The 239325-nt window shown below is 40.3% G+C and overlaps 6 protein-coding genes across 13 annotated transcripts; 3 read left to right on the top strand and 3 right to left on the bottom strand.

The window, feature by feature from the left end:
* Positions 1–1348: 1348 nt before the first annotated feature.
* On the bottom strand, positions 1349–17191 carry MCEE (methylmalonyl-CoA epimerase). Of its 2 annotated transcripts, none has more exons than XM_053987955.1 (3): positions 16978–17191; positions 3469–3809; positions 1349–2015 (listed from the first exon to the last, which is right to left on the bottom strand). In XM_053987955.1, exons 1-3 carry the CDS (start codon positions 17108–17110, stop codon positions 1863–1865), a joined length of 627 nt encoding a protein of 208 aa, XP_053843930.1. In that variant the 5' UTR covers positions 17111–17191; the 3' UTR covers positions 1349–1862. The 2 variants fall into 2 exon arrangements, with proteins under 2 accessions (XP_053843930.1, XP_053843931.1); XM_053987956.1 differs by lacking the exon at positions 16978–17191 and adding an exon at positions 7440–7544.
* Positions 9224–16086, top strand: MPHOSPH10 (M-phase phosphoprotein 10). Its single transcript, XM_053987954.1, has 11 exons — positions 9224–9318; positions 9808–10462; positions 11228–11382; positions 11746–11917; positions 12198–12339; positions 12754–12821; positions 13483–13620; positions 13839–13949; positions 14191–14298; positions 14796–15026; positions 15872–16086. The coding sequence occupies exons 1-11, from the start codon at positions 9224–9226 to the stop codon at positions 16019–16021; spliced, it is 2025 nt and encodes a 674-aa protein (XP_053843929.1). The 3' UTR covers positions 16022–16086.
* On the top strand, positions 17150–34159 carry FAN1 (FANCD2 and FANCI associated nuclease 1). Of its 2 annotated transcripts, none has more exons than XM_053987953.1 (14): positions 17150–17222; positions 18128–19552; positions 21757–21897; positions 23156–23351; positions 23666–23899; positions 24367–24498; positions 25656–25764; positions 26498–26617; positions 27057–27221; positions 28142–28310; positions 30931–31034; positions 32427–32621; positions 33001–33129; positions 33924–34159. In XM_053987953.1, the coding sequence occupies exons 2-14, from the start codon at positions 18244–18246 to the stop codon at positions 34059–34061; spliced, it is 3141 nt and encodes a 1046-aa protein (XP_053843928.1). In that variant the 5' UTR covers positions 17150–17222; positions 18128–18243; the 3' UTR covers positions 34062–34159. The 2 variants fall into 2 exon arrangements, with proteins under 2 accessions (XP_053843928.1, XP_053843926.1); XM_053987951.1 differs by lacking the exon at positions 17150–17222 and adding an exon at positions 17780–17797.
* Positions 34160–34965: 806 nt separating this feature from the next.
* MTMR10 (myotubularin related protein 10) lies at positions 34966–75795 on the bottom strand. Of its 6 annotated transcripts, none has more exons than XM_053987879.1 (17): positions 70775–71034; positions 69458–69518; positions 64946–65017; positions 57240–57376; positions 56123–56195; positions 54944–55086; positions 48209–48299; positions 45666–45840; positions 45100–45187; positions 44853–44941; positions 43776–43906; positions 43581–43650; positions 43337–43407; positions 42304–42473; positions 40872–41042; positions 39850–40032; positions 34966–39338 (listed from the first exon to the last, which is right to left on the bottom strand). In XM_053987879.1, exons 1-17 carry the CDS (start codon positions 70826–70828, stop codon positions 38739–38741), a joined length of 2379 nt encoding a protein of 792 aa, XP_053843854.1. In that variant the 5' UTR covers positions 70829–71034; the 3' UTR covers positions 34966–38738. The 6 variants fall into 6 exon arrangements, with proteins under 6 accessions (XP_053843854.1, XP_053843857.1, XP_053843859.1 ...); XM_053987882.1 differs by lacking the exon at positions 70775–71034 and adding an exon at positions 70443–70625; XM_053987884.1 differs by lacking the exons at positions 64946–65017; positions 70775–71034 and adding an exon at positions 75727–75795.
* Positions 75796–78281: 2486 nt separating this feature from the next.
* TRPM1 (transient receptor potential cation channel subfamily M member 1) lies at positions 78282–124766 on the bottom strand (the record flags this gene model as incomplete). The annotated part of the gene is made up of 26 exons (XM_053987885.1): positions 78282–81671; positions 83553–83685; positions 84798–84997; positions 87072–87216; positions 92610–92784; positions 93337–93588; positions 93900–94028; positions 96012–96143; positions 96482–96604; positions 98058–98286; positions 98810–99099; positions 100333–100362; positions 100965–101105; positions 102555–102605; positions 102888–103022; positions 103647–103820; positions 104755–104855; positions 105669–105741; positions 107517–107640; positions 109171–109345; positions 111712–111883; positions 112564–112688; positions 113396–113609; positions 113881–114076; positions 114787–114866; positions 124755–124766. Coding segments are annotated over 26 exons (4875 nt in total), but the record flags the coding sequence as incomplete, so codon positions are not given.
* A 75629-nt stretch (positions 124767–200395) lies between these two features.
* Positions 200396–230324, top strand: KLF13 (KLF transcription factor 13). Its single transcript, XM_053988561.1, has 2 exons — positions 200396–201465; positions 227863–230324. Exons 1-2 carry the CDS (start codon positions 200925–200927, stop codon positions 228153–228155), a joined length of 834 nt encoding a protein of 277 aa, XP_053844536.1. The 5' UTR covers positions 200396–200924; the 3' UTR covers positions 228156–230324.
* The last annotated feature ends 9001 nt before the right edge of the window (positions 230325–239325 follow it).

Raw genomic sequence — 239325 nt, 5'->3', positions numbered from 1 at the left:
GGCTGTCTCAACTCTGACATATGCTGTGACACTACCTCAAGCTGCTTACTCTGATATGTTGACAGATTTCATACACAGAAGTCCATCTCCTTCAGACAGGACAAAGAAATGGAGAATGAGCCATGGGAGGGCTGTTTCTGTTGCACCAAACTAAGATTACTTGGTTTAAAGACTTCTATTCAATTATCTTAACCAGTGAGGCTTTTAGTATTGGCATTTCTATGCTGGTTTTGCAGAAAAGGTGCCTTCTTGTCTTTGACAGAAAGAAATGACAAGAGCAGCTTTGCTCAAAGAGTATCTCCTAGAATGGCCAAATCATATTTCAGGAATATTAAATCATTCTGCATTTCCTTCATAAGCCTTAGGATTTGTAAATTTAAACAGTTTAGAATTTAGATCACAAACTACCCTCTAAGCAGTGATTTGATGAAATGTAGGAATCCTGTGTTTTTCTTAAAATATGATAGAAGGAGTATTTATTTTGGGTACAAAAATATCTTGTTAAAAAGAAAAAATCATGGCTTTGTAGAGATTTTTTTCAGAAGTAAAATGCATGAGGAAATGTCATGTCTTTAAAAACATGTTTAAATCTCAGGTCAACATTACATTTGTATTTTGTTGCTGCAAACGTGACATACATTACAAATAATTCCATTAAGTAAAGGTTGCCTACATTAAGATGATCTCTGTATCAAGCTGAAGGTTCTTACTGCATATGCAGAGATGTAGGAAAATTTAAAATTCAGACTGTAGTTAAGCTAGGAAAGTATGACTTTTTAAGACTTGAGAAAACTCAAGAAATAGCAAGTCCTATTTCTACAGCCAAAATGTCAAAACAAACCTATAAAAGAAAGTCTCAGGAAAAGACTGCTTGGGTAATATGCACCAATAAAGTGAAGTCTGTTCATAAATAAGTTAACAAAACTGCCTGCAGCCTGTGACATCAGCATACTGGCACGGTCTTTAATGCTAACAACTGTACAGAAGCAAGACTTACGTGGAGCGTGTTTGCTGCTGATTTTGTAAGTGCTTCTGCACAGGAAAACCTTATTTGTAAAGTAAGTGAAAAGATTAATTACTGCTTGTTCATGTCTCGTCAAGATGTCCTTCTGTGGAGAATGCCTGGGAAAAAAAAAATTAAAAAACCCTAAAAATGAAAAAATTAAAATGTCACAACTGCATTACAATGTGAAATATGTATCAGGCAAGTAGCTTTCAAGTTCTCTTCTTGCATTGCCTGCATATCCACAAAGTTCATAAAACAACTAAATGATGATTTATGCATGGTAACTTCCTTGGCAGTAATTGTTATGCCAAGAAAAACTTATTTACTGATTGCAGACATCCATACAATAATATATGGGTTTTTTATTGCATGAACCAATCAAACAGTGTGAAGCACAGATGGTGAATAGTGAAAAGAGAAAACACAATCTTTGTTTTCCTTTATTTCTAAAGAAAATGTCTAAGCTATATTGTTGTCACTGGGAAGTGGGTCTCTGCTCTGAAATGTAGAGCAAAATAATGCAGCTTGACCTAGAAACTGTATCGTTTCTGTGGCTACAGAGGTAAAATCTTGCTGCAAACAAGCATCAAAAAATAAATCGCTATGGTACATATGTAACTTAGCTCATGTATTTGTGTTTAGAATCACAGAGCATTCAATAAATGCAAACATATTCGATCAGTAACACCAGCAAAGACAGACCCTAAATCTGTAGCACTATTTCAGTACTCAAAAGCTGTACTTCATCCATGGGAACTTCAATGAACTTGTAAAGACTGAATACCACATCAATATTCCCAGCACCACCTCAGGAACTTCACAACTCTTCTATTGTTTCATTTATGAATATTGCAGCTCAAGCTTGCTCAAGTTCCACAAGGACTCCATGGCAATCTTTAGGGTGAAGAAAAATCACAGGTTTGCCATGTGCACCTATTTTTGGCTCTTCACTCAATACTCGTATCTTTTTTTTCTTCAGTTCTGTCATAGCTGCTTTTATGTCATCAACCTTTTAAAAAAGATACAGTTCACACAAATTAACATATTGCACTGTATTATGCAGATTTTACATTTAGGAGCAATAACAATTCCTTATTGAAATGTTATTTCTAAGTTCTAATATAATTCTGAAAATAAGTTATAAACCATTTTAAAACATCTAGTATTAAAAATGGCAGGAGTTTGCATTTGTTATTTGAAGATTTTATAAAATACCATTTAATGGATTGTGCAATATTTAAGAAATTAATAAACAAAATCACTCATGCACAAAGCATTTTTTTTTGTTGTTACTTCATAAGGACTCCATAAATAATCTAAATTCTGCATTACTTTCTGCTCTCAATAACTAAAGAAAAATACCTGCCTTTATAAGTGATGACTCATTAAATGCTGGTGAAAAAGGGAGGGCAGTGGGCAGAAGGTAAAAGTCCCTTTTAAATTTATGTATTCTCCTTCTGAGGAGGTTAAAGTTCATAAAGTTTCCTAAGGAAAAAAAGCTTGTAATAATCAAAAATGTATCCAGATGTGGTCTTCCTATTGAGCTTAACTATAATAATAGCCATTAAAACAGTATTTCAGTACAGTTTCCTACAGAAATATGTAATTAACAAAAATATGCCTATACTGTGCACTGTGATCTGAAGTTCTGATGTCATGTCATCTAATGAAATTTGAGTTTTCTCAAACTTAAATGCATTCATTATTTGAAATAATATTATTTACCCTCAGTTCAGAAAATTCAATAGTCAGTAATCAATAAAGACCTAAAATTAAAATAATATCACTGTTATTTTTGAAGGCTGAGGTGTCTGGACATAATTTGGTGAATAAACTCTTCTCCCAGTGCCATGGTAGGGAATTCCTAGCTTTAATCCAGAGGAACAGACATCACCTATTTCCTACCCATTTGCAGTAGTTTTGTTCATGAATATCCCAAACTGACTACAGTTCTTCCTACACACAACTACCAGACTGCAAAACAGAAAGGAATGACTGTCAAATTACCTAAACTAGAAAGGCCACATGTGACAGATTCTTTCCCTGAACAGAAAAGCCACAGCAACTGCTGCTCCTGTCCTGCAGAGATGGCCTGAAGAGGAGTGTGGGCTCAGCTGGAATGAGCCCCTGCATCCCCAAGGATGAGAGACAGTAAACAGTGGGAAGCCTTTGGGTGCATCTGTGTTAGAAGAGTACCAGGCTTGGATTGCTCTCTTACTCTACTGTGTCCAGCACGGTTTTCACTGCAGGTATTAAATCTGGTCAGAAGCAATTGAATTTCTTCTTAAAACACTTAACTTTTTTGAAACAATTCACCTATCAAAACATCTGTCTAAATTTTCCTTTGTACAAGAGAGAAATATGACAACCTTATATGTTAGTTCTTGACACAGGTCAAACTTATTAAAATATGCATACTTGATTGTATCTATCTTATTACAAGAAATATTATGTTAAAATACCTCAATGCAGATATGATGCATTCCTCCAGTCTTGTTTTTTTGCAGGAAGCTTGCAATTGGACTTTTCTCTCCTAAAGGATGTAGAAGTTCCAGCTTGGTATTTCCCAGCTCCACAAAAACAGTGTAGACACCATGTTCAGGAAGAGCAACAGTCTCACTCACCTGGGCTCCCAACACATCTTTATACAAGGACTGAGCTTTCTCCAAATCGGGCACTGCAATTGCCACATGGTTAAGTCGGCCCAGTTTCCACAAACAGCTTGGAATGCTTTGTGAGAAGGACTTTGATGATGAGAGAGTTCGTACTGTGGGAGCAGAAGTCTGCAATCTGCTAAGAAGCCCTGAAAAACAAGTGAACAGCACTGACACGATGCTTTTGAGACAGTCTCAGTGCCTGCTCTTTCCCCTATAAAGGCCTGCAGAGCTGCCAAGTCATTGGCACACCCTCATGCAATGCTCAGCGTAGGCTGAGAGCAAGGAAACAGTTACATTGTTTTCAGACTAAGTAAATATTCAGAAGTATTAAAGGAGTAATAAATAAAAACCTAAAGCAGACTCAAATTTGTTGTAAATCCTTACATATGCCTGTTGAAAAGAGGAAAACAGGACCAATTGTAAAGGCCAACTGTATAATGTGTTTAAAAGTGACTTTTGAAATTTTCAGAGCTTCTTATGAAATAGAGAAAGAAACAAGGATATGCCTATACATCTCAAAATTATAGCAAACAAAAAGATCACAAAAAAATATGTAAAATAAGGGTATTTACAAATAAATTACCTTAAAAATTAATCTGTCAGTACTATAATCTAGAGGGGTTGGGGGTGAGGAAAAATTGCAACAGTATCAGTTGTTTCTAGAACCAAAATTAGAATTAAAGGACATAGTCATAAAAACCACATTATAATTCCATGCCAGTTTGCTTTAGGCAAAGTCAGAGCCTCAAGGCCAAGCTAGAGGCATCTTAGCCTTTTGGGAGTCTTTGAGGCATTCTTTGCTTTAAAAAAAGCACAAATGTGCTATTTTGCTAAGAGATTGTGCCAATGATGCGCTGAGATTCTGGATGCTTTGCAACACACTCAGAATAGATAGCCTGGCTGGGCTCTTGGTACTCTGTAAGGTCAGTAATAACTGTAATTAATTAAATCAGCTTTGCTTCACAGTATGGAACTGAGAGCTACCATTCCACAGGAAGTCAAGATTCTACAGTTACCAGTTAATTTTTCTTCAAAAACTGATAAACCCTTACACCTAAGTCTTTCTGAGCATGGTGCTGTGATGGAGGAAGAAATGTTTGCATGTATTTGACACTTAAAATTACAACATGCAATGTGCATATTAGCAAAGACTCGGTATCACAAAAGTAAGTCTATTCACAATCTTTTGATGATAGTAAATCAACATCCTGCATTAAGTATTTCCAGAAGCTTGTCCAGTGCTGCAAGTAACTGCTCTGCAGTATTTCTTGCCAGGCTTTCACACAGTCCATTCTGTCATCTCCTTCATCACAGCCAGAAGTTCTGGACAATTCTTTTACTTGGTACCTTCAGGCTATCATACTGGTATAGGACAGCAACTGCTTTTCAATTTCTTACATGTTAAAAAAAATCCCTTCGACATTTCCACACGAAAAATAAATTTTTGTTTTTCAAATGTCTGCGCAAGAACTTTTGTAGAAACACTTGCCATGTCAATGCAGCTGAATCAGGATGAAACACGTTATTCTGTGAGGGAGCAGTACTGTGCAATGCCTCAAATGCATGAGGTAAAAACATGCATGATTAAAGGCATGGCTAATTAACTAACACAGGGTTTGACAGTTAACCAGAGTAAATAAATGTGTTACAAAAGTAACAACCCCCAATATCTGCTATCCAGTCTTTCCTGCCCACTTAAGCTTCTACTGAAGTAGCTGGGTTTTGTACTGTAATTTCTTAAGACATGATGCAATTCTTGCTGAAGCAAGAGATATTTTTCCACTTGGAGGAAGGCAATATTCTCTAAATAAGAAAAATCCTTTGAAAGAGAATGATCCCTTGCTACATAATTTATTAAGTGTTCCAGAGCCTTTTACTGTTTTATTTTTCTTCCAAATATTAACAGGCTGCAGTTCAACAGAAATACTACTAATGTAGATATTTTTTTCAAGCAGTCTTTACTAATGGAAAAGCAAAGATTTTCCCATTCTTTTACATCTGACATCTATAGTTCTTGCTGTGCTTCACACAGGGCATATGACCACAGTTATTGACAGTTACTGTTATTTAATTTGGTCTTTTCTATTTCAAGTAAATAGACAAAGACACAGACTGTTTGTTACTCAGCTATTTGTGAAGCACTAGCAAAAATAATAGAAAATGCTCTTTCTTATGGGTTCTGCCCCAGAAATATTTGATTTCTTGTGTGGTTTCCTGGGAAGACAATAGACTGAAAAAGTGAAGTATATTCCTAGGATTCTTGTAAAGTCAAAGATACTTAAATGCTTACTCATATAAGCATTTATTTTATGAAGTCTTGTGAATTTATCCTAGCTCTAGTCAGATGCATACAGAGTATTAATTTTAAATTCATAATTGAATTGACTGAGATTAAACAAAAAGTGTTTGTGTTTTTCTTGCATTATCTAGATTAGTAACTACATAGATTACTTAAAATTCTAATCTTCTTCTAACCCAATAATCAAAAATGGCCCTGCAGTGAAAAAGAAAACTTTTCAGCAAACTTCACACTGAAATCCCATCATCTCCATGTTTCCAGGAAAGAAACAGTTGCATTTATATATACATCACAAAAATTAGTTCTATAGTATATACCCTTCTTCAGCTTCATTTGAAGACTATTCTTAAAATTGATCTATTTGGGGGTCATTTTATTGATGATTGACTGATCTACTTGTAGTATGCACATCAGACTTTAAATATACAATTGTACCAAGTAAGGGTTACATTCTTTAACCGAGCAGATTATGAAGTAACAAGTCTAAAGTACCCCATAAACTGAGATCTTCACCCTTTAAATGTTTATTCGTAGCCTTGTTTTTTGCTTCTGTTGTGGAGCAGTGTTCATTGACTTAATCAAGGAAACTAAGGAATCAAATACAAGCCATATCCAACTGAACTCAGTCACGTTCTCTATGGGAAGGTTTTACAACAGTGGGTTGCAGTAAGAACCTTGTCACGGGCACTGTTTTATCGTCACTCTTTTCAGGTGGAGACAAACTCCCAAAGCATGGAGAGGATGCTGTTAGCATAGGGAATCTGGCACACAGGGGCTGTGTGTTCACTCTCTGGACCAAATGGAGAAAGGGCATAGTATGGTCATTCTTAAATTCCAGCAATTTCAAGGTAGTGTGAGCATCTTGGGAACTCTGGAAGACCATCTGGGCTCACAGTACTGCTCTGCTCTGTGCTGGACGGGGCTTTTGGGAATCAGATGGGCTCCGCAGCTCAAGGGAACTGAGTCTCAGTGTGCTGTGGCTCTTGTTCCTTCCTTCAAAGTGCAGTCATACAAAGGTGTTTTCATTCCCAGTATCCTACTGATTGATCACTGACAGCATTGAGCCTCTCACTCACTTTTCTCCTGGTCTGGGGCTACCAAGTAAAATGGTGTGGTTTAGGTATTGTGAGTTTAACCTGCTCTACCAGAGTTAGCAGTACAGGTTATTATCATAAACGGGAAATTATTTTCAATTTCACCTCCAAACCACATCTCAAAAAAGACAAGTTCCTCCTTGTACCTTAAGTTTACCCTATGCAGCTAATGTCAGTCGTTAATGTGCCCGTCAGTTGGATCGGGAGAACTTGTTTTTATTTACAGACGCGGCAGCTTCGTTCGGCCTGCGAAGCTCTCACGGGGAGATCCGCCGGGCCGGAGCACACACCGAGACCCACGGCCGCCCCGTGCCGGCCCCGCCGCCGCCGCCCGCGCTCCCGCCGCCCTTCCCTCCGCGCTGCTCGCCGCCGCCCCGCGTTACCGGCCGCTCCGCGCCGCAGCACCGCCGCCATCTCAGCGCCCGCTCGGCCGCGGGCAGCACCGCCCTCCCCGGCACCGCTCCGCGCGGGCCCGGCGCCAGCGCGGCGTGTCGGCAGCGCTGTGTCACGGGAGGGGCCGTGCCCGCCTGCACAGCGCCATGGGAGCTGCGGGCCCGGCGGCCCTGCCCTCGCAGCGGCCGTGCCCTCGCAGCGGCCGTGCCCTCGCAGCGGCCGTGCCGGGCACTGCCCGGATCTGGGACAGAACGTGCGAAAGAGGCCTGCGGTAGAAAGGGGCATTTGCCGAGGAAGTTTCTGAGCAAATCCCACAGAATCAGTTAGGTTGGAAAAGACGACCGAGTTCACCGAGTCCAAACTCTTACTGAACACGCTTTTGTCAACTAAACCAGAGCTCTAAGTGCCACATCCAGACCTCCCTTAAACACCTCCAGGAACAGTAACTCCACCACCTCCCTAGGCAGCCCATTCAAGTATCTAATCACCCTTTCTGAGAAGAAATTTCTTCTGATGTCCAACCTGTCCAACCTGTCCCCTGGTGCAGCTTGAGACCATGTCCTCTTGTCCTGTTGCCAGGACAAGTGACACCAGGACGGTGTCTGGCTGGACCCTCCAGGTGTAGGGACTTCTAGAGGGCAATAAGGTCACCCCAAGCCGCCCAGCTCCCTCAGCCACTCCTCATCCGACCTGTGCTCCAGTAACTTTTCCAGGTCTGTTACCATTCTCTGGACTTGCTCCAGCATCTCAATGTCCTTCCTGTACTGAGAGGCCCAGAACTCAAGGGTGGCCTTACCAGTGCAGAATACAGGGGAAGAACCACTTCCCTGGCCCTGTTGGCCACGCTGTTCCTGATACAGACCGGGATGCCATGAAGCATTGTGCCAGAGACTCAGGACAGTGAGCAGGCTGTGTGCTGATACTGCACTCTTACTGTGTCAGGCATAGCACACTGCGAGTTGCTGAGATATAAGTATCTCGGTACATTAACAGCTTGTGCCACTTCAAATCTTAATTTCTGGCATTGCAGGGCATTCTTTTCTCTGCACTAAAAAGACTTCATGTATTAGTTAGGAAAGAAACATGAAAGCGGCAGAGGCAGAAGCAGTATTGAAGTTAAAAGGTTAGTCATAGTTTTGGATCACGTTGCAGAAGGGCTGTGTGGGTGGCTGAAAACACAAGGGTCTGTAGGTGTAGGGCTTAATTTGACTTTATAAAATAAACCTTAAGAAACTACATGATGTAAGAGGGGACTTGAAGAGCACTGGGCAGTGCTGTGTGGATGGTGAAGGGGGTGTGTGTGTGTGTGTGTGTGTGTGCCTCGTTAGCCTGAACTTGTAGACACCAGGTAAGATCAGGTGTTTTGCCGGCACAATCAGCTGGAAATGTGCAGCTCCAAAATAGCCCTTGTATCTAGGTCAGAGATTCAAAACTGTGAAGTAAGATGACTGTAGGCTCACTATATTTAGAGCAGGTTTCCCAGTGCTGATGCAAATCCCAGTCCGCAGCAACACCGCGCCCTTCCCAGGGCGGGAAGCAGCAGCCACCGGGCATGACTGCCATACCATGCTGGGGGTTCTGGGAGAACGAGGCGCTTCTAACAGAGGGCTGGGCCAGGGGGCGGGGATGCCACGGCTCGGGAAGCGGGGCGGGGCAGAGCTCCGCGGGCGGAACCACTGTGTGCGGAACCTTGGCGGCGGCCGCGGGAGCCGCCGGGCCTGAGCGCTGTGCCGCGCGGCGGAGGCGGTGCCGGGGCCCCACGTGTGCCGGGGCGATGGCGGCGGTGCCGGGCGTCCCGGGGATCCAGGGCATCCAGACGTGCCTCAGGGTGGCGGGAGCAGCGGCGGCGCGCCCCGAGTGCTTCCTCAGGTACCGCGGGGTGGCGGGGGGAGGCATTGGTAGCCCTAGAGAAAAACCTTCTACACCTACCCAGGTGTAAAAGTTGAGGAGTGAGGCGGTGGAGAAGCGCAGTTACATCTCTGCAACCTGGGGTCTGGCTCTTGGACGACTGAGGTGTTTAGAGCTGTACTATTTACTTCTCCAAAATGTCTGGAGTGCTTAAATAAGATCAACATATTGTAAGATGCAGCTGTAGAAAGCTGGAATTTTCTCTCCACTGCTACTTCCTACACGAAGTGTAATAAAGCTGAAAGGATTAAGAATTTTGTGATTTTTTTTCTGTGACTGTGTAGTAGCAGTACTGCAAGCGATGTATGGAAAGTTAAGCCGCAGCAGTAGCTATTGAAAGGTGCTGTTCTGTAGCACTGGAGAACCAAAGCAGGTACAACAAGAGCAGCCGTGTGACCCTGTGATTGACTTAGTGGAAAGTGTTAAGTTCTTTTATTTTTCTGCTCTCAGTGTGCAGGATGGGCTGGCTGCCGACTTCAGAGCGATGACAAAGACTCTCTATGATTTGAATAAAGGAAGTAGCATAGTTCGTGGGGGCCCCCTAAAAGAGCTGGTGATAGAAAAGTTTGATGAAGAACAGATTTGGCAGCAACTAGAGCTCCAGAACAATGCAGTTCTCGATTTCTTCAAGAAATCCATTACAAGGGATGCCGAGGATGAAGATCTTTGCCTTCTCTCAGACCAGGAAGAGGATGGCTCTGATGCAGAGACCAGCAGTGACAAGGAGTTGGAAGACAACATAATGGAAGCAGAACCTGAACAGATGAATGTGTGTACAAAAGATAAAGATAAAACTAAAGCTAAAGAAAAGCAAAGTAAACTCAGAGAAAGCATAATGCAGAAATACAGTGATGAGGATTCTGATATTGACTTTGATATTGAAGCACTGGAGCAACAAGCGAAGACAGCCAAGGAAACCACATTGAGAAAGAAGGGAAGAAAATCTGTAGTGGATGACAAGTTTTTCAAGCTAGCTGAGATGGAAGCTTTTTTAGAACATGCAGAGAAGGAAGACAGGGAAGAAGAAGAAGAAGAAGATGACATTAATTATTTTGAAGACATTATCTCAGATGACGAGGAAGACTCTGAAGAAGCTAAAGTCAAAGTAAGTTTTTTCCTTTAAATCAAAATCTGGTATCTATTAGGATAACCATAAAGTGTTTAACTCTGTGTAGAAACTGCCAAGTTACATTTGTTTATGTGACACTAATGATTACTTCTGAAGCTTTACTTTAACAATCAATATCTGGTAAGAAAATTTCCTGATGTAGAAGGACATAGCATCCTGCTATTCATTCTCTCCTTACATGGGCCTTGGGCTTTTACATAAATAAAGGAAGAGATAACACCCACAGGAAATCAGGGACCTTAAAGAATTGCCAAATAGGTGACCCAGCAAATGAAAAAGATTTGTCACTCAGCATCCGGCAATTAGAGATCACTAAGGTGGCTGATGCAGAGCAAAGGGCTTTTTCCAGGGACATGGCCTTGTAACTCTGATACAACTTAAACTGATGAGTAATTGATTCAAAAATAAGTATTTTATTTTTTAATATTACCAGACATTCTCACTGGCAAGTAAGAAATAGACCCAGGAATCAGTGTGCATTCTAACAAGTATTTGGCAAAATCTACAGCTCCTTGACTTCTGTATGTGTAAGTGGTAGAGAATTGTAAACACCAGGAAAAGAAATCAGTTTTACTATGACGCCCTACCACAGGTTAATGCATCACTACCCTGAATTACTGTTGCACAAGAAGTGCTGTTCCCCAGGCACTGAAGACTTTAAAAGACAAGATACTCTTTGATTTCTGTCAGTCTTAACAGCTGTGGTTTATTTGGTTTTTTCTTTGCCTTTCACCATTTTAGCCAATTAAAAGTTCTAGAGATATGACATACAAAGATTTCTTTGATCCAGTTGATGATGATGGTGATGATGATTTAGTAGCTAATGATGCTGAAGAGGATCAGGAAGAGGAAGCAGACAGTGCCATTGAAGAGCAAAATGAAGGAAGTATGTCTGAGTAAGTAAAATGTTCTCATCATTTTACACAGAAGTAAAACAGAAAATACTGAGAATGCCACGCTCACTCTGGTCATAGTTTGCCATTCTCAGTTAACGGTTGTATGTTCATGGTTTGTGTTGTCAACTTAATTTTTTAAAATATTGTCTCTTGATCTTTATTTGAATAAAGCATTTAAGAGTTGTTCGACGTTATTTTTATTATCCAGAAGTTTCCCTAGTGTCCTCTACCTTTAGGGGGATCCTTGAAACCTGTTGTAAACTGTAAGTTACTTGTAACAGGTAAACATTTAAGGGGTGAAATATCTTCATGTGAAAAACTATAAAGGCTTCTCAACTTTTATATTAAATGTTATTGTTACAGGTTTGAGGATATGGATGAAATGATGGAGCACATGAGAAGTAAAGAAGCTTCTAAAAAAGTAACTTTCAATTTGCCAGATGACAGTGAAACAGAAGATGTAACTGAAGGGCAATCAGAGAAGGGCATCAGTCCCAGTGAAATAAAGTCATCATTTGAGAAGAGACAGGAAAAGGTAATTTTGGTGTGGTTTTCTTTGGGTTTTGTTCATATTTTCTTTGGCTAATACTTAAAAACAGTGGCAAATATTTTTTTTTTTTAATGGTTGTTTCATTTGTTCAGACTCCAGCAAATACAAACAAGGTATTTGAAATTTAAGGAGGACGTGTGGTTTATCTACACAGATACATCTGCAGTCATATATTCCCTCATGTACCTGAAATAAATATTAATTTCTTGCTGCGAGTTTAGGAATGAGCTCTCTTTTAAATTTCCTAGGAAATTGTGTTTTCCAGATGAGCAAAAAAATAAAAAGCTTGGAAGAAGCATTGTTAGAAGAGAAACCGTGGCAGCTTAAAGGAGAAGTGACTGGACAGAAACGCCCTGAGAACAGCCTGTTGGAAGAAACAGTGCTTTTTGACCATGCAGTCCGAATGGGTAAGGAGAGGGACAGCGCTTTGCTCACAGCATGTTCCAGACCATGATGGGTGTTCTGCCCTTTGACCTTGCTGAAAACACCTGTGACTCAAGAGCAGAGTAACAGGAGACCAGGCTAAACTTCTTGATGTGATTTTGAGGTTGTTTCACATTGCATTTTCACAGTGGAAACTATAATTTCTTTTTGTTAGTTTTTAATTTACCTGCAAGTTCATAACTTTGCTGGCAGACCTAATAATTTATCAGCCTCACATAATGTGACTTACTTTTACTTACATTTACTTACTTCACCTTCAATTGCTACATTTTTGTGAAGACTTTACTTTCTTTTTCTGTAGTTTATTCTTTATAGAACAAGACCTATTTCTTGCTGGAGAAACATTAATCTTAAAATTCTTTGCCTTTTTCTTTCAGCACCTGTGATCACAGAAGAAACTACTTTTCAGCTTGAAGATCTCATTAAACAGAGAATATTGGATGAGGTTAGTATTATCTTACCTGTTCCTCCTTACATTGTTCATAGACTTAAATCACAGGGCACATTCCAAGGATGAGTTGGAATAATTTCCAATGTTAGATGTAAAATTATCTTAATTTCTGCAACTGGTTGTTCTTTTGTCTTGATGAATGTGCCTTTACATTTCTAAGGACCCCTATTTTTATATCCCTGTTATATGCCAAGTTTTGGTGCACTTCAGAACAGACTGTGTGCAGATAAAACTGTAAGGAGTTTATTTGGAATATAAAGCTAGCCTGTAAGTATTGGCTGTTACCATGACTAGTGCTCTGAGCTCTCTCACACTGACCAAACTCAGTTGTTTGCTTCAAAGCCACTGACAGAAAATTTGTATCTCACAGCTTGTTGAGCCTTACTGTTCATTGAATTTAAAAAGCCAGGGAAGAGTTTGTAACTTGTTATAGTTGTTGCCTTCATTCACTAAAACCAAGGACACAAGTAGAGCTATAACTTTTATTACTTTTTTTTTTTTTTTTTTAATAAAAGTGCAAAACTTGATGAGTCCTGGGAAGCTACATGCATAAACTAGTTAATGTGCCAGATAAATAACTGAAAAATGTTCTAAATAAGATGTAGCTGGTACTTTACTGTAGTTGCAATTGGTCATTACTTTATGACTTTCTCAGGCATGGGATGACGTAGTACCAAAAGAAAAACCCAAAGAGGAAGCTTTTGAGTACAAGAAGCGGATCAGTTTGGATCATGAAAAGAGTAAGCTGAGTCTTGCCGAAATCTACGAGCAAGAATACATGAAACTTCACCAGGTAACATGAAGAATGCCTTTCCTTTGGGTTTTAAGTTCACACCGTGTACCCTTGTGTGTTCATTTATACACTTTCCAAGTGGAAGTAATTTAGCCTTTCTCTGAGTGTTCACCAGTGAAAGGGCTCTGAATTGTAAGTTGTGTTGTTACCAGTCTTGCTTACTTAAAGTAAAATAGCCTTATGAATGGTGTTACAGTTACATTGCATTTTTAATGCAGCAAAAGACTGAAGAGGAAGAAAATCCTGAACACAAAGAAATTCAGGAAATGATGGATTCACTCTTCCAGAAGCTGGATGCACTTTGTAATTTCCACTTCACACCCAAACCAGTAAGTGCATAAGTTTCATAAAGTTGGGGGCTTTCTCCCTTTTTTTTTTTTAACTGGATACTTTAAAATATATTCCAGAAATGGAAAGCAAAGTAAACATTGGTGTTTACTGAGCTAATTCTTATTTCATATTAAGTGCACTGTGATTGCCTCTAAACAAGACCAACTACTTGTGATATTCAGTTGTCTGCCAGCTGCTGAGATGCTGTGCTCAGTCCCAAATGTGTCTCCTTATTTCTAGGCGGTGCCAGAAGTTAAAATCGTTTCAAACCTTCCAGCTATAAGTATGGAAGAAGTAGCACCAGTTGCTGTTAGTGATGCTGCTCTCTTAGCACCAGAGGAGATCAAGGTAAATATAAAATAGCATAAGGGGCTATAGAAGGATGTACTGTCTGTCAGATCAGTGGGAATTCTGCCCTTCCCATCCTGGTGGGTGGTTCCACACCTTCTGGACTTTTTTGGCGTAGAATTTTAGCATTGGTGGTTGTTGGGAGGTTTGGAGGGCTGAGGTGGTTTATTTTTTTTCGATTTTGTTTTTTTCCTAACTGGGGAAAGAGTAAATTTTATTTGGCTCCAGTAGGCCCTAATACTATGCTTTGGTTTTGATCTTAACTGTTACGTGGTGGTCATTGTTGTTCCAGCATTTATATGGGTATTGAGAGGGGGAAAGCTAAACAACACTAGGGCAGAGCAATTGGCATGTCCTGGATCAGTTGTACAAATCTCATTCCCAGCTTTTGTCAGTTTTTGGCCTTTGCCTTATCCTGAGCTGTCATTTGAAATAATGGAAAGATTTTAGTTCTGTGAAGTGAGTCTTGTCTTTTGCACTGTTATGGATCTATTTAGGAAAAGAACAAAGCTGGTGATGTAAAAACAGATGCAGAAAAGACTCCCACAGACAAAAAACGAGAACTCAGAAGGAAAAAGCTCCGTAAACGTATGAAGCGAAGGGAAAAGGAGAAACGTCAAAAGCTTCTTGAAAAGATGAAACCAGAACAAGGCACAAAACTTAGCAAAAAAGCTGCTGCAGCAAAATTAAAAAGACTTGCCAAAGAAGGCAAAGCATCTCTGCTCAAGGTAAGACTAAAATCCCAAGGACAGATAATTTTTCTCTAGAGAGAAAAGGAAAGTTTTTCCCAAAGAATTAATTACAAGTATAAGGTTGGAAAAACGTGAAAAAGCTGTATGATACAATTACTCTATATAAAAGCATGTTCATCAGGCAGAAATGATTTTGTGTGAGGTGCTACTTTTCTATTTATTTTGAACTTCACAAAGTGATGTTCTGCAAATACTAAGACATTTTCTTTTATTTCCTGCATTTAAGCCATTCCACTTCATCAAGTGGGACTCCTTGAATGCACATTGAAGTTTTTATGTTCTTTATAACCTTTGGGTAACTTAAACTGTTTTGTAATACAATATTCCTGTTTAACTTTGCCCTTTTTGTGGAGCCTTCCCTATAATCTCATCAGATTGATGTTGTTTTGCATGCTATAAAATGGTAAACTCGTGCCACTTATGATGCCTTTTAAATTAAATTCTAAAAATCTCTGAAATTTTGAAGTATGAGAAACTAATAGGAAAAATAACTTCATTGCTTCCAGATGTTTGTACTTACTTTTTCAGAAGGCAAGTAGAACACAAAATACAGATACCCTGTTGTAGTTCATGATGTGCAAGGGTCTGTTCTTGATGCCTGCTCTTACTTATCAGGCTAATTGCTACTTAGGAAGATAATGTAATATTTATTTCTTTAGATAGCAGGAGTGGAATAAAAATGTGGTGAACAATATCCTTTGAAAATCACTTACCAGATCTTTTTTTAAGTGAAATACCATTACGCTTGAGTAACTAGTAAATAATATAATGGTAGTGTTTGTACATTTCTTGGTTATAACAAATGTTTTGTCCAATGACAGGATGAAGGTAAAGACAAGGCCTTGAAATCATCTCAGGCCTTCTTTTCTCAGCTACAAGATCAAGTGAGAATGCAAATAAAAGATGCCAGCAAATTAAAGAAGAAACAGAAGAAGGAGAAAGCAATCTCTGTTCATAAACTGAAGTTGTAATTTACCTTTTTTATACATACATATATATACATCTTGTATATATTAAAATTTTCTTCCAAATTTGAGTAGGTTTTATTCTCTGTGGATCTTTAAAATGCTTTTTGTGAACTTCTAAGGTGATGTTCAGACAATTTTCTGTAGATTTTACTCTTATTTTCTACCATAGAACTCTGATTTATTCTAAAAAGAAAGATTCCTGGTGTGGGCAGATACATGTCGGTGTAAAATACTTGCCGTGTGCTGTGACTGCACAGTCTCTTTAATCTATAGCCCAGAGCTTTGTATCTGCTATTATAATAGCTCTGGATCTATAGCAGGAGGAACTGCATTTATTGAAAAACTGAGGATGTATCCAGGCATTTAAACTGTAGAAATTATACTCTGAAATTGTGATTGGCAAAGAGGGAGGACACAAAAGATTTTTAAGCCTGTGGTAACACAGAGGCAGGAAATTTTTAACTTCTGAGTCCAAGAATGGTTCGGGTTGGAAGGGCCCTCAGTGGGGTCATCTGGTCCAGTCTCCTGCTCAAGCAGGATCATCCTAGAGCACAAGGCACAGGATTGTTGTGGAATAGCTCCAGTGAGAGAGCTCCACACACTCCAGCCTCTCTGGGCAGCCTGATCCAGTGCTCAGTCACCTGCACATTAAAGAAGTTCTTCCTCACGCTCAGGTGGAGCTTGTGTGTCTCAGTTTCTGCCCTTTGCCTCGTGCCATTGCTGGGCAGCACGGAGCAGAGCCTGGTCCTGCCCTGCAGCTCCCTGCATACACTGATAGGCAGGGATGAGGTCCCTTCTCTTCATGCTTATTTTTACTACTCAGAGCAATAATCTCCCATACCAGCACCGTTTTCAGACTCCATACAAACAATAAATCTCAGGGTGAAAATATTTCACTATTTGCTCTTGTCCGAACAAAAACCAAAAAAAAAGACCCAAAAAACTCACCAACCACAAACCTCTAGTTGCTGCTCCTGTGGACCTCAGCTGTTTTACACACGTTGTCGTAAAAGGAAATTTTAAATCTGCGGAGGGCGTTTGCAACAGACCCCGCTCTGCGTGAGGGAGCGCGCAGAGCGCCGTGCCCGCCATCGGCGCTGCATTGCTCAGGCCTGGCGGCGGGCGGAGCGGCGGCCCCGGCCCGGCCCTCAGGGCGCGGCCTGGCCCCGCACGGCGCCGGGAACGACGCGCGGCTGCGGTGCCGGTGCGTGGGGAAGGGCAGAAGGCCCGCGCCGGGCCGGGCGGGCTGTGGAAGGCTCCGGCTGGGGCCCGCCGTGTGGGGGCACGGCGGCACGGGGTCTCAGCGCGGGGAGGGGCGGTGGCGGCAGCGGGGCGGGCACGTCAGGATGGCAGCCCCGAGAGCCCCTCGGGAGCCTGGGCCCTGCCATCCAGATCACCTGGAGAGCGGTGTGGAGCCGCCGGCTGCTCCTGAGCCCCGGTCCTGGCGGAGCTCGGCCCGAGCGCGCCATGGGCTCGGGCAGGCGCGGCAGCCGTGAGGGTGAGGGCTGCAGGGCAGCCCGGAGAGTGCTCTGGAAACGGGTGCTTGGCACCGAAAATAGTCTGTCAGTAGCAAACAAGACAGTGATAAAATGTTCCCAGCGACAGAATGAGGAGCAATGGCCATAAACTAAAACACAAGAAGTTTCACCTCAGCGTGAGGAAGAACTTCACACTGAGGGTGGCAGAGCCCTGGGAGAGCTGCACGGGGTGGTCATGGAGTCTCCCTCTCCGGAGACATTCCAAACCCACCTGGATGCGTTCCTGTGTCATCTGTTCCAGGTGACCCTGCTTGGGCAGAGGGGTTGGACTGGATGATCTCCAGAGGTGCCTTTCATCTCTGACTATTCTGTGAAAATTAGAGGACTTGCGTATTTGAATTCCAGGTTCACTTGCTGATGTAAATGCAAACTTGAGATTACTTTTCCATTACTTAGCCATCTAAAGGCAGCTGCAGTGCTCAGCTTGCCTGTGGTGTGCTTCCCTGCCTAAGCTAAAGGACAGTAGCATTGTAAGTTACAGATTACTTCTCTGCCTCTCTTCTGTTCATCTTGGTTGCATCTGGTACCTTAGAAGACCACTCATTCTGTGTTGTTTTTTTTTTTTTTCAAGGCATGTCAGAGGATTACAGATGGAAAAGTCAAGGAAAGTCTTTTAAGTATTACAGAATAAAGAAATATGGCCTGAATGGAGTTGTCTGTACCATGTAATCGCTGTGAAGCTTTGTAATGGCAGAATCTAGATCTTCAGGAATCAAAAGATCCCAAATAAGTTTGTCACTTGGTAAAAATAAGAAGAAAAAAGAAGCAACAAAAAAAGTGGAAGTTGCAGGAACACCATCTACACCTTCAGCATCATCCTCTATTACTTCCTTTTTTAACAATGTTCCCCCTGCCAAAGTTAGCTGTCCCATGTGTGGGCAATTGGTGCCAAGATATGGAATAAATAAGCACATAGATGAAACATGTCAGAGAAACCGTGGTGAGATTGGTGCTATTGATGCTACACTGAATTCTTTTAGGAATAAGAGTTCCCCAGCTGAAAATCTGAGCAAAAATTCCAGCTCGTATTTTTCAAAAAACCTCTTAAATCTAGAAACAAGTCTTTCCAAAAGTAATTTATTGAAAGCAGGAGGGAGTGCAGCACAACAGACTAGTCCTTATTTTAGCAATAGTGGTTCAGTCTTTAATGTCAACAGTGAATCCCAGGCTCGAACAGTTAGAACAGTCTCCTTGGGAAGCTTGTCTGCCAAACTGTCCAGAAGACGCTGCCTGCAGGGAGGAAAACAGGTCTTGTATGAAGAGATCAACTCTTCACCTCCAGCTCTTCACAGTACCTGTGGAAGTGCTGCAGCACCTGATGATGATGATGGTGATGAGATTGATGCTGGGCAGAGTTCTCAGAAAGAAAATCAGCCTTCTCAAAGAGAGCACCAGGAACAAAATTTTTCAAAGAGGGAATCTGAATTTGAAAACAAAATAAACAAATGTAATCAAGAAGACCTTGTGGATATAGTTCAAGTACAGTTACTGGCTGATAACATTAATGACAAAAGGTTCCCATCTGGTACAAGGAGCACCAAAGCAGAAAGCAGCTCTGAAGGTGGGATACTTAGTCCTGATAAATTTGAAACATCTCTAGCCACCCATACTTCAGCAGAGCTGACCAGTAATTTGGAAATTGAGACTCAGCCTCACACTGAGGTTACTCCTTCAAAGACAGAAGTGAACCGTGGGACAGAAGATTGCTTTAGCAGGGATGATGCAGAGGTACTTCCTGTGGAAGTTCTTGAAGACTTTAAAAATGACATGAACCATACTTTATTAGAAACTGTGGAAAAGACAGAATCTCAGGATTCCACTGGTGACATTCTAGACAAAATAGACGAGGTCCTCTCTGTGCCCAACTCTCCTGGTCACCCATACTACCTCCAGAATTTTTTAGTAGTCCTGCGAGCAGTATTGCAGAATGAAGATGATGTCAGACTATTTAATGAACAAGATTTGAACATTATAACCAAATTCTACAAATTATCAGGTATCTTTTTATTTTAAATACATTTCCACGTTCCCTCATGTAGTGGAACATTCTTACATAGTTTTATATGAGAAGTACTATATCAATTGACCATGTAACTTGATGTATTTTTTAAGGGAAGAAGCTCCTTCTTCTCAGTGGCTTTTTAAAAATTAACTCTGCTAATGTAGTTAGGTACAGCTCCTGAGAGAATGGGGGGACACAGCCTCACTCAGCCCTCCCAGCAGCCTGGCTTGCATCCTAATGCATCTCAGCTGGCCATGGACACAAGCAGCCAAACCTCGGGTGGTCGGCAGAGCCCATTGGTGCACTCCAGACCATAAGAATATTACAGTAGGGACATCTTGGAGCTTGGTAATGCCTTGTTTGTCTTGTGGTAGTTAAAAGGGAATATATAAAGAAAGAAAGCAACAGAAGTCTCGTTACTGGCTCTCTGAGGCAAGCAGTAGATGCACATCATTTGCATCCAAAGATCCAGGAATAAACTCACAGTTAGGCCAGTAGTGTATGCTGGCGTTGGCTACTTTGACAGACACTAAAAGAGATGTTCAGGATACACCTCCCCCATTTCCACACTCTGTTCCCTGGACGTGAACAACACTGATCGGTAACAGGAGCTTCTTCTGTTAGATAAAAGAGCTTCTTGTTTCTCTTTCAGTAGTGTGAGTTGGGAATACAGAAAGAATTATTGCAAAGTGGTGCTGATAAATCCATGTCTGCACTGGATGTGAGGGTCATGGATGAAACAATCTCTCTTTGCAGGGTAGGAAAGATGAAGCAGTTGAGCTGTAAGAAGTGAGAGGATAGCACTAAGCCAGTAGATAACAAGTCCTGGACAACTGGCAGATGGATGCCATTGCCTTCAAGAAATACCAGGCAGGATACTTTAAAAGTTCAGGTAGATGAGTTATGTGTCCCACATGAGAAGTTTCTACCCTAGCGTTATCTTTCAGTTATCATAACACAAAAAAGCCCACACACCTGCTTAGTACTATGAAGTTGCTTGAATATGGATACTTTCCAGTATTTAATTATTTTCTGCTGAAATGTCTGCCATTCCTCAGTGGGTTGTCTCTAACTCAGTGTAAGTTTATGAAGCTTATTATGAAATTATTATTGCAGCCCTAGTTTGGTCAGTTCCATGGCCTGGAGAAAGAATGCCTGTGTGTTAACATTTTCCTTTCTCCAGAATGATAAAAACTGGGGACAGACTTTAAAGGAGTTATAACCCCACAGAGAAAATGACAAGTTATATGTCTGAATGTAGTTCTTCCAGTGAACTGATCCTGGAAAGATTCTATTAAAGAAAAGGCTGAAAAAGTCTTATAAGGACAGGAGAATTGTTAAATAAACATTTAATGTTTATCTGCCATTTCTTAAATATGTCTAGGTCTGGTAGTGTTTCAGTGGTTTTTTATTAGTGATCATTTTCAGTTAAGCAGTAGCAGACAGTGGTAAAAAATAGAAGTTAATGGGGCTTGATTTAAATATTCAAAAGGTTGTTGAATGTAGTGATAATAGCTAGACTATTTTCAGCTAAAATTTAATAAGCTATTTTGTTGAATTTTGGCATTGTTAGCACTTAAAAAGCCTTTTTAAAAGGTACTTTAAAAGAATACTTTCCTGATAAAAACCAAATGAATAGGAGTTTTTTTCTCATTGTTTTCTTTCAGTAGATGTATTAGTATAATTTGGCTTATCTTTGGAAAAATAAGAACCTGAAGAATGCTGCACAGAGAGATATTCCGTGATTATGAAATTATTCTGTCAGACTGCAGCTTCTTTTGTTCTCTAGCATGAAATATTTGGTCATTGAATGACTGTTTAACAAAGCAAAAAGACCTATTTAACAACACAAAATGCAGGGTTGAAAAATGAAGTTCTCTTTTTCTATAAAACTAAATATTTCTTGAAGGGTAAGCATGTCAAAAGGCATTTTAGTAATGTACATTACCTAGAAAACATGTTGTAATACTTTTCCACCTACAAAACTTAAAGATCCTAATGAATTTATTAATTGCTTGGAAAGGTAATTCTGGTATTTTACCAAGTCTGCTTGTAGAACACGGGGAGATGTAAAATGTGTTTTAGAGAGTACCTGCATCAAAGTAATTTTTCTGGTTAATGTGATGATGTGGTGCTTAGTACTGTGTTTAGAATTTACTCCTCTTTTTGTCTTTCCCTTCTTTAAATAAAATTTACAGTTGGTGGGCAGAAGTTGTATGTAAGACTTTTTCAACGCAAGCTGAACTGGTTAAAGGTGAACAAAATAGAGTATGGGGAGATAAGTGTGGATTTGTCACCAATAATTGAAGAACTGGTTGAAGCCAGATTCCTACAAACAGGTAAGGCCAGCATTAATAAACCTTTAAAATGCTACAAATAAAATCTGAAGTTGTGTCATGTTAGAGATCAATGCAGTACATGCTTGTTTGTGCCTTGGGAACAGAATAGAGGAGCAGAATAAAGGCTTCAGGTAGATGAGTGGTCTTGTGAAAATACAAATAGTGCAGATTAGATAATAGAGAACATCAGGTTTTCTGAACAGCATTTTTTTTATAACTCAGAAGAATTTTTTAATCTTTGCAGTTGTTTTGAAGTTGTAAGGGGTGTTCTTTTTCTAGTTATTCCCTTCCTTCAAAGCAGACCTGTGAAAAGGTCCAGAAGAAGGTGCAGAAGAATTTCAGGGTGAACCAGATAGCATTGTTAATACATTTTTTAAGAACCTGATGCCTATATAACTTAGGTCAAAGTTACAAGGTGCTTATATAGCTTGAGTTATAAGACATCAGTACAACCTGATATAGATACATAAACTGATATCAGTATAACCTAAATCATGACTTTTTTATGTATCTATATAACCTGATATGAATATAAGCTGAACCGTAACTTTTATACCTATATAACCCAAATCAATACTTTTATACCTATATAACCTGATACAAATAACTTTCTATACAATGTAATGGGGCATATGGTTAACTAGTTGCTTAATGCTGAATAGACATAAAAGAAGGTGGATAGCTTTAGAGATAGGTAAGTACAGTTAATGAGAAATTGGTACATGTAAAGCCAATTAGCCACAAAATAAAGACATTTAGGCAGGTTAGGACCAGACAGACCGAGGAACACAGTAACTGTGCATGCTCCAAAAACAAAGTTGAAAACTTCAGAGGACTGAAGAAGACTTTGGAAGCCTTCATCAAAGACCCCTGACGAGCCCTGAATCAGGGAGGTGCAGGCACAGTGCAAAAGAACTGTCTAATAACACTCAGATCATACCATGTAAATTAGTTCTGGCATCTGTGTGATGATGTTACAGTGGCAGAGTTACACTAAGCAACACTTACTGCATAAACATACCACAGCACTTGGCAAAGGTGGGTGAGTTAGGTGGAGAAATCCCCTTCACCTGCAGTGCTGCAATAAACAAAATACCTGCCCTACAGACACCAGTCTATGGGGTTTTATTTCCAGCCCACCTTTTGGGCATCAAACCTAAATCATTATATTAGTGTTAGGTTGTATGCATGTACTGTGAGCTGTTGCTTGACACAATAATACAACACAATGAATATATGTGGATAATTTTACTTTTAGAATCTGAATTGGAAGACCTGTATGAAGGGCTGGATTTGCTTTCAGCCCCTGAGCTAAAAACACTGGCAAAAGTCTTTCACTTGCCAAACCCAAATGGTCAGAAACAGCAACTTGTGGATGATCTTCTGAAGTTGTCAAAGCAGCGTTCGATCTTCAGCAGGAGTCAGGCTGGTATCGGGACAGTGATTTTAAAAAGGTAAATGTTTACAGGTAAATTTTGCAGGTGAATGGAAGTTGTGCTTCAAATGACTGAAATCTAGATGCCTTTTCAAGAGAGGACTGTATTTAGTAAATTTATTAATAAAAAGGGTGGCATTACATTTCAATTCACAGTGAGTCAAAGAGAAGGGTAAATACTAAACTGCATAGTCTCTCTGCTTCTTTCAAGGAAAATCAAGTTTATGCATTAATTGGCTTGGAAAAAAGTTATTCTCATACTTCATTCAGTATGTTTTAGTTTTTACAAGTCATGGTAAAAACCATGTTATAATATTTTATTTGTCCTTCCAGGGTGAAAGACCTGGCTGGAAAATGTGTCAGGGTCTGCAAAGGTGCTCGGGCTGTCTTTTCCCGAATCCTGCTGCTGTTTTCACTGCCTGAGTCGCTGGAGGAGGAAGAAGCTGGCAGTGCTGGTCAAGGCCTGCTCTCCACAGTCCTTAGGGCAAACATGGGGCATATGGTATTCCCCAGTTACACAGTAAACAGGAAAACACAGGTCTTCCAGGACAGAGAGGATCTCATCAGGTAGGGAGAGCTTTGGCAGCTTGGAAATCTGTTCATTTCTGAAAGAGCTTTACTGCAGCATTTGTGCAGGCAAATAAGAACTCAGATGTAGTACTCCAGATGTAAATATTTAGAAGTGTCAATTTTGCAATTATTTTAAGTACATTTTTCTGTCAAGGTAGGAGTTGTAATTCACAGTGGCTTGCATTTTGAAACAAAATAGCTTATTTATTTGCTTCATGATAATGTGATGAAAGCTGTTTCTTCATTTGCTATGCTGATTCTGAGCTAAATAAAAATTATATTCTCTAGTGTTAAGTAAATTTAAACATTATGTGCCCTGCTAGTTTAAACTCTGCTAATCCTACAAGATTAAGAATAAAGATAGCTGCATGATTCAATGTCTTTAGAGACTGGAGGGGAAAGAATTTATTTCTTTCAACTGTAGATGCTTTTCAAGTGTGGTAAAGTTGTGGTTTTTACCACAGGTATGCAACTGCTGTTCATCTGTCAAATGATATAGCCACTGCAATGCTAAATGGGAACTGGGAAGAAGCTAATAATCTCTATTTGTGTGCTAAAGAAACCTGGAGCGAACTGAAGAATCACCCCTCTTTGAGGTACTGAACGGGAAACTGTTAAATGTATTATATTACCTTGGATACTGTTCCTTTGGAGAGAGGCTTATCAGCTAGGGATGTTATTTATACCTGATAAAGCAAGAGACTTTAGTGCTCTTGAAAGCTTGGAACTTCCTGATTGTTTAGCTTTTAAGTTACAATGTGAAAAGACCTTTTTTATAAAATCTTGGGAAAGAGTTGGTAGGCATGGATATAGCAGTAAAACAGTTCTGTCCTATGTGCCAGTACAGGAGAACAAGAGCCTTATTTTCTTATTTTTCCCTTGTCATAGTTTTTTGGTTTTGGTGGTTTGTTTTGTTTTGTTTTGTTTTGTTTTTTGGGTTTTTTTTTGTTTTTTTTAATGGCTTTCAAACAAATGGCAATAAGCAGAAATTAAAATTGACTGTGAACAAAAGATGTTGCAAATGTTATGGGAAAACATGCTGGGTTATTAATGTCTTTAGATTTCCAAGTGGGTGTTGCTCAGGAAATGTTACTGAATATCTGAGAACTGAAATAACATTTATTGGGTTTTAAATGTTCTTGATCAGTTTTTCTTTTAATTATTTTGAGGGTTTTTAATAATACACCACAAATTAAAGCCTTATATTTGGCATTATATTCAATTCCATGGCAACTGATTTAAAATAATATTCATAGGGGGTCATTTGGAGGTCTGTTCCATTTTACACTGAAGACAGTGGAAAAATCTATTTTGATTTTAAAAATAAATTTGAAAGACTTTGTCCTGAAATACAGAGGTGCCTACTGAAAAGATGTTGGTCTTCTTTTATGGCAGGAAATTCCTATTCGAGACTTTTTCTTTTGTTCAGCTTTGTTTCTGAAGTGGAACTGCTGACTTATGAAAATGAGTGGTAACAAAATATGATGTAGTAAGTTACTGTTTTGCATCTGTTTTAAAACTTACTGATAATTCTGCTGGTGTTGATATTGAAATAAGCTGTGCAAATGCAGCTTGCACCTGCTCCCTAAGCCAAACTATTGCCTTACCTTTGGGTTCTTGACTTTGCAGCTGGGATACTTATTTCAGATCAGTTTAGATATATAAGGCATTTAGTTTGGTAAATGCTTTAGGTGTAAGTATTCTTAGTAAAATTGACATCATTAAATTGATCTGAACTGCTCTTATTTTTCAGCTATCACAGAATTTTACCTGATTACCTGCGACGTTTCACAGTTGGCTGGGTGTACACAAGAATCCTTTCTCAAGGAGTTGAAATTCTGCAGAGACTTCACAAGTATAAGGTAAAGTGGTGAGGGGAATAGAAATAAGTGCTTAATTTTTTTACATGAATTTACATTTCTAAAGTGGCTGGAAAATGCTGGTAATATGTTTGCCAGGACTTGCTACAGTTCTAGTAACAAGTTAACTTCTAAGGGAAAAGTGCCCCTTTTTTCTGCTGCTTTAGAAAGTTTTAAATTGTTTTGATTTCTGCTTATGCTTTGAAGATTTACCATATGTAATACACCATAAAACTATTGCTGAGATATGCTTGTTTCATTATTTAAAGATACCTGTGTTTCACTAGATTTGGATATTGCTTTTAAATAAGAAAAATCTTGAAAGAGAAGTCTTCCAGAAATCCCTGCCTCTTCCTAAGGAATTAACATCTCCAAAGGCCTCTGACTTACATCTTAAAGTTAATCAGATTATTTTGAAAAATACTTCACCTCAGCAACAAAGCAACAAGTAATACTTAAGATATTTTTCATATACAATAAGGGATACAGAAATTATAAAAATGCTGTATTTTTGGCAGCTAACCTTTAAGTTCACATAAAAATATCTCTATTCTAGAGTTTTTAAGATACACATATGGATTTGAAATGGGTATATTGGGTAATGGAGTAAAAACTAGGTTTGGATTGTCCAGAGAGAAAGTTTCTGTACTATTCATTAATTAGAAGGGAAAGTGACAAGCTCACTTGAACTTGGTTTTGTAACCCAGTTAATAAAGGTACAATCCCATTGCTACAGGAAGCAGTGCAGCAGCTGCAGAACCTCCTGGCCCAGGATGTGTACTGTGCTGACAGCAGAGGGAGATGGTGGGATCGGCTGGCTCTGAATTTACATCAGCACTTGAAAAACACTAAGAAGGTATCTTCAAAACTGCTGCTGGAAAGCTGGAAACACTACAGACATTGTCTGAAAACATTTTTTTGAAGTATTTCTTATGGCAAGAACAGTGGAGTAGAGTGTCCTAAAAATGCAGATTTTGTTAGGAATCCTAAGGTCAGACACCAGTTTCAACTAAGAAAATGAATCCACTTCCTTAATCAGTAGAAATTGAGAGGGATTTTTTTTTTATTGTACTGTACTGTACTTTTTTACTGTACTAGGATAAATTTGAGTCCAGAAGCCTCCTTGTGCAAATTGTTACTCATTGGTTAGAACTTCACCACTCGATTAGCGAGGTGGCCCTGTCCTGTACGCTGGTTCTTACACTCACGTGTTTGTGCTTAAATCAGTTGCTCTTGTGCAGAGAGGTGTGCAGAGGTGTCAGTCAATCGTTGTTTGTCCCCTTGCTGTTTGCCAGGCCATTGGCTGCATCCGGAGGGGGCTGGCAGACCCGGCCGTGCGCACCGGGCACCGTCTGTCCCTGTGCCAGCGCGCCCTGCGCATCAGGGACTCCCCCAGCTGCAAGCAGTTCCAGGGCCTGCTGCAGGACCTGCCCATCCTCACCGTGCAGGATGTGACTCATGTAAGCAAGGGAGCAGCAACTCTTGAGCTCTTTTTACTTCAGACAAGGAAAAGTAATCTAGGAGACTTGTTACATGCTGTGCACCAGCCTCTGACTGACATGGTGCAGGAAAAGGAATACAAATGTGTTTCTAAAACAAAAGCCTCTTGTAATCAAATACTTCTACATTGGTCAGCTTCTTACCTGAAGTTAGTCAGCTGTACACTGATCTAATTTTCATTGCTTTATATTTTTTATGGAAGTGATCAGCCATAAATTCCACTAATTTATCGGTAAAGCCATAGCCTTTCTGGCTGAAGAGTCTGATCAGTGCATTGCCTCTGGTGGCTGCAGGCCAAGCATTCTGTGTGCTGAAAAAGTAATAGTAACCTTAGCATGTTGTCAGCATTAGATTAATGGCTAAAAAAAAGCCACTGATCTTTTAGGAACCTTTGGAAGTTATGCACTCTAAATATGTGTTATGCAAATATTCAGTGTGGGGCACTTGCATCATAACAGAATAGATTTTTTAAAAATCTGTCTTTTCCATACCATTGTAAAGATAATTCTGTCTGGGCAAAATCAAAGCAGAGCCTCACTTCCTCTCTCAACCTCCTCACCTCATGTCTCCCTGCAGCCCTTCTTTGTCTCAGCCCAGAGTCTGTCTCCTCACTTTTCTGTGTTTCTGCTCCTGGTCCTGCATATAGAAAGGCTACCTTCCCATCTGCCCAGAATTTTTGCTAGACATTTGTTTTCTTAAAAATGTGCCGGTTTATAAAAGCTAAAGAGGATGATTTCACAGGAATGACAGGTTAAATTTTATTCAGTTGATTTTTGGAAACAAATCTAGTTCTGATTTTAAGCAAACTGAAAAAGGAATTTTGGGCTAAAGCCTTTTAAACGTGATGCTGGAAAGTAACCAAATGTTTTAATATGTTCAGGTTACAATCAGTGGAAAGATGTGTCCTCAGACGGGAATGGGAAAATCTGTGTTTCTCATGGAGGATATTGGTGATGGAGAAGGAGGCCAAGACTGCAGTGTATCCACAGTCATGTGCTCAGTTGAGGAGCTGGCATTAACTCATTACAGGAAGAATGGTTTCGATCAGGGTAACAGTACTGTTGGTTTGGGGATATTTTGCAGTAAAATAACTGTGAGAGTAAGCAAAGAAACTATTTACTAATCAGTTTAGTTAATAGACCAGTTTTAGCTGAGTTCCTTAGACCAAATTTTAGGCTGATTCTGTTTCCTTCCCAAACACCTCTAATACATCACTTCCTTACCAAAGTGCTCTAACATATATTTTCAGCCTGATCTGCTTTAATAATTTGCTGCTTTCATTTACTAAATGTGGTTTTGAAATGTAGTAGGAAAAACCCCAGTGTTTTTTCTTCGTCTACACAGAAAATCACTTACTTTGCCTTCCTTACCATTGAACAGCTAAGGGTAAAACAATTTAGGTTAAAGTGCTAGTATTATCATTTAAGGGAGTGTCACTAAGGAAATGTAAACCTCCACTAATTCTTGGTACTAGATGTTCATGAAAACAGTATATACCAATAGCACAACACTGCAGGAATTTTTGAAAAGGCTCTATTAGTAGTTTTTAATGCACTCTTACAACTTAGGAGCTATGAAAAGCCATCAACTAGTAAGAATATATAGGTCTGTTTTACAGGAAAAAAGCAAAAAAGGTAGGAAAGTTATTTTTAAAGATAACTTTTGTATCTTTCTATAAAATATATATTTTAATATAGTTTTATTTCATTGCTAATATTGTTGCAGCAAAAGTGGTCATATCAGAAAAAGGTAAATAGGAAGGGAGCAATATTTAGAATTTGAGAGAATTGTGCTGAAATTCCCACTCAGTTCCTCACTCTCACCCACTCACCATTGGTCTTCTTGGCTCTACAATTTTGAGCACACAGCGGCCATGTGTGATTTAGTGGTGATCCAGAATGCCCATACCAGCTTCATGCACACACCCCAACACACACATGCTCCCTCTCATATGTATGAGGAATCCTGCTTGTTTAATGCACATACACTATAATATATGGTATATAATAACATACATATTCTGGGATCTGTATGTGTGATGGGTAACACTGCATATACTACTGTAGATAATATATTGCACTAACAGACTAATAACACACAAATCACAGAGTGGCTGAGGTTGACAAGGGGCTCTGGGGGTCACCCTCAGCTCAAGAGCCAACTCTCCCAGACCATGACCTGCTGTAGAGTATCCCCAGGGAGGGTGAGTCCACAGCCTCTCTGGGCAGCCTGTGCCAGTGTTTCATCACCTTCACAGTGGAAAAGTGTTTCCTTGTGTTTGCATACGTATACATATATATACATGTGTATAGTCATACATATATATCTCTCTTTGTACACATATATATATAGAAATGCTCACAGAATCACAGAACCACTGAATGGTTTGGGTTGGGAGGGCTCACAGTGGGGTCATCTGGTCCAACCTCCCTGCTCAAGCAGAGTCATTCCAGAGCACATGGCACAGGACTGTTGTGGAATAGCTCCAGTGAGGGAGACTCCACAGCCTCTCTGACAGCCTGTTCCAGTGCACAGCACTTCATTGTAGAAGGCAGTCAGGTTCATCAGGCATTATTTAGCAGATGTGAATCCATGCTGACCACTCATGATCACCTTCTTGTCATCCCTGTGGGCAGAGATGGCCCCAGGATGAGGCACTCTGTCACCTTTCCAGGGAGTGAGGTGAGGCTGACTGGCCAGGACTTCCCTGGGTCCTCCTTTCCCTTTCTGCAGAATGGGTGACATTTGCTTTCTTCTGACACCTCTTCTGGTGGCCACCACCTTCCAAAGATGATGGTGAGTGGCCTCAGCATGGTGTCTGCCCACTCTCAGCACCTCTGGGTGCAGCCCCTCAGGGCCCATGGACTTGTGGATGTCAAGCTTGCCTTGGTGTTCTCTAAGCCAGTCTTCCTGAACCAAGGGAAGGTTTTCCAGCATTCCTTACCCCAGGTCTCCTGGGTCAGAGGTCCCTGAGAGCTGGTCTTGGCAGTGAAGACGAGTGCAAGGAAGGTGTTCCAGAGCCCTGCTCTCTGTATCCCCTGTTACCAGGCCCCCCCTCCATTCAGCAGCAGGCCCACGTTAGCCTGAGTTTTCCTTTTGGTGTTGAGGTATTAGAAGAAGCCCTCCTTGGTGTCCTCGATATGTTGCTTTCATATTCTTATATGTGTGCATGAACATATAAATGTGTAGGAGCACAGGTATACATGCATAAACACAGGTGTATTTGCATATATAAATATGTATACATATAAAAGATAATATTTACAATAAAATAGAGCAGCTACATAGAATAATATTTTATACAAGATCTGATTATATACTATATGTCATGTTTTGAATATATTATATATTATTATTATTATCATCCATATAGTATCCTTTTTTAATGTTAAAAAAAGTTGTGTATTGTCAGAGCCCAGTAAGCTTTGTGGGGGCCAGGCAGGGATGGAAACTGCTGCAGTGAAGGCCCCTGGCCTGGGAGCAGCAGGCTTGGGGAATGGGGCAGAATGAGCTGCATTTGCAGCTGCAGTGGGAATGTGTGCTGACACCAGCTGGCCATGAACCTCAACATGGTGTATTTCTGCTTTGGGTGGTGATGCTTCAGTACCTCTTCATATGACATTGCTGTAGAAATTAATGTTTCCATTTTTATTAAACTCTGCCTTTTAGGTATTCATGGGGAAGGCTCAACGTTTATTACACTGTATGGGATTCTAATGTGGGATATCATTTTCATGGATGACATACCTGATGTGTTCAGAAATTCCTATCAGGTAATTTTGGAAGGCTTTCTTTAGTTAATTTATTTTCCCATTGCTGTAAACTCAGTAATGATGTTAAAATCTTTTTTGTGATTATATTAACATTTTATTCTGAGGGACTTTCCAGACAGATCTTGGTGTTTCCTTCCTTTTATATTTGTTATATTTGGTTTATTGCCAAGGGCCTCCTCAGTAACCATTTGCTGTGTCAGACTGGATTCACAGTCAGAGAGGGTGGGATTGGTGTGGTTAAATGCTTGTGTCCTGTAGCTGAGCTTGCTGGGCAAGGTGTCCTTGATAGCAGTGGAGAAACACTGCTGTGCCCCAGCCTAGTTCCTCTAGTTGGAAGATGGCACATTCCATTAGAGAAAAGAAAAAACAACAAAAGAAAAAAAAAATCTGTTGCTTTTCAATAGCCTTATTTTTAAACTCAGGTTTGTTAGCACCCCTGCCCACCCCACCATTTTTTTTGGGATCATCCCTCCTTTTCGACAAAGAAAGAAGCAAGCAAACAACATTACAAAGCCCTCTCCAACAGCTCCCTGTAACACCCTAAGGTCTGTGATTCCAGGTGAACTTGTGGCTTTATTTTTCTTCACCATTTGAAGCAGAAGTCCTTGTGGCTGAGCTGAAAACCAGCAGGTTCACAAGTAGGACAGGAAGGGGACAGCTGTAACTCCAGAGGCCATACAAAACTGAAATGGAATTCATACAAATAGTTCTTCTTGTTGTCCTTATTAATGCAGAGCAAAACTCATGATCCTCGGGCACTAAAAATACTGAGCTCACACCTGATTCTCTCCGTCATTCCTAGGCTGTATTTTGTATGTGGGATTATGTGTGGCAGCCGTTTGTGTAAGACTGTTTCCTAAGCACTCTGCATTTGCGTCTGAAAATGGCTCTCGGCCCGCCCTGCTCAGCAGCGTCAAAGCTGAATTGCTGCAGGGGCTTTTTACACCGGTGTGTTCAGCGCTGTCCCGGGGCTCTTCCTGAGGGCGCTGAAGGATCCGCCCCGGCTTCATCGCGGCTTTGTTCTTTCACCTCAAACTGCTCACTGTGCCTGAGCAGTCTTGATCCCGATTCCAGATCCCACCGGGAACGTTACTGCTCAGAGCACTGGGAATGCACAGGATTCTTTGTTAAAGGAAACCTCTGTCTAGAGTTCAAAACAACAGAGCAGAGGCCAAGATGTGGCCAGTGTTGGTTGCACTGGCACTGGGTATTAAAACATATGCAATTTTTTCCCCACTTAATAAATATTTATATGGTGGTCATGTGCAATATAAATCAGCTCAATGTTTGATTGACTTTGTTGTTAAGAAAAATATGAAGTAGGACATTGTCATTCTGGGAACAGCTGCTGTGGTGGCAGTTCCTGAGAGCTGTGTTTACCTTTTCATCCAGACATCCCCCCTGGATTTATACACTGACAACTTCTATGAGAACAGGAGGGCTGTCATTGAGGCCAGACTCCAGCAGCTTCACACAGCTTCCTCGGAGACACTGGCAGAGTTGGTTGCTGATGTCTGGACCACTCAGGAGGGAAAAGCAGCAGCCCTGGTTAACTGGGGACGTTTTATTTCCCTCCAGCAAGTCCAGGTAAGGGACTGTTGCCCAGCATGGGCGCTCCAATTAGGCTTGACATTCAATTACACATGGCCCTGGTGTGCTCAACAGGTTGTATTGAGGCACTGAGCCATGGCAGATGGAGAGTGGTGGGAGGGAGGAATTGGAATTAGGGATTATTGTGCTGAAGTCCCTGCACAGGTAATGTGACAATTTTCTCATATGGTCACTTTTCCTGTAACAGTAGCTGAGAGCACAGCAGGAAAATTGATGTAAAAAACATCTACTTACATTTCTTGAGACTAAACAAAGAGCTGAAGTGGGCCATGTAGTATTCTTGGAACAGTATTCTTGTGAGGGTTGGGAAATGGTTCTGCAGGAAATTAAAACCAACCCAAACCTTCTCTTGCAGAGCCTGGTCTCTTGCCTTGGAGGAAGGTTCCTGAGCGGTGTTTTCCGGCGGCTTTCCAGGGACCTGCGGCACTGCCGGGGGGGCCTGCCCGACCTGCTCGTGTGGCGCTCCCACAGCCGGCACTTCAAGGTGTGTGGGGAGCACGGGAATTCCCAGCGCTCAGCTGCCTCCCCTCGTGTAAAACCTTGCACTTGTCAGCCCACACAAATTGTCATTCTTGTGGCGGTGGAGTCAGACCCGCGGCTCGGCTGCCCTGCCCCCACGGAGCACGGGGTGATTATCTGTTCCTCCAGCAGCTGTGCTGGCGCTGTAGTGGGCGTGGGGAGCAGCAAGATCAGCACTGGCTAAGGCTGGTGTAGGAAAGGTCTTTGATTAATCGTAATCTAAAGCACCTGTTATAATCAGCCACACATCGACTGCTGTTAGCAAGGAGTTCTGGCACCACTTCGACAAAATCTGGACTATTTGAGTCTACAACAACTGTGTCTGTGCAGAGTAGTGGAATAGCTACATAACAAGTTGCTCCAACAGGACATCTCATCTGTTGGAGCAACTTGTTATGTGTTCATGATACATAGCTGAATAGCAGAAATTAGTTCTCTAGAACACCTGAATAAGTTGATGTCAGTATCAGCTGGAACAGGTGAGGGTGTAGACAATCAATTTTGCAGTATGAGAGATCTTCATTCACCAAAGCTTTGGTCTGTGTTTTGGTGGATATTTACTATATAAAATTTCATTCTCTTACAGTTAAATTTTGAAATATGAGGTAATAATTCAGCACCCACTGGACCTTCCATTGTGCTAAAATCTCTATTATTTTTGTTGCAAATAAGAGCTGTAAAAAATACTTCATGTGTGGGAGCTAATGATCCTTCAGTTCCCCCAGGGACACACTTCTAACCATCCCCCTTTCCTTGTAGCTGGTGGAGGTGAAGGGCCCCAACGACCGCCTGTCTCCCAAGCAGATGCTGTGGCTGAGTGAGCTGCACAAGCTGGGGGCTGCAGTGGAGGTTTGTCACGTGCAGGATGTTGGAGGCAAGAGCAAACGCCTCAGCTGACAGAGGTTGGATCATGTGGGGAACTTGGGTGTGCTTAAAGGAACGGGTAGCACACACGAATGGCTGCTGCTGCTTATTAAAAATAGTTTCTTCTAAAATTCTGGTTTATTGGAACATTACTATAGTCCTTTTTAGCACAAAACATTCTAAAATGTAATCTGAGAAAATTTTCAGTATGATTTACTGCATGTCACTTCATGTTCAGAAGTGGAGAGCCCTTCCCTTCTCTCCACAATTCCTGACATTCTCTGAGGTTATCTGGGGTTTGCCCAGCAAGGAGGAAGAGCTGCCTTCAGACTGGTACACCCTGAGAACATCTGTACAATACAGAAACTGGGCCATCAGGTCCTGCTCATTTGCGGGGTGCCCTTGTAGCCTACATTCATTATGTTGGGCAAGTCTCCTTGCAAGGTGTGCATTCAGCCCCTTGCCAGGATTATCAGTGCCTGTCCCCACTTACCATTATGTATTTGAATTTTGCATTTGTATATAAACAGATACAGGTGGCAGAGAGTAGGGCATAAAGCAGTAATGCTGTTCTAATGTGTATGAAAGGATAATTTAACAGCCCCTTCTGTTGTATCTGTATTACCTGCATAAAGGGAAATGCTTCTGCTAGTAGACATGAGTTGGTCAGTGCCAAGATGACCACATTCAGTATAGTCAGTTGTGCCCCACATAAATTGATGTATTTGCTCATTTAGAAGTATGTCAGCCAATTGGAACTCAAAAGATTAATTCCCTTTTAAGACACCAAAATCCGTGGTTTCTCTTAATTTTAACACACAGCCAACATCTTTTCTCTGGAGTCTTCATTCTCACACTGAGTAAGTTCCCTGCTATGAGAAATTCTGATCACCATGCAAACTGCAGACACTATAATAGAATATAGCAAGAAATAAGATAACTTGCACATCATTTTTATTAATCATCTTTCTATAGCACAGTGTCCATGCTATTCTTGGAAAAAAACACACACACACAATTTTTTTTTATTAGAGAAAGGGAAAGAAAACCACCTGCAGTTCACTGTGGAAAGGTACAAACTTTTATTGACTCTAATTTACTTCACATTCACAACTCAGCATCAGGATTTTATAATCTTCCTGCCACTGCTACTTTACTCAGTAAATCATTATCAGGCACAAAGGTTTTAGTTTCAGTTGAAATGGTGAACTCTAAACCATCACAGCAACAGCATTAGAAACCTACTGCCTAGAGCAATTTGAGGTACAGATTTGTGTCTCTTGGTTAGAGGCAAATTTAAGATTTCATCCTTTGCTTAAATACATGTTAGATTTTTTTTTGGTTTTAATATCTTCCCATCTGAGAATAAGCCAAAAGGTTTGCCCAGCTTGCTACATTTTCATTGAAACACAAGGCAGTTAATTGATCAGAGTGGTATTGCAGGCAGGTACCCATGAAGCACACGGGCAGGCCTGGGCAGACACACAAACACAGTTCTCAGTGCACTTCTGGAGGTACAGGGCAGTCCCTGGAGGCTCAGGTGCCACCAAAGTCCCAGCCCTGCACTGAGCCCAGCTGCTGCACTGGGGCTCAGCAGCTGCAGCAGCAGCTGCAGAGCTCCCCCTGTGTGGTACAAAGTCATGACTCAGCCAGGAACAGCTGCAGTAATGCACATTTTCTACAAACACAAAGGATGAGCTGCTTGGTAGCTTTTCTACTCTTGCAACACAAAAATGGCATTTAACAGAATCTCGCTTTAAATGGTGAACAGAAATGAAAATTTGAAAATATGTGTACATATATATACACAGACATATATATACACACTTGCATGTCAGTATTCTGTACGCAGAAGTAAGATAGATACTCACACCTCAAAATTGCTTTTGAAAGTTATTAAAGATATCCAGAACAGTCCCTACTGACTTGATAAGGCAACTGTGCAGAGTGGAGAATATTTCAAAATCAACACTTGGTACCTGTTGTAGAAAGTATGGAGCTGTTTAACTCAGAGGAAGCAGCAGCATCCACAGGCACAGCAGCTGCTCAGACTCCTCAGCAAGGCCATGCACACAAGGAAGCAGAACCTTGTCTTCAAGTCTGGGGAAAGGTGGAGCCCTTCCCTTCCTCTCTGCAGGAGGTGCCCCCTCTCAGCCTCTGCCTACCTAACTCCCCTTTTGGAATGGTATAAAATTTCTTTTTAAGTCTGTTTGGCAAATAGATTTTTGACAGGTTTTGTTTATTATAAAGGCATATTATTTTTAACCCTCTCCCATGCTATATATATAAAATACAAAGACCCTCTGCAGCATCTGTACACATCTTAGAACTGAAATGTAAAAATGTCTGAAATCTCCTTATAAAAGACAATTCTGTTTAAATATTGTACTCATTTCCCCCCCAAAGGGTACTAACCTAAACACTTTTTATTTCCACCAGCTGCTTTTGTGGAGTAATTTATTTACACATTTTTGGTACCATTAAACCAAAGTAGTTATACTTTTAAGGAAAGAAAAGAAAAAGACATTATAGTTTTAACTGTCGTTTTAAAAGAAAAAAAAATTGGTACCAAAAGACACTAAGCACACAGGTTGAGGTCTTTATGTCAAGTATCAGGCCAGGGAAAGCAGTAAGCTAATGGGAAAACAGGAATGGCAAAAGCAAACTAAAACAAACATTTGAATAATGAACAAGTGAGATGACTACTCTAGCAAGCTTGGAAATAAACACAACTGGTTTGTGGACCATTTAACATGCTCAGCTCATCTTGCAGCATAATTAAGCAATTGAGGTGAATTCATGTCTTTTCCTCACAAACAGTTGCCCAGAAGCGCCTGGCATTGTGTCACAACAGCCTGTGCCTGCCCACGTTGCACACAGCACACACTCAACAACCTCTTTGCATAGGAACAGGGTTTGAAAGTTTGTAAGGTAAAAAAGGAAGCCCCCTCCCCTGACACTGTTCATCTCTGCATTGGCCTTGCCTTGCTTCCCTCTCCAACCCCAGCAGTGCAACCACAGCACAGCCTTGGAGGTCAGAGAACAGCCTGGGAGCCAAACCCCACTTTGTGATTTAGGCTGTGCTGAAGATCAGTTTGGGTTTACAAAGATCTCCAAATCCTATCCCCTCCCCTTTTTTAAAACTCTAATACACTGCATATTCCCATCCTGCAGCTTTCTTTTTTCCCCACTAAGAAAACTGAGAACAGCTCCAAGTCCATTGTTTAAGGCCTTTGGTGCCTTAAACTGGTGAGGCAATACCTGGATAGAGGCTCAGTGTCAGTTCTAATAGCATTGGTGTTTATACAGAAATAATTTAATACAAAATACAGCCTCACTGTCCAGACAAGGCAGCTCACAGGAGCCTTAACCTATGAGAATGACACATCACTATTTCTCCAATCTCCTGGAATTCTTCACACTCCTGCCTTTCTCCCTGTGAGTCCTTTTGTGGCACAGCATCCAGAGAGAGGCATCATTTTAAAAGGTTTCAGAACGAGGAGGCTGCTGCATTAAGCAGAACGAGGCTGTTGGATGCAATTCCCTCAGGCAGTGCTTGTTCATTGCACTGTCCCTATGGATATGCAGTCTGCAAAAAGAAGGCACAACTTACTGCTCTTCTTGTAGCACCTGCCTACCAGTAACTGCAGCACCTGCACCCCATGTGGAAGTGGCAATGAGAAGCCAGTGCTCCTTTCTGGAACCCAGCAGGGCTCAGATATGAGTTCTGCTTAAAGCTACTTCATCCTACAAAAAAAATGAGGGGAGGGATGGCAGGGATATAATGCTGAGTAGTTGAGGTGCTCTTGAGGTGAGGATCTTGTGGGACTTACAAACAAGCTTAAGGAACACCTGCTGTTTCTTCTGGATGCCTGTTGTTTCCAGAAATGGAGAGGGGGAAGTGGGGAATGGAAAAAGAACTTCCCTCAACAGTCTGTTTTAAAAAGTTGAGGAGGTGTCAGCTGCATTAGAATAATCCTGCTACCTGTTTCCTCCCAATTAAAGGCACTTCTAAAGCTACTACAATACCATATCTACAGTAAATCTTCTAAGGTTAACAGTGCATTGTCCTGATGTGGTTTTCTATAGTCTAAAGTCAAGCTTATGACAAAGAGCACAAATCTGACTAATTGTTAATGAACACATTTTGGGGAGAGAAAGAAAAGGGAACAACCCCTTCCATGGATACACTGCATTAGCACAATGTAGGGTGATCAGTCACGGAACATTAGTATGTTTGCATCTATGTAAATATTACTCCTGAAGAGGCAGTCTTATAAAATAGTACATTCCCAAATTTCAGCTGTCAGTTCATCTCCACTGCACTACTTTGGCTTTCCAAGCTGTTTTATCAAAGGGTCACTTCAGTCACTATCTGGGAAAACAAAGGTATTGCGAGCAGAACCCTCACTAATGACCACACCAAGCCTTTCAATTAGCTAATGAAATGCTCTATCACTTGTAATGAGCCAAACCCCCAAGAATAGGAGGAATCAGGGAGCAGAAGCCCCAGCAGACGAGAACTACTGAAGACAAAATTGTGCGATTTGAAGCATGACTTGCCTTGCTTTTAAATATTTGTGCAAATCTTATGTAATGTTTGTATATAAAAATTATTACAGCTTTCAATGCCGCATTTAGCAGTGTTAAGTTAGAAAAGACAAAATTATATGCTGTATTCTCCCCAAACCTTTAAACCTCCACATCACCTCAGTCTTCATTTGCAAGCGTCTCGGTGGATAGCCAGATTTTGGCACCACTTAAAAATTTGCTTAAAGGTGTTCCCAAAATGCTCCGTCTGCATAGGTTCCCTACAGGAGAAAATGGGAATGAAGAGGAGAGAAAGTCTGGGGCACCTGAGGTGTCATTTAAACCATTTGCTCTGAAGTACATCCTGCTTTGATCCAGTTCTGAGCAGTGGCCTTGCAAGGAGGACTTGCTCTTGTACTGCCGCAGGCTGCGGTTTAACATGTCCACCTCATCTGCCAGCAGAGAAACTCTGTGGAAGGCGGTGATGGAGCCCCCATGGTTGATCTGCGCCTCAGGAACCCAGCGGAAGTAGCAGAGTTTCCACAGTTTTATTTGTGTTCCAGAGAGATGGGGCAGAATGATGCCGTGCAAATCAACGGGCTTTGCAAACCAGTCTCTGAAGTACTGCTCCATACTGTGGCTCTGCCCCTCTGCTGACTGGAAAAACTCTGGCTTCAATTTTAGTATCAGAGAGTTTCTTCTTGGAAGGAACTCCTGCTCACCGATGATTCCGTTTTTTAGTGCTGGGGGGACACCTCGCAATGTGGAGCTGTAGTTTTTCTGCAGAAAATAAATACTGGTAATTTTCCTGTTCTGCATTCATTGGAATAGCAAATTTCCCTGAACTGCTAGGGTGCATCATCCAGAGAAATGATGTGACCTTTAAATAGTTCTGAGCTTCTGAGTCACTGCTGCAGGGCTCACAGGGCAAACTGTGGCCTTTAAAAAGAAATATATATGTTTTTTTGTAGCAACAAATGATTGACTTATAATCAGTATTTACTGAAAGTACTAACAACCCTGGGGGAAAAAGTGGCCTGTCATCACTTTTCCAAAGGTGAAATAATGCAAATGTTGGCAATAACTCAGCCACATCAGAAAATGTCCTAAAACACAAGGCTCAACAATTTACATTGCTACTTCTACAGAAAATAATTTCTTTAGGCTGGGAAGCCAAGACAATGAAGGCTCCTACTGCTAATACAAGGGCACCTGCAGCCTCCCCAGCACGACCCCTGAGTGTGAGCACAGCCTCAGCCACAGGCACAGCCCCCCAGAGCCCCCCAGTTACCTTGGAGCGCTTGAAGGTCCGGACAGCCCCATTGTGCACGCTGGGCGTGCTCTTCCCGATGAACAGCGGGTTGTGGAACAGCAGCCGGTCCCGGCTCGTGAACTGAAGAGACCAGTCCCAAACACACGGAAACCTGAGGCCTTTCTCATCACCCAGCTGAATATTTTTGCTTATAGCAAATTCCTGCAAGAAGTTAACATTCAGGCAGATAAAAATCAAAGAAAATGGGCTTCTTCATGAATCCTAAAACCAGCATATAACTATCAGGCAAAGAAGAGCAGGGTAGCACAACAGAGCAGCAAGACAGCTGAAGAAAACAGTTGCTCTGCATTTGTGCAGTTACTTTTCAATTCTATTAAATTGTTTGTTGGCTTACTCTTAACCCCCAAACTGGCATTTTGAGAATTCACCAATAATTCCTCAATGCTCTACTTCTTTGTAAAGTTGCTACCTATTACTTTAAAGGGAAAATATTTAGTGAAATACGTCAGTTTCACTTTTATCAGCCATCAAATGTTTTCTACACACAGTTCTGATAAGCTCATTTTCAAAAACAAATTTAAGTGTTCTGTTTTCTAAATGCCTCCATTGTGCATTACTGTTGGAACTTTATGCAGCATCTCCAACTTTTTCAACTATTTAACAATTATATCAGGAGATTTCAAAGTTTTCCTGAAATGTGAAATTCTATTTATTGCCTATCATTCTACTTTCTGAGTTTCAGATACAGATTTGCTTCCTAGAGCAGTACAAATAACAATGTAGAGTAGCAACATTTTCCTAGGAAAAAAAAAAACAAATAAATTCAATAGACTTTCTTCTTGAATAGTCACTGTCTGCACAGACCACCTGAAAGTCATTATGATTGTATTCACCTGGGGACCTGCATGTTTTGGCCCAAGCAGAGTGTGACAATTGGAAGGACACACAGGAAGCATTTAACTGGGATGCTGTTATTTCCAGGGGGGCAGGCTGCAGTCTCCTGCTGGACAAGCAGGTGAGGTGCAGCCCCTCCTACTCACAGTGCTTTCCTTGACTCGCTGGTGAGGGCAGTTGAAGAGGAAGGTGCCGAACAAGGAGATGCGGGCGCTGTCGTACAGGACGGTCAGGTACACCTCAGAGAACTCGAAGGCTGCTGGGTATTGTTCCAGCAGCTGCCAAACGCAGTCAAGGAACATCAAGAACAAAGGAGACTGGGAAAAGAAACAAGGAATTACCAGATTTAACATAAACTTTTCCCAAATCATAACCATTTCTTTGCAGTTTTGGTATTTGGCTGTACTATTGGTACATTACTCAACCATAGGGTAAACTATTTGGAGTCTTGCATTTTTCATGATTCTTTGCAGTTGTGACACTCTGTATTCCTGTTTAGCCACTTCTTTCTCAGCACTACCTTTGCACAGCTTTCCCTTCTGTGTAAAAACTTCTTTCCTGGGCTGCCCTCATACTCATGCAGCTGCAAAAATATTTTCTGCCATCTATATGTCCCTCCTAATTCCTAAATTAGTGCTTGTATGAACCTTCCTTGCCACTTGGCCTTGTTTTTACAATGTATTTTCTTCCTTGTTTGAAATGACTGGAGAGATTATGATTCAGCCATGCTAATTTCTCACCACATTTTCTATCTCTTTTCCATAGCAGCCCATGAATTACAAAAGTATAAACCATCATTTATGTAAAGCTTTAGAAATAGTTTCCCCTTCCCATTTTCACTTTTCAATATATCCTTTCCTAGGGCCAAAATAGCTGCTTTTCATTATTTCCCTCTTGGCATCTCATTTCTTTATCCCTTCATGCATTTTCTCCGCTTGGTGCTCAGTGTCCTCAGTTTATCTGGGGATGTTCCTGTTCTGTGACTCTGGGCACTGTCCCTGAAAAATGTCCCTAACCTGGGTACTCCATGCTTCCACCTGCAGTTAGCAGCCCCTCCTCTGCCATGAAGAGGCCAAACAAGAGCTGGCAGCGCTGCAAGCTGAGCCCTGCGCTCCCCTCCTTCCACCTCCTGGCAGCCATGTCAGCTCACGCAGCTGCGGCACCTCTCCAGCAGCTGCCTGCTCTGAAAGCACTGCTGGGTGATAACACCACAGGCATGGAAACAGGGATTGGTAAAACATACAGCAAAACTACCCCCTCCAACCCCACTCCTCACCTCCTTTGGTTTCAGTTTGAAACGTGACTATGCTAGTGTTTGTAGCAGTGAGATGCTTTCATGTATAACCATGAAGCAACATAAAAACCCATTGGATTGCACCTGGTATTTCACCGATTCTCACATGGCTACAGAGGGTAAAGTAAAAATATCTCTGGAAAAAGGCTTACTTCCTCTGATACTGTTATAATGAGATTTGAAAGTATTAAAACATATTTTACTTTTATATTTCTCTATAAATATACGTCCAGGATGATATCAAGCAGATACTGTGATCACATGCAAGTACAATTAATTTTTACCTCTTTGTCAGATCTCTTTAAGTGGTTACACCTATCTAAAAATTGATATCCTGCCATGACCCATTCCTTCTGTATTAGGCTTTGAAATCCAACAATTGTTCGAAAATAGGGATCCAGCATGACTTGAATGAGAGAAGCAGCAAGACAGCTCAGGTCCCGTCCCTCTTCCTCTGCAAGTACCATACAGAAAGTACAGAATACATAAGGTAAATGCACATGTACAGAATTAGATTTCAAAGAGCAAAAAGGTGCAACTAGATTTCTCATGCTTTTCTTAGAATTTCCTTTAAAATATACTTTTAGCTGTTTTATTCTCATAATTAAAAAAAAAAAAAACTAGAAGAAAATCACACTTCTTTTTTTTTTTAAACTGAGACTCATACTATAGAAAGGGTTCCTGCAGTACCCAGCACAGCAGTGCATTCAACAAGAACAAAACACACACCCAACTGCCTACTTAAAGCAAGGTGTGCTGAGGAAGACAGTGTTCATGCTGCTAGAAATTTTCAACATTTTTCCACCCTGACGCAATTTTTGGAAGGCCATTACATGGGGAGTGTGGATATACCAGCTGAACAGGTCTTGTAAAAACTACAGAAATTACAGAATTACAGATATGAGCAAGTTTTTCACTGTCTTTTCCTCTGAAATACCTGTTTGCACAGACACAAGGAGTGGGCACTGAGTGAAATACCTTTGTCTGTAGAACCTCTGAATTAAACTGATACTGCTTATGCAGTGACTATGAGCCCAATTAACACAGTACAAAGGTTCACACTAAGGTTTTGATTCTATCACCATTATCAGAACAAAACCCACAAAGACTCAAAGCAAAACATTCCTTTGATGCTAAGGACTCTACTACAGTTCAGATACATAACAAAATTATTTTCCTTTCTAGTTCCCCAAATGCCTGAGATCTTCAGAATCCATGTGGTTTATGTATAAAGATTACAGTTGATTTTATCTAAATCTGTTTATCCACATTATCAAAGTAATCCAAAAAATTACAGCATACTTTGTGTTCTGTTACCTTGTAGAACTACAGAAACGTGCTTACACTCCATCATGTAGACAAGCTCAGCAGAATGCTTAAGAAAGGCTCTAGACAGGAAAAGAAAGTGATTTAACAGTTAACAGAAATTCACACTCTACAAGAAAAAGATATGGGTTATCTGTATTTACCTAACTTATATATTAAAACAAAGAATCCTTCAAATGATGCACTGCTCATTTTTGCACATTCCATTGAACATCATTTTATTAATGGTACCAACCTAACGTACTCTAACCAGCGAGTGTTTTCCAGGGAGGACAGCCACTTCTCTTCAGTTTCATCAAAAGGGTCTGCAACAGGGACAGTAATTACACTGCAGAACAACTTTCAGTAACAGTCCCTGTCAGCCAGGCTGATTGGAATTCAATGCATGTCAGGAAAACAACCCCCATGAAAGAAGGAAAGCCCAGCATACCATCAACACAGAGCTGTTTGAGTTTGTTGTGTGCAGCCTGGATTTCCTGGATGTTGGGGAGACACTTGTCCAGGTCAGATTTGTAAACATCACTTCTCAGGGGATGGCTTCGAGTTATGGCATTACAAATCCTGCCGGAGAAGAATCAGCAGGTTTATTGTTGGAGAGGAAAGAAACAGTCTTTCAAGAAACCTGCCACTGTCTAACTGCAAACAATTAAGCCCACATAAAACATGCACCTCATTCTAAAAAAAAAGTTTACTGGTTTATATTCAGGAGATATATTGCTCCTGCCATAAAGCTACTGATTCAAACATTTTTGGTGTCTGCTAATTACTGAACATAAAAAATGGAAATGCTTTAATCATTAAAACACCACATTTGAGAAATGAAATCTGATGCTGACTGACAGTTAAATAACTCTATTCAGTTTTTGGTTTTCCATCATTTTTAGTAGACTTACCTAAGTTAAATGAAGAGAACATGTTTAAAGTTTATGACGTCAGGAAATCTGACAGGGTTTCAACTAAAACTCAGAGCTCCAGCCTAACACACAATGCAGGTGTGTTACAAAAAAAGTCACACTACAAATTAAACCAAAGAACAAAACCCACTAAGCTTGTAAACTACCTACACAAGGCACTAAATGCCTTAGTCTTTCATTAAGGCCAGCGCATGACAAATATTTCACAGAAATATAATGTGCATTATGATACTAAGTCTATTGAATTGTATTTCCCAACGCCACAAATGGTTTTTTTTTTACTGTCTTGCTGAAGGAGGTAAGAAAATCTCCACCAATGTAAGCTGTATTATAGTAAATCTGATCCTTTTATCAATAAATTCTGTCTTCTGAATGATTAGCCCCCTAAAAAATAAACATATCTTAAAACCTGTAAAGTTACTCAGTATTGGAAAGTGGAATGGCCTTGAATAAAAATTGTGCCAGAACCAGATGCAGAGAGCAATCTCTCCAAAGTTCCCACACTGTGGTGTCACACAGGGTCCCCTCCGTTGCCACCCAGTGCTGTGCCATAGTCACCCTCTGACAGAAGAGTGACACACCGAGTCATTTACCTTTGATCAATTCTTCGCTGCTGCAATACATCTTTAATGTTGGCCATTCTCACAAGGGCGCTCCCGTTTGGGTGATTCCAGGACCATAACTAACATGGGGGAAAAGCACAAGAAGCAACAAAATCGTGCAGGTTAGAGCTATTCTGTACAAATTTTTTCCTTTATGCTATGCACAGAACTCTGTTAATTGAATAAGTTGAATACTGTGCAATGACCAGAGCAGTACCAGAACAAAGAGGACACTTACTGGCATTCGCCTCCCAATGAAGGAGTAGGAGTACAGCTTCAGGTCTTGATCTGCTAAGGAAGACGGAACCACAAAATATTCTGGTAGGCTTGTGGAAAAAAGCATGATAAAAAAGGTTACTTTTCCCTGTGTTTTTTACCATCTTCCCTCTTGCTGCAGGGCTGTGTCACCAGCTCAGTGAGGCTGTCCCAGAGCAGCCCCTGGGTGTGGCTGCTGTTGTCCAGTGTGAGGGCTCAGCCACAGCACCAGCACAGCCTCGAAGACACTGGTGAGAAACTGCATGGCCCACATGGAAGTACAGAAGCACCAAAGCAATGAATGCCATAACATGACATTTCCTTTAGGGTCAAGACATTTCCTTTAGGGACATGACATTTCCTTTAGGGACATGACATTTCCTTCAAGGACAAGACTTGCAGCATCTTTCCTCTGGGGGCCTCTCCAGAGAGCAGCACAATCAAGAGGTGCAGTGCACAGTATGTCACACAAGGGTATGACAGAGGCTGTGGGGCACACAGGACAAGACAGCCCAATTCCCTCCTGCTGGTGTCCCAAGAGCCACTTACCAAGTGGAGATCATATAACCTTCATTGACTGAGCACACTCTCCACTCGGATGCACCTGTCCTTTTGATTTCTCTATCCCAATCCGAGTAAGTTTCAAACAGAGGAGTCTGTTGACCACTGGCACTGCTGATGCCACCGCCACCACCTCCTGGGTCTATGCCATTCACCTTCTTTGCTAGGAAAAGGAAAGTCATCAATGCCCATTAAAAAAATAAATAAAAATCAAACTCTTCACCTTCCTAATTACAAAAATAAGTCATTAGCAACAGGACTACTATTATCTATATTATCTACTGTTGTATTACAAGAAAGCAGTGATTTAATGGCAGCTTGATGATACATGAAGATGTCAATGTATTTTTTCCTTGCAATTTCATTAGAAAAGTAACATAAAATTGGCCTGCTGTGCTGCTCAATGGAAGCCAAGGCATACTAATACTCAGGAACAAATGTTATCTTCAGTCACAGGCTTTCTTTCTTCAATATTCCAAAGTTTGCAATGTTTTAAAAACATGAACCCTTTATACGCTACCCATTAATAGCTACCATGTCAAGAAAGCAAAATAAAACTTATATAATTTCAGCAACTTCAAATGACTGCTGTATTAACAGCAAATAAAAGAAATGGAAGGCCATGTTAAAATATTGGGGTTTCTATATAGATATATATCCACACAAAAAGAAGGCCTATCATTTTGTGTTTAGGGACCAGGAGCTTAGAGAGGCTGTTGTTATACAGAAGGATCTCCTTTGCTGGTCATTCTTTAAATGCCAAAGGGACAGTCAGCTGTGTCAAAAAGAAATTACATTTTGTTTCTTGACACTTGAAGTACATTTTTAGATGGAAGTGGAATAAACTGAAATTCAGCCCTATTACCCCTGCCATGAAAGCTCTGAGCCTCAGCAAGAGCCTGACCAAAGGAAACAGAACAGTGTCACAGCTCTGCTGACATCCCATAACCTGTGTGGTTTCTGCTTTCTGTATCTATCAACTTCATTCTTGCACTGGCACTTTGACTGCTTAGGATTTTCAGAAGTAAACAGGACTAAAATCAGAGTGAAGTAGTTCTTCAAAGATGGTAAACAGAGAAATACAGTAATTACAAAAAAAAAGTCCATTTTTCTGTTTAATGGCAGGATATATAACTATCAAATATAGCCTGGGGAAAAAACAATGTACACATACACCAGAGCAATGCAGGCTTTTTCTGTTCCCCTGGAAGCACAAAGACAGCATTTCACCTTTTACTTTACTGGGAGTAGCAGGGAGAAAGAGTCATTAAACAGCACTGGAATTGCAACAGCAAAGCCAGGTATCTATGGGACAAACACCAGGGTTCACAACAACAAGAACACCCCAACACCACCCAAAAGATTTTCATATTCTCTTAGGAACTGCAGCATGGCAGAACAACTCTCCTTTGCCATTCTTGTCTGCTGCTCCAGAGGAACATTTTTACCCACCTTACTTAATTCTTCCACTAGGTATTTTTCCATAGAGCAAATGGTATTTTAAAGAGAGAGTAAAGGCAACTTTGTGACAGCCTAACATTTGATTGCAATTTTATCTGCAAATTTGCTTCCTCCCTAGTACTTTATAACATGAAAATACATGGACCTTAATAATTGCCCAAGCTTTATAAGGTAAGAAATTCCATGTGTAATTGTGTGTGCAACATAATCACATGCACACTTATTCTTGTGCATGCACAGGGCAGTCATAGAGGCACCTGGATGAAAACCATGCATTGTTTTGCAAATTTGAAGGCCTGATCTCGTAATTCCACAAGGTTCATGTTTTGTAACAGGCAGATCAGTGGTTTCTAGTGCCAGCTGCTGAGTTCAGATCTCAGTACCACAGCTCTGCAGCAGCAGCACGCTCTGTGGGGAGGCTTGTCACCCTACAACTGGTGGCTCTCAGCTGTGTCTTGGCTGGGGAACACTCAGCGGTGACCGCACAGCATTACGCTAGAAATCACGTTCCAAAGGCATCTTTGCAGGCTTACCTAACTGACAAGGTTCAGTTGGAGATTGGCCTTGAGCAGAGAGGGTGTGCTCCAACTCAGCAGGGGTGGTGGAGGTTTTGAGTGGTAAGAACTGCCTAGTAAGCCTCTAGGAAAGAAGATATGGAGTCCCAAGTTGCACAAATCCTCCTGCAATACCACCAGAAGAGAAACTTATTCCCAAAAGAAGGGCAGGTGAGCAAGCCTGCCTGATGGGACATTCACTGGGTACCCAGAGTACCAACAGAGACATACAACAGGAGGATGGAAGTGTGAACTGAGAAATAGGAGTATTCATGCTGGCACAGTTTGGCTTTGTTCCAGACAGGAAAGACATTTCTTTGGATTTTGGTCATTAATGTCTATCCCAATGAATGACTTATAACCATAAGTAAGAGGCTGGGTGCAGAACAAGCCGATTTTGTTACCCTTGGAGAAAGCCTCAAATGCTTTTTGCCACTGCTTCTGGACAGAAGTCTTACTAAAAATACGTATTAAAAAACAGGAAAAAAAGCACAATCCAAGTACTTTCATCCTTACCTGGATTATGATATATTTCCCCAACATACTCAAATGCAAAGAGAAGCTGAAGATCCGTTGGCTGAGAATAATGAGCTATTGCAAGGCACACCTAGGAAAGAGACATTTATTACTGTTATTTATATATCTGTATAGACAAAAAAATTATTGCCCTTAATTGTAACAGTGTCAAATATGCAGAGCTGTGAAAAAACTAAAAATCAGTCTTTTGATATTTTCTTTAAGGAAAGGAGTATTTATCAATCCAGCAGAAGAACCTAAGAGCAGGCAGGGTCAGTTCAAAAGGTCCAACCTAGCACTGTTCTGACAGCAGCCAGCAATCAGTGCTTTGGGAAGAGGGGAAAAACACAGAAACAACACAATGGAATTTTACCAGGACAACTTTGAACAATTAACAGTTCAGGCATATCCTGAACTAAAATCTGGTCTCAGTATTTAACAGCATTTGACAGATATTTTGGCTACGAAGTTGTCAGTTGGGCCAGGAGGTTTTTCATGTGTGACTTACTTATAAAAAACCTTATTGGTTCTTTCCCTAAGATTCTTAAAATTAAGAGTGCAGCACATGATTTAGGATTATATCCTAGACTTAAAATTTCATTGAGCATTTCTAGTCTCTGTCTCTTTGAATGGAGATATTCACTAATAAATACAAAAGATTTGACAAAAACCCTAATGTCTAGAAGAATCAATTTCAGAAAGGAAAAAAGTATCACATAGAGATTGGTGCTGTTATTCTTCAAATTTCAGGACATGAATGGAGTCTTTAACTTTGTCCTCTTCCCTCAGTATTTGCTTCTGCATTTTACTAAATGGTACCTTTTAACCAGGGACTAAGTCCACATTCTTATCACCTAATTTTTTTTTTCTATCTTCCCTTCAACTTTTCCCAACTCTTCATATTAAGAAACACATTTACAAAATTTATTTAGAATTTAGCAGTTTTGAATATCATTTTTGAAAAAAATCCTGTGCATCCAAGAAATTGTTTTCTTTTTATGAAGAAAAGTGTCCTTATTGTGATAGGCATAACAGAAAGATTTGCACCACAGAACTGAAGGAGTGTCAGTGCTGGCAGCACTGGGCAACGGGAACAAAGCTCGAGAGCTCAGTTATGCTGAGATCTGCCTGGAGAAAGCTGCTGTATTTTTTTTTTTTGTTTGTATGCAACATCCCTGGTTATGGAACCTTTATTGTATTTTTTATATCCTTTGACTTTTAATGGGGACAGTCCTCATTATTTATAAAACCAGTAATGACAGTAGACTAACCTGAGCTGAAAATGTTGTTTCACAAATACTCAACAAAAAATTCCAGTTGAGTCTTAGAACAATGGTTTCTTTAACTGCTCTCCCCACACTTTCTGTTCTACAATGAAACTGCAAAGGAAAATAGAGGACAGAACACTCCAGGGGTGACACCCAAACGGTAGAAGTGTCCCTGGAAAACAGTACAGCAGACTTTCCTAATGAACACTTACAAGATCATTTCCAGGATTTGATAAAATTTTTAATGACATAACTGGAAGCCACGTACATTTTACTAAATCTTGTGATTTCAGTGTATGCACCAAAGCAGAAGAAGCCATCTATTCAACAATATTTGGCCACTTCTAACACATTACTTCTGGTTATCATTCACAATGAAACAAAATGGAAATCTGTGTATATGCACATTTTGACTTCCATTTTTCTACGTAGCTTTTCACTAAGTAACTGATTCTAGCAGAGCTACTCCTCATCTTCATTTATGGAGTGAAAGTTGAAAGCCTTTTACTATGCTAATCTACTCTCAAGGCTTCAGGACAAACTGCAGGAAAAAAATTCCATTGTGCTGCCAAATAACACAACAGGAATACAGTAAAATCTATTTTTAAATAGGCAGCAGCTGAAATCCCTGTCATTTGCTTGCCACATTTGAAAAAGGGAGTATGTGTGTGCTGGGTGAAGAGGGATAAAATGGTGTGTGGGGGGGATAGTGACCATCCAGATCCAGTTCCCCACAAAAAATATGAGACCATAGTTGTACTTTTAAATAAAGCAGAAGCTGGAAAATGCTCTGGGTGTTCCATGGAATAGATGTAACTCACACCATGAGTGAAATAGTCCACCCACAGGTTCAGGACCTCTATTTCTCTCATTTTAAAAAGTGATAGATTTATCCTGCTACTGTCTCTATTTTTACATTTTAGAAAAATCCCACTCATAGATACACTAAACAAGTACTACTAAAGGCATACTAATTTTCTGCTTATTCCTCACTAAATCCCTATAATAGCTTTATTGTCTCAGAGATTCAGAAGACAAGCACATTCCACAGATCTCAGCAGATTATGGCCATAAGTAGAATGCTCTAAATTGGAAGACAAGCATGTTTTACAGGAAGTGTTCTCATATCAAACTCAAAAATGTTTGGTATTCTTGCCAATTTACAATTGTGTAAAGCTGAAGATATGTAGGCTCAGACAAATAACAAGAGAATAGGCTGCTTGTTGGAAAGTTCATTTATTAAAGGCAGTAAACACAATGGCTGTAGTTATTTCTTAGTACAAAAGCCATTTCCCTATGTCAGTGTCCCCTGTTCAACCCCTATCTGAGAAAAATAACTTTCAGGGCACACCCTCTTCAACAGGAATTTTACCAAGGGCAAGAGCTTCAAAGTATTGCTAATGCTCTTGCAGAAGAGTTGTGAAAATAATTTCAGATGTGCTAAGTTAGCACAGCCCTGGATTTTCCCTCCTTCCTTAAGCCAGGCTACCTGGCTTATGAATGCTCTGGAAAAATACTGTTTTCCATTGCTACTGCAATTCCTATCCCAAGCAGACACCTGCGGTAGAAAGTCAGACAAACAGGACTACTTCAAGTCCCACGAACAGGTTTTGTTCATTTTCCTAGGCTGGAAAACCTATTGGGAAAATAAACATCCAGCATGAGGAGAATTTTTTTAATTCATCTGTATTTTTAAAAATATCTTTAACCTTTGCTCAGGGAAGTAGTGGCTGTGCCATCCCTGAAGTGTTCAAGACCAGGACAAGGCTTTGAAAAACCTGATGTAGTGGAATATGTCCCTGCCCATGGCAGGGGGGTGGAATGAGGTGAGTTTTAAGGGCCCTTCCAAGCCAAACCATTCTGATCCTGTGATTCTGTAAGTTTACTTCTAAAACAAGTTTTCTTCATCCCTTCCAAAGACAGTATCTCATGCATTCCCAGTGCCTTGAAACAGTACCAATTCTGTGATCTGTATAAACAATTAGAACAAGGTAATAGAGCTGGGGAGGCAGAAGGAACACATTAGAAAGGGTCAGGACCGTTTGTCCAAAATTCTTAAGAGTTGCATATTATTGTTCATAACAATTAGGGAAAAAAATGCTCCTCTCCATCCCAAGTGCTATGATGTAGGAAAGGCTACTTTTGATTGCACAGGAAACAAGATTTGAGATTAAAAATTTTCCTTCTGTTTTGATTGAGCATGTGATTCTGAAATGACTCTCATACTCATTCAAAAAAGCTTCGTGAAGAAAAGAACTGAGAGAGTTGCAGAAGAGAAAGGAGTGAGAAAATGGAGATACAGTCATGGAGGCACAGGCTGTGTGCCATCCTGGGGCACTGCCAAGATCCATATGCACAGTGAGGCAACACAGTGGCCATCACCTAATGCTCAGAAGATCTACAGCCTCACCTTTTCATACATTTTATTTTCTCACTCTAATGTCCAATACTGCAGTACCTAAAAAATAGCAGGAGTTTTCAGTTTGACTGTTTGCTGTCATTTTTGGAACAAAGTAATTCCTTTCCTCTAAGGAATGTGAAATGCTTCTTTTTTTGCAGTGCCTAACTTAAGACGTCCCCAACTTACTTACCCTTGCTTCCCCATCCTCCACTTCCTCCCACACCCATCTGGCTTTCCTTCCTTTGGGGACTCTATCACTTTATTTTAGAGACAAAACAAAATTAAACTGCTAAGCAGTGGTGAGTGCAAATTTCCATTCCTTCTATTTTTCCTTAACGCTTATTTCCCAAATATTCACTAATAAAAATGAGGAAGAAAATATTTACCTGGCTGACTAATGCTGAGACAATATTTTATTAGCATGTATTGGCTGCAACAAGTACTGAGGGTATTTTTCTAACAGAACTGATTTTTAAGCTTCTTTATAATAGTTTACCTGAAAATAAATTAATGTGTTCTTACAATGTTTCTGCTTAAAGGCAAAGAAAAAGACCTCTAAAAGTTCTGCCAACATCACCCATGTGTCCACATGTAGTCAAGCCTGTCAGTTTGTTCACATCAGAAGCCTGCTTTCAAACTTGGATCCTTCTTTTCAAAGCATCCAAAGAGATCCTTGGAAAGACGATCTTTCTGAGCTCCTCAAAGAGAGACTTGGAATAATCTCTATTCTAGTAAGGCAGCTTAATTAGTTATTCTCCCTTATGCCCTGTTCAGCAAACAGAGACACTTCCTTAGGAACAGACTACATTCTCTTTGCCAACACCAATTTATATCACTGGATGCTGCTGACTATTTCCAGTACGTGCAAGGAACTATGCTTGAAACAAATTCCTTAACTGCATGAAGTTAGCACCTGTTGTCTTTCTAACTACTCCATATATTTGAAGCTCATTTTGAAACATGAATTGCCATGCAGGCCCCTCCATCCAGAACCCCAATTCCATAGTCAGTCCGCTGCTATGGCACTTTCCCAGTCAGACAGCAATGCAGCCCAAGAGCAGGCTTCCCCTCACATCAGAAATCAGGTACACTTTAAGCCTTGGTCTTCCCTACAAAAGTTATGCACACACAGTTATTTCCAAGTAGACAGCTACCAAAATTTTCTTGTACAAACAGTTGGATGTAAATATAGATTAAAGAGGCTCTTCAGAACTTTAAGGAGGACTGATCACTGTCTTCTGTTTTTAAGCACCAGGACAACCTTGCTAATATGTACTACCTGAAGGGCAGGAACAGAAACCAGATAAAATCTTTCCATACTGTGGTGCCAGCATGCCATCTAAATGTCAGAAAGAACAAAACAACTCCATTCAATATGCTGTGTGAGACCACTCCAGATGTGTTCACCAGCATCCCAAAATAATTTAAGCAAAATCCTGATGCAGGAAAACTGATCTAGGGATCTCATGGTTCTATACATTTATATTTTAATGCTAATAGAATAATGTTATTATGGAAACATTAGATTAGATTAGCTGAACCTGATCTCCCATCAGTTAAAGTGCTTCTGTGCTACACCCACACAAAGCTGCAGTAACCTACTTGATGCATCGAAACTGCAACAGTAACCACACAGCTGATATTTGTACAAGTTTTCTTCCTCTCCACTGAGCACCTTCTGGTATTTGAAAATGGCAGTTGTTACACTTTTGTCACCACCAGCACAAGTTCTAGAACCACAAGAGGCTCTGGCTCTCTAGACCTAGCTGTTCTTCCTATCAGAAGAAACCACCTAAGACCATGTAATTACAAATACCTAACATAAAGGCCTTCATAAAATGGTTTCACTGTTTGCTCTTGCACAAGAAAAGCAGCACAAAGAATGCTAATGAGATGCTGAGTTTATTCTCTCCTCCTCCGGGCTAATCACTCTCCTTTGCTGTGGCAGCCAATTAGAAACAGTTGCTGTAAAGATATTGCAGGAGATGGCTGCTCCAGGGGGATTTTGAAGAAGCTGTGCAAGGGAATGACTGCGAAAAGACTGCCAAACGTGGAAGGCTCCAGCCAGCACAGGCAGCAGGCAGGGGGGCAAGCCAGAACGGGGCAAGGCCAGAGCAGGGTGGTTCATGACGGGCTCCTGTCCGAGCATCTCGGGGAGGATGAAGGGGCTGAGCCGGTTCAGCAGTTCTCGGTCAGTAACTGCACACAGACTTACGCCTGGGCAGATGGTCCTTGGGACTTACAGGGCTAAACTCAAACCTGATCCTACTGAGAAGGGGAATTGCTAAGCTCTGAGAGCAAAGTGGGTCATTCCTTACGAAAGGCCGGCTGTGCCAGCCGCGGAGGTCAGGGCAGGCGGGCCGGCGCGGGGACAGCCAGTGCCGGGAAGGTGCTCCCGGCCGGCCCTGCTCGGCACAGCTTATCCCACCTGGGGCAGCCCCAACAACACAGCCCCGCTGCGCTCGGACCTGCAGCAACACGGGGCGAGCGGGCAAGGAAGGAAAGCCCCAGGAATGTACAGAGCCCAGTAATTCCTCCTGTCGAGTGGTGTACGAGTCTTTGCTTAACAAGATGTTGAGAAAGAGCCCAGGTTCATGTCAATTGGACTAGATGGTGATCCCAAGAGCTGTGTGACACCATTAAGGCATAAGGCAGTACACTCAATCTCTGGGGAAATAAAGCTTATGGCTTTTAGAAAATGTAGCAAAGCTTGAAACATTTTCCATAAAAATGCAAACATCTGTTGTACAGCTGCAATGCAACATTCTGATTCCAGACCTTTTAAATATTTATTTAATAAATTAATAACTTTTAAAAGTACAACAGATATGACAAGACATACTGGTTTATCTTATATGATACTAAACAGTTAATACATCACAATAATTTTTTTCCCTAATAGATTTGACTCCAAAAGTCCAGATAGTCTCCTGTAACTGAATGTGAATAATCTGCAATTCTTCCCCCCACTTCTCTTTTAAAACATAATAGTACAAAATGTTCTTATCAGCATAGCTGTTGCTACTTGTAATGACTACAAGGCAGAAATTTATAACAAGGTAATACCTTTTTTGCACTTTCAGGACCTGCTTCATCAAAACGAAACCTGACAATACGGAAGTCTTTGCAATAAATTATTAATTCAGTCGGATTAAATTTCAGTTTTTGGTTGGGACCAAGGACCTTCTGCTTCCTCTTGGTATCATTCACTGCAAAGAAGAGAAAATTATTCAGCTGTGTTCTGTAAGGAAACACAAGATTGGTTCAAACAGATACAGTAATGTTGCTGCCAGAAGGTTTTTATTTATTGGCACATTTGGATTTAGGTAGAAAATCCGTTGATTCCTGTTAGTAAAAGCTTATGCTATACTAAAATTAGGGTAAATCTCATGTTTTAGAAAAGGGGCCTCAAATGTGGGCCAGTGCAAGACGATAAAACAGGTCAATAGCACCTCTTTGTTGTAAAAAAAAATACCATTTCTTCATCATGTTCTTCCTGAGAAACACATTAATCTTTTCACAGTGATTACAACCAACTTTGGGCATTGAAAACTTATAACCAATAATTTAGATTATCTACAGTCAGAAAACCAAGAGTTTAACAGCCCATGCCATAAACAAAATTTGAAAACTTACCACTTTTACAAAATTTTACATTACAAGATGAAAAACATACTTAACAAATAGGTCAGTCTAAGGGATCCAACAAATCAAAACATGGATCTTCACAAGAAGTATTTTGTTTCTTCAGATTAAGATGTCAATTGCCATTTGCAGATTTTTTGAGACCACCAGCTATTACCTTGCTAAGAATTAGGACTGAAAACTACAGCATTTCTCTTGTCAGAAATCCCATCTATGTCTAACTGTATAAGCTATTTTTGCAATTTAGTGTATTTCAGTGGCACAGATTCAGATGATTTAATGTAAAAATGTTGCTAACAAAATTCTGTACTGCTGTAACGTGTCTCTCCTACAACACCTGTTGATTCAGTATGGTAGTTGCAAATATAAAGACTATAATATAAAGACCCAACTAAGTCTCCTGCATGGCATGGCACCTCAAGATTTATTCAGCATTTGAAGCTTTTATCCTAATTTTAAATAACCAAATACTTGAAATCAGGGTAGATTAATGACATAAAACCTCAAGTGTCAACAATTCTGCAGAACTTAACAGGCAGGTAACAGTTTGGTTCTGAATAAGAATAAACCTGTGATTATACTTAGCTATTTTGGACATACCTGTGACAATCTGCTCGATGCATGTGAGTGGGACATCGTGTTCACCAAGGAGGAGGTTTTTATAATGGAATTTCTGAAACACAGAACTCACAGCCGTTAATTGCAGTTCTGCAGTTTGCAACCAGATATACAGCACAACTTTGAAGAAACTGTGATAAAAATCAGGCATGCCTAGGCTTTTCTGACAGGTACTACCCTTGCCTATTCCCAAGTAATTAGAGGTTAGAGGCTGCTGAACTGCACACCGAGCAGTGTAGAAACCCCAGTGGAATATGCAAAATAACCTCCCTATTTGCACTGAATTAGTATCAAAAATTACTCTTAGAAATTCAATACAATTTGAAGTATAATATATATAAATATATATATATATATAATATATATACTACTTTCAGGGACAAATTTTGACAACTAATTTGTGTCAAAAATTAGCCTTTTGAAATAGCTCTGGTCAAACTTCCTAACCATTATTGAATAAGCATCTATCTACTTTCAGAGCTATAAATATCTTTAGTCAATGGAACATGTCCTTTAAAAGCCCCAAATGGAAGTGCAAACTCTACTGAAAATAACACACAGCTCACTACTTGGATTTCCAGTGTTGTATGCTGTGCTGTTCAAACACTGATCATGGTTTTGAATGTCATGAGCTCTGCTTTGACAAAGCAGAAGAGTTCTTCTCCCCTCTTCTTGTTGCTTCATCTACAATGAATTCTCATTTCATGGTTACTCTGCCCTCCGTCAGTAACACCAATAAAATACCACATGGAAGAGCTTTGCTGATCTGACACTTGTCTAGTCTAAGGGACATTTGCAAACAGCTCCTTCGAGGAGGAACACATCTGTGTATAATTCCTGCTTTGCCTTTTGTAAAACCACTTCCTGGAGAAGCCTCCATACATGGACGTGAATGGAGCTGGATGCACTTCTCTACAAATTTCTTGCTCTTGTTCAGATATGAATGGATGGAACAGCAACACATTCAGAACAGGACAGTGCAACCTCATCCTGTAGCCTGCTTAGAAGGCATCCATTTATATCAGATATGAGACAGACTGACTGTGTGAATAATTTCACTTATCACATTCATGATTTAGCCAAGTGAGCAATAACCAACCTGCAGTGGCATTGGGTCATCTGTAATAAAGGAAATCTTGAAGTTAGTGCAAACCAGCTTGCCCCACAGATCATACTGGCTCGTGTCTGTTGCAATGCACTTCCTTACAAAATTTACTTCGTTCACCACAATTTCACCTGAAACAGAAGAAAGGGAGGGGAAAGGAGAAGCCTATATAAATCCTGTAGGTACAACAATTCTAAGTCTGTAGTACCAAGCAATCCCTAAGTCTTTACCAGTTTCAAGTTATCCACCTCTTATGGGTAAACATGGAGTTTAATTAACACCACTCCAGGGAAAACAGAAAACTACCATTCCAAAATGGACAATATTGTGCAGTAGTTAAAATTATATAAAACCCAAAACCAACAAAAACAACCAACTTAAAACCAAAACAAACCTCAAAGAACAAAAACCAAAAGAAACCCCACAAGAAACCCAACTCACAGTCAAACCCAACAAAACCACACACTACTTCCCTTAGATCCAGAGATCAAGAGCCGCAATTCTCCACTATTAAAAATTCATTGGTTTGAACAACACTGTCCTTTAAACAAGCATACATTCTTGTACTTCAGCTAGTATTTATTTTTAAAATAAATAAATACTGGCTATTGTTAAGTACTTCAGAAAATTTTATGAACTTCCTGAATTCAGAATCATCAGGCTACATCGCATTTTGCATTTATAAAGACATTTTCAGGTGACTTCAAAAAATGGAACACAAACACATTTCCAACTTTTTACTGTGACTGTCTAATGAAGGAGACATTTTCTGGATTTCCTTCATAAAACAGAAGATCCAAATGAAGAAAAAAAAATTATGCTAATTGGTCTGGCATCAGCTATAAAATAAAAAAAAGCATATAGGTAAATGAGACTGAGGACCATTTAAAAAGAAAAAGTAAATCACTACACAAAATGATACTTTTCAGTTCCACAGCCAAGATTTCTGAAAGCTAAACAGTAACTCTTCCTTCAGTAATCTAACTTAGTAATGCCTTTTATTCCTGTACAGGGCTTCCACTTCTGTCATCAGATCAACCACCTCCTGCTGCTGCTAACATAAATAGCGTGGGAGTACAAGTGTGTTCCGAGGAAAGTGTAATTTCATATTGGCTCTGAGATTCTGCTTAGAAGAAACCAAGGACTAAAGAGTGCTGAAGCCTAATTTGCTAATAGGTTTGGCATGTTTAGTCCCAGTTGCCTGAAATGCCATCTCACAGTCATGCTCTGCAAGGAACCAGCAGCTCTTCGGGCAGCTGTACTGGCAGCAGTCAGCTACTGCATGTCCAAGGAGCAGAACCACAGCCTGGAATAAATTCCCCATTATCTCCTGCTCTAGAGCAGGTCTTTCCTCAGGTGATGAGCACTGCAGCCAAGTAACCATACCGTGAAAGGACTGCCTTTAGTGTCCCAGACACTTGAGAGAAATGCACCTTTTGCTGTCTCCAGGCCCTCCAGCCCCTTAGCTATTTCACCCAGCTGTCCTACCGGTCCTACTGGATCTCTTGCCCTTGATACAATCAGGGATCTGCCTGGAAGTCACTAATAGCAGCATCTCTGCTTTTGGCTCAGTTGTTCAGCTATAAAAATGTCTTGGTTGAAGTCTCTAGCCTTGAGCTGCCAGAATCATGATCTGTGTTCTGGGACTCTTTGAAGATGTGAGGAGACAAGTTTCATTGACCTGTGTTATCATACACATGAATATTCTATGCCAGAAGTGGCAGGAACTGTGAAAACGTCTATAAACAGAAAGTCTTTCCTCAAACAGTGCTAAAATGTGCTTAAATAAGCTTTTGAATATGAAAATAAAAAATCTGATTCTGACAGCTTCAGTACAAACAGTTAAAATATCACTCAAGTCCACAGCAGCTGAAAACAATGTCTTATAATGGGGTACATGAGAATGACAAGCTCTACTTCTGTTAAACATTGTAATGAAAATGTTTCAATACTTAGCATGGTCTGGCCTGAAACTTTGTAATACCCAGCATTTCTTCAAATAATCTATTTACTTAAATAACTGCAAAAGCTCAAATCATTTATTGAAGCAATTTCTCCTCTGTGTTGGTATTAAGTCTTCAACTATTCAACATGAAGTTCTAAGTCACCTCCTGTGTGTGAAGAAAACCTCCTCATAAACTGAATTCTAAGAAATTTTTATTCCTCTCTCTACATATTGCCAGTGTATCACTACATTTCTAATTAAAAAATATGGAGAGCTAAATACACCATGAAATGAAATGCAACTTCATAGCTTTTTTTGGTAACATTCACCTATCTGTTACCAAGTATAATATTTTTTACTATCACATAGGAGACACTCCTAAAAGCAAATTACTATTATCAAACTATTTCAGTACTTCATTACTTTGATATAACCAAACAGGAAAGAAATGAAATACATTTACACATCTTCAATTTGAATCTACTACAGTTTAAAACATGCCTGCTACATCATTCCTTTTCCAAAGACAGTCCTTTTTACTTCCCTCCTTCATTCCTCGTAATTGTGTGGCTACACTGCAACATGTTAATTCTAATCCTATTTTAGTGCAACTGCATTTAGTTTCATTTCATCCACCACAAATACATTCTGGATTTTCTGGCCTAGCTTATCTTCTGCTCTCAGGTTTGCAGCCCTGAACTGTCCATTCTGAACCTAAGGATTAAGGTATGGCAGGACAGAATGTGTGCACACCAACTTCAGCAGAAGAATGAGAAAGTTTGCAAATTTAATAGATGCAGTTTCCAAACACCTCTAGAAATTGATTTTTTTTTTTTTTCCCCCAAGATGCAGGTTTGGAATTTTATGTGACTTATCTTTTATCCCTCATTTGGACACCTATAATGAGCAATATAAAAAGGCGTGAACCTTTCAAAATGAAAATTTAGGAAAGTAGATAAACAACGTGAGTAGTAAGTGCACGACTTGCACAATGAACCCTTCTTGTGTTTGTAATTGAGTAGGTGATTTCTCCTACACAAGACAAGAACAGAGCTATTCAGAGATATTACACTGCACATTTCTACAATGTAGCTGCTGCTTTTTCCCAGTAAACAGTCACAGGCTGTTCCAGACATGGAACAGCAGTCAACACTTCCATCTGACTCCAAGAGTCAAAGAATGATCTCAGGAGACCAGAGCAGTTTGTTTAAACTTTGACAGGAAACCAGAAGAGAAATTACAGGTTGCCACCCTTACATAGAAAGCCTAATCACATTTAATAAAAACATTTCTACATTGAATACACAAATCACAAAAATAACAGGAGATACTGAAGGATCTATCTAGATAATACACTCTCCACCTAATACACAGCCTCAAAAACTGTTAAACTTCTGAAAAATTCTGCTAAATCTCCCAAAAGCACATGCAATCTGACTGGTTCAAATTTTGGATGTTAAGAGAATTCATTGTATGTATCTAATCCAGCATAATGCATAACCCAGTAAAATCAAAATAAAAAGCAGCCAGCAGAGCCTGGGAACACGTGGGAGCTGAGAGAGAGGCAGGAGAACCCTGCTGAGCCCAGGGATCAGCAGGAGGGAACACTGGATAGCACAGCTGTGCTCTCCCCTAGCCTGCAGCCACACCACTCTGCAGCAGGTTTGTGGCAATTTGGTTCCTCAAAATTTGAATCACAATCACTAATCTCCTAAAATAAAGGATGTTCTACACCATTTTCACTACAATATTTTTGTAACTTTTTAGTCCTGCCTCACAGGATCAAGTTTAATTTTTTTGTTTATCTAATAAAGAAAATTTGTAACTTTTCAGGGAAGAAGGCTGATTTGAGTAGCATCAAGGACCACAACCTTATTAATGCAGGAGGTGATACAGACTGAGCAGTTTTCAACAACTCTAACAATACTGACTGAACACAACAGTGCTGCACAATTAAAGGAACTGAGCAGTATTTTATATATACAGACACATATACAGATCAATACATATACAGAGAGATGGAGCAGGGCACACATACATATATACACATCTTCAAATGCTAACAGGCAGTATTTTTATCACATTAAAAATCTGATACTTGCTAGAGGCAATGAATAGCTGAAATCATACTCCATAAATTAAGACTGCAAATCCTACAAGCTCAGTAAGTTTGCAGGTACCCTACATGCTGCTAAGGGAACTTTCCCAATGCTGTACCAGAAGCACAAGAACAGATTGATCAGCATAAACTTCCTTTAATGAGCATTGAAGCTCCATGGATATGTTCAATGTCTAACAGACATAAGCATAACAGAGGTTATTAAGTACTTTATGCAGTCGTGTAATTTCTACCTAAATCCATAAAAAACTAGCACCTGGAAACTGAACTCCTGTTTCCCATTTACAATGCTGGCAGTGATTATACCCAAGTAAGACAACAGAAAACCAGCTTGTTAATGTGAAACATAGTCTTAGAAGTTCACAATAGAAAAGCTCAAGTTAGTTCAAGTAGCTATTTAACTGTTAAGAATGCATAATAATGAGTTCACTTGTAAAATATTTGGCAAATAATTAACTTCTGGAATTTCCAATAAAAACTTTATTAATGAGTAACTGAAATCTACAACATTTTTGTCCCTTTATCTGCTCTCTTGTGAAGAGAATACCAAAATTGTATGAGTTTATTAGTATGCATCAAGCATTTAGATGTAAATGTCTCTAATCCACTTCTAAATAAATCTTCTGTTCAGTGTGCTCAGGCACTTGCAAACTTAAGGAAAAAAAAGTATATGTAAGCTCATGAAATAATTGTCTTTCATCTATTTTCTGATTTTCATGAGCTCTTACAAGGTTGTTCCAAAAGGAGAGCTCAATTCTGTGATTACTAGGGAACAAAAAACAATTTGCATTAATTTTTAACAGGAGAACCTGGAATTTCTACCAAAGAACAGCTCTGACCACTGCTTGGAGAGGGGTGTATTATAAATGCACAGCACCAAAAGAGCTTATTTTGCCAGTCTCATTAGAAAATTGTTATTAAAATATCATCTATTAATATTTTAACTTCTCTAGTCTACTAAGAGAAAAGAGCTTAGATAAATTTTTTAAATGCTCAGTAAGGAAAAAAGCAGCAAAAAGATACAGGCTTTCTGGTAAGTTGTCAAAGATCATCTTTCTGTTTCCCATGCACAATAACAAGACTAAAATCAGTATTTGCCCAGTAATGGTTAATCTTTATGAAAACTGGAAAAAAAAAAAAAAAAAAAACAACAAAAAAAAACCAAAAACCAACAAAACCAAAACCAAACAAACCCACAGAGATAATTACTTTTCTGAACTAGGATGGGATGCTCCACAAAAGCTTTCCCCACACCTCAGAACCACAGTGAAGGACACAAAATGTAGAATAGGCAACAAACAACAGGGGTCCAGATGGCAAGAAGGGAACATCCATCAGGAGCAAAGTTCTCATTATCAAACAGATCGAAAACAAAGTATTGCAGCAAACGAAAAAACTGCTTACAGAGTTGCTTTAATCCAGGAATTTGTATTACCACTAAAATAGAAACAGTTCCATATTCAACATTCACTTCTACCTCAAGCCTTGTGTTGGCACTGCCATTTATGACAGACTTTGTTAGTCTCATCAGAGAACTGATCCAGTTAAAAATTGATTTTTTCTTCCTTTTTTGTCAGTTCAAATTTCACCTGAATTGGCTCTGATCTGGCTTGTTCTTTGGTTGCACAAAAAAGTGTCAGCATGAAGTAGTTAATAAGAACACACCTGTGTGTGAGAAAAATAGAATTGTTGGCATCTGTATGTAGAGTTGGGCCAAATTACAATAAACTCTTATCACCAGAATCCCTCCAATAAGAGTTTTAGCAATGATTTGGTCAGAGTTCTGTAATGTGAACAACAGACAAGCCAGTGAGGAGGGAGTGTGCTTGGTGTTTGCATATTTTTAAGTCTGGCTACATAAACTACAGATTCCCAAACCCTGCCTTTGCCTAAACGATATAATCAGTAACAATTTGAGAAGACTGAGGTTTTCAGCTTGTTATTTTATAACTATTTTACCAATACAAGTTACAGATGCTGAACTTCTAATGTACTACTGGGTGTGTTAAATTATACAGGTTTGGCTTAACAAATAAATTAATATAGAAACATTTTTTTAGAAATTAGTTTGGAATCAATTCACTGAAGACTTGCTTCATTGGAAGAAAATATAATTGCCCAGAGACAAAACCCCCAGTAGCTTGGGCAGATGACACCTCAGAATCTACTGGATTTAAATGGCTTGTAGCATTAGACAAATGTGGGGCAGAGTGGGCAGAAACCAATTACTTTGCAACTTCTTTGCAAAATGCACATGTAAAAACATGAAAATACTTAAAACAGGGTTACCCTTCTAGCTTCAAGGAATTAGACCCATAATGGCCTATGGCTAATCTGTTGCATAAAGGAAATTATTTTTGCAGATGTTTACAAATACTAAAATATATTACTACTCAGAAATTTTAAGAAATGCCTTTCATAACATAAGGCAGGACAAAACTACTCCATCCAGTAAAATCTACTTCTAAGATTGTATCTGGTACTTAGATTCTGCATGCAGACTGCCTTGGTTGTACTTATGTCCTTAAAAAAATCAAATCCAAACACAGAACAAGCAGTTAACTGAACCCAAACCACGCCTGAAAATTTATTTTGAGCCAAACAAACAAAAAAGCTGTAACAGAAAAGACTACTTATTATATACTTACTGTAAGTGACATCTCATTCTAAATCTAAGTGTTTGGTTCATTTTTAAACTTCTTGCAGTATGAAAAACTAGTTTGCAGAAACCTGTTGTTTCAGGTTTCAAATCCAGAATGCAAAACTCTCATAACTTACATAAAACTTCTGGCAATCTTTGTATAGATAACAAAAAACCCTGAAACATCTACTTTAAAAAAGCTCCAGGGAATTGCATTATTTTCCAAATTCTGAAACTTCTAATCTGGCCGTTCTTAAATGCTAAAAATAATTTCATGTTCTTGTATGACACTGATTCATGAAAACAGCTACAAAGCTTTTTTGCTTCCTTTTTTATATCGCCTATTAATTTTAAAAACAAACAAATGAATTTTCACAGTAACATTTCAGTTTCAAATAAAAAACTTGACGCAGGGAAAAAAACCTAACCCTGCAATATAATGAGTCTCACTCAGCTGCACAAGGAGAGAGCGAGCCTTGATGAGCACTGCACAGCACTGGGAATGAGAATCAACACTCAGCACTGCACAGCACTGGGAATGAGAATCAACAGCTCGGAGTGCTCTGGAGATGCCCTCAGGCAAGTTCTGCTCAGGTGCTATCAGCACTGACAGGCTGTCGCTGCTCACCTGCAACACATGCACATCCTTAGCAGATCAGGTAATGCCTTCCTGAATATCAATACCTCATCCCAGAAACAGCCACAGGAAAAGACAACGACAGCACTTGTACCAACTAAACAACCCCACTTTTCGCTCGCAGGCATTACGGCAAAATGATTCCTAAGAGCCAAGCAGGGCAGACCCGACAGATCTCGGGGGTTACTCATTAACCTGGGCCCCGGCTCGCACAATCCCCGCCCTGCCCCCGGGCCGAGCCAGCACCGAGCACTCACTGCACAGCACGGCCTCTGCTCTCCCGCTCTGGGACACCACAGACCAAAGGAAAATGCCAAGGAACAGGCGCAGGGTCCAGAGCAGTGAGAAAGGAACGTACCTGGGGCACTACTGCACAAGGGTGCCTCAATGAACAGTGGATTTCCTTCTCCTATCACGTGATGTGTTGCAGCTGCTCTGGAACACATGACTCAATGTAATAAGGAATTGCAGAAAGCAGAAAAAGCCAAAAAGCCGGGAGCTAACTTGCGAGAGAAACAGACTCTTCTAAAAGATTAAATCTTTCCATGATACAGTCTTAAAAACCTACCAAACTTAGATTTCTACAGTCACTTGCCTTTCTAAAGGCACATATATATATAAAAGCCAACAGAAATCAAAAAAAGCAGGTGGTAAAGTCAATCAGCATTATTAAATAAAAGCCGAATATATCCAATGGCAAAAATCTTGAACAGGATACATAATTCCACCTCAGCAAAAAAACAGGAACTCGCTCAGAATTAATCAAAAAGATGATTACAGATACGGGAAGCTTCATTTTTAGGACCTACTAAGACAATTAAGCCAAAGGGAGGCAAAACAAAGTGGACATATAACACGTCTGAAAACCACAACTTGCATGAAATGGAGGAATATGGCTTGATGTTTGCTGTATCCTACAAGAACTAGGATTTATCCAAAGGAACTGGATGGTGGTAATTTCAGGAAAAAAAATTAAAAAGAGTTCTAACAGCATATAATTAAACTATGGAACTTGTTACCATGTGAAGCTGTGGGAGATAAATGCTTACACGGCTATAGAAAGCAAGTGCATAAACTCAAGTAAGACAAATCCAGCAAGAGGAACTGAACACGGTAGCACTGTTTGTATGATATCCTTTGACTCCTCACTTGGGTGTCCCCATGAGGTTCCTGCAAGAGCAAAGTCCCCGTGCCACACTCTGCAGGGAGCAGCTGGAGTGCTGCCTGCCCTGCTCCCCTCTCCCTCGGCGCCTCCGCGGCCACCGGCAGCGAGAGGCGACATCTGTCCCCGCCCAGCCGTACTTGTGCCCTGTTGTCACCACCGCGGCTGTGACCACACACCGGTTTCGGCTCTCAGGTTCACTTCTGTCATCTGACCACAAAACGCGGCAGACACAACAACCTGTGCATAACTGCTTTCAATAGCACCGCACCGCCACTGCCCCTTTAACTTGCTTTAGCATGAACAAGCCTTAAAGATAAAAACTACTATTCTAATTCAGTTTAGCCTATAATTTAATAACCATTTCCAGCCTTTTTGTAAAAAACTTACAGGCAACAATTACTGTCTTAATGCACTAGCAAATTAGCATACTGAGCAACAATTTAGCTAATTCAAGTGGACATTAAGATCCGAGAGGAACAATCCTTTCCTCACACTCAATCAGTGCTCCACTGGTTACATAATCTGCTGCAGAATGCCCTGGGTGAGCAGCAGGGAGGATCTTGCTGCCTGGTCTTGCCTAAACCACAGTGTGGCACTGGTTCCAGTACAGACACCGGACTGGCCCGTTGTCCATCCCTGTACTGCACACTTCTGCACACTGCTTTGCCATTCACACCGTGGAGACACGCTGCATTCACAGTCCACGTGTGCTGGACAGGTTTTTTCAATGTTCAGGCTGATGACTTGGAAACCTACAGACAGATTTATGGAAAATAGGCTACAGCTGATCCCCAGAACAAAACACACCTTCAGGTTTACCAACGTGAACTCCACACTACCCTAAGGTACACAGACTATTTCCTACCAGCCAGGCAAGGCATGTTAACAGACTGACTGGTAGACTACCTGCTATCTCTGTAATTTTCCTCTTTGACATGCTTATAAAAACAGCAATGCACACAAAGGGGAAAAAAGTGAAACTGTTACGAAGGCCAACTCTTAACTAATTCTGCTGAAACTCTCACTCACAGAGCTAACACTAGGAAAACAGAGCTGCGGAAGAAAAAGAAAGCATTTTTATAACTCCACCTCAAACCTATATCATCTCTTTTGCAATGAAAATATACCAAAGTCTATAAAATTACTTGCTTTTCCCTACTGCAGTATCAATGTTGTCCCTTACAACCAAGGTTTTTACTTGTTTTAAATGATATTTGTTCCTTTTTCCAATAAACACCCTCCTCAGGGCATACAGTTCCATGAGAATACAGGCTTTTGCTCCAAATTCTGATGAGATGCAGGGTCTGGGCTCCAGAGGAAACTTCTAAAACAAACGCTACAGGTTGAAAGTTGATTCCAATGAATTTTCTTTTTTTTAAGTAAAACCCACTTCATTTTCTAAGCAGACGTATTATTTCCTAGGCTGTAACTCCTTGTCCTAACCTCCACTGTGCAGAAATACAAGTTAGACAGCAGGGTATTTAGCTCCTTTGGAATTAGTAAGCAAGCCACTCCCTCAGAGTCACTATGTTTTAGGAATCAAAAGCTTAATACAACCATTTGCAGGTTTTGAAGATTACTAGAGCCAGTACCTGCTTGTGCTAATGTAACTTAATTCCAAAAGAACTCCTTACAAACTCCACTACTTAAAAAAGCATAAGAAACATTCAGCCACTCAGGTTTATCTCTGTTCCTGAGAGCAAAAGCAATTTCACACAATTGTTAAGGATAGGGTATTAGGAATGCCATACTGAAACTGTATTTACAAGGAAGTGCAAGTCAGCCTTAATATAATTAAATTAGTTGGAATTTGGCCAGGAACTCGGGTTATGACAAATCCAAAAGCCAGTCTATCCAACAGTACAATGTGTACTTGTTTATGCACTTTTCTACAGCACAGTTGATGACAGAAACAAAAAATGTCTTTAGGCTGGTGCTTAACTTCAAACAGGAAGAATTGCATTTAAGTAACTTTAAATAAGTCACTTCTAACACCCTCCCAACTCTCATACAGAGTCATGAACAGATTTTGTCAGAGCTATTCTGTGGCTATTCAGAGCAGTGAATTTTATTGTGAAATAATTCAAAATAGTACCTTAGAATGATATGGAGGTGGAAACTTTAAGTCTGCGGTACCTCATACTGTGGTTTCTACATAACTTACTACAAATGTCCCAAAAGCCATCAAATGCTGACTTCAAAGAGACTGCAGACAAGGAAAATAATGCAAAGAGGGAATAAGTACAAGCCAGTTCAGAAAAACAAACCCAGTCAGCACCATTTTAAGAGTACTTGAGAGTTTCACAAATAGAGCATGAACCACATTGCAAAAAGTGGCAGCACAGAAGTTCCTTTTTGTAACTGCTCATGGCCAGGTCCCACAGCAAAGGCAAGATGTGCTACATTTTGAGCAAAGCACTCTCCTAGTGCCTTGCAGTTCTGTGGAATGTCTCAGAAAAGAACATGCAGTCACTTCCTTGTGAGTCAAAGGCCTTGGATGCATATCAACTGCAACATAATCAGTGAGATGCCAAGTGGTAAGCAGAAGTTTTGCAAGCATAAAAATATAACTCTTTCAACTATCAAGCAATCTCAGCAATGTATTTTAAGAAATTTATGCCTCAAGCAAACTCTGCATTCTTTTGTTTCATGAAGAATGTCAGGCAGTTGTTATTTACTCTTTCAGTTGATCCTCTTAGATAGTATTTCAGCCTCTTAGGTACATTACTGGACCATATCACATATCAATTAGTACTGCTTAATTAGCAATAGGCTCATGTAAAGCAGTGACAGAAATAATTTCAAGAGTTGTCTATACCTACTTTAGTGTGTGTGTAAATTCATATTTTTTAATATATATTTTGAATGCTAAAAAAACCTGTAGTATGACATTGTTTTAAGCTCAAAATTATCCTTAGAAACTGCAAACCAAATTTATTACTGTGATGTATAGTTTGCAATGAAAGTAATCTTGGGAACAGTAGTAGATTGTTCCTTCCATATCTGAAAAAAGGCTTTTAGAAATACTCATTGTCAAACTGTCATCTACCAGAGATTATTTCTTATTCAAAATATGGACATCATTAATACCCGACATTTTTATAAATATGTTATGATGAATAGTAATAAAAGCATTGCTTTATTTCACCCACCCCCCAAAAAGATTCTTCTCTAGAGGTCTGAAGACACAAATTCCAAAGTTACCTAACAGCACCATATTCAATAAGAGTAAATGAATAAAGATGGCATGAGAAGTTTTCCAATACAGAAGTCAATCATACCCACGTACTGGAAATTCTATTACTTTTTTCCTTTAAAATAAAGGAAGACCCTGACACCCTGACAGGGCAGGCTTTGCTACTGGGCTCTGCACACAGGTAAATATCTGACTATCTGATGAAAGTGTAATTACCAGTAGTCTTCCAAAAGGTGTTAAGAATGCAAAAACACTTAACAGTGGTTTGATTTCCAATATTCACAATAAAACCAAGACATCATCCTATATGTAGTAAAGCATCACACAGGCAAAACTGGCTATGAATTTATTTAGTGTTGCAGGTGTGTTAGAATAAGTTTCTACAGACACAAATATCATTACCTTTTCCTGCTCAAATGCAATATTCCCTCAATGAACAATGCTAAGATTAAAATATACCAAAATCAACACCAACAGAGGTATTTGTCAAATTCCTGATTCATGCCTACCTGGTAAAAGTACTGGTTCCAGTTTTTTAATCCTTGGTTCTGATGCTATATTGTCATCAGCCTGAAGAAAAAAAAAAAAAAGATAATTTACTTAAGGCTCAGAACTTTACAGTCAGACACAAGCCTGACCTGCTTGTACAGAAGAAAAAGTTGTTTTAACTTAAAAAATTCATCTTAGGGAGCTAGAATCCAATCATAGTAAGAGTTTTTAACAATTTTAAGGGCATTTAGATTTGTACCAAAAGAATAATAAAATATTTGAAATATTCATGTTTAACAAATTGGGTATCCCAAACTACCACAAGTCACAGGATGAACAAAAACAAATTTGGCTTGAAACTCCATAATGGCTCAAGATCTTCAACAAGATTTACAGATATAGATACTCAAGTTCAAAAAAACTCTCTACTAACTTCTAACATGCACAGCTTTCCAACAGAGAAAAGATTTCAAAAAACCTAAGGCCTAGAACACGCATATGCCTACTTGCACTTCAGTTTCAAACCTTAAAACTGAAAATCTTCTACAAAAAGACTAGAACCTTTGGTGAAATAACCCATGGTTCCTACGATTATAGTAATATAACTATTTCCCAGGGCTAGGAATATCCAGAACTGTGTTACACTGACATCTCATTTCTACTAAGAAATTGCGAAAAACCAAAAATCAGTCAACATATCAAACATGTTGCTAGAAGAAGTCCTGTCTTGTCTAAAGTAAATAAATACCACTTTCTGTCAAGTGCACATCCAGATAACACAAGAAGTCCTGGTGGTTCTCGACACACTCAGTACTATATGCACTCTATAAAACTGATAGATATACTCGGTTTTCTTATTTATGCCATCAGACACGTTCTAAACATGAAGCGATGGCACAAGTGAGAGTTCAACTATCTGCACAGCAGAGCAGCGCCCGCTGCTTTCTCCTCATCCCGCCCAGCGCTGCGAGCAAAGCGAGCCCAAACACCTGAAGCATAACTCACAACTTTCCAAAATGATCTCGCACGGGCCGACTTTAATGAACACAAGACTTTATTTTGATAGAAGTCCTGCTTCCCGACCGCCGTGCGGGCTCTGTCCGTGTGCGACGCGGAGACCCGGAGGCCAAGGGGCTTCACCCCGAACCGGCTGCGCAGCTTTTGTTTCCCGGTGCCACGGAGGGCTCGGGGACCCGGCAGCCCCTCCACAGGTGCCGTTCGTCACCCCCCGGGCCGGCGGGCACAGCCCCGGGGCGGCAGCTCGGCCAGGGACAGGGACGACCCGGGGCAGGCAGGGCAGGGAGGGCAGGTCAGTAATGGCAGCAAAAGGCAGTTACCTGAGGCAGAAGGTACGACTTGAAGGTGGGTTTGGGCTGCTTGAGGGAGAACATTGTGGCCGCCGACGGGCGGGCGGGCCGGGCCGGGCCGGGCCCCGGAGGTGGTGCCGACGCCTGCCGGCTCAGGCCCGGCACCCGCGGCCGCTCGGGCTGCGCTCCCCGTCACACCGCGGGGGCGGCCCCGGCGCACCCTCCTTCCCCAAGGGAGGAGCCAGCGGCCTGGGCAGGCCCGGGCTGGAGCCGCTGCCGCCCCGCATGGAGCCCCCGCGGCTCCCTCCGCCTCCCACGAGCCGGCCCAGCGGCTCCTCGGGCGGGCGGCGGCCCCGGCGGGCCGGGCCGGGCCGGGCCGGGCCGTGAGGGGCGGGCGCGGCCGCGTACGGCGGCGCGGAGGGAACAAGCGGCCCGGCGGTGACGGCCGGCCCGCCCGCGGCACCGCGCAGCCCCGGCACGGCCGCACTGCCGGGCCGGTCACCGCCCCGCCAGCCCCATCCTGCCCGCGCCGGGCCTGCCCCAGGGAACAGCCAACGCTGGGCCTGCGGCGGGCGGGGCCGGCCACCGAAGCACAGGAGCACAGTTCGGCCTCAGAGCCCCGTGGGAACTGAAACCCCCGTTCGGGGGCCTGCATGAGTTACTGCTGCCCAGGGCTGTTTCGTAAGGCAGCGGTGAAATCCAGCTCCAGCATGGTGGGGAGAGGGGGTGGCACAGGCTGCCCGGGGAGGTCGTGGCTGCTCCGTCGCTGGCAGCGTTCACAGCCAGGTTCTGTAAGGCCTTGAGCAACCTGTTGCAGTGTAAGGTGCCCCTGCCCATGGCAGGGTTTTGAACCGGATGATCTATGCTCCATCCCAAGCCCTTGACATTCTGGGATTCTGTGAATCACTTACTGCTATGGAGTTCTTCCCCTGTCACCCTTTACAGAAGGTGTACACGTTACAGCTCTGGGGTGTAAGCAACCCTCTCAGGCACATGATGTGACTCTTGGGGATGGTTCTGTGCAGGGCCAGGAGATGGACTCCATGATCCTTGTGGGTCCCTTCCTCCTCAGCATATTCTGTGTGATTCTGTGAGGGCTGGATGATGCCCCAGGCAGCTGCTGCAGTCACCCTCCCAGTCTGCAGCCCTGCTGACTGTGGGAGCTGGATGTTGATCCAACATCATTGTAACTCCCTTTAAGCTTTCCAGGCACTCACGTGTTGCTCGCCTGAACTTCTCCAGGACACGGAAATAACACCTAAACTGCCAAAATCCATCCCTGCTATCTCTTTTAAGCAGGTAACTGAGTAACTGCTCATGTTTGCTTAGTGGCCTATGGCACCCATAAAGGTCCATACTGCAGGTGATTATTATGATTGGTCTAAACTTGGCCTCCACAGTGGAAATACCTCCTACATGATGCAACAGTTTGGGTGGAAATGTGGTTTAATGGAGAACCCTAGATTGGGAATACATGGTCTGCCAGCTGTGAGATCTAAGGAAGGGGTAGAGTCTGGGTTCTCCTGCTGGTGATCCAGTCATAAGGGAACTGGCTCAAACCAGCAGGTCTCTCCAGATTTTGGAGCCAGGTCTGAAATGTTCAGTAGGGTAAGAAGGGCTGGCCCCTGGCTGCTGGTGCACCACAGTCTTGGTTCCAGCTGTGAGCCAAGCAGAGTTCACAGCAAGGACCATCGTTTAGGGGTGAAAGTTGAAGGCCAGGACCTGACAAACTGCTGGTGTTCTGCAGCCTCACCGTATTAAAAAGCCTAATTTTGGTTAGCATACTGTCATGAAAATGGAACAGCTCACATACAATGTAACATTTGTAAAGGCCTGCTACAGCATAGTGGTGAAGACTCCAGAAAAATGGACACATTTTTAGACACAAAATGATACATACAGTACTCAACATCAGCTGCAAGGTCAAGATCTTCCCTCATTAATAGAAAGTGTATTATATTGCATTATAGAACCTGGGATTTTTTTGTGAAGTCTGAGGGTGTCTGTTCAATTAAAGACCGTACTTCAGGGCACAATCTGGTTTCCACAATTTAGAGGAGATGCCCCACTGATTGCACCAGAAAGGCTTGATTGAACAGTGAGGAGGGAAACAATTCACTGGTACCTGCCTAGACTGAGGAAAGCTCATGTGCATACATTTAATGCTGTTCAACAGCCCAGGAGGGAGCACCCTGCTCTTGGACTTGTAGATAGAGAAGATAAAACCAATCCCAATGTACTTTTCAAAACAAGTGCACCTCCTTGCACAAAGGTCCCTTCTTATTGCTGTCAGCAGACAATGCCCTTCACTTTATCCTCTATTTTCACATATACCACTTTTACTTTATGCTGTACACATCATTGTCTAAGTGGGATTCAGCCTGGCATGATCTCATGCCCCAGTCTATTTTAGAGAGTGCACCGTGCTTCAGATGCTGCTGATGGTGTAAAGCTGAGTTCTGTGAGAGCAAACCACAGCTCCTCTCATCCCCTTTTATAACATAAATCCTTTGGATGTTTGATAAGTGAGAAATACTGCGGGACTAGCCCTTATCTTTATCCTCCTTTAAAGTTTTTATTCATATTCAGAACACTGGTGGAAGGGAATTTAACTCATAAAGGGGGGAAGAGAAAATGAGGGGGTGAGGAAGGCAGAAATTGCCCAGACTTGAAATTGCACATAATAAATTTGCCAGTGATAATAAAAATTATGATTAGTTACACCATATCAGAATTACAAGAGTGTTTCTGCATCAGCACAGACACTTTTTAGGAGTAGCTGCAAAAGCAATCTTACTCATGAGAGGATGATCAAGGATAGCAAAAATTTCCATTAAGGACTGCACTGACACATTGAAATTGCAGTGCTGTTCTGAAAAGGAGCAAACAAAATCAAAACTAAGCTCTCACAAGATTTATGAGGATTGTTACTAGAACTGGTTACAAGTTTCCACTGAAAGAGTTGTATGCCAGTAGGAGAAGAAGGCTGATTTGGCAGAATTGAGTACTTTGGAGAAGCAAGTTAATTGTCACAACTTGCCATGAGATGCAGACAGGCAGAGCAGGACAGGCAGGTAGAACAGGGTAGGCAGGCAGGGCAGGGCAGACAAGGCAAAAGGGCAGGCAGGACAGGCAGGGAAATCCTCTGGCTCCTTTTTGGCAATGAACTCAACTGCCTGCCCATCTCTGGCCATCCCAGCTCTGCCTCACTCGCTCACTTTTTTTCAAACATTCTGCTAAGCCAGAGATTTTTGAGAATGCCTTTGTTCTATGACAACGGTCTTGAAATAATGGTGGGAAGACAGCTATGCAACAAAGCCAGCAGAACTGAAAAGAGTGCAGATGCCTGGTGTTATTCTCATTATTTAAAAAATAAATTTTTTTACTCAGCACAGTTATTTTCCTTGCCTCTACCTTGTTATTCAGTGGTATCTCTTGTGTGCTAGCCTGACCAGGACCCTTCCACTTGGCCACTCTCTCTGAGAAGCAGCCTGGCCTGCTCTGCCAGTGGTATCACCCCCAACACTGTGTGGTTGTCTCCCAGGGCTCTTTTTACATACACTGCCACTGTTTGTGACAGTGCAGATAATGACCTGTTAGTGATGGCTGGGGTGCATAACCTGCTGTGTTCAGTGCACACTCAGATGAGGCACCTTCCTAAAAGTCCTGCTACAACCTCCCCAGGCAGCTCCGTGGCTGGGGAGGTGCTTTGGCTTATGCAATGCATGAGGGCTGGGGTTAAGTCAGAACAGATTTCCACAATGGTCCCTTTTGATCTCTCAGCAGATTAGAGAATGGCTTTCATTAGGCATGTTCAAGAACAGGTTAGACCACCATCTGCCACTGATGCTATTGACATAGCTGAACTTGCCTAGTGCAGATGATCTCTTCCAGGCCTGTATTTCTATGGCAACTTCCATGTTTTCATAGCTCTCTGAAGACTGGTTCAATTACTGGTTTGATCTCCAAGACAAAAAGACACAAGTGTTGTCTGATTTCACAGCTGAGCTATGTGCACAGAGTTATAGCAAGTGTGCAGCAAGCCTGCAAAATCAGGGATTCACTGATGGAAGTCAGTTCCTATTTTTCCCTGAAAGTGGTACAGTTTATTACTTTACCTGGACACCTCTCTACTTTGCACTCAATAGTTTTTGCACCCAAGTTGCCTTGGCCTGCACTCAGAAGTGTGGGACTCTGGGGACTTGTGAGGGAGCCAGCCCTATAGATCTGTATTACCTCTTACAGAATAAAAACATGCCTTAAATTTATTAAGCAGTTGGTAAAAAAACCTAGTCATTCCTGAATGTCCTTGATGAAGATCTAGGAGAAGAATATTTAAAATGTGTTTACTTACATAAAACAGCAAAATTGACAATCTTGGCTAAATATATACAAAAGACATAAAAACTGTGCAGAAATTTTAGTTTCCTGAGGTATCTCAGGAAAGAAGCTCCCTTTGCAAGGCACATCTGTAAAGTGGAGGCTGTCTTCTTTTTGTGGTGGTTTAATGGTATGGAACTTTGCTTTGCCAGGTAGAGGTACTTTCCTTGTTAACCACTGTGTAGGTATTACTTGTCTAGAGTTGTGGGGTGCTGTTCATGGCACAGTGTTCTACCTTGGCTTGGACTATTTCACACAGGTATTGTGACAGTGCCTATTAGATTACTGGTGCTTCTAAACTAGAATCTAATCTTTTTCCAAGGCCCTTTTTGAAGGCTGTTGGTTAGCTCAGGTGATAGCTTGTTGAGCACTGCAGTCCAGTTAGGGTAAGTAAAGGGAAATGCTTGCATCCAGAGTCATGCAGGATGAAGCACTGTGGTTTTATTGGGGGTTTTGTGTTGCAGAGACAAAAGAGGAGTAGGCACATGAAATTATGCACCCTCTTTTTCATTACTCCAACACCAAGCACTAAGTGGATACCAGAACTTAAATATTTCAGCTGAACATCTGCAAATAATTTAAAGCCTGTTATAAAGACATACCTTACATCCATTGTAAAGATAGAGGGCATCAACCATAAAGCACCACTTTGCCATATCAAACTCTGCAGATAAGGCTAAAAGTTGGAAAAAGCAAAGTAAAATTGCAGTTTTAAGAAAATCTGTAGTCTTTGTCTCACTTCTCCCAAAGGTTGTGGTTTGTCAGCCTACAATGCAAAGTACTGCTGGGTACTGTTTTATGCCTGCCCCAAACTCCTGTGCCTGGCACAATTTGAAATGGTCTTTAAATAGCCACATCAACCAGGTCCTTACATCACTTTTGCTTTCCTGTCCGATCCTAGATCACAACAGGGGATCAAAAGCCACAATTAGGCTGAATTTTCAGCTTAGGTGACTGCTGCATGTGGTAGAATATTTATCTGCAATGGCTGCAGTGAGAAGAAAATATCCCTAGGGCTAATGTAGCCTCATAACCCAGCAAACAGAGGCTAATTGTCACTGCTAGTAACAGGCCACAGGCTTTTTGCTGACTTTGTAAGGCCTCAGGACTGAGGCTTGTCAGATCTGCTTTGTCTGAACTTGCCTTAGCCTGCCTTGAGCTGTCCCTTGTTTGTTTAGCTGTGAAAGCAATTTTTCTAATGACAAGGAAATTCAGGTTTATTTGTAGGATTTAAAGGCCAGTGATGAAAAACAAGATATAACTTTGTGGCTCTCATAAAAATGCCCCTAAAGTAGCAAAAAAATAGGGACAAAGAAACAACATGAACATCATGCTCACCCTACAAAGGACCTGGGATGCTGACAGCTGGCAGTATGTCCTCACTATCCTCACTGTAGCCACTGACCATTACACCCAGAGGATCAGAGCAGGTGTCAATAAGCATCAAAATAAGGGGTAGATAGTAGGAAGTGTGCATTGGATAGCTTTTTCTGGTTTTCCATTAGTAGCGCAGTAGTATTCTTTTCTGTTCTCTCTTCTTGTCTTTTCTCTAGATGGATCCAAACTAATAACAATTAATGTATTAGACTATTAAAGTTTGTTACACTAACAATAAATTCTCAACTTTACATCCAAGGCTCCCAACAGCTTTTGAGTGCAACACTATTTCAGGCAGAAGTGACCTGCTGGACAAGACAGTGCTGCAGAAGCATCTGTGGGACCCCAGCACCGTGCCCAAGGACTGCTGTCATTTGGAAAACTCACCTGCTCCACATGAAGGGCCCCATTAGCACACTGGCTTTGTGTCAGCCCAGAACACCTGTAACAGGGCACAGTCCTGTTATTCATCTTGCAGAGCTAATGAAGTGATCCTGTTAACATCCTTGGTCATGCACCTTCCTCATGTTCCTGTTTCCTGACAAGGCCTTGCAGATGTGTTCTTTTTTTTTTTTTTTTTTAATTTAGAAGAACAGATAAATATTTTGCCGAAGATGTCAAGCACAGAACCTTGGAAAGCATTCAAATAAGCAGCATGGAGGAACCATAGTTGGAAGGTTTCAATGGCTGCTTTAATGAATTAGTAAATAATATGGAAAATGGGCTTTCTTGATTTTCAGGTATCGATCTCCAGCTTCTAAAATGGATAGAGTGACTCTGCAACAGGAGAGGCTTGTGAGGGCAAAGTTAAGCTAGTCCCTGAATGATGCAATGTGAAAAGGGGTAATTCATGGGATCAGGTGGTAGGAATTCATGGAATCAGGTCATGAACCTGCCTTTGTGAATATGACAGTTAGTCACTGTGTTGAAAACATTTGCTTTGAGGGAGAGGGAAATGTTTGTATTGCAAGATACTGTAAGGTGAACAGATTTGAATTACCTCAGAGTAATGTCTCTGCATAGACATAGTCCTAGAGTACACACCCCTTCAGCTTGACCTGCTTCAGTATGGGTCAGGCACATAATAAATCACGGCAATGGAATTCACAGTGACATTGTTGTGAAGTCACCACTTCACAATACCATGGTTAGCAGTGAAAGGGGACACATCTTCCTGAAAAGCAGTGTTAAACATGCCTCTTCAGAAATGCAAATTCTCTGCCTGCATCCTTTCAGCCAGTATTCAAGAAAGCATGGAGGCAGACATGCAAATGTATTGGTCATTATTCTGCTTAGTGAGCTCCAAATCTATTATTAGTCTTCTATGCACATACAAAACCATATTTAAATCTTATTAAAATGGCTGTTTGTCTAAAATGACTCTGCCAAAACCAGTGTTGTTACTTCGTATGTAATGGCAGAGAGGTTGTCATTCAGTTTATGCTGTGTGAGAGCACAGAAAATATCCAAACCTCTTAAAATCATCCCTCTATAGAAAATTTTATGCAAAATTACTGGCAAGGGTTTAGAAAAAAAAATTACTTAGAAGATGTTTGGCCCATGCACTGCATAAGAAGAAATAGATTAGTGAAGTGTTTGGACATTATAGAGAAAAAACTGGTATATTGAATTAATTTACCATATTTTTCATGTGTTTCTTTATAAATATTTTTACACAAAGAAAGTATATAAATACAAAGGTAAAATATTTTTGTTTGAAATCTACATGCTATCAGATAAATTTTCAATGTACGTGCTAAAAAAATTAAGTGGTCAAAAGCATGATTAACACACATTTTATAAAGACAATGTAACAAGAGGTATGCAACACACTGTATTCCATTCCACAACGCATACTGCTTGTTTAGCACAGTGCTGAAAAGCTGCATCCCTTTGTGTTTGTTAATGAATCCATTTCTGGTGAATGTGCAGGCAAACAATGAAAAGGCATTGGCAAACTGGAGGCTATTTTAACCACATATACACAATGGCTATGTAGTTGCACAGAATGGTAACACAGAAGTAAACATGGAAGTGAAACAATTTCAAATGTCATTCTGTTTTTACAAAATGTCAAGTTCCCTAAGTTGAAGAAAAGAGAAGCCCACATAAAAAGCAAAATGTCAACACTGTTCCAACAGCAGTGAAACCAGTAAACCTGCTGGTAAGAACCAAGACAGCAAAACTCCAAAAGAAATGATGACTGAACTTTGTGAAACGTCTGTGCACTTTCCATGATCATTTAGTTTGGTAACAGTACTTCAGGGTATAAGAATGGATGGAGTATGAAAATACAATGCAAACAATACAAAGATACCATTAATGCATTTATAGAGTCTTCCATCAATCTCTGCATTTCAAAATGCTGTAAGCATCATTGTCAAGGAGGACATTGAGACCTGCACTGTGGGGCTGATGGTGAGTGAAAAAAGAAATTGTGTCTTTTCAAAATAGCATATGAATGAGTTCTGATGGATAATGAGTCAAGCATAAACCTTTGACCAGTGTTCTCTAACTCATTTTCAAAATTGTCTGCTCAGTGGTAATCATCCCCTGTGAAGACAGGTGCTGAATATTTGGGAAATCAAAGTTCCTAAAACTTAACAGGGAAGAATAACCCAAATAACACCCTGCTATTATGAAGAAAATTATCAAAACCTAGTACTTAGAATGCCACTGCAGAGACAAGTGCTCTGGATACATCTAACTACGGATATCGATTTCCACTCCTAGTCCTCAAAACACTTTTGCTGTAGAGACTTTTTTCTCCTTTGACGTTTGTTTTTGAAATTTACTCAAGAAAATGTCCAGAATTTCTATTCTCATCTGGAAAATCTATATTTTGTTTAGATGGACTCCTAGAAACTGTTCCTTGTTCCTCCTGTGTCATAATGAAATTGCAAAATGGAAGATGAATTTGTCATAGTAGATTTGTTTCAAGCAAAGATCAGCTGTATTTTGATCTCATCTGATCAGAACACCTTTCCTGTTCTGTTTTGATTTGTTTTCCCTTGCAGGCATCTAAGAAAAGTCAGAATCTTATTCTAAGTCTACATGGACTTCTGTTGTAAACCTCATTTATACAAAACACTAATGCAGATCTTGGATTTCTATTATTAAAATATCCATGTACTTGATATTCTTTGAATCTCCCTAAACATTTTGAAACAATGATCACTGTTTTTCAACAGTTTAAGGCTGTCAGCATGCTTTGGGTTGGGGACAGATGTGATCCTGAAAGCAAGATTATGCCACTAAAGTTCAAGGACAGATTAAGAATATGTCTACACGTGGCTTTCCAGGTCAGATTTCTCCAAACACAACTGTATTTTGCCACTCTGACCTATTTTAGTGGATGAAAACTGCCATGTCATGCCATTCTGAAAGAGAAGCTAAGCAGCATGCATGAAATCAGAAGTGAAAGAGGAGACTGCATAATTTTTCCTTGCCTCCAACAATTTTGTTTTGATCTGAAAAACACCATGGCTACAAAGAAACCAGCTGCATAAGTAAGGATAAAACTAAGGCTGGTTAAAAATTTGTTCAGTTTGAGAAATCTTCTGATAAAATTATTATATTATAATATTGGTCTTCCTCTAAGAGCTTTTATAATGAGCTTGTCAGTAAATGAGCTTATGAGGGAGGCTGAAATGGAACGAAGGAACAGCTATATAGTCGGCATCTGTGGACTGTACCTACTTTTTATCTGCCCCTGAGAGAACATCTCCCTTTCACCCAACCCAGCAAGCATTTATTTAAGAACAGAACATGTATCTATTAAGTTTAAAAGAAGAGAAATACATATATTCATAATTCTTCTTTAGACATTAATTTTCAAATGCCTAATGTGTTCAATTAGTCACTCTGCTTTCTCAGCTGTTGGTAAAACAGGGGCCATAAGCCACTTTAACATTCAGTTTCTGTGGATGCATTTTCTTGCCTGGTTTTCTGTTCTTCTGTTGCACTGCCAAATGCTACCACCAAATTAGTTACACTGCTGGCATGTCCTGGTCTATTTAATTTGTCCTTCACAGACTTGGCTTTCCGGGAATGGCTGTGCAAACTCTTGGAGCGTACTGATGGGAACCCAGGAGTCCTTTCTGGCTTTGCTGACAGGAAATTCTCCTTCTCAGCCTTGACAGGGGCAGGCATAGAGGTGTAAGAGGCACTCATACCTGCTTCACCAACATTACTGTCATCATCTGTGTCCATCTGCTTCTCCTCTGCTTGCCTTTCTGCTTCAGAGATCAACCCGGGGTATTCTGGAGGACGCTCTTGAGAAAGCTGCTGCTCAACTTCGTATTTCCACTCCGTGGCCCACTGTTCAATTGTAGAAGGGCACACCTGATCCATAATCGTACTGTACTCCGAGGTCCAGTTGTTAACTCCTCCAACCAGCTTTCCACCTTGTGCAAAAATAAAGCTCCTTGACTTCATCATAGTGGTTTGACAAGCACTGAAAGTTTCAGGAGGAAAATAGCGCATTGCTTTGGATTTGTCCAAGGGATAAGAGATGGTTGCTTCTAACTTGGTACGTTCTACTTTTAACTGAGTGTTCTGAAAATCTGGTCCTGCTACTGACTGACTGTTCGTAACAGCATTCATCTGGTTTACACTTTGAGGAATCATTCCATCGCTACTGAAAACCCCCTGCTTTTCACTCCCCAAACCGCCTGAACCAGAATGGGGTCTGGAAACATTCTGTGCAATTTCTAATATAGATTTACTGTGATCTGCTGTAGCGACTGCACTAGAACTCGAGGTGTGGAGTCCAGTTTGCTGTTCTGGAGCCAACATCCTTGGGTCTGCTCCATCTTCTTTGGTACCAATGGAGTGGGCTTTTTTATGCATGGCTGGTGACATAGGCGTGGTGCTGTCATCATAGGTCAGCTCGTCAGCACCGATGTGGTATTTGTACATGCTGTAGCCATCAGAGCTGTTGACACTGCTCTGCCTCAGGAGATAGGCAGCATCACACTCTGACGAAGCCCGTGAGCGCGTGTACGTCAGCTCAGATTTGTCGATGCCCGCCAGCTTCTCCAGAGCATTCACCATCCGACCGGAGAGATCCTCCAGCTGAGACAGCCGCAGGTCGACTGTCTGGAGAGAAGCTTTCATAAAATGTTCTCTTTCATTCACTTCTTCTAGCCTCATAGACATATTTTCAACTCTGTGGAGTATAAAAAAGGAAGCAGAGAACAGAACCTGTAGAATAGTACAATAACCCATTACAGTCACCCAGCTCCTGATTTCTTCCTAAGGCAGATTTTGTGGCGTGTATCATGCCTTGTTCTTTTTTTCTATGGGTAGCAACAAAAGAATGAGCATTTTCTTGTCATCTGTACCTTGTATCTTGCTTTCTGTACACCGTATTAGAGAGGTATTTGAACTTTGCCCTTATATTCATGGCAGGAGAGCCCTTAGGGACAGACTACTATTAACATTTCTGCGTGTGCCAGCCACTGTGTGCTCAGTTGTTCTCTTTCACTGTGAAGCATCAAATTAGTTACATGAAAAGTACTTTCTAATGACATGCTCACAGAGTGACTTAACATCCAAGCATGTTGTAAAACAGGTTCTGCAGCTGTATGAGAGAGAAAAAACATACACTGGTGTTGATGGGATTGCTTTTTTTCTTGAAATACCTTTCTATTTTGTATCAGCTGAAGGGATTGGAACTATTGTCTAGTTCAATTAAAATAATACTTTTTCCCATTTTCTTCTTATCATTTGTATCATAATGGATGTGATGGTACTAGAAAAATGCATATAAAAGTAATTAACTGGAATGTGGCTTAGAAATCATATACTAATAAATCTACTGTGAAAAATAAATTAATGTTTTCTTGCTCCCATACACAAAAGATGACAAAGCATCTGGAGCAAGAAGCCATGAGAAATAAGCAAATCTACTTTGTGGCCATGGACCATAGTGAATCAGTGAGGCTTATGAACCCTGCTTTATTCTCTGCCACAATACCTAGGAATTTGACAAATTGCCACAGATAACCAGTGTGATAGAATATATGTAGCAGGTTTACTTTACTTCTCTATTCTCAAATTTCAAATATAATAATGCAAGAGGTTCAGGGCCTCTCTCAAGAGATAGAATTTTGCCTATTAAAGAATTATATCGCTCACAGAGCTAATTCATAACAAATGTTAAAATGAAGATACAAATAGACATATAGATAAATAGTATGTGGAGTACTTAATCAACAGAATATATCTATCTCATATACTGTGAGATAGATTAAGGTGAACGAGTGTTTAAAATGTGTATGATTTTCATTACAGGGAGAATTTTTCTTAATTTCAAGGAAGTGACAAAAGACCGCATCTCTTGACTTACTCAGATCTACTGACAGAATAGAGAACAGTGCCTCTGAGAACAGTGCTGCCAAATGACCTGGTAAAAAAGGCTGCTGCCTTTAGCACTGTGTGCTTACACAGCAATGTGCAAACATTACCTAGTCCTCAGAGCAAGCATAATGATTAACATGAGAATATTCTCCATCTTTTAAATGGGGAAGTTCATACTGAAAAGCTAAATGCCTTGTTCAAAGCCTGCAAGAGAATCTGTGGCAGAGATTAAAATCCAGCAGTTTTGAGTGCCAGACCCTAATGTAAACCACAGGTCCAAGGGAAGAAGCCTGAGTGCTTTTGTCATTAAGCTCCAACATGTTTCTCATGGTTGGATGAACTGTTGGAAGCTCAACAAGCAGCAATTTTCTCAAATGGATAAAAAGCATCACTGTGATCCTCAGATGGATAAGAGGTATAAAATTCATCATAAGCAAAGATGTTCTTGTAACAAAGCTACCCAAACCAGCAGATTTAGTGACATAACAGAAGGAATAACAAGAAGTTTGCTCTTTTGAGAGATGCACCTGCTCTGATAGTTATTGGGGATTCAGATCAGCTTCTGAGTTGGTGGTGGCTTTCTTCAAGATCAAAATCTTTTGTATTTTCACTCAACAATGAGTATAAAGAAGATATTAAAAAGACTGTTCCCAACAAATGGAGTGGATTTTTTTGTTACAATAGGTACCTTTCAGAGGTAACTCTGATGCGTTCATCGTTAGATGACTGCTGCTCATCCTCTTTCTCCTGGAAGTATTCTTCTACACACTGCTCTTCAAACTCATAGAGTTTTTTTAGCTCTTCATCATTCAGAAACAACTCTGTGCAAAGAGAAGAACAAAAGAGGAGTTTCCTTTTTCTGAAATTCTGGTAGACAATTTAAATCCAAATTAGCAGTTTATTTTGGACATGGACATACCGCAGATTGTACTCCTGCACTAAATGAACAGATGACTTTTTAAAATAAGCAATGAGCACTTAGCTAAAGATGGGCAGAGCTGTGAAGGCCATGGAATGCATTATGAACATCATCTGCTTCCATGGCCATCTACAGGGGGCTCGATGTTCTAAATGACTTTGACATTGTTTAACTGCTGTACATTAAACAAACTGACCAGACTTTACAAGATAAAGACCTGGGCAATCTCTGCCAGTTGACTGTTCCTTCATTCAAGTGTTATTCTTAAAAGGATTCGAGTTATAGGGAACAGATAAACTTAACAGATTGTTCACAGATATTCTTTGGGTAAGATGTTAAGAAATTTCTAATCAGGTAAGAAAAATACAAGGGGAATTTTGGGAACAATTCATCCTTTATCTGGATTTGTCTCTTTGCATTTGGAAAGAGTGTCACATTTCCTTTTTTCCTTTTTCTTTTTCCTATTGTGCAAAATCATTTCCTGTGAAATGTAGAAATAGAGGGATTTTGTGAGCCTCTGATTATTTCCATGAAGCAAAAAATGAAATACTAATTAACAGTTACATAGTATGTTAGGAGAAGAATAATCACAGTTTCCCTGTGAAATGGCAGATAAGTCTCTAAATGATAGTGGGGATACTTGCAGTCACAGATTCCTCACAATCACAGAGCTGACACGATAGCTGACATTTGAAACTGTATCCCTTCTGAAATTCCTATTTGCCACTCCCAAAATATGGGCTTCACCTTGGTAAACCCCTGAATTGAGTAGATACCATCTCACTGTTTTAAGAAAGCATGTTAAAGGTGGTCTTTATTAGCATCTGAGAGTTGCAAATTCTCAGGCACCCACAGAGCCCAAGAGCTTTTAACTTGATACAAATACTGGCCCATACTATCTTCTGCAAATACACTTGATGGGCAAGGTGAACAAAACAGTTCAGTGTTGTAGAAGCTGCTGCTTTCTGCTAATGTGGTGCACAGAGCTCAATTTAGAGAAGATTTCTTGCATACTCAGTCCCCTGTCACGCTCGTCCTGGTCTCCATCACCCTTCTTGCAGCGGCAGCAGATCCGCTTGATGATGATGTAGATGTGGCTGAAGATAATCATTGGTGGTGGCAGGACAGGTCTGTCATGGAATGTCATGATCAGCTGGTACCGCTGGAACTTCCAGACTTGGTTGGATATTGATTTTACCTCAAAGAAGGTATTGCTGAAAGAAAACATAGGTACAGTTTCTACGAGGTCCCTAATCTTACTTCTCATTGAGCAAGTACTATGTTGAAAAAAGCAGCAGCTAAATAACCTCATGGAGCCACATGATTTGCTTGGTTCAGCTCTTTGTTGGTGCTACTGAACTAAGGATTAAATTGAACTCATGATTTCACTACTCTTTCTGAACGTAGCAAACAGCAGGTGCTCTGCATCCCTCAGGCACCACTCAGAACAGTCCTCTCAGACCATTTGCTCCTACTGTACAAATCCCTTAGGTGCCAGTGAAAAGAAACTCACACAATTTATGTATCACATAATTGGTAATTTGGGACTTGGTTATAAACTATTTCTTTTAACACACACCAATATTTGATGCTACACAAAGTATTAAATCCATGAAAAGTATTTTGTATGCTAAACTCAGAAGCTTCACAAAGTATGTCTTTAATATGCTAATCAGCTTGACCTACATAGAAGACTTTTCAAGTTTTCACAGAATGTCCTAAATTCAAACTTTACTTCCTCAAACTTCTGATTCGAAAACATGGTACATATTCTTGTAAAGGAATTTATTCTTGGAAGCTTCAACATTTTTACAGCAAAGTAAGGTGTGTTTTAAAGATGTTTAATTTTGAAATTCAGTTGATATGAAGTGATAGTAGTCAATCCAGAGATAACAATAGTCATAGTTATGAAATACCAACTAAGAGAAAGCAGACTTGATATTCTGTCTTAGAAAAGGCTTTTCAAGCTATTTTAAAGTGTCTTCAGACAGCTCATGCCACTTCTATGATGATGATGGTACTGGAACTTCCTTTTTGTATTTTCTGTCCACTTATTTCCTAACTTTATGTGCTTTAGAATATCTACATTCATAAAACCAGTTAAACCATCTCTTCAAAACCAAATAATTCCTGTGTACACATAGATTTTACGTTCTTTAGGTTAAGTCTACATGAGACTATGATCAATGATAAATAACAATCTGTCTTCATTCTGTGTCTCCTTTACAGCAGGAATTCCCCAGCTCGATCTCAACCCTGTGCAAGCAGGCTGGGATGGCAGGAGTTAACAGCATGACCTACTTCCAAACTGCTGATTCCTTGGTCCCTCAGCCAATAATAGCTACCATTGTAAGATTCTTCCCCTTCTCCCCAGCTATGTGACTGGCATTTGAGTACTTTAAATTCATGACCTTTTAAGCTACATACATCAAATGAAAGACAGGCTTTGTGAACTGCAGATTTCTGGGCACACCAAGTACTATTTTTTGCATTTGTGACACAAGCTTACACCAACAAGCCCTCCAACACTACATGTTTGAAGGCAACAAAAATGGATCACCTGGTTTTCTCAGGTGTTCTGTTCAGAAAGTATTGTCAGCAAGTCATTATTTTTTTAATCCCTACATCATGAGAGGAAAAGCATGCAACCTAACTGCAGGTAGGAAGAACAAGCAGCAGAAATTTATTTCGTTTTACTCCAGGTAAGTCCAAATATAGATATGTGCATACTGCACGCTGCTTGGATTGGCCACAGACCTCGGCAACACATAGCCATCCTCCCTGATGGTTCACGGCAATACAGACTATTTTTTAGGTCATGAAAGGACTCTGCAAGGCCCTAATTTCTTCTTCTAAATGGAAAACAAAACAAGACAAAAGCCAGATGATGTAATGGAAATGCCTCAGGCTTTTGACGTTCAGAGTGTTGTTCTGCTGTTCTCCCGCAGAGCTATGACTGCCAGTGGCTACATGGGTTTCTGTCAGGTGTGTGCCATGTTTCATGGATCCTATTTCTCATCTTTCCAGAGCAACCTTGAGGCCTGTCACTATCCATTAGAAGGTAACTGGAAGTAGCCAGGTTCTCTCAGATCCATTGCAATCACTGGCAAATTCAAAGCCACCTTTCCTCACTCTTCTCCAGGGTACACCCTGCTGCCAGTATTTGCCAGTCACATCCATGGAATAATGAGATTCTGAGTGAATGCAAACCCTGGCAGAATCAGTTGATGGGCTCAAACAGAAACTTTATCTTGACAATAAGACAAAGATGCATGATCATTTACATACTTGAAGACAGCAATCAGCAGGTTTACCAACAGGATATTTGCTACTAAAAGGTAGCAGGCCATAATAGCAGGAGTGAGCCAGGCCCCTGGGATGCATGGAGGGAGGCGTTTACCATCATCATCATAAAGATTGTCCCCACAAGGAGCTGAAGGAAAAACAAGAAAGGTATTTTTCACAAATTGCCTGATAATTAGAAATACTATTCACATTTATTTAATGATGACACATGCATAAACATTGCCAAATTTTGTCAGTTTATTTCCAGGAGCAAGTATGTGTATTTCTACCTCAAATTCTGCTTCCATATTAGTGAGCCAAAAGGCAACTCCTTACTGTACAGTGTGGCTTTCTATTCACATTCCCATGGATTTTCTTTTTCTCACAGTAACAAAGACCAGATCTTAAAGTGTACACTTACATATTAATAGTGGAATTACAAACAAATTATTAAACCTAGCTTGCAAGCATACCTTGCCAAAGAGATAAAAGCATTGCTTTAGTGGTAAGAGATTGCTGAGCATAAATTCAACATTTATGGGGGTCCAGACTATTGAAGAGGCCTTTTAATGGTCCTGACCAGCTTCGCTGGGGGTTTACACCTAAGCCCCCTCTGCACACCTGTCCCTGCCTGAGCTATGTCTCACCCCTGCCTCCAGGATGGACCTTGGACCAGTGTTAGTCCTCTGGATGGACCCTTCTGTCTCCGGCCCTGTTTCTTTTTGCCTCTTACTGGATTCTCTAGATGGATCCCAGACTATTACTTGACCTGTCTGGGGCTGTTAATGTTACCAGCAGGTTAATGCTAACAAAAAGATCAAATTCTAAAATGAAAATTTTATAGTAACAGCAAAATAAGACCACTGAGAATGGGACAAAAATTGAGAATATTGATCAAAACAATATAAAATAATTGTATTAAGTAATTCTAAGATTACATAGGTTGTCTTGGGTAAGAGCTGTCTTGGAATTGGGTAAATGCAGCAATTTTATTCTGTCTCTAAGTGCAGTGCCAATATATCTGATTTCAAATACAAGGCTAACTTTTGGAACTATTTAGTAGCCGGTAAAGTTTTTGTCAGCCACAAGTTCCTTAGCTGTAATCTAAGCAAATATGAAGTCTGACAGAGTTCATAACATATTTACTTTATGTGAATAGAAAACCCAGCATTTTTAAACATTTTGCAAAAAGCACAATGCTTCAACCTCACTTGAAAAATACTTCAAAATATTTGAACACAAACTAGGCTTATTTACTGAGGTCTCAAAGAGCTGTTTGGATTGTAATTAACAACATTTATTTTACTTGCTTTTCAAACATTAGACCTAAATTTTTTCCTGGTTTTCCTAAGAGAAGTATAGCAGGAAAGTTAAGTGAATCCTAATTTTATTCAAATGGACCAATAAAAATACTGCCAAAACCACAGCAATATTGTATCTAGGTAATCAAAGGGAATTAGTTATATAATGCCACTTATACATCATAATTTAAAAAACCCAATTATTTTACTGTTGGTGTACTAGAAACAAGTCTTAGCAACAACTTAAATTCAGTTAAACTTCTGATCTGCATTTTGTATTAAAATATTTTTCCTCTGCTTATTTTTGAATGAAACTATTACAGTAGAAAAACAACATTTACACCTGAATATTGCATGAGTGCTGTAATTAAAATATGAGTAACTTGTCAAGAAAAACATTAATGAACATATTCAGCTAAATGAGATAATCAGCTCTCCCCAGAGACTTACGATTGATTTCCATGGCATAGACTGAACACCAGTCCAAAGGAATGGAATAGAAAGAGGCAGGGAGAGAAAAAAGAAAACAACACAGTAATAAACAGAATCCAAAAAAAGATGACTGGAAATACAGTTCTGCTGCCAAGAAAAGATAAGCAACTCAAATGTCAGAACAGTAGAGACATATGCTGAGAAAAAATGTCTTTGTTAAAAATGCATTGCATTCTGCAATTTCCTTTTCATGCTGTTTTCCCCAAATGTTACATATGGCAGCAAACTAATGATAATAATATAGCACAAAATGCTTCTGGCAGATGATCATTTATATATACATGGTATCTCTGGCAATTAAACAAAATGGCCATCAGCACAAAGCAACTCAAAATTATCATACAAAAATCATTCTTTCAGCTATTATGGAAACATTTTCTCCTTTTTTTTTTTATCACCCTGGCTTTGAATCTGTCAGCTGTTTCTTTTGAATAGCTGCATTTCCATTAATAGGCATGCTATCTTACATTGTAATAACATCAGTATCATTAATGCCCATTTTGACTACCAGTCTGGATACTTGCTTGCCAATTCCTAAATGCTGGTAAGAAAAGTCACACTATTGAAAGAAACTCAACCAGGCTTCTTTATTGTTTAAGAATATCATGCTGTTGAGTACAAGATGCTGATAACTTCTTGCTCATCTTGTAAAGAAAGTGACCCACACAAGATCTTCCTGGGGAGCATTAGGGAAAGTGTTACCAGCAAATTAAGAGAGGTAATTATTCACCTCTACTCAGCTCTGCTGAAACCATGTCTGGATTTGTGTGTGTGGTTCTCAGCTCCCCCGTGGAAATCAGGCATGGACACATCAGAATAGTCCAGTCATGGGCCACTGAGATTACGAAGGAGATTGGACTATCTGACAAATGAGGCAAGACTGATAAAGCCGGGATAATTCAGTCTAGAGATGGTCAAGGAGATCTTACCAATGTTATAAATACCTGATGATGTGTGGGAGAAAAGAACACAGGGCCAGACTCTTCTCAGTGAAAGGAGAAGCAGCAGCGGGCAAAGGTGGAAAGATGGGCAATTCCATTTAAACTGGGTTGTCCAGAGAGGCTGCACAGTCTTCATCTTTCAAGATACTCTGAACATCACTGCACAGTCCCTAAGCAATCTAGGATAAATCTAATTTACCCTGTTTTGAGCAGGAAAGTTCAACTGGATGATCTCCAAAGGTACCTTCCAAGCCCAGCAAATTCTGTGACTTGTGATATCCAGATGAATTTATAGGATTCTCCGTATCCTTGGAGAATCTACTGACAATGTCAAACGACCTTCTTTCAGAGGGAAAATTTGATGAAACACTTTTTCCATAAATTGTTTACACCTCTGGACCTTGTCAAAACCAGCTATTAGCTCTTGAGTCAAATTAGACTGCCCATAGCCATTACTCCCCAATGACTTCTGAGGCTGCTTTTGTGGTGTTTACAAAGAACCACGGACTGATTAGAGTGAAAATTTCTTATTGAAAGCAAAAAGATCTTTGGGAGTCAGTCCACAGACTTCTACACAGCAGAAATGTACAGAACAATCATAAGGCAGTGTAGAAGAATGCCTTGCATAGGTGTTGCATCCCGGAGTTTGGGTTTAGATTAGGGTTTTTAATTTATGTTAAAATAAGTCAAGTTCTGTAATCCCGCGTTTCCCCCGCGTTGTTCCCGCCCGCGGTTTCTGGCCCCATGCTGCCCGCTGCCGGATTCTTACCCCTGTGCCGCTCCTGTAACCACCCTGCCGTCCGGCCCCGGGAAACCCCGTGCTGGCCACACGATCCCGCTCAGCCCGCTCTGGCTCGGCGCCCGCCCCTGCGGGGTTCTCTGGTTGGTCACTGTTGCTGGCGTCACCGCCACGGCAGCCGCCCCTATTGGACGGCAGGCCGTGGATCCTCTCGCCCCGCCCCTCCATAAAACCCTATCCCGCCGGCACCCAGGCGCCATTTTCTCCCATGCGAGTGCCGGGAGCGGTCGCGTCTTTCCATCGAACCGCGCCACGTGACCAATAAACCGTTCCTGCCAAGCACGGAGGAAATGGACAAATTCCTTCCTCTTTGCCGGGTCCCTAGCGCACGGTAACAGCGGTTGGCCAGCCCACGCACCCGAGACACGGAGCCGTGTCCGGGAACCCGCGGCAGCAAACCCCGGCAGCACGTGGAAGTTACGCCACAGCCGGGCTCCCAAGAGCCGCGTGCAGCCGGGGAGAGCAAAAACCCACACCGCACATAGGCAAATTATTTTATTATTAAAACAACATAAACCCACGCATTTCCAAGTTAGTTTATGCTTAGGCTACTAACACAGCAAAACTTCTGATCTGGGAAGGACCAAGTAGCTGAACTTGTACAACCAGAAAGCCCAAACCTTTTGACCCTCAAAACTTTTCCACTGCTGAAGAAAGATTTCCAATCCAAAGCATGCTGAGTATATGACTGAGAAATGATTGGAAGCATGAGAGAAGCCTGGGACACCTCTTACACTAAAGAGATGGCTGGTAAGGTGTGAGTTTTGATTTATAAGGAAACCAAACTGGGTACACTGGCAAACATTCTGTGTTCAAACTAAACATGAGATAAGGGATAGCCCATTACAGTCACTTCCTCTCCATGGGAGAATTGTCCCACTTGTGAACCGGGATAAGCTCAGGATCTCTCATGTGCACCAAGACTGCAGTATCAGACAGCAGATGACTGGCTTGACCTTTCACTTGTCAAGAGTAACTTACTGTACCCTAAGTTGCATTAATGAAACAAGCATTCATTAGGAAAACAAAGCTGATCTGATTGTGCACTGATCAGAAACAGACTAATGACACTTTATTCCTTGCTAAACAGTTAAAGTACACCTTAATGACATTTAGAATAAGAGCTTCTCATGATGATGAATCTTAATGGTTTTTGAACTTAGACCTTCAGGTTCCTCAGCCTTCCACTTCCCTACCTATCAGTATATGCAGGTGACTGAAGTAACACATACACAAAGCTGAAGCAGCAGCTTGTATTGTTTCAGATAAAGTGCAAACTACATGATACACACTAGAGGAGGCCAGCTGCACATTGGACTGTCGTACAAATTTCAAATATTAACACAAAATTAGCAGTAACAGGACAGCTTACATCTCCTTTAAAATACTGACAGGTATTTTTTTAAAGTGTGCAGGATTCCTGCAAGAAAGGCTATTTCCAGATCCAAAGCTAATCAAGTGGAGATTGCTTTTTTGTTTTGTTTTCCCATAGGTATAGAAAATAACAACATGAGGGATTCATGAAATGGAAACGTTTCTGAAAGCAGACAGATGTATAACTGGGAGTAAAAATGTATGAGCTCATTGCTTTTGAGTTGGAGATGAAAGGATATGTGTATTTTAACCTCCCTGCGCAAGGGATTTATTTCTTTTCTTCTTCTGTTGGAACTGACTCTTAGTAAACCTTTGAATGAAAAGAACATTTCAGAATGATCTCTGTTGATCCCTGCAAGTAAACAGAACACTTCACACTGCCATATTCTTGGACAGGAGAATAATCCAGACTACATCCCTTTCTGTGTTAACTGAATTTGAATATAAATCAAGAGAGCAGACATGTGGGTGGGGAAGAGAAAATTGCTCAGTCTCAGGTCTGCCACAAGAAAACAACAACAATATCATCATAAAGCGAAAACACTACTTCCAAATTAAAAGCAGTATTTAATTTGGATCTGATCATCTGCCTCAGAAACAGGAAACAGACTCTTACTATGAATTCTACTCTTACGGTCTATCTGGTCAGCGAACACCTCTCCGTAGATCATCCAGTAGGGCATGTAGAAGATGTTGCGAGCCAGTCTCCAGGAGGGCTCCTCATCTGGATGCAGGATAGCCTGGCGGGCTACTCCAAAGCTCATCAGAACCACAAGCATGATGACCACAAAGTACAGCATGTCAATCATCTGCATGGAGAGACCACAGAAAGGCTCTCAGCACCACCAGGGAGCACAGTGGCAGCAGCAGGTCTGTCTGCCAGCATGCATGACAGCAAACAAGAAAACAGCAAGAGAATCTTCTTGACATCATGCTTTAAGTACTACTTAGGTATTAAGCATACATACAAATGCAGAGAGAACAGTTACTTTAAGGAATACCAGATTATATTTCAAAATACTTAAAACGTTAAAATCGTTGCTATCCCAGCTCTCCTTTGCATCAAATGTAGTATACTGTGCTTTCAGCACAGACCTCCTCTGTGGCTGCAAAGAGATGATATAATAATCATTGCTGTACCATCTCCTGTGCACAGCTGATGGGTTTCTGGATAATGCTGGTGTACCTGTAATCTGTTATTGCATGATTATAACATCTTGTGTGTGTGCATGAAATTCATACACCAACTTTTCACAGGCTGTATTCAGTCCTACTCTATAGAAAACCTCCTTTTAAAGCAGAATAAAATCTAGTTTCCCACTGAGTTCTTAGACATAATTTATAGCAATTTAGGCACTAACCATCTTTCCAATCATCATGACGTAAGGTCCCAGATATTTGTTCACACCAAAGATATCTAGTACTCTAATGTACCAGAAAATGATATCTACACAGTAAATCACTCTTCCATAACCCATGTAAGGCTGGTTCTGCAGGCGAAGAATTGCTCCTATGATAAACACTGAAATAGCCACCAGGTCAGTAATATTCCAGTACTCCTGGAGCCAAACTTTGATTTTTTGGCTCAGCTTGCCAGGCTCTGACATTAGAATCTGAAATAAAAAACAAACAAATGAACATATAACAAAAAAAACAATTAAAAAAACTCCAAGTTACATTTTTGAAGTAATGCCCATGAAAAATGACCAATCTTGTAATATTCAACAGGTGTCTGAGGCCGCCTCCACTGTCAGCAAAATTTGCTTCAAGCAAGAACATTTTTAGTTATTAGTATATTTAGAATATGAGACTCTTCTCTCTCCCCTGTGTGACCTCTCAACCCTGTGCACAAGTCCATGCCATTATAATCTCTAAAGCAAGCTTTTTCTAAGGCTTATGAGATGTTGGTATGGGCTGACTTTACCTCTCTGACTTTCTCCAAAGCCAGTGTGACAATGTAGGAGATGACAATCCATTCCTGGACTGATGGCCACCGTTCCATCCGCACCAAGATGATGTAATTAAATAACATCAAGTAACCAAGGTATGATATCTGCCAAAAGAGAGGAAAATCCTTTATGGACTCTAGATGATGTAACCTAGGATCCTTCCAAATTAGCCAGTATTACTTGAGATGACTTGCACACACAAAAAAATTCCAGTCTCCACTAATTTCCATGACAAAGTCCTGGATTATTAGTGTAAGCCAAAAGATCTAAAACTCAGTTTTCTATAACCACTCATGTAAATGTCAAACTGGTGGTGCTGGTATCTCCAAGCTGCACAGCAGTCTTTGGTGACCAGCCAAACTAAAAAATTCTGAGGCCTTAGGAATCCAGAGATAACAAATGAAAAAGGATTCAATGACTTTAAAGGGAAAAAAAACAAAAACAAAAACAAAAAAAACTTGGAAGCGAAACAGTAACAAACTAAAAGATATTTCAGGGAGAAAATGGAGTTTTCTAAAGAATGGAATTTTCAGTGTGAAATCTTTACCCACCATCTCAAGGCAGATGTAAGGCAGAATAGGGAGTAAAGCTGTGTGTGAGCAGCACCTGCCTTGAGGGGTAGGGCAAATAAAGAGCCATACAGCCCACTTGCTTTCTCCACTCTGTAATTATGTGATTGAGCCCATTTGGGAAGAATACACTCTTCAGCTGAAGCCAGAGGCATACAAACTTCCTTTCTCAGTCCCTCTTCCTACACTTGTTACTTAAATCCAGCTGCATGGAAAGTAGGTTTGCAGGTGTTTTGGTTACTTTAAGCAGCTCCCAGTCTCAGGAGGAAGTTTCTTGCTGAAGCCTAATTCAGTGAGAACAGAGAATGCTGCATCACCAGAGAAGAAACATCAGACAGAAGGCAGGCAAATCCTCTTAGCTGAGGGGCCTGATAATGCATGAAAGCAAAGCCCCCTTTACTCAGTTCCCTAATAACTGTGCTAATTAGGACATTCATATGAACCTGTGTGTTGAGGCTAAGTGTGAAATATTCAGCTGCTGAAGACCCTTACTTGCACAAGAAAAAATATTTTCTTCTCTGCAGGAAGCAGGCCTGCTGCAAAGCCCTCCACACTGGCACAGCCACAGGCCTTCAGCACCTAAAGGAATCCCAGAGGCTGTGGAACATACGATCCAGACAGCTGAATGATGTCATTTGTTCAAAGAAGAAAACCAGCAATTCTAAAGTACTCTAAACCAGGCCCTTTATGCCTGGGGCTTTTTTAGTTTACTAAAATGTAATTTCTTTGCACTGTAAAACCATGTTGAACACTTTTCTTTGAAATTAAATAGGAATTTTGCTTTTAAATTATTAACTCAGGCAGCAAAAAGGGATCAATGTAGTGTTTTGTGAATAAAATGTGCTAAAACTGAAAACCTGCATATTACTATGACCTATCAAGCATCCTAGTCTTGAACACATAAGAAACCAGTATACCTTTTACAGGGCACAATGAGCAGTAAATAGATGTTCTGTTTTATTATAACAGTTTAACACCAGATAATTCTTGATGCAATAAACAGAAAATTAGATGCTTGTCAAAAATAAATACTTTAGTTTAGATTTGGTCTAATTGTTTTAATAAAAGTACCTATGAAGTCTTAACAGACTGGGATCTAGGCTGCACCCATCTGAGCAACAGGGCAAATGGCAATGATACCATGGGGTTACTTCTTGGGTCTTAAAGGACATTTCAATGAAGAACAGGAGCCAGGTCCTTTAGAAAGCAAGGGAATCCAGCCTAGTTTGGGTTGAGTGACTGGATTGTGGAGCTTGCACTTAGTTTGGTGTATTCCACACAGAGCCTCCTTCACATCATGTAGGAGCTTTAGAGGAGGACAATGTAAGCTTCAGTTATCCATTCTGTTTCACTGTCTATGCATTTTCCACTGAATAAAGGGAGTGCTTTACTCATCAGATTCCACAAAAGTAAGTAAAATATTTATTTATTACATGGTTATTACTTTTACATTGGAATGCTTTCAGTTTCACAGGTGTGAGAAAAAATATCACTATCAGTTTAATCATCATGACTTACTGTGTAGAACCAAAATTTGACAATAGGTGCATTATAGAATTCATAGATCTTTGTTCCAATTGGAAGGCTCTGTTGTTTTTTCTTTCCATTCTCTTCATCCCCTTTTCGGGAGCCTGTATCTGCATTTGCATCCTGGAAGACCAAAGTTGTCAGATTCCATCAATATACAGCAGTAAAAATAGTATTTTTCCTCAACCACAGGCCCAGCCAACTATTAACTATGCAGGGGTTCCCCTGAGCAACAGACCTCCTTTTAAAAGTATATAAATAGAATTCTGCAAATCTGTGGAACTACACAGATGCCCTGTGACCTGAGAATCCAGTCTATACCCTCCCAGAATTGGGAGACTCATTTTATCCCCCAGAGGCAGTTGAGATTTTAACCTGACTGAGCTACAGCATAATCAGAAAAGTTAGAAAAATGAGCAGTCCTGAGATATTAGAACTTTCTAATAATCTCAATTACTGACCGCATTTTCCTCCTCTTTTTCTTTGCCTTCCTCATTTTCTTTTGATGTCTGATAGGAATAGTCATCATAACTGCGATACTCCAGGAAAAGGATGGTGGGAGGGAAGAGAATTCCCATTATAACCTGTGAACAAGAAAGAATTCAACTCAATATTGGTTTATATTATGGATTTCGTAACAAGGTAGGTCCCAACCCAAAATTTTCCTTTGTATAGCATTCAAGATATTCTGCCATCCTCAAGCCTATAGAAATGAATAAGTACTTAAGAAGCATTGGCAATAAGATATTTAATGAACTATGGCACCCTGGAAAGCCTCCCATCTCCATAAATACCCTGCAATTAAGAATTGTGCTCCAAAATTAGTGTGCAGAGAAATGACATGGAATGGACACAGTGGTGGTTAGAAGCCTTCAGGTTTGTTACTGGAGTTTATAGTTACTGCAGACATCTACTATCATTAGTTTTAATAGTTAAAAAAAACTATGAAAGGTAAAAGAACCTTTGCAGATAGCCCTGGGAAAATTCTCTTACTATATGAGATTGCTTAGATACAGAAACACAAGCCAAAGAACAGAAAAGGAGCAGAGAAAAGAAGGCAGGTAATGAAACTAGAACAAACATAAATAGGAGGTTGATTAATTCTTTGGAGAAAAGAAAGGAAAATAATAAACAGATTTGGGAAATACCATGATGCAATCTGAAAGGCAGGATAGTTGCCTGAAGATTTTAAACAGGTTTAAGAGGGAGATATGGGAAAGTGGAAATAAACTGAGAATGGCAGAGACAGCACAATGTGTATGTGAGCAAACTTGGGACTCTGACCTGGGAAGACAGATACAGCACTTTGTCAGTAAGGGGGATTTAAGGAAATAAGGAGGTGAGCAGGATGGGTCTTCCATATGGGTGACAGCAACTGCATAACTCAACAAAGAAAGGATTCTATTCACATGAAAACACACACAAGCCAACACTGCTCTGCTTCCTTAGTGTTGACTCACTCGTGGTTTCTCTTCTGTGAGAGCCCCCTCACATTACTTGTTTTTTTGTAACTCAAACAATTAGGAAACATTAAAATCAGTAAGAGAGACTGCATCATCAAATCACAGAAGCAGGAAATAAAAATCACATGGTTTCACACAATGCAATTGCACAGATTTCACTCTTTTCAACACTGAGTCTCAACTGGCACAATATTAAGCAATTTAAGAAGCATGCATCCACATATGGTTTATTTTATCTCTATTCCCATTGCATGGACCCCTAATGGAAATATTTTTGCTTATATACAACTAATTTTTAATAGAAAGAGTATGTTCTCAATTTAAAAATTTCATGCTTTATTGAAAGCCACGATTTCTCTCTCAGATTCCAATCAGGCTAAGTGTTTTATGGAGTTATATTTTCCTTTGTCATGGTGTAATATGCCTTAAATATCCTGAAATTGGAAACAAAAGAAATTAGCTTTAAAATGGGTAAAACATCTCTAAGTAAGTGACTTCTGCTATGCAAACACTATGTATAACAAAGTGATGCACACAACAAACTCTCTTTGGAAATGATGCAGAACAGACATACCTTAAGGCCGGGGTTTTTCCGCATACGCAGTCGCCCCATCCACATGTCTGTCAGGAGCATCTGGCTGCAGGTGTGTGCAATGAAGTCCCTGTGTTTAGCTGCCACAGCCAACTTCAGGCAGGTAGAATTACTCCAGTTTTTCAGCTCATATGTCAGCAGTTTCATGGCAATCTGCTCATCATGTTTATAGGACTGATCTAAGAGTTCAACAGCCAGCTGGCCAAAATCTCTGGAACAAGATAAGATCAGTGAAGTTACAGTTAGAAATCAGTCTGCTTTGGGGTTTTAGCTCTGTTCACTGGGCATCATGCTTATCCACACACATGTAGAGTGATAAGAACAACTAATCTCAAGTTTAATTTGGGACAGTCTACAAAAGTTCCAAACAAACCGTTAGTGAACAGAGGGAATTTGCTTAGACCAACAACATCTTAAAAGTAGTTTAGATATGTCATCAGATACTCAATTTCTGGGAGTAAATTCTAAAAATAACTTTGTGAAATAGAACTAGCTAGTTTTACAGAGAGAAGCTGAAGAAAGAATGCATTCTGTCAGGAAAAAATGCAAGTTTTCTCCTTGCTAGTGTTGCCTTGAGATCCAGAGACCACGTTTTGCCTTGTCTGTAGTTGATAAATTGGCTCCAAATGGCTTTCTGTGAAACTACATTTAGAAATTATTGTACTGAACTAAAAGTAAAGTTTCTCAGCAAGCTTGTAGCAAGTGGATATAAAATCTACTCTGCATCTACTAACTTTGAGTTGTTGTCCAGATCCTGAGAAATGTCATCCACCAGCTCACTCTCCGAAGACTCATGGGCCATAGACTTGTAGAGTTTACAAGCCACAAGTGCCTTGGCCATGGATTCCTCCCCTCGTTGCCAAAGGAACAGGGCCATCTTCTGCCGTTTCATGAGCACAGCCCACACCATCAGCTCATGAAAGGGGTACTGAAAGCGGCTGACTTCTGGGTCATCCACATCAATATCAATCTCTTCCTCCTTTTTCTTCTTTTTCTTCTTCCCTTTGGTGGGAGGCTCATCATCCTGGGAAGAAAAATTGTTCCCATCAGCTTTTAACAGCTCACCTGACAACAGTGCCATGCATGGAACAAGTACTGAGAGGACACATTAATACTCAAAGTTCTAAGTTGGTTTTGCTGTTTGCTACCATGAAAGCAACAGGACAGAGCATGCACTGGGCAAGCACACACAGACTCAGATTTTATTCAGGGTGCTGTTTCTTGTACACGTAATTACAAGTCACCCATCCTGGAAAAGTGCAATAGAGCCCCTTGGTACTGAAAGCATCCCTTCACACTGCATTGTACACAGATCTCTACTTCATGTGGGATCGCACAGGCTGGTCTGCAACAAATTAATATTTAATGAATTCCTCTGCAGTGTCAGTGGGACTCTAACAAAGCTGAATTCCCTACAGATAGGCTCCACTGTCATTTCTGATTCCATATGCCTGTGATTCTGATTCCTCTATCCCTGCACATCTTCCAGGTACCAGAGCGCTTTTCTGACTGACGTGCAGGCCATGGCAACCATGCAAAAGGCAAAGACAGGCACACAGCACCCTTAAGAACAGCAAGATACCAAAGGGCGTCTTCACCTTGGAATAAGCAATCTCCTCTATGTATGCAGTGCACCTGGAAGGTATTAAGTATCCCATTTCTTAAGGGGATAGGGAAGATAGGCCATTACTACAGGAGCCAACATGGAAGCAACTGAAGGGAAGTAGTGACAATGAAGCAGGATCCTGAAGGGAGAAAAGCCATGATTGGGAAAATTAGGGTTTAAAAAATGTAGGAAGAACATTGCATATATAAGACAGAGCTCATCATCACTGTAGACCTTGAGTCCAATCTCAGAAGTGGATTGCAAGTTAAAGGAATTGCTGTTCTACAAAATCAGTTCTCATTCAAGCAAGCTCAGCATTATGCACTATTTTTCAACAAAACGTGAATTTAAATCCAAATTCAGAATTCAACCTCCCACACAATTTTCAAAGATGACTCTTCAGCAACTGAGCATGTACTTTTCCTTGAGCAGTTTTAACTCCTGCAAGTGGTGACCTCTGTCTTCTATGGAAAATTCAGGGGTCATCAATTGCACAAAGGATTTACCACCTCTGAAGCACAAGACATAAAATCTCAAATGGAGGACAAAAAATTAGGTCCTCTACACCCTAGGAAAATCAAATAAAAACAAAAGGGTATTGTACCAGGAAATGTTTTGATAAAACCAGTATTTTAAATAAATCCAACTTACCTCCATTCCCAGTAGTTTAAGAGCTTTTGGCTGAATATTAAAAAATAGAAAAGAAAATCAGTTAGATGAGAGGAAAATTTGAAAGACCAAACAATACCAAGCAAACCCATTTTCACTTACAAATGTACAGCATTTATTATGAAACTTACTGTTATAAATAATTGTACCAATAATGCTGCAATTAGTTACTACTCTTCATTTAAATTGTATTTACAGGAATGCAATGGGTTAGGAAATATCTATCCTCCACTCAAAGGAAAGATTTTAATTCAGACTGAAGAGTTAAATGAATAATTTGATAAATAATGTTTTGAGAATTAAAATCACCACATGGTCACAAAAGCAAAAAATAAAAAAGTGCTTTTAAGCACACCACAGTTTGGAATACTTGGATTGTAAACTACTGGAATAGGATAAACTACTGTGTATTTACCACCTCTCATGTCCTCACATCCTTTAACACAGATGTCTTACAACTGTCTTATATAACTTCACTCTTGGAGTTTCAACTTCTACCTTGCACCACTTCTTTAGAATTTAATATGCAGTGTTTCACAAAAACAAAGGAACAGAATATTACTTATTTTTTACCACCACCACAATGGCCACATCTAGGATTAATTCATTCTTACCCTCTTTGGTCCAAATAAATTATTATAAAGAGTCCGAAAACTTTTCCGAGTATAGTTGCAGCGATAGGCTCCACCCATGAGATATTCCAGGACAAGACCAATATCTATTAGGCTGATATGATAGTCTGGTGGAAGATTTCCCTACAAAAAAAACCCCCACAACTTAATAAGGATATAGGATAAGGAAATGACATAGATTAAATTGCCTGGCTAGACATATGTCATGATTAAATTGGAACATGGGTATTATTTACAGACGCTGAGTTCAATCTTTAAACATTTGTGTGAAATTAACTTATGCACATAATGAAAGTTTTTGGGATCATAGCTTTTTGGTTTTGTTGTTAGCAGAATTCATATTTCTGAGCAAATTTTCATTTGATTTACTCATAGATGAGCATCCATACAAGTTTATGTTGTTTACAAAGGTTATATTCATGAACTTAAGAAACTCTGTACTAATTATCATTAATCCAGTATAAAAACATGGCAATGTCATGGTGACTGTCCCTGATAAGCATACTTTACATACTTTTTAATGGAAACTTACATTTCATCATATTATCTACAGCTGAGACTACAATGCAGACCGTGATTAATGTGCAGCAAACTCTAATTCCAGCAGTTACAGCTAAAACTGGATAATTGTATTGACTGCACTGGAAAAAATGGTGCTTCATTGTCCAAGCTATATCCTACAGCAATGACTGATTCTACATCACCACTGAGCAGCTGCTATGATGGAACAACTACAGCCTAAGGAAGCACATCACCTCCAGGTTAACCCAACTGAATCCCCGGGATTGCCGCTGAGGGAGGGAGCATGGAAATGCAACGGGAAAGAGGAGAGACAGACAGACAGCAGAATGCAGAGGAATGTTAGTGACACTCACAGTGACAACACTGAATGAGAAAAGTGTTAAGTTATGAAGCAGATAAATATGAATTATACATTAACACAGTACTGCATAATCCCCACATCTGAACCCCCCTGGAATAACTGGGAGTTTTCCTTGCAGAAATTAATATAGACAATTTCATGTAGCTGAATTTTACTGAATAAAAGCTTCAAAACCTCTAAGAAAGAAAATATGACAAATCTCACAATGACCCTCCCTATTCACATACAATGAACAAATTTTCATGTAATGGAAACAAATGAATAACAAATTAGGACAGAAGAGATTTTCTCCCAGGTAAAAAGTTGGACTAGTAGGAGAAAAGTAACTGGAAAACACACAAGGAAACAAACAATTCTGCAGTCATGAGTGGGGCTTCCAGTTAATCTAGCAGGCCTTTGCCTCCACTCCTCCCCTGCAGTGCTGTATTGGGAGCTTTTTGTAGAGAAGAAACAGTATCAACCTAAATCTCAAATGCCATATTACACGATAAGAGCTTAATTCAGTTAACTCCTTCATTTTTAAATTGCTAGCACTGCCATACCCGATTTAGACTGTTTGCCATAGGGAGACATTTAACTTTTCTTAACAGCTGCCATCTAATTTCAAATGCCTGCTTGGCCCCATCTATGCTTGCTTTTACTGTTGATTCACATGGCTAATGCTATCACACAAATGTAACACTGCTTACCTTTTTCACATCTCTGACTAGCAAATGCAGCGTATTTGGTGGACCCAGTCTCTGAAACAAAAGTAATTCATGGTCCATTAGATCTTCAGTTCTTCAGAGTTTTTGCAAACATGAACACAATTAGTGATCTAGCATCTTAAGCAGAACTTTAGACAACCATGTGCCATCACGTTCCAGAGCGGTGAAAAGAAGGAACTGGGCTACAGTGACAAACACCTTTCTATCAAGAGCTGTGTAATGTCCCTTTTTTATAAAACTTTTGGTGGTGATTCAAGTCACATACAATACAGTGGCAAAATATCACAGGGCTTTTTAGTATTTCTGCTCACTCACAGTATTATAAAGTTCCTCCAGGCGAGGAATAGTCAGGAAGTGCTGCATGTTCACTCCATTCTCAATAAGCAGTTTCACAAAGTCCACTCGATCCAGGACCAGTGCATCCAGCATAGCCTGCTCCAGGGAGTTCACCTGAATTGCAGGGTGGAGAATGTGAGACCATGTGAGTACAAGAGAGTTGGTTGGGCAGCAGCCATTTTCACTACTTAGGATATGGACTGAGTTCCCACATATGTTGATTAGTCTGGAAGTAAAAAAGAATTTAGAAAGTAACATTTAAACCACATGAAGTGAGTAGAGATAGCAGAGTCTTCCAAAACTTTAGCAGTACAACTGTAACTTTCAGTCTTTCAACATGTAGCTTTAGCATTTTTAACTAAACCAGGCATACCGTGCTTGACACATTATGTGAGAAAGGGATTTAAGTGCTCAGCATGATAGGAACAAGTTAAACTAACACATTCACAGAAGGAAGATGTTCACTGGAGGTCTTATTTCCTTCTGACAAGTGCAGGGAAGAAGATGCTGCAGCTCAGTACTGACTTGTACTGTTGAGATACGGCTGCTTGTGGTGCACATGCCATGAGAGAGGGATTCTTGGCTCAAACATCAAACAGCATTCCTGCAGAATCTGATCTTGTGGGGATGTGCAAAAGAGCATTCTACAGAATGAAAGTGTGTATCTTCCTTCTGTCTTTGTACCTCAGAATGAAAAAAACATCTTCAGCACTTTTTATACAAATAATTTCATCTCACCCAGTTCAGGAGTTCAAGTTTTCTTGGGTCTGTTTCTTCTTCTGGTTCTTCTTTTGCTTTTCCTCCCTTTTTCTTTCCTTTTCCTTTCCCTCTGCCTGCTTTAGTCTGAGGTGCTGGAGATTTCTTTTCCTTCTCAGGAGCTGTACCATCAGGAGCTGTAAGGCTTCCTAAAGGCTGCATTTATAATGCATTAAAGTATTAGAAATCTAATTGATCTTACAGTAACTATTTATTTGAGTACACTCCTACCAAGCTCACCCCCCCAGTCACCACTTCTCACATTGAGTCAACTAAAAATGGTAATTTCTCAGGTTTAAGGGCCTTTCTGCATAGTCACAGCTTTACCCTTTTTAAAAAGCTGTTGAGTCTAACTTAGTAGACTTCTGTGATTCTGTGATTAGTAACATTGAAAGTCAAGGTAGTGAAGAAGATTGACTGGGGAGGATTTCTCTTGAAAAATAAAATCAGTGTGAGAGGACTGGGACACTTCAGTTCCTTTGCTCTCTCTGAAAGCAATAGTTGTGAAAATAAATAGCAAAAAGAGCCAGACAGAAAGAGCCTAACAAGAATGCTGCATGATGCCAAATAGCATCCATACTGCAGAGCAGAGAGGAGAGGACTGAGATACATAAATAATGTCTGCAGAAGTAGCCACTCACTGGTCCATTCCTGTTCTGCAGACAGTATTTCTGTTTATATCTCTTGAGACACATTTATTCTTCAGCTAAAGTCCTCCCCTTTCCAACCTGTCTGCCCAGGGCAGAGGCACACATGCACCTCACTTTGGAGGCTTAACTCGCTCCAGATAATGCTTAGTTTACATAAGCTCCACAGAGAAAAAACTGGATTGCTGCTCTCCTCATGATACTTTGGAGTAATTCAGCATCAAATGGTTCACGCAGTAAAGCAAAAAGCATCAATACATTGATAAAACAATAAAAAGCATCAATACATACTCTCAATACTGAGACATGAAAATAGCTTAAATAAAGGATTTTAGTTACACAGGTAAACTGCAGTGTTTCACCATTGCTGTGCAGCATCAAAACCCAAGGTATAAATATTACACAACTTAAACTACTGATAAACAAAGAAAACTTTGTCTTACTGGCCAGTGGTGTCCAAAGACAAAGATTTGGCTGCGTGCAATGTCTACACGATTCCAGGCCAAAGCCAGGCTGAGCTGGTCTGGAGCAGATGCATTGGTACCTAAAGAGAAACACACAGAGGGTTCATATTTCACACATGATGAAACAAGACTGGACAACCTCCTGCAATAACTAGAAAACAGCAAGCCTGGCTCCATATCATATTATCATTAGAATAATTCTGACACAAAGCAGTGGATTAATCCAATCAAACTATAGCATCTTCAATTTAACCCTATAATCCTAATTTCCAAAGGATTAATGAGATTGTCTCTCTTTTGTTTTAAAGCTTCCCCATTGACTTTTATTCTGATACTAAAGACAGACATTTAACTCTTCTTAAAGACCCCTCTCAGCTCCTCTGGATGATGCTGTACATAAAAGTGTAAATTTGGGGACTCCAGAGATTCCATATAGAGCCTTTATCAACTACTGTATATCCACAGATAGAAACCAGTTGTTTCAGCAAACATTACAAACCCCAATTAAATATGGAACTGATCCTATTGCTCTAAGGTTTAAATGGCACAATCTGAGATCTGGAAAAATCCAGACAGCCTTTCATCTTCCCATTTTTTTCCCTAACTTTATTAACGTATGCTAGAACTGCAATAAAATGAGCTGCAATATCAGCAGTGCAGTTGTTGCAGCACTGCCATCCCATGCTTTCAGGTGAGAAAAGCCACACAAAACTTTCAATCTAGATTTCATGCTTCATGCTAATCTGAATAGTAACCAAACACACTCAGGCACTTATTAAAATCCAAGGGAAGAAATCAAAGACTTAAATACGAAGAGTGAACGTCAGACAGTGCATAGGAATGTCCTCTTGGGATGCTGTTGCGCAGCCTTCCTGAGTGCCAGGAAAACCCACCTTTGAGGAGAGCAGTTAGGATGGACATCTCAATGTCCTGCTGCCCTTCCGAGCCCATGCGGAACACAGTGATCTAAGGGGCAGCACAAAACCAAACACACAAAATTACAACACAGGAAAGAGACACACTGAACATGTGGATAGAAAATAGACCAGAATGGTGCTGCTTTATTATTTCCTTCAATTTAAGATTTTTCAAAAAGTACAGTTGCACTAAATTTTTCTTTTAAAATTTTCTTTTTAATTTTCACAGAAGTGTTTAATTAAATTCTTTCAGTGAAGTTATCCTAAAATATCCCTGCACTGGTGAAAATGAAAACTTGATGAAAAATCCTCACCAAACCCATGTTCTAAAATGTGGAGACAAAACTGCCATGCAAAACCAATTGTTTTCTCATGACTCTCTTACTTCCCAGTAGTAATGGAAATGGAAATGCTAGTTACCCAAGATAATTATCATAGCATCCATTTCATTGATGATAACACTCAAATACTTGTTAGCTGCAAGATGTGTTACACATGACAATCATAAAGGCAGAACCAAGTTTAAAAAAAAGCAATTCTTTTTAGTCACATTTGCTTTGTTCAGTCCATTTTGCAATTCAATGATTTAAAAAATAGTAATTAATGTAAAGCTTACATTATTAGATGACTAATAATTCAAAGCAGAATAACCAAATATTCTACGTTAACAAACTTAATACCAAATGCAGACCAAAAAAATCTCAAATACTTCATTTTCCAAAAGCAACTATTCACATTAACTACTGAGAATAGCATTTTTCTCAACAATTAGAATATGTTTTGCAGGAATGCAAAGATACATGACATTAGAAAAAGAAGAACTACAGAAAAAATATTACTAATTAACAAGAACAGACAAAACTATCAAAAGAAAAACATAACCATAAGTCTGCTTGGGCTGCACAGCCAGTATCTGAATTTTACTGAGTTAACCAGGCCTGCTCTGATGCACATTTTAAATTCAAAACACTCTGACTAAAGCAGCTGTGGGGTCTCTTCTCTCAACCAACTTTTTAGGAAGGCTGATTTGATTCTCTTTCAGTCAGCTTATCAGAGTCATGTTTACTACCAACTTTACACCCAGTGAAGGTGTACATATGGAACTCATCTTGGCATCATATTTACAAAAATTCACAGAAAGAGTTACTCAAAGGCAAACACTCAGGGATTCATTCTGCCTGCAATAACACAGTGAATGCAGTTTCAATACACTGCTTCCAGACCACAGATATGAATGTCAAAGGTTTTATTTTCCTGAGCACACTTTTCTGTGCAGCTGGGATGTGGGAGACAGGCAGGAACCTGAGTGAGGGCTACAGCACATACAGCAGACCTGCAGCAAACCAGGAGCAAGGAAGGGGGGGGATCTTCAGGAACACAATTTTTCAGTTTCTTTTGACAGGCCTGCCAGGCCCCTTTTCCTGAAATGAAAGGCTGTTAAGGAGTAATTATGTTGGAAAAAAAAAAACTATGTTGATGCACTCTGAATGCTTTTTGCTCCTAGGAACCCCTTCTTCAATTATCTTTCCTCCACTTTTGGCACTGGATCCTGGGTTTAGTGCATTTCTCTCAGTGTCTTATTGCTGAAGTCTGTGGAAAAGTCCTATCAATTTACACAGGAGAAGCATCTGAAATTTGGTTTTGGGACTTTCCAGAAGATGTAATCCCTTCTTGGCCTATGCTAATGAATGAATGTGTACATGTAATGCAGCTATATGGGGGAAAAAAAGCTTAAACTATAATCCTGGGAAAATGGCACTTGAAAGTACTCTGTAAAGTTTGGTCACAGAAATCACCTTTGTGAACTACTTTTAGGATACTTACAAGTTCTTTTTTTTTCATGCACTCCATAAGAATGACAAACAGCTGATGAGCTTGATTCCTGTTGTAGTTAAAGGTTTTCTGGATGGTAACTAGAAGCTGGTCCCTAAGGGATTCATTTATTATCCTAAATGAAAAATGAGACATAAAAGAAGACATTGCCAGAATGAATATATATTCAGAAGGCCTGCTGTTTAAGAAACTATAATATCCAGGTATTCCTCTTATATATCATAGATATACTTCTGTTAACAAGTTCAGTCTTCAGGATTTTATTGCTAGGCCTTACAGGACCCCTACCTTTGCTTCTAAATATTCCAGGTCCCTTTGCATATAGCTAAAAACTCCAAAATACTTCACATTTCTGATATGTCACCTTGGTTATGGTCTTAAACAGAGGACTGAACTGGCTAATGCATCTGAAACCTCATAATACCCAACTGAGAAAGAAATGAACAATTCAAAAGATAATTAAAGAAATCAGATTGAAAATATTCTAGAAAGGTCAGGAATGTTTGCTCTCCCAAAGCAATACGAAACAGCCCTTCAATCTTCATCCATTTCCCAATAAAGCACATGTGTTTTCAGATTTTGGCAAACATTACCAGCAGGTGCCTGAGAGATGTAGTAAAATTCAAAGTTCACTGTGAGAAAATGATTGGACTGACAAAAAATTCTCATTATAGATCTGCCTTACTAGACAAACACATTTATCATAATTATTGGAGAAGAAAATTGGACACTGCATCGTATGCACTGTCACTGGGAGGGAAAGTCATGCAGTGAGCACATCTCTGAGAGACTGATTCTGATAAACTCTTTCAATTAACTATGAGCTGATAGGAAGAATGCATAAGAAAGAAAAGAAAAAGCAAGCCAAGTTTTGTCCTAAACTAAGGAAACTTGTTAGACAGAAAGGAAAGCTGCTGAATCTTGAATTGCTGTTGGTGCAATTAAATATGTGCTATGTCTAAACATCAACAAAATCCAGCATAAGAGCTGCTCTCCTAATTCAGCAAGTAACATCCACACTGCTTGCAATACTAATTGTCTGCTTAATATTTGATACAAGCTAAGCTTCAACTTCAGTCAAGGAAATAGGTTCTATCTTCAGCACAAGACAGGTATACCACATCCTAATTAAGACAATATATGAGGTGTTTGCCTGGAAGGCAAAAGCAAGAGAATGAAGGAAGCCCAAAATTTCCACAGCTGGTCTAGCACTCTTGGACAATAAAATTCATTCGCACAACACAGCAGAATCAGGCAGCACAAATTTTGCAAATGCATGCACTAATTAACCTCAGCCCCGGCCTGAAGAAAAGTGCTACTCCTGGGAATTTGTCCTTACATCTAGCATGCCCAACCCAGCACCAAGTACAGTGCAGCAAACCTTGATGGAGCTTGTAAAACAGTGTGCTGTACTGAGAGCAAGCTCCTTTCAAAGGACCATAACATGCATGCAAAGTGGTAATAACTTCTACTCTCTAACTTCAGGGCTAAGACCAAACAGGCAACAAAAGCTGACTGACAGCAGAATGCCTCTGTTAGCAGCATTTTGTCCTTGAGGTTTTGTTGGTTTTTTTTGTTTAATGAAGCTCTATGAAAGCAAGGCATATAATCCTACACAGCTTTGGTGAAGATCTTGAACCCTTACCCTCCTTCCTCTGAATACTTGTGTGCAAATGACAGAATGTCAGACGCTCGCCCGCTGCCATCGCAGATCACCACTGGGAGAGGGGGCTCTTCCCGCAGACACTCCAAGACAATGGAGATCACGTTGGGACCTCCTTCTACTATGAGCCCAACTACAGGAACGCCTTGCCCCAGTCCTGCAAAAACCAGAAGAACAGAAACAAGAAAAAAAAAAAGTGTCATTGAAACTTAGTTTAAGAAATTGAGATAAGCGGATGTGATTTCTGTGTTAGAGCACCACTTCCAACCAGAGCCCTTAGGAAAATCATAGCCATTTCATGGCCAATGTGAGCAAAAACATCCATATGCTGTTCCCCAAGCCCAAAAGGAAAGAGTAAGAGGTCTCTCTGCTCTTGCTTTTGTATCAGCTCCACACTGGTCACTTATCCACTCAGTGTTGGCGGATGTTTGTAACCTCTCTCGACAGACACCATGTACAGATAAAGCAGCTAACATGACTGTCCTATTGCTTCATCAGCTTCACTGTTACTTGGATGGCTCCCAGCCTTTGATGCTTTACCTCTTCATTGGTTACCTATGGGAAGTCTTCAGTAAGGTGGCATACCTATGCTTATTCCTAAGATAAAAAAAATGAAATTAGTGTTTTTATCATGAGGCTGAAATGGTTGGCCGATGGAAGAGACGACAGCTGAGCATCCCTTTGCTGTCCCTGCCTCACTGTGATCTCCAGGCATAGGATGACAAAGGGAAGCCCACAGGTCACATGGTCTCAGTAGCCTTGGTCACAAGACACTTAGGGAAATGAAGGACAAAACATTACCTGAATGCTGACTAATTCTACTATCATAAGCATTTGAATTCAGTTCTTAATCTGTGAAATGACCAGCGCTTTATAAAGATGCACTTTTTTTGTTTGGCTGAGAACGCATGAAAGAGTTCATGTTTTCAACCTTGATTCCTCTCTGAAGAACAGGAACACCATGCACAGTAACAGTAGAAGCTTCCTGACATCCTCCTGTCAGTACACCCCAGCTCTGATAAAGAGGAGTCACAGAGCATGGGCTGGCCTGTGTGTCCATGAATCTTTAGCAATTCCTCCTGAGATTTCCAGCAGAGGTGCCTGTGCTTGGAGTGATTAAGAAGAAACAAAACAACTCCCTGTATGTTGAAACTAGCAGGTGTACTGCAGCCCTTCACAGAACAGGTTTCTATGTGAATTCCCAACTTTGCCCTTCTCATGACAAAAAACATGAAACACTACCTAAATCAGAGTTGATATCCCCAAGCCCCAGTGGTATTAAAATGAATGACAGAACATCTTGTCTCTGGGCCCTGAATTCCTGATCTTTCAAGCCAATGCTCCCTTTCACAACCTTCCAGCTCTGCCAGCGCTTCCACAGAAGACAAAGATGACAAAAGCAGGCTGAGCTGTTTCTATCTGTGGACAGCAGCACCTGGCACTGCCTCCATGCTCAAAGGCAAGGGGCAGCTTTTTCCTGAGCTGTTTCTTAGGCTCGCCATAGGCACAGGGCAGCACTTAGAGAATTCCCAGAACATTTGGATACCTCATGGCTGATCTCTAATTGTGCCTTTTGGCTTTACCTGGCACTCCACTTGAGTTTTCTGCTCTACTCATAAGAGCACTTAAACCCTATAAGGAACTTCTGTGGAGTTCAATGCAATTCCCATTCTGGATGTTTCTTTTCTCTTATTTTTACAGGCTTACACAGTTTACAGAGGCACCTGTAAGGGGTAAGAAAAGCAAGTAGTAGAACTGATGTACACTTTCCAGTAGCTCTTAACTGATGTGTGAATTGAAAGACTATTAACATTTTTTGACCATTTTTAATTAGGGTTGTGGAGTTATTTTTAAATAGTTTACATATTTTTATTTCACCTTTTAAAAATAATTTTTACATGCTCATAAATATATGTATTTTAAAATATTTTTTTCCTAAATAATGATGAGAAAAGTGCCAGAAAATTATTTTAGAGAGGCCACAATAACTGGAATAAATTTTAAAACTGCACAAAATTCTAAATATGAAAGCATTAAGGTGAAATTGCCTTAATTGTCATTAAAAGTCCAAGTGCCTGCTAAGTTTATCAGGAAGACCAAAGAATTTTGAGTGTGAACATTCAGAATCAGAAATCACTAAGCTGCACAGGATTCCTGTAAACAGGAACTGTAAAAAATCCCTCATTCTGTGTGTTTACTGATGCTTAAGAATTCTAGCCTAGAAGTGCACAAATTCTTTGCATTTCCTTTTCCTTAGATTCTCACTGCTTTGAAGCTTCTCCTCACTATTATTTGTTGCTTTTTCTTCATCCCTTTACGCAATCTTTACTCCATGGTTTTTCAATGTGGGCTCTTTCACCACTTATCAAACAACACATGTTCTAGTCCAGTCACACAGTCCTGATCACATTTCCACTGGAAAGAGCTGGAAGAAGCCTTTAATTTCCATACTTTCAAGTACCTCAAGCCCTTCCTCGCCACCTTCAAGATGTTATGGTTACAGCTTGCCCCACTCCTACTTACGTGTGTTAATCTTCTGGAGGGAAATGTGTTTTTCCAGCTGACGCCGTAACTTTACTTCAGCTCCATATTTACCTAATGTGCCGTTGTCTGCCAGAATGAAGTGGGTGTGGGAGCTGTTGAGCACAGAGAGCTTACTTAAAGGGTTTGACATTGTTTGGTAAACTCGTGTTACCTGTGTCAAAAGGAGAGATGCACCTAGATTAGAACTAAGACTCAGACTCAAATGGGAAAATTCCCCAAGCCACCCAACAGAGGCACTCAAAGTCTTCTGAGGAAACAAACCAAGCAAACTTCTACAACAAAAACCAGAGAATTAGAAATGGAGCTTGCTTTTACATTTCAAATCTTTACTCCTGACAGCACTGTTTCCTTTGGAGGATGACAGTCAGATTGTGCACTCCCCTGCATATTCCCCTAAGCTCATTACCATGCTCTCCTTGTTCACACAGTGTTGTTACATAATCCTCTTAGTGCATTAGAAAATACATTCTCATTTGGAGTTCCTAGTAATTCATATGCCACTCCAGAGTACCCACCTATAATAAATGCCAGCCTTGCACACACAATGAGGCCCTTATGTGATATACAGAAGGCTCAGAGTGCCATGCTGAAGTTGGGATGTAAAACTGTCACCACAGAGAGGTCTTTACTATTGAAAGCAATGGAAACCTCAGCAATTCCATATTTACTTTGAGGTCATATATGACAACCTGAGAAATATTCTTGAACAACAGGTTTTCTCACAAAATTGTTCAATTTCACCTTCTAGGCATGCTTTAGAAATGGAAAAAGGTAATATTTCAGAAATATTAACAATGTATTTTTTACACAGCTGTTTCCTTAAACACTTACATCTTTTCCTATTAGATCTTCCTTGTTTTCTACAATGCCCCACGGTGCAATTCCTATGGCACATATTCGTCCTCTGGATTTGGAAGAATGATCTTTCAAGGCATCTCCCACATGACGAATGACACCTATAGGTACAATTACTTTAATGCATTTTTGGCACTTTAGATTGATCACTAAACAACAAAATTTTCTTCTTGCCTCTCAGGGAGCTACTGTGTTGCTTTCACTATTAAACTGGTACTGGTACTTAATAGTAGGACATGCAATGCAGACAACCATGGGTTTATCTTGGAATGGTTGTGTGTAAGTGCCATGACCTTCTCACATCATTGTGCTGAATCCAGTGAAGCCTGTGGAAGACTTACCCTGTTACCAACTTGCCACAGTGTAATCTGTACCCTTGTCTGTCTCAGCGTATGTTATTCATTGGACTCAAACCATGACACCAGGAAATACACTTTTAGAAATAAAAATATCTTTGTACAAAAAAACCACAGCAAAGCTAAATTTGGAGTAGGAAACTTCTTAGCTACAAGGATAACCAAGAACTAAAAGAAGTGTATTAGAACTCGTGGTAGATTCCTTGCTACTGAAACCAAGGTTGAAATTTGTTTTCACGGGAAACACTGAGTAATGCAAATCAATACTGACCCAGGAAAATTTTATGGTCTGGGCTGGGTAGGAGATTAACACAAATGATTACAATGCTCCTGTTTTGGTTTAGTGGGTAATGACTTGTTCATGTATACTTAAATCTTCTGCCTGTGGGAAAGATTAGTGAATGAACAACATTGAATTCTTAAGTAAACTAAAAGTTATGGCAATTCCTTACCTGTACTAACACCACCAGTGAAAATCCAAGCTCCTGTGGTCATGGCAGCCTTTATCAGACCTTTTCCAAACACTTGCTTTAATTTCGGTTGCATTTCAAAATTCTGGAGGCCTCCATGGACAGAGATTAAGAGCTTGGGCAGTTCCAGTTGCCAATCTTTCACCATGAGATGCAGCAGAGAATCTGGTTTAGTGTCATATGACACACGGATGTACTGCAAAGAGCAATGTGTAATGCTGTCACTCAACCTCTTCTGAAAATTGTCTGAGCAAAGAATAGTTACTGTTTGCCTTTCATCCTGAAGAGAGAGTTTTTAAGTTTTCAAACAAAGAAACAAATCTAAGTTTGGATTTCTTCAGAAGAGAGGAAAAACAAATAGAATGTTTGCAGAAGTTTGAACTGCTGTTACTTTTACTGCTAAGAAAACTCAAGAGTCTGTTGAACACCAGATGAATAAACACCTTAGAGTACCCAATGCCCCTTACCATGGCCTTATTTGAATGTCCTCCTCCCTGGAATTCCAGGTTTCCATAGGCATCTGTTGGGTATGCTTGGGTGTGTTTACTGACAGACCATTTCTCTGGCTGAGCTTCCACTTGCTTCGTTTCTTCTTCATTTTTATTAGCTGTTATACTTGGAGGAGGTGGAATATGTTGGTTAATGAGCTGGCCACAGCAGCACCTGGAGATTAAAATTTGAAGTGACTTTGATTATAGTATCTTCAAAAATTAAAACAAAACAAAAAAAAAAATATCAGAAATTAGATTTTCAACTGCCCAAGATGAATATGCACATGTATGCCAGAATTAACAGCCTTAGGTTTTTTAACATGCAAAGATAAAAAAATTCACTTCCCTTGTGTTATGCACTGGAAAGTTGCTCTAAGTAAAAGGCCAGGCAAGGAGGAAAAATGCAGAACAGGAGCACTGACCACCTATTTCTTACTTAGAGGTGACAGCTTGCATGTGACATTAGCTGTTCTGTTATCCACACAAGCTGGACGACAATATGTAGCTAGTCAATTAAGTAATATTAATATTTTGACTAAGAAATCAAATCCCCCTGTCTGCTATTGTCATTGGTAATATCATACCAATTGTGAAGGATGGCACCGCATTACTGCACCCTTGCTTTCAGGGTGAATCTATCATGGTTTGCAAAGCTAGGAGCTAACAACTCACTGCCTCCCCTGCTCTCTGCCTTCTCATCTCTGAGTGACATATCCCATGGCTCTGTGCAGACTGGAGTGCAAGCATGACTTGTGCTTTTGTTCCCCTGTCATTTCCTTTTATGGGCAGTGACTAAACTGGGTTTCACACATCTAAACCCAAACCAAGTTCAGTTTCTCTGGTATTAAGCTTTTCTGTTGAAACAAAAATTAAAAATGTTACCTGGTAACGTCTTTGTTGTTGGCAATTATATAGATGCATTCTCTTTTAGAAAAGGTCTTCTCTATCCAAGCCTTCTGACCCTTAAAAGAGAGAAAGGAAAAAAAAAAAAAGAAATGTACTGATATATTTCTCTGTGGCAGATACAGCAACATTCACCTTCTATTTTCAGCTACTAAATTCATTACATCAGTTTTAAACACCAGATACATCTACTCATGAAGTGATGTGAATTTCTACGACTTGGATAAAATTCAAACCTCGAATGTGTGTAAAAAAATTCTGTAGAAAGATGATGCTCTTAAAGTTTCAAGGTTGACCAAAAAATGCATCTGTTCCTTCTTACTGCAGTAAACAGTAAATGGACTCAACGTAGCACAGAAAATCAGTATAAATTGTGAAATAAATAGATAATAGTATTTCCTCCAAACAATGCTTTAGTATCATTCTTTGTATGCAGAAAGTGCTCCTCAGTAACTTTCCCTTCATAACTAACTATCTTCTCAGATAATTTTTTCCTACTGTACATCAAGTTCCAGTCTTTTCTAAGATATCTTACGCTGAATGAGCTGTGTCTTGGAAGGAGGCATTTTTAAACTGAAAGACCATGTGACATAAAAGCACAAACACTTTGGGTATCTGTGAAACAGGAGGAAGAAAACAACCTTCAGTTTATGTTGGCCTATTATATTGCTTGCAAACCAATTTTAAAAAGCGAATTCAAAAAAGGCTTTTAACTTTAAAGAAACGAAAAATGTTAAAAACCACTTACATTTTGATGACACCGATATCTTTGCCTTGCTGATAAAAATTGCCTCTTCTGAGTTTGTATTATGAAACTGTCTTTTCACGTTGCAAGCAAATGTTGTACCTTTTGCTTTAGTTTCTGCTGTGGAAGTGAAATTAAATTTTTGCAGACACAGAAGCTAAAAATGACACAAGAACTTTCAGGCTGACTTAAAAAAAAGGAAAGGGACTTTTCCTAAAAAGAACTAAAACCTTGCTGAGTATGACTTAAGAAAGTCAGCTGCAGATGCCTGTCAGCAGCTTTGAGACCAGCCACGCTCCCTGAGTGCTGCACAGGCTCCAGCATGATGAACAGAGGGTTTCATAGTTCACCTTTCTTTCTCATGCAAGGCAAGAGCTGTCTCTGAAGCTCCTTTGTTGACTTGTTACTTCCCATCTGGCTTCTTCATTTACTCCACTATGTCTAAAATTATAGGGGACTACTTGAAGTTTCCTCATTGCAAGTAACTGCAAGGAAGTTGCCAAACCAAGTTTCTACTTCATTAAAAAGGGGTCCATAATTGCTCAGGTACACAATTCACCTCTCTCAGGTGCCTCTAAGCCAGTCTGGGTAGTCAGTGGCCTGGGAGATCCTGCAGTTCTGCTCTCCACTCCCATCTTGCTGATTTACCAAGGCAGAACCATCTCATGTCATTTTAGACTGAGTTGTTTGGGACCTCACAGCACAACAGTGAGGAAGAAATAACTCATAGACAAAACTTCCTGTAGCTTACAACTTTACTTGCTTTCTGAATGACAAGGCATCTATCTCAGGCATTTAGCATAAAGGGCTTGGTGATGTAGCAGAATAAGAAGGAAAAGAGTATTAAATTTAATATCGAAAGGCCATGGGACTTGGTCAGCTTTTCTGTCTTGACTCCAAAGATCCCTTCTTCAAATGAAACTAAAGAGCCTTTCTTCCAAAATTATTAACAAAATTACTCTTTTCATACACCTTCTGGCAAGGCTTTTACAACATGACACATTTTAGCAATAGTATTATTTGAAGTGGAGCTTAGAAAATGCTTTTGCTCTGTAGCATCAGTACAGTTCTAGAAAAATCCAGATTAAACATCCCCAACAGGGAGATCCATGAGGCTCTGTGGTATGTGGAGGTGGGTGATTAAATCAAGGAAATGCCATTTACCTGCTCAGAATGAGATTTTGCTACTTCACAGGTATTCAGGCAGTTCAAAATATTCAGAGATCCAAAAATAGTCCATTTGATTTTAATTATAGTAATTGTTCAAAATTAATCCAAAACCATACAAATGTACAAAGTGTACAAATGCACTGCTGTTTAACAACTATGTCCAGTGTTACTTCTCATATATACCATACTAGTTAATGAATTATAACATTATAAAATGAGCTTAACAGGAACCTGTTACAGAGCTTACATAATTTCTGTACTTCTAAAATTGTACATATTTAATATTTTAATTAATTTGGTTTTATTATTTTATATATTCTAAACACATTCACTTTGCCCTCCTGATTAAAACTTCCAGCTTCTGTGTGGTCTCTGATAACTCCTTGACAAAGCGACACAAAAGCCCAAATCAATCCCACAGTGCAGGAAACATTTTTCACAATAAAAACCGTAACAGATACTGCACACTTAACTGTTCTGTAGAGAATACTGGAAAATGCAACCTAGAAATACCAAATCAGTTTGGATTGTTACACCATGCCAGTGAGTATTGCTTTACCTTATTCCTTGTAGCTTATCAAAGCACAGAGTTTCTTTTGCTGTTTTGAGCACGTAAAAATAGTTAATTAACCATTGGATTAAGTCACAGACTTAACATCTGTGTTTGGAAGGAAGCTTTTGCATCTTGGTATCTAAAAGGAGCTCTACAAACAGCTGAACTCTCAGCTGGGCAGTTGCTCTTAAAACCCTTCTCAGAGGAGGTATATTATCTACTGCTACTTTGGAAAGAACCTTCGATACTCACCCCTAGAACCCCGTTAGGAATCAGTCGCTGCAGGCACTACAGAGGGACAACACATTATGCTCTACTGGCTTATTTTTCTGTGCTAATGAGAGGAAGGCAAAAGCAGGCATTACAGACTGGGGAAATAAAAACCTCAGCACATTTGGTCAGCCTTTGAAGTTTCACTGCTTTTGTCTGTTTAATCTGCTTAACCAAAGCTTCATTATAATCCAGTGCAAATACTTGAGCAGAAACATTTACTGTCAGAAAATGGGCACTTTCTCCACTTACTTTATACAGACTCTGTAAATTTCTCTCTCTGAATTGAAAAGCTCTTGGTCTTTCAAGGAAAAATATAAGTACACATACTGTCTCTTGTGAGTTTGAAAAAAAATAAGCACCTTTTAACAGCCTTGGAATGGATGAATTGTTAAAGGACTATGATAGATCAGCTACAGTCTTCAGACCAACAGACCAACAGTGGTTTTCCACACACCTCTGAAGTAAACAAAAAAAAAAGCAGACCCAACTTGTTGACAGTGGTGAAGTTCAAACTTGCTTGTTACTGCAAATCCTGAATGTATTAATTAGAACCTAGTTTTGAAAAAAACACATTTCAGTGGTATATTTGTTCTCCTTTATGTAAACTGGCAACAGGTCTGCTAAGCTATGATAAAAAAAAAAAAACAAAACCAAAACACTGCTGATTCGTGTACTTCAGCCTAGAAACCACTATGTTGCTGAGAAACAGCATGAACTAATACTGGATTTATATCATTCCATTATATGGTTTTCCTACTTGTCTTTAGCATTAAAAAGGTATCCTCCTGCAGAAACAAATAGAGATTAGTATAACTGGTTTGTAAATCCCAGAGTAACAAAATCAAGACCCTAAACGACTAGTCACCTTGCTAATATATAAATTAATAAACACAAGAACTAGTTCCACAAACACCAATTATCCTTTGACTTTTGCAAATTAATTACACTATTTGCTGAGAAAAAGGCATGTCTATGGCTACAGCAACTGAAGAAAATTTTCTCTCCCACACCTAGATAATTTCAGTTTTCTACTAAATTAACATTAAATGTTACGTATTTCACTTCATATATAACCAAGCATTCAGTGAACAAGTACTGGGCCTGAATTTCAGGCTGTACCAAAACAAAGCCTGCAGCCCTGTTTCACTGCAGCTTTATGCAAGAACAACACGTGGGCTATGCACCAGTAAATACATCCTTGGTGAATCTCCAAGGTGGGAATCCAGACAGGAGAGGAAAACCACTGGAAATGTCACACTACAAACCCTTACATGACATTGTGTCACCAGAAGCTCTGAATTTCAGTAAAGATATATCCCTGCAGGATGGCACAGTATTTCATGATTGTGATGAATGTAATGACCAGCAAAGGAAGTGGAAGAATTTGGGGAGTGACAGGGGATGGAGATGAGAGTCTGTTGTGCCACTGGAGCACATCCAAAGCCCATGCTTAAGCAGGTCTAAAACCAGTACTGAGCTCTATGAGCTCCAACGACCCCCAGAGTGCTGCTCCTTGGAACAGGGACTCATGTCCTTGCTCGATGGCTTGGCTTGCTTGTCTTGGGGACAGGACGGGATGGGGCTTTGGCCTCACCTTGTAACTGCAGAGCATCCATTGTCACACAGCTCAGAGGCACCTGGGGCCCAAGGAAGGAGCAGTATTCCACAGCTGCTGCACTCCAGAGAGTTTTTGCCTGGACCAGGCCCAGCTGGTCAGCAGGCATGTGAACAGCAGGGCTTGGTGCACTGATGGGGACTGGACATGCAGGCAGTGCCTGGTGCACAAATGGACTGAGGGAGTAGGCAAGGGACCAAACAAATGTATGCCATGAATAATACAGGGTTTGACAGAGCTGTTCAGGCTAAATCAAGCACAAAATAATACAAAAATGGATCTGGCTAGGAAGCAGAGCTTACATCTGTGGGCTAGTACAAATTACTTTGACTGACAGCTTGTTAAGATGTGGACTGATTGTTGTCATTTATGGAAACATCCATCTGTGGCCCTGTTAACACCATCTGACCAACTTTTCAGGTAATGTACCCTATGGCTTGCAGTATGCTGCAGAAAAGGTGGCATTACCAGAGAAATCAAATCTCAGCTGTGTTGCCCAATTATAAAATTAGAATGCTCTACAGAATTAAACTGGGATATTCATGCTAGATTTGAGCACAGAGATGTTTGCTTTGATGAGATAGTGAGAGAAAGAAGTCATCTGAATGTGAAATGAAATTCATATCAAGAGCATGTGCACTCTTACTTAAAAGAAAGTAAATAAGAACAATAAATAATTGGGAGAAAAAAGAAATCATTATTTAGCAGAATCTCTGTTATCTGGAACTTAAATCCTGACATGAGAACAATTTCTATTTTGTGCTGCCTTTAAATGCAACATCCCACTTACACTATTCATCATCCTTCTTCACTCTGAAGGAACAATTTTTCCAAGTGCCCAACTAATTAATCTTTCAGGTGATTAGTTCTGCCTAGAAATTACTTTCCTCCTAATAACAAGGTCTTGCTCAGAGAAAAATCCTCCAAACTATGTGATGTATGTTAATAGCCAATTCTGTAGCCACTTACAAACTGGTAAGATTGTACTGAAAAGTTCTTCATTGCTAAATAAGTAGAGGGCATAAAACCATAATGCTATTTTAAATTTGTGTTATGCCACGAAGAAGCCAGAGCCATGAACAATGTCCCCAACTGCAGAACACAGTAACAGTCTATGAATCTACTAAATTTCCAAAGCATGAGCTCTATCAAAAATGTATTTGTAGAACCAAAAATAGCTTTAGTAATTATTAGACTATGAAGTACCAAAAAACACCAAATAGAAAGAGGACCTCCAATATTTTTCACTAATAAGAGCATAGGGATTTGTAACAGTTTAAAGATTCTTTCAAATAAAATCCTATTTGCTCGAGACTATTCTTATTCTTAGTGATAGAGAGAGTTTTATCAAATCTTATATATGATCTCGAGACAGTCAGCCTACTGTGTTTTTCATATTGTTCAGTTTGAACCCATGCTTTTGTAGCAACTTTGTCAGGGAACCTTTTTCTGTGGTAGAGACTAACACACACCAGGCAGGATGGCAGTGCCTGTAAGAGAGGCAAGCAATGTTGCTATTTCAAACTGAGGCCAGAAATCCCTCCTGCTGCTGGTGTGCAAACCAGAAAATGGTGCTACACTGCACAGAGAGCTGTGAGGAGCTTTCATGGCTTCATTACACTCTGTGTTCCTGGAGAGGCACAGCAAACATCTGCTGAAAAAAGAAAATTATTCCATTTTCTCTCTATATTCATTAACTGAGGGACACAGTTTGCAAAGTATGCAAGTAAGAAGTAACAAGCTCCTTTTTCAAAGCTAAGACCATTCTGCTGCATCTCCGAGAGATACACAGCACTTCCCTGGAGGCTTTGCAAGGGGAAAAACAGCTACAGCCTCAATACCAGAGCAGACTGGCTTGCTTTGAAATGGTGGAGATCCCCAGCTTCAGCACAAAGTCCATGGAGGCACAGAAGCAAAGTGTGTTGGATGAGCCCCTACAGAGAGGCAAGCACAGCCCAGCACTAATGTAACTGTACAGCTAATGAAACTATAATAAAGCAACTTAAAGAACTATTTGGAGTGTACTGCAGCACAGCCTGGCTCAGTGCATGCCTGGGGAGAACATACCCTGCGTAGTTTTGCAATACAGAATTTTTCTGTGTAGAATACAAAAGAAATTCACTGACAACCTTAGACACCACATCTACCACACTTTAAGGAAGCAAAAGGCATTCCTGCAACAGTTTGTCCTTTCCCTTACTGCACCAAATTTCAGGGAAGACATGTCAACAATAATGTTAATCTCCATTTGTTACTTATTCCAGTTCTGTTAATACCTTGCTAGATCCTCCTCTTGCCTTTAGCCATTCTGTCTGGGTGCTTGGGAGATGGGGAACACAAACACCAGCCTGTTCTGTGCCTCTGCACTTTTCTCCCCGAAGAACCTTCAGCCCATAGACACTCCATATGCCAGTTTTACTCCTAGATCTTACATATAAACCAAGACACTAAGATGGGAAGTGGTGAGCAGCTTTACCTAAGTGACTATTCTCAAGAGGTCTGCTACAGCAGGATGGATGGGCAGGGAGAGGCAGTAAACAGCCTCTAACATTATATTAGCCGAAGTAGACTGGTAATTAATAGTTTCATCTGTAAGACAATTTTGTTGATAATTCTTATTTAAAGATTTAAGATGACCCTGGTATCTAGTTCTGACAAGGCTCAGGAATGTTTTTTGTACTATAACTATTATCTGTCTTGGCTAATGTAAAGACTCTGCTAGATAACAGTTTTAAAAGAAGTCAGGGTGCTTCCAGATTATTTGCATGTGGGCTATTTCTCTTAAATTATTCTAAACTATAAGCCTTTAGTACAAGCCATTCATTCTAACCTGAAATATAAAACTGCTATTATAATGAAAACCCCTGGGATTCAACACCCTCAATAGCAAACCTTTGTGCAATTAATCAACACTTATGAAATCATGATCAACATGACAAGGTACTTCCCTTAATACAAAACTAAGCCTGAGAACAGTTCTCACTAAAACTACCCACATACTTAATTCTTCTGGTTATTTGCGGTTTAGAAAATTGTGTCAGTAGATGTCAACCATGCCTGCAGAAAAGACTAGCCCTTACTAGCCCTACACTTATATGCAGATGCAAAAAAACATTGATTTGGACTAGAATATTGCCTCCATCAGTGAGACTGGGTCATTCAAGTCCACAATATTAAAAACAAAGCTATTAGAGTAGAAATAATCAAAGATGTGCTTGCTGTTTGGAAAAGGACTAAAAGTATAAGCACTTCTTTGATACAAGAGATTACAAGTTCCTAGTTCAGAGAGAACTATACAACTTCTGGCAAGTCAGTTTGTCATACTGATTTTTCATACATTACATAATAGTATGGTTTGAGACCTTTTTCTTTATGAAACAGGGCAAACCACAAACATAAAACTGAAGAAAATGACTACATGTTGCATGGAGTATTATTAATCTATGAGAGTTTGTTCTAAATGCACACTTGTAATTAGTATTACTTGAAGTACAAAGCACATTAAACAGCGGGGCTTGAAGAATTTGTTACACTGACATTTTCAAAATGTGGTGACAAAAACCCAGCACTTAAGGCATACTGAGACGCACGTTAATAAAATGCACTTTAAAAATGCTACGAAGCAACATTTCTCTATTCACAATATAAAGAATATATGGATATCTCAGAAGTCTCTTAATTCTGGAGATGCTGAACAAATATGTATTTTGAGAAAAGATACTATAGACATTTAGTTTTCCTGTGTACTGTAATTATGCAGCCTTTTCGCAAATATGTATGTAACACACTGGTTAGCCAATCTGCCTCTGGAGAAATGAACATTAGTTTGCAGCACACGCAGTTTTCCTGACAGCAAGATTCTTCAGGTAGAATTCTGCTAAAGAGTTTGAGCAGTTGAAAATTTGCAACTTTCTGTGGTTAATTTCACACTCAGTAGAGCAATTTTTTTCTGGGCATTAGTTAAGACCTGAAACCTTTCATAGAACATGCCACAATCAGGTGCATTTTATTCCCTGCTGCTTTCTGTCATTTTCAAAAAAGAATTTCCAGCTATTTAAACTCTTGGAATGCAGGGTTTGCACAAAATTATTTCTCATAATTTTTCAGAAACCTTTATAAAAGCATTGGAATTTAAGGTTTAAATTATTTCCTGCAGACTCTAAATACTTATGTTTGAAATATTGCATTATGTACACCAGAGAGTTGCCAACATTTATTGGGAACTTAGTGAAAACCTGAATCTTTCAGGGCGGAAATAATTACAGAGGGTGAGGGCAATGGAAGATTGCACAGCTTACAGTTTTCAGAAAATCTGGTCAATCTTTTCAGTCCTTATGCATCTAAAACCCATGAAGAGGTGAGTGAAGAGAACCAATGGGTGCCACAGAACAGAAAACAGTATGTCCAGTGATGTTCCTGGACTTTTTTATCATGGTGTGCAGCACTTTGTTGCCACAGTCTATCCATGATTTGAATTAGAGTGATAGTGGAGAAAAACTATAATAAAAGTTTCCATTTTCTGGATTTAATCCGTTACCAAAAATAGAAAAGAAAACTTTAAAATCCTGAATTAGAGGAGCTAAAGTAGACTGGAACAGGCCAGGAGCTGTTTCCATGGCTGTCTCTGGCTCAGCAGGTGGTGGGTGCCTGCTCAGAGCCCAGTGGGACCACAGCAAAGGGCAGGAAGGACATAACAGTGGATGGGAGCTTCTTTGGGGCCGTACTTTAAAGAGCTGGGGGGTAACAAGGGCCAAATGTGGGCTTCTTTGGCTCCTCAATCTCTTGAAAGATTGGTATGTGAATACTCAGACATCACAGGTAGGCTGGGGCTCCATGAGACCTCTCACCTCCCAGCCCAATGAGCTCTATGGCAGGAATGCATTGCTTCACACGACAGCAGCAGCACTGCGGGTACGAATGTGATGGGGCTCTTGATGTTTGTTAAAAATCTTTCACTGGGCAACCTCCTTGATTGCCAGCACTCACTGAGGTGGGGAAAACCACCAAAAATTATGCCCTCTTCCAGTTCCAAGATTTCCATAATACCTGACCTACTGTAAGACCTTGATGAACTCTCCTGGAAACAAATACACACAGAAAGAAGCTTGCTCATCAGAAGGCGTATTGCCACAAGAGAGCTCCAGAAAGTAATATTACTGGCTAATTTTGAAAACTCAGAACAGCCCCCCAAAAATGAAAAGTTACAACCTATGAAGTAAAGAAAACCCCAGAACTCCGTCTCAGTCTCCGTCTCTTGATCTACCTGCAGAGGTAGATCAAAAGGTACGTGATGCTTCTTTGCCAGCATTTCTACATCACATTACAGTCACACTCAAGCAATTTTTTAATTTTGAAGTGTTGAGACATCATTTTTGGACCTGAAAACTCATTTTATCTTCTTTCTCTCAAAATGAGAAATCCAAGAAGAAGTCTAATCAGAACACTGTCATTTCAAGGGAATTATCTTTCTCCCATCAGCTGCGGGTCACTATGCAGCTCTTCAGCGCAAATTTCAGTTGTGCATATTGCTGTGACAAAAGGTAGAAGACTATCAGGAATGAAATGAAAAATAATTTTAAATCATGGCCTACCTGCTTGTCCCTGGAAGTGTTTCAGAGTTTGGAAAGATGAATTACAGCTAGAATAAATAAAGTGCATTTAACTCTGCGCTTCTGTCCCATCTCTCTGTTTATTGTTCAGACGTCTCATTCATCTTACTGTTAGGACTTTCAGTCTCTGAAGTTCATGAGAATTCCCAAGGAGATGGGTTTCCACCACTTTAAGAAGAGAATCTCATATGATAAGCATGTGAGCAGCTTCTTTGTTCAAACCAATCTCATGACTCCCTTTGAAGGTAATCCTTTAGAAGTCTCATGACCCATCTCTCTGCCCAGAGGGTATTTTCATCTCATGGTGGAACAAGGCACAACAAATCTACTTTGATAGCGCCCAAATCTCCAATTTGTTAAACCTCCTTTCCTCTCTTCAAACAGGGGATGTACTTGCTGTAAAAATGCCGGCACTGCAGAAAGGCTAAAGCAGGAGCTGAAACTTTTAATTTGAAGTACCCCCTCCCTTCTGCTAAAATATCAACGCTATTTGCATAATTGAGACAATTGGACATAATAGTCCTTTCAGGGGTCCTCATTAGATGTACAGCTCTACATTCTTTGAAAAGAAGAAAAAAGGAGGTCATACAGCATTAATTATATCTAATCCTTTTTAGAACAATTTGAAGTTGGGCAAAATGCTGTACTAAAACAGCTGAAGTTGTAAATCAGCCATTAATTTTGTAACTTTACATATCACATGCATTTTCATCCCTGTTGCCTTTGTCAATATAATTAATTCCTTTGCTGACATGGGCTTTTTTGCATCTTCTAATACTTTAAAACCACCAACAGCACAGGACACAGTGTGTTGCAGGTAGTTCTTTTTTCTAACTTTCAACATTTGCCTTAATGAGCTAGGGGCCAAAATAATTGCCACAATGCAACAGATAAGGGTGAGATCCAGAATCACATCTAAGGATCATGGTGTCTGGAGCTAAAGGCTGCCTTCCTGCCCTTGCTGCATTGCACTGTTAGACTCTAAATATATTTCCCTGTTCCTATAACTTATCTCCAATGTACTGAACACGTACTCGCCTGTGGCTGTCAACAAAATATTTTACAGATCTGATTTCAGCTTCTGTCTACCCTAAATGGCAAAGTGTACAGCTGAAACAGCTTTGGTTTAGAACAAGACCCTGGGCTTCCTAGTGAGACAAAGCTCCTGCTGGCTTAGAAAAAGGATGGAGGATGGAAGATTCTTGAAAGGTCAGCACAGAAATGGAGGGAGGACATACAAAGAAGTCCACAGATGTTTCTTTTTCCAGTGGAAATCAAATTTGAGAGGCCTTTATGGATATCTCTGTTATCTAGAATGTGGGGTACTCTGTGAGCTAGAAGAAGATGACCTATTGGACAAGAAATACTATCAAAGATACATAAGCCAAAAAATTAATACAAAATGGTGATTTGGGCACTTAACTCCCTTTTGAAAATTGAATGTGGGTATGATATCTGGTGGTTTTTTGGCTAGGTACTCGATAGCAATGGAAGTTGAAAAGCAACTAATTCCTCTCTGCTGTTGAACAAGTTCTCCTTGGCCAGCCATTATGTAAGAATGGGAGTTGTATCTACAGTACCTGCATTTGGAAAGCACGACACATTTTAAGAACCAATATTGGAATCATCACCCCTGTTTGTTTTGTTCTTCTATTTTGTTAGCCCAAACTGCAATGACAGAAATGCACACCTGAGAGTATACACCATTCATAAAAATCAAACACAAGTTTTGCAGACTCTTTATCAGAAATTTGATGGACATGCAGCCTGCCAGCACTTTCCTTTGGGAACACCATAACTGCTCTGGCACCTGAGTTTAAGTACAAGAGTCAAGAAAGACAACCAAGACATGCATCTACCCAAAAAGAACAAAATTGTAACTGTTAAAGACTTCAGTTTAAGGTGACTGAGATCAAAGACCCCTCTATAGGCAATAAGAACACTTTCCTCACTTGCTATTGCAAATAAAGAACAAGTTTGGATAATGCTGAAAACCACACTTTTCAGATGCAGCATTTTAAGCAATTCCACAGCTTGTCGGGATGCCTACACTGAATGTTCTGAACAGTACTTCAGATAACACATAATTCTCTCTCTCTAAAAATATAATGATAATACCACAATAGTTCTAGAATACAATAGGAATTAACCAGCATGTTCCAGGGGTGAGCTGGGGAACAGCCCTGTAAAAGCAAAGGGCCTTATACACAATGTGTGTAAAATAAACCATAACCAAGTTGGCTAGAAAACCTAATAAAAGTGCACTTCTGTTGTTAAGGGCACACTGTCTGCTGTGCTTACTGTCTGAAAAGCCTATGACAAAATTCTGCATGGTAAGAGGAAGAAACTGCTGGCATTTAATTCTAAATGTATAATTCTGCCAAGTTCAGCCAAAGTGCTCATTCAGAGTTCAAAGGAATAACACACATGAGTGAAAAAAATTACATTCTCAGAGAAAAGGCCACTAGACAAAGGATAGTTTTCATGGATGCCTGCACTCATACTATGGGAAGGCTCACAGCACTTGGAGTTTGTTTTGTGACATGGCTTGATATAAATGCGCTGTGAAGGAAAGGGATAAAGATATGCATCTCTGCTGCCCTCACTGTGACTGTCTCAGAAAAAAACTCCCTTAGTTTCCAACAGCACCCATATGCTTACAGGGAGTAAGCAGCAAGGAAGAACTCATTAATTTGGTTTTACTGATTTAAACAGTATTTTCATATACGATAAAGAGTCCATACCAAAAAAGCTTTCATTACATCCTTCACTGTCAAACCACACCCCTATTACTCCCACCACCAAAATAAAAATACCTGCATAATCAGTTATATTACGTAGGAATAATGGACAGCTCGCATAATTTTTCCCAAGTGGTAAGTTTTGTATGGCATGTTTGATAGCTCACTTACTCAATGCAGCCAATAGACTTTCTAACAAAAAGATAACACATGACACTTCTCTGATTTGATGCATTTGCTAATGTCTCTCAAATGTGTGTCTATCAATGAAATCAACACAACGTACCATTTCTTATCAGATAATTATTGGTCTTGATACTACTCTTCTAATAAAAGCATACTTCAAATAGTATGAAGGGAATTTTTTCCCCCTGAATTTATTCTCCTGCAGTGTTTATGTAGCATTCTCTGAGAGCTTTCAACCCCTATCATATATGCATTCATGCATAGACATATCAAAAGTAAAATTCATGAATAGCAGATGGAGGAGCTGAACTTTGACATAGCAAAATGCACTGCAAGATGCAATGCCTTAGTTTTTTTGTGTAAGACTATTTGCAAAACTGTACATGAGTAGGAACTGTGACAGATACATGAGAAACACCTAAGGTATATATATATATTGTAATCTTCCTTTCCACAGTCATTATCAGGCCAAATCCAAACTTGAAATGCCCCAGTAAACTATAAACATGAAAGTCACAAAGGAGCGAGCAGTAATTACAATGGGACATAATTAAGAAAATGTTGAAGAAGGGGAGAGGGTGGCAAAATCACAAAACGCCATGCCAAAATCCCCTTGGATCCAAGTTTCATCATTTGAGAGGAACCAAATGCTACTTACAAGCCAAACCTGCTGTCATATCAGAGAAAACCTGCAGCTCAAGGAAGCCTCTATTTTCCTTGTAGCTGAATTAAAGCTTGAACCAATGACCAGGGTTTCACAGAATAAACCACTACTAACTAGTGAGAACTGTGATGAGCATTAATACAAATGTCACAGCTATACATGCCAGAATAGATGAGAAATGATGAGATAATCATCATGTCTCTGCAACTGCTGGTGAGGTGGCTGTGGTACAGGCAAGGCAGGGCTGGCACCTCCCTTACTACTGTCGGCTTAAGCACAGCATTGTCTGTAGCCTCTAGAACTACAATAAAACCTGAGTTCATTCATAAAAGCCAAAATGTAACCCCCAAAGAAGAAAAAGTTTGACAGCAAAATGATCATAAACCCTCTTCCTACCAGTGATGAATTACCTAGGCATTCTGGGTGTAGAAAAGCTGATACAAACAACAACTCAACAGCCTTGAATGTAATCAATGAACAGTATAACCCACAAACAGAAGTGGTGAGAAATAGCTTAATTCCCAATCTGATTCCTATAACCCAAACTACATTTACTGAAATGTGATAATCTCTGCACAAAATGGGTTTGGATGGAATGGAATTATCTGTCTAGTTTGAAGTACAGGCTATCATCCCCAGCAAATGTATTATGACCTTAAGTAGGATCTGGTTAAACCACCCAGTGCAGCAGCAATAAAAAATGCATTCCCCTTATTATCTCCTTGATACAATCCACTCCCTCCCTCCCAATCTACAATCCATTGAAAACACCTAGTTCCTGGAAAAAGATATACTGCTGCTTAGGCAGGGAATAAGTGCTTTTAGATGGACAGAACTATAAAATAAATTTGATAGTTTCTTTCAGCTTTCTGATACTATCACTGCAATTCTTCTCTGGATGACAGAGATGTATAACTAAGTTAAATAATTGCCTTCTTTACTGCTCAAGTTCAACTCTGAATTCATCTGCAGCACTCCTGTAATGTCAAGTGATTGGAATTGGAAAGACTATTTTTAAAGCAGAACAGATGAGAATTGACACAGCCTTTTTAAATCTGGTGCTAATGTAAGAAAGGCTGTTCGATCCTGTGAGAAGTGTGAGGGAAGTGAGTTATTTTTGGCAAGGTTTCACTCACTGATATGTTTCTGTAATACAGTCAAGTGCCATAAGTACTACTCCTCCCTAAGGGAAAACTTTTAAACTTCACATAGCAACAGAGGCAATTGCATACATTTCACAATTCTCCTTCCCCCACCCCCTTTTTTTGGTGTTTGAAAAGACTTTGTACAGAAAAAACAGCAACAAACTGTTTGTTCTGCTTAAGCACAACTGACATCAAAGATGAGCTGTGACAAAGTAGAAAAAAGTGCTGATCACTCAGGGCAGCAACACACCAGTGCCATCCATGCCAGCAGCTCCACGGGGGCCTGAGCACTTGAATTCCTCTCTTACCTGGACTGCTCACATCCAGCTTTTAACACAAAGGCATTTGCTTAACTCTTAATTCTGTAAATGTTTAACTCTTGATTCTGTAAATGTTTACACATGTGCTTAATTTACAGCCATGATGAACCCACACATTGCCACAAAATGATGCCATACCCAGAAAGCTGTTCAGCCAATGACACATCTATGTATGCACAAACCAGTGTCTTTACAATAAAGATAACACTCTGTTTCACCAACTGTGTTCATCTGAAGAGTTTAATGTACAAACTCCCATTTAGCCTTACACAGTAGACAGCTATTTACCTGCTGATTAAAGTTTGTGAAGTTAATGTTAGTCCCAAGCCAAACAGCTTGGAGGCATTCTGGAATCATGGGACATTTGACTGGAAATCTGCTGTCATAAATTCAGGTCCCACTGATCAATATGGGTTAAGATAAATTAAAACCACAGTATGTTGCTGAAACAGTATGAGGCATTGCAGCTTTCAGCTTTGTCAAACACATTATGTTCCCCCCAGTAATTAAAACAGAAATGCCAGCAAGCAGCAAATGCTCTTGTCAGAGAGATTCTGAAGTTAATAATTCTTCTAAGCATTACTGGGAAGGGTAGGGAATCTCTAAATCTTATTTAGTTTCAGTAATCTTCAGCTCTTTGACCACTAAAAAAGAATTCAGGAATTTTCTCCCCAGTGTATTTAGTTTTACATTTTTATGCAAGTATTTTCTCTGCTACCAAGTGTAGTAGGGGCTGAAAAAATGCAAGTGTTTCTGAGTAAATGCTCAGTTTCATTAGATGCCATGAGACATGTGCATAATTTACCCTTTAAACTTGCATTTCTAACTTTCTCCTCAGACTAGCACTTAGAGAAAAGAAACACATGGGTTACAATACCATCATTTCACCTTGAAATGCCATAGAATATGTAAGTCAGCAGATAAATTTATATAGACAATCTTCTATCTTTCTATTCAAGACAATCTTCAAGTTCTCTTTGACTGAGGACATCATGTTCAAATATGGCAGCTCCAAGCTTTATTATATCCCTACATAAAGACTGTGGTAATTTAAACATCTTGGTGATTCTATACAGCAGCACCAGGCACAAAAGCAGAGCTGACAGCACACCTAAACTTAACCCTAAATGCCATTCTACCAATGCATTAATTTGCTGAGCTTAAGATTTCCTACCAGTCCACCTGAGAGCTATGCAGGACACACATCCAGCCCCTTGCACTATCACAAAACCAGCTGGAGAGGAACTGTCACTGTCACTGGTGGCCAACAGAGCAGCATAAGCCACAAGCTGCTTCAGCATAGAGGTTAAATAGCAAAATATTTTTAAAGGTTAGATTTCAACAGCTGATGTTTGTTGGAACAACAGCTGAGAATGATACTTGATACTGACCAAATGTATACTCTGCAATAATTAATCTATTCTCAATGGAAGGCTGTCAAATTAATTACTTCACACGTTTCTCATAGCAAAAGAAGAAACAGAAGTGAGTTCAAAGACAAGATGTTGCTGTTCATCCTCCCATCCTGTGCTACTGCCATACTCATCACAAGACTGCTTTTCTGACTTGTCCAGAGTGAGGGAAGTTCATTAAACATAGAACACAGTTTTAGACCAAAGCAGAACTTCTGAAATTTAAAATAAAATAAGTAAACAGAGTTTCTAATGAAACTCAGTAACAGACTTTATATGGGAAGACTTGACCACATTTCTACGCCTATTTCCATGCTGACTCATCTGAACAGATTATAAAGAATATAAATTCACTACAAAAGGTCTGGTACCCTCCTGGATCTAATTTGAGATGTGAATACTGGAGATGTGGAAGTACAAAATACATGACCAAAAGCATCTAGGATTCCAATCATGCCCTGCTAGTGAGACTGAGAGCTTGCTAAGACAGACACAGATTTATTTTTTGTTTGTAAGTGCAAAACACATACAGACCTCATATACATGGATTAAAGTACACGTGCAATATATTATACACACTTTTGACAACATTTAGCAATCCTCTTGTAATTTAGGCATAGCAATCACATCTATGCTACTTCCATGTGGCAGACTGAAATCTGGGGCATTATCTCCTTTCCGAGACCTGTTTTGTAATAATCCTGCTGGAATACACAGTGTGTATCAACCTCCTTAGCCTGCCCTTCAAGAGTGAATGTTTCTCATATTTCATCAAAGCTATACCACAACAAGTTACACTTACAGAATTACAGTGCTCTGGTTAATCAAGATATTCACAGTACTTTTCTTTCTGATAGTCTTTGGCTGGAACCCATGAGAATTTCTCTAAGATAGCTTCCCTGCTTGCTTTCCCTTTCATTTGGGAGGGCGACCATAACTAACACTGTGGGTGCACTCTGGACCATGCACTTACCAGTTAATATGGTTACATTAACCCTCACGGTATTTATTCATTCAGCAAAATTGTAGCAGTCCATTTAGGGAGAGTGGCAGGGAATAAAAAAGGAGAGAAGGAGGGAGGGGAGAGGGGAAGTGCCTATTTCTGGTCTAAACTTTTTGCTACCTGGGCTTGTTTAGGACCTTCTTGTCCATTATGACGCTGTCTCTCTTACTGAAAGTCATATAAAAGTGTTGTGTACTGGCTTCTTGATAAATTCCATTAGGCCTGAACAGAGTGCTCTTATTCTACAGCTCTAAAAGCCAAGATTTCAAAGAGTACTTCCACAGATGCCACTGCATTTACCTCAAAGTCCTTGGAAGTGCTTGCTACTCTCTTCCTAGCTTCGTTGGTAGTAAGGCTGTGGTCTGACAGACACAGGCTGAAGTCTATTCTTGTCTTGAATCCTCTTCTGTCCCTAAACTACCACAGTTCTGAAAAATCCTGAAATGATGCACTCCTTTTCTTCTTGAATGGCTTCCTGAACATGTCCTAGAGAATACTAGATCCTTGTCAAGGGGCATTCAGCCTCACTGAGGGGTTTAACAGAAGTCACTATAAAGGTACTGACCATGTACTATTCACTGCACAGAATAATTCAGATTCTTCCTGTGTGTGTATAACTCTCTTACTGCATTCATTACTTTGTTGACACTTCTGATAGAGGCATCTATCCAAATTATATAGGTATACTTAAATTATGCCTAAAGCCAAAAGAATGCCTTTTCAGGGAATGATAGAAAGCATCAGTGTGCTTATTTTATTGGCTTTTCAGGCTGGAGGTTCCCATGAAAGATTAGGTAAGATGATTTGTGCTTTTCAGTTGCAAAGCTCAGGATAAGCTGGATGTTCTCAGGACATGTTCTCAGCACTGTTCAACTTTGCTGAATGTGCAGTTCCATTGAACTCTGATTACTACAGAGTTACAGCTCACTGACATAAAGCATTAGCATGATATTTTACTTTTTTTCCCCCAGCAGCCATTCAAGAACGGTACAGGGGAAAGAAAACAGCATTCTGAAACAAGAATCACAGAGGAAATAGGCACCTTATTTAAAGTACTGCCAACAATCTTAATTTTATCATAATGCTATTTCAGGACTACCAGTGAGCAAATCTGCGCACAACAGCATGGGTTTGTTTTGTCTGGGAAAAGACCCATGGAAACATATAGTACTTTGCACTTTTTATGAACAAGAAAGCAATAACCTTGATTTACAGTTACAGGCTGCAGGCTAAAGGAGTCTTTTCAAAAGGAAAGGCTTATGATCAATGCTTTCAAGCACTGAAATGCACAACTGAATAAAACAGATGCAGAAGCCAAAGCTACGAGCAGGAGTTGATGAAAGCACATTGTAATTCCACATGCTCTGCTGCACAGCCAAATTACACCAACCAAACACCTCCTCACTTTTCCAGCACAGAAAGGTGGGATTTGGAACGTAGCTTTTCAACTGGTCTGGTAAGGGACTTTAAATGTGCCAGTTATTGTGTGCTTCTCCAAGAAACTGTTTTGTATGAGAAAGAGAATAGTGTGGAAATGTCATCTGAGAACTTCTTGAGAGTAAATGCATCTTTTTATCACTGTAAATGAGTCCAAACAGGAGTCCAGCAACTCAGCCATCAAACTGAGATTTGCATTGAGCAGACATATCTACACAGAGAATAAGGTTCAGAGTACCTTGTAATGTACTTACTGGACATGTTAGAAGTCACTAGCATTCTTCATAATTCATCCCATCTATTTATTGGTTTTAAGTGCAAAAATGGTCATTCTTACAAATACTCATGTTAGTCCTTCAGAGAACAGAGGCTGCTGATGACAACTGCTGCAGAAATGGCTGATATGATGCTTTTACATTCATGGAGCAATCATCACCCCTATTAAAACAGGCATTAGATTTCCTTCAGTGTCTCTAACAGATTAATGCTGGTGAAGGGACCTACTCACAGAGCCAGGATTCTGCCAGTACCAGCACTGACTGAACTGAATGAATCTATGGACAGAGAACTCTAAAATGGATCTATCCACCTCAACTGTTTCCATAACTTTCTACAATTACCTCTAACAACAGTACCACAACTGAAAAATCTGCAAATAAAAATGGTGAATTTGCATGTTCTGATGGCTGAGGGGCAATTACTTGCTAAGTTTGTGTTGCTTTTATTCTTCAGTCATGTTTTTTACATGGGGAGCAAAATAACATTTGATACTGCAGTAAAAGTATTGCATTCCAGCTCTGGCCACTACCATATGGCTCTGCAGATTAAAAAAGCTTTATCAGACAGAAGTCTCATGAATTCTACCTCAAGAACTTGTACACTAGTGTATACCAGCCTCAGAGTAAGATCACTGGCATTTTATACCAGCAGCTACACTCATAACTGAGTTAGACTCCTTAAACAAGAAGTTTCCCTGTTAAACTAAACAAAGAACATCTCTTTAAATTCACCTTTGGGTAAAGACTCATTTGGGCAATGCCTGTGTGCTCAGTCTCACTAACATACAGTTTGATAAAGGATGAAGTTTACTACTGAACAAGATGAAATCCCGACAAAAGGCAAAGGAAAAGAGACAGGATTTATTTTGAGAAGGACATTAAAAAAAAAAAAATGCCCGAACTACTTGGCTTGAGAAACACACCAGCTGCACTTCACTAATCCACAGCTGATCCTTGGAAAGAATCACAAATCCACTCAACCAGCAGGCTGAGTGCCATTTTATTGGCAAGAATTGAGAACAAAATGTAATCAAATACACACTCATAATACTGGCTATTAAAAAATTTTGCTTGTGTTTAATAAAGTGTGTATTATGGACTCTCTGTTTAAGTCAACCATGGAATATGAAAAATTGAAAGTAGAAATATTAAATGTATGAATTATCTAGAAAACTGTTTCATTGGCATGGTCTCATGGCTGCAAGACATTCACCCACTGAACTGGCTGCAAGTCCTGCACTTTGGAACTGTTCCAACGAGGGCCAAGAACTGAATGTGTCACTAAGAAACACCCAGAGGTATTTCTTTCTGTCCATGGCTGAGGCCCAGTGCCAGAAAACACATGGAATAATCTGCACAATGTCTGTACCTGCTGAAGCAAAAGGATGCCATCAGTAGGTTTTGCTGAAGGGAGGTTGTTTTTATCCTGTTCTTACAGCAGCATTTGCTGCCAGCAAAAGCTGTCAAATCCATACATTTTCAACTTTCATACAACTTCTGCAAATCTTTCAGTATGACTTATAGTGTATTCTACAGCCTCAAGCACACAGTGTATTTTAGTACCAGTTCAATACAAATTTAGTAAATAACATCTCAAACACAGTTAAAAGACCAAACCTATCACTAGTTGTTTTGCTAATGACCTTTTGTAATAAACACATCTCAGAAGTTTAGCACTATAAATTACATAAATTAGAATAAAAATACAGAAAGTATTAAATAAAGCAATCTTGTTCTGAGTTTTATTAGATAATGTTACAAGTAATTCCTTTTTCTCATGTTTATGACCCTTGGATCAATATGTGAGCATTTCTCAGCACTGGAGAGGGGAGGAAGGGAGGAGGGGAGTATGGGAAATGAAAAAATCAAAAAGGTAATTCAAACTTAGCTTTCAAGGTTCCTGTCCACAGTCATGATAAAAGAGTTCTATGATGACTGCTTGATTAAAAATTAACTGTTGGGGTAATTTTAAAGATATGCCTTATTTAATAATTAATGTATAGAAATTAAATTAGACTAGTCACTGAAGTCTTATTATAAGGTACACTTGGAAAAGATCCATGATCTTATTGTATAACTAGGGATGGAGGGGGAATTTACTGCATCTTGGAAAAAGAATGCTTCCTGTCATATCTGAAATCTGTCCCGTGCAACAACTGATCCATTTTTTGGCTCACTACTAGGGAATACCAAATTTTAATGTAATACTGCAGAGTGAGATCCTTTCTATATAACACAGCTCTATCTAGTGGCTGATTAATCCAAGTGCATCTGGCTGTTGAAAGAAGACTAAATCATTAACATGATGAAGGCCAGGAAAGACTTAGGAAGGTGACACTTTCTTATTCTGACCTACTGTTACTCACCTTGCATAAGCCTGGAAACACACCAGCAAAGGTTGTACTGGCACCTATATCCTGCCTTTCCATACACTGATAAATATGATTTGGTGGAGAGTTCTCTTGGTACCGAACACTTTTTCCAATACAATTTGCAGGAACAAACCAGGGGCTTGAATACTTATTCAGGCAGGGTACTAAACACTGGGCCTAGCTGTGGCCTGACAGAGAACCCCAGTGAAGCTGGGCAGAGTCCCAGGGCTTCAGTACATGCCTGTTCCATGCATGTGCTTACCCCCTGTATGGGGAATATGCCAGAAAGGCTGCCTGAGCTATGTCAGAGATGGCTGGGAAGCCTCTGTCTGTGCACTTGATTGCTGCTGTGGGAGATAGGAAGGTTTGGAGCTGTTCCCCAGCCTCAGCACTGGATGGCCCAGAGGCAAACCCTGTGGGGTAACACATTCCTTAGCAGGCTGAGCTGGGTGCCTGTCCCTGTGAACATGACACATTGAACCCAAAAAGCTCTGAAGCCCAATGCAGAAAATGCAAGTGGCTGCTGCATTTTTTCCCAATCTCATCATCCATCTAGGGGATATATTGGATATTAACCTGTGTCAGCTCCTAATTGAACATAGCAGAAGGAGAGCTGCTAACTTCTATCCTGTGTAACTGAGTAATGGATTCCATCAGCACAGGGCAAAGGTCACTGCTTTTTACTGGTAATTACAAAAGCTTCACAAAAGTGTGCCTACATTTTTCCAAGTTCATCAAGCCACTTAGCCAGTGGAGGCTTAAAGAAATAATGGGTATTCACCTAGCAGTTATTTGAATAATGCTCTAACGATAATTCTGGTTAGTAACTGTATAAATAAATATAGTTTCATTTAAACTAAAGCAATCCTGCTAAAGACACCAGTGTTGTAAAATTAAAATAGCAATGTAAAAGCACTGCAGCTGGGGAAAAGGACCCATACCTGCTGCATAGCCAACAACAAAATATAATGTGGATTTTAATCATCACTTAAGGTTCAGCCCATACAACAGTTCTAAGAAATCAGCTTTGAGTGTTGTGTAATTTTGCCAAAAGCCTGGAAATCACCTCTCCTTTAGAATGATTAGAATACATGAACTGGGGGCCTGTCAATACTCCTGGAACTGGGGCTAGGTAATTCTGACCCCTGAAAGCTTCAAGTGCAAACACACTCTCTCTCATTCAAGCTGCATCTGTTTCTCTACATATTGCTCCAGAAAGCAACTTGAACACAGCTTCCTTATTTTGTGTACAGGAATTAAATAGGCTTGCAGTCCAGTTTTCATGTCCTTCTCAACTCATGTTTCATTTAGCATTTCTGCAACAATAACACAGGTTGACATAGAAATGTTTTACTAGTATATTTTCATTCTAAATTACTCAAATCTGCTCTAAATTGAGTAGTATTCTAGCAAAACAGTAAAATGTATTTGATGTTTTGTGTGCCTGTGCAAAGAAAACAAAAGCACTTACCTGTTTCAACACTTTGAAGAGCAGTAGAGTCACATTAACATGTATAAACTTGTGAAAATTTAATATCAGTAGAATATTTTACCTTTTCAACATGACAATTATTTGAAAATCAAAGCAATTTGACCAAGTTAAATACCACCCCCCATATATTCATTCCATAAAATTTTCATACCCTCTGTTTCCTTTCAGAGAAAAGAAATCAAGGTGACAGCAGGAGGACTTGCTCTAGTTCTTGATTCAGGCACAGTGTGCTAATGAACTAGACCCATAAGATTAACAGGGCTTTGTGCGGACCAGTTCATATTATTTTCTAACAAAAGAATTTCTAACTGCTTAGTCAGGTGCCTGAACCCACATACCTGGCACCAGTTCAGATTCCTGGCGTCTCCCAGGGTTAGTATCCCAAAGGGCTTAACAGAGACCTCCCCAGCAGCTAGAGGCCAGAGAGGATGGAAAACAGAACTAACAGCTTAAATTCAAGTAGTTTCAATTAAATTCAAGTGCCCTTGTGCCTTCCTCCTAATATGCTGTTATACAAAATAAAGGCAACAAGGCTCTGTCTCAGTGCTTAAAAAACATTACTTCAGAACATCTGTAATTTAAATGAAAATACATTTAGAAATCCTACTGTGACACAGGTGAATGTCAGAAATATCAGAGATTGCATTAGTGGGTTTATTTATTCAACTACTAAAGCTTTATCAACGACAAAACATTAATACCATACGATTTATTATGGGAGAGGGAAGTAATGATTAAAATTAACTAGGCCACGGACTGGAGTGGGACACTAATGACAAATGTGCTGGGCCAGCCATGTCCAACAAGGTAGTTATTTCCTTCTGCTATTTCCTGAATGAAATACACAAATGCACCAGTAATCCTGAGCTCCTGGAACACAGGCACTCCTGGGCTCTGCTCCTCGGGAGGGCTCTCAGGAGGTGGCTGTACCTGCAAAGGCCCAAAGGGATCAGGATCCACACACACTCAGGGCTAATCTCCACTGCCAGCTCACTCCCCTCAGCAGGAAACAGAGGCAAGAACAGCAGAGAGAAGAGGCTGAGCAGCAGAGATCAGGCATTCTGGGCCATGGGGGTCATCGTTGTGGGTGTGTGCCTGGGGAGGAAACCAAAACCAAAAATCCTTTTAGATGAGATCACTGTGGTACTGAGCCTGCCTGCCCTTGGGTCCTACGAAGATCCTCTTTCTCGCAGCTTTTTGGTTTAGCAGAAATCTACATGCAGCACTGTTTACCAGCAGAATTACCATTAAGACAGAACAAAAATTAATGTTACTTTGATGTCAAGATCCTTCTGAGAAGGTGGAGACATTTCTCTGGTAAATTAACTATTCTGAGGACAGAAGGCTGATACAACAGTTTGGGACTCTCTAAGGATGAAAGACACTGCTAAACAGCCAGAGTTACTTGTGTTTGGTGAAGGCATGTCAGGTCATCTCATGTCGGTGTTTCAATGCTCAGAGATAGTGATTTAGGAAAACATACCGACTTTTCATCTTTCAACTGCTCTGTTTAAATCTAAGCCTGACAAATACAAACAAAAAATGTCTGATCTGCTTCTGGGAATGAGAAGAATCAGGATTTTGTAAGGATGGCTCAACAGCATTGTGAAGTGAAATTAGAACTAAATACCAAAGCATGTAGAAAATTCAACAGCAAACTCAAAAGATTCTCAACTTGGGATACTAAGTGTCAGGTTAAAAAAATCATAAAAGATAAACAAATATTTTCCAAAACTAGTGAGCTCAAGCTGCCTTGCACACTTCCGTACAATTTGCAGCTAAGCTGTAGAACATCTTGATGAAGGATATTGTGCTGACTAAAAGGCAATAACATAACTTCACCAAAATCCCATCAATATTACCTCTGGTCCACACAGTCCCTACCTGAAGAATCTCCATCTCCATACCTCAGAGCAAACTCTGAGGGAGAGGAACTACATCTTTCCCTGTTCTGCAGCACTCCCTTGACAGTGCTTTTCTAGCTCTGGGCAGCACAGATTTCTGGGCTGACCCAGAACAGCCTCACACCTGACCTCTGCATTTAACAGATATTAAGTGGAAAACAACTAGTCAGCTCACGAGCAGTACACCTGATTCCCACCTGGATTTGCAATCTTCAGCATCATGAGCAATTGCATGTCTAAAATAGAAAATATTTAGGAGACTCACTTCAATAAAACACAGGTAAATTATTAAGTGATTAAGATGTAACTTCAAAACAGCAAACCCTAGGCCCTGAGCACTGATCCAGCTAATCACATGCTGAATAAATATTTTAAAAAGCTTTAGAATTTATCCTTTACTCTTCAGTTCCAAACTGAAAAAGATTCTACATTTGCAAAGATACAACATAAAATTCACCACCAACAAGGTAGAACTGGACAAAGGTATTTAGTACTTATTGTGAACTTCAAGCCTAAAACGAAATGCATTCCTCTTCACCTGTCAATCTCTGTAAAGTACCTTAAGAAATAAACCAACATAGAAGTTAGTGATTGCATTGTATTAGGGTATTGTACTAATGATTGTGTTAGGAATAGTCTTGGCTACTGTGCATCAGAAACAACAGAGGATGAACCCCTGAACAACTCATTGCTCCCTTTTTTTGTGAAAGAAAATCTTTAATACATGACCTGCAACAGGAAAATCAGGGAGGAGGGAAATTAAAGTCAACTAAAACCACCAGAAATAAAAAATGGAAAACATTTAAATGTCTATTCTGTTAAAAAAATTACAAATAGTACTTTTAGTAAAGCTTAGTAACCACTGCTCGCTTTCCACTGGCAGGGGCTTAAGCAGCTATTAATCACATGAAAGTAGATATTAAGGAATATTAATCCATACCAGCTGTTACATCTTTTACTTTGTGCTATTATTAGAGATTAATCTTAGAACAAGGCTGCCTTTTCATGTCATTTCCAAAAGGACATCATACAAGCCAATACTGCTTTATAGCACATCTTCACAAAGAGTTTAAGCAAGCAGGTGCTAATGATGACATGGTGAAATTTTATTCAACTTCATCCTCAAAATCTAAGGCATTTATTCTCAGAGGAGACACTGTCACTGTAATCAATTGATTAGTTAATTTTTATTCTGGCTGCAAAAAATTGCTATTATAGCTTCCTATTTACACCAAAAGAACCAGGATATTCTCATAGTGATATTGAATCTTCTCTTACGGAAAGTTCAAGGCCAGGCAATTTTCTATCTTCAGTACCTGGGAATTAATCCAGTTTAAAACTTCTAACATGATCTAGCTGATGAAGCCTTAATGAGGAACATCTAGGATTTTAACAGATTTTTACCAAAACTGAATCAACACTGTGAGCATAGAATTCTCTAATGAAGCATAAACCCTTGTCAGGTGAGCCAGGTTGTTGGAAGAGCAATTGCTTTAATTATTGGATACACTTCATAGGTGACTGCATTTGCACACTCCAGAGAAACTCCTATTTGATCATATGTTGATAGAATGCTGTTAAAATCACAAAAAGCATCACACTCCTCCAAAAAAGTAAAATTACTGGCAGAAAAGAACAGCATTATCCATTAAAGATTATGAGATTAGCATGAAAAACAAGCTCCTAATCAGTTTCTTGAGTTTTGGATAAGATACTACCAACTGCACTAAGGAAATCAGTTGTCATAGTTACAGAAAAAAAAAAATCAATATTCTCTATACCTGCAGTCTCCTAATTTTCTTAAATGCCAGACTCTTTTCTAATTGTGTCACAATTGATCATCAGGGTACCTCTGGTTTTTTACTCATTTGCCATTAGATTCCAGACTGAATGTGTGGTGGTTTTCTAGCACAGCCTAAATGGTGAGGAAGCAGCTCTTTAGTCTGGGTTGGATTAAGTCACTGCTCTCCCACTCTTCCCTGCAATTCCCTCAGTATCTGCTCAGCAACCACTGCCCTGTCACCCTCCCCAGGTTTGCTCAGGTCCTGCAGAGGCTCCCTTTTCTCACTGCCCATGTTGTGCCTGGGCAAGCTGATGTGCTTCAGCTGCTGCCCCCCCAGCCTGGGCAATCTGGCACGTACAGCTGCCTTTCACAGCCCCTGCTACCTGTCTTTAATCCTCTCCACTCTCCTTTTCATCTGCTGATGAGCCAGCTGTTGGTTATGTAACATTGGTTTCCAGGCCTTTTCCACTTCTCACAAGTACATTCAAATTTTGCTATTTCCTCTCAGCTTCATGACACTTTCCAAGACCAGCTGGCTTTCTGATTCCTATGACCCTAATGCCTGTCTACAGGACTTCTCCCATCTCTAAACTGGATTAAGTGCTAACTCTACAATGACACTTTTGCTGCTCAATAGCAATAATATGCCTGCTAACAGCTGGCAAAAGCACAGGGCAGAAAAAAGTACTGACAACACAAAAAACAACATACATACTAGGGGGTAAAACTGGGGCCCAAATATAAGCCCTTAAGCAGGTTATCTCATGGCTTAGTTTTTATTTAGAAAGAGGCTTGAAGCAGGGGGATATATGATCAGAGGAACATTAATCAGTTTTAACCAGCTATAGCTTTTCTAACTTTTCCATTAACGTAGATCTTAGAAGTTGCACTAGAGATTGGGACCCACATACAACAGAAAACTATTTCTATTAGACATATTAAAAAAACAAAGGAAAAGGGAGTTGCCCAATTTCACCAAGTAGCAACAAAACAGTGAAGTTCAACTGCTGATACAATCCACCACATTGCCCATGAAACATCCCCTTTTCAATGCTTTCTGAGTCTTGCTTTATTCTGATGCCTATGTTTTTAATCTCATTTTTAATTCTTTTGATTAAAAGAATCTCAATCACTTGAAGAAGTGATTCTAGAAATGCAGAGTCAGAAATGAAAAAGCACCAGAAAGTTTTTGTTCTCTAAGGCAGTGGCTGATTCTTCAAACTTAGGACTGGAAAGCAGTAAGTACCCCAATCCACATCACTCACTACAAGATCAACTAACCTACTATTGCTAGAAGAGACATGAACTTCTCATAAAAACTGTTTTTTCCTTTGTTTATCCACACTTGTGTTTTCTAGGTCTCCTACAGTCACATTCTGCATCTCTTGCTACTGTAAAATGATCCACCTCAGAAGCACTCTAGCACACATTTTTTGTTCTCTGTGTTTGAAAGTCAGGCAGAGATTTTCAGTATTCATGAGCATTTGTTTCAGTTTGTAGTAACTATCCACCCTTGACAGATTCCTTCAACAAAACTACACTTAAAGTAAAAACTGCTCAAGGCTTTCTGCTCTGATTTTTCTCTATTCAGAGCTGCATTAGGCTTATTTGAGTCTGCCACTGAACAGATACTGTAAGCAAGAACCAGCAAGAGGGGCAGCATGAACCAAGAAACTATGGCAGATTTTTTGTGTGAGACTAAGTGGAATTAATGTTGGGAAACCAGCAGCAGAGCACAGTTGCAAGAGACACAAATGCATGCAAGTCCCACAGTTGCCAGAAGTGAATATAATCTGCTGAACAGAACAGCAGCATATTGCTGAAAAGTAAAAAACATTATCCCATAACTCACAAGGTGACTCTGACACTCAGTCCATGCCATGAGTCCTGTACAGAAGTCATGTCACATATGTATCCAGCTGGGGGGCAGGCTGCACTGGCTGTAAACTCTGGGGGTTATGCAGTATCTGCCCAGACATATAGATGTTCTATGAGATGTTCCTTGTAAGTAACAGCTACCATCAGTTTTAAGAATTTGCATAACAGTTAGGCTTTCACTAAAAAAGCTCACACAAAACTCCTGACATTCACCTTGCTGAAAGCCACCATGACATAGCAGTTGTATGTAGGCAGCACCTTGTCTAAAGCTACATGAGGTTTTAACAGCAACATAGTGCAAGAGATCTTATCACTGATTCCATGCTTCTATCCTCTCTTGAGCAGCAAGCTTCCATGCCTTTGTGGTAACCTTTCCTTGGTGCACACACCAGCTGCTTCTGTTGGATGTCTGCAATGCACTGACTTGTAGGGACAGGGCTTACTGCAATGCTGCGTGCCTGACTATGCTGGATGAGTCATTCCTGCAGAATAGACTTGAGACCTTAGGAACAATTCCTGACAACAGAGAGATTCCTAAGAGCCATACCTTGCAGTGTCTGTCTTGAGAAGAAACAGGATGTCAAGAAAAAGGTCACAGATGTGCCAAGGAGAACCTTTTGGTTCTACATCTCAAACTGGAGAAATCCTCTCCCATACTGATATTCTTCCTTTGGAGGGTGTGTCACAGTAAAACAAAAGCCTTATAACTCACTTGGCCAATTGTGCATCTTGCTTAGGGCGTTGAAGGATTTATTTCCAGCTCCTATTTGGATCAGCTGGTGCTGTGTAACACATCCTCTATTATAGATGTTTTTCATAATGCTCTTGTCCAGGCTGTGAAGGACACTGCAGTATCCAATCAACACAAAAGCCCCTGGTGTTGATCCAGCAGGGCAGGGAAGTGACAGAGACTGCAGAATGCTCTCTGTAGAAAAGATCTGTCAAAACTGGACAAAGTTATACATCCAACTATAACATATTTCAGTTTCTCTTAAGCAAACAGCTACTCTGACAGAAACTATTCCAATCTGGTATTTCCTTCTGTCATTACAGAGAGGAGCACAGGCTGTGGTGCTGTCTCACCATAGGACCTTGCACAGGTTGCTAACTACAGTCTTTGTTCACTTGAAAAGGGGCAACTGATAACCTGCTGACCTGTTCTTCAGACATGAGTCTGCTTCTATTTCCCATTATGGCCATGAAAGTCTACCTGTGATAGCAGTTTAATTATTGCCCTGTTATTTTTGGAACATTAACATTGACACACTCAGAAATTAATTTTATTATGTCCCAGTTATTTTCTCATTTCCATCACTCAACTGACTGCCCAAAATGTAAAAAATACAGTGTTTTTATCTCTTGAGCCATTGATTGAAATATTGGCACATGTCTTAAGCACAGCAGAAATTTGGGGGGAAAAATTTGAAACTCCCAAAAGGAATAAGTATGAAAATTATTTCACTGTTACCACAGGATCTGTTTAACCATAACTGCAATATTAATTAGTTGCATACAACTTCCAAGTATACCTAAGACCTTGCTAAACCTAAACCATCAAAAGGTATGCAACTTGAAGGAATCACAGCTGCCTAATAGTTTAGGAGCAGAAAGTGAATTCATCCTGTTAGTCTTTTTCTTCCTATTTGAAGTTTAATATTATGGTAAGAAAGCACACAAAGCATACAATTTGATATTAACAACTGCAAGTCACTTCAAGGGATTTCATACCAATTTTCAAGCTTCATTAGCAAATGGTAAGACAGATCAAAACAGTGACTTAAAGAGGAGACAAAACTGGTTTTCTGCCAAGAACCTACATTCTCTCTGATCTAAGTGAATGTATTCGTCACTGGTTTGTCTGGTAATTTACAAAATATAGCACAAGTTATTTGTCTTAGTCTGAGGGTCTAATAATATTTTCTCCTTTGTAATCCATGGAAGTTTTTCCAATAAACTACTGGGTAATACTGCATTACCTTAAAGATATTACAAAGATCCATTATACTTTCTATAGTAGCGCTGTTGAGATTTTTAAAGTTTTCTATTGCATTTAGATAAAATATTCTTTCATTTTTTTGCTAGGCATTACTGTAATTTCTTGTGCTACATTTGATAGCCAGGAAGGAGATAGTGATAAAATACATTAGTGGCTCTATAAAAGCTTAAATCTGAGCATCTGGAAGGCTTGTACTGAATACACCCTTATACAGATAATCACACAGAATTTACAAGCATAGAAGAATCATAGGCAATGAGAAATAAATGCAGAGTAAAGCTGTTTCAATAAAATGGCTTTCTCTTCAGAGGAACAGAAAATGAGTCATAGTAGGTACATCTTAAAGACATTTAGATCAAGTCAATGGAGATAGCAAGCAGAGATGAAAGCATTGTTTAGTACTAGAAAAGTAATTTGAAGTAATTCCCATTAGTGGGAAAGACAGACCAGTGATGGGCACCCAGATAAGCTGCTTTTGCTAATAAACTGAGATCTTTACAAGACAAAAATCAAAACACAGACACACAAGGACACTCCTTTCTTAAACACCATGGGCTTCACATGTCATTTAGAGCATCCTCTGTTGAGGTAGACAATTATACCTTTAATTGCACAGCAAGCAGCAACAGCTGGCTTTGTAAAACTGCTCAGGAAATAAAATTCTATCTTTCTCTACAGCACTGCTGTCAAAATTAGGGGACTACACAGGAAAGCTAAGCAGTATACATTTTTAATAGTCTTGGTATCCAGCACTACTGCAGTAAAAACTGGAAGTTAATATCATGGGCCAGGACCACACATTGTTACACATTCCTCAGAAAAAAGCAAGAGTGGAAGTGGCAAAAGGGAAAAAAGATTAGAGTAGCAGGTGAAATTTTCATTATAAACCTCAATCACATGGCTTTAACCATTTCCTGCACAGGTTTTCCAGACATATCCCAAAGCACTACACCCCTACACACATTCAAGACCAGTTTCAATTCTCGTTTTCAGCTGTATCATTAGCAAAAATTAACATTCAATACAAAACACTCTCAAGCACAATAGTGCCCAGTTTCCTGCCTGGAGATGTCCTGACTCCCAGAGATGAGCACTTCACCTGCCTGCATGACAACAGTGTGCTACTGACATCAGAGAGCCAACCCACATCATTTCTGGCAGAAGTAACACTCACAGCTTATTAAATAAGCATAAAATCGAGTTTTTTTATTCAACTCTAACGACTTTTTTCACAAAAGGTAAAGTTTCTGTTTCTGAAATGAACATTAAAGCAATAAACACCAAAAGAATTAGGAAGATTAAAATAAGCAAGCCATGAAAGGAATTTTCAGCTTTTGAAAGACAACATTTTCTTATAATAAGAAGTCAAGAAAATCAAAATCTGAACTGTGTTCCTTCTACCTTCACTTGACTAGGCGTTCCCATGGGAGTAGTGGGACAAAATTAAGCAATTTTTGCCTGGGTATTTTACTCTGACTTTATTCCTTTCAAGAAGTAAAATGCTGTATGCTTTGCAGTATCAAAGCATACTTGGGGACATTTTAAAATAGAAATACTTTTCAACTTCTTTTGTCATTATTTCTTTGTATTATTCAATACATAAAGTTAATACTACCAGCCTATGAAGCTGGGAGTCACCTGGGGGACAAAGCAAGCAATACACACTTATTCATGAAACTCAAGATTCTTGAAGGCCAGTCTGGTTTGTCGTGAGGCACCAGGATGCAACTGTGCAAGCAATGGGCAGTTACCCAAAGTAACACTTGCTAAGCATTAACTGACATTTCATTTTGCCACTTTGCCTTACATCCATCAGAGGAGGAAAAGTGAACCCACCACAAACACCTTCTGTTTTGATCCCAAATGTTTGGGCTTGGCCCTGGAAATTACAGCTGAAGCTTTTTTTTTTCCATCTAGCACTCATTTTCTGTAACTGGGCCTGTAATACAGGTATTACATGCAGCCTGACAATCTCTAGCAGGGAGAAGAGCTAGGTTCCACAGTCAGTACATAAAAACCATCACTGTAAATCTGTAAATTACTTTATACTGAGATAGTGCTTGGAATTCCCCTGGTAATGGCCCATGACCATCAGTCTGTGCTGAAGAAGTCCCCCAACCACAAACATATTCTCTCTTGCAATCACAGATGACTATGACCAATATTGCACACAGTACAGAACAATCTTCTTAGAGAAGGAAACATTTTAATACATACTTAGTTGCCTGTGTGGCATTTTTCTCTCAGTTTATATTCCTTCAAACTTCCTTTCACCCATTTAGTTAGAGTTTGACTCTACCACTGTGATGACAATCAGCAGAAATTAGAGGTAAGAGGGCTGCAGGGGTTCCAAGAGTAGACAAAAACTATTTCTCATTATTTGCATGGAATCAGTTTGAAAAAGTCCAGTTGAGCTGGAATCTAAGTAATCCTGAGCTGAAGTTAGTCTGTATTTGTTGTAAAAAGAATCTATCAATCTATGGACAAAATATGTACATAAATTCTCTTAAGAGCTCGAAAACAGTTAGAAAATGAATTCTTACTATTAATTTACTACATGGAAGCTTATGTAATAATAGTGAGTTCATACATTACTCATGTCTTCTTTCTCCTGCCTTGTTTTTCAGTCATAACCTACACAGCAAATACTCTAACCACAGACTGTATTTCTCATAGACTCTGTCATCTGTAGTTCAGTGAATCACATCAAAATCTTGTACACATCCTACCAGTCTTCCCATTTACTGCATTTAAATTGGTGACAAACACTAAGTATCAACAGTCATCAAAATGATTTTGATATGGATATGAATAATTACAGGCTAGCCCTGTACAGTGACATTTAACCCAAAGATCCTTAAGACAGGAACTTGTGAAAGAACTCCTATAACAGGAATAAGATTAATTGCTAGAACTAGTGCAATGAACACGACTGATACCTCTGAGACTTAAACAAGCACAAAGGGAATAGTTCTCATTTATAACAGTACCAGCTGTTAGAAGTAAGAGGGCCAAACAGTGCCTCCAGCTGTTTCCCTCTGGCTGTACTATTTGGGTAATTGCAGACTTACCCTCTGTGATCCAGATGCTGAGCCTTTAAATGAAGTGCGTTTGAAGGAGCCACTCATCCTCCGTAAGGAACCTGTGAACTTTCCTTTCTTAATCCCCTCCATAATTGAACTAGCACCCCAGCATCAAAGAAAACCCTGATTTCAGTCATGTAGTCTGAGCAGGTTTTTTCCTGAAGCCAACAATCATTAAATTACAGCTTAAATAAAAAGTAAGCCAAATGCATAGAACCAAATCAAAGCCAAATAATGAGACTTCTGTTCCGATACAGACCCTGTCACAAGTGCTACCAGCAGCCAGCCAAGCAGAAAAGGCAATCCACTGATAGCAACTGCTGGCCCCCTCCCTCTTCTCTACTGACTCTATAATCAGGCTTAATGCACACAGCTTCTGCAAGCTATGGTTTTTAATGGACAGAGATTTAATAAATGGTGATTGAAGGTAAATCTACTTTAGAAGCAGCAGCCCAAAAGGTTTTTATTTGTGCAAAGCACAGGGCAGTCAGATGGAAATTGTTTTGGTATCAGAAGAAAGGCACATGAAAAGAGCAGATGGTCCTCAGCAGACCATGGGTTACAGGCCTGGTGGAGCCCTAAAGGATAACTGCTGATGGCAAGTGTACCTACACCAGGCACTACCCCGGGATGAGAGTGACAAGGTTTTAAAAGCAAACAACCCATAAGATCACCAGTCAGATTCTATCTAATTAGGGAATGAGGGTAGATAAGGTGTGGTGTGTATTACCTTTATGAATTCTAATATCTCAATGCATCTCTTCTATACTATTCTGCCTAAAATGTGCAGAGTGAGAACAAAAGGAGGTAGGTAGAAGAAGGTAAACAAGAAATGAGGATGAGACAAGGTACTTTAAAAGAACAACAAAGTAATTATTGACTAGGAAATATCTAGTTGGCTCCAGAAGACATCAACAGGAAGTTGTCAGAGTCTGGTTTAGAAAAATAAAATGGATGAGAGTGCTGAGAAAACAGAGATTCATTTCAGAAAAAATACACAGGGATGGCAGATTTGAAACTGTGAGGTTAAGTCAGAACCACTAACTTAGAGGATTTAGTTAGTCATACTTTTCTCTTTATGATATATTTTTAGGTTCATCCCTTTGTGCCACAGTAAAGTTGGCATAGGTGCCTGCTTGCAGGTGGTTAGAGGAGGCACAGAAAACTGTGCTGGAAAGCTAAAACAAAACAACGTGGAAGAGACTGATTCACAGAGATGCACCATTTTTTTTTGTTCTGGTCAGCAAAGAACAAAAATAGGGACACAATCTTCAAAAAGTAGAAATTTAGAAAACAAATCTATTCTTCAAAACACAGTGTAGAATGCGAGTAAGGAATTAATTAACTCAGTCCCTTTGGATGTGTGATTCTAGGATGTCTGAGCCCCCTGTAACTGTTCTTGGTGCACTTTAAGGACCACTCTGGATTTTTACAAGTCATCAATACCAAAGGGACGTTTGCATTCAAGAGCCAGATGAAAGCAATCAGTGCAACAGAAGCTGCTGACTACTAACCCCAGCTGAAAAATCAGGCAACAAAGCTGATGTTCTTGCCCCCACTGTGTTTATATAACACTTCATGGGCCATTTCCACTAGATTGGGAAACAGAGACATGCACCATGCTGGCACTTTCAACAGCTCTGTGACTGAGAAGCACAAGTTGAATAGATTTTCCAAAAGAGCTTGTGGTTTTAGGAGTGTAGTCTCACATTAGGAAACCTTTTAAACAAATGTTATTATGAAGGTTCCTGTCTCATGTTGGAGTTTTCTGCTTCATCAGTTGAGCTGATTCAAAGGTTTGTGTGGCCTGGATCAGATCTGTGTAAGCACGTGGTCTAAATCAGCACAGAGGGAGGAAAGCACAGTAATCTCTTGCCACAGGATATTGCTGGACAACAAATGAATATTTGGCACAGTATGGAAGTGAAAGACCCTTAAACTGGTTCTGAAATGGAACAATTCATGATATCAAATGACACACCTGTCCATCCTCCTCCACGTTTTGTAATGAAATCAAATTGGTCAACCTCAGACTATGAAAAAATAAGAGCATACACCCCAGAAAGGAGCAAGCAGAGTGCAGGCAACACTCTACTTGCAAGAGTCCATCAAGGTCCTTGACAGCCTGTGTTCTGGAAAAAGCAGGATGCACCCATTTCTGAGCACAGAAGTAACACACTAAGACATAAGTAGCTGTACATCTTATTGATACCACACCATGGGAATTTAACATCTGCAGCCATGAACAGATCCATGTCCCAAAGGCCCTACCACAACGTTTTTAAAGAGTGAAAAGTTTGGTTAGAGACAACTGTAGTTGTTTCAGCACATAGAAAAAAAAAAAACCAACATTGCTCTTGCTGTTCATGGAGCTGTATGCTATGACAACACATCAGAGATGTTTGATGTTAGTTTAAAACAAAAAGCAATAGATTTAAAGCTTTGATCTGTAGTCCATCATGTCAGCTAAAATGTTTCCACTTACCATAGTAGTCAAACTACTACTACTAAATATCGAAAGCAGCAGTCCATAATCCAATGAACTTTATTTACACTGACAGGAAGGAGTAAGATAGGCTTAGACCTCTGTAAAGACCTACATGTACAAGACATGTAGAATTAGACCTTCCTTCACTTTGCATTTAATATGAGTAGTAAACTAAACACAAGTTTCTTTCATAGGCAGTGGATTATTTTTAAAAAGCCTTAAACCACTTTTAAAAAATGAGATGTCTTAAAAGAATGTTTTCTGTAAAAAAAGCATGCTGTTTTGGTGTCCTTTGACATTTGTGATACAATATAAAAATTTCAAGAGTTGTATTTAACTGAAAAACCAGCCTAGGGTCCATTACACACAGCAGTTCTTGACTCTTTATTTTGCCTCCCTGAAGCAAAACACAGATAGAATATTGCTCAGTGCTGGTTACCTACCATGAGAATGAGCACTCTGGAGGTCACTGGGGACTGCTGGGTGAAGAGTTGACTTCTTCTGTAAACTACATTTCTTCAAAGCACTGCTACAGCAACCTAGGCAAGAGCATATTTGGATTAAATATGTAACAGTTTACACAAAAACTCAGCAAGTGACTGTCAGCTGACATCTAGAGGGAAGAAGTTCCATGTTGTCAATTCTACACCTAAACTCAGAAGACTGTGGGCCACTTTGTGGTACTTTTACTTGAGCACTCTGTTTCTCCATTCTAGAGCCTTTCTTATTTAGCAACTGTCTGCCTCCTCTCTTTCTCTTGCAAGGAAAATAGCAAGTTTAAAGAAAAATTATAACAGTTAATGAGATATGGACAGAAAAGATAAACAAATAACCTCTGTTTGTGCCAGTGGGCCTGTAAATTGGTGCCCACGTGGCCACTCTCACATATGAGAAATAATCTGCACTAATCATATGAACAACAAACTCCATGCTAGTAAGTAACAGAACAGATGCAAGTAATCTTATATCAATAACCTGCCAAGGGAGTAGAAACATACCAGGTCACACTGTCACCTCAGCCTTGGAGGTAATCAACCATCAGCTTCCCTGTATTTGTAGAACCATAGAAAAAAATAAGTTGGAGCAACTTGTGAAGCTCACGTAGTCTGACCTCCTATTCAAAGGAGAGACAACCTGAAAGTTGGTCAAGGACAGTGTTTCCAGTCCTCTGGGTAAGCTGTTACAGTACTTCACCATTCCCCTACTCAGAGGATTTTTTGATTATGTCCCTGTGGAATTTCCCTTGCTGCACTGGTTCTTTCTTCTGCACTCATGACAAGAATCTGGCTCCATCTTTCCTGTAACACTCCTTTACTTAGTGGAAGACAGCAACTTAATTCTTCCTTAGTCCCCTGGGGAGACCCAGGCTGAACAAGCTCTTTCAGCCTATCTTTGCATCTGGGAGTTCCATTCTCCAACGACCCCAGTCCCAAGGGTCCCTACAAAGATATTTGAGAATCCTGTACTAAGGGGCTCCCAAAACAAAGACAGTGCTCCAGATGCAAACTCCCAAGTGCCAATCAGAGGGAACAAACATTTCCCTCTCACTAACACAGCCTTCAGCACTGCAAGGGCTCTCTGCTGACTCACCTTCAATTTGCTGTTCACTGGGATTCCAGGTCCTACTAACACAGAGGCTTTGCAATTGCATTAGTAAACTTTTATTAAGTTTGTGTTGGTTGATTCCTCCAGCTTGTTGGAGAAACAGCCTCCAGCTGTGTTCCCTTGGTATAGCTGCAAATTTCCTACAGGTGCACTCTAGCCCATTTTCCAGGGTATCAAAGATGTTACTCTATACTGGCCCATTCTTTAACACATTTCACGTATGAAGTCATATTCAAACTGAAAATTAAAAACAAAAAACTTGTTCATCTTAGCAGTTTAGAATGTGCTGAATTGAAGCACAGACAGAGAACTTTAGAGTCTGAATTTGTGATAGAGGGCGTTCCTTAGATCCTGATTTATTACAGCACCCTCAGAGACATGAGAACAGCTTTACAGCAGGCAGAAGCCCACTGAACAGCAGACTGAGCCAGATGACAACTTCTTGCATACACAGGGCTAGCTGCCAGCTGTTTAACCATTTTCCATGTGGTTGCATGATCACTGGTACTAACATTTGAGCAACTGTGGTTGGATGGGCTTCATTTGACCACAGAACACCATGGTGAGCTCTTCTCTTGGGGCTCTATGGCTCCTTTCCCCTTCCTGAGTACATTAAAGGCTTGTACAGGCAGCACACAACTATTTAAAGCACAATCAGCTTCCATCTCATGTAGTAGGTGTTACATTAGAAATGGAAATGAAGACTTCATATCACAGAAAATGGTATTGGGAGAGCATTTTTACAGGAAAATTTGTCCAGCAGTGTACTTTTGACTTTCCTGTGTTTTCAAACAGTATCACAAGAAGCTCTGGCTACTATTAGCAGGGACATCATCTCTGATTAACAAAACTGAGTTACTTGGTTTCTTTCCCTGGTTTGAAACGACCTGGGATGGAAAAAAAGTAGCAATACAAAAAAATGATGGCTGAGAACAGCACAAAATGTTATCTGTCCCTGCCTATAACAGACAGTGTATTTTATTTAGATTACACTGCCTAGAACTTGGTAGCTATTTCTGCAGCACTTTCCATCTTAACATTCAAGTGACTTGAACATTAAAACCCTGAACTTCAGCACCCTTGGGAAGCAAGGAAGTACTCTCCTCTCTAACAAATAAGGGAGTGGCTAAGATCTGTGTGATGGACAAAGCATGAACATCCAGATGTGACAAACAGCTTTTTTCCTTTTGGTTGGGTTCTGGTTTCCTCCCCCTCATCTACAGTCTGATGGCAGGGTTGATTTCCAGGAGAAAACCAGTCACAGCTCCCAGCTTGTCTGGGCTGCACATTTCCTCATCCATTAATTGCTCATGTATTGGTAGCAGGGGATATGCACCACATATCAAGGAGATGTTAAATAATACCTTCCTGAGAAAGGATAACAGACCCATACTTCACACATCAATACAATTTTCTGCTTGTGCTCTCTTTCTCTTTTTCTTTCTATAATTATTACCCAGACTGGTAACAGAATTTCAGCATAATTTTACAGATAAGGAACAGTATAATTGGTTATAGGCTCAAATATTTATAAGACACTCACTAGTTTTGATTGTTTAAGCTCAGACAGTTCCTGACCCAATTCTGAAAAATGCTGAAAAAGCAACAGCTCCTATAATAGCAAATGGAAGCTGCCATTTTTCTTCAATTCAGGTTCTTGTTGCCTCAAGTGACTTTTCAAAAACTGAAACAGATAAAGACCCTTATTCAGCATAGAAGACTACCTAAATCAATCTTGGTATTTATGAGGATCTAGCCCATGGTTAATGGTATTTCTGAAAACTCTGGCCTTGATGGTATATTATATGCCATGTCCCCATATACAATAATTTACTTTGCATGGAAATTTCCTCCTACTGGAATTACAGAGCTGGTGACAGCTTCCTGCTGCTCTCACAGAGGAAGAGCTGAAACCAGGGCACTGGATTCCTTCCCTATGGGATCACATTCACCTTCCAACCCAGCTGAAAGAGCTGGTGGCACATTTAGAATCACTTGGGAACAATCTGACAAATCAGGTCCTTCTCTCATCCTAGGACTCTGCAAATGGATAGGTCTTCCAAGCTAAGAAAATAAAATTGATTTGTTGACTTCTGGTTCTTTGAAATACGGGGAAGGTAAAACTTGAATTCTAAAAAACAGGACTAAGAATATAATAATAAGAAAAGATTGTATGGAGACTGAACTTCATAACTGTTTTAGGTACACTAAAATGGAATAAGCAAATTGTTACTCTGGATACAAAGCTAAGCCTCTAAAAACATTCTATGATTTCACTTCTACTTTAAGGATAATGACAACAAATAAATTACAATGGTGTTCAGTCTCAGCACACTTCAGAAGTGACTTTCCTTTTAGACAGATAGAAAACCATAACTCTTTCCAGTCCCCATAGTCGTAATAATAAAATAAATTAGACAACAGAAAGGATTACACTGCACTTCATGTGATTATTTTACAAACCAGCTTTGCTGAATCTTTTCCATTTTCTGTGCATCATCAGCCCTGAGAAATGACTTCTCACTAGTCTCAGACTTGTCTATGTGGCAAGGCACTTCTTTGTCCTAAAGTAAAACACCTGCTAGCCTACATTGACAAATGATAAAAAGTACTGACATTCACCCTCCATGACCATTATGATCAGTTTGTCTGAATAATCAGGTCAAGATTTTTTCTTCATGTTCCCTATATTTTCATTATTTTCCAAGTACTCTGTTCCTATTCAAACAATTAGATGTCATAAATAAAATGCTTTTAAATATTTTTGTTAAATATGGTTTGGAATGTTTTTTCCTATGTCTAAAACAGTCTGAAACTGTCTGTACATCCATACAGTTACTTTTGCTCTGTAATAAAAATGGAATGCTAACTCTGCTATTGGAACCACAAACTGCAGCTAGAGGGGAGCACCAAGAGTTTGTTGGGCTGGGCAGACTGGAAAGATGCTGGGGGACTCCTGGGTGTTAACAGGGACTAAACCTAGACCCAAAATGCAAATCAGACTGATTTCAGAGGTAGAACCACTGTTATTGATGGTGGCCCACCACTGAAGATGGCATTCAGGCTGGGTGGCTTTAACGTATACTGCATAAACACAGGCAGAAATCAGCTTCAGCCACACAATACTAAAAGCAAATGGGGTTTTGACATAGATTTCAATGAGAACATGTTCTCAGAAGAATTATACAAGGTTTTGTTTTCATTTCATTTGATTTGAGTAAAATCACAGTTTCAGTATTCAATACACCATTTGTGTCAATGCATTACTATGTCTCTAACAAAGCTAGTTAAATAAATCCAGAACATTTCAATATCTTTGAGCAACTAAAGGCTCCAAGAAAGAATGTTTCTTACTTAGTTAGTAACACAGGACTTGAAAGGGTAGTGAAGAAAAAGAGAGAACTGAAAAACTGGAGCATAAGCAAAATGAGTAATTTAATGACAAGTAAGCATGGAAGCCTTGAACTGCCCCACTGGATACCAACCCACAAAACTCCACTGATCTGAGAACTGAAAGAATGAGGTTGTAGTTCTGGAAGTCGCTTATTTACGCTTCCCCACCATAAGCCAGTATCTGCAACTAGTGACAAAAAACCTGCTCCCTGCTTGGGTAACCAAGGAATATCTGAAGAGCAGATGTGCTGGAAGCTCTGCTTATTCAACATAAAATATGGTCAATATTCAACATAAAAAATGATGGAACAAGGCTTCCTACTGTGCTTCATCATTCGTGAGGTAGAAGAAGCAATTGGTTCTTACTAGGAAATAACTGAATTGCTATAAATTCTTAAAACGGATAAGGACAGACTTCCCTGAGATGCTTTGGTAATGTATCAATTCTCTAATTCATAGCACTGGATTCGGCTGCAAAGCTCCAAGCACAGAATGCCCAGTCCTGCATCGACCGTGTGGGATCCACGGGAAATGCTCCGCACAGGGTGGGATGCTGGGAAGTGCTCCCACTCCCCAAAACTCGGCACGTCCCACTACTCCCCGCCTTTCGGCTGCCACCAGCGCCACCTGGTGCTGCTCTGCAGTGCCTGTTTCCTTGGGAATGTACAGGATTTTCACATGAGTATTGTCCATCCTCCCTCCAGAAATACAACCATGGCTAACATTTAATACATTGGCATATAGGAAAGGTCAAACATGTTCATCTCTACGCACAATTAATTGTCCAGAAGAGGTTTAAAAACCTCTCTGTATGAAAATGAATTTAATGGGCCAGCGACCTTTCCTAAACTCTGATGTACTGGTATTGTGCACCATGATGTTGGCTTTGATTGTAAAAAATGCCTTTCAAATGAAAAAAGCAAATAAAATACACAAAATAAATCTGGACCACTTAGTAGTAATGGTAACTGAAACCTAGAGAAGACCTAGAAATGTGCATGTGAATACATTTTGGTGCCAGAAGGACAAGACAGTATGAAAGATGAGTTAGTTGCAAGATAACTGTAAAGATAAGATACAGAACAAGTTTCAATGTAAAGTAAGGGATTGAGAATCAGATATTCTGTTCCTGTCCCTGATTTTCTATGGGACCACATGCAAATCACCCCATATCTTGAATATCTTGGTTTCTCTACCTGAATAAAAGAAGCAATCATATAAATCTATGCAAAGACATTGAAGTACAGTACATTTGTAAAATCAGTTGGAGTTCTTTGACAGATATGAGTATGATTATGGTCTGCAAAGTGCTTGAGCAAAAAAATCCCCTTTTTTAGAATTTTTAAAGAACATTCTCAGCTGTACTGACAAGCCCATGGTTCTTTATGGTAATGGATTCAAAGTTTTGCAAGATGTTTTAAGTACTTTCCCAACACTAATGAAACTTTTTACAGAAGAGAAGAGAAAGGGAAATCTCAGCTGAACTCCAAAGGATGCTAATTTAAAAGGGATGGCTACAAAACCCTAACATCTCATTTCAGAGTTCACCACCTGAAGAAAGAAAAGGGAGGAGAAATACAAATGATCCCCCTTCTCTGAATTATAACTCTACCACTTAGAGGTTTCTTTATTTCAATTAAATTTACCCATGACAGATGATGCAGTCCAGAAACAACTCTAGCACACCTCAGCAAGCAGTGAATCAGCATGTTCTAGGTGGCCTTGTCTGACAGAGCTTAGCAACTGTCAGTGAATTGCTAGTCCCTGTCTATTGTCCTTGCATAACTCACAGAGTCCTGTGACATTCCAGTGACTTTTGCCATTATGCTGGATGTTTTCTGACTGTAGTGTTTTACCTTCTGTTTACTGATATTTGTTAAGAAAGGTGAATTAAAGCAGTGAAACCTAATTAATTGGAGATTTGATAACACAAATTAGGAGAAAAATCCATTGCTTTTATTTGCATTAGAGGCATTAGATAAAAAAAGCAACTGTACTTTTTGTTGCCAATCTCTGCAGAAAAAGGGGGCAACCCCTTAAAGTTTTCACTGATTTCCTTGGGATTGCCAACAGGAGCCACTGTAGTGCTTATGCCAGAGGAAGAAACTACCACATACTCTCACCCACAGGCTGTCAGAGCACCTCATCCCTCTTATCTGTTGATCATGACATCAGCTGCAGTTCATGCTCAGTGGCGAGATGTGCCAAGTTAATCACTGGAAACAAACAGCTTCTGGGCAGCTACAGCTCAATCTTCTACCAGCAACACCCAGACCTGAGAGCCACCAGCCTGTCATGCTGAGAGGCACAGGGGAAATTACCTGTGACAGACCCATCAGCCAGATGTTGGTCCAGGGGCTATTTTAGAATTCCCACCTTTACCAGTTCTATCAGTGGCAGGCTCTCCATTTCTGCTAGGTACATTTATCACAGCAACACCTTCCAGATGACCAGACCCTGCCACACAGATCTTCAGACATGACAAATGACCGTGGATTTCCTTTGCTGCAACTTAAATTTCAAAAAGTAACACTGCTGATGGGATACACCATGAGACAAGGACCTCCCTTTTCTCACCTTCACAATCTCCTAACCTTTTCAAAGTTGGGATCATATGAGTCAGCTATCTCTCTCCTGACTATAAAGTCTCAGAGATATCAATAAAGACAAAAACTGCTCCAAACCACAAATGCTGGAATCAAATGAGCAAAGCAAGACAATCAAACACTGCTATCCCAGCTGACCTTGCAGTAATAGGATCACACCAAGATTAGTCTATGTCATAGATTAAGCCCACTGAAGTAAACTAATCCTTTTGCAGTCAGCTAAGACTATATGTTTACTCACTAAGCTGGGAAAAATTCAGGAGTGTAAAATGTTTATTAGCTGGAACACACAATCTAGACTGCAGCTACATGCATGTTTAGCACAATTATTGCTGCAACACTGACTTTAAGGTGCCTTCAGAAAGGAAAAATTCCTTAAACAGGTTTTTAAACTATATTGTTTGACTTACGAAACTCTTAGACTCTACCACTTCACATTTTAACAGTCAATTTTTTGTCTGAGCAAAGCAGCACAGAGAGCTTCCAGAAGAGACATCCTGCACATCACCATAAAGATGCCTTGCAGGCAGCAGGACAGCCTTCCTTTGGCTGGCAGAGCAATACTCCATTCTGATTGCAAACAACAGGAAGCTCTGTGCTGGGACAGCTCTGAGAAGGAGCACCATAACCACTGTGCTTCCCTGTCCACAAGCACAGCAGCTGCTGACCACTTACCTGCACTGTCCCAGCTGCCTGTGCCCCATCAGCCTGAGCACTGCGATCACAGCTCACCGCACCACAAACATTTGGGACTGGGGTTTATTTCCTGCCCAGCACCACTGAACCACGACTTGTCCAACCAGTCAGAGTAACGGCATTTATCCATCTGTGCCCAGAGACTGAGGCAGAGCTAGAGGCATTTTCTTCTTCACAGGAAGCCCCTTTGTGGTGCATACATGACACTTCTCTAGAAAATGTGTTTATGAATCTGCACATCTTTAGGAGCTACCCATGCTGCCATCTAAGTCCAGGCTGCTCACACTCCTTTTTGCAGACTTCACTCCTTCACCTCTTTTAATTAAAATGTATTCCAGGGTCTTTAGTTTGAATTTTCATCAAAACATCAACATATGACTGAAAGAGGGGAACCGGGGGAATTACACAGAAATAAACCATGTTTTGGCAGAGTTTCCTCACATTCCTTTGTTTTCCTACTCATGGAAACAATCACAGCTCAGTGTCCCCTGATAACACGGCTGAGAGTTGTACCTGGGAAAACTGGGTTGTTGCCGTTGAGGCAGGACGGGAACAGAAGAACTCCAAGATCAGAAGGCAAGAAGAAAACTCTATTTCAAATACATCGCTCTTTTATAGAGAGCATCGTGCAGACTAATTTCATTGGTCTTAAAGTAAAAACATCTCACACCATTGGTGCACCCTGAATGACACACGGTGGCAGAACTTATCTATAAACAATGTGAACAACAAGAGAGATAAAGAATTTACATTTTTTTCCAACTCTCTCCCAGGCCCAGCCTGGTAGAAATGTCTCTTTTTCTCTCTGACTGAACTGAAAATACCCATACTGGGTAACCCAGATGCTGAGCTGACAGACACTGTTTTACTGAAGGCACAGCCTAAGTGCCACCAAAACCAGGCTGTACAAACCCCTGGACAGTCACCACCAAAGAAGCACCAGAACAGCAATGTCCCTACCTGCTTGGCAGAGTTCCACGTCACCATCATACTCTGCTACTGCTGCTGAACTTACCAAGCTGTCTCAACACAACGAAGTCCAAAATTTCAAATGAACACATCCACTTAGTTGCAAACATACATACACGTATATCCAGTCAATATATACCTGATTATTACTGCACCCAAAGTAGTTCTTCCCACATGTTCCTCAAAAAATTTCATTTTCATGTGCTCCAGAACAGACTTACAATGAAATGAAGGCTTCATTAAGTATTTTATAAGTAGGTACTGTCTTGAGACAAAATTTGTAAACAATGAAATCCAAGACTAGTTTGACAGAAGATGAAGAAAAATTCTTGACTACGAAAACAAATTCTAGTTAATCAAGGAATACTCTTTTGTGCTGTGCAATAGAACATTTCAGATTTTTTTTTTCCCCATAGCAATTACTACAGCTTTTGGGGCTCAATCCTTATGGGTGTTAAATTCTCCATATAAAATTTACCAAAGTTCAGAAACAAAAGCAGTGCATATTTTAGGACTTAGGGATAGTTAAGCATAGATTGGCTTTATGCCAGCCCCCAGCAGTAGGCTGAATTCCACCTTTAATGAAGTTGATATGAACTAGGCTTTTACAGGACTTGAAAGTTTGGGCCTACTCCTAAATGAGAAAACTTGTTACATTGTTTCACAGCAGCCAACTAATTCTCAGCATATACACATTTGAATCAGAATTTTGACATTTGTTTTTGGAGGTAATAAACAGATTAAACAGAATTCAGTGAACACTAAAGACCTATTTTATCAGGACACATCTAGTTGTGACTGTGAATGAAAAAAATTTCCAAACTGAACAAGGAAGAAACATGGTGATAAGGCAACTTGAACCACTGGTATTTTTCAGATGAAATCTTGGCCTCAGCTTGATGCAAAAGATTTTATTTTAGCTGTGATTTCAAGTAGTTTCAAGCAAGTCTGACAACTGGCTTCAATGGAGACAAGACTGAAAGAAAGCATTTGCAGCTTTGAACACATACATATGTAATTAGTCCTGAGGACTATAGATTGACTCCATTTGCAGACAACTTCCTTGATAATGCATTACTCTTGCTTAGCTTAACCCATATTTTATCCAAGTTGTCCTTGCAAGTGGATTTTTGGAAGAACTATGTTTTCCCACAACTTACTTTTGAACTTTTAATTTCCAAACTTGTGTGGTCTGATGAAAGGATGAAGGCACATTTTGGTATCATTCAGCTTAGTATTACTAGCAGAAAACTGTACATCAAGTAAGATTTCTGCAGCAAAATTAATAAGAAATTTCAAGTTGAAAGGTACTTTGAAGAATTTCCCATTGACATCCCTGAAACTGGCAGCTAGGCTTGCAAAGAGAATGTCTGAGCTGTAGTTTATATTAATGACACACATGGTTGCATGAATACCCAGCAAAAGAGTGAGTCCTCACAAACAAAAGCAGATGACCATAAGACTGAGGTTTTATTGCTGCCATTGAGTTCCCCTTGGAGTTGCTACATCCATATTCACCAGTACTTCCCAGCTCCTGTGCACTGAGTCCCTGCAAAACTCCCAGGCTCATTCCAGAACAGTCAGGGCTAGGCAATTTCTCACCTCAGCCACTCAAGGCCAAACTGATGACTAAGTCCATGCCAAGCTCCATTTCAGCAGCCACATAATCAATACAGATATGAAGAAAGCTACTCTATTGATCTAATTTGATATTCTGCCATGTGTTCATCTCAAAGTAACTGTGACCATAAGAGATTGCAGTGTGGATGGTAAAGTAAGATGAACTGCAAATGTCCAGAGCTCTATCCCTTTGCTTCAGATCAAGGAGCACTGAACAGAAAATCATGACAGTGAAACATAAATAACACCAGTTAAACAAAATCAGTTAATTTGGAATCTTTGCCTTGCATCATGCTTACAGCATCAAGCATTTTTCATTCATCATCTATTTCTTCTACTGTTATGTTTATCAGCATGTTTTGTCCTACAAGTATAATGACTACTAAAACCCCTGAACTTCAAGAAAGTGTTTAACAAGTACATAACAAAACATATATGTACCTCTGTACTTTCTCCTCAATCACCCATCAGACAGCTAAAAACTTACTTTCATTACTCATTTTGAAAAAAAAAAAATCTTCTCTTCTATTAAAGACAAGATAGTATCTTGAGATATAAAAATATTATTGTATTAAGAAAGCATTCAGATTTAAACTCCTTAGGATGAAGGAGTATCAGAAGACACACCAGAAGAGATAACCACTTCTTGGGAGAAAAACACAGGCAGCTCTCATCTCCCTGAAGGCAGAATGAGCCTTATTTAGCTTTCTGCTTTGCAAAAGATCTTTGACCCAAGCAAACGGACACTACAACAGTGGTAGAAAAGACAACCACATTTATTTTCTCACCTGTACCCAATCTGCACTCATTTATCTCACTTGTTTCCTTAACACAGAAAAATGAGAAGCACCTACCTTGTCAGACTTGAGGAAAGCAACACATCCTTGGGACGTGTGTTAGTTACACACAGCAAGATAATGTTCCATCTAATGTCAAAGTATTCCCCATAGCCTTTAGCAGGTAGAGGTTCTTTTAGCTCTGGTAGAGGATGTGCAAACGTCTACTCAGGGTATTACTAAAGGCTAATTCCTAATTCTCTTGAGTAAGCCTGCTTGCTGCTATGGACTACAGGCTTTATTCCTATTAGAGACTTACTGGTTGCCAAAGGTGACAGTGCTGTGTCACAGATAATCATGAAAGTGATATGGTAAAGGGTTTCTGAAAGTTTAGCTTTGACTAAAAAGATCCAAATTTTAAGTCTGTAGCTGTTTAAGCCTGAGAATCAAGCAGGTATTTCTGTTTCACCTATTCAGTATTAGCTGATAGGCAGTAAGGTCATGTACCCTTTCCACTCACAAGCCAAACTACCACGTGAAGAATCAATGACAGCAGATGGGAGCAGGCTGATACCATTCCCCAGATGGCAGCAATTAGGAGAAGGTCAAGCCTTGTCAGAAAAAGTAGTGCTTGTATTCAGTGTTCAATTTTGGGTGTAGGCCATCTAATCTTTTCTAACTTAAGAGCCAAGGCTGGTTACCAAACAAGGGAATGCTGCACCACAACTTGTGTTTCTATAAGGAAAATTCTTTATTTTATGTAAATTTTGACAAAAACCTAAATGAGGCATTTTTGGTGTAGGCTGACTTCTCCCATGGGTGAGTATGTTGTTTAAAAAAACTGTTTTGTGATATTTAGCTTAGGTAACACAAAGCAATCTTTGCAGGACAGAATACCCAATAAGAAGCAAATAAACCTTCCACTTTGCTTTTATTTGTAAGAGAAAAGATTAATGTAATGGGCAGGTGAGTTTCCAAACAGGTGACAAGAGAGCCATAGAAATTCTCAAAGTCTATCAGTAGCCACTGAGTTCTTATCTAAAATACACAGAATAATACCCTTGTATGACTGAAATTACTCTGTGGCCTGCTACTTTTGAAACAATGCTTTAGTTCCCATAACTAGCAAACCATTTTAAATTAATCCACTTACTAATTATCTTATTTAGCTTTCACTAAACTACCTTCAGAATCCTATTTTCTGCACAGCAGCACATGCCATGAAAGTCAGCATTATACAGATTTGTACACTGTTCTAAATATAACTGACTTCAGTAGTTTTGTGTGTCCTAAAAACAACCAGAAAGGTCATAATTAATGCAACCAAAATCAAACCTTTAATTATTCTTTACACTTTATGCATCCTGGATGGCTCCCACCTGGTTTCTCACAGTCCGATGACACACACCAAGTCCTTCTGGTGGAGGCACGTTTCCTTTATTCCCGCACTCTGCCGTGTGTGCAGCCAAGCTTCCCGCAGCATTCCCAGCAGGAGGCTCCGGCAGATGGCGCGAGCAAGCCGCCTGCGAGCAGGGAAAGGCCGATATGCAGAGGGCCGGCGAGCTGGCTCTGCACACCAGTCAGGTTTTCAGGTTTTCTTCTCACCGTCACCGTTTGCCAGCGGTATGAATTCCCTACTTAAGTATTTACCAGTCCCAGATATTACTAAACTGCAAATACATGGATCTGTCTTCATCCCAAAGGAAGGTGAAGTGACACATTTCATTGAAGCCAGTCTGGCAGCAACTCCCAAAGACAAAGAAACAGGTCAGAACATATCTGGTTTGCACCTCAGAACAAGACTCAGGAACGCAGGGATTATGGAAGAGAGAAGAGGATCAATAACCCGAATTTCCAGAGGATCCTGAACTTTTTACTGCAGAATGAAACAAAGCTTCCAACAGCGAAGAGGAAGTAGCACATTCTCTGAAAGTTTCAGTTCCTTGGCTGCATCCTCAGATACAGTGATCCTTTTCTTAGGATGCTGGAATAATAGTGCAGTATGTACTAAATGCAATCGTAATTTCTCATCTGCTTTTCCTCAGAGTCTTTAATAAAGATCACAAACTGAAAAAAATTCTTGCTTGAACACTGACTTTTAAAGTGAGTCTCTGAAAATGGCAGCTAACATACTGTGTCCCTGTACCTAGCTAAAGCTGAGACAGTGTAACAGGTTCAGCCAGATAGTATGACCCCAAAAGATGTATTTTCATCTCCCTATACAGAACTTACTATAGCCCTGCTCTTCATACTGCTTAGTTTTACTTCCCTTTTAGAACTGTTGGGCCATGCATCTAGACAGTGACTGCCCAAGAACTGGAAGGTCACAAGCAAGATGTGGCCAACAGACCATACATTACTTGCCTCAAAAACTCTTATGGCTGAAGGCACATTCTAACATGTCCATTTATTTTTCACAGAAGCAGACTATGAAAGATACTCTTGGGGATAGTTTTCCAAATTAATTTTCAGGTAATGTAATGTTTTGATAATTTTAATACAATCAAAATTCTACCAGCTGGTGAGGTGGTAAATGCTGTACTCACAGAAATGACAGTAATGTAATTACGGTCAGTTGAGACAGTTTGTGGATACTGATCTATTTGAACTACATGCAGTTAGGCTGTCAGCAATGCAAAAGCAATTGATGTAGCAAAACATAGACAATAATAAATTAATAAAGCAGATAAAAATTATTAAAAAGAAGCTACTGTTACAACAAAACTACATTTTACAGGACCAAAACAAGAGCTCTGGCTAAGAATCTACTGCCCTTCTAAGGGGCTCTGACACAAAGAAAGCTGCTGAAACCAGAGTAATACAATTAGCAGCATCTTGTTAGAAAATTAGACTTACAGCTGGTAATAAGAGAGCCTTAAAACTATTATTATTACATTAACTTCTGGAAAATAAGGAGATTTATAGCTACCATAAAAGACAATTGCTTCACCTCTATTGTAAGCAGTACCAAACCCAGGCATTAATGTTAAACTACAACAAACCTGAAAAATACAAGATTTTAACTGAGGCTTTGCATTTAATTAGTTCATCTAAAACAAACAAACAACCCCCCCCCCAAAAAAAAAAAAAAAAAAAAAAACAAAGATAATGAGATGAACATTCATTTTCGGGTTTGGTTAGTGTTCACAGACTCAGAGAATACCCAGCCACTTCCTAGGATGCTGGGCAAAAAGTATTTAAATAGATTAATATACTTAGGCCCTCAAAGTCCTAGAGCATTTGCCAATGCCCAGCAAAGCTTTCAGAACAGTCAAGCTCCCACTCTGGCCATCAGCCTTCCCCCAGCTATTCTTCCTCCTTACCAGAAGGGAAGCAGGTGCTTCACTGCATTGGGCGATTCCTAAGCCAGGGCCAGCTCTGTGAGCAAACTCTACTGACACAACCACATGATCTTACTTCCCAAAACCAGGGCTACCTTCTAGGCAGCCAGCCCACATACCAGCTCTGTGCTTTTGTTCTTAAGCTTCATTAGGGAAGAAGAATTTTTAAAGTCTGTGTCTTCCTTATCTGCTGCAAAGGTTCAGGGTGTTCCAAGCAGAAGGGAGCCAGAGCACACTGTGTTCATAACACCTCCAGTGGGGCTCATGTCATAGCAGAGTCTGGCAGATACACTGGCACAGAGCCACCATCTTTTCTAAAAGGGTCCAAGGAACAATTAGACAAAGGCAAATAAATGCTTTTCTCCTGTAAAGGGTCTTCCTAAGGGACAGTTTCTACTTGCCTATCCTTTTATGCTGCCAACATGGTACAGAGGGAGAACGTATAAAAGGAAAGTTGATCTCACAGTCACTTTCTGAGATGCCTTTGTTGGAAATGGGGTGGAGCACAGATTTTGAGATATCCTAAGGGGTTTGGAGGGGCTTAGGCAATAATTGATGCCTTTTTCATAAGCACTGAGTCAATTTCTTAACATTAAATTTGAATAAGGTGGGCCTCTCCTGTGGTGAGGCAGCTTGGCCATCTCAAATGGCTGACACAGGAAACAGGGACACAGGCAATGGATTGTTTGCTCCTTTTCCTCCCTGTAAGATCCCTCCCAGCCACCATGCGTAGCACTGCTGCAGGTCAGCTTTCCCTGCCACATTGAGCACAGCCCAGTGACACAGGTAAGCCATGTATAGGATGTATGGTGTGATGCTTGTCCTCATCTCCTCTAGTAACTCATGACTGAGCTCAAAAGTAGTAGTGTAAACCCGAGAGGAAAAAATACTTTAATTAGCTTTCAAATCTCTGCAGTGTCTCTCTCTGAACAACTCCAGAGGTCTCAATCTATGCTAGGAACTAACTGAAGTCATGAGGAAATTTACCCAAGGAAAAGGCACATGAGAAGAATGAAGTCAAGTAATGCACAATACATTGGTGGTTTTTGAGCATCCCAGTGACAGTTCAGGTGCCAGAGGTCTGCCAGGGACAGAATGTTGTTATCTATGTCACACATGAGATATTCTCTATGTACTGTAAATCTCTCTAGCTGCTGAAGCTGTCTGAAGTCATAGAAGCAGAAAAGGATAACTTAAGTCATCTTTCCCCTTGCTGAATTGTGGGTGTTGTGCTCTGCTTCTTACAGCTATGTCACACTATGGGCCAAAAGTGACATTCTAAAAACCATGACTATCAATTAAAAGGCAAAGAGAAGAGAGAAGGGAATCCCGCTGACAGTGATTTTTGTCTAACATGACACATTTTTTTTAACAGTGTTAAACAGAAGTTTCTGCAATAAAGTTGTTTTATTGTGACTAGTACTAGAATTAGAAGAGGAAAAAAAGCATCCTCATTTGAAGTGGTTAGACTCATTGTTTTATGAATTCAGCTATACAACTAACCAACTGACTATTTTAGTCATGAGCTGTGGTTGAAATGGGATAATTATGATTGCTGGCAGGTTCATTTATATAGAGGAAACAGACTTCTGCACCTTTTTGTATATAGTTTGTAATCCAGAAATGAACAGACGACTGTGTGCAAAGTCTGGTTCTCCTGATCTCACACTGATGTCAGTTCCAAAGCCAACATTTCCTTCACTCAAATTCCTTGAACATGGGCCTACTTTCCATATTTGTATTCAGAACCAAAAAAATTGGAACAAATATAAGAATATTGTACAGCAGGTGTTGCACAGCTCAAGATCTTTGTTCCTACTGGGATAGGTGGGGTTTTGTAGTTTAATTGTGCTGTTAAGAAGTCTACATGAGTCATTGCCTCACCTCCTTCCTGCCTTATACCACACCAACAGACATGTGGGGGTTGGACCATGTGTGTAGTTAAAAGAAACTTGAAGAGTCCCTGCAGAGATTCAAGTGTAGCTGGAGACACTGCTAATCTTGATTTTGAATGGCAATATAAAGGGAGAAAAACAGCTAACACTAACAAAACCCAGAAAAGCCAAATGAGGAACTAACCAAAAGTACTCTAGCTACTCTCTGTGCTGGCACTCCCACAGTTATTTGATAGACAAGGCAGAATAAATAATCAGCCAATTTTTTTTACATTAATCTCCTGAGAGGGGGAAACAGGAAGGGAATGTAAGCTGTCTTTGTGGAATGTTGTCAGATGAGAATTAAAATTCCAGTCTTTACTGAGGCCTCTGCTGGAATGTGCAAAACACTGGGTATATTCCCCCATGCACATACACACTTTGTATTTTATTTTTCCATGGCATGCTGCTTTAAAGGCTCACAGCTGCATTCTTACTTGATTTCTCAGTAATCTGTATACATAAACACAGTGACACCCAAAGCTGCCCTCCTCACCCTGGTACCTTGGCTGAAATAGAAGCCATTTCACCCAGGAGTGAGATGCATCTGGAAGTCCATGCTAGGACTAGGAGGAAGTTGATGTATAGAGTCATCTTGAGCTTTAGTCTGCTGCCTCCACCAAAACTTCTCAAACACACCACCAACAATGGCTTAGCAAATCTTCAGTGGTCAGCAGTGGGACAGCGTAAGGCCTGAGAGCTCTAATTTCACTTTCAGATAGTTAGAACTTGGCTTATGCACTAAACCACCACTGTTAATTCTAACCATGGATCACACTGTTGATTGCAGCTGCTACCCAAAGCACTTACCTTTCACTAACAACAGGATACTCTTGGCAGGGAGAGAAAAGGAGGAGAGGAGAGATGCAATTTTTCTTGCCATGGCAATTTCACAAAAAATGTCTGAACATCACAGAGAAGGTAGGCCTGTAGGGGGGACAAACACATCCCTTCAGAAGAGGAGAGTTCATAACAGAATTATATAAATGTTTTTCCTAATACCAAATAAACAAACTATACAGGCCAGTCATTGTAGGCAACTATTCAGTAAATCATAAAACCACACTGTGTGATAATGAAGTCTGATGCCAATTACTTAAATCTTTTTACAATCCTTGCCCAGTCAAGTCAGAGGCAAATTTCTAAGACAATTGTAAATGGACACTCGGAGCCGGATTTGTTCCAGCATTTTTTCTCAATAGATGCCTCATGATGCAGACAATACTTTAAAAAAATATCACTGTATACCTTAATACCATTTGCTTTGCTGTAGATGTTTGAGATGTGCAACTCTGAAAATCCCACTAAATATTACCTGAACTTCTAGGAGCTTAAATAGCTTTGAAGAAATGCATTCCTGCCTGAAATTCACCCTGTGCTGGGGCCAGAAGAGGATTTTGCCATCTTTGTTGAGAGCTAAGGTATACGTGAGGCCTTGTGATGTACTGAGCAATGAATCTCATCCTGATTACTCTCTTTGAAGTCGCATGTGCCACGCTCTCAATTAGAGCTAAAACTCAGATCACAGAGTACAATTTCTGTATGTGAGAGGAATAGAATAGCTCACAGTACAGGCTGTACATAACAAATAGCAACTCCTCCTCATGACACTGTCAAATATTATGTTCCAGGAAGCCCCACAGTGCCAGAAGAGATTCCCTTGCATGGGAAGTTTTCATAGATCTCAAGCAAGGTCCAGTTAGCAAGGGCTGGTGACACAGAGTCCTGCCCATGTACCTTATCACTGGTTGGAATGAGTCTTTAGTCACTACCTGCAGTTTCTGTTGGGCTCACTGATGGCAATTAGGCCAACAGTTGAGTTTAAATTTTAACTCGTAAATAATAAGCACTGTTTTCTAAGAGTAGTTCAAGTACAGTCCAAATTCCATATGAAAATCTCTGGTTTCCAATGGCAGAAGAGCTTCTTGGGTTGGATAGCACTGAGCACGTTCAAGACCCCACTGTGCTCCACATGACTGCCACCAAATATCAATCAAGAAACTCCATGAGCACAGACACTGACAAAGTCAGTTTTCTGTGGACCTCACTGCTGCATAGCTCATGATACAGTCTCCCTGACACAGAATTATTTGGTCTCTTCCATCCTACGATGCTATTCAGCCTAGTTTCAGACACTGTTTTGCTGCTAAAGGCAGACAAAGTTAGCCAGGGAAATCCACATTACTCAGACAAACAGCAAGGTAGCATAGGGTCTCTCCTGGATTTAGGAATCTAGGCTAAAAATAATCTATCCTCTGCACAACTATGGTTAAATTACTGTTAGGAAAGATCAGGAAGAGAAAATTCTTAGCATTCTGAGCACGTTTACTCTTACTTTCTGAATACAGAAATCACAGTGCATTCTTTTCTGGAGGCCAAACTCCAGTCAGCCTAGGAAAATATAGGATTCCTCAGACCTAATACTGCCTTAGATAGCAGAACAGTGCCTGAGTCACAGGCCTACCTATGTATCTGGAAAGTTAATATTTAACAGTTCTGACCTCATTTACCAGGACAGCCCATGTTTCTTCAATCCATCAGGGACAAAATCAACCTGCTTCATTGGAAGACACAGTGAAATGATGAGCTTGCTCTCTTCACAAAATTCTCCCAGGTTCCCTTTGGCTGGGTTTCCATCCAGACCTTAAAAAAAAAGCCAGGAAGAGGAAAAGCTTTAAATGTTAAAAAGAGCATATAGTCAGTAGTCCAAGACATGCCCACTAACAAAGCAGTGCTGTTACTAAGTCACTTTAGACCTGAGTAAATTAATATTATGTTTCCATCATCTTTTGCTTGTTAAATGAGGCAATGGTATGCACCATTCTTTACTGCAATATATTTTTTTAAGATTGTGTGGTATTTATAGAATTTTGAACATGCAACTGACCAGAGTGAATAAACATTACTGTGTCTTCAAAAGAAGGAAAATGAGCATATTTGACAGATAATTTGAAGTGCATGTGGGCAGGTATTTTCTAGTACACATATTCACTTCCATCAGATGTCTTAGGTACTTTTTTTCTAAGGGTCTCAACAAAATCACTTACATTTTTCTTGAACAAATACGATATTTTAAGAGCCCTTTGTTCACAAAACTGTTCAAATCTTATTGCAGTCTCAGATATACTAAAACAAAAAAAAATCTACAGTATGAAGTCAACCTTTCCTAACTGGTATAACCAGCTTAAGAAAAAAAAATTCTTTCTCATTTCTCTCTTGCTTATATAAAAAGATTAAATATTGAGAGACATTGCTAAATGTATCCCTTCCTTCTGTGGTTCTAAACATGTCTGAAAAGGAGTCTGACACAGATCTTTACTTATCTCCTGAATGGAGATTAAAAGGACATATGGCCCATTTTACCATGAACTGTGAACTTCTGACCTCTTATTCCTTTTTCCTAAATATCATCTTCTCTTTCTTTTGTTTTTTCCAATAGATATTTTCAGCTATGACTCTGAAAAACTTCTTCAGTCCCTAAAGCTTCAGACTGTAAATTTCAAATGCAACAGATTATAAAGGGCAATTATTTGCAGTGAAGTATGCACCAAAGTTTGAGCAACACAAATGAATTTACGAAATTACTCCCATCAAATTTGGTGGGACTACTTGACTAAGGACCTCACATTATGACACAAAAACATTTGAGCAATGATGTCTCTAGATCATCTGTTATACAAGGAGCAGAACTAAGTGACATCTAAAGTATTTTTCATAGTACACAAAATAATAATCAGCCAAACAGTCCAAAAGCAAAGATTACAAAATTAGTTCAAGAGCAAAAAGTGAGAGTGCAAGCTGCTGAAAGTGAGTTTTGAAAGCACCAGAAGATTGCTGTCCTTTGAAGAATTGTGATTTGGTTTACTGTGTTTCCTCTGTTAGTTTACTGATAATTCTCTTTGGTGTTTTGGTGTGATGTCAGGATGACATCAAGCCTGTACCCGACTGATGCTCCATGCAGAATTGCCTGCACAGGCCAGTCTCTGTGAGAAGAGAGAGCTGCACCACAAAGCCTCAGCAGCCCAAGTCTACCAAAGGCCAAACCTCCTGTCTACTTGCCAAAATGTTACGACTGAGCAAAAAGCACTGCCCATCTCCCCTGCAGTGTGCTACCGACTGGCACCTGGGAGAAGCCCGAAAGAGGAACATGCTGAAGACAGTAAGCAAAAGCCAGGGGAAAAGAGAAGATTCTTCACCTTTTGAACCCCCAAGAGAATGATTTTCAGCAAGGCTACATGAAAGAAAGTTACTGTTACTCTGCAGGTATCCAGCAGATCAATCAGGCCTGCAGCACAGGTATTCTTATTGACACATGAAGCTGCACTAAGCAGTTATTTTTACATTCAAAAATACTATTTTGTATTTCAGCATTACAACAGATAGACTATAAACTCCAGACCAAAATTCCCCACGCTACAAACTTTAACAGGAAAATCCCCCCTGGCAACATAGTGAGATGACCAGTCTCAGTGCAGCAACTGCTACTGCCCAGCAAAATAAAGATCTGTGGATACATAGCCCTCCATTTATTTGGTTCAGCTGTGCTCAATTTGTCAATTACTTCAAGAAAAGATGACCCCCCCAGCACACACAGGGTACAAACAAGGCTACCCTTGAATGACTTACTAATTTTGTTTGTCCATTTCAGAACATACAGGGCACTCTCACTATTTTCATACAAGATTGATCTTTTTATCGTGTCTCAACTGTTTTTGTGTGTGATTCTACCATGCACACAGACCTGTTTTTATGGAGACAGCATTTGCCTATGGTTATTTAACATATTGTGACAAAAGCGCATGCTCTAATCCAGTGGGAATTTACTAGTGGACACTTTTGAAGAGTAACATGGTGCCAGAGTCTCAAGAGGTTCATAAAGTATTTGAGGAGCAAATCAATCCTCTGAAGAGCAAAGGGCAAAAGCATTACAAATGCACACTTGAGACTCCTGTTCTAATGCTGTGGTTTAAAGTGCTGAGGGCGTTCCTGCACTTAAGAGATTACTTTTGCTCTCTTCACCCTAGATACCTCCAAGGTAAACTCTCTGTCTGCCACTGGTTGATTTGTTTTATATTAGAGGTGATAGCAGAGGGTATGGGAAGGAACACAACATTTGTCCTGAAAAGCAAGTAAATCCCCTAATACCCAGGGAAAGCTATAAAATGAGTGTCTCAGATTCTCCTAACCCACTCCAACTCAGTGACTCATGCTCATTTGCTCTCACACGGCTTTGTTGGCAGAGGCATTAAAGCAATTGGCCTTATTTTAAATGCTTGTCACACTCGGGCAGTTGCTGATCAGAGAGATACCACTCCTGCCAAAGGGCTGGGTGGCTGAGTGCATCCAGTTGTGCTCCAGAGTAAAGGAGGAGGAAAGCTGCTCCATAAAGTGGTAACAACCTGCTGCTTTTCAGATTAAGACTTGTAGGAAAGGTGCAAAATTGAAAGCATCAGATGAGGATGCCTGCTCCCCCATCTCTATTACTGACAGAGATGGAGCATTTCTGACTAGACTTATCCTTTGTTAAAAACAGTGGCAATACAAAAGTAATATGAGGGAAGGGAAACTGTTGCCATACTCCAATGGACTTGGAGTGAAATAATGCCATTTTAAAATTACTAACAGGAGTATTATCATTGTATAGAAATAAAAAGCAAATAGAAATTGAGGTTCCAAGGTGCATGCTAACTATTTAAGTAATTTTTGTAACATGCAGCAACATACTGCAGTATTTTTGTAGTTTAAAAAAAAAAAAAAAAAAAAAAGGGAGATGCACATTCCCTTCCTCAACAGTGTTTTTCTTCTGGCTGGGTTCACACAGGATACTGAAGCAGATGGCTCTAATCCAGTATGGCAATTCCTGTGTCTTATTCAGCACACCTCTTTTTCTCTTTGATTACAGGGGATATACAAATACGTTACACAGTTACACAGCCTCTACAGTGAGACAAAGGCTCTTCACTGGTTTTACAAAGTACTGTTTGTGCGTAGTAAATGATATCCTTCTGCAAAAGGAAAGCATTCCATTCCTTTCTCCACAGCTCAGAGCGTGGGTGGACTGCTCAGTGAGCACATGTCGGCCTTTTTCTTACACGTTTCTCACTGACCAGAAAGAAGGGGAAAATCCAGCATTTGCAGTTAGAACAGGTGGAGATTCCTGTGCCAAACACCCGGGAGAAAGAAACACGGGGGGAAGAGAAGACAGCGTTCTCTCCTCAGGGGACAAGGGACAGGTCAGAAACCTTGGCTGCCTGGCCTGCAGAGCAGTGCTGTTCGCTCTCCTTCCCCTGCTCAGCGGGAGCTGCACAAGCCTCGGGGCTGTGTAGCGGGGAGGGAGGCGCCGCCCGCTCCCTGCGCGGAGAAGGGGCACCCACGCTGTTCCTCCGCAGGGAGAAGGGGCACCCACGCTGTTCCCCCGCAGGGAGAAGGGGCACCCACAGCGCTGCCCCGCAGGGAAAAGGGGCACACACGCTGTTCCCCCGCAGGGAGAAGGGGCACCCACGCTGCTCCCCCCCGGGAAAGGGGCACCCACGCTGCTCCCCCGCAGGGAGAAGGGGCACCCACGCTGCTCCCCCCCGGGAAAGGGGCACACACGCTGTTCACCCGCAGGGAGAAGGGGCACCCACGCTGTTCACCCGCAGGGAGAAGGGGCACCCACAGCGCTGCCCCGCAGGGAAAAGGGGCACACACGCTGTTCCCCCGCAGGGAGAAGGGGCACTCACGCTGCTCCCCCCCGGGAAAGGGGCACCCACGCTGTTCCCCCGCAGGGAGAAGGGGCACTCACGCTGCTCCCCCCCGGGAAAGGGGCACCCACGCTGTTCCCCCGCAGGGAGAAGGGGCACCCACGCTGCTCCCCCCCCGGGAAAGGGGCACACACGCTGTTCACCCGCAGGGAGAAGGGGCACCCACGCTGCTCCCCCCCCGGGAAAGGGGCACCCACGCTGTTCCCCCGCAGGGAGAAGGGGCACACACGCGGCCCCGGGGGCCGGGCGGGCGCTCGCGTGTCGGGGCGGCCCCACCCCCGCCTCTCTATAAATAGCGCGGCGCGGGCGGGGCCCGCCGGGGCACGCGAGGACAGCGGCGGCCGCCGCTTAAACGGGCAACGCCGGCCGGGCCCGCCTGTGCCGCCACCGCCCGCTCGCTACCAGCGTGGCCCCACCTCCCCCGCGTGCCCCCTGCTGCGTGTCCACCGGACCCTGACTGCTCCTTATCTGGGTCCTCCCGCTCTGTGGCTTTAACATCACATTCCAGGCAATCCTTGAGATTGAGCCTAGTAAACAAGGATATGCCGGATATCAAAATCAGCCACATTTCGCATACTCCCTCATTTTTAGCAGCAGGAAATGTAAAAGAGAACGTATCTGAAGCCCAAGAAGCAAAAGTTTCTGAAGTTTAACCTTTCCTATAGCAGTACTTCTGCCTAAAGTTGCCTAGAGTTGGTCCTGACTGACAGAATACCAGTTGCAGTAAGGTACGTACATTCAGGAACGGAAATTTCCATTTCACAGGGTGACAATTTTGTCAGGAAGAAAGTGGCTGAAGAGAGAGCCTGCCCCTCTGATGTCATCTGCACTGTAATTTAAAAGGTTGGGATAACCCAAACAATCACCTTCAAAGCTTCTCAACTTCTGCTAAGATCAGAAAGACATTACCTTGTGTCTTCTGAAGGCAAAACACGTGCTCTAACCAAGGTAAAAACCTTACCAGACAGGACTTTGATCTTATCAGGCCCTACCTGCAAAACAGCAAGCATCCAGCACACTCCTAATGTCTGAATCTGCAGTTCAGCAATAATTTCACCAGAAGGTCATTGAGAGCTGGAATCCATATTCCATGAAAGGGACTATAGAGTTACACTTGGCTGTGCAACTTACTAGGAAACGACATTAATTGCTGATTTCCACCTCTCCCTCACTCTCAACAAGCCACAAAACTTGGTACATTACATCCAATCTTTAGGGCTTAAAACAGAAATTATTGGCTTGGCCCTCTGCCTGGCTGAATTAAGTCAACCTTGAACTTTGCAAGATGACTAAATTTATGATGCAGTCAGCAACATTTGTGCTCCTCTAAGTCCTCATTTTGTGGCCTGCACACTTTGACATAAGCTGCTGACTACTCTTCTTCTTTCTACTCACTCAAGCCCAATCATGCATAGAAGCCAAAATAAGAACCGAATGAACTCCATGTGCCAACCAGCTGGAAATCTGTCTCTTGCATCAGGATTGCTTGGCTATTTTACTCCTAGCAGGATTGTTGCTAACATTCTGAGAAATTAACTTAATCACAACAGCAATAAAACTTTCATCTTAATTTTTCTGTAATAAGTATGCTACCTTTTACTCCATTTTCTTGCTGCTATCACCATGCTTGTCACAGACAGAAATCTGAACTTGCCTGTTTTGATCCATGTGAAGGGAGCAGACCCAATTCTATACCAACAGCTTTTTTTCTGTATCTCCACTTCCTTGGCCACACAGAGATACATACATACTCTCACTTTTTATGGGTTTGGGATTATTTCTCACATTGAAATTTGTATGCAGGAAGAAAAAGAAGTAATCACATTACAGTTAGATCATGCCACCCTTTGTGTTTTACATCATGCAGTTACAATAAGGATGCACACAGATAGAGAGTTTACAACTGCTACTGTAATTATTGCCATCTCACAGCCTTTTAAGTGTTTAGCTGACCAGCTACACCATATGGTGGAACAATCACATGAGATTTACCAATACCATGATTTTTCTACAAACCAAACTCTTCATCTACCAAGTGTTAAACCACACTTCAGAATTAGAGGCAAACATGATGCTCTACCCCCTACCCCTGCTTTCCAGAATACCCTTATGGCAGACAATATATTTGGTAAGTTTATTTACTACATGTGATTTTCTGGCAAGTTATGGTATATTTAGTCAACCAGACCTGGAACTAATACCTTTGATTTTCCAGTATTCTATGCCATACAGCCATATGCACATAAGCTGGAATGCTCTGTTACCAGTTTTTGAATGAATCTGCACCTTTACACCAATGTGAACTGAAACCCCACAGGGCTGGGATGGTGGAAGTATAGGAGCTAATTTATTTAAACCTCTACAAACAAGAAGAGCATTATAGCAGAGTCTGTCTGGGTTAATACATATTTAATTTGTAAGTTTTCAAAACTATTGTTTTTCTTTTAAAAAACAGCTTGTTCTGGCCAACAATCTTTAAGAGGTCTTTGCCAAGTTATGAACAATACTTCATCAACACATAGTATTGTGCAAAGCATGTAAACATATGCCATAAAGGTTATACTGTTATTCTTTCCAGCCACAGATTACTCTTGTTTTAATAAAAACGTTTCACGAGGAACATCTAATTCAACTAATATAATTCTTTTGGTTTTGAAATTACATACATACTTTTCAGAGGCATCACCAAAGTTTAATCTCCAGCAGGCTGAAAATAACGCACCACAGCTCCCAGAGTGGAAATTTATATGCAGTTAAATTACATATTCATGGTGAACCCAACAGCAGACATACTGCTGAGAAAGGAAGTCTCAATCAAGTCAAAAACCAAAACAATCTACTTAGCCCAAACAAATTCAGAGATAAACTAACCTTCCTACTTGGGGATAACATGGTATTTTGATTACTAAAATTTAGTCACATGTGTATGAACATGCAATGATAACAGAAAAAGAGGGGAAAAATCTTTAAAAGAGATGAAAAACAAAAGATAAAATAACAGGATACAGAGGAGGTGTTATGACTGGCAAAAAGCATTCAGCATTTCTAGAAGAATAGGAATATTTTTCAACAAACAGACAATAATGAAGTTAATAGGAACCACAGAAGGTCAACAGGAAAAAAGAACTGAAAAAGCTGAGGCAATTTAGTGATAAATAAAAGATGTGTGTATATCATATATTTAAATAAATGAGCTGCATGAGCTATTTGGAATCTGTTAAATTGATAGGAAATGGCTGACATTAAACTAAAATATAACAGAGAATTTAATTCCTTATACTATCAAGGAATGTGCACAATATTCTTTGTTCTTCAGCTTTTTGGTATCTATAAGCAGCAGCTTGTACTGCAGTAATACCAAGCTCAAAAGTCTCTCTGCCTAGCAGACCTCAGTTCTCGGTATGGCCTAGGATCACGTGGCAGCAGGATTAGAGGTGGTGGTGTGACCCTGCTGTTGTAGGTGGGGCTGTGGAGGTCGGGCTGAAAAACCCAACATTTGCCAGACTGTTCTTTAATTTTAGTTTGTACAGTTTTGGATAAGTTAAGCACTGGCTGTGCAGACCACCTCAGGTCCAGCTGGAAGCCATAAAAGTTTTGTACTTGATCTAGCAGCCTCCAACTCAGCATCCAAAATAAAAAGTCTAAAAGGACTGGAAAGTTTTGAAATAGTTGAGATGAATGGCTTGCCAAAGGCCACGCAGGAGATCTGGCATCTTACTGGCTTTACTCAGAAAAGCAAACATGGCATGTATGAACTTCAGTGGCACTTTATTATTTCAGTGGCACATTTCCTAGATTCAAGTAACATAACAGACAAGATATGTCTATGAGCAAACTTATATTATTTAAAAATGTTCCTTAAGAAGGAAATAATTTTGACCATTCTGAAATCACCCCTGAGACACTGTAAGGTGTTGCTGAATGCAAGAGTTTTTGAAAATTTAACTTCTGAAGGTTTGGACCAAAGCAGCCTGTTAGTCTTCCAATGTTAAGGTAATTTATAATGGAAATTAAATATCTAAAACTGGAATTGCAATGGCTTTCACCCAGTGCAGGAGGGTTGGCTGCTCCTTCCTGAACTGCACCAAAGCAGCAAGTGATAGTGATAGAGCCTGCAGTGAGGATGGGCACAGTAACCCCCAGCAGCTACCACCTGGCACTGGAACACACCCCTGTGGAAGCAGCTGGCCAGAACAACTGATAAAGAAACCTCTGGCTGCATTAACACACTGCCTGGCTAAATAGGCATGGGCTAGGAAGGAATCACTGTCTGCAATACAGGAAACCCCACATCAACAGCATTCATACTTGTGCCCCAAAACTTAATCCTAAAGAAAAGTAAAATGTCACTTGGGAGTTATTGTAAACACTTGGAAGACATTTTTGCCATGAATGCTAATTTTCAGCTCCCAAAAATGAGATATGTCATTAGGATTATGCATGGCAGAGGTTAAGCCACTAGAGAGCCATCTAGTTGCTAAATTTATAATAGAATTGAATTGTTTAAAATGCAACTTTTTGTTTCCAGTCTTGTTCCTCCAAAGTCTGAATTAAGTCTTACTGAATTCTTTTCCAGTCTTGTTTGGAACTTGGGACAAAGTGAATCAAGGAGAAATAGAAGGTAACACAAGTTCAAGCAGTTTAGGTTACACAAGTTCATAGGAATCCCTGGGGGAACTGTTGTACAAAATACATATAAGAGACCCAAGGCTTGAATATTATTTACTTTTTCACAGCATAGGGACACTGATACTCCTGAAGGAAAAGAATTCCCGTAACAAGTCTAAACTAGTACATGTCCTATTAGGAAAACATTTCAGAGCTGTGGGTAAACCCTGAATCATAGGCATTAAACTACATATTTTGCATAGGCATTAGTCCAAGCAGAGAGATCAGACAGACACAGTATGACACCCTTACTAAGTATTTCTTCATCAGTTCATATTACAGCTGCTGACAAAAAAATGCAAAATACCTAATCAGGGTTTCTGCATGTCCTGTGCCATGAAACCTTTGGAGGAGTATGAAGATTAACCAATGTAATTTTTTTGTAATATGCCATTTCTTTCCCACAAGCTCCATATCCCACTGGGGTTAAATGGTACAGTAACAGAGTTAAAATAGATGCAGGAAAGAACATAAGGCTTAAAAATAGATGGGGAATCCGGGAGGCAAAGATACAGGAAGAGGTTTTTGATACAAGCTGTAACAAGCATATGAGGGGCTTTGAAAAAAACCACAAAACTTGATATTGTTTGCCTCATTTAAGCCAATGTGGACTTGCCAGTGCTGTTTACTGAGGCAGCACTGCATACAGAGAGAGAAAGCTTGGATCTGATCATAAAGTGAATGAAGAACCACTACTGCAGTAGGAGACAGTGACAGACACAAACATTTTTCTGTTTATGTGGAGTGCAGAGTCTGGTGGCCCTTGACAGACAGAGATTGGCTTCAAGTCTGCCTTTATGCAAGCAAGTCTGATAGCTTTTACATGAAAGTATTAGAACAAGATATGCTTTTGTTCTGCAGGGACATAACACACTACCCCACCCAGTCACCCCCCAGCCTTGTGTTTTTAAGGAAAAGCAAGGCTGGAAGAAGCCTCACTGGGTTTGAAACTATAAAAGTTATTCATTCACAAATCTTTAGCCTTAATGCAGCAGTGCAGGAGACTGTTTCAAACACTAAGTGCAGTGCATGCTTAAACACAGACTAATTACACAGCTGAGTTTGTATACATTTTACAGTGACATTCTTGAGGTTCTTTAACCTACAACATACCAGTAACTGAACTTAAGAAACCAACAGTGAAACCAGTACATACTATAGCAGCAGTTCCTCAAACACCTATTAGCATGTGTTGACAGTTCTGAAAGGAGGGCTGTTGAGCAGTTATGGCGGGAAATAAACATTGCCTAACCCTAAAGAGTAACCACAAGAACAGAAAAACAAGTGTTACTGCAGCCAGTGTCTGCCTCCCACAGCACTGATCCCTGACTACTGAAATAAAAAGATTGAAAGTCACTTGAGGATCTAACTGATATTTAAATAACTTTCTTATATCTATATAGTCTGCAGTTCAAAGGTCTGGTAACCACTTCCACCTCATTACTCTCCAATCCTCCAGAAACTCTGGCTGCTAGCAAAACAAAATACACTGTCTCTCAAAAACTTTCTACTAGGTGTATTTACAAGTAATATGGGTATGATCTTAGAGTCAAGCAGAAACAACTGCTTATTCTAATGTTTGGATTAATGAGCCTGGTAGACACAAACATGTGGCCCAAAATGGACAGCAGCTAGAATCTATTTGGAAAATTCTGATGAAGATCGTGGAATTTTGAAACCTTTTCTCAGAGGAAACCACCAAGTCTCATACTAGTTAGCATCCTTTACCATTATGATGTTATGCTAGAGGATAAATGGTTTGGCTTGAGGGGAATGGAGAGGGCCAGAAATCAACAACATCTCTTTGCCCTGGTTATTTTTCAACGATTGGGGTCAGTTTGTCTTGTCACTTTGAATTGGCTGAATAATCTTGAGAATCATCCTCCTTGGAAAGAGAACACTTAGGTGTGAGGCATCTGGAAAGGAACACATCTGCCATACGTATATGAAGGATCAGTGAACCATATGTGGTGATATGTAGAAACACTGGACATGGGGCAAATGTATGACGCAGCCTCAGAACATTTCTGCTTGATACTCCCAACTATAAATAAACAGCAAATGTAACAAGGGAGATTCCCAGAAATTCTACCTAAGTATTATACAAGTTCTTCAGAGGTTAAGATCTGCTTACCCTCAAACCATAGAGTGAGATGGTAAACCTGAGATTCAGTAGCAGATCTAGTTCTTGGCAGTAAAAAAGAAAACACAGCATGGATTGAGCAGCTCTTCTTTCATTTGTGCCTCTATATTTCACATTGCAGAGAAGGATCACATTCCAAATCCTATAACAGTTTAAATCCCAAGCACTTTCTGGCCAAACAAAAGTCCATGGACATGCAATTGCCTTCAAGTTTTCAGGGGTCAGATTCACTAAACCCACCATTGTACTGTAGTGTCAGGAATGGAAGACACACAGAACACTGTAACCCTCTACTCCCAAAAACAGCAGGAGCCTCACACTGCTGGTTTAGCCTTTATTAGGAGGGAACAATTCCTACTGCCACAGCTCATGCACTGATGAAATACAAGCACCATGCAGGCAACCATCTTGCACACTTCCACCACTCAGCACACAAAAATTATCCAATTGGTGAGGATGATCCTCCATAATCAGACCAGCCCATGGGAGAAAAAGAAACGTGAAATAATCCTGTGCTGTACATTCAAATTTCAGCCAAGAGTAGAACTGAAGTAAATGGCAGGAATTACATGTTTGCTATGAGGCATGAAGCCAGAGCTAGAAGAATTGCCTCTATTCAGTGTCTCAGCTTTAGAAATCAGGAGTGAGTAAACAATTAGACAATGGGTTTGGTGTACAGTTTCACTGCACTGAGGCAGAAGTGGTGGGGATATATAGACTAGTACTCTTGGAGAACCCACACTTGCACAAGGATGAACTGCAGCACCATTAGTGCTGATCCATGAGAAACAAAGAAACCTGGCAGAGATTGAAAAGCACTCCTTCCCCAAGTCACAGATACCACTTACTTCAAACAACCAGGAATGCTTGCTACAGTTCTCCAATGCCAGCATTAGACTAAACTGCATGGAGTAGTAAACACAGGGAAAACACATTCCACAGCCCTTTGATGGACTTTGGGGCAGGGGCAGATGTGGCCAAAGACGATTTCTGCACTTTAAGGCTTTGGCAAGTACAGTCTTCATCCAGGCTTGACTGCAATTGTGACTGCCTACTTTATTCACCAATTTCAGTAGACACTGGCCTTCCTCCAGGTACTGATGGGGATTTTTAGGCAGTTTTCCCTTTCCAGCAATACCCAGCAGCCATCCTGGGCCTCTGCAACCGGGCCACTTGCTGCCCTTCCTGTCACAGCACTGCCAGCTGAGTACTCCTGTTTTATCAAAATGCCAGGACTTTGGCCAAAGCTTTGAACTGGTCCTTAAACAAACCCTCAGCTTAAGGTATCACACTCCCAATAGCACATGCTATAAAAGATAACACTGCTTAAAGCTGGAGTTTGCAGCACCTCTAGGTTATATGTTATTCTCCAGTAATGGGAAAACACTTGTGTACGTATCATCTACCTCATAATGTCAGCACTCCCTGAAGAACAAATTCTGGTTTGAAGCTCCATTTTGCCAGCAGACAACTGGCAATAATGGATATCCACTGCATGATTTAATCCACCTTCCAGTTACCAAAGTCAGCCCACTTCTTTTCATTGACTGAGTATCCTTAAACTTAGATACAGATATTCATATATAGCCCAGAGCCTATTGTTGCTTGCTGAGCAGCACTTACAGGTTTTCACAAAAGATTTCAAAATTTCCTAAATTTGTCTGTGAGTGGCAATAGGAGATGGGAGAGAAGAATGCAAATACTTTATACAATTAATTCAGTGTTACATGGAGTCAGAGCCATGCACCTGAACATCTGATTCAATTACAGACTTGAAACCAAGAATGTGAAACCCATTTAGCTTGTTCTATCCCTCAATAGGTATTTGCTACCTACTGCTATCTGCTCCAGGGACAAGAGGAAAAAGGACCAATCATACATCCATTAAATACAGCAATACTCAAACAATAATCTCCCAAATCCTTCACTTTGTGTGCCATTTTCTGCTCCTTAGCTCTCAGCTCTGCTCTGTTACAGGTACTCTCAGGACTTCATTCACTTTTTTACTCCTTCCCTTGCTGAAGTGCAATCCTGCTGGCTTGTCTGCACTCATCCTACTGCGAGTCACAGCTGCTCCTGGTGAAGCAGGAGCTCCTTGTCACAGATGACAAGAGCACAACTCTTCATGACCAAGTGGCCTGAAATGCATTGCACAAAGCTGCTGTACTGACTGGCAGCCCCTCTCACATCTCATCCTCCTCTCTCTTCTCACTGCATGTGCCACTTGTCAGATCCTGGTAAGAATTGCCTGCTCTCACTTGCAGCACAAGGAACAAAATGTATCACAACCCATAGGTACAAAGTTGATCAGAAATCACAGTTCTTGTTTTTATTGTTTCTCTTTAATCTATGAATCTTACAAAGAATGTGTAAAAATAAGAATCATTCCCTGTAACCCTCTATTAGTCTAGAATATAAACTATTTCTGACAATAACTGGCAACTTGAGGGTTTAATCTCAGTGGAAATCTCAAGATATTATGTCAAAAGGGAAGGTAAATAATTACTTTGATTTTTTAAAATTTTTACCCTATATACCAAAAGGGAAAAAAGGCCAAATTATGTAGCCCTTGTGCTCCCAGCCTTCCTAAAGGGCAATGAATGGAGGGCCACAGACTCAAAGGCTCTGCATCCACGTCTTACTACAGAAGCAAGGTCTCAATGGGCTTTCACTACTGAATTTCAATTTCTAGCAAACATATTCAAAACCAGAAGACTACCCATAATCCACATGATACAGGAATGCAGCAAGCTTTTACCTAAAGATAGCAGGTTTTGTCCCACCCCACTCATTTCTTTATATTCATTTCAACGTTTTAATGTTGGTTTCCTAAAATACTTTTGGGGGATGTCATGGCAACCAGCACAACAAATTATCCCTCTTCTGCTGCCCTGAGAAACTATCCTTTTCCCCTCCCTGATGGCTACCAGCTAAATTAAGTAACGGGCAGAAGGCTGATAAAAGTTGAAGACATTTATTCCACCTTTCCAAGCCCCTGACTCATCTTCTCCTCCCACTGCAGGCAAGCCAAGCACCAGATGCTCTCCCTCTTCTCTTAGCCAAGAGTCCTGCTCTGAAAGGAGCAGGTCTTCTTCCACTCCAGCACTCACACAACCAACCTTCTTCCCTTGCCTCCATGGAAAACTAAACATCTTCTTCTTGTGTTCCACACCCAGCTCTTTAGGAAACAAATGTTTTCCACTACCTTCTCTCCTGTCTGTCTCTCAGCCTCACTCAGCACCTGCTGAACTGGGAAACACCTGTCTCTCCTTCTTATTTTAACGGCAAGATCTGTAGCAGGTGGGACTTTCCTCCAGCCCACAACTACTACCAGCACTGCACTGCTTCCAACACCAGAAGTCCCAGGCTTCCTGGAGGACAAGAGCCCTTGAAGAATTTTTCTGCAGAGCCTGAAATCTCTGTGATCGGAGAATTAAACAGGCTGTCTTAGTTGATGGGTTACTTGTGGATAATCCATATAACAGATGCAATAGAATGCTAAAACTCCACTGTGCTAATTGTTCCTCTTCTGTCTCTGACCCACAGCCCTGGGGTTTCCACCAGCTTGCTGGAAAGATGCACTTCTGCAAATACTTAATCAGATCTAAATTAAATAGAGTTGTGGCAGAATAGCAAGAGGGGTGTTAAAAAGAAATTGGAGAAGTAAAGAAAGGTGATGTGGTGAGCCTATTGTAGCAGGAAGCAAGAGAGACAAGATTATTCTAGCAGTTTCCTCCCTGAATACAAAACTGCAGGACTTCTGTATTCTTAATACTGCATAAACCATTCACAGGAAATATTCCCACAAGGTAAATGCAGTCTTCACTTAGGCAAAATTTATAGTCAAGCTTTCACAGCCTTCACTCTCTTATCAGAGCATCTTTATTTACTACATGGAACATACTAATTAAGAGTGTGATGTTTTATTGCTCAAATCCTCTGAGACAGCCTCCATAGGCTTTGTCTGTAATTGTGCCATTTACTTCCTACAGTGCATTACATCTCTGGAAATGTACAGGAACAGTGTGCGTGCAGAATACAATGGACACTTTGTACAGCATAGCTAATCCTTTGGGTCACAAGCAGTGAGATCTAGGGTTGGGAAAGGCCCCCTTGGAACCCTGTATCCTTGCCCCATGGTTCACTCAGATTAAGAATGCTTCTTGTGTTTTTAATTATGTCATTCACTACTTACATAAAGTCCTTCTAGTAATCTCGACAAAAGATGATGTATAGTCCACAACATATATTATGTATCTCCTGAAGACAGCTTTGAGAAATTCAGAGAAGGTTTCCAAGCCTAGGATAGTGTTCGCACTAAGTATCTCAAAGTGACTCTTTGCTGCTGCTATTGTCTTTTACATACTTAGCCTTCTCCTCCCTCTCCGTCTTTGTTTCCTCCCTATTTGAATTTATTTGCCTTAGTTTTTCTTATTAAACATTTCTGTTCTCTGGATGCTCTCTAATTGAGCTGTACCCTTGCAGTGCAGCACCACCAGCTCTACTCCCTGCCTGTGTGAGGACTCTAAGGTCCTACTTCAGAAAACTACTGTTTGATTTTGGTGGCCCTTAAGGACAGAATACAGCTCTTTCCAAACGAGGGACCCTGGCTGGAGCACAGCCTCAAGGAAAAAAAAAAACCAGACCTGAGAGGTAAAAAAGCCTCACTGGTGGTAGGCAGAAGAGTTGGAAAGCAGAGCCCCAATTAAGGTGGGCACCTGGTGGACTCCTTCCTGCCCAAAGGAAACCACAACTGCCTGCCCTTTCACTAAGGGTCAGCTGCTGTTAATTGCCTCATTGTGTTTGTTGTGCTCCTCATTGTGCTTCCTCATTTGCAGGTTTCTCACCTGGGGAATCCCCTAGCCCAAAGAAAATCTGTTGTTTAGAGATGAGCTATAGAGTCAACACTATCTTTGTGCAGCTACTTTGAAACATACGGGCATCTTCTTCACTTCTGTGGGTTCTGTGACCTCCAGCTAGAAGGTGTGTGCTCTGACTCACAGTACTGTAATGTACACGTTAACACTTTTCACCCAAACAATGGCATCAAGTGTATTATTTAATATTTTCACTATATAATCAGTAAAGCATTTCCATATGTTATTACGTATCATCACATTCCAATCTGAACTGCCTGTATTGGATTATTTCTGAAAGGTATTGCAAGTTACAACATTGAAACACAAATAATGAAAATAAAATTTACCTTACTTATTAAATGAAGGTTTAAAATTTACATACAAGTGCTGCCATGGCACTATAGTAATTACTGCAACAAGTAATTAAGCCTGCATCCTTACTTTGTCTGTACAAGATTTCTGTTGCAAGCCTCAGCCTTCAAAGTGCAGTTCTGAAAAACTAGACAGTTATGGGAAAAGGACACAAACATGTCCAAAGCGACATGATGTTATTTCTCTTATTCTGAGACACAGCATGGCAGTTCTGCACTATGGAATAAATACACTGTTAACAGAAAGGCCCAGTTGGTTCTCCAAAAAGCATCCCACTCACTGAAGGCATTTATTATTAATTTTTAAATATCTAGGTTTCTTGGAAAATGCATGACATCATGTCCCTCCCTCACTGTGCTTTGTTCAGCACTTATGCTATGCAGAATCATGAAAAACTGTTAAACAGTAAGCCCTACCCAGTGGCGCTTTGCTGTCACCACTGTGGGACAAGCAGTCCCTTGTTCTGGGCTGTTGTTGACCACAGTCATGGTTCAGATGAGCCCTGACGTGCTCAGCTGGACAGAAGAGCACTGGCAGCTGTGGGACAAACACACACAATTAGCCAGCACCTGGCATGCACAGCACTCACAAGCCTCATTCAGAACATGAAGCTGCCCCCTGATAGATAAGGAAGCTACTAAAGACAGAGTAACTACACTGGAGAGAACACTACAAATTAGACAAGCAACTGTTGCATTGCCTGGATATTATTAGTGAAGCACAGTATACCCCAGAAATTCAACATAGTGTTACTAAGGGGAAATCTCCTAGTCCTTCCTGTACCTGGGAGGAATAATTGCAGAAATGCTGTGACTTCTGCTGCAGGTGTTCAGCAGCAGGAAGACAAAAGAGGGTTTGAAAAGAGCTACTCACGGATTGCACCAAAAAAGCTAAGGTGGTTACTGTTACACAGACCACTAAACCTTTCATTCCTTCCAGCTCCAGCAGGGAATCCTAAGTCTATTGTCCACTTGAAGTACACAGGTAAGGCTTTGTCCTAAATCCAAATGACCACCAGCATGGTATGCATGCTGCTGAATGTCACTGAACTCATCCTCTCACTGAACAAGGTTTTTCTTTTTTTTTTTTTTAATACACAAACCACCAAAAAGGAAATTAATCCTCTCAGGCAGGCAATGAATATTCCCATTGCAGAATGCATTGAACCACTTAACTGCACAGAACACAAGCCCACTGCCTAGCAGACCTAGCCAGACCACATTTTCCACCACATTTTTATTTTGAAAACAGCTGAATGCACAAAACAAGTCAGTTTCATTCCCCAAGTAAATAATCTGGGCTAAGAGTAAATCAACCAATGCACTTGGAAAACTATCAGTCTGTATTCTTAACACATTCCACTTAGTGCTATTTGAGCCCTTCTGTTTGTTTTCTTTGAATCTGAGTGAATGCATTTGATTCTGGTGAATGGTAAGTCCTCTGAAGAGCTAACTAAGTCCACACTTCTTTTTTCAACATTTACTCGAAGTAAATTCTGGATTACATAATTACTCTGAAGCAATATAAAAAGATGCATTGGAAATCCATGTTGCCAGTGCTCTCCTATGGCAGTTATTTTAAGGAAATGGAACTACTGCATGAATTGGGAAACTAACCAATAAAACAAATGGCAAATGTTCAGTCACCTGTCTGTAAACCATCTCCATAGCTAGAATTGTGTTGAATAGTGCTAAACAACAAACCATGTTTGTGATATACCCACAAGCAGCTCAACTATAAGCAAATAGTTCTGTAGGCAGATGAATTTAAGAAAAACTATTTCCTAGGCTAATCAGCGTGGAATAACTTATGCCCAAAAGCTGCAGCTTCCCATCACAGACAGGGACCTGTCTTCTAGCCACTTACCTCTTTTCAAAGGACATCTACAACATGTTTTTATCGCTTGAACTCACACAAAAAGATGAAAATGTTTTAAGTAGAAAACACACATGGAATTGAGTGAGCCTGGCTTCCATAACAAAAAAAAACCATAGCAACCAACCAGCCAACTAAGAGGAAGTAGGATCATGCAAAGGAGACTCCAGAAATTTGGCTCTGGATTTTTATGTTTTTCCTTTTGCAAAATTTATGTGGTGACTGCACTGGTTCCTCTATAGTCTAATGAGGTCTAGATTTTCTTTCCTTTAATTCAAAAATATGTGCTTTAATAGTTGATGCTAAGTCTGAAGTGTTACAAGCCAGGTACCTTTGATTTCAGTCATATAAAAACCAGGATTGTATGCTAAGGACTCTGAAGATTTACAAAAAATATAATAACAATCTCACCAGTCATTTAAGGAATGAGAGGAAAAAGTTGTAGAGCTCACCTTTACTGTACATAGCCATTTGCACCAAGAAGCAATTTGGTAAATCTGACTTTGCAGAAAGATGGCCCATTCTCTTCCTCACACGTGGGATGATCAGCTTGAATGACAAATGCTGGAGATTTAGGATAACTCCTAGGGAAAACCATTACTGTGAAAAATCACTCCTGATCCTGAAAAAGCCTATTTAAGTCTGAGCTAGTGAGATAGTTACTGATGTGGTAAGCCTTTCATGAAGGACATTCGATGATTTCAGGTGTCTACAGTATGTGGGTCAGTGTGCAAGTCATAGAATCACAGAATCATCTAGGCTGGAAAAGATCTTTAAGATCATCCAGTCCTATCTTTAACCCAGAACTGTCAAACCCACTATTTAATCATGTCTCTAAGTGTCACATGAGCACATCTTTTAAATTCCTCTAGAGGTGCTGACTTAAACACTTCCCTGGGCAGCCTGTTCCAATGTCTAATAACCCTTTCAGTGAAGAAATTTTTCCTAATATCCAGTCTAAACCTCCCCTACTGCAACTTGAGGCCACTTTCTCTTGTCCACTTATGTTGTGGGAGGCTGACACCTGGTTACACCCTCCTTTCAGGGAGTCATAGAGGGCAATAAGGTCACCCCTGAGCCTTTTTCTCCCCATGTGGAAAACTAAACACTCCCAGCTCCCTATAACACTCGTACTCCAGACCATTCACCAGCTCTGTTGCCATTCTCTGGACTCACTCCAGCACCTCAAGGTTCTTCCTGTAGCAAGGAGCCCAAAACTGGATACAATATTGGAGGTGCAGCAGTGCAGCCTCACCAGTGCGGAGTGAAGGGCACTGCACACTGCACTCAGGTAACGAGTTCTGGGAAAGACATATTTCCAGAGCTCAAAGGGAATTTCTCTCATATAGCTCAATGGAGTACATAGGCCTGCTTCAGAAAAAGTTTTCAGGTAATAAACTAAACTACTCTTAGCTTAAAAAGAAGAAATCACAGCCAGAATTTACGAAATTTATGTCAAAGGTCTCCAAAACTACACGAAAGGAACCCAGTTTTCAAAATGTCTTTGAGTCCAGTGCTCTCAGAAATGGAGAGCATTGCTATAGCTTTGCAGGGACATACTGGACGATTGGGGAAACTTGTGAGCCAGCTCCCAGAGCACCAGCTGGTACAGCTCATGCTTCTGAGCCGTATGACATGCACAGCTTTACCCCTCTGCCTGGCTTTCCTGGAAATAACTAAAGTTTCTGCACAGCACTTAGTCATGTGTGTGATCATTTTTGTACTTCACTCTACAAACTGAGCTTTTTTTGTAGTTTGATGACATATTTCTGCAACTGTCCTCTGCTATAGAGGTATGATCTATCTTCTACATCAGGAACTGACTCAGGAGAGGAGAACATACTGCCATGTTAAATGATGTCACTGTCACCTAGTGATCCTGAAAAAACCCCAAGAGAACTCTGAAGTCTGTCTGCATACCACACATAGCATCTAAATTGCATGTCTACCACTTAATCCATTTATTGGCATAAACTGTGCTGGTAAAAATTACTTGCTTTTAGGGTGTCAGCAAAACCTGTGCCTGGGAATTTCTGAAAATGCAAGGATCAGATTCTCAAACAAAACACAAAGGTATCCCAGGTCTCATTCTACAACAAAGTCACTTGGTTGGCCTTGAGAGTGCTTTTTTTCTAGTTTAGATTACCTTCCCACATGGATTAAGTTTGGGCATCCTTGAATTATTATGGGGTAACTCATCCTATCTCCATCAAAGTATCTGGATTTTAGGCATCTGTAGGGCTGACAGTCAGGTGTCAGTATGTGTGAAAATCAAAGATGCCAGTACAGTGGAGCAGGAGACATGGGCCAGATGCAAGTCTTGTGCTGATAGTGCAAACATGGGCAGTAAACAAGAGGAGGAAAGAAAAGCAAATCACTGCTTCATGAACAGTTTCTGTTCATAAGGAATCATACAAACACTGCATTTAAGAGACTACACTGCATTTAAGAGACTACATGTGTTAAATACATAGGAAACAATGAATCACAGAGTTTACAGTAATAAGGCAGTCAAGCAGTGTGTATTCACAGATGAGAAAGGCTGGCTTAGCTTCTCAGGCCCTGTTTCTGGGAGCAGGATTATCTGCTGGCTAAATTTCCTTCACAGAAGAGGCAATAAAGTTCCTGGCTGCAGAAGAACTGACAGTGGTTCCAAAAGCACACACACACAAAAAAAAAAACAACTAAAAAAAAAAAAAAAAAAAACCAAAAAAACAAAACAAAACCAAAACAAACAAAAACCCAAACAAACAAAAATTAAAAACAAAAAACAAACAAAAAAAAACAAAACAAAAACCAAAAAAAAACCAAACAAAACACAAACAAACAAAAACCAACCAACCAACCAACCAAACAAAAACCAAAAAAAAAACCACCCCAAAAAAACAATTCAGGAAAATCTCCCATTGCTGCCAAGAAATTCACAGCAGAGCAGGAGTTACCAGGAGTTACCAAAAGCTGTGGGTTGGAATAGGTGAAACAGAGCACCAGGACACTGCCTAGGGAGGCAGAACCAGGAAAAGGGACTGGTTTTCATAGACAGGATACAGCAGTAGGAAACTAAGTCCCACAACAGGTTCTCCCTAACTCTCCACACAGTGGGATGAGGGAGAGAACTGGAAGGGCAAAAGTGAGAAAACTTGTGTGTCAACTTAAAGACAGTTTAATCAGGAGAAGGGGAAACACAAAACCAAACTAAAACAAACCAAAATGAAAAACCAGCAAGGCAATCACTTAACTCCAGCTACAGCAATACCCAGGCAGTTCCCAAGCAATGGCAACCCCTGGAAAACTCACCCCAGCCTCACTGCTGAGCATGATGTTGTAGAGTATGGAATACGCCATCAGTCGCCTGGGGTCAGCTGTCCTGGCTGTGTCCCCTCCCAGGCTCTTGCCCACCCCCAGCCTCCTCACTGCAGGGACAGAGTGAGAAATGGAGAAAGCCTGGACACTGTGTGAGCTCTGCTCAGCAGTAGCTAAAACATCTATGTGATATCAGCACTGCTTGGTGACAAATCCAAAGCACAGCACTGCACAGCTGCTGTGAAGTAAATTAACCCCATCTCAGGCAAACCCAGTACAAGGACTCACTCACACCCAGTTAAAGCTGGCTGAACCTTGTCAACAGCCCTTATCCCATGCTCAGCCTCCAGCTGCACTTGAGTAATGGTTTCCACAGGAGTGTAGTTCAGGCTTGGGTGCCTCACTCTCTTTAATGAATCAGTAAGAGACAGATTCACTTATTTTACACAAAACTCAGGAAGCTGACTTGCACAGCTTATACAGAAGGCTGTGTGGATAGACTGACTGACCACACACCTGGGCTAGTGACCTAGATGCAGACTAAAGACAGGAATAAGATGAAGCTTTACGGCACAAAGACCAGTGAAGCTCAAATCTATGCTGATAAATCTCTTAAAAAAGGAAATCCACTTATAAATTCTGTATTCTGACACAGACCTGTGTAACACTCTTGGACACACTGCAAACTCTGCTGGATTCGGTTTTTGCAGGGCACTCCTGGGGAGCAAATTTTGCAGAGGTGGGATCTCCTAGATCCATCTACATTCAGACTCTCGAAATGGGTAAAAGTCTCCCAGTTAAGTGGACATTTTGGGTTAATAGTTTATTCCTTCAGTGGCAATCTTCAGGGAAAGCAAATATACAGATCACACGAGCCTGCTGAAAACCAGTTACTTTTACTTTACATATCACAAGTTACAGGCTCACATAAACACAATAACCACCCACATACACTTGCCCACTTTTTCAGCAACCTCACAACTCTCTAACATCAGAGGTCTCTGAGCAATCTAGTTCAGTGTCATTCAGTCTCACACTCTCTCTCTTTTGCTGACCTTTGAATCAAGCAGCAACAAAACAGATTTCTCTCCTTCCAAGTCCTATCTTTCCTCCACCAGCAGTATGCTTATACTCTACTTAAAAGAAAAAGGCTAAGCAGAGGTGCTTTTATCTATAATTTGTAGCTACTTTGCTAAGCTCTCATCAGCCTCATAACATAATCACTGCTCTTGAATCTCCATTACACTCTCCCTTTTATGTCCAGATTCAGATTATAAATAATGCTCTGCCATGGAAAGCAGCCATTTTCTTACTCACAGAGGTTCCACTGGGATGCACAGCCACCCAGAAATACACAGTATTTCACCACCTCATGATGCTGTCCAAAAGAATTTAATTTGTTCTTTGCAGTGGCTCAACGGAGAGGCAGAAGAAAAATTGACAGAACTCCCAATTCCAAATTCAGTTTGCAGTCTCACACAAATATACCAACTGCTCAAGAGCAAGCATTATTTATCAATTGTACCCAAACATCGTATCTTTTTATAATGATGCTACAAATATAAAATGCTGATTTTTGAGCATTGACAACTCCAGTAGGCCTAACATATCACTCATGTGACATTATAATATCTGCTTCAGAAAGTATATTGCAAAAATATCCAGCATTTTTTGCAATATTTTGCAGTGGTGTTTTCATCTGTGAGTCACTGCTGACTTGCAAGCATGAACGTGAATTAATGTTATGCAACTTTTACTGAATAAGCTACTGGGTCAATTCACTCATCTGAGCACTTCCTGATGATGTGCTGGTATCTTCTGTGCTTCTGAATGAAAAGAAGCTTAGCAAAAGCGACAACACGCAATATTCACACATTGCAAAAAGCACAGAGAAGTTAAGAAACAGAAATAATAAATTTGCAAATCATAAAAGACCAAAACCAATAAGTTAAACTGAGCTCAGTGTAATGATTCTGTGAATTAAATCCAGTGGAAGTGATTATGCTTAATACATGGCTTCTAACTTCATCATTTTCTGCTTTATAGCTGGCAAAACCCAGCAGAAGTCTGGTTACAGAGTGAAAATAGAAGTAGTAATTATTTTATGTTTTACCTTCCCATATTTGCTGTACCTTAACTTGATGTTTCTCCTTTTCTTTGGTAAGCTTTATTCAACTTGATGTTGCATTTTAAATACATTATTTTCTTTTTATGACCATATTCTTCACCAATACATAGCAGACACAGAACTTTACGTCATCCTTTCAAGTTCTGTGATTTTCTTATGGCAGGAAATTTGCAATTCCCAATATTCTTAAGCTTTTACATCAGCAGTTAGAAGGCCCTTTACTGGTGCAGCTGTTGATTTATGATTAGATAGCTCAGATCCACTGGCCATCAAACGTAACTCCTTCACTTTGAAATTTTTTCATAGTGTGTTACAGAGCACTGACCTACAGCTTGGCTTTCAATGAATTGCTCTTCTGTAAGGTAGGATGAACAGCAACCTCATGGAAATCAGAAGATAGAAAGGTAAAAGGAAGATAAAGGAAATTAACAGCAAAAATCCTGAATGTTTGGTTGTGGGTCACCACTTCAGAGGTCTCACCACAGAAGAAAAGCAGGTCTGTAGCTGGAAATGAACCAAGACACTCTTGCGCCCCAGCTGCAGAGGTCGGGCACACCATGAACAGGCCTGCTTGGTGTATTTGTTGATCACTGTGCAGCTTTCAATGATGACCAGCTCATCATTATTGGAAGAAACAGCACTAGCACCTTGAAGTCCTCTTGTCCTGCTTCGTGGCTGAAAAAAAACTTAAGAAATAGTCTTTTACAGCTTCATACATGATATTTCTTTGATCACAGGTGTCTCAGAGGTTGTCTGTAAGAAATAATGCCATGAGCATAGCAACTGCAGGTGTCTCCTGTGATCTGCTGAGATCAGTGCAATGTCTGACAGCTGAAGCAGAAACTGAATTTCAGCTAACAAAATTTCCGTTTGCTGTTCGCAAAGGAGTGCCTGACTTCTGCCTCTGGGCTTTCCAGTATGGAAAGAGTAATGCCCAGAAGCTACAGAACCTTATAAGCATGTAAGGCACCCCACAGCCCCCAGTCAATGTTGCCACTAAGAAATTCACGAGCATTATTTGCACACAGTGGCTTTGATGACTCTGTGGAGAGTGTCATTGTGTTCTCCCAAAAAATCCATTAAAATTGATTCAGTTTGCATACAATATCATTGCTGCTCACTTCTAAGATCTAAACTATCATTTCATGCTTTGTGACAGAAAAGGACTAAGCTCTGAACAAGAAATATGCTTCCTTTTGTTTCTCAGCTTTCAGCATTTTCCACAAAGATACAACATTACCCAGTGAATATCAATTCCCTCAGACCAGTGGGAGTGAGCCTAGTTGGGACTCTCCATTTCCCTGCCCCTTCCATTGCCATACTGGTCACTTCAGTCTCCTACTGCAGAAATGAAGAGCTGAAAAAAAATTAAACCTTTCAATCATTGCTCAATGCAAGATTGTGTTTACATTTATATTAAACTCTCTTTTCCACAGCACACACAATAACACAAACTGATGTAATACACACCCAAGAACACAATCTCTTTTGTGTTCCAAAAGTATCAAAATGCTTCTTAAACGTGAGACTTTTTTTTTTCTTTCAGAGTTTATTTTCCTAATTATACTTTTATCACTGCCATGCAAATACCTTCTCCCATTCTATATGCAATCATCATTTACAACAGCACAATGGGCAATATTCTGGCATTTTGGATTCCTGTCACAGCCAGTCCAGGGAGCTCAGTGATAGAGCACACTGCTTTCACCAGAGCTTACAGTGCTTTCTCAGCCCTCCAAAGCTTCTTGCTGTGTTTCTGAAATGTCAAAGTTACTGACTCACGGGTAAAAATGGCTTCCTGACTTTTTTAATATTCAAGCCTTACCTCCACCTTTTGCAAAAGTACTGCCAAATGTAAGCCACTAGATAATTTTTTTTTACCACATCTTTAACAACTGAGTCTTATTTGTGTTGATACCCAATCAAGCAATTACTTGATGTAACACAGTGATTTGTCCAAATTCAAATGAGCTAAAAGGATTCTGAAGATAAGGCTAAACATCTGATACTCTTTTATTAAGACAGTGGGATGCCTGGTGAAAACAACTGTGCAAACATTCAGGGAAGAGTGTGGCTCACTTTAGGCAAGAACCTGTTCATTGCCTCCCTCTCTTCCTATCTTCTGCACTTCTGCATTATTATTAACCTGATACCAACAAAACAGAGTGTTAGGCAAGGCTATCTTTGAGAGAGCTGCAGGCTATAGGCTTTATAATTCCATCCCCTTTTATTCCCTTTTCTTTCCAGAGCCCCCCCCCAACCATGAAACCACTAAGGAAGAACAATGGGAAAGCATCAGTACAGACTGATAGATTCTGTAAAGGTATTGGATTGTGGCTGCAAGTACTGCAAGAACGCAGGCAGAGACATCTGCTATTTTCTTCTGTTTTCTTTTTTCCTTGTTTCTTCCCTTTCATTGGAAAAGGAACTATTTACATAGGCAAAATGAAATGAAACTACATTTCTTCATCTTACAGATGCTTTGTAGGAACTGAAACAGGGAGAGCTATGTGGCCTTTTCCTGTTCTCATACAGAGCTTCCTGAGATGATATAAAATAACGTTACTTCCCTGAAGTCCACAGAACTCCTGTGGCTTACACTTCTTGTATCTCACTCACTGGACCTAACGCAGAAGTGTATGAAAAGAGGAAAAAATTACTGAGTAAACTCAGGCAGGAAAAGTGCTGATGAAATATCTGCTACTATGAAACTGCATGTTTAGATCTTATCACGTTCTTCACAATAGTAAACTAATTTCTCTCAGATAAAATTCCTCATATTTCCCACTCATAAAATTCTTCCTTCAGATGAATTCCTTCAGGCCCAATTTTGCACGTTGAAGTCTTCCACTATTATTTGGTTTACAGCAAACTTTTAATCGGAATAACAGCTTTTACACCAGTTATAAAAAATGTTCCTAGAGCTCAATTATTTCTTTATTTTGGTCATGCCATCAGTCTGGCATTTGTAGAAGGACTTTGTTCCATTCTGTTTAAAGTTCCTGTTAACAGAGTCCATAAAACTATTTTCATTTCACATAGCATTTTAGACTTTCTTATTCCTGTAAATTAAAACAATGAGCTATTTTGGGAAAGGCAAAACAGGATGGAGTCCATGTAAAATTATTCTGCTGCTACGCACTTGTAGCTAAACAGAACTCTAAATTATGTAATATGAAAACAATAAATATTAAAAACCTCTGCCAAAAACCAGGCTGTATTTCTTGAGTGGATAGAAAAATAGTGCCATAACAGAGGGAAAAATTCTCACCTCAGTCTGTGGGCCAGATGCCTGCAGGTAAGAACACATCAACAATATAATCAAACAAGAAAATTAAATAAGGAGGTAGGATCTATTTTTATTACTTTTTTTTTGTAATCTCAGTTTCAAAATTCACCTCCTTTGGTACAAACAAGTCAGGTATAAGATGTTCAACAGGGGTGAATTCGAGATTTACTGTGTACTTACAGAAATTCACTTTTCCAGTTAATCAGAAAAAATAACATGCAACAATTATCCATGAACTAACAGGCAGGTAAATATATACGATTATAAGGAGGAGTTGATAAATGGGCACAGTATTTTGTCTAGTAGTTTTCCATAAATTGTTTTTGTTCTAGGGATCTAATGTAACGACTGAAGTTCCTTGCAAAGCAGAGTGACCCTCTACCCCTGCTGCTTGCAGGGAGGCTATTTACCACTCTTAGTTCACACAGCTGCATTTGAGATTTGCAATCCTGCATTGAAGCCAAAGCTGGTCCCACTGGGCAGCTGGAATTATGTCCACGTGACAAATACACGTACTGCACACCCTGCTCTTGAACAAGCAGTGATAGTGGCTTTCATACTAACGGTGTGCAATACTTAACTTTTTTTTTTTTTACTTCTAGTGAGCTTTTTGTGAAGCACACTTTTGTTCACAGTTATGATTTAAAAGAGAGTAATACATGAACCCTAACTGGACTGCATAAACATCTGCTGAATACCATTAACTTTTTTTGAATATAAAAGCTTTTCTATTAAAAGTAACCTTCACAACATTACTCTTTCCCAAATGAAGAAGGCAGCTCACAGGGTTCATCCAACCAAAGAAGGAGCAAGCGCTCATCCAAGTAAACCTCCTCCCCTAAGCCCCCCTCCCTGAACGCCACTGTGCCACATTGTCAGCCCGGTACTAACACCAGCTCTCAGCGCAAACCGGCAGAACAACGCAAGAAGCCATGGACCATGGGGAACTTGGTTACGGCCGCTGGTTTAACTTTAAAGGTACTCCTACACAACAGCAGCTGCTATCAGGGCACGGCTTTAACCCAACAGATCATCTTCAGCTCTACCAGCCACTACCCGCTCATAGCCGCCTCTGCCATCGGGCCCGGCTGTGCACACGACGCTGCGCCGCTCTCCGCTGGCCAGACACGCCAGGAACGTGGTGAGCCGTGTCCTACCCGCTCACGCCATGAACACAAAACACGAACAACAGCGGATTATTTCACATAGAGCCGCCGGCCACACGGACACCACCATCCGCACTGTCCACGCCGGCACCTGCCTGAGGGACGCCTCGCACGGCATGTAAAGGCCTTCCCCATTGGCCGGCCCGCCCCGAGGGGGCCGGGATAGCCAATCACAGTTCTCGTCTCTCCCGAGGGGCTCTCCCCTCACGCCGGGCAGGCGGTGTGGGCCGCGCTGAGCGCGGGAATTCCCGACATCTGCGAGCTCCCTGTCGGCTCTGCGAGCACCTCTGCCCGGCCGGGGACTGACCACTCCGGCCACTCTGATCCCGGGGAAGCCATTGCTACACAGCGGGAAAGAGCTCGACCAGAACAGCCCGTCACGGGATGAGAGAGCGTCGAGGAGAGGCGGTAGGAGAGGGGCCCAGCAGCGCTGAGAAGGTTGCGTGGGCTGAGGGCACAGAGAATACCAGGGAGCCTCTAGAATCCACATCAGAGCCTGCTGGTGGTTGGCAACCAGAACAGTCCAGATCTCCCTTTTACTGTACATTTTCTGATAATTGTCCTTGATCCCAGAGTTAAGACTGAGAACTTGTGCCTAAGTATTGCCCTTTCTTCATTTTCCTAAAAATGGCCTGTTTCTTCTCAAGCTGAAAGAGCTGCAAGGTTTCTTCTCTGAATCTACTACTAAAGAACCACCAGGTAGGTCTGCTTAAGCAAAGAGAAGAATACAATATTTCTTATAAAGATGTTTTCCACAGAAGTCCTTTTTAGTCTAGCAGGTAAGTCCCAAACTCAACGTTTTTATTTGGAAATGTGTTAACATTTCCTGTAGATCTGCTCAGAACAAATGGTATAGTACAGTGTGTCTGCATCAAAATGTTCTGTCTCATTCAGCATTAAACCACATCCTCCTGCACTGGGTACCTTATTTCTTTCTTTGCTACAGAGACAGCACCACAGACCACCCTGTTCTGAGCAGACATGGGGGCACTGTGGCCCGCACAGGTTACCCCATGAGCCTGGCCCTGAAGGGCAGTGCTGCATAGGAACATAAATTCCATTTTTTCACAAAGCACAGTGGTAGCATAAGCAAACTTTACTCTTGAATGTGGTATTTTCACATGTACCAAACCAACTTTTTGCTCAACCTAACAGCAAAACTATTTGGGTTTCTGGAACAGATGTTCACTTCCACTCACGCCGCCTCAAACGCCACAAAATTTTCCTCCAGAAAGAAGGGCTTCCAAAGCAGCCGTCCTCTGATCATCTTTGTCTCAGAGAAAAAAAAGTCTTTGCTAAAGACCTGAATTTCACAGGAATTACTCTGGAGAAACATGTTCCAGTAAAAGGTAATAGGTGTCACAAGTGCTTTCAGATCTCCATTCAGATGCATTTCCTTACTTCTCGGTCAGTTAATTACACGTACAACTCTCTCCTTGATTCAGGCATTAATCTCTATAAAACTGGCCGAGCTGAATCTTTTACAAGCAGTGAATAATAATGAAACCCAAGTTATTTGCATTTGTACTTTTAAATAATTCAGAGGCTGCGGAGTGCTGGAGTTTTGACAGGAAGGTGATTTCAAGTGTGTTCCCTGGCAGTTAATTAAACCTGTCACAACCCATTAAAATCCACGCCCGAGCTCCATCTGTGTGGCTGCGGACCAAACCGTGCAGCCTCACTCTCTGCTGTCACTTGTACCAGTTCTAACTTCACAACGTTTTAATCTCGTGAAGTTCCGCGCCTGTTAAATTGTGCCTCGCAGTGCAGCTCTAACGGATGCTATCGAATCGCTCGCGTCCGTCAGAGCGGGCAGGGGAGGAGGCGAAAGGCCCGGGAGCTGCCCGGCCGCGCCCGGGGCCGGCGGAGGGGTCCGCGCGCGCCGCCCTGCGCGCTGCGGCTGCGCCCGCGCCGGGGCGGAGGGTGCCGGCCGCGCGCGCCGCCAGCCAATCGTGCGCCTCCTCCCGTCGGCGGGCGCTGCCTCCGGCGCGCGCCGCCCACCTGCTGGCGCGAGCTGCGGCCCCGCGCTGACGTCACGCCCAGATGTTCCCCCAAGGCCACGCCCCGCGGGGTCCGGGCGGCTCCGGGCAGCGATAACGGGGCGCGCCGGGGCCGCTGTCACAGCGCGATGGGAGGGCTGCGAGACCGCATCGCCAGCTCATTGCCTTCCTGAGGAAACGGCATTAATCCATACTCCGAGCAAAAAGCTGCCAGCGACAGGATCTATCTGCTGTTCTTTTTCTCTTCCACTGGACCGCCAACGCTTTTTCGATTTAGTGACAAGCTGGGTGCGATCGTCACGAACAAAGTGTGGGTTTGATGGCTGCGATATCAGCCTGTACTCCTACAAACCGATCCTAAGAAATAAGGGAGGGAAAAGTCTGCTTGTGTAATCTTTTTAAAAAGGGAAAGAGCGCTTGTGTTGGGTTTGTTTTTTCTTTTTTTGTCTTCGCCTGTTTGGATTTCTTTTTAAACTTATGAAAAATGGCAACAGCAGCATATGTGGATCATTTTGCAGCAGAGTGCCTTGTTTCTATGTCAAGTCGTGCTGTTATCCATAGTCCCAAAGGGGAGCCTGATCCCCAACCTGATGCAGCAATACTTCCTTCATCCAATGGAGAAGATAGACGGGAAGTCAGAGAAACCGGGAAAGACAATGGATCATCATTACTTGTGGTAGCTAGCATTTTAGCAGATCTGAACCAGCATGTCCCAAACTCATGTGCTCTAAGGACGGAAAAAACAGAGACGCTTGATATAACAGAACAAATACACATTTCTATTGCTCCTAAGGAGTTTGGGGAAGAAAGTCTGTCTTCAGCTGGTAAGAGTGGAGGAGAAAGAGCAGCCACACCTACTAGCTTGGCTGCAGTAAGTGAGCCAAGCCTCAGACAAAAGAACAAACGCATAAGAAGCTGGACTGACCCTGGATCACCCCAGAAAAAGCACAAATGCCACTATGTGGGGTGTGAAAAAGTTTATGGCAAATCTTCCCATCTTAAAGCTCATCTAAGGACCCATACAGGTTAGTTACAATCCAGCCAGAGATTTATTTGTTACAGCTTGGTAATTAAAATGAAAAACAAAACCAAACAAACTTTTATTTGGCCACTGTTATGGTTTCACCTCTGGAACTCAAGCTTGGGAAAACCAAACAACAACAAAAAAACCCCTCTGTGATAAACCCTTACCGGGCATATATTCAAAGCTAATGTTGCCCTTTTTTATTAATGTCATAGGGAACGGCATGCGGGTCATCTGTGTGGATTGTACCAAGCTGTAATTTTTAGCTGCTGGCCTTCTTGTTCTGTGTGTCTTCTACTTCCCTTTCTAGTATTTCTTACCTCCCCATTTTTCCTACTCTGTGCTCCAGTCCCTCTCTTTATACCAGCTTATCACTTCCCATGCAAGTATCGATACTCTTGATATTTTAAAATTAAATGTTCTAGAGGCACCTACATGGCTGTGTATCTGTTTCTTTCTTTAGCAGACACTTTGTGCAAGCTAGAGTAAGCAGAAGGTAGATGAGAGGCTGAACACGAGTCACAAGGAGACACCATAAGTGAGGAGAGAGGGGGATATGGGCAGTGTCTAAAACACTTTTGGCATCTGGGTAGAACCAAATTAAAAAGAAAAAAACATTTGAATGCAACCAGTGACTTGTACTCATCAGTGTTCAGTGCTTACTTCTTGGTGAAGGCTGAGCACTTTTTTGTTGCTACTGTAATTTATGAGACACACCCAACAGAAAAAGTGGAAATCTTGCAAGCTTTGAGAAAGTTGCACTGAAAGTATTAGGAGGGCCATCTTGAAATAGGCCCCATGACTTGCCACACCTCACGCCTCTGCCTGGTGCTGGGAGACAGGATGGCTTCCAGTCAGAAAGGGGACAGCAAAAATTGAGGAGACCAGTCTCTGCTGAAGGCACCAATCATAGCACATGTGTCGAGGCACCACACTGACTAGAGCAGACTTGTGCAAGATGTTCCATTGAGTAATTTCAGATGGCAAATTAGTTTACTAAGATGTATGGTCAGTTCTCTTAAAAAGGGCAGTAAGAAAGAGATCCTCAGAATTAAACATGACATAACTCCTGAGCAGTTTTAGCTCTGAGGTGTCAGCCTCACCCATGCTGGCCTTACTTTCAGTGTGCCTTCAGCTTTTCCTGTTGCCTTCCTGAGATAAAGTAAGAGCCAGTCTAATTTGACAGTATGCTTTACTCTCTGTGGGAGAGGAGAAAGCCCCATCAAATTTGAGCATATGGATGGACAATTCCCTGTGGCACACAGCCAAAGGAACAGTGTGTTCCTGGCACCCCAGGCAGCCTGTCCTGATTTGCACTGTGTAACTGCTTTTTACCGCCTTGGGAGTTATACAGAAAAGGTGTTTCCACTTGGCTTGCAGGGAATTGTCTCCATTAATTTTCAGCTCTTTTGCATTCTTATTGCTGGCATTTGCCATTGTCCTGAAAGCGAAGGATAAATTTAGCAACGTTTATGGGTTTCCAAACCAACCAGAGACCAAGAAGGGGAACTCCAGCCCCTGATAAAGAGAGGAAGGCTTGGCATGCCCGCCCTGCGGGGAGAGGAGGGAGGGCAGGGCCGGCGGGGAGTGTCGCTCCAGGCTGCCGGCAGAGCGGAGTCATTCGGGGACGCTGGCTCGACTCCAAGTTCTCTTTTTTTTTTTTTTTTTCTTTTCCCTTTTTTTTTTTTTTAACTCTTCATTTCCTGTATTTTTTCCAGGACTGTGGGGCTCAGTTGGTTATTGCTGTAGTTAATGGCACTAAGAGAGCACGTGTGTGTGTCTGAGAGCTAAAGGAAAAGCAGGGAAGGGACTGTTTTTGCCCAGGGAGTGGCAGGACCCTCAGGGACTACAGCTTCTTTGTTTTCTTTCGTCTCCAGTGTCTGTGTGGGAAGCTTTAAGCAAAGCTGCCAAGTTTCCCTCCTCACTGGCAACAGGTTTGTCTCTGTTTGGATTGAGTTTTAAACAGGCTTAAATGCCTCTTACTGTCCTTGTAGAATATTTTCTAAGGTGTTTGAATTTTTTTCTATCTTTAAAAGAAATCGTGACAGCCTTGAAAAAAGTTTGTAAGACAATAAGAGTTAAGCTAACAGAAAAAATGATCAGGACTGGTAAATGTTTGTTCTTACAAAACATGTAATGGTGTTTTACTGCTTTAGAGAGAGGGCTTTGGGTCTTCTCTGCTTTCTAGTCATCCTGAACTAGTTAAGTAACACATCAGTCTGCCCAGCTGTCAGATAGATAGGGTGATGGCTATCCACCTCACAGAGCAGTAGTGAAAGTGCCCCAGGTACACATGGAAGCTGCTTTTAAACAGCTATCCAAGTAAGTCCCAACCATGTTTGCTAAGAATGGTCAAAATTTCTGCTATGGAGCAGAACTTCTTCCATGTGCTGTAAGACTAGATGAGCTGGTATTTAGGGGTGACCTGAAGGCTGAGGACAGCACTGCAGGCTAGAAGGTAGCTGATGATCATGCAAGAGATACTTGAGCAGTTTATGATCTGCTTTAGAAACTTGCTTGTCCTTGTCTGCTACTTTGGTGAGAAAGTAAAGGCTTTGCTCTTCATGGTTCAGGGAAGGATAGACCAGATCCTTGAGCTTATGTCAAAGAGATACAGAGCCTTCCAGGTACTATTGCATCAAATCTAGCCCACATTGATAGGGACGGAGAGCTGGTACTATTTTCCAGCTGCTTGGTGCTCTGTGTGAAATCCTTCTGATAATTATAGCCAGATATCAGAGCTTAAATACATGAAGTAAAAACCATAGTGCAGAGGATGCTAATTCTCCTATTTAAATCAGAAGAACCAAGATGGAAACGCCAAGAGCATCTCAATTTTGTTCTTTACTCAGTGTACAGTGTTTTTTAGTACTCCTATTAGGACAAAATGTGCTGGAGCAATTCACAGTTTCTTGTGTGCTTTTTTGGTACATTACTGGTTAACCTGTTTCAGCCTTATGAATACTTCACCTTTATTACACTGAAAACTCTTGAACCAGGCAAGAAAACTTTTTAACCAAAATCTTCTCTGTTCTCTCCACCAGCTTTCAAAAGTTCCCATCCCCCTGTGTTTCTTTCCATGTTTATGTTTTCCACTCTAGTCTCTCACTGAATGTCCTGGAGTTGAACATGATCATCAGCCACAAAGCCCTTGAAATTTTAATGTTTACCAGAAGGTTATATTTAGTGTCAGTGGGTAGTTGTCAAGTCCAAATACTTTTTCACTGAGGCTCCCATGGATCTCAGAAGCTTTGTTGGGGTCCACAGAGGCAGCACCCCAATTTGTCCTAAGCTATACTGACCCCACTGATAAAAAAGGTGTCACCGATGCGTGGATTTTAAAAATCCTCTCCACTGAGAAAATTCCTAAACACGAAGGACTTACAAAAAAGCAGATAAATAATTCACATGACAGAATTCCCCTTCATCTAAGCAGATTTTCAACACACAGGTCTGGACATTTTCTGGAGTTACTGGAAACCAGTTAGTATCTTGATGCACCAGTGGTAGGAGGGAGACAGTACAAAGCCTAAGAGCAATCTACAGGCTACCATCTTGCAGAGCCTTGTCCAGGACCACTGTGTTCTGAGAGGCTGTAGAGAGTCCCAGCTTATTGCATTATATTACATATTTACACATAGAGAAAAAACAATGGGATTTTGAGCAGAAATCACAAGTATCCTATGTATTGCAGCTCCCCACCAAATCATTGTGACCACTCAAGCTTTTAGCCATCTCCATTAGCACACCATCACCATCAGGAAGCAGAAAGCACAAAATAAACCTTCATTTAACTTTTTTGAACTTTCCTTCTAAACTTACTAGTTCTAAGCACTAAGCAGCACATCATAACACAGAAACAGCTTTTCAGTCAGTCATCAGAATTAAATGAGTCTGCACAAATTAGCAGAAGCTAAGAAGAACTGGGCACTAGTCTGGAATCTTAGTAATTGATATTTGAAAACAATCTGAGAATAAAGCAATCAGACCTCACTGTGACAAGTATGACAAGAGCATAACAATTAGGCTGGACAAACAGGAGTAGTCTATGGTCTGTGTTCAGGCTGGTAAAGAGGCCTTTATGTAAAGTACAAATTACCCATTTTAAATAGGGGTTTGGATTTCACTTTCAGTTCTAGTAAATCTGATTTGCTCACACTATGTTTATTCAAAACAAAACAGTAAAGCGCAGCTTCCCTTAAGTTCTGAATCAAGATGCTATCCATTGTGTGTAGAAACTAATTAACCAATGTAAGAAGCAAGTTTTTCTATCATAAAAATAAATTCTATCTTTTGTTTTAGCATCTGCCAGTTACCAGAAACATAGCTAGTTAAATAAAAACCCGTGGACTAGACCTGGCTGAGGTTTCTTTTAACTTGTCTCTAGGCGCACAGTGTCTCTTGAAGGTGTATATGTGTATGTGTGTAGCAGGTGGGCAGTGTTGGTAAAGACCCAAGGCTTTGCAGGAAAAGATTAGAAGAGAAGAAACTCAATCTAGGGCCTTCTGTGCCACTCAAGAGCAGTGCAAAGCAGGACTGCAGACAGCTCTTGTCTACAGCAGGATGAAATGAGTGATGCTGGTGCTTCAATCCTTCCTCCTGAGCTGCCAGTTTGGCTGCTCTGCATACTGGGACTTACCAGGAGCTGCACTCCCTCTGAACAGGATGCCAAAGGAAATTGAAAAGGCCTTTCCCCAACACAAATTTCCCAAAGGCAAAAGGACAGACTAATTGAATTTATCCCTCTGCATGTTGGGCCTCTTGGGTTTGATTTCTTGTGTTAAAAGTTAGAAACAACTCGTAGGCTCTGTATGCTTCCTTCAGTCTCATTAGCATACACCCAGATTATCCAAAAGCTGCAAGGTGCCTCTAGGTTGTTGTGTCCATTAAGTGCCTTCCACCTCCTTACTTTGCTGAGTGCATCAAAACTTTTTCTATAGGGTTTTTTTCTGAGATGGGCCCAAATGGTGACTTCTGGACAGATTCAAATACCAGCCTCACAAAACAGTTGTCTTTCCAGCCTAAGGCGTAAGCCTTCTTTCTCAGTGTTAAGAACTTCAGCAACCTGCTACTTTTTTTCTAAAACTGATAATCTTAACTCTATTAATAAGCCTGTATTTTTTAAAACAATACAGATTTTCAAAGCGTTGTTTGTGTTTCCTCTGAAAGAGCTCTGCAAGTCTTTTCTTACTTCCACTAAGAAAATTTCATCATGTAAAAAAAAGTCAGTAGAAAACGTAGAACAACTTCCCTCAAAGTCCTGCCTGAGTCCTCACCCTACAATGCAATTCTCAAGACTAAAGTTCTTATTTAAAAGCATTGATTTTAAACCTAGATCAAACAATCTGTGTTCATTGAAGAGAACAAAAAAATTGTATATGCTATAAGTTTCTTAATGTAAAAGTCTTTGAAATAAACACAGGACATAAGCTTCTTAAAGAGTAAGCAAATTTTAAAACATGTTTCAAAAGGAGCTGATGTCAAGACTATTCATAGTCAGTCCTTTTACATGACTGCTTCAAGACTGAATAATAAGATTCAGTTAATTCAGCTGCAAAAGAGTTGGGGCTAAATTAGTTGCATGGAGAATCCAGCTGAATGACATCTGTATTTACCACACACTTGATTAATATGAGCTGTTAGGGGGAACTACCTCTCCTGATGGTTATACAGGTTTGTCTGTCAAAAGGTTCCCTTTATTTCCTTTCCCCCCTCTTTCTCCCCAGTCTTTGTGGAGATATTAATGGTGCAGAAGACACAGAAATGAAGTTTCTGGTAACAACAGAATTTAGATATTGTAGCTAAAAAGCATTTAAAGTAAAGCTGTACCTATCATTGTTGCAATGATATGTCTAATGAAAAATCAGAAACATCATAGACTTCTCTTTCCACAAACCATTTTTCTTTTAGCATGGAAGTGGGACTTAGGTCCAGTGTAATGAAACCTATCACTATTGGAAGTAGTGAAGATGGATGACCCTCCAGTTGTTTTCCTCACCCTAGACACAGGTAGTAGCACTTTCCTTCTCAGTGGCAAGACCTAGGTCTTACAAATAGTTGAGAATAAAGTGGCAAACAAGGTTTTTAATGAATGGACAGTTGCAATTGATTGCTGTGTTTGTATTAGAAATTAATCACAGTCCTATGGACAAGAGTGTTCAGAATGATCTGCAGAAGACTTTTCTGCAGTAGCATTTCTCTGCAAGACACTGGAAAGTGTATGTCACAGAAGTTTAGCATAAACAAACCTTTTGCTAAACTGGAATTCCATATGAAACAAACTCACAATTGGATTCCATCTGAAAAGAAGGCACCTTTAACCATTTAAAACAACTGTTCCATTGTGTTATTGTCTGGCTGAACATGCTTATGGCATGTCCAAGACCAGAAACCTGGAACTTGTTTATATTGGACATGTGGTTTCTAGTTCTGTTTTTTAAGTTAAGCATGTTCCAACTTCCCCCCACCCCCTTCCAATCTTGGATCAGCTGTCTGGAAGTTGGTGCTGACAGAGCCAAAAAAATACTCTGCTGTTCAAATGCAGGACAACTTTTGAAGGGTCCTTTCTGTAGAATTTCTATAGGTATACTTTTTCCCTTTGTTACCCACTTGGCTTTTATGAGGTAGATTTGCATGGGCAGTGAGATCATTATCTTGCTGTGTTCAGTTTAACAATAGCTAGACAATGTGGGTTATTTAAGTGCAGGCACTGAAGTCAGACACACATATCCTGTATTTTTCAGGTCTTGCAGATTCAGCAGATCTTACAGGGCCTCCACTTAATAGAAAAGAAAAATTTTAAAAGTTTAGAGTGCCACCGTTGTGGTTACTTGTAGAAAAACTACCTCAGAAGCTTTTTTGCAGCCTAAACATAAAAAGCATTTACTAACCAAGAACTTGGCACAAGTCAAATGGTATTAAAGTAAGCATATCCTGAAATGACCTCTAGTGCAAGGAAAAGATTTGCTGTAATCACTTACAGTCCTTTTGTAGTGCTCTCAGGAAATATAGGCAAAATACTGATGACTGGGTATCTGCTGATGTTGCAGTCAATGGACCAGTAAGCTATCTTAGATTTATTGCACATGCTATTTCTACCAGGTTATAAGTTATATGAGTTTTTGGAATAGAGGACCCTGAAAAAGTCATATGAAACAACGGTGTTGCTGCTGCATGTTTCATATCTTTCCATCTGCCTCGGTCCTGTAGCCAGCTAGAATATCCCTTGACAATAAATACCCAAGCAGAATGGGCATGCTAGTTATGTCCTTACTTCCTTCAACAGTAGTTTTTAAAGCTGGTAAAGGAGAGCAGCAGAAATGCTAACTCTCCCAGAGTAAGATCAGGTGCGGTACAGCAGCCAGAAGCAATGTATTGAGCTTTTGAAAGTAAACAGCTGTCAGTATTTCCACTACAGGAAGTTAGAATGGAGCCAGCTGAGAAGGATTAGTACATTTTCAGATATTTCCTGCAAATTTTTGGTAAAATTATGAGCTGTTTGTTAATAGATCGGGGAAATATTTATTTTGTGTTTTCAGGGTAAATAAATGAAATTACACTGGTAGAAATTTACATACTAGACTGGTATAAATTTACATACTAGAGACTATTTTACATTCTTGCAAACCTCACAGTTGAATATAGTGCTTTCCTACATTCTTAATCTAGTAATTTAGGCCTTTTTCTGCTGCAACAAATAGAACAGAGATGCTGCTGAAACCTCACAGGACCATGGACTAATTTTTGTTATTTATATGTAGAGGCTTACTGAATTTTAATTTGCAATCTCTTTTAAATGCCAGCAGAAGGACTGCAGATGAGCATTAACACATGAGGGCCATGGAAGTTTTTGACTGTTCTGAAGATTGATATCTTTTCCAAGCCCTATGTGAATTGTATGCAGCTTTCTTAGGCACTGAAAGCCCCTCAAAGTCAGTGGAAATTTCTATTTGCTGTATATATGTCTATACAAGCAGTGCCAATAGAATGTTTAGCCTGACTGTGTAATAAATCCAGGATGTGTTTGTAAATATGTCTTCTAAATTCTCCTAACATGGCCAAAACAAAACCGAATTTCTTAGATAGCCCATAGGATTACTTTCAGACTGGATTCTCATTGATACACATTGATACATATTTCCCCTACATATTTCCCCCTTATGCAAAGATGTACCATATTTACACATTCTATTTCCCCCAGCTTTCATCATTGAAAACTACTGAATTCTTCTCAGTAGCATTTAGGAATTTCTCAGACTGGCAACATTCAGAATCAAAAAATTCTAGCTTAAATAGAAATGTATGAGCAAATATATGAGCAACCAGAAAAGCAAATGCTTTGGAATTTATAGGTACCCCTACTTAGTGTTACTAGCATAAACAGACCTATAAGAAATGTATCAAAAAGCTAATTTTTTTTCTTTTTCAAATGACAGAGAAGATGTAAAATTTGATCATGGGATGAAGTAATTCTAATTACTGATTACTAATTTAGTAGATGCTAGGTGTGAATTTAATGGAATCAATTTTCCTTCAAGCTGTATGATATGAGGTAAGACTAGCTAATCACCTATCCCTTATCTTAAAAAAAAACCAAACAACTCTCAGTGTCCCTAATAAAGAAACACACATGGGGTTTTTAAAGTACAGAATCTTGTATTTCATTGGGAAAGAAACCTCTTCCTAACTGACCACCTGCAAATATAATATGCAAATGTATAGCATTACATTAATAATACACATCAAAGTGGGTTTGCACAGCTAAATATAACTTTTAGAGAACCCTAACTCTGATTCTGCTGCTCTTCCATGTGTTGCTGAGACTTTGAAAGGGGAATAGGGCTGTTGCAACTTGGTAGATTAACTCAGCATTGGTCAGTGGAACCTGGAGAGAGAATTCTCCCTCTGCCCAAAACCTCCAGCTCTTACCTGCACGGCAGAATCCCTTGCACTGTTGCGAGGTAAGTTTTCAAATGACTTCCAGAGTTTGTGGGGGTCTGAAACAGTAACCTTAAGAGGAGCATAGCCGAAACTTGTGGGAACAATGTTACTCGGCATTCATTCTGGTACTCCACAGCTTTCTTAACATCTCTTCTGCAGAGTTCAGATATCACACGAGATCGAGGTAATTACCATGCTGAAAGATTCACACAATTTTCCCACATTTTCCTTCAGCTTGAGTGAGTTTTGTTGTGTTGGCATCTCCTTTCAGGAGATATCTCCTTGCAGGATAATATCGTTAAGAGCACCACCTCACTGACCAAATCAGATATGATTTAAGCCAACATCTGTTGGAGATTGGAGTGCAAATTTAGCAGTCTAACTTCTGGGGAGCCATTTTAATTAATAAGTGTCATTGGTCACTTTCAGAGGATGAAGTGGTCGGGCAGATTACAATGTTATCTTTGCTGTGCTCACTGATGTAAGCAAATATTGTACAACAGCTGGCACAAATGTTTTACCATGAACCTTGTCCCAGACTCTATAACTGGGATGTGCAGATGAAATGTGTTTAGGAACATGACTGTCAGATACCTTATACGAAAGTGACAATTTACAAAGCTCTAACTATATACTGCAGAGACAAAAGTGTAATGAGAAACAGCTTTTAAACACTGCTTGTCAAAGTACAGATGTTCAGCACCAGTATCTTCTAAGAAAAGTTTCAGTCAGTTCCCAAAGGGGTGTTCTTAAAAAAAAAAAAAAAAAAAAAAAAAAGACAACAAAAAGAATAGAACATTTTGTGATTCTGCTTCTTACCCTACTGCAGTATTTGGAATTGGCTGATGTTTCCAGTAAGCAGTGTGGACTAAGCAAATGCAGCTTTCCTCTCCCAAGGATAAACTCTGACCCGATCATACCAAAAGGGTGGGCATGGTGAAGGGCTACACATTTTAGAGACTTTTTGCTAACACTGCTTACTGGTGAAAAATCATGTAGAACTTGTCTGTTCTTTCTGCATTTCTGAATGTGATTTTTCTGAGCAGTATGGCCTCTGGAGAAAACAATATCACTGACCTTATCAAAACAAAATCACCTTTGTGATAATATGCTGTTTTCAACCTATCTTTTGCTTGCTACTTCCTTTTCGCTCCCCTATAATTTCAAATGAGATTGTTTAATAGACTGCTGTTAATTCCTTGAAGTTTTAGGACTCTGTAACATGAAAAAATCCTAGCTCACCCTTTCACCATGTTTGATAGATTCATAAGGATTTGAGTACTTCCCTTCTCTCAGTCTAACACCAAACCTCTCAGTGAAAAAAAAGAATCCTGACTGATGTTCTTACACATTATTTACAAGAACATAATTTAATTTCTACATGCAATAGACTACTCCCCCTTGATTGTGCAAATAATTAGATTAATTTTTGTCTTTAAGGCAAAAATTACTAATTTTTTTTTTTGTCACCAAGAATATAATAAGTTACAAAAACATTCTGAGAGAATGTTATCTGGCTGGTGCTTTGTTTTTGTAATGAATTATTGAAAAAGCAGCTATACTTTCTGAGGTTATGTCATCAGTTTGTGCTCCTAAGGTTAACATTTGCAGGTGAATTACAGTCTAATTAGTTTAGAAAAACATTCCATACCTCTGCTGAACTTCTGTCCAAATGTTTGCTTAAAGCTTCTTTCCAAGAGCCAACTCTGGTTCTGTGTGTAGAGTATCCTTGGAAAAAATATACATATACACTGTCACTTGGATATGACCACTGTTTTTTGCAAGAGACTCAAACTCATTCGGTATAAGCTATGTCTTCCTGGTGTTGGCACGCAAATTGCTTTCTTAGATGTTTAGACAAATTTATAACAGAAAGACAAGGAGCTGATGTGATTGGTGTGCTTGATAGTTTTTCTTCTTTGAATGCTGTGGAGGAACTGAGTTCCAGTCTCATTTGCAAAGAGATCCAAATTATCACATAACTGTTTCCTCAATCAAATAGTTCTAAGGAGGCTGTACCATTCTCATCTGTGCCATGTAAGGTCTGCGGTATTCCCTCTATGAAGAAGTGACTGTGCTGGTACTTTTTTCACTTAAGTACACATGTTGTGGTTTCACAGACTAACACAGTAAGAACAACAGTAACTTTCACTGTACAGCTGTTTCTTACTTGGAAATCAGACCACCACTGGATTTTTTAATATCTAATTTTTTTGAATATAAAGAGTCCTAAGTTCCTAGGTCAGTCTTGTACTCTTCTGATTATAAAACACAGCTTAATGAGCATGCAGACAGCATGGTGTACAAAATTTACAGTGCTGAAGAATTTCTGTTCTGAAAAAAATGCTAAACACATACCTAGTTTTATGCAGTGTAATGATGAATCATTACAGACTTAAGTTTTTCTCTTATTTGTCCATTATTCACAAATTCTAAAATTGAGCTCTAAAAACTAATTTTAAAAAGAAAGTCAAAACAAATTCCAACCAATTGGCTGAAAATCAAGTTCAAAGTACTTTGTGTATCACATCTTTTGGGAAGAATAATAAGCTGTCCCATTTGGCACTGTCAAGCTGCAACAGCAATAATTGGATCATATCAATCCCTCAAAGCTAAGTCAGGATACAGCACCACAACTCATGAAGCTGCAATTCCTGTTTTCTTTGGGTTTATTCACAGTCTGTCTGTTGTAACAGAACCTCCTGATTACTCAAGTTTATGAACCTTGCAGTTCTGCATATTGCAATTCCTGAATCTCAGCCCGAGACCCATGGTTGCCAGAGTTGTGCTTAGCAGGAGCTAGGAATATGGACCGGAAATAAGGTTCAAATAATTTTGTGGTCCTCAGATTTAGGACTGGATTAAGCAAGAGTCCAAATGGAAGTAAGAACAGCAGCGAACTTCTGTGATCTTTTTCAAAGTAAAAATTATATCCTGTGCATAGGATTTTGGAACTAACCTGCAGACTTACGTGACACTGATATCTTCTAGAATTTCATAGTAATGGTGCAATTCCTATTATATTTCATAGAAGTTCCCTATCCCAGGAATCTTCTCCTGAAAAAATTTGGCCACAATAAGATCCTGTATTGTAGAGTGCTTCATTAGCCCCTGTGCGTCAGGCATGTTAAGTGTGGTCAATTAATTTCCTGCAAACACAGGAAACAGGTGCTCCACCTCAAAAATCCAGAAAGGCCAGTGGATTTCCTCTCCTCACCCAGAAGAGCAGGTCTGTTAGAGAACAGATCTGGACACTTAATCAAACAAGTGTACAAGAGCAGCAATAAATGTGCTTGAGGCACTAGGAATTTATGTTTTGGGAAGTAATAGGGACCTTTCTACTACAACTTGTCTACATTTACAGCTACTGAATTTTTACCTGACATGTATGGACCCATAGAACTAAGAATCTCTGCTAAAGAATCACTGATCTCTCACAAGGTGAAATGGTTTACATATGAATAAAGTTTTTAAATACTTTCAGAGAAAATGGTGGTTGCTGGGCAGCCCTTCTGGCATGATTCATATGTATAAACCATATTCTGCAGTGACATGTAACTGGGTTTAACAAAGTTTTAACACTTCACAGAGTGCTCTCTCTGTGAGTCCGTGGTAAAATAGTTTTTTGAAAACACCTCTCTGTTTTTGAGAGGTATGTTATATATCTCAAGATGCTCTTGACAAAGCTGTCTTTGAAATATGTCCATGTTCTACGTAAGATCTCAGCTTTTCAGTTATGTCCCACATCCAGAGTCGTATTCAGATAATTGGCTCATGACTTGGATCCTCCAGAATCCAGAAAATACTCCATTCATTCAATTCCAGCCCTGGCCATGGCCTCTCTCCTACGCCTTGACCTCACACGTCAGGGACAGCTGGTGGGGCTGACTCCCTCAGACCCTACACCCGCTGTCCTCAAAACCAACATCAAACAGGTGGGAGGGCGGGGTGCTCACAGCAGCTGAGCTGCACTTAGGCTGTGTCACACCCTGGGTGTTAATGAGAGAAGTGTTGAAAACCTTCTCTTACTTATTTTCTGATTTGGTATGAGAATGAGGCCTGCATGGGTATGTGCTTAAAACATTTGTAGGGACACATAGAAAAGACTGAAAAAAGCTGAAACTGGAAAGGAGCAAGTAACTTGTGCACTTTTTTCCTTTTCATACAGCTGTGGTTGAAGGGGCTACAAGGAGATGCAAAATAAACAGGGAAGGTATTTACAAAATAGAACATGTAAATTAGACTTGCAAGAATTGAATGTTGAATTGCAAATTGTCTTTTCTAAAAAGTCTACCTGTTTTAAAAATGGGCAGTTTAGAACATTACAACTGTTACAATAGAATCTAATTCCTTTATTGTATCCAAAAAATCTGAAGCTTTAAACAGAGAAGGTGGTTTAACAATCTGGGCAGAAGATTTTGGTGTGTATGCAATACTTTTATGCATACCTTGAATGGTAGCTGCCTTGTGTCAAGCAACAGATTTTGTGTTTGATTATCAACCCATAAAACTACTTTCCAGAGCTGCCTGTTCCCTGAAGTTGGATGCTCAATATGGCCATTGTCAGATGCTGCTCATAAACTACTTCAACACCACCTTGCTCTCTGGCAAACAATCCACCCAGAATGAGAATAAAATAACAGGAAATCCCACTCCATCTCTCTCCCACATAGTTGCAATAAACTCTCGGCATCAGATTTTTCACTTAGCTTTACAGCTTTAGCTGGGTTCGTAAATGCTGAAGCCCCATGTTTCAGGCATGCTGTGTTACTGTGATGTTGTTGATTGAACAGTTCAAAAGTTCACAAGGAGACATTTCACAATTACAGCCAAAGACAACTTCACTAAGTTATGTTTGCTTGGCTTCTAGCAAAATGAAATCTCATCCTGTCCCCAAATCCTGGGAGCTGCTGTGCACATGAAATGTCATAACTTACCCGCAAGGTCTATCCATGCCAAAGTATGTGCACTTCAGTTGGAGGCAAATGACATTCAACGTCTTCCAGAACTCAGATAAATAAAGTGCAGGTCTCAGATTAGATGAATAATCCTTTAGTCTGTTATTTTGCATAGCAGGACAGCTTTTCATTAATTTGATAAGCTTTGCTTTTACAAGCATTATCCTGTTTTTAGTAGAATAGAATAATAAAAAAGTCATTGATATGTCAACAGAGAAAAGACTGATTCATGAAGTCATATGATCCCTTCTTTGCAGCTATTCATGCAACTGCTGGGCAGAGCTCATGGAGCCAAAGTTTCCCAATTTCAGCATGAATTCACCCACAGTTCACACCAGATTAATATAATTGGTCATTACCTATTTAATTGCTCTCCCACTTAAAACATTTCCATTGTCTAACCAGAGATCAAGAACATTACCATGCAAATTTTTTTGAAAGCCACCACAACTAAAAATTTGTGTGGTATACTGTCATTGAAAGCAGTCTAAACCACTGCAGAGGTCATTCCTATGGTCATTGTACAGACAGGGATGGTTTATGATGTTTCAGTTTGATTTCAAACATTCTTGCAACATGAGCATCTTCAGTTTCAAGTTTTTATCCATGGAGATACATTTGCAAAAGAATCTCGTGAAAAAAGTTATGACATTAAGAAGTCACTGTGTGCCATTTTTGGTTCCTGCCATTAGACCTATGAGTACCTATTGGTTAATTCTGCTACATATATAATTTCTGTATGCAATGACCACACCACTGAGAATGAATGGCTTGAGAACTCTGTTGGCACATAATCCTGGGCTTCACAAAGAGAAATTCCCAGATTGGAAGGAGAGGTGCACGTGTCCTATAGTGAGACTGTAGTATTTTTGTCCACTATAAAGAGTGGCCTGAAGAAAGATGGGATGCCGAGGAGTGTCATACTCCAGAGATCCCATGAAGCTGCTAACAGTCACATGTCTGATCTGGAACTGTTCTGGGTTTGCAGAGTGGGCTGGGTAACAGACTGAGCAATTCTGAGGTAGCACAGGAAGGATCCAGACAGGAGTCTATAATGGAAACCTTGTGCTTCTGTTGGTACCTTAACTGCGCCTTCCCTGTAGATACATTTGGATCTGTTGTTTCCACTATCAGAAAGACATTTTTCCCTCCTGGAGAAAAAAGAATCAAGTCTGGAGAGTTTGTTTTCTTGGCTTCAGTTGCTGTCTGCATAATATTGTCATTAATCACCTTGTTTGCTCTAACATAGGGTGAGTAGTGCAGCTGAAAAGCTTGTAGCAGATAACAAATCAGCATTGCTAGTGTGCTGCAACAGGAGTAACATGAGACCTCAGGTGACTGAACAAGGCCTCAGCCCAGCATATGTATTCATCAAGGGCCACATTATTACTTTCAACTTTTAACTGGACTCGTTCAATAAAAACAGTGCTTAATTATTACGTGCATTTGGAGAGCCCTCCTCTCTAGTCCCTTGTCACTTTAAAAGGTTTGAATTGACTCATCAACAAGACAGAAAAATAACAAAATCCCACATATCTTCATCAATATTAGTCTTTTTTAAGAGGCCAGACTTTTCTGACCTATGCTGAAGCCATAATTTTTGTATGAAAGGAATGAAGAAAGTCCCTTAAACAACAAATTTTTGGCTCAAGGCAAGAACTCTAGGCTGAAATTCCTTTGCTGGGGTGATGCAATAGGTCAGATTTGCTGATTAGCACATAGATTTTTTGGATTTTCAGTATTCTTTTCAAGTATATTTATTTAAAAGTTTAATTGACCAATGGAAAAGGAAAAAAAAAATTCACCATAATTTAGTTTTTTTGTCATTCAGTAATACCTAGATGTATTTTGAGGCTCTTTTACAGATGGTTTTTTATTTTCTAATCACAATAGATATTTAAATAATCGCCCTTCTTTATTACATTCATAGAGCTGAGTGAAAAAAAATAGAAAAATACAGTGATTAAAGGGCTGCTATACTAAAGTTCAGAATTCACTTCTTTGCTGAGTGTTATACTTCAGTGTGGTTTGCAAATGACACAAAGCTAAGATACATCTTCATCTTCCTCTCCCCAGAATTCATCACTTCATCTTTTCAGCATAACACAATTTAATTATCTGGCATTTAAATGCAAAGTCAAAGGGTCAGCTATTGATCTCCATTCTTGGAACAAACCACAGGAGAGAGAAAATCAAGTGGAAGTTGCTGCTCTTTTAAATTAGTGGATTTCAGCTGTTTTACTGAGCACTCGTCTAGGACTTAATGCCTCAGAGATAAGGAGACACAGTAAGAGTTTTAGGCTTAGTGAACAGAAATTATATGCAGCGATTGCTGGTACTTCACTTTGATAGAAAGCCCAGCATTTAGTTTGCATTATTTTAGAACATAAACTCTCTGTCACTGAGGCTGTTGCCTTTCATTTTTTAAGTTAGGCTTGTCATTGGTATTCAGTATAAGAAGTTTATTTACCCATATATTCCAGCAAGAAGGTAAAAAAATGCTGCTTTTATAATTGGATGTGGCCAAAGTCCATGTAAACAAAGGTATTGCACTTAATGGAAGCACGATCAATAGGAGTTATTCCTGTGGGGCAGGCAGGGTGCATTCCAGTCTGCACTTACCTAGATATGGAAGTTGTCCCTGCTAGTTGGGTAAGTTTCCACCCTCATGGCTGTCCTGATGGCTCAGATGTCTCCCTTTTTTGTAGATGAGAAGTCTCTGTTTTGGTCATGTGTCCAAACCTTTAAGAAAGAGTGAAATAGTGAACTTTACACTTCAGAGTTAAAACAGAATCCACAAAGAGCATTAGGTAACAATGATAAATCCATATAGGACTATAAGGAGATTAACACCTTATTTTTGAAATTGTATGCATTGTCAACACCATCTCATACAATTGTGTAAATTACCATTTTTTTGTGTAATGGATTCTCCTTTTAGGAGATGGCTAGAGTTTTGATTGCTCACAGCTTTACTGACCAACAGTTATTTCTCTACTGGTAGTGCATTTTAAGTGTCCATGCTGTCAGTACAGTCACATAGCAAAACTACAGCAAATACAACAGAAAAGGGTCAAGAGAGATAATATTTATGTAGACTTTGACAAGGCCTCCTGGAAGATACAGCAGTAATGCAGTTGCTGCCACAAAGTTTTTTCTAGCCATGAAAAGAGAGCTACCTGCCTTGTAGATGTGGGGACCATCCTTCATACTCCTGTGAAGAGAAGACACATGTGTGCATCTCCTCCTTACCTAACATGTCTAACCAGAACACCCAGAGTATCAATGAGCAAGTTTACATCTGAGAGGACCTGCTGTTACTACATTTGTATATGATCAACCCTAAGTGCCCCAGAAACACCTTGCTAAGGATTTGGAGCTGTTTTGTTAAATTTCAGTGCTTTAGATACCAACAAGAAAGAACATTGATTCTTTCCTTCTTTGTTGTGGCTCCTAGCAGTTTGTGACGGGAAGCTGAGAGGGGAGCAAAACCAAAGATGCCCTCATCAACTTTTCCTAAATGAACTCCCATCATTTGGTAGCAATTGCAGATGACTTGTGACCCTTGCTTAAAAAAGTGATGAGGAATCCCTAAGCCATAGGGGTGTTTTAGACATTACATTTCTCTGTTCCCTCACACTCCCTTTCTCAGCCTTCACTTTCAGAGTTGCCTTTCTGCTGGCTTTTCTATTCCACTGGATTCTTCTGATGCATCAAATCAAGTCATCAGATGCACACATTCATACCTAAGTGATGAGTGGATGACCAGGTTAATTAATTATTCAGAAAGTTATGGAAGTGCTGTTGGTTCAATGCGTTATTCAGCTAATTCAGCTTCTTTGCTGAAATAGCTTTTAAGACTCCAGTTGCTTCTAGAGAAGATGATTTCATAATTTGTGTCCATATACCTAGGCCCCATAATAAAAGGAAGGAATTTTAAATGCTGAACTCACCTTAGTGATTTTGTTTCTGGTTGTGTTTCAAGAGAAAAGCTCTTTAACATATTTAACACACCCCTACACACCCCAGCTGTGTTTTGATGTAGTCTGTATAACTGATTTCAGAGCTTCACAAAGCCCTGGCCTAGTGCAGCTGATTTTTTGTAGTTTCAAAAGAGAAAGGAACACACAAGACAGGGAGGGGTTGTATAAGGAGGAGATAGAGCATGAACTCTTTCTGAAACCAGGAAGTGACAAACTGCACAGGAGAAAGCCAAATATTGGCATTATGTGTCTTAGTATAAGGATACAGTAAAACAAGTAGCATCTCATTGCTCAGGTCTACAGATGTGAATTTCAAATTGGAAATCCTGAAGGGATCTTAATGGCTTTTTTATGATCTTCAGTTGATGGGAAAGAATTGAATTTCTCAATTGCCCAGCAGGATTACCTGTGTTTTGGAGTACTCTCTAGCAGAGAGGAACAACAGTATGAACATAGCTAGAGAGAAGAAAACCAAACAAAATCCAGTACTTATCTATGGGATCATATTGTATCAGTGCAGAGATGATCATAAAAATACATGTTTGGAAAATATGCTTGGTCTTTCAAGCATGAGCTTTGGGTTGGTTGTTTCTTTGTCGTGACAGTGCATGGCACGTTAGTGCATCTTTGTGCTCTTTGAAAGGAGAATTCAAAACAGACACAGTGTTTTGAAGGCTGCATCACTTTACCATGAGTTTGCAAAATGACTCCAAAGGACAAAAGTAGAAGGAAGTGAAAGCAGCTCAGCGTAACTCCGGAAAATGTTTCTTGTACTTAACATGCTGTAGGGAATCACCCAAGGCTTTCTGGGTCATACTGTAATGCCACAGGGCATATTCTCAGGCACATTTTCAGCATAGATCTAAAATCTATTCCAAGATTTCTCTGTGAAGTGTAGGATAAACTTTCATGGTCATTACCCTTGTCTGTCTTTGGAATTCCCTTGTGCTTATAAACACAGGGAATTTAGTGGAAGCAGAAAGCATAAATGAAATTGTTCCCTTCGAAGATCAGTTCTCCAGTGCGTCACTTAATAAAAATGTCTTCATGGATAGAAAGCTGCCAAGAAATGTTAATGAAGGATATTAGAAATTTTGTATTTCTTTACTAGCAAGAACTACAGGAACTACATTTTTTGGTGAGCAGTTTTTCACAGACAGTTAGTCAGAAAATTGTTTAAACTGACATTTTTTGTTTCAGAAAAGTTGTGTGTTAGTGTGTTTTATTAATTCATTTCAGATTAACATCCTCACTGTCTTGAAAACTGTCCCCAAAGCTAAAGGAATTTAAATAATGTTACAAAATCCATACTAAAATAAGTAAAACTTTTTGGTCAACTAAAAATAAAATTACTATGGGTTTCTTTGTTTGCAAAATTCTGCAATTCAATGGGTTTTTTAAATTTTTCAAATGAGCAGGGAAAAAATTATCTGCATAGTTCTTGCCTTTATTTCTCTTTTCTATTCAAAACCTTAGCAAAGGATATAGCAATATTTCTTTTTATTAGATTTTTGGACATCTCATTTTAAAGCAAATTTGCTGTAATATTTATTTTCCAGATCTTGAAACATAACTTTAACTACTTGCAGTTTGTGTGAAATAGTCTGGAACTAGGTTTCAGCTGGGAGTGGAACACAGAACTTAATTTGCTGTACACACAGTGGTGTGTAGTAGAGATGAAGCAAGAACTAAACAGGAGTCAAGAGTCAGGATTTTAACTCCTCATCAGGAGTTAAAATGGCAGGCAGAAAATGACTCGTTAAAGCTAGCAGGTTCAAATTTCAGATTCTTAATTCACTGTGCAAAAATACAGGATAAAAAACCACAGATATTTAAAATATGCTAAGCTATAGATACTTGGAGCAGTTCAGCTTGGGCACCCCTGCTTGTAAAGAGATTCAGTAAATATGATGGAATGCGTATTTTAGACAATAGAAAGATTATGTGATGGAGGATCCTGGGGAAAAAATAAAGATGGAATAGGTTTGAATGATTCTTCTTTGACAAAAGAGAAACAAATGTGGCTGATAAAAATACAGTTAAGTAGTTAAAATTATTATAAATGGTGTTTTTAAGACATTATTGAATAAGTTTGAAATAAAAGCTGAGATATAACTGATAGAATGCAATCTGCTTTAAAAAAAATTGTTTCCATTTTGGTGAAAATGAGTGTTAATTTTTTTAAGAGGACCAGATATCTGCATGGAACACACCAAATGAGCTATTTTGGTTCTCAGACAGACCTGCCTGTAGTTAAGGCTAGGGTAGGAATTTTTCACTACTTACATTTCTCTGGCATTGTAGCTGTTACCATAATAATATCTGACTCTGTGTGCTCGTCATTTGTTATTAAGTTGTTCTAGTTACTGTGGCTGTAACAGATAAATCACAGGGTGTAATCTGTGCTCCCAGATGGAGTAATACAAACACTTGCACAGCAAATGGTAACACACAGGGACTTCAAATATAAACTTGCCACTTGGAAATTACCCTTTCAAGAAACATTCATGTCTAAATAACTCAACGAAAATGTTGAAGAACAGAAAATAAACCAAGGATTTCAATCATGGATGTTATGGTAGCTGTTGCACTCTTGCTCAATAGTAGCTTCCTATGCACACAGGAAACATAAGATCCAATAATTTATGAATGTAACGACTGGATTTGTTAAGGTCAAAATAAAGACGTGCACACTTTAAAGTGAATGAACTTTGTAGATGCCTGGGTTTGTGCCTGCTGGAATTCTGAGAACTCCAGTTCCTAAAAAAAGGTCACATGACAGATAATGGAATTAGCAGGACTTTGCATGCTTCTGTCTGCAGGTCCTAATGCAACCTAGCTGCTGTTCCTGTGTGTCCTAGGGGCATGGGGACTGTTATGTGCCAGTGTCCAGTGACATGGGAACTCTAACTGGAGTTTTTCTTGGATTTGGCCATTCATATCACACTCCCACACTGGGTTTCCAGTGTCTAGTGACAGTCTAATTCACCCTATAACTTTTCTTTTCACTGAGAACATTACTAAAACATCCTAATTTCCCTGGAACTAGTGAAGCTTAATATTGCTGAATTTGCTACCTCTGTTAGATGTGTGTGAAGGTGGCCAAGATACTCCAAAGCTGTTGGACAGACACAAAAAGCAGATGTAAAAAAACCCGATTGCATTTGGCTTATTTGGTTATGAAATATCACCCCTAAAATCATTAATTTAAAACTAAGTGGTTCCATCTTATAGGAATTTGAAATTCTGAGGCTTTGGAAATTTTTAATCCCTTTTAAAATACTTTATAAAGAAACCACCATTCACCTAACATCAAAGCCTTATTCTCTCTTGCACTGAGATTATGGCTTTGTTATTTGACCAAGCAAAAGGACTTTTTTATAAACAAGAGAATATCAGAAATTAAAACAGTCATCAATACATATCAGTACTAATGAAGGATGACCTTTCCTTGTTTTTTGGGGGGTTTTTGTTGGTTTTTTTTTCCAAGTAACAGCCCAGTCTCAAGGAACATAGTCTGCTTGGCTGAATGTTTTTCCCAAGATAGCATTTCCTCTCCTGGAGGAAGGCCTCTTCAGTCACATCTCTATTTAACTGTCTGCCCCTCATCCTCCCCACCCAGCCTGCTGATCTGTGTTTCCAAATATACTCTTAATTATGTATATGAAAATGTAGAAATATAAGAATAGCATCCAGCAGCATGTTCAGGCTTCTAGTCTGTTTTTATAACAACATTCAACCCTGTTCTGGGAAGCAGCAGAACAGATGAAAGATCACAGAAAATTGTTTCTGGTTTACTGTTTCTGGTTTTGCAGACACTCATGGAATTCCCAGGATACAAATTTCTTTGTTACTGCATGGCCTTGACACGTGCTTGAAGATGCTAACATAATGTGCAGAGCTATTACATGAGTTAAATTGAAAAAAATAGCCCCGAGTATGTGGTTTGACTTAACAATACTCTAATCTGGCAGCAGATAGGAAACTTCAAATTCTTCACATACAATTGCCTAATCTTTGCATTTTAAGTTGGAAAATGGTTAGGTTCACAATAGTCTCAATCTGTTTGGGCATTTCAGTCATTAGTAGGTTATTTTTAAAGTATGCATAGGCCTATTCAGTACTTGCTATCTTTTTTTTAACTGATATTCAGATGCTGGATATCAGACAGATGAATTGGTGAAGCAGGAAGGAGGTTACTCCAGGGTCTGTACAGGAGGCTCACTATATAGGAAAAGGATCCTTAAAACTATGTGTACACTAAAAGGATTGTACAAATCAAGCTCAGTAGACATTAGATCTGATGCCACCATCTATTTAGTTTTTGTTTCCCATAACTACATACAGTTGTCTCAGTATATAATGATTGAAAATACAGAGTAATACAAAGGACCTTTATGTAATATCATAAGAACAGGCTGGCTCTAGTTACTTCCGAATCCTTTCCAGCAAGAGAGGATAGAGGTGCATTTTTTTCATGCTGTTTCTATAGCCCAGGCAACTCTGGGTTTCCTTTGGCAGGCTGCTCTGCCAGACAATGAGCGGCAAGGCCTGTGCCCCTGACAGGAATTCAGAACTCCATGCACCTGCAGAGCTCACGTACTTTCACTTGGTGAGCACTGCAAGTTTCTTAATGTGGCTTTACACTACCTGCATTTTTTTCTTACTGGATGAAGTTCAGGAAAAAGCCAAAAATGTTCTTGCTTGTGTAATTTTCAGTTGAGATCAGCTGAATCTAATTCTCCAATGTGATGTTTTTCCATCAGTTTGTGTAACCTAAACACAACTTAGATGTCATGTGCCCTGGCAAAGGAGCTAGATAGGTTACCATTTAGTAAGATTTGGAATATGGATATCCAAACCTATTTAAAATATAAATTAAAAAATTACAGTATTCCTTATCTTTTAAAGGCATCTCTTGCCTGCCTCTCCAAAGATAAAGAAGGCAGAGTTGCATTTTGATTAATTTATTTTCAAGCATCTTTATCTTTTAGAAATGTAGGGCTCTGGGAGACCTGTTGGTAAGGCTCATAATGCACAAAGATACTGCTGCTGCCAAGGCACAGCATTGACTCTCATGCTTGATGTGTTTCCTGCCATATCTAAGGTACTTGAAAACACTTCTACAATTATCTATAAGATCAAATTCTTCACTCAGTGTATAAAGGTAAAATTCTGGCTTTGACACTGCCTGAAATGGAGCTGAAAGAATCCTTATTGTGTTGCGTTACAGCCATTTTAATGGTGAAATCTCTCTGTTGAGTACAACATGTCCATGGGTTATTGCTTATGCAGGAACGTTGTATTATGGCTGCATGTCCCCTAATGAAATTAGGCAATCAATTCATATAATCTCTCATTCTGTTGATTGCTTTACTGCTGGTAAAAGGACATTTATATAACTTACCTGCACAGAAAACCACATCCCTTCTGCTTGAGAGATGAGAATGATGACAGACTGTGAATTTCCATGTGTGGTTTTGGAGCAGCAGCTGGGTCTTGCCTTAATTAATACCCCCCAGCAACTTTGTTCCAGACTGTGTACTAATTTTTTATGACCAATAATAATGACTCTCATATCTTCACACAAGGCATCCAGCATTTCCTCACAATGCAGTTTTTCTTTGAAGAGGAATTGCTAAACCTCAACAAAGCTGGGAAGTACTCTAGAGAACTGTTACCACTACTAGAGTGATGCCAGCTGTCAGTGGAAAATCACTTGGCCAAGAAACTTAAAACCAAGGACCAAGAAGATATAAAATCAAGACTAGAGAGGACTGAGGGGGAAAATAGTCCCTAGGAAGGAGAAGTACAGGAATGGTAGAAATATAGTGAAAGAAATACCACATTTTTTGGCTCAGCGCCCAAATCCTCACCACCACTGACATCAAATCAGACAGATGAGTGGGAACCTGAATGTTCTCATCCAGACCTGATGTACACTGAGGAGAAGGGGACATAAGTTGTGCAATACCTTCATCACCTAGTTAACACTGAGCTTACACAATCCTGCTTCAGAACCACCTCTCTCTTTAGGAACTGGAATGTTGTGCCTACTGCTGGCTCCCAAATGCTAGAATCATGGACAGGAGCAGCTGGTGCCATTAAACTGATTGGAATAGAAGGTACCATTTTTCCTGTGCTTCATAGTGGTGTCAACAGTAGATGCAAAACATTGCATGAAAACTTTTGCCTCCCTTGTCTGAAAGCACTCATTTCATGGGACAGTTCTTCAAGTGGAGAACATTTGCTGATAACATTTGTAATGAAAATAAACAGAGACCTTAACTCAGGCAATAGAAACCTCCAAAGACCATTGTCTTAGCAAAAACGGATGCTATAGCTCAGGGATGAGGAACTCTGATTCTGCAGGCCAGATCTACCCCCAAGACCATGCCTCACTGCCCTTCTTCCCAAAGGTTCTAAAGTCCTCTTGGATGTATATCTGTACTATGACCAAAACATAGGGACAAGACCAGTGAATGTGGTCACACAAAAGGGCTGTCACACCCCAGGCATGTCCCACCACAGGCAGAAACATATCTAAGAGCACAACTGGATATATGACAAACAGCCAGAATACATTTGTTTACTATTTCTAGCAGCTGGTGGAGAGTTCAGTCCCTGACAGTTTGCAGGCAGAATAAGGCTAAGGAGGGCACTGAATGGATTTGCTTGGGTTATTTTATGCAACAAGACTATATCCTTTAAATCCAGTTGGTTGTGGTTTTATTCTTAAATTCATTTGTGTAACCCTGAATTTTTTAGGCTCCATGTCAGGGGAAGCCACAGTTCTGTTCATCTTTGGTGCCTTTTACAGTCCCTAGGCGGGGTGGTCCCAGTTCTCCATATGAGAATATCTGTGTGTACTGCACAGAGGCAACCACTGCATTATGCATTGTGGCTGTAGGTATAATGAAATCCACCAAATGTGCTTAAGAACAGTTGGTTTTAGCGAGCCTTGGTCTTTCTCTTAAATAATCAAGGAAACATCAGGGACACTTGCTTTCTCCAGATTCTTGAACAAAATCCTATTTTAAAAAGACTTGTTTGTCTGTTCTTTGAGACACTGTTTGAGATTTGGCTGAAGTATCTTGGAGGCCTCATGAACAGAGAGAAAAGGAACCTATTAAACTATTTTTCTGAGGAGGAGTTTCCTGAGCAGATTCTAGAGATAAATGTTATTGCCAAATCTGTGAATTTTAAGCAGATTATTGGCTGCTTAGATTGAAGATTTGCTGGGTCAATTTTTATCTCAGACAGTTTTAATTAAGGTGTATTGAATTTCTCCAGGAGGCTAATTTCTTTCTTTATTTCCTATTCAGTGTACTGTGGAGAGAACTTTTATTTATGTAGCTCTGTTGAACAGGGCTATTCAGAATTAGAAACATTAGGATTAGTGCAAGTAGAAAGTTACTAAAATTACAACTACCAAAAATGCTAACTCTATATATTTAGGTATTCACAAAAGAGTAAGATGTTCTCAATTAATAACAATTAAAGAATGTATGATGTTCAGACTCAGTGACAATAACCAAACCAATAAGCAGAAGTAGTAGACAGCAAATTTCAGGATTCAACATTTTCATTTTTATGAAAAGGAGAAACTAAAGATGGAAGCAGATAATATGAGGTGCCCAAGCTATGCAGCATATCAGTGATGAAGCTGGAAATAGATTCCAGATACCCATCTACCCAACAGCAATGCTACTTCTGCCTGCAGCCTCTGCAGAGCTTCCTAGGCTGCACATCTACCACAGTGCGTGGCCCTAAAACAGCACCAGGCCTCTGTCCCATGGCTGAGATCTGTTCAGAACTGCACCAGGTCACCAGATTGGTCCTGCTGTGAGCTCACTGCTCATTGCTCCAAGCTTAAGTGCCACAGCTCATGAGGTTTATGTTAGCTATTCAAAAAAGGCCGGTACCTTCAAGGTGACACCTGTCCCCCGCTAGAATAGAGCACTCCCTGCCTCACTTTTGAGTAAGACAGAAGGCAGTGAACAAGGGAAACTGCAGTACTTTGTAGCAAATGCAGAAAACACAGGCATAGCTGTGGAGAATACACGGGGAGAGCCTCACATCCAGAGCCTCAAAATTGCCATTTTGCAGTTTTACCATAACTTTTTAAATAGCTGAAGAAGAAGACCTCATCATGCCTTGGTCAGACACATAGGGACAGCTTGGAGGAATAAGTGAATATACTATAAAGCTCAGTACAGATTAAGTCATAAAGTTCAACAGACCACAAGAGATAGGAGATATCCATGAAAGGATCAGGAGCCCAGCATCCCTGAAGACCCATTTATTAAATAAGGTGTCTGACTACTTTGAGAGCATTTTTTAATGGGTTGGAACACCACAGCAGCCTACTCTGGCAGAGGATAACACCTCCATCGACTCAGTGCCAAGTGGCATTCACCCTGCTTCCAAACTATTTATTCTATACCCTGCATACAAAAAATAGCCCATGGAAGACCGTGCTCTCCCTTCTAACCGTGCCGTGTTTGCTCCCTGCAGGTGAGCGGCCTTTTGAATGCAACTGGCAGGGCTGTAACAAGAAGTTTGCTCGCTCGGATGAGCTGGCCCGGCACTACCGCACTCACACCGGAGAGAAGAAGTTCAGCTGCCCGCTGTGTGAGAAACGGTTCATGCGCAGCGACCACCTGACCAAGCACGCCCGGCGCCACGCCAACTTCCACCCCAGCATGCTCAAGAGGCGGAGCGGCAGCGGCTCCAGGACGGGCTCTGTCAGTGACTACAGCCGCTCGGACGCCTCGAGCCCCACGATCAGCCCCGCCAGCTCCCCATAGACTACCTGCACTGGATGTCAGCACTTTGCCTCTAATGCCTAACGCGGAGTTTTGTTTGTGTTGCACACATTTTAAAAACTCTGTTGCTTCCCCTCCTTCCGTTCCCACCCTCTCTTTTTAAAAAATCAGTAAATAGCTGCCTCCCACTGCAATTTTTAGTCAGATTTTATTTACCCAACCACACAAGTGGCTATTCTAACCTCATGGACAGACAAACCTGTTACACTTAGTGACTCCTGCTGTCTCAATATTTCATATATTTTGCAACCATTTATGGATCCTCTTCATTATTCTTTATAAAAAAATGGAAAAATCTTTAAAAAAAGGAAAAAAAATCTGCTTAATTCACCTCAGGTGTCGAAGTAGTTAAAACCGGATTGCACAATATAAGCATACATACACTTAAAAATCAACTGTGTTGGATTTGTCCCCCTTCTCCTTTCTCAGGGATGGATATTTATGTTACACAATAATTACAATGAAGACACACCCTAACCACGGCCTTACTCTGTAAATATAATTGCACTCAGAAGCTTTTTGTTAGGTTCTTTCACACACTGGGGAAAAAGTAAAAAACAAGCAAACAATACAGAAACCAGCCCAATACTGGAATGTAGTACTGGACTCTTCCATTGCTCATTTTCCTGATTATACACCTGTGTTGGGGAGTCTCCAAACAGGAATCTTGTCTTTCTTCAAGCTGCCCTCTGCCTATGGTAGCAAGCTGTCTTCTCACTTCACGCTGAAGATGCTCCAAAACCAACTTCCAAGTGCAAAAATCTCTGTGAGGTTGATAAACTTGTTTGTTGGTTTGTTTCATGCTAGATAAAATTCTGAGAAAAATTTTTCAACAAGATGCCTTAAATGAGTAACCTAAATCACAAAGAAACAAATTTACACTGGGTAACGTTTTATGGCAAGGTGGCCTGGAATCTCAGAGGCATTCTGTTGTCACTCTCTCCAAGCTGTTAAGCTATCTGCACTGCCTGTCAGTATGGGACCAACAGAATATTCAAATCAAACCACACTGACTTGAACAATTTCCTTTGTTTCTTCTTCCTTTGTTTTGTTTTGGTTTTGTTTTTTTTTTTTAATTACCTACGGAAATAGCATTACTGAACCAATGCCCACCAAAACTGTTATCAAGGTACTTACCTACTGTACAGCTGTATCTTAGAAAGAAAAATTGGCCAAGACATAGTTTCTGTATTCTGTTGCATCAAAATTGTGGTTGTTGATAAAAGGAAGTGAAAATCATAAGGTATCTTCTGACTGGAATAATAAAATATGCATTTTTAAGTTTAAAATAAAATTATAGCTCGGCACTACTTCAAGTTTCTCAAACATACACATACCAGCATAAAGCAAGGTGCTCTTATTTCTGAATAACTGCTTAATAACAGAAAGGGAATATTAGCTAGTTTTCAATAACTTTCAAATATTTAACACTAGATAGAGCACAAAGATTTTTATGTTTTATATGGTAGAAAATATAGTAACAGACCAGAAGCACAGTGATGTACCGAAAACCTCACTGTCAGCAAATACACATTCCTTGGTTTGTCTGGGTCTGATGGTGCATATTATCAATTCAGGTCCTTTTGATTCTGGAATTTTGGGATGTTTGCTGTTTTTACTGTAAGGTATAAATGCAGTTAAGAGTAGCATAGTGAAAAGAAACTCTCTATGCCAAACCTGTCATTTGATATTAAGTGAATGCCTCCAGATTCCCAATGAACCTGTATCTTACTTGCTGCTTTGCATTGATCCAATTTTGCAAGGTTTTATTGTACTGTATGTTAACTGTGAGAAGCTAATATAGATTTCCAAGTAGTTTCATAGGTACTTCCATAATATACGTTATTCCTAATACTACACCTTCTATAAGTTGTACAGATAAATACTCTCAGTATTTATCAATACAAATACAACTATAAATCTAAACAAGTGCAGATGTTTCAGTATTTTTTTCATATTCATTTGCTTCAGATTTCACCTCTGTTAATTTCCCCCTCTGAATTGGAAGTTGTGAGAGGCACAATTCTATTCATTTCACAGAAAATGAAAGAACATAGTAAGGGTTTTTTGCAAGACGACAAATAGAGTTAATGTGATGAGTTGCCCAAGCTCTGGAGTTGAAGGAAAACCAGATCTGTTGGCCTCAACAGACTTCCTGTTCTCTTTCTTTTTTTTTTTTTTTTTTTTTTTTTTTTTTTTTTTTTTTTTTAATCTCATGTACTGAGATGCACAATTTTAACAACTTAATAGAATTCGGGTAACAGGAATTCACATTCCAATAATTTCTGTCACTCCTAGAAGTGCTCTTGTGCTGTAATTAGTAGAGAGGCATTTCAGATATCTAGCTCAAGGAATTCTACAGGTCAGCTGTGTCTTGTGCACATACTTCAAAACAAGTCAAACACATTTCTCATTATCATTATACCTTAAGAGAGGCATATGGAGGAGAAGGGAAACAAGCAAAATCAAAAGGAGCACTAAGTACTGGCAAACATTATAGGCTTCATGTTCCAAATTCATTTTGCTGTAAAATCACCTGTTCCAACAAGAGCATCATTTAGTCTTCAGGAAAGGAGGAACCACTCCAGATCATTTATTTAGGACTTAATAATTCAGCATGAATCAATTTATGGATTACAAACAAGTTGTTTTACTAGCCTGGAGAAGGAATATTTGCACCAGGTTTCATTAGTACTGAGATTATAGGATATAAAGGTTTTGGGACAACCTATTCTGAGGGACACAGAACTATGTAATCTTTAACTCAAACAGTTAACTAATATTTTACTCATATTCTTCATAGATTTTACTATCAATTTTTCAGGTTTAAGCAGGAGAAAATAAATTGGTTCAAAGCAAAATTTTCAGTTAAGTCAGTTCATTTAATAAGAACACCATGGGGCTGTATGCAGCCAACATAACGAGACTTTCAGGAAATACTCTGAAATTGGTCATTAAAACTTTTTTGTTTTTACATCTTAGCTGTAAATACCTCAGCATATATTAGGCTGACAGTCAATTTACTGTGTTTTAAAATCCCAGCTAGAGTTTCAAATACATCCATTAAAAGTTCAATACTTCATAGTTTTAGCATAAAATTATAAATTCCAAACCACTAGTGTTTTCCAAAATTGAATGTAAACAAAAACTTCTCTTAATATTTTCATATGAGAAAAGAGTGGGGTTTTTTAGCATCTGCTAGAAGTTTCTGATGATCAGCAAGGTCATTAGACTCCATTCTCATGATGGTTCCTCCTGAGTTTTGCAGATATGAGAAGTCAGCAATAGCTCAAATTACGTTTTGAAATCTGTTTACTGATCCAAACTAACCTCAGATTTTTACCCTTCTGTTGTTTCACCAAGCAGTGTAATCTAAAACAGTCTCCTGGCACAGCAAGTAACATGTCACACTCAGGAAATACTGCTCTGGCAAGGTGCAGGTTTCTCCATCTGGAGGAGTGTGCATCTCTCCTGCCTCCTCCTTTCCCCATGCAATCTGTTGAGGTGTTCTCACAAAATACAACATTGCCATGATTTTTTTTTTTTCATTTCAGATGATAGCAACAGCTTTATTATTATTAAGAAAGCCCTGGAAAATTTGTTTTTCTCCAGCCATGATTCTAACTTCTCTAAGTGTTGAGCTGAACTGCCTTTCTATAGGAAATAGTTGCAAGTGAAAATCATCACCTCGCTACCAGGTGAAATGAAAGATGCTCTTAGAAACTCATTCACCCCTTCCATTAACCTCTCCCTGTGCAAAGGCCTAATGGCAACATGAATTCAGTTTTCATCCTGCTTCTTAGAAAGCAGTCCTGGTAAATTCCTGGCAGCTAGATTTTGTGAGAATTTTTTGTATCTGCAAATTAATTGTTCCTTGCTTTTATAATACATGCCTAGTATCTGTTTACATAACTGCAAAGGTATATATTTATGACGAGTCACCAGAAGCCTCTGTTTGATGGTAACGCCTAGTTCCTGTCTGTATCCCACCCTCTTTACTGCATTAAGCCTTGCAAGAAGTTGTAGCTATGAGAGCCTCTGCACACCTTTAAACCTCATTACCCTCTACCCAGACGTTCAGCACTCTCCTTGTCTCACGCAGCCAGGCATTAAAGGCTGTGTGAGGAACCTACCTGTTTCACAACTGCTCGACTCCAGTGTTTTGTCATGAGTTACAGAATTTGTACTTTGTGAAGTGCAGTGTTGGTTTTGCCTTTTCATTGCCATTAGATTTACTAATTTCATCAGGTCATGCATACAAACTAACTTTCAGGTGCTCTTTTACTCCATCACACCATCTGTTTGTGCATTGGGTACTAACATCTTAGTTTATGTCAGTGAATGGTAGGATGAACATCTGTATTTGTAACTCTCGGGGATAAGAGCTATAGCCTTAGGCAGAAGAAAATATCCAAATTATTCTTGTTTATCCCATAAGCCAGAATATAGAATGCAAAAGCCCATCCACTGGTATAGGTTTTTATAAATATATATATTTATACATATGGATTTATATAAGCATATGCACATATATATATATAAATAGATATATATGTGTATATTGTATAGTGTATGTGTGTATACATAAATACACAGCAGTGTATCTATACTACACGCTGACTAATGAAGGGATGTCTACAGAGCAAAAATAGGTATCCATTTCATTATAACTAGTGATGGGCCTGAACCAAATTCCTAGACCCAAATGCCATTGCATTTGGACTTTTTGAACCTGTTAGAGATTTGTGGTTGAGTTTCATCTCTGGTTACAGGTGCATTTACTTGTGCATATTGTGCACGTGAGGGACACGTGTGTGCATGCACATGTGCTTTTCCAGCAGCACATGCCCAAGTGGGGGACGAGGGACGCGTGTGCTGGGAAGAGTGCACATGTTCACAGCTAAACTTCCAGCTGCAGTGAGCTGTAAAGCTGCCAGTGTCACCCTCACTTGGACAAATTTGTCAGCAGCACATGAAAGCTTCTGTGGCTCACTTTTCAACTCTTTAAATCACTACATTGAAGTATTACAGTTGTACAGTTATATGTTCATCTATTCTTGCTCTGCTGTAACTTTTTATGTATTTTGTATTGCATAGATTATATATTGTGATAATGTCCTATGCAACTATAAAAGGAAAAAAATGAAAAATGGAAGAAAACTAAGAACTGTAAAATATTGTCTTAACTTGTATGCATGGTTAGTGAGGTTTACATTTTCCAAAATAAAACTTATAGCTATGAAATATTGGTTTTTTCTTAATTTCCTTCTCTATTTATCACCTAAAAAGCACCAATTGTTAATATTTCTGCTGTTCATTTGAGACTTGATATCTTGTTCAGTGTTTTTATTTAAATTTCACCCAGTGCTATTGTTTAAAATTGGATTTCTTTTAACTTTTGAGAGAAAGTTTTGGTGATGTTTGTTTTGTATTCTGTGCTTTAACTGGTATTTTGTACTTGCATAGTGAAATTCCTTTCTCAAAGGTGGTATATATTGTGGTTTTTTACAAGATGATTATGGGATTAATATGCATGACCTAGAGTTCAGAGTCAGCCATCCTTTCGTTCAAAGCCCAGTTCTTTGCAAATTTCTGATATCATCTCTGCAAGTGGCAATACCATGTCAAAACAGTAACAATGTAACCTCACAGTATCCTGAAATGGTTCCTAATTTTAAAGATAAGAAAATTGAAACACAAATTTGAGCCACTTTCTCAAAAACATAAGGCATTGGCAGATGTGAAGGAATGAATCTGAAGTTTCTTGAGAGTACAGGTTACACAACACTTCTAGGCACTGTTTGTTACAACAGGCCCTAAAGAGTGGCATTCCTGAAGTCTTCCTACAACAAAAGATCCACCTCATGTTTGATAAAAGAAGAGCAGTCAGAGATTGTTTCCTAAACTTGCTAGAAGGATGAAAAGGGAAACAATTCCCTCCAAAGGACTATGCCTGTACAGTTTGAGTCTGGAGTTGCTGCCTTGATACTGTAATGTAATGTGCCTCCCTGCCCAGGCACCTACTCTGAAATGTGTATTAACACATTCTGTCCTGCTTCTCCTCTGCCATTCCTAAATGCAAGGAGTGTGCATCTCTCCTGCCTCCTTTCTCTGTCTTGCAAGGGTTTCTGTCTTGCCTGTGACTCAGCGTTTGCCATGAAATGTTCATAGACTTGGGCAGGAGTCCAGCATTTCAGAAGAGAAGCAAGAATAATGCTAGAATTAGGGTGGGATTTTCCCATTTCCATTTACCTATATATAATTTCTGGCTTCAAAGTAATCCACCTCAAGATTCATTGCACAGGCTTTTCAAGTAACCACACCCATGGCATGCTTTGCTAGTTGACTGCAAGAGATTAAAGTGACATTAATATAAATACACTGTCAAAAGAAAGAGACAGAAAAGTGAGAGAAGATGAAGACTGAAATAAAAATGAGGTGAGGGCAATGAGACAAGTGTTTGTAGCAGCTGACTTGAAAGGCTTGTACAGCACCAGAATACACGTGGGGCTTCCTCCAGAATTTCAGAGCAAGCAAGCAAGGCAGCACCTTCCGAGACATGCAGAAACTGCAGCATGTTTTCCAATAGCAGCAGAGAAGGGAGCTAAGCAAGCATTGAAACAGGCAAGCACATGTGTTTAGCCAGCTACACTGCACTGCTGGCACAGCTAAGAGGATAAAAAGAAAGGGAAGAATTTTCTGAATTGGTTTCTCAATGCATGCAGCAGAAAAAGGATGGAGTCTGGATGCCGAGATATGTGAGCAGCAAGGTGGGAAGAGGGAAGCATGACTCAACACAGGCTATGGGGCAGATTTGTGCTTTGGGCAACTTGGAGAACAAGATTATGTTAAACAAGTCATTAAAAAAAAAAAAAAAAAAAAAAAAAAAAAAAGACACAAGAAAATCTGAGGGGGTTATAGGCAAGAGTAGGCCCCAAAGGTCTGCTAACGAAACCAAACCACTGAGCTTAGTAATAGCTCTACCTCACCAAGAGAAAAGAGCCCGAGAGTATAATTGCTACCTCATCATAATTGTAAATAAAGGATCAACCTGTCCCACCTGGTTGGCACTGGCAGGAGTTAGATTTAATCTTTGGCTCCCGCTGGCTGAAACAAATATTCAAGCAAAAAGGAGGGGTTGGCACCAGGGCCTGGACTAAGGGAGGCTCCAGGATGATGTTGCTGCCAGGTTTCTGCTGAGCTGATGTTTCCTCTCTGCATCACTGGATGATTGTGCCTTGCTGAGCACAGCACAGCAGGTCTGGGCCTGCAGCACTAGGACCTACAGTGAATACTCCAAAGGGTCGCAAAGGTTCATAGAGCCGAGGCTGGCTTGTTCAGAGCTAGCCCAAGTGTTCTCCCCAAGGCATACCAGGTGGGACTGGGACATCTCCCAGAGGGAAGGTGTGGTATTGCTGAGTTGATGGATATGAGGACACCATTGAGAAAAAAGGCCCAGCTGAAGGACATGAGATGGTGCTGGTTAGAGACTTTCATGTGTATGGCAGCACAGAAAGAGGGATGAGATGAGCCAATGTGAGGAACAGATGAGAGGTACAATAAATGGGGAAGGTAAGTTAAAGAGGGGGAAGATAAGTATAGAGAAATAAGGAAGGAGTAGAGGGTAGAGAAATTTGATGTAATTTTCTAGAGACAAAAAAGCCTAAGGTGCAAAATCCTAACAGGGTTCTAAAGAAATGAGAAAGGTAGCTCATGTGGTAGCAATTCCAGCAGTCAGAAGGTGAGGCATGTCAGTGTGTGATAAACAGGGCTGTGTGTCTTTAAGAGACTAATGTTTGTGTTTTCCCATGCTCTCCTATTGTGGAAATAACTTTCTGAGTCACTTCTCTGATCCTGGAGACAAACTGAACAGACACAAAACATAACAAAACACAATAGCAACGGGAAGAGAGAAATTCCTCCCTCCCCCTTCCACCACACACAAATTTTATGTCCGTGATCTGAATGCACTCAAAGTCTCACAGTGTAAGAGAAGGAAGGCAGAGACTGGCAGTGTTTTTTGGTACACACTCTTTGAATCAAGCTCACCTCCACCACTGCATAAACAGTTAAAACATTAAAGCCACACTTCCCTAGTCTGTTACTTTTAAACGTTTTCCAGCCTCTTTGGACAAAAGTCTTAGCTTCCAGATTTTCCACAGACAGTGAACTGCAACAGGAATTTGCTAGCTTTTTTTTTAACTTCAAAGCCTTGCACTTCAAAGGCCCTGCATTTTTTTTTTCCTCAAGCTTCATGCCCCACCCTTTGCAAAAAAGATGTCAGTTTGGGACTCTCAAAATGCCACACTTGGAAGCTCACATATGTCGAAGAATCAACATCACAGCTACCATCTGCCCAGAGGGGAGTAATGAGATGGGCACACCCACAAGTGGCTGGCCCCAAACCCAGGCTGTATCAAGACTTCCTACACCAAAACACAGAATCACCACTCCTCAGAGCCGAGTTTGAGAACCAACACAAACCCTTTGAAATGATCCATGAAGTTGCAAGGCCTTGCAGATTCGGTTTAACTTCCAAGTGTTTTGTTGACTTCGGAAGTCTTGTAACAAATCCCAAGGTTCCCCTCTCTGGGGTTGCTGTACAAACTGCGTTTGCAGCCTGCTGGGAGAAACAGGATGACTTGATAGAAGAAGAAAGAAGAAAGTTTTGTTCAGGAATGCTGTCCCTCCTCTGCTGCCAGCTCACAGGGCCAGCCAAAGGAGACACCTGTACTCCCAGGCACAGCAGCTTGGCAGGTCCCTCAAAGGAAATGACCTACGTGCACCTTCCTGCACGAGAGGAGTTGCTCTCAGGGCTGGAAGGTTTGAAGGCAGCCACCCTCCCCAGATTTTGCAACCTCCCAGAAGCCTGGGTAGGGGATGGCTTCCCCTTCACGTGTCCTCACAGGCAGCTGTACTGATTAACTGGGTGAGCAAATAAGAGGCAAGCCTGGAAAAAGGAACCTGGTGCAGGGTGGGTCTGCAAAAGCAACAAGGCTGGGTGAATAAATCAGGTCTGGCTGTTGGCTTCCCTGCAAGAAACCTTTCATTAAGGCTCCACTGGATATTTTTGGACCACATCTGTCTATTTTTAGGAGGGATAATTAATGCTAAAGGAAATAAGGAAAAAAGTAAAATTTTAAGTCCAGGAATGGGAAATTTGTTATTCTCCACAAAATCACTGTGATTAGGGAGATCTAAAACGGAAGGGTTGTATTTCAGGAGTAAAAATATGCTGCAAGTCGTTGTAAAAATTGCATGTTATGGGTGTTTGCTAAGAGAAGGGAAGCTTTTCAAGGAGACTGCACTTCACCACTTAACTGCTATTTAATAGGAGTAAAGGCAGAGCTGTATGGCCAGCCTTAAATTGCAGCTGTGCTGTGGCTGTGTTTTTGGCTAGGTCTGTGCTGTGCTCAGGCTCCCTCTTCTCTGGGTGTTGTGATCTGGCTTTGGGAGGGCCAGCTGGGACCTGAGAACATGTCCAGGCCTGTGCCTGAAATTACATAGTGAAAGAAAAATTGCAGCTAAGCTATGCAGCACCCTCACCAGGTCCTTCAAATAATCTGCCTGAAGTACAGGGCGATTGTAAGGCCGGAAAACTGGCTTTATGAATTGTCATAGAAGATTCTTGGGAAAAAAAAAAAAAAAAAAACACACCCTGTTGGTTTCAGGAGCTGAAATATGATGGGCAATGTGTGCAATGCTTTCAAAATTCTGCTGTTTTACTGATGCCAATGATTTTTATGTTCACATCCCTCAGCCGACATAGGCTTCTACCAGTGTTCGTGTTACCATAGAAGAAAAAAGCTTTTCCTGGGTCATCTTCTGCTTGTGTGCTCACATCCCACTGCACTCCAAACAGCAGCTGCTTCAGAGCAGGGCCTCCCTGCTTGCCTGCTCAGCCTCTTCTGCCCAGCACCTTGCAACCAACACACACAGGATGGCATCCTTGCCCTCCTCCAAGGGAAAAATCTGGCTCTCTACTATCCAATTGCAATCTACATGCACTGCTACATACACTAATCTTTATACTGTAGGAGCACCTCAGTCTGGACTGAGCCCAGCTTCTAAATTCCTGACAGCACCGGGAACATTTGTGTGAAACACCCGACACAAGTGGAACATGTCAAGGGGCAGCAGTCAGGATCTAAAGCTGTTCCTTCCTTTGAGGTGCTTCTAAAAAGATTTGCTTTGGGGAGTATCACACAAAAATTTTCCCAGGGAAAAATCCCTGGGAATTATTCAGTACTATTCTTAATCATACCTTTCCTGCCTGATAAACACTTGCCCTCATGTCTCCAGTTCCACAAAACCTCTTTGCAAACATGCTGGATGAGGATCTGTTTATTTTTGAGCTCAGGGAGGTAAATGTCATCTCCCATGAATAAATAGAACAATTGAAAGAATGAAGACATACTTAAGAGTATCTTTTCTAATGAACAATATTTCTAATTTTAAAAAGGTTTGCACATATTACAGGGTAATGAACATGTCAGCTATTTGGTACTACCCACATTTTAATAAGAAGCACTAGATGGTAAATGTGATGCTGCTGCATGTATATTTTGTATTTGCTTTCAATTATTTTTGATAATAAAATATGACAGCAGTATTGTCCACAAACCTTAGAAGCCCAGATTTGTGAGATGTTTATGCTATAGCTAATGAGCTCCTGGCTTCTCTGGTAATTTCCTCAAACTACAAGAGTCACTGTGTGAAGAACAGAAGGCAAAGGCAAAGCAGACTGGCTGCAGTACAGGTTTTATCAGTTATGAAGATACACAGCCTGTCATGACTGTGCATCAGATCTAAGGCAGAGGCACTTCAAACACCTCACAGGCCATCAGACAGCAGCAGATCGAATTGCCACATGGGAAATGAGCTTGGTGAGTTCATGCAGCTCTCAGGTGACAATGACCAAACAGCAGCCACTACCATGCACGTCTGTGGGTACCACGAGGGGACACTGACAGAGCTGACACAAACATGCGTGGGTGTTTTCTTCCATAGCTACATTCTGCTCCACAGAAAAGATCTGGATGCTGTAGCAGAAATGGTGCTGCCTATACAGTCAGCCCTGCCTAAAACCATCTTCCTTCTTGGGTGTATCCTGTTCTCTCAACCCCACAAATTCTTTAGTTCTAGTGGCAAA

This window comes from Vidua macroura, chromosome 12 (genome assembly GCF_024509145.1).
Source record: "Vidua macroura isolate BioBank_ID:100142 chromosome 12, ASM2450914v1, whole genome shotgun sequence".
Lineage (NCBI taxonomy): Eukaryota > Metazoa > Chordata > Aves > Passeriformes > Viduidae > Vidua > Vidua macroura.
The sequence above is the reverse complement of the archived record's forward strand: the minus strand, read 5'-3'. Positions and strand labels throughout refer to the sequence as shown.

Bases quoted from the DNA above. Each gene is read 5' to 3' on its own strand.
- MPHOSPH10 (XM_053987954.1), top strand. From the start codon at position 9,224: ATGGCGGCGGTGCCGGGCGTCCCGGGGATCCAGGGCATCCAGACGTGC. The intron at 9,319-9,807 runs GTACCGCGGGGT...TTCTGCTCTCAG, and splicing joins CGCCCCGAGTGCTTCCTCAG to TGTGCAGGATGGGCTGGCTG. The intron at 13,621-13,838 runs GTAACATGAAGA...TTTTTAATGCAG, and splicing joins AATACATGAAACTTCACCAG to CAAAAGACTGAAGAGGAAGA.
- MCEE (XM_053987955.1), bottom strand. From the start codon at position 17,110: ATGGCGGGCACGGCGCTCTGCGCGCTCCCTCACGCAGAGCGGGGTCTG. The intron at 3,810-16,977 runs GTTTGTGGTTGG...CTTGTTTTTCAG, and splicing joins CACAGGAGCAGCAACTAGAG to GGCTTCTTAGCAGATTGCAG. The intron at 2,016-3,468 runs GTATTTTAACAT...CTTTTTTAAAAG, and splicing joins TGCATCATATCTGCATTGAG to GTTGATGACATAAAAGCAGC.
- FAN1 (XM_053987953.1), top strand. From the start codon at position 18,244: ATGGCAGAATCTAGATCTTCAGGAATCAAAAGATCCCAAATAAGTTTG. The intron at 23,352-23,665 runs GTAAATGTTTAC...TTGTCCTTCCAG, and splicing joins GGGACAGTGATTTTAAAAAG to GGTGAAAGACCTGGCTGGAA. The intron at 26,618-27,056 runs GTATCTTCAAAA...GCTGTTTGCCAG, and splicing joins ACTTGAAAAACACTAAGAAG to GCCATTGGCTGCATCCGGAG.
- MTMR10 (XM_053987879.1), bottom strand. From the start codon at position 70,828: ATGTTCTCCCTCAAGCAGCCCAAACCCACCTTCAAGTCGTACCTTCTG. The intron at 55,087-56,122 runs GTATGTCCAAAA...TCTTCTTTGCAG, and splicing joins CATCGAGCAGATTGTCACAG to TGAATGATACCAAGAGGAAG. The intron at 40,033-40,871 runs GTGAGTAGGAGG...AACTTCTTGCAG, and splicing joins AGCGAGTCAAGGAAAGCACT to GAATTTGCTATAAGCAAAAA.
- KLF13 (XM_053988561.1), top strand. From the start codon at position 200,925: ATGGCAACAGCAGCATATGTGGATCATTTTGCAGCAGAGTGCCTTGTT. The intron at 201,466-227,862 runs GTTAGTTACAAT...TGCTCCCTGCAG, and splicing joins TCATCTAAGGACCCATACAG to GTGAGCGGCCTTTTGAATGC.